General features: G+C 47.9%; 8 protein-coding genes and 2 long non-coding RNA genes across 19 annotated transcripts; 4 read left to right on the top strand and 6 right to left on the bottom strand.

Moving 5' to 3' along the window:
- Positions 1-86,155: 86,155 nt before the first annotated feature.
- On the top strand, positions 86,156-87,314 carry LOC309330839 (olfactory receptor 6N2-like; the record flags this gene model as incomplete). Its single annotated transcript, XM_081842723.1, has 1 exon — positions 86,156-87,314. The coding sequence occupies one exon, from the start codon at positions 86,156-86,158 to the stop codon at positions 87,134-87,136; it is 981 nt and encodes a 326-aa protein (XP_081698849.1). The 3' UTR covers positions 87,137-87,314.
- Positions 87,315-92,444: 5,130 nt separating this feature from the next.
- Positions 92,445-93,401, top strand: LOC309329726 (olfactory receptor 6N1-like; the record flags this gene model as incomplete). The annotated part of the gene is made up of 1 exon (XM_081840738.1): positions 92,445-93,401. One exon carries the CDS (start codon positions 92,445-92,447, stop codon positions 93,399-93,401), a length of 957 nt encoding a protein of 318 aa, XP_081696864.1.
- A 2,497-nt stretch (positions 93,402-95,898) lies between these two features.
- On the bottom strand, positions 95,899-102,198 carry LOC309330587. Of its 5 annotated transcripts, none has more exons than XR_014151493.1 (2): positions 102,146-102,198; positions 95,899-96,664 (listed from the first exon to the last, which is right to left on the bottom strand). It is a non-coding gene; the product is annotated as an uncharacterized lncRNA (long non-coding RNA). The 5 variants fall into 5 exon arrangements; XR_014151494.1 differs by having other exon boundaries at positions 102,037-102,151; XR_014151495.1 differs by lacking the exon at positions 102,146-102,198 and adding an exon at positions 101,613-101,746.
- A 1,733-nt stretch (positions 102,199-103,931) lies between these two features.
- LOC309330997 (uncharacterized protein) lies at positions 103,932-130,361 on the bottom strand. Its single transcript, XM_081842983.1, has 9 exons — positions 129,930-130,361; positions 127,242-127,344; positions 124,749-125,017; positions 114,912-115,025; positions 110,942-111,047; positions 108,537-108,805; positions 107,790-107,892; positions 106,163-106,431; positions 103,932-104,222 (listed from the first exon to the last, which is right to left on the bottom strand). Exons 1-9 carry the CDS (start codon positions 129,939-129,941, stop codon positions 104,124-104,126), a joined length of 1,344 nt encoding a protein of 447 aa, XP_081699109.1. The 5' UTR covers positions 129,942-130,361; the 3' UTR covers positions 103,932-104,123.
- On the bottom strand, positions 127,854-129,352 carry LOC309331046. Its single transcript, XR_014151703.1, has 2 exons — positions 129,302-129,352; positions 127,854-128,935 (listed from the first exon to the last, which is right to left on the bottom strand). It is a non-coding gene; the product is annotated as an uncharacterized lncRNA (long non-coding RNA).
- Positions 130,362-133,039: 2,678 nt separating the features above from the next.
- Positions 133,040-150,961, bottom strand: LOC309331002 (phospholipase A and acyltransferase 3-like). Of its 3 annotated transcripts, none has more exons than XM_081842997.1 (5): positions 150,810-150,961; positions 144,009-144,094; positions 137,488-137,590; positions 135,969-136,237; positions 133,040-134,983 (listed from the first exon to the last, which is right to left on the bottom strand). In XM_081842997.1, the coding sequence occupies exons 2-5, from the start codon at positions 144,063-144,065 to the stop codon at positions 134,879-134,881; spliced, it is 534 nt and encodes a 177-aa protein (XP_081699123.1). In that variant the 5' UTR covers positions 144,066-144,094; positions 150,810-150,961; the 3' UTR covers positions 133,040-134,878. The 3 variants fall into 3 exon arrangements, with proteins under 3 accessions (XP_081699123.1, XP_081699122.1, XP_081699124.1); XM_081842996.1 differs by lacking the exon at positions 150,810-150,961 and adding an exon at positions 145,643-146,336; XM_081842998.1 differs by lacking the exons at positions 144,009-144,094; positions 150,810-150,961 and adding an exon at positions 143,152-143,462.
- Positions 150,962-153,792: 2,831 nt separating this feature from the next.
- ATL3 (atlastin GTPase 3) lies at positions 153,793-179,962 on the bottom strand. 2 transcript variants are annotated; one of them, XM_081842936.1, is made up of 13 exons: positions 179,821-179,962; positions 172,411-172,628; positions 171,392-171,535; positions 170,356-170,460; positions 169,206-169,256; positions 168,438-168,494; positions 165,591-165,683; positions 165,130-165,268; positions 161,884-162,011; positions 160,584-160,640; positions 159,275-159,346; positions 158,195-158,626; positions 153,793-156,957 (listed from the first exon to the last, which is right to left on the bottom strand). In XM_081842936.1, the coding sequence occupies exons 1-13, from the start codon at positions 179,945-179,947 to the stop codon at positions 156,847-156,849; spliced, it is 1,734 nt and encodes a 577-aa protein (XP_081699062.1). In that variant the 5' UTR covers positions 179,948-179,962; the 3' UTR covers positions 153,793-156,846. The 2 variants fall into 2 exon arrangements, with proteins under 2 accessions (XP_081699062.1, XP_081699063.1); XM_081842937.1 differs by lacking the exon at positions 179,821-179,962 and adding an exon at positions 174,498-174,829.
- Positions 179,963-184,180: 4,218 nt separating this feature from the next.
- On the top strand, positions 184,181-228,095 carry RTN3 (reticulon 3). Its single transcript, XM_081842908.1, has 9 exons — positions 184,181-184,719; positions 197,667-197,717; positions 207,037-209,040; positions 215,975-216,182; positions 218,133-218,271; positions 222,838-222,907; positions 223,756-223,802; positions 224,424-224,482; positions 225,575-228,095. The coding sequence occupies exons 1-9, from the start codon at positions 184,608-184,610 to the stop codon at positions 225,618-225,620; spliced, it is 2,736 nt and encodes a 911-aa protein (XP_081699034.1). The 5' UTR covers positions 184,181-184,607; the 3' UTR covers positions 225,621-228,095.
- A 1,437-nt stretch (positions 228,096-229,532) lies between these two features.
- Positions 229,533-242,171, bottom strand: ZFTA (zinc finger translocation associated). The gene is made up of 5 exons (XM_081842938.1): positions 241,664-242,171; positions 239,720-240,211; positions 237,576-237,965; positions 235,065-235,490; positions 229,533-233,883 (listed from the first exon to the last, which is right to left on the bottom strand). The coding sequence occupies exons 1-5, from the start codon at positions 241,710-241,712 to the stop codon at positions 233,357-233,359; spliced, it is 1,884 nt and encodes a 627-aa protein (XP_081699064.1). The 5' UTR covers positions 241,713-242,171; the 3' UTR covers positions 229,533-233,356.
- Positions 242,172-246,973: 4,802 nt separating this feature from the next.
- Positions 246,974-259,604, top strand: SPINDOC (spindlin interactor and repressor of chromatin binding). Of its 3 annotated transcripts, none has more exons than XM_081843004.1 (9): positions 246,974-247,218; positions 249,636-249,732; positions 251,240-251,432; positions 252,209-252,499; positions 254,047-254,151; positions 254,964-255,050; positions 256,030-256,149; positions 256,928-256,978; positions 258,363-259,604. In XM_081843004.1, exons 3-9 carry the CDS (start codon positions 251,276-251,278, stop codon positions 258,785-258,787), a joined length of 1,236 nt encoding a protein of 411 aa, XP_081699130.1. In that variant the 5' UTR covers positions 246,974-247,218; positions 249,636-249,732; positions 251,240-251,275; the 3' UTR covers positions 258,788-259,604. The 3 variants fall into 3 exon arrangements, with proteins under 3 accessions (XP_081699130.1, XP_081699129.1, XP_081699131.1); XM_081843003.1 differs by having other exon boundaries at positions 246,974-247,239; XM_081843005.1 differs by lacking the exon at positions 254,047-254,151 and having other exon boundaries at positions 246,975-247,239.
- Positions 259,605-260,879: the final 1,275 nt, after the last annotated feature.

Raw genomic sequence — 260,879 nt, 5'->3', positions numbered from 1 at the left:
GTCTATGAAACAATCCCCAATGCTAACTGCCCATATTCTCTCTTCTACTTCTGAGCCACCCCCCATTGCCCCCCTGCACACACCCATCCCTGCTTCGCTTCCTCCCAGCAACGGCCTCAGAAGCGAAGCCGATTAATCCTGCTGCATTGGCGGAGCAGATCTGACTCAATTAGCTGCAGCTCGGAGGCTCGGGCGACAGCTCTGGGACGGCTTCCAAGTCTCATTCATCACCGCAGAAAATTCTCGAAGCCGGAGAGCCGAGGAATAGAGTGTTCTGTGTTCCCAGAGCCAAGGCATTGGGGGGGGGGGTGCAGAGAGCAAGGGGGCACGATGCCAAGCAATCTTAGGTTGGCTTTGGAGAACTATTTTGGAAAAGGTCTCTCTGCACGTGGTGGGCCTCCCCAGGGCAAAGGAAGGCTAGCGCTCACCCTGAACCCCTTCCAATTATTGCCTTTTTGTATTCTGGTGGCATAGGAAGGGGTGAATCTACCCATTTCAGTTTCTCTCGCTTTCTAATTTTTCCAATCTCATTTAGGCTGCCTATCCACTTACACATTTAAAGTGCATGGATTCCCGCAAAGAATCCTGGGAATCATAGTTTGCCCATATACAGAGCACCATAACAAACTACAGTTCCCAAGAAACTTTGGGGGAAGTTATGTGCCTTACCAGCGCTCGGGGTGTGCTTTAAGCATGAATGCAGCCTTAGTTGTTTCTAAGATTTCTTGCTTCCCCAGGAAGTCCCAGGAGGAGTAACAGCAATAAAATATACAATTATAAAAACAGATAAAAGCCATTGCAATTATAAAACAGGTAAAACTGTTCCAAGTGGGAACAGGATGGTATAAAGCCAGCCAAAGAGGTGTGTCCCACAAAACAAAATACCTTTAACTCTCAATGGCCAAGGTAAAGAAATCCAAAGGCCTGGACAGCTCAGTTGGTTAGAGTGTGGTGCTGATAATGTCAAGGTTGCAGGTTCGATCCTTGTATGAGACGGTTGCATATCCCTGCATTGCAGGGGGGTTGGACGAGATGGTCCTCAGGAATTCCTTCCAATTCTGGAATTCTAAAGTTCAATTCACTGCATTTCTACACCAGTTTGCAATAAAAAATAAATAGCCCTCGTGAAAATTGACCCATTTCACAGAATCATAGATTTGTGGGGTTCAGAGGGACCCCAAGAATCATCTGCAATGCTGGAATAACAGCTCAAGAATCCCTGATAGATGGCTGTCCAAGCTCTGTTTGGAAACCTCCAATGAAGGAGATTCCACCACCTTCCGAGGTCGTGTGGTGTAGTGGTTAAGAGTGGTGGACTCATAATCTGGTGAACCGGGTTCACTTCCCTGCTCCTCCACATGCAGCTGCTGGATGACCTTGGGCCAGTCACACTTCTCTGAAGTCTCTCAGCCCCACTCACCTCACAGAGTGTTTGTTGTGGGGGAGGAAGGGAAAGGAGAATGTTAGCCGCTTTGAGACTCCTTCGGGTAGTAATAAAGTGGGATATCAAATCCAAACTCCTCCTCTTCTTCTTCTTCGTCCCTTCCACTGTCGAACAGCTCCTGCCCTCAGAAAGGTCTTCCTAATGTTTGGTCAGGATTTCCTTTCTTGCCATTTGAATCCATTGGTTCAGGTCCCCCCCCCCCCCGCCCTCTGGAGCAGCAAGAAACGAGCTTGCTCCATCTTCCATGTGACAGTACTTCAGATATTTGATGACAGTACTTCAGATATTTGAAGATGGCTATCATATCACCTCTCAGTCTCCTCTTCTCCAGGCTAAACATAATCCCTCAACTGTTTCTTATGAGCAGTGCCAGATTTACGTATCAGCTAAACAAGCTATAGCTTAGGGACCCACTCTCTTGGGGGCCCCAAAAAATGTAAAGAGGAAAAAAACACCGGGATGTACATTTCCAAAATATAAGATAAAAAACAAATAAATAAAACCTACATGCGGCAACAGTGTTTTGTGTTGTGTAAGCTCCTATTTGTTACCTGCAAATGGCTTTAGATAGTATATTATGCAGTTGCAGCGGCAAGAGTAATGTTGGCCCAGATGTGGAAAAAGCAGGAAACTCCAACGGTGGAGGAGTGGAGATCAAAGCTGTTAGATTACATGGAACTGGATAGACTCACAGGTAAAGTAAGATATACAAAAGACCAAAAGTTCACCAAGGATTGGGGAAAATATGTAGATTATCTGGAATTCATTAACCAAGGGAAAATAACGCTAAAGGGATTCAGAGACGTACTGTGAAAAAACAAGAGTTATTGTTGAAAGATAATAGGAGACTAAACAATTTATGAGGATAATATAAATTAAGAAATGTATATGAAGAGATATAATGACAATATAGACTAAGAAATGTGTAACTTAAAGTATTACTTCGAATGATTCTCGGAGAAGCTAAAGGAAGCCTAGAAAGCAAAGATCAGGTAATGTGGTGGATGTAAAAACTAAGTCCATGTATATGTATATGTATATCTTTTTCTTTTTTATTTATTTTACTTTTACTTTGTTTCTTTATACTGTATTGTACTTCTATTCTTTTCTGTTTGTATGTATGTATATATATATTTCTTTTTTTTTCATGAAGCAAAGCAATAAAAACAATATATGGCAAATGGCTTTAGATACCTATTAGGTCCATAAATTACCGTTTAGCATATTTGTTGTTGTTTAGTCATTTAGTCGTGTCTGACTCTTTGTGACCCCGTGGACCAGAGCACACCAGGCACTCCTGTCTTCAACACAAAAAACGGCGGCAATTTGTTGTTGACAAAGGACAGCTGGACATATAAAGGGTCCCATTACCTTTAGTAGCTTAGGGCCTCATCAAACCTAAATCCGGCCCTGCTTATGAGGCAGACTGTTGATCATCTTGGTCTCTCTCCTCTGCATATGTTTCAGCTTCTCAACATCCTTCTTAAACTGTGGTACCCAAAACTGGACTCAGAACTCCAGCTGACAGTTGACCAAGGCAGAATAGAGTTCTGCTACTGCTTCCCTTGATCTGAACGCTGCTTCTGTTTGAGAGTACACACATTTCTGCTAATGCACAGGCTTTAGTGTGAATTTCTGCCTAAATTAGACATTCTTACCAGAAACATCCCCTAATGTAATGCACTGCAGCATGTTATTTTGACTGTGCTACATACCAATATGCACACATCCCCCCGATATGCACATTTTTAAAAGAACACAGCTTTGGATCAGAAGACTGCATCATGAAATTCAGGGAAGACCCAGTCTTGAAGGCTTGCCGTGTTTCCATCCACATGTGGTTTCAGGAACTGCAGATCTGGGTGGGTGTGCTGGCCCCGGGGATAACCTGAGAAACACGGTCCAGGTCTGGTCCCAAACCTGAAGGTTCCGCTAGGAGTCAGTCCAACACAGCCAAGGCAGGATACGAGGCAGGAAACCAGGCAAGGACAGGTACAGGATCTCAGGCAGGATCTGGCAAACAGCAATGTTGCTCCCGCAACCTGCGGCGGGGTCTGACAGCCTTTTATCTTTGTTGGGGTAACAGCCGGTCCTAATCCCCTGGCAACTCACTTCCTTGTTTCACCCGAAGGCGAGCACTCCTCCTGCGAGTACTCAGGTCTCTCCTTCTCGCAGACCTAGGTCTCTGCAGCTCGGAAGACTTCGGTAGGTTACTAGACCCAGGGGCACCTCAGCCTCCCCTGACCAAACCAGTAGTGGAGCAGCTGTAAGTGATGGCCCAGCTGAAGGCAACGAGGTAATCCCCGCATCTGGAGCCAGGGCAGGCTGAAGGCCCCTGACTCACCCCAGCTGGTGTTTGTTGCAGGGGAACCTGTGTAGACTGGGACTCTTCAGCATCAGGTCCCAGACTGGGTTCAGATGATGCCTGAGGCAAAGGATCCAGTGCGGACTGAGACTCCTCTGGTTCCGAGTCCGAGCCCGAGACCCCAGCCATCACAGTGGGTTTGCATTAAAATGTGACCTGAACTTAATTTCTCCCTCCACGGACCCCCACCTCCAGCAACGGGGGCTTAATGTTCACTTGTGTCGGGCCTGAATCACCTCCTGCTCCAGATTGGGGAGCTCATCAGATAGATGATGGGGAAAAAAATTCCTCCACATGGAAAACTAGCCTAAGCTTCTCCCCCAACAAGTTATAAGGCTGTAACCTTAAGCATGCTTACTTGAAAGTTAAATCAATAGGACTGTCTTCAGAGACGGTGTGTTTTGAGATGGGAGCATTAAAATGAAATACGCAGTTCATTCTCTGTCAGGAATCTGCCGTTAGAGAAAGCCTCCCTCCCCATTCAGAAATGCACTTTGCCCCCTCCGTAAGACACGCACATGTGCCGGAACATTTCCGCATACCTCCACAGGGGCTAGAAGCGTGGTTTTTAAAATATGGAACCAGGGCTTAGCTTTGATCCAGATTGGGAGCGGGAGACTTCCCCCTGCCAGGTTTTGGGGTCATTAAGCGGGGAGAGCCTGGAAGTTCAGGATGTTGGTGTCTGGATCTGTGTGTGGCTGCCCCTTGTGTTGAACCCCTGAACTGTAGGTGGCAGTCTTTTCAGTGAAGTACCTTCAGGCCCTAGACCAGGGGTCAGCAAACTTTTTCAGCAGGGGGCCGGTCCACTGTCCCTCAGACCTTGTGGGGGGCCAGACTATACAGTGGTACTTCAGGTTACATACGCTTCAGGTTACAGACTCCGCTAACCCAGAAATAGTGCTTCAGGTTAAGAACTTTGCTTCAGGATGAGAACAGAAATTGTGCTCTGGCGGCACGGCGGCAGCAGGAGGCCCCATTAGCTAAAATGGTGCTTCAGGTTAAGAACAGTTTCAGGTTAAGTACGGACCTCTGGAATGAATTAAGTACTTAACCTGAGGTACCACTATATTTTGGGGGGGGGGATGAACGAATTCCTATGCCCCACAAATAACCCAGAGATGCATTTTAAATAAAAGGACACATTCTACTCATGTAAAAACACGCTGATTCTTGGACCATCTGCAAGCCAGATTTGGAAGGTGACTGTGCCGGGCCTTAGTTTGCCTACCCATGCCCTAGACTGTCTGTCCACTGAGGCTGGCCATGGGACAGGAAAGAGTATAAAAGGCTTCCTGTTCCATTTGAGTCATTCTTAGAATCATAGAATCATAGAGTTTGAAGGGACCCTGAGGGTCATCCATTCCAACCCCTGCAATGCAGAAATCTCAGCTAAAGCATCCATGACAGATGGCCATCCAATCTCTGCTTAAGCAGAGTCCCAGCCTCCTGAGGGAGCCTGTTCCACTGTCAGGCAGCTCTTACTGTCAGAAAGTTTTTCCATATGTTTTTAGTCAGAGTCTCCTTTCTAGTAACTTAATTGCATTGGTTTGAGTCCTACCCTCCAGAGCAGGAGAAAACAAGTGTCCTCCATCTTCCATGTGGCAGCCCTTGAGATATTTGAAGAGGGCTATTGTATTTCCTCTCAGTCTTCTCTTTTCCAGGCTAAACATACCCAGCTCCTTCAACCATTCCCTTGACCTGGACTTCTGTTGATGCAGTCTAGAATAGCATTATGGTTGTTGCTTTTTGCTACTGCTGCTGCTGCATCACACTGTTGACTTATGTTAAGCTTGTGGTCCACTAAGATCTCTAGATCCTTTTCATGTGTACTGCTAGTAAGCCAGGTGTCCCCCATCCTGTATTTGTGCATTTGGTTCTTCCTGCCTAACTGCAGAACCTTACATTTGTCCCTACTGAAATTCATTCTGTTAGCTTGGGCTCAGTTCTCCAATCTGTTAAAGTTCTCTCTGAGCTCAGGTGTGTTCCTGAATCTGGTTTCTGGCTTGCTTCTTGACCCTACCTCAGTGGTGGAGAATGAAGTCCAGTTAACAGGCTAGGGAGCAATACCTTGCTCACCCACCCACCAGGCCAAATTGGACAGGTGGGTGGAGCTACCTACCTGTCAATCACCTGACACCACAATGACATCAAGTGAGCCATTTTTGCCCATGCAGACGATCAGCTGGTCTCCAGGCCCTGCCTAGCTCCATGTGTGGCCCCTGAGACCCCCAACGATCAGCAGATTGCCAGTAGTGTGTGCAGGGCTTTGCAGGAGCCAACAATCAGTTGGTGGTTCTCCTCTTCTGCCATTTTACTCTTAAAACAACCCTGCAAGGAAGGTTAGGCTGAGAAGCAGCGACTGGCCCAAAGTGACCCAGTGAGCTGGAAATTCAGTCCTTGGCTGGATCTAGACACATCAAAAAAATGTTTCAGGAAAACGTGCTGTAAAGCTCACAATGCGAAATAATTGTCAAAGAATCGAACTCTACAGTGCCCTCTGGTGTCACAGTGTTATAACACATTTAGAACATTTTTTTTTTACTAATGTAGCTGAGTCCCTTGTCTCAACACTCTAACTACTACATCACACTGGCTCTTTCCCCCTCCCAATTATATCCTCACAACAACCTGGTGAGGTAGCTTGGGCTGAGTGGGGGATTTGAACTCTGGTCTCCCAGTACCAAGTCTAACACTCTAACCATTACACCGCCTCTGGGCCTCCTTGCGACGGACGGTCTCCTTGCTAGCAAATCCTAAGAACAGCTAGGAAGCAGGACAATCGCCAGTGGCTTCCTGCTGCCTCTTCCCACTCAGAGGACACTTTCCTCCCTGTTTCTTCCCTATCGCAGCTCATTTGCCAGGTACCCCCATTCTCAGCTCAGCGGGAACTCCCTACGGGACTCACTAATGTTGCTGCAACATCCCCCACAGGGGTTGACAACAACGAACTCACCCTCTCTGTGGCTTCAAGCAATTGGAAACTCTGCTCTCTTGTTGCATCACACACACACACACACACACACACACACACACACACACACAGACACACATTAAGGTCTCCAGGCTCCTAATGAGTCCCAGGCAAGCACTCACAAATGTGGCTCTAGGAAACGATAATTGGCTAAGGAAGACAGGAAGAAACCAGCAGCATCTGCCCTAAGGGACATTCCATCAACTGGCTCAGCATCTGATCCAGTCCCTGGTGTGCTGAGGCGGGGGGGGGGGCGGAGAGAAAATGATAGAATCAAAGGACTGAAGGGGGTTCTTGTTGACACCATCTACACCAACCTTCTGTCTGATCTAGAGTAGCCCCAAAAGATGTCCTCCAGCCTCTGCTTGGAGACTTCCAGGGAAGGAAAGCTCACCTCCTTCCTCGGTCCCTGGTTCTGTTCTCAAGCTGCTCCCACCCTCAAGACATTTCCCCTACAGGATATTTGCAGGAAGGTGGTGGATGGCTGATGAAGGATCCTACATGAGAGGCAGGGAAGGAAAGATCTCCCAGGGTGGGGGGTCCAGGAGAAGACATTGAAGCTCCCAGCTGAGAGCTGGGAACGTCCAACCCCTTTTGTGTGAAATAAGGGTTAAGATCTACTCCTGACAGAGGGCTTTAGATTCTCTCTCTCTCTTTCTTTCTCTTTCTCTCTTTTTCTTTCTCTCTGTCTCTCATTTCCCTCCTATTTCCTCCCTCCCTTCTTTCTTTTCCTTTACTTTCTTCTCTTCTCCTTTCTTTTCTAGATTAGTTTGGCTTTTATTGTATTGTGTGCTGAAAAAAATTCAACAAAAATCAGATTTTATAAAAGACATTTCTCCTGCAGTGGTGGCCTGGGTGTAGTCAAGATTTATATTAGGGAGCAGGAGTTATGTTGGGGGCGGGGGCAGAACGAAGCTACCTGCCACGCAATTGGTCAGTTAGTTGAGTATTTTTATTTGCTTGCTTGATTCACCCCCCCTGGCCACCATGGTGGTGGTCCCAAACTGGGAAGGCATTAAGAAAGCATTAGGCAAATTCATGGAGGAGAAGGCTATCAAGGGCCACTAATCCTGATGGATGTTCTACCTCCCCTGTAAGAGACAATATGCTTCTAAATGCCAGGTGCTGCAAACTGCAGGAGGGGAGGGTTGCTCTCGCACTCGGGTCCGGCTCTTGGCTTCCCCTTAGGTATCTGGTTGGCCCCTGTGAGGGCAGGATGCTGGACTGCATGGGACATTGGCCTGATCCAGCAGGGCTCTATGTTTCTAATGCTCAAGTGAAATCTAACCTCCTTTAACTGCATGAGAGCTAATTGTGCCCTGTGGATCTGCAGCAAAGAACACATCTTTGCCCTCTTTTGTGTGACAGCCCATCCAGAATTTGATGGACACCATCCCGCTCTCCCTTGAGTCCTCTGTTCAACAGGCTAACCATGCCCTGCTCCTTCAACCCTTCCCCACAGGACTTCTTTCCCATATTCCTGTCCTTGAACTCTGATAATCTTGGCTGTGAGTCCTGGAAGACCTGCTGCCTGCCCCGCAAGCCTTTTCCCACCTACCCTGTTTGGGTGGGGCCCTGACTGACTCCAGCTACAAAATCTGAGGCTGCTGAAGAAGCCAGAGATCGTACCTTTCAGTAGTTGCTGGTGTGGGGCAGATGTTGTATCTAGACGCTCCCTCCCCGCTGCCCTTTTCTACTTAGAAATCATCTTGTGCAAATTGCTGGAAGTTATTTTTACCCCTGCTTTGACGGACTGGCACATGGATTTATTGAGGTCATGTTTTCCCACAAGTTTCATTTTTGCAGCAAATCACGTTCAGTCCAGGGACCTGGGCTGAATCAAACTTCTTTTCTAAGTATATGCAGCCGTCAAAGCATTTAGCTTGCTGCTTTAAAGGAAAAAAGGGGGCAGAAGTGAAATAAAGACAGGTTGTGTTCTTGGTCATGCAGGGCCCAGATTTTTGTCTTGGGAGGAAGGAGGAAGAGGAGGAGGAATTTCATGGGCACATTCCTTGGGCTGGATTCCCAGGTTGGAATCTAGACAGTCAACCCTCTGTGGCAACCACATTGAGTTGAGGGTTGTGTGTGCATGGATATGCATGTAGCCTTAGAATCAGAGAATCAGAGAACCGTAGAGTTCAAAGGGACCCCAAGAGCCATCTCGTCCCCTCTTCTTCAGCCTCTGAATCAGAACTGCTATCTGCCACAAACTCTCCCTTCTCACTAAACCCTGTTGCCTCTTCAGCTTCCGACACCTGCTCTTCCCAGTCTGCTTCTTCTTCTGCCTCTGACCACTCCTTGTCATCCTACCACCAATCCCCTGGCTCTGAGCCTTCTTCCCCTGGGGATTTCTTTGGGGGTTCCCCAGTTGATGCCTCCCATCACTCCTCTGCACCCAGCCAGTCCATTGCAGTACCTTAAGGACGTCCTGATTCCTTAATGGCTGAGATCCTCTGATGGAGCACTTCTGGTGGTTCCCCATGCCCCTGAGGTTTGGTTGGACATCACTAGGAACCAATCCTTCAGAGTGTTAGGCCCTGTCCTGTGGAACTCCCTGCCAGTAGATGCTCAGCAGAAACCATCTTTCCCTTCCTTCAGACGTCTTTTGAAAACTCTACTGTTTAGGCAGGCCTTCACAATATGACGTTTGTGACGTTCGAGTTCTGAGTTGTTTGTGAACTAAGCTGTCTGAAAACCAAGGTACGACTGTACCTTGAACCTGACCGAGTAGCAAACCAGCAAGTGGTACAATTCTCTCAGCAACAGAGTAACGTGTTGCCAGTAATCTGGTCCTGTGAGCCATCTGGTCCCTGCATTCTGCTCTAGGGCAGCCCCACGAAAAGCATGTTACAGTAATAAAGTCATCCCCATGAACGATACAGTCCAAGCCAAATTGGTGACGGTGGCCCTAGCTGATTCTTCTCCACATAACCTGTCTCTTAGTCACACTAGGGCGTGATGCAACCAATAAATAAAGCAATGAATAAAAGAACCTCTGAAGGTGGTGGACTCTCCTTCTTTGGAGGTTCTTAAGCAGAGGTTGGGTGGCCACCTGTTGGGGATGCTTTAGTTGTGGTTCCATTGCAGGGGGTTGGTCAAGATGACTCTCTTCAAGTCTATGTTTCTATGATTCTGTAACTCCTCCCTCGAGATTTCTATAGTAGGAAACCAGTATTTCAGAGCTCAGGAGGATTCTGACCAGCACTGGTGGAATACCAACAGGAGTGAGGAGAGGTGAAAGCAGACATGCATCTACTTGCCCAGCCTTGGAGAAGGATAAAGTTCCTGGTGGTATTTATCTTCATTCTAGTAGAAGATCTTTCTCCAAGCCTTTCAGGTGGAGATCCATTTCGGATTTGAAATTGTTTTTCCATTCGAAATTGCTTTTTGTTGTTTGTGTATAGGGTTTTTGTTTTTGTTTTATTTTTTGCTGTTTTCTTTTCTTTCTTTCTCTTTTTACAGTGAAACTGCTTTGAGGTATTTCATGGGAAGTGATTCACAAATGGAATCGAATAAATAAATAATAAATCCTTTGATTTCTGCTTCTGCTGCCTGTTTTCTCTGCAACAGGTACTAATTTTCTGATCTCGTTTGATTTATTTTGTTTTGATTCGGATAGATAGGTGATGAATAGATAGATTAAAAAGTGATTTTAATCTCTATCGTATGCAGCCTTGAGACCTTTGGGTTGGAGAGACAGGCTGCAAATAAATAGAAATGTAAATAAATAAATTCCTAACCCCACTTATCCAGGAGCTCAGACCCACTGAATTAAAAAAAAGGACTACCCAGAAATGAACAGACATTACTCAGGATTGCAGAGTAAATACACCACCTGCTTACACATCATGCATGTCAAGCCTTCTTACAGCACTGCAAGAGTCATGGCTCCCCTGCTGCCGCCACCCCAAGAATCCTGGGACCTCTAAGTTTCTTAAGGGCCACCAGGAGTTGTTAGGGGACCCTTAGCAAACTACAGTTCCCAGGATCCTTTGAGAAGTAGCCATGGCTGTTAATGAAGCTTAAGCGTGCTTTAAAGGTATGGTGTGGTTGTTTCCTTAGCCCTGTATCCAAGTCAATCCAATGCTCTGTCCGTGGTGCTGAAATATTATCTGGATCCTCCTACCCTCTCAGTTTGAAGGTACGCTGGTGGCGCTGTGGTCTAAAAAGCACAGAGCCTGGGGCTTGCCAATCAGAAGGTCAGCGGTTCGAATCCCCACGACAGGGTGAGCTCCCGCTGCTTGGTCCCTGCTCCTGCCAACCTAGCAGTTCGAAAGCACGTCAAAGTGCAAGTAGATAAATAGGTACCACTCGGGCGGGAAGGTAAACGGCGTTTCTGTGCGCTGCTCTGATTCGCCAGAAGCATCTTAGTCATGCTGGCCACATGACCCAGAAGCTGTACACCAGTTCCACTTTGGCCAGTAAAGCGAGATGAGCGCCGCAACCCCAGAGTCGTCCACAACTGGTCTTTAATGGTCAGGGGTCCCTTTACCTTTACCCTCTCAGTTTAAGGAACCAAACCCAGATGTATCTCACCCAACACACACATACACACACTTCTTCAATTATAGATTTATAGAGATGGGCGAGGAAAACATCCTTCAACAGTTTCTTTGCATCTTCCATGGTGTCCCAGAGCTGGCCACTTTCTCAGTGCAGCAAGCACACTCTTCCATTGTCTCCCCAAACAGACGGATGTCATCCTTGTTGCGGCAGAGTCTGAGACAAGCAGACTTCTTGTCTGCCTGGCACCACTGGTGCAAAGAGCTTTCTTGTGCTCCAGTCTTGCTTGTGTCTTTCCTCCACACGTATCTGGCTGACCACAGTGAGAACAGGATGCTAGGCTAGGTGAGCCATTGGCCTAATCCATCCAGCCTAACCCGTTTTAGGAAATATCTCTGCTTATGGCTCTAGAGAGCCTCTGCCAAGCAGAGCAGCCATGGATGCAGAGCAGGGGAACTCCAGCCCCATGAGCCCCAGTGAACGAAGTCTATGTTAGAGCATGGTGCTGATAACGCCAAGGTTGTAGGTTCAATCCCCATAAGGGACAGCTTCATATTCCTGCATTGTGGGGGGTTGGGTTAGATGATCCTCGGGTCCCTTCCAACTCTCTGATTCTATGATCAGGAACCACGGGTGTTGTAGTCCTGCTGGAGAGCCACAGGAACCCCCATCCCATGGGCTATATGACTCCTCAAACTCAGGTGATGAGGAATCTGCAGCCCACCCACTCAGCAGCAGAAAACGTATCCCAGGTTCAGTCCCCAGCACCTCTAGTGAAAGGACCAAGGAGCAGGAGATGAGCTAGGCTCCTTCTCCACTTGAGGCTCTGGAGAGCTGCTGCCAGCCAGAGTAGGCAGTATTGGGCCCGGTGGACAAATAGTCAGATCTGGCATAGCACAGCTTCTTATATATCTGGTGGCACCCTTTTAATTTTTTAAAAAATAACTCTAATCTGCAGCAAGAATGCTATTTGCAAAATCTAGGTCCTCTGCTTTTGTTGTGCCCCCTCTTTTTCTCCCTCTGGGTCAGGATCCTCACACCTCCACAGAGTGGCACAGAGCGGCTTCCCCCACCCCCACCCTCCGGCAAACCTATACTGTTGCCTTAGCCTTTTGCCGCCGTGCCCCTTTTCTCCACAAATGCACATCAAAAGCAGGCAGCGCATGTCAGCGGTGCAGCTCTGCTAAATGGGAACATCCAGCCGCACAACAAGACACTGAAATGACCTGCTTGAAGCTTCAAGGCAGAGCCGGGGTATTCATCTGTCGCCTGGCAGCGACTTCAGGCGCTTTGGATCACATTTTATCTCTCTCCCTCATCTTCCCCACCCCCTCCGGCCCTCTCACTGCAGATCACCTTCTAAAACACATGGCAGGAAGCCAGGAAGCCACAAAACCACAGGCTCTGGCCCTCCTCCTCTTCTCCCCCCCCCCTCCTCTCACCTTTTTTTGTGGGGGGGGGAGGAGGGTGTCACCTGGCAAAGCACCAAGTTAAATTGCAGAGATGTCTTTGCATCGCCCTCCTATTGTCACACGCAGGATTTCTTGATTCCGTCTCATTAGCCAAACCAATAGGCTGGTCGGAAGGTTGCCTGCCAATTCTCCTGCCCTATTCTAGGACATTTGCCTCTCTTCTCTTTATTTCTTTTGGGAGGGAAGGGCTGAAGGTCCAAGGTAGGGCACCTGCTCTGCGTGCAGAAGGTCCCAGCTTCAGTCCCCAATGGTGGGGGGAAGGCTCCTGCCTTAAACCTGGGAGAACTGCTACCAGTCAGTGCACACATCAAGCAGCTGGATGGACCAAAGATGTGATTCGATATAAGGTGGCTTCCTATGCTCCTGTTTGGAAAAGGCCCTTGTTTAGTGGTTAGAGCATCTGCTCTGCGTGCAGAAGGCTCTGGGTTCAATCCCCATAGTCTCTCCAGGTAGGAAAAGACTCCCTGCCTCAAACCCTGCCAGTCAGTTTTTTCTTAGGTAAATAGCAGGACAGGCTCTCAAGTCAATGTACAAATCAGGGCTCCCCTCCTCCTCTCTTTCTCTCTCTCTCTCTTCCTCCCTCCACACAGCTTCCCTTTGTCCCTTCGCTAACCACTGCCAAGTGCTAAATATTCTCTACCTCTCTCCTTCTGTCGTTTTGCCAACACGCACACATCTCCAGTCTCCTTTTCCCTTCCTTCCTTCCTGCACCACCCCCAAGCATCCCACCTTCCAGGCCAAAGTTTCAAAAAGCCACCACCAAGAGAGAAATCACCATGGCAAACACGGCTCGGAGAAATCTGCTGCCTATTTCCCAGGATCGCTTTGGGAGTCCGAGGTGCAGTGAGTGGCACAACGGTGTATCTGACTATGGGGCAACTGAACAAGTGTACCCAAGAGATTCTAAGAGGCTGTTTTAAAAAGACAGGCAGACAGAGAGAGAGAGAGAGAGAGAGAGAGAGAGAGAGAGAGAGAGAGAGCGCTTTAAAAGAATGTGTAGGAATATATATTTACAAATAAAGCTGTATTCGTTGGCTGAAAGGACATATGATTTTTGACATGACTGAGAATCGCATAGCCAGGGACGGAGAACTTTAAAGTGTTAAGACCAGAAGGCAGAAAATATGAAAACAACGAGAAGAGGCAGGAATGAAGATTTGGATATATGCTTCAGAGGTCCAGACTATGGGGAGCCCGGAAAAAATAATAATTACAATTTGGACTACAATTTGGTCATTGTTGTGTGTGTTTCTTAGTTTATTGTTTTTAATTAGATTATGACTCGGATGTGTTGATTGGCTGTTTTTATTGGGAAATCAATAAAAATGTTTTTAAAATAAAAAAATAAAAGAATGTGTAGGATTTCATCCAGTGGCTCCCCACCCACCCCCACCCCCACATCCTTAGGAAACGACTGTGATTCCTGCATTGTAGGTGGTGTGGGACTCAGTTACCCTTTGGGTCCCTTCCATCTCTACAACTCTATGATTCTAACACCAACCTGTGCCCCGCCCCCCCCCCCCCGCAACCCTCACTGTCCACACAAGAGCTGGTAGGTCTAGAGCAGGTGTGGGGACATAGGAGCCAACTCCTAGGGGCTGAGGTCCATTTGCCTCCCCCCACTCAATAAAATATTTGTGGTGCCCTGGGGCCTCCAAAGCTGATTGGCATTTCCATTCAAATGGGGGTGGGTGTTGCCATGTCAGATGATTGATTATGTGGGGTGGGGCTTACCTGCCCCCTCCCACAATATTTTATTCAAGTTGGAAGGCCTGTGTGGGGAACCTCGGTTGATGAACTAGGCCTGGTGGGAGTTGTGGATCAGCAACATCTGGAGGGCTGAAGATTCCACAAACGAGGTCCAGAGTCACCAACTATCAAACCAGGATGGACTGTCAAGCTAGCTTAGCGCTAGGGCAGGAGTAGAGTACCTGAGGCCTGGAGGCTGGATGCAGCCCTCCAAGCCTCTCCCTCAAGCCCTCGGAAATCTTCCCAGGCCATGCCCTTTATCAGCTTTGCTTGATTGTTCTTGCCTGGCTGGGGTGTGTCCTGGAACTTGGATGATGCCTCCTGCTGGCCTGGGTGGATGATAGAAAGTGGTGTATGAGTGGGCGTAGAAAATGCCTTCCTCATCCTGTATGATGACCTGTGTTGGGAGAGAGGTAGGGGGACTGCAACTCAGTTGCTTCTCCTTGACCTCTCAGTGGCTTGAGATCTTAAGAAGATCCCTGCTGACTCAGACCAAAGGTGCATCAAACTCAGTGTTTCCCAAACATGGGTCTCCAGCTGTTTTTTGGACTACAACTCCCATCATCCCTAGCTAGCAGGGTCAGTGGTCATGGATGATGGGAACTGTAGTCCAAAAAAAACAACTGGAGACCCAAGTGTGGGAAACACTGATCTAATCCAATACTCTTGTTTCTCACAGTGGCCAAAATCATGTTGTTTAAACCTGCAACAGGGTGGTGGGTTTTATAATCTGACAACAATTTAAACCGATTTTCAGAGCCCATGTTAATTCCAGCGTAGGAAGAGGCCCAGTTGATTTTTTTTAAAAAAAAATGAATAAATTGGATCCACACCATCTTCCATGAGCACGGCAAGGGCTCATCTGATCCTTCTCTGTCTCTCACACACGCAGACCCCATTTTGCTACATCTACGTCCGTGCAAACTCTATGTTATCTCCCCAACCAGATTTGCTTCAAAGGAAAATTGAAGCTACATTGAGTGCTAACACGAAGAGACCGAAACAAGCCCTGGAAAAATGTCACTCAGCGGTTCCCAGGAGCTCATAGTTTATTAGCATGATATATGTTGTGCAAACACAGTTTAGCATGTCGTCTCCACATAACTAGCTTTTCATGAACTCTTGGCTTTATCTGGTGTCTCTGGCTCGGTGTTCAGTGAGCGCATGCATGTAAAGCTACAAGGAGTCTTATTTTGTTGTTGCTGACTTCTTCCAAACGCATGATCTCCCCCAAATCAAGCATATGGGTTTCCCTTCAAGGGAAAGGGAAACTCCCACAAGCCTTTAGAAATGGCAAGTGACCTGAAAGATCATCTCATCCCTTATACACCCTGTCGATCCCTGTGCACTGCAGTTGAGAGGCTCTCTGCAGATACCATCCTGTAGGAAGAGCCTTGTAGCTGGATCAGGCCTGTGGCCCGTCTACTCCAGCATTTTGTTCTCACAGTGGCTAACCAGATGCTTGTGGGAACACCCCCAAGTCCTCTGATAACTTTTGTATTGCTGTAACGGGCCCTGGGGCCTTTTGTTGAAGGGCAGAATGGGTTAATTAGGTAGGTTCACCTTTAAATGCAAACCAAATCATAATCTGTCCTCTGTCCATATCTGCCGCTGTTGGGGATTAAACCTGGGGCCATCTGTCAAAAGTGAGACAGAAGCATAGAACTGTAGAAGGTAACCCTGAGGGTCATCTAGTCCAAGCCCCTGCAATGCAGGAATCTCAGCTATCCATTGCAGATGGCACAAGTGCATGCCCGACTACACTCAGCTTTCCCTCGCTCTATATCATGAAACCCAAGAGGACATGATCACTTCCTCCCTGGGTTCCCAGTACTTCCAGTTTGTCAATCAGTTCCTCTCTGTTGGTGAGGACCAAGTCCAAGATAGATGATCCCTTTGTTGCTTCTTCCACCTGCTGGGAAATGAAATTGTCAGCAAGACAACAGAGGAATTTGCTGGACCTTACATCATTTGCAGAGTTTGAATTCCAACAGATATTGGGGTAGTTGAAAGCTTTTCTTTTTAATGTTTGGTAATCAGCTGTAGGAAGGCATCATCCAAGTCTTCAGTGTGGCATGGGGATTTACAGCAGACACCCAGTTAGGTCACTGTTGCTTCCCTCTCCTACAATTTTTACCCATATACTCTCAATCTGCTTTCCATGCTCCAGGTCTTCACAAGTCTACACGTCCTTTACATATAATGCTACTCCTCCTCTTTTTCTGTTTGGTCTATTCCTTTTGAATATGTTATACCCCTCAAGTTCTACATTCTATTCATGAGTCTCACCCCACCAGGTTTCAGTAATGCCTATTAAGAGCTCAAATTTGTCTTGCTTTTTTTCCATACTCTGTGCATTAGTATAGAGACAACTGAAACATTCAGTTATTCCCTCCAGCTGCTTCCTTCTTCTGGTTTCCTACCTGACTACTATACCACAACCTTTTCCTTAAATTTGCTGCTCTTTTGTGGCACCTGGCTTGAGGAGACTGCTTCTTCTCTGCATAATAGTATGGCTGGCCATGCCCAAATGATGCCAAACTACAACTCTCAGGCAACTTACGGGGGGGGAGAGACCATGAACACTAGTCTGAATGCTAAGCATCACCGCCACCACTATCACCTGTCCCCTGACCTTCAGCCAAAAGGGCTCCCAGGGTGGCTTGCATGCAATCAATTAAAAGAAGACATTCTTTGGAAGGCTTAGCCAGAAAACTGCATTGCAAAACTCAATGAAGTGTGAATTCCGAAGGATGGTTGTGTGTCAGTTTGTGTATTGTTTCATAAAGTGTGAAGCAGGCAAGTTCACCTTTAAATGTGAAGTGAATTTATCCCTCATCCCCAGTTCTGAACTTAGTTTTGGATTTCCATAACGTCGGTTGGTATGCCAGCAGGAAGGTGCCAAGAAGATCAAGGAGGGCGTAGTTCAAGCGAATGCCATCTGTTGATCTCACCTCTCCTACCCAAGCACCATATGTCTGATACAAGACAGAATGGAGAATAGCATCCCTGAAGGAATGTGCTTCGGTGGGGGTGCGCCACCAAACCCCTTCCCCAGGGAGCGGGAGCCCCAATTCTGTTGTTCCATTTTTTTAAAATCCAAACCACGGATTACAGGAATGCTGGCAGAGTAATTATTTTTCCCTGTCAAACATTGTGCTCGGCTTGCCTGTCTGCAGACAGCTGGAGAGTGATGAATCCTTTTGTGTTTGCGGCAGCCTTGGACCAGCTCCAGGAAGGAAAGGTGCAAACTGGCGGCAAGGTTTGCCATTAACATTCGCCATTGGAGGCGATTTCCCCCGAGTTGCTCCATCTGTGCTCGCAGCGCTCGGCTGAAGATGGAGGAGGAAAGAGAGTCTCAAGTTAAGGTGAGATGGGGGGATAAGATGCATACAGACATACCATTTGGGGCATTATCCCTGAGTCACACTGCTAGGGTGCAGCATCGTCATCGAGAACACGAGTTTATGAGCTGGAAATCAGCAACACATAGCTAGGTTATGGCAGGGATTGCCAAAGTGGTGCCCGTAGGCACAATGGTGTCCTTGTGGTTTTCCCATGGCATCCACAAAGCCTCTGAACTCTCCCCCCTGAAACACTACCCCCTTGGTCATGAGGTGGTGAGGAAGGATGGGAGGAGGCAGTGATTTCTATCCTGTCCTGGGTTTGTTGCAATTTGCTCTGTTTCCATTCTGCTTCAGTGCAACTTCTACTGAGCCCTGCATTATTCACCTTGCTATCCTCTATGTCTGAATGTAATCAAATAGTTAATGAATTTCAATGAATTTCAGTGGAAGGGAGTGTGTCAAAAGGAATACGTAAAGTAATCATTTACATTTATGTTTGCAGACTAACAAAAGTTCAGGAAGGCCGCTTGTATTCACTTGCGTGATTTCCGCTCCTGACCTCAGACCAACATGTGAATTGTGACACTTTCCACTCCCACTTCCATTTTCAGTGGAATCCTCTGACATCTCTAGTGGTGCGGATGGTTACCATTTTCTCCCTTGTAAAGTAGAACTAAAGGAGGAAGTTGGAAGAGTGCCACTCTCCCGCTTCTTCTTTCTGCTCTATGTGCTTTTAAAGTGCAGATTAATTCTACTGGGCTTGACTTTTCACAGATCTCTGAAAATGAAGTATGTGTGTGTGTGCTTTCTCCGTGTGTGTCTCTTGGGGAAGGGACCGATCTAGCAAAGAAGGGGAGAAAGGTGAACCCACAGCATGCACTCAAAAATCCAAATGCACCATCTCAGCCAAAAGAAGGGAACTCACTCTGAAACTCACCTACAGGTGGTACTTAACACCACGGAAACTGGTGCTGATACGCCCAGGAACCTCACCAAGATGTTGGAGAGGCTGCACCTCCACAGGTACATACCTCCTCATGTGGTGGGAATTTCCCAAAATCCAACCCTTCTGGTCAGCAGTCCTACAAGAGATGTGCAAAATAACTAAAAAGTTATTAGAACTCACCCCCAGAACTAGCCCTACTGAACATCTTCCAAGATCATAATAACCACTAACATTTTACAGAGCTTATCCCCCACCTACTCTCAGCGGCCAGAAGCCTCATAGCCAGACCCTGGAGAGACTTGTCAGGAGTAAACATGGATCAATGGTATCAAATTGTATGGGAAACAGCCCTACTAGAAAAGCTAACCAATAAACTGAAAATGACATGGGGCCAAATAGAAGAGGACGCCTTCACCCCAGTATGGCTTCCCTTTATCACATACACAACCCAACAAGACAACAACAAGAACGCACTAACAGCATACGAATGAACAGCTTACCTGACCCAAGAAGCCCTCCACCCCCTCACAAATGCAAACAAACCCCCACTACAGACAACCACAGACAACCAACCACACCCTGCCCTCCAATACCTCTCACTACCAAGGAAATGTAATAAACGAACAGAAACCAACCCAGTTGACGCTGACAGAAAACACTGCACGTACACTCTCCCCTCTCTTCTTTCCCAATCTTATACTGTACTCAACATTAATGTCTCACAACAAATGCAACTGATTTCTGAGAAAGGCTGTACAATCTGAAAAAAGAGACAAGGCATGTACTTTTGTAAACCAAGAAAATCTCTTTTAAAAAAAAAGATTGGGAATCCCTGGATTAAGGAATACACTGGATAAAAAAAGGGGGGGTGATGTGAAATCCACTGGTTTCAGTGGCTTTAAATAGTGTTTAGCAAATTTGCGAGGATGAGAAGGTATACCACAGCAATGGGGAACACACAGCCCTCCAGTTGGGCTACTTTCCCATCAATTTAGACAAATTTTAGGTGGAAAAGTCTATCGAAAGATATAAGCTGTGATAGCTAAACAAAGCCTCCATCTTCAAAGGCGGTAAATCTCCAAGCACAATATGATGTTCAACAAACAATGGGTATCACTCTTCTTATTTCAGCTCCAGGTACTTTTCAAGAGCAAGAAAAGTAAACATCCTCACCTTGGCCATGGGGCAGTAAGTTGTGGAGTTGGGAGGAGCTCAGAGGCTTCCCACTACAGAAAGACCTCAGAGATGCCATTGCACCCATGGGAGCCACATTGCCAACCCTTGGTTTCCCATCCCTGCCTCTGGGCTTCCTAGAGTCAAACCCCACTGCCTGACACATAACAAATGTCCCTCTGTAGCAACCACAGCTCTTTAATCTCCCTTACCTCCCAAATGAAATCCAACTCAAGATGCTAACACTGGCAAACAAGTTGCAAGTTGCATCTCACAGCACAGGCAAACGCACACATACACCGTTGTCTTCTCCACTGATGAGTTTTCCTTTTGAGCTCTTCAGATTAACAATGAAGAACTGAAATGGAAGATCCTATTGCTCCATAGATTACACTTGGCAATGTAAGGACCAGGAGTCACACTGCTTCCCATTGGGGGAGCAAGACAGCTGACTGATTGGACCAAGGTTTCAATGACCGAGACAATCCATTAGGAGGACACCTTCCCAAATTGAGCTGCCTTGCTTAGACTGGCCTGGAAATGGATTCCATGATAGGGAGTCAGGCCAGTCGCCTCCGACTCCAGTGATGAATGCTCCTGCTTCAAAATCTCCACAACAAGAAGCAAAGGCAAGGATATGGAGAAAGGAGGAAAAAGCTTCTCCCTAGCTCATAATACGGGAGCATCATAACACGTCCAGTGAAGCTTTATGGTGGGAGATTCCAAATAGGCAAAAGGAAATCCTTCTCCGCACAGTCATAATTAAACTACGGCATTCGCTGTAGCGATGCCCACCAACTTGGTGGCTTCCAAAGAGGATTCAATGAACTCATGCAGGATGGAGGCTATTGGTGGCTGGATTTCTTGCACCAAACAAGGTGTTGGAGCATGTGGTATAGAAGACTCCCCCTAGGTTTATATCACCTTCTGCATACAAAGCATTTGCCTAGTTATTGTCGATTGTGCCTGGACCCCTCCAATGATAGAGACTCTTAAGTGCATGGTTATGGGTTCGAGCCCCACGAGTTGGGGGACTGGGGCGTGGTAGCTTGGTTGGTAGAGCATGTGACTCGTAACCTCAGGGTCATGGGTTCGAGCCCCATGTTGGGCAAACGATCCCTGCATTGTAGGGGGCTGTACTAGATGACCCTCATGGTCCCTTCCAACTCTACAATTCTACGAGTCTGCCCATGGAAGCTGGTCCATGAGGGCAAATGGGGCACTGCCCACCAGCCTCAGTCTGCCCTGAGCCAGCCCCGCACTTGCCTGCCTTCTCACTTACAGAGGGCAGCATTGCCTGTCAGCTTTCCCCTCTTCCTCCATGATCTCAGTGTTCCTTTTAAAGAACTCAGCAGGGAGCAGGATGGGAGCAAAACTAGAATTATTTGGCTCTGCCTCCCACTGGCTCTGGCTCCGCCTCCCTCTGGCCTCTCTGCCTTCCACCCCACCAGCTCCAATTGTCACCAACCACCACTGTTCTCCTCCACAAGCTCCACTCTTTCCCTCTCCCGGTTGAGCCCTTGAATCTCATCCCCCTCTGCGCAAGGAGTAGACAGTTAATTGCTACTAACAGTCATCTCCCCAATTTCATTTTTATACTCCAAAATCTCCTCATAGCCGTTTTCCTCCCAAACATCTCTCTTATGTACAGAGTTGTTTTCTTCTCCATAGCTCAAGAGGCAACATGTCTTTCTTTACAGAAATAAACAGGACATTTGAGGGGGGGAGGTGAGTGAGAACACACACGAATGAATCACGCTTTTCATAATTTTTGAAAAGGGAGGGAACCGTTTGGAAGCAAAGGCAATTATCTCTCCACATTAGAAGCACCACCAGCTCGCGCCAATTTGCCACAAGGCTGAAAATTTGTACGGGCTTCTCAAAACCCGATGCGCGGCGCGATCAGTTTAAAAAAAAGAAATCTCCATTCTCATCTCGCCGTTTATATTTTTTACTTTGCAGCAGGAATGAAGAGGAGCAGCGTAGTATTTTACTAAGTGCTCTGAAGGTCTGGGAACTAAATGTATAGAGATGTATATTTAAATGCTAATTTCTTTCCCTTTTCTCCCCCAAGAGTATTGCAGGGTGTGGAAGCAAGCATGTCATTTTGCAAGGCAGCTGAAGTCAAAGCGGAAGGCGTTGGAGATCATCCTGCAATCTGCTGCCATAGCAGAGCAATGATCTTGTCAAAACAGCAGTGCCTGACTCTGGTTTAAGCTGTTTGCTTGCTAATGGTCAGAGATGATCAGCTCACACAGGGCTGGAGGAGCCTCAGACCCAGGGGCCAAGTGCAGCCCCACAGACCTCTCTGTTCAGTCCCAGACCACATTCCTCACTGCCCCCAACATTGCACACTGGCTGGAGTCAGTTGTCAAACTTCAATAATGTTTCTTTGTTTGTCCAGATGGAAGACAGAGAAGGGTATGTAAGTGCCTAGAGTACAAAGGTAGAATTTGCATTTGTTGCCCCGCCCACTTTAACTCTTGTTCCCACCCACCATTGGCATGTGACTCAGAAGCTAAGCCCTCCCATTAGAGTCGGTGAAACTGGTTTTTAATAGTAAAAACAGCAACAACACTCCTTATTCTCTCCACCACACACATAAGAGAGCCCATACCCCTCAACTATTCAATTTCTCGGGAGGTGACAAAGAGTGTGCTTAGGATCCCAGATGGATGGCCATCTGTCATGGATGCTTCAACTGAGATTCCAACATTGCAAGGGGTTGGACTAGATGATACTTGGGGTACCTCCCAACGCTACAGTTCTATGATTCTATGACTCTACTGCTAGCCAGTGTAGACCATAACAACCCAATGAGCCTGATTCATTATAAGGCAGCTTCCTACATCCCTAAGTACAGTGGTACCTCGGGTTACAGACGCTTCAGGTTACGGACCCCGCTAACCCAGAAATAGTACCACGGGTTAAGAACTTTGCTTCAAGATGAGAACAGAAATCGTGCGGCGGCAGCAGGAGGCCCCATTAGCTAAAGTGGTACCTCAGGTTAAGAACAGTTTCAGGTTAAGAACGGACCTCCAGAACGAATTAAGTTCTTAACCCGAGGTACCACTGTATATTTAGGAGGCTGGGCCATTGCTCAGTGGCAGAGTATCCTGTTTGCATGCAGAAGGTCCCAGGTTCAATCACGAAACATCTCCTGGTAGGCCTGAGAATCTCCCTGCCTGAAACCATGGACAGCGGCTGCCGGTCAGCATCAGCAAGACTGTGTTTGATGGATCAATGGGCCTGACTCAGTGCTCAGGCAGCTTCCTGTGCTCCCAAGCCTTTTTATCCAAGTGCGAAAGAACTGCCCAGTGAGTCGGCCTCAGATCGATGGGTGCCCTCAGGTCACCTTCCAGTCCCAGTGCAAAGAACTGCAGGATCTTGGCCTCCCACCCACTCCGAGCATTAAACAGCTCAATGCGAGATGCACTTTGAATTAATTTCATTTGAAGTTTTCAATATTTCCTGCCATTAAGCAAGCATCTCTCTCTTCCCACCCCCTTGTTTTTGTTTTCCAGGCAGGCTTTTAGTCCCGCTAAGTGTTGTGCAAAACCCTTCCTCTGTCCATTTGAGGCTCGCAGCCGGATTTCCCCTCCTCCTGCTGGAAGCGTGCACGTTTTCTGCTGTTTTTCTTCAGGAAACAAGGCACTTGGAAGTAACAAAAGGCCCAACGTGGCGGAGGCTGCCGCCGCCACAGCCTATGCATGCGGAAGAAGTTCGATAGTTGTTAAAATTACAGTGTTTTTGGAAAACGATCGTGTTTGGAGATTTCTCTCTCTCCGACAGACAGCGGGTGTAATTATTTTTATTGAACCCTTATTGGTCATAAAAAATGGTGTCGTGTCAGCTCCCGCGGATAAAACGCCCAACGAGGATCCTATAATGGGGAGAGAAATAGACAATTATAGCCCTAAAGCAATGTTAGCTATTGGGGGGGAGGGGGGATCTTTACGAATGTTTCTTTTTAATAAAATAACCCAAAAAAGCCCCCACAAGTAACAGAACAGCATGCTGTTCTACAGTTGACAAAAGAATCAACCATCCATGGGAGGAGCATAAAGACAATTGGTAGGAGCTGAAAACGACAGTGATTCTATCTGGATGATTACAAAAGATGAATGTACACAAGGGACTGCTTACTGAGGCCCAGAAGAAGCCTGAGGGCCACATGGCCTCGTGGGAGAACTTCCAGGGGCCACATGCCAGTGGCGAGCAAAGACGGAGGCAAAAGTGGTTGGAGCAATAGGGGTGGCTCTTAATTTTCTGCTACAGGCTATACTGCAACTGTGCAAAAGTCAGGTGTTTTTACATAGCCCTACAACCCCAAATTGATGCTTTTGAATTATGGTGCTGGAAGAGACTCTTGAGAGTCCCATGGACTGCAAGAAGATCAAACCTCTCCATTCTTGTGGAAATCAGCCCTGAGTGCTCACTGGAAGGACAGATCCTGAAGCTGAGGCTCCAATACTTTAGCCACCTCGTGAGAAGAGAAGACTCCCTGGAAAAGACCCTGATGTTGGGAAAGATGGAGGGCACAACGAGAAGGGGACGAGAGAGGACGAGATGGTTGGATAGTGTTCTCGAAGGTACCAGCATGAGTTTGACCAAACTGTGGGAGGCAGTGGAAGACAGAAGTGTCTGGCGTGCTCTGGTCCATGGGGTCACGAAGAGTCAGACACGACTAAACGACTAAACAACAACAACAATCTCAAACACATTTCTCTACCCAGACAAGCAAAAAACCTCCTTCCACCTCCCACTTGCTCAGTCACTGAGATCGGTGGTCATCCGTAGTTCAGATGCACAGCTTGACACTACTAGAAACCCATAACCTGCAAGTGTCCCCAGAAAACCGGGACATACCGTTTTCTTCCCTGCAAGAGCACAGTGGCCATCTGGGGTCCCATGATCTTGTGTGATTTTGCACCAAGATCTTGCGTCCCCAAAGTGTTGTTCTTTTTCAGGGCTGCAATCTCATGTGGCACCCCAAAACTTGTGTGAGAGCACAACCCCGAAAAAGTGCTTTTGGGGGCTCCTTGATCTCGCACGGGTGGCATGACTCATGTACAAGCACGGACGGGAAGCTGTGCATCCTGGTTTTGGGACTCAACATGTTAGAGGGTAGGGACATGGGTGGCGCTATGGGTTAAACCACAGAGCCTAGGACTTGCCGATCAGAAGGTCGGCGGCTCGAATCCCCGCGACGGGGTGAGCTCCCGTTGCTCGGTCCCTGCTCCTGCCAAGCAAGCAGTTCAAAAGCACATCAAAGTGCAAGTAGATAAATAGGTACCGCACCAGCGGGAAGGTAAACAGCGTTTCCGTGCACTGCTCTGGTTTGCTAGAAGCAGCTTAGTCATGCTGGCCACATGACCCAGAAGCTGTACGCCGGTTCCCTCGGCCAATAAAGCGAGATGAGCGCCGCAACCCCAGAGTCAGCCATGACTGGACCTAATGGTCAGGGGTCCCTTTACCTTTTTTATGTTAGAGGGTATGCAAACCATGTATTCAGAGTTGCAGGTCTGACTGCCTCCCGACTGAGATGATGATGGTGACTATGATGGTGATAATGGTAATGATAGGGGCTAGCTTGAGATTTCAGGAAGGGGGTGGGCACAGGGACCACTAATACCCTCCTCAAACTCGTCACTTCCCTCTTAGCCCTCCCCAATACAACAAAAACCGAGCCTGATTCAGTGTGGGATATCCTAGTTTCCTGCCGTTGTTATGCCGGCTATAAGTAGCTATGATCTGAATTATGCCTAACAATACATCGATCATCCTGCTCCATGAAACTTATTCCATATGCAAAGCTGTTGGACAACTTGCAATAAGAAAAGAAAGGAAAATGTCCTTGCTCTTTGAACAGCAGCCTGACACAGTAATGTAAGCGGAGGAGCTTTCTCCCACATGAAGAGAAGCTACATGTGCCATAGAACAAATGTAGCCAGATCTGGGGAGGAAAGAAGGGGTGGAGGCCAGGTAACCCTCCCTATGTGGCATGTAAGTTAGTCGCAGAAAACAAAGCCTCCACATAGTGAGTTGGCATTACGCAGAGAAGTTCAAAAGCATTTAATGTTGCTCTGTAAGTTTACTTTGCCACCCAGGTTAAGTCTTTTACAATGCACATGCTTCCTTGAGATACAGTGGTACCTCTGGTTGTGAATGGGATCCGTTCCGGAGGCCCGTTCGCAACATGAGAAGCCCGCCACCTGAAGCGCCGTATCTGCGCAGGTGCGCAGTGCGGTTTGGCGCTTGTCTCATGCGCAAAGTGCGATCTAGAGCTTCTGCACATGTGCAAGCAGCAAAAGCCGGAAGTAACCCTTTCTGGTACTTCTGGGTCGCCACGGGATGCAGCCTGAAAAAATGTAACATGAAGCAAACGTAACATGAGGTATGACTGTAGATTTTATCAAGATAATATGGCAGAGAAAAGCAATCACGGCGTCTTGGGATTGTAGAGGAACCTGGGAGAAAGTCGGGCAGGGGTGTGGTCTGGGCTAGAGGCTCCCCCAGCACTGATTTTAAAAGGCATGCAACCACTGGAAAAGTTGCAATTTGTTGCATTGACTGTTGCTTTTATCCCTTTTATCGATTCCCCACTACCTTGCCTACCTCTTTTTATGTCTTGGGCTGCTGGTTTCTCTTTTGCTTTGCATTTTACTGCAAACTGCCTCAAGCACCACTTGGCAGAAAGGTAGGGTGCAAATTTCGCGGGTTGTAGTGATGATGGCAGAGGCCTGCACCACCCGAACACTTCTCACATCACCGAATCATAGAATTGTAGAATTGGAAAGGGTCCATCAAGGGACATCTAGTCCAACCCACTGCAGTGCAGGAATCACAGCTAAAGACTCTGGGGTTGCCATCCAACCTCTGTTTAAAAACCTCCAAGGAAGGAAAGTCCACCATCTTCTCAGGTTGCACTCACAACCCACGCCTGTGTACGTGCAGGTTACAATTTAGCGCTTCTGCACTTGCGCAACTGCCGAAACCCGGAAGTAACCCATTCTGGTACTTCCGGGTTTCTGTGGTCTGCAACCCAAAAAAACCGCAACCTGAAGTCAGAGAGTAATTCCTAACATTTAGTCAGAATCTCCTTTCTTCTCATATGAATCCGTTGGTCTGGGTCAACAACAGCCAGGTTGGTTCCATGGTAAATTTGAAGGAGCCTGGCCTGGACCTCTAGCTAGCGCCAAATCTCTGGCATCTCCAGTAGCAGGTGCCCTCTTTACAATAAAGAGGCACAGAGGGCAGGTGATACAGGGATAGGCCTGAGGGCCACATTCTGATCTGGAGAGCCTTCCAGGGGCCACATGTCAATGGTTGGCAGGGCCAAAGGCAAACGCTGGCCAGGGCAACAAACTTGAATGTCCCTTTATGTGGGCTTTACACTCACTCTCACATCCCTCTCCGTCCTCCAACCAGGCAGGCATAAAGCATCATCAAGGACACATTTCTGCACAGGATTTGAGATATAAGCAGTGAATTATTGAAAGATTTAATGGTTTAGATAATAAAACCGTTTGTATTGTAAAACAGCTAATAAAAAGAAGAAGAAAAACAAACAAACAAACATCAGAAAAGGAGAGGTGGGAAGTCAAGAAGAAAACTTTGTTGGGGGGAAATGTATAGGGTGATAAATGTTTTGGAATATTTTTGAAGATTTAATAAAAACGATTTTTTAAAAAATAGTTCAAGGACATATTTCCTGCCAGGCAAAAATACTGAAGGAGAATACAGAGCAGGGCTACTAAAGGGTGTGGTCAGGGAAAAGGGGGAGAGGCCTTTGGGGGAGAGGCCCAGGAGTCAGTTAGAGGCCTGGAGAGCAGCATTCGGCCCCGAGGTTGAGCTCCTCCCAATCCAGGCTTCCTCAAACTGAGCCCTCCAGATGTTTTGAGACTACAGTTCCCATCATCCCTGACCACTGGTCCTGCTAGCTAGGGATCATGGGAGTTGTAGGCCAAAAACATCTGGAGGGCCGAGTTTGAGGAAGCTTGTCCCAACCCTTCTGTGATGTAGTTTGAGGCCTCAGAATACTAGTTACTGTGAATTGCAAGCAGAGAGAGCTGTTGTTGCAGTTATGTCCAGCTATGAGGCTTCCCACAGGCATCTGGCTGGCCCCTGAGAAAAGCATGCTGGGCAAGATGGGCCTGATCCAGCAGAGGTCTTCTTCTGCTGTCCTTACACTTTGTGGTGTGCTTGTGATGTAAGGCAGGCGTGCTTTCTGCCTGATGTCAAGGAGCCAAGGGAGCTGTCAGAATCCATTGCAATTCACCCTCCTTGCTCTCGAGCCATCAGCAGAGAGAGCCTGTCTGTTCTCTGACTCTGCGGCTCACCTCACCTACGTTTCCGTCCTTGCCAATATCACACACCTCTCATGCACACACACACACACACACACACACACACACACCAGCTGTGCCCCATCCCTCCCCTTTGCCCTCCTCTGCACTCTGGTTCCAAATGCATCTCCCAGTCGGTGGAGAGAGAAAGGGGCATCCAAGGATTAAGTAGCTGAAGCAAGAAATAGCATTTACCCAGCCTTGGTGCAAATGGCCCGTTCTCATTATTAATGCATTGTGTTAATGAGCTGGGGGGGGGGAGTTCAAAGGAAGGGGAAAGGAAGGGAGCAGTTCACCATTACCCTTGCAAGGAACTAGATGCGAGGGGGTGGGAACAAACTCATTCTTTCGGTCGTCGTCCCACCTTTCCCCGTGGCCTGCAGAAAGGAAATTGGAAGCCGCAGCGAACCAGGCATGCACCAGGCTCTGGGAGAAATAAGCCCATGGAGGATTAACCTTGATAATAGGGATGCCAACCTGAATAAAATATTGGGGGGGAGGTACACCCCACCCCACATAATCTATCACAAGACATAGTGCATGCACAGTATTTGAATAACAATGCCCAGCAACTTGGAGGGGGACATGGCCCCCTCAAATATTTTATTGGGGGCCCTCAGCCCCTAGGAATGGGCTCCTATGCCTGATGGTTATTATTACAGTGGGACGCGGGTGGCGCTGTGGGTAAATCCTCAGCGCCTAGGGCTTGCCGATCGCATGGTCGGTGGTTCGAATCCCCGCGGCGGGGTGAGCTCCCGTCTGCGGTCCCAGCTCCTGCCCACCTAGCAGTTCAAAAGCACCCCTAAAGTGCAAGTAGATAAATAGGTACCGCTTTCTAGCGGGAAGGTAAACGGCGTTTCCGTGTGCTGCGCTGGTGCCGGCTCACCAGAGGAGCTTCGTCACGCTGGCCACGTGACCTGGAAGTGTCTCCGGACAGCGCTGGCCCCCGGCCTCTTTAGTGAGATGGGCGTACAACCCTAGAGTCGGACATGACTGGCCCGTATGGGCAGGGGTACCTTTACCTTTACCTTTACCTCGGGTTAAGTACTTAATTCGTTCCGGAGGGCCGTTCTTAACCTGAAACTGTTCTTAACCTGAAGCACCACTTTAGCTAATGGGGCCTCCTGCTGCTGCCACGCCGCTGGAGCACGATTTCTGTTCTCATCTTGAAGCAAAGTTCTTAACCCGAGGTACTATTTCTGGGTTAGCGGAGTCTGTAACCTGAAGCTATGTAACCCAAGGTGCCACTGTATTGTTGTTGTTGTTATTATTATTATTATTATTATTATTATTATTATTATTATTATTAACCTGACCCAGCAGGCTCCTCTTGTGCTCGTATTTAGAACATGCAGGATGAAACCCTTCTTCGGAGGCATTAGCTAACCTTTGGAGCTCACTGTTGCAAGATGTCATGGTGCCCCCCAACTAAAAGGGGATTAGACAAGACTGCATAGGAGAAGGATATTTGTGGCCGCTAGGACCACCATGGGAGAGAGCTCCTGCCTTCATGTCCTGTTTTCTGGCCTTCCTAGTGACCATGGTGGGAAATGCGACAGTCCTCAGCAGGGCTGTTATCTCCTATAAGCGTCCTGATCAACAAGAAGGTCTCAAAGTTGGAGGGAAAACATGAAATGGTGCAGACACTCTCAAAGGTTCATCAGAGGAGCACTGGTGAGCAGTCCAACATGAGCTGAGTTCAGAAGTCTCCACCTACCTTTTCCTGGTAACAAACATCTGCTACTTTGCTGGGTGAGAAAGGGAAGGAAGCGGCTGCCTGTGATGCTTGTATGCTGGAGGTGTACATGGAGCCTGTACAGAATCAAGGGCACAAGTCTAATCAGGGTGCCTTGGGGCGTTAGCTGTTTCTACTTGCAACGTCAGCAAGCCCCTTGCCCCGAGTGGAGCAAGCAACTCTCGCTCTGTCAACCCAGTCACCCCAAACTCCTGCAGATTTCTGTTTTTCTTAAACTCCAATGCAAAGCTGTTTGTAAGGGGAACACCCTGGTACAGAACAGGAGAGAAGGAGAGGGATAGCTCAGTTTGATGGACAGGTCTAGATTATAATCATAGGGGATTATTTTACCTCTCCAATCACACGTTGACAGAAATAGTTTGTTTCATGTGCTCACTCGTTGCTCTTTTGCTAGCTTTTCCTCTTCGCTTTTCGGAACACAGCGCTTTGCAGAATGGTAGATCTGCTGGTGTCCCTCCTGCCTTTTCCTGTTGCTTTCCATTTACCAATAAAGAATGCAGCTAATTTAATTATTTCGTTTTTAATTCTGTTTCTTTTCCTCTTGGTTTTTTTCCTGGTTTGTGTCTGTGCCAAGCTTCAATACGAAAGAGTTGAGCATAATGCTGTTTTTATTTTTTCCTCTACATACTGCATTTATACTCCCACCTTTTTCCTCCAAGGTGGCAAACACGGTTCTCCCCATCCTCATTTAGCCCCCAAAATAACCCTGTGATGTAGGTTAGGCTGAGAGAGGTGGTGACTTGCCTAAGGTCACCCAATGACCTTCATAGCCAAATGGGCATTAGAACCCTGGTCTCCCAGGTCCTAGACTGACTCTAGCCGCTACATCACACTGTTTACAGTATAGTATTTAGCATATAATCAGAGACACAGGTGGCTCTATGGTCTAAACCAGGCATAGGCAAACTCAGCCCTCCAGATGTTTTGGGACTACAACTCCCATCATCCCTGACCACTGGTCCCATTAGCTAGGGATGATGGGAGTTGTAGCCCCAAAACATCTGGAGGGCCGAGTTTGCCTATGCCTGGTTTAAACCACTGAGCCTCTTGGGCTTGCTGACCATAAAGTTGGCAGTCCGAATCTGCACGATGGGGTAAGCTCCCATTGCCCTGTCCCAGCTCCTGCCAACCTAGCAGTTCAAAAGCATACCAGCACGAGTAGATGAACAGGTACCACTGCGGAGGGAAGGTAAATGGCGTTTCTTTGCGCTCTGGCATTCGTCACAGTGTCCTGTCTTCCAGAAGCGGTTTAGTCATGCTGGGCACATGACTTGGAAAGTTGTCTGTAGACAAATGCCGGCTCCCTTGACCTGAAAGAACACCCCATAGTCAAATTCAACTGAACTTAACCATCCGGGGGTCCTTTAACTTTTATATTTACTTCTTAGCATATAATGTTTCTCTCCCCCCCACACACACTCCTTAGATATAGGATAGGTGGGTGTGAGTATCCTGAGGGTTTATATATCCTTAACTTCTCTCCAGATCAAATTTAAAGGACCACAGCACAAACACCTATGGATGAACCTATTTTGTCTGTGGTTTGGCAGATTTCTTTCACAGGGGCCTGTCTCTCATATCAGCAATTTTCAATACAAATGTCCACAAACTCCAGTGGTTGGGGGTTAAGTGATTCACACACTGCCCCCCCCACAAACTGCAAATGTGCGCCTCTGCAGGAGAACCCGTGCATCTATCCCAAAATTTGGTGGGGTGGTTCATACCCTCAGAGGAAGCTACCACAGCTGCAAATTCAGTTCAGTTCTCCACAAAATAAAAAAAATTAAGGGGTGTTTCCTTTTCTTCTTCTTGTAAGAAGCAAAGGATCGGTTGAGAAGGTTTGGTTTCTGTTCTTCTCTTCTATAAGTATGGGACAGCATGCTCTGTATTCCCCCCCCCCCCCCGTCTCTCAGGCTCCTATGTGAAGAGCTAGTGTGGTGTAGTGGTTAAGAGCGGTGGACTCGTAATCTGGTGAACCGGGTTCGCTTCCCCGCTCCTCCACATGCAGCTGCTGGGTGACCTTGGGCTAGTCATACTTCTCTGAAGTCTCTCAGCCTCACTCACCTCACAGAGTGTTTGTTGTGGGGGAGGAAGGGAAAGGAGAATGTTAGCCGCGTTGAGACTCCTTCAGGTAGTGATAAAGCGGGATATCAAATCCAAACTCCTCCTCCTCCTCCTCCTCCTCCTCCTCTTCCTCCTCCTCCTCCTCTCCTCCTCCTCCTCCTCCTCCTCCTCCTCCTCCTCCTCCTCCTCCTCCTCCCCTTCTCCTCCTCCTCCTCCTCCTCCTCCTCCTCCTCTTCTTCTTCTTCTCCTCCTCCTCCTCCTCCTCTTCGTCTTCTTCTCCTCCTCCTCCTCCTCCTCCTCTTCTTCTTCTTCTCCTCCTCCTCCTCCTCCTCTTCTTCTTCTTCTCCTCCTCCTCCTCCTCCTCCTCATGATAATGGGGTAATGCATGATGCCAGCATCTCATTCTCCCAGGAGCCAACCAGATGCCTCTGGGAAGCCCACAAGCAGGAACTGAGTGCAAGTGAGTCCTCTCCATTTGTGTTTCCCAACAACTGGCCTTAAGAGTCACATGGCCTCTGATCCTGAAGTTAGCATATGTCAGGCTTCGGGGAAGCGGCTTCCTCCCTCCCTTTGGCCGTGGATAATGCCTCTGGGAATCCTGCAAGCAGGAATGCCAACAGCAACTCTCCCCACTTGCGGTTCCCGGCAGCTGCTTTTCAGAGGCCTCCTGCCTTTGTCCAAAATGATAAGAAAAGAGACAGAGTCAGCAGTGTAAAAAATCAGGGAAATGTTGTCTGCCTCCTAAAACGAAAGGCTGCAAGAATAAAAAGTTTCCTACCTTTGGTCTGATCCAAGAGGGCTTTTCTCTCTTTTTATACCTAAGTGGCTTTTTGAAACCTTGTTAATGTGCCTGATGGTGCAGGAAAGGTCTTAGGGTTCCAGTATACTCATCCTCCTCCCAGGATCTTTAGAAATTAAATCTCTCTGCAGAGCGAAGAGCAGCCACACCTGTACACCAGTGGGCACATAAATATATACACTGGGGAGGAGGTGCCAGATTCCAGTCACCTGACGCTTTTCCGAGTTCCAACCCCTTGTCCCAATGAAACCACCCAAGGAGGGCAGAGTGTGCCCAGAGCCCACAGACTGAATTGTAGAGTTGAAAAACTGGAAGGGACCTTCAAGGGCCATCTAGTCCAACCCCATGCAATGCAGGAATTACAGCTGAAGAACCACTGGCAAGTGGCCACCCAATCTCTGTTGGGAAGACCTCCGATGAAGGAGACTTCCCCACCTCTTTTGGAAAAACCTCTCTGATAAAGGAGACTTCGCCACCTTCCGTGGCTGCAGGAATGGAAACAAAATAACTGGGGAGGAGAAGGGAAGCAAAGAACCTTGAAAACGATGAGCAAGACACATTCATTTATTCAGGCCAGGGGTCAGCAAACTTTTTTGGGAGGGGGTCAGTTCACCGTCCCTCAGACCTAGTGGCGGGCCGGACTGCGCATGCAGGAGCCTGTGTGCGCGTGCGCATGTGGCAGAGGGGGCTTCAATCTCTCCCCCTCTCTCCCCCAACCTCTCCCCTCCCTCTGCCTACCTCCGCTGTCGCTCTGCCTACGGTTGCAAGTCGGCGGCGGCACCTCTCCTTTTTGGGCCAGCAGGGCCAGCAGGTGCACCAAGCTCCAGCCCACAGCACAGCCATGGGGAGAGGCCAGCGAGTGGGTGGCGAGGCTTCCTATCAAAGCCTAGCCCCCTTCCTCTGCAGGGTGGGGAGAAGCCAGGAAGAGGGAGGAAGGAGGGAGGAGCGCCACTACAGTGAGGGGGGGATCGCAAAAAAATAGCACCCAGGAAAAAATTCGGAAAGAGAAAAAATGGTGATCGTGCCAATCCAACCGGCGATTGCAGAACCATTCATGGGCAGGATCCAGAGGGCAATTGGGCCGGATCTGGCCCACGGACCTTAGTTTGCCGACCCCTGATTTAGGGTGTTTGAATGTCACTCTTCAAACGTGGAAGAGTCTTAATAGCACAAGGATGGAAGCCTGGAGGAACTCCCGACTAAAGAACTATGGCAAGAGAAATTGATGGACTACGCAGAATTAGCAAAATTGACACACAAACTACACGACAAGGATAACTGTGATTTTAAAGATGAATGGGATCCCTTTACAAAGTATTTAAAGAAACAACAAAATGAACTGGACTCCTTGGCAGGCTTTGAATAAACATTCACAAACTTTTTATTGATAACATTCAGATAGATAATTTAAAGATCTGTACAGTTTTGTAACCTGCAGAAAACAACAAAGGTTGATAAACCAGAGAGAGGAGCTGAGGGAAGTCTGGGGGGAGGGGTGGGGGGGTTATGTTTTTGGGGAGGGGGGAGGGAAAAAACAGAGGGGGGGATTTAAGGATGATATGTTTTTTGATAAAATGTGATGTAATAAAAAATAATTAAAAAAAAGAATGTAACTCTTCAGCCAAAAAGGTTCCTAGAGCAGATTATGTACAATCAATAAAATCAAGGCGGTCCCAGCCCAACAGGCTCACAGTCGAAAGAACATGGCACACAAGGGAAGCAGGATGGGGAGGGGAGAGGAAAAAAGCACACCCAGGCACCAGTTCTTAAATAAGTGGATCTTACCATGACCAGCTGGCATAGAAACTGTTCAGGAGTAGGGGGTGCCTGATGGAGCTGGTCTCTCAGCAAAGCAGAGGGAATGAGCCCTCATCTCTCCCACTGAGGCAGCCTGATGGAATGACAGCTGCCAGGTGACTGTTGAAGGGGGTTGATGGAGCTGGGACATCGATATAAAACTCCAGAGAGAAACCTCTCATTACCTGGATTGTTCGTGTCCTGGACTGCCCTGAGAAGCTATTTTTAAATGTCCCCTGGGGTGGAAGGGACAGCTGCCCATAATAATCAATAGAGAAAGCCAACATTTTAACATAGCAAGGATCGGATGGATACCAGTATCCGATCGGAAACGCAGGTATTTGGTCAGCCACTGCAAGAACAGGGTGCGAGACTAGATGGCCCATGGGCCTGATCCTGCAAGGTTGTTGCGTTCTCATGTTCTCGATCCCTTCGTGGGGTGGGGAAGCTCAGTGAAGAGTGTGCATGCTAACTGAACACGGAAGGTTGAGCAACCGTAAGGGTCAGGGGACAGAAAGCCAGAGGCAGGGGCGTAGGAGGGGGGTGGACCGCCTTGGGTGCCATCACTGAGGGGGGTTTCATTCGGCGCACCGCCTGTGACTCCCAAGCCTACCCTGAGCCATCAGATTAAGGGGGGAGCTGCGCCACTTTGCCAGCTGCATTCCCCCTTCCCCCTTCATTTTGACAGCTTGGGGAGTCGCTATCCTGAACCTGGGAGGGCACCCTCCGCACCAGGCCCCCCTCAGGAGCATGCCCACCCTGGGCAGCGCGGACATATGTTCCGCCGCTGACCAGAGGAAGTGGAATGGGGTAGCTGAAACCCTGAACAGAAGCTCTCCACACACACTCCAGGGCCCCACCTATATATCTCATCATCGTTAGATGAATGAATGGTGTGTGTCTTTTATTGACTAGCCTCCAAGGCCATTACAATTTCAGCATAAAGCCGCAGCATACAAAGGAAACAAAGATTATGCACACGCCTTACATCATGCACAGCAAGAATAAATGGTATCAAACAAGGCAGTCATACGAACAATCAATACAATTTTTTATTTACACAACTTCCCCTTATCCTTACGGGCTGCAAGAGCAAATTTGGCAACAGCCCTTGCAGTATAACTTTTGTTCACCTTCTAATGCTTTAAAAACCTAATCAACTTGCAATAGGTTTATTTCAAGTCAGCTGAAGTTTCCCCTGGCACAGTGTGCTCTCTCGCTATTAATGGCTGGAACAGATAGAGATAGCATGGGCCGCCCCATTGACTTGGCTGGAACCAGCAGCCATTTGGCTCCTCCCCGTCAGAACCGCCTCCACCAGTAGCCAAAGGTCATTTTACCTAGATGCATCTGAGGAAGAGGTGAGATAGCGAGGCCCCATGCGCCAGCCTGACTAGGACCAGCTGCCATTCTGCTCAGACCCACATCTGGGATTTTGGAGGACCTCAGTAGAACCCTCAGGACTCCCAAGTACCCACTGCCCCTTGGACCTCCAAGTGGTGACACAGCTGCAGCTTTTCTCCACAAGCCATCCTACCCCAACATCCTCCCTGGCTAGGATTTTGTGAGCAACAAGCTTTTCCCTGGTTCATGTACGGTCCTTGGCTCTGACCCCTTGGCTTGACTCCATGTTCTCAGCTCCCTGCTTGAAACCAACACCCTTGACATGGTTGGCAAAAGGAAGTCCTTCTTGATCTGGCAGAAAACGTATGGCATGCACCACTGCAAGATGTCAGGACTAGCTTAGGTGTTCTCAATAAAGGATTAGTCTCAGATCAATGGAGGAGGAGGTCTACCAAGAGGTAGAAGCCGCATGTCAGAGCTAAGCCATAAGTCATCCCTGAGTAGAAGCCAGGAGGGCAGATCCAGAGACTGAGCCCAGAGACAGTCAAAAACTATCACTGTCCAGGCAACAGCCTGCAAAGACATAAGAGTTCTGCTGGATCAGACCAAAGTCTCATCTAGTCCAGCATCCTGCTTCCCACAGTTAGGGGCAGCCCATCCTGTTTTGCCGCCTGAAGCAAAATGAGAAGGTGCTGCCAGACCCTCATTGCCGCCCCTGCTGAAGCCTCACTTATCAGAGTGGCACAGCTGCAGCTTCCAGGTTTTTGGTCCAGCAATACTTGCAGCCCATGGTCTCTAACTATGCACTGTGTGAAGTGCTTTCTCTTGTCTGTCCTGAGTCTGAAAGGGAAGGCTTCATGCCTCTTCCTTAAGCTTATAATACCATTATTATTTATTATTATTTATTATTCAATTCATGCACCACCCTTTATCAGAAGATCCCAGAGCGGTGAACAACTTTGAAAACACATTACAGGCAGTGGCAGAGCTTCATGCTCCTGCACCGAGGGGGGGGGTGGAGAGCAGGTGGGGGCGGGGCTGGCGCACGCCTGGGGGCGGGGCATGCATCCTGGGGGCGCACACTATGCAAACATCACAATGCAGGGCAAACCATGAAGCCTTTACAAAGCTGCATCCTTATTTCAGTCAGTCTAACAGGGAGGATGGGAATCGTAGTCCAACAATGTCTGGAGATACACAGGCTCTAGTTCTGGCTATGGGTGAGCAAATCTGTCAATTTAATTTTCTTCCCAGTCTTCCCATCTCCGCATTTCCACACCAGTCTGCAATTTCAGGCCCCCAAAAATCCACACAGAAATTCATCAGCATTATAGCACAGGTTTCTCCTTCACTATTTTCGATGCAATTTCCCTAATTTAACCTATTCTTGCCTTCATTTTCACTCCTATCTGCATTTTAATGTACCTAACCTATGCATGCCTGGACACATTACCAGGCTTGAGAATTACATTGCAAAATTCAGAAAAATGTGAATTTTGAAGAATGGCTACATTTTCAGTCTGCGTATTGTTTCGGGAAATCTGAGTTACAGAATTTTGCCTCTCAATGTGACCTAAAGTGAATTTCTCTTGCATCCCTTGATTTTAGCCCTGGTTGGCTTCTAACGCTATGGAACCTCCATGTACCAAGGCAGAGTAACTTAATGCTGGGCGCAGAAACTACATTTAGACCATGCAGAAACCTTTTGGCTGGCTGCGGCTGGAAGCTGATGACCAGTTTTCCCTGATCCAGCAAGGCAGTTTCTCTACCTGTTTGTTAGTTTGTTAAGATGCTTTTCTGACAATAAGAAGGAAAACCCAGGTGCGTCAGGTTGAAGAAACACTTTCGTTTTGCCCTCCTTTTTGAAGCAATCCCATGCCACAGCCCTCTGGATACGACTTTGCCTGGGGCATCTACATCTCCTTATGCCCTCCTGTGCTCAGGCGTTGCCAAGATTTTTTACTTTAAAAAAACCCTGTCTCTTCCCTCCCTGTCCAAAGAACCGCAGCAACAGCACATGCACAGGCCTTTGCAGGGAGCCGTGAAGCAGACGGAGGGAGGGAGGGAGGGAGGGAGGGAAGGAAGGAAGGAAGGCATGCAGAGTAATGGTGGGGGGAGAGACTTGGAGCTGTCTAAAGAACATGAAGTCATCTTGCTGCCCAGTGTCCAAAAATGCCAGAGAGAGAGAGAGAGAGAGAAAAAGGAGGACTCAGGAAGGGGAGGCTGGGAGAGGCAGAGGCCGCAGAGCGGCTGGGCTCCCGCAGAGAGCAATGACATCATCCTCAGGGGGAGCACTTTGGAACTGGGCAGGAGGGACCCGGCACCTGCCCTTCGTGCCAATTTCATTTTGCAAATGGAATTAAAGGGCTTCTGTTCATCAGAAGAGCAGTACAGGGAGAGAGTCTGCAGTGGGTGGAGGGCGCAACAGGAAGCCACACACACACACACACACACACACACACACACACACTGCCTCCGCCCCAATTAGCGGCAGGGCTTGATCGGAAGCAGAAGATCGGACTTGGAAGGGATCATACTTCTCCAAGCTGAACATCAGCCATTTAGGCAGCTGTCACTTCTCCCTCCTCTCCCCACCTTAAGCAAGGTACATTTCAAATGCCAGGCCACCACTGCCATTTCTCACAATGCCTCTGACTGCCTATTATTATTATTATTATTATTATTATTATTATTATTATTATTATTATTATTACAGTCATACCTCGGGTTAAAGTAGCTTTGGGTTAAATCTTTTCAGGTTGCATCCCATGGCAACCCAGAAGTAACAGAACAGGTTACTTCCGGGTTTCGCCGCTAGCGCATGCAGACACTCAAATTGACATCACGCGCATGCACAGACACGGCAAATCATGACCCGCACATGCGCAGGCACATAGGCGCAGGTTGTGTTCTGCTCAGGATGCAAACGGGGCTCTCGAACAGATCCTGTTCACATCCAGAGGTAAAGGTAAAGGGACCCCTGACCATTAGGTCCAGTTGTGACCGACTCTGGGGTTGCAGCACCAATCTCGCTTTATTGGCCAAGGGAGCCGGCGTACAGCTTCTGGGTCTTGTGGCCAGCATGACTAAGCTGCTTCTGGCAAACCAGAGCAGCACACAGAAACGCCATTTACCTTCCTGCCAGAGCAGTACCTGTTTATCTACTTGCACTTTGACATGCTTTCGAACTGCTAGGTGGGCAGGAGCAGGGACCGAGCTACGGGAGCTCACCCCGTCGCGGGGATTCGAGCCGCCGACCTTCTGATCGGCAAGTCCTAGGCTTTGTGGTTTAACCCACAGTGCCACCCGCGTCCCCGCATCCAGAGGTACCACTGTACTATTGTTGTTGTTGTTGTTGTTGTTGTTTCACTTGCTACCTAAAAGGTCTTCAAGCAACTTGCGATGTTTCTAATCACCCCCTATTGTTATGTGAGTTGAGAAACCAGCATCCCCTACAGGGCCACAGGTTTCCCCGACTGGTCTACTGTGATGGCCTGGGATTCCGATTCAGAGGAAGAACCAGAGGAATCCCAGCCTGCACAGGAGTCGCCGCCTCCAGGGCCGGCTGAACTGGGGCAAGGCCTAGATGCTGAAGAGCCTGCACCTGTGGCAGAGCACCAGGAGCTGGCCCCAGGTGAAACCCTTCAGGCCCCAGAGGGGCTTGAGGACTCAGTGGCTACAGGTGAGCCTCCTCCAGGGCCCAGTAACCCTTCGGCCTCTCCTGATCTGCAGAGGCTTAGGGCAGAGAGGCGAAGGGAACTGGTTGCTCCCAGGAGGAGCGCTCGCCTTAAGGCCAGAGGAGGCGGGGCTCCTGGGGGCCGGGACCGCCCCTGGCCTTAGAAGAGGATAAAAGCCCAGTCAGCCCGGTCCCAGGTTGCGGGAGCAACGTCGTTGTTGGCTTTGGACCTTCCTGTGTTCTTGATCCCTGCTTGGCCTCCTGTTCCTGACCATCCGGTGCTCCTGTTCCCTGCTCGGCCTCCTGTTCCTGACCATCCGGTGTTCCTGTACCCTGCTCGGCCTCCTGTTCCAGCGTTCCTGTTCCCCGCCCGGCTCTCCGCCTCGGACCTCGCCCCTCTTCGTGTGGACTCAGACTACGCTCAAGGTACCTTTCCCCCGGGTCCAGCACAGTTTGCTCCCGCCACACCCGCACTCCCCCTTCGTTGGGGTGCGTTCGGGAAGAGCCAGAGGCCATGGCTGACCAGGTGGCTGCGCTGGTGGCTTTGGCCCAGAAGAACCAGGCCTTGACTCACACCGTGCAGCAGCTCAGCGACGCGGTTACGGCACTTCAGCAGCGCTTGGAAGCCCTACCGGCTCCTGGGGCCGACGCCCCGGCTCCTGGCAAGTACCCAGTGGCTTTGCCCGAGAAATTTGATGGAGCCCCGGCCAGCTTTCCCATGTTCCTCGCCCAAGCCAAGCTGTATATTCAGGGGCGAGCCCGGAACTTCCCTGACGACCGCACCAAGGTGCACTTTTTGATTAGTTTGTTAAAGGACCAGGCGGCCAAGTGGGCGTTGCCGCTACTCAGGCAAGACTCCCCCTTGCTGGCAGACTATACGGGGTTTTGCAATCTTTTGGAGGCCGCGTTCGGCAACCCCCAGAAAGGGAGTCAAGCCAACCGGGCGATTCGGCAGTTGAAACAGGGCGAGTCCACGGTGGCCGCATATACCACGGAGTTTCGGCTGTTGGCACAGGACTTGACCTGGAACGACTCGGCATTGCGGGACCAGTATCTCGAAGGGCTTTCGGACGAGATACTGGACCAGCTGGCCACAATGGAACGCCCCACCACGCTAGACACTCTCATTCAACGGAGTCTACAGATAGACGACCGGCTGGAGGATCGTCGCCAGGCCCGGGGCCGACGACACCTCCAGTTCTCGGCACCAGTTTCTTCCGGCAGCCCCACGGTCACCACTGAGTTATCGGAGGAGCCTATGCAGCTCGGGGCAGTGCGGCCACGCCTTTCCCCCGCAGAGAAGGTGCGGCGTCGGGAGGGGAATCTATGTCTCTACTGTGGCGGAAGTGGACACTACGCTCGGTCCTGCCCTGAGAAACGCCAGCCGCAGGGAAACCGCCAACCCCCAGTAGCTGATGGCCCTAGCTACCGGGGGTCCCAAACAGCGCAGAATGGGCCCGCACCAATGGACTTGCAACATCTTATGGTTCCGGTACGTTTATACCCTCCAGGTGGGCCCTGGATTCTTACCCATGCTTTGGTGGATTCAGGAGCAACCCGTTCTTATATGGACACTGCTTTTGCTGCCCATCATCAGGTGCCACTTCGGAACAAGCCAGAACCGGTCCAGGTGGAAGCAATTGACGGACGGCTTCTACGTTCAGGAGCCGTTACTCAGGAGACCCAGCCCCTGGTCCTGTGTCTCCAGCAGCACCGGGAGTTGCGAACTTTGGACATTGCCTCTATGCCCCGGTTCCCCCTCGTGCTCGGGATGGACTGGCTGGAAGCTCACAACGTTCAGATTGACTGGGTCAAACGGACTGTGCACTTCCCAGACCCATGTTCCCATGCTCAATCCGAGACGCTGGCGGCCGCGCCCACGGAGGAGGCAGCACCCACGCTCCCAGCCGTGTACCAGGACTACCAGGACGTGTTCGAGGAACGGGGGGCAGACCAGCTGCCGCCGCATCGGCCTTTTGACTGCGGCATAGACCTCCAGCCCGGAGCGCCCTTACCAGTGAGTCGCTTATATTCTCTAACAGAGCCAGAGCGCGAGGCTTTGCAGGACTTCTTGCGCAAGAACCTGGAGCGTGGGTTCATTAGGCCTTCCACCTCGCCTACCGCGGCACCAGTGCTCTTTGTTAAGAAGAAATGTGGGGAACTTCGCCCTTGCCATGATTACCGAGCCCTGAACAAAATTACCATCCCAGACCGGTACCCCTTGCCCCTTATCTCGGAGTTGCTGGAGCGGGTGCAAGGGGCACAGGTGTTCACCAAGCTGGACCTCCGGGGGGCCTACAACTTGATTCGGATCCGAGCCGGGGATGAGTGGAAGACAGCATTTGGGACCCGGTACGGGCAGTTCGAATACTTGGTTATGCCTTTCGGTTTGTGCAACGCGCCTGCTGTGTTCCAACGCTACATCAACCACGTGTTCCAGGACTTGTTAGACAAGTACGTGGTGGTGTACTTGGATGACATACTGGTTTACTCCCGTGACCCGGCTCGCCATGAGGGACATGTCCGGACCGTGCTGCAGCGCTTGCGTGAGCACCGTTTGTACGCAAAGCTCAGCAAGTGCGAGTTCCATCAGCGGACTGTGGACTTCCTTGGACACCGGCTCTCTCCAGATGGGGTGCAGATGGACCCTGGGAAGGTGGCAGCGGTTCGAGAATGGGCGGCACCCCGGAACCGCAAGGACCTACAGCGTTTCCTGGGGTTCGCCAACTACTACCGGACCTTCATCGCAGATTATGCTCATCGCACCACCCCGTTGACCCGGCTACTGCGCCCAAAGACGCCGTTTTCCTGGGACAAGGAGGCAGAGGAGGCGTTTCAGGGGTTGAAGGCCTGTTTCCAGAGGGCGCCAATCTTACAACATCCTGACCCCTCTCGACCCTTTGTGGTGGAGACCGACGCCTCCAGTACGGCTCTCGGTGCCGTCTTGTCTCAACAGAATGGACCTGAAGCGCCACTCTTACCCTGTGCCTTCTATTCCCGCCAGCTCCTACCAGCGGAGCGTAACTATACTGTGTGGGAGCGGGAACTACTGGCCATCAAGGTGGCCTTTGAGGTCTGGCGCCACCATCTTGAGGGGGCACGACATCCGGTGGAGGTGAGAACCGACCACCGGAACCTGGAGTACCTCCAGACCACCCGCAAGCTGAACCAAAGACAGATCCGGTGGGCGTTGTTCTTTTCCCGGTTCCAGTTCCGGATCCGCTACATCCCTAGCTCTCAGAACCAGAAGGCGGATGCCCTGTCCCGGAAACCTGAAGACAACTCAGACACGGTACAGCAAGCAGAACCCACCACGATCCTACCTCCAGCTGCATTCCTGGCCACCCAGGAGGCGGAGCCACTGCAGGCTCGGGTGCGGAAACAGCAGCGGGTCGACGCTTGGGCCCAGGAACGACTCCAGGAGCTGGCTGAAGGGTCCAGCCCACAGTATCCGGGGCTGGTCCTGCATCAGGGCCTTCTGCTGCACCACGGTCGTCTGTACATCCCGCCAGGGCCACTGCGGCTGGAGGTTCTCCGGATGGCCCATGATGCCCCAGCAGCGGGGCACTTTGGACGGTATCGGACCACCCATCTGGTCAGTCGTGAGTTTTGGTGGCCCCGCCTGAAGGCTGACGTGGCTCGATACGTTGCTGGTTGTGATGTCTGCCGGCGCGCCAAGGGCCCTACCGGGCGACCCCCCGGCCTACTTCAGCCATTGCCAGTTCCACCGCGCCCTTGGCACACGGTTTCGTTGGACTTTGTAGTGGACTTACCCCCGTCTCGTGGTTGTACCTGCCTCCTAGTTTTCTCCGACCATTTCACCAAGATGGTGCACTGCGCCCCCTGCCCATCTGTACCCACAGCCAAGGAAACCGCTCAGCTGTACCTTCAGCATGTCTTCCGCCTGCATGGCCTACCTGAGCGCGTGGTGTCCGACCGGGGCGTTCAGTTCACATCCCGGTTCTGGCGAGCATTACACCAGACCCTCGGGACAGAGGTCTGCCTCTCGTCAGCCTACCACCCACAGACCGATGGCCAGACGGAACGGGCGAACGCGGTGCTGGAGCAGTACCTCCGGTGTTACTGCAGCTACCAGCAGGATGACTGGGTCGACCACCTGGCATTGGCGGAGTTCGCCTACAACAACGCGGTGAATGCGTCCACCCAGCAGACCCCGTTCCAGGCCAGTTACGGTTATCATCCACGGCTGTTTCCAGATGTGCTGCCGGCATCCGCGGTCCCGGCGGTGACGGAGTGGCTTCAAGAGCTCCAGTCCCAGCAACAGCTTTTGGTGGAGCAACTGCACCAGGCCAAGGAAGCGTACAAAGCCCAGGCCGACCGCCACCGCCAGGTGGGGCCGGAACTTCGCGTCGGTGACCTGGTTTGGCTCTCCACTCGCCACCTCCACCCTTCTCGACCTTCGCGGAAGTTGGACGCCCGATTCACCGGCCCGTTCCCTATCGTGGACCAAGTCTCTCCTGTGGCATTCCGTCTCCGGTTACCCGCAACCCTGAAGGTTCACCCGGTCTTCCACAGGTCCCTTCTGAGTCCAGTGGCCCCACCCGACGAGTTCCACCCGAACCGTCCCCGACCGCAGCCAGTGTTGGTTCAGGGAGAGCCTGAGTACGAGGTGGAACGCATCCTGGACTCCCGATACCGCAGGGGAAAGCTGCAGTATCTCATTGACTGGAAGGGGTACGGACCGGAGGACCGTTCCTGGGAACCAGCGGCCAACGTCCACGCACCTGCCTGCCTCCGAGAGTTCCATGCGACGTACCCCAGCAAGCCGGGTCCGGACCCTCGGTTGAGGGGGGGGCCTGGGAGGGGGGATGGTGTGATGGCCTGGGATTCCGATTCAGAGGAAGAACCAGAGGAATCCCAGCCTGCACAGGAGTCGCCGCCTCCAGGGCCGGCTGAACTGGGGCAAGGCCTAGATGCTGAAGAGCCTGCACCTGTGGCAGAGCACCAGGAGCTGGCCCCAGGTGAAACCCTTCAGGCCCCAGAGGGGCTTGAGGACTCAGTGGCTACAGGTGAGCCTCCTCCAGGGCCCAGTAACCCTTCGGCCTCTCCTGATCTGCAGAGGCTTAGGGCAGAGAGGCGAAGGGAACTGGTTGCTCCCAGGAGGAGCGCTCGCCTTAAGGCCAGAGGAGGCGGGGCTCCTGGGGGCCGGGACCGCCCCTGGCCTTAGAAGAGGATAAAAGCCCAGTCAGCCCGGTCCCAGGTTGCGGGAGCAACGTCGTTGTTGGCTTTGGACCTTCCTGTGTTCTTGATCCCTGCTTGGCCTCCTGTTCCTGACCATCCGGTGCTCCTGTTCCCTGCTCGGCCTCCTGTTCCTGACCATCCGGTGTTCCTGTACCCTGCTCGGCCTCCTGTTCCAGCGTTCCTGTTCCCCGCCCGGCTCTCCGCCTCGGACCTCGCCCCTCTTCGTGTGGACTCAGACTACGCTCAAGGTACCTTTCCCCCGGGTCCAGCACATCTACACTGATCAGCACAGGTTCTCCAGGATCTCAGACAGGAGTCATTCCTGGTCCCATCCCATCCCATACAAGGGACTGAATCTAGGGCCTTTGGCATGGAAAACGTTACTTTACCACCAAATTGCAGGCATTCCTCCAAACACCACCTAAACCCCGAAGGGTGGCAACTTTAGCGACGCTCGCAACTTTTAACAACGCCATCTCTATGTCGTCAAAATGAACTACAGCAGATAGCAGGCCTGAAAAGAGAGGTGGTCCTTGGGAATAAGGGTTACCGTTGGCACTTTTGAAATTGGAAGCACTTTGAGGGCAGAGACCTGGCCATTTTCATTCATTCCATAAAAGCACAATGTAGGTTGTGGATGGGGAGCATGTGCTCCTTCAGATGTTGTGGGATTCCGGCTCCCATCATACTTGCCATTGGCCACACTGATGGGGGCTGATGGAAGATGAAGGCCAACCACAATCGGTTAACCACCCCTGAATCAGAACCTTTCTGCCTGCCTCTACTGGCCCACATCACGTTGCCCCTGGATCAATGGCAATTGCATTTGGGTCAGCGCTGTTTCGAGCGGGCCCTTGAAAAGTAAACACCACCCACCTCACCTGCCCCCAAATTCCTGGGAAATGGCCTTAGGACAGGAGAGGGGAAGGTGGGGACTGAGCTGGTGGGAGTTCCCAAGGATTCAGGAGAGTTTCTTTTCGCACCAGGAAAAGGGATGGAGATGACTAGTCCCAGAATCTCCAGGAAGAAACTGGTGGAAGAAAGAACCTTCCCCATTCAGGGAAGGACTTAATGGGAAATAAGGACCTGAAACAGGGTGAATCAAGGCCATGGGCTGCATCTGAGGGAGTAGTGAAGCAGATCAGCCCAATCCATCGGCCCATCTGGGACCTACATGGTTTCTTCCTTCTCAGAACTCTCTCCAGCAGCAACTTTATCTGAGGGAAATATGAGACATGTGTATGCAAGGCTTACTTCGGCAGCCTGGCTGGGACCAACTGCCATTTGGCTTTCCTGTTCCCCACCCCTGGCAAAGGAAATACTGGTCATTTTGCCCAGCCATGATAACAATAATACAACAAGTGTTGCTCCTCCCCACGCCTTTTCAACCAGTATCTCACCCTGCTTCTATTGTGTCTATTAGATGGAATGTCATTATATTTACAGAGTAAACTGCCTAGAGTGCATTGTCGGGAACACTGTCTATTAAAAAAAAAAGTAGTAAATAAATAAAATGGCATGCTTTAATATAGTGACAATGAATTTGTCGAAGAGGCAGAAAGTGGATAGGAAGCCAGAATAAGGATCTGTGGAGCAGGCATCAGGAGCACTGGGAGTGGGAGATGCTTTTGACAGCAGAGAGATTTGGACAGAGGTGAGAGGACTGAGATGTGACAAGCAAAAGTCCAGGGGAAAGACAAAGTTTACAGCAGTCATGGCAGAAGATCGATGAAGGCCAAGGCACAGAATCAAAGATTTAGCCCAGGTAGAGAAGAAGCAGGTGGAGTCTTACCAGATAAAAAGAGAAGCATGGGAAGGGATGGAGTCATATAATATATTATTACACGCCATCTACTCTCTGAATGGTGTGAGATTCCAGCGGTCCAAGCGCTTCCCCAGGGTTCATGTTTCCTTTGGAAATGAGGGACAGCAGAGACTGTGGTGTCTTTATGAGATAAGGTTTATTTACACATATATACAACCTGAGCCTACGATGGAGGGGTTCAAGAGGGCCTCCCATTGCTGCAGCCTCTGATTCAAAACAGACAACCCACATTGTGCTAAGTTTTCCCCCTCTCCAGCTTGCCGCATTTAACAGACTGCAACCTCTTTTCCCTAGGTCACGTCATCGCCACTGCAATCCTGAAACGGAAACCTGCTTTTTCTCTGCTAACCATTTCTCCATGGAAGGAGGGGCTCCACTTCCTTGCTGTCTGACACAGCCTATGCCTTCCTAACGGCTTTCACAATGGTTCTTCACCTGCATTTTAACTCTTTGATGGTTCTTCTCCCAAGCACGAGGTCCTTCTCACGGAACCCGGAAAAACTGGCTTGGCACTTTGCTAAATCCAGTGTCTGGCGGTCCATTTCCTTACCCCAAGCATTGATTAAACTCCAACACCCACCAGACCCAGGAATTTAGGGGAGTCAAGGCACCCTCAAACTTATAACATCACTCCCTTCTAAGAAATCAGAGATCTGACCCAGATGTGTACTCCCCTATAGAAAAACAACAAAAAAGTTAGCAAAGGCATTAAAACACACATCATCAAGAACAGAGCATAAAACAAATTGCCTTTTAGCCCAACACCAACACAGTAACATCTCATTCCTGTCAAACCAGTTTCCAGCCCCTCAGGAACTCTTCAGGCCTTCTTTTCTCCTTGGTGCACCTTAAAGGCTTTTCTCATTCTTCCCTTTGTGTTCAAACACACACACAGTTATCGGGAGGGGGGCGAATCCTTTAAAAAAATCATTTGCACGCTCTCACCACCAGAAACATGTAAAAGGCACAATTCAACAGCATTTCAAAAAAACAAAAAACAAAAAAAACAATTTCTAAAGCTTGCAGGAAGGATTCCCGTAGCAAGAGAAAATAGTCCCAAAAAAACACAAACACAAGCACCCGCCCCCCATTAGGCAGTCCCCTGCATGGTCCTTTGCCTTGAGTTTCACAGAGTTCTCCATTCAAGTAGATCAAACAGCTACCTTGGAGCTAAAATCACACCTTCAATCTTCCTGGAAGCCTTCTCTCTCGCTTTGCCCCCTCCCCCCACCCCCAGTTGTGGATCAAATACACACTCCAGCCCCAAAACAGTTCCTGCAGCCTCACACAGGGCTTCGAGACACAATTCTGGGATCAAACCTGGTTTCTCAGTGCCACATCGGGAGTCCCCTTCATCTTTTTCTGTCTTGTGGCCCTGGCCCAGTCCACTTCATGCCCTGCTCCAAACTGCAAATTCAAGTCCTGCCACGAGGGCAGGAGGGGCACTTTCTTCAGAATCAGTTGGCCCAGTCCCCATGTTGGTTGTGCTGGGATCTCACCAACACCTTGTGGCCCCTGGAAGGTAGTCCACTTGCATATGCAGCCTTCAGGTTGGAAAAAGCTTCTCCACTCCTGCTATTATTAGATAGATAGATGAAAGATGATAGATAGATAGATAGATAGATAGATAGATAGATAGATAGATAGACAGATAGACAGACAGGCAGGCAGGCAGGCAGACAGACGATAGATAGATAGATGGATGGATAATTGAATCACTTAAGATTTTCAAAAATATTTAAGCACTGGATAAAGACAATATAAATTTCATTCAAACAAAAATACATCAAACCAGTAGAACACAGGGAAGGGCATTCCACAGCAAAAAATGCCATTTTTTTGAGTCTCCACCCCATGATATTCTGTAGGGTTCAGTACCCCAAGCAGAAAATCCCCAGATGAGCTAGCAGGTTGGACAGGCAGTCATTCAGGTAACCTAAAGAGGGACACAGGTGGCTCTGGGGTCTTGGGCTTGACGATCAGAAGGTCAGCAATTTGAATCCCCATGGCGGAGTGAGCTCCCATTGCTCTGTCCCAGCTCCTGCCAACCTAGCAGTTCACAAGCATACCAATGCAAAGAGATAAATAGGTAGCACTGTGGCAGGAAGCTAAATGCCGTTTCCGTGTGCGCTCTGGCTTCAGTCATGGTGTTCCATTGCACCAGAAGCGGTTTTGTCATGCTGGGCACAACCCAGAAAGCTGTCTGTGGACAAACGCTGACTCCCTCGACCTGAAAAGTGAAATGAGCACCGCAACCCCATAGTCGCCTTTGACTGGACGTAACCATCCAGGGGTCCTTTACCTTTTTACCTTTACCTTTTAGGTAAGAGATTTGGGGCTCACTACAAAAGCCCTGGGACTGAAGTCCCCTTAATCACGCCCTAATAATGCAGTGCAGGTTAGTCCATTAGGTAAGGGTTGCCATACACCTGGAATTTCCTGGGCATTGTTTGGATTTGGTCACCGGAAACACTGTCCGGTCTCTGCAACTTTGGGCAAAACTTAAAAAAGCTCAACCATGCATTAGGACATATGGGGCACTGCCCCATCTCAATCTGCCTTCAGCTGGCCCCCACCTGCCTCCCTTCTTTCTTACAGCCAGTCCAGAGGGTAGCCTTGCTTTCCAGCTTCCTTCTCCTTGGTCTCACTGTTGCCCTTTGTAGAACTCAGCAGTGAGGAGGAGGGTGGATGGCCAAACTAGGATTGGCTGGCTCTGCCTGCCATTGGCTCTGGCGCCACCTACTGTCCGGCTCCCTGCCTCTCACCCCATGCCTTTTCAAACAACCTCCATGCCTTTTCTTCAACAGAGAGAACTGGCCTTGCAAATTTTGGTCCTGAAACAGCGTCTCCCATGAGCGAGCGAGAGGCGCTCACACCAGCCAAGGAGGCTTCTCTCGCTCCGCCCAGCCCTCCTTGTGCCTAGCAGAGGTGTCAAAATAAAGCAGCAGCACAGAAGTTATTAAAAAGAAAAAAGGTTGGCATGAAGGAGGAGGGAACAGAGAACATAGCAACACCTATGTGCTATTTATAAGGAGATAAAAATAGGAGGGGAGGGGAAAGGCAGATGGGAGCGGATTCCACCACAGTGACAACAGTAATAATCTTATCAAAAGAATCAGTCTTAACTAAAAAGAAAATGCCAGAAAAATTAATTGAATTGGGGCCGAGCTGTAACAATGTTATGACACGCATCTCATTGAGGAGGAGGCGGGGGGAAGAGCGTCTCTCCAGCAGATGCTGCAACGCTAAACAAGCTTGCTCAGGAGGAAGCAGCATTGAAATTAAGAGCACCTACACACGAGGAAGCATTTAAGGCAGAGGGCGAGTGACCTTTTTTTTTTTCTGGTGCTGAGAGCTACATTCCCCCAGGGGTTGAGCGGTCAGAGGACATGTACCAGTAGTGGGTGGAGATGGAGTCAGAAGTGGGTGGGGCCAGAGGCAAAGTGGGATAGGCTGCCCCGTTCTTTGCTCAGCCAATCATTTCTCTCTTTGGGGAAGGGCTGTAGCTCATGCAGGAAGAAGGCCTTGGGTTCAATCTGCAGCTTCTCTAGGTACAGCCAGAAAAGACACACACACTCCAAAGCACACCATGGTCTGGGTCCTTCATCCAGTGTTTACAACAACTGTGTAGGGTCAACTGGTGTTTCCTTCCCTGTACTGCAAATAAGGAGACGAAGCAGCAATAGGTCAGAGGTGGAGCAGCTTCCTTTCCCCACCTCCTATCAGATCCAGCCAGCATGGCCAGTTGTCAGGGATTGCGATGGCCTGGGACTTGGGCTCGGACTCGGACTCGGAACCAGAGGTGTCTCAGTCTGCACCAGATCCTTTGCCTCAGGCATCATCTGAACCAAGTCTGGGGCCTGATCCTGAAGAGTCCCAGTCTGCACAGGTTCCCCTGCAACAAACACCAGCTGGGCTGAGTCAGGGGACTGAGCCTGCCCTGGCTCCAGATGCGGGGATTACCTCATTGCCTTCAGCTGGGCAACTTACAGCTGCTCCGCTACCGGTTGGGTCAGGGGAGGCTGAGGCGGCACCTGGGTCTAGTAACCCACCGACATCTCCTGAGCTGCAGAGACTAAGGTCTGAGAGAAGGAGAGACCTGAGTACTTACAGGAGGAATGCTCGCCTTCGGGCGAAACAGGGAGGTGAGTCGCTGGAGGATCAGGACTGGCCACTACCCCGACAAAGATAAAAGGCTGTCAGACCTCACCCCAGGTTGCAGGAGCAGCATTGCTGTTTGCCAGATCCTGTACCTGTCCTTGCCTGGTATCCTGCCTCGTGTCCTGCCTTGGCCCTGTTGGACTGACTCCTAGCGGAACCTTCGGATTCAGGACCTGGCCTGGACCATGTATCATGGGTTACCCCTGGGCCCAGCAAAGGGATGCTGGCCCAGGGGCACCCAATGAATTTCATGGCCAACCAGGGTGGGGTTGAACCTGGGCCTTCCTGCTCCTAGTTCTGACACGCTGACCACTACACCATGCTGGGTTAAGAGCGAAGAAGCATCCACATTTGAAGGGGTTGTCGAGGCAGGTGAGGCTCTGCTGCCTGCAATTATAGAGACCAGGTCCTGGTTCTCTGGCAGCAACAGGGCAGGGAAATGGTGAAAAAAGCAGGCTGACGTCTCAGCAATAGCTGAAAACAACTCAAGATATCATTCAGAGGAAGGGAGGAAATCATACCTCTGTTGAATTCTGCAGATGCCTCTGTAGCTCACAGCACAAAGCGCCAGTAATTGACAGGGCTGTCTAAACGCAAGCCGTTCTGTTTGCCACAGTTCATGCAAAAATGGGAAAACAAACTGGTGGTGGAATCTAGAGAGGGAGAAAGAGGGAGAGGGGGGGAAGGAGGAGCCCTTCAATCACATGGAAACATCTTCCAAGCGAACATTAGATCCAATTCCTGACTGAAACGTTAAGAGAGGGAGAGCATGTGCACACAGGGCTGGCATGTGATGTCTTTAGGGACTTAGGAGATATATGCTCTAGCCCTCTTTCTCTCAATAGATCAGCTGCAAGCATTCTCTCTTCTCGTCACCGTCAAGCGTGACCAAGAAACAGGACCCCGGGATGGCAATGATGCCGTTGCAAAGGCAGAAGCCGGGACTATAATTATTCGAAGGAGCAGGGGGCACCATCTGCACCAGAGCATCAGGTTCCAGGGTCAAGGGCTCCCAGTCACTTCAATGGGACTTTGCTTTCAAGGGAGGGGCCAGGTCTGTATACACACACACACACACACACACACACACACACAGAGTGGAGGCTGGTCCATTGGGGCAAATGGCGCTCTCAGCCACTAACTTCAGTCTGCCTATAGCCAGCCCTCATCTGTGTGCCTTCTTACATGCAACCAGCCCAGAGAGTGTTGCTGGCTGGCAGCCCCCTGCTCCTTAGTCCCGGTGTTTCTCTTGTAGAACTCAGCAGGGAGGAGGAGGAGAAGCAGCAGGAGGAGGATGGGGGCAAAACTAGAATGAGTTGGCTTGCCAGCTATTAGCTCTGGCACTACCTACTGTTGGGCTCCCTGCCTCCCGCTCTCCTAGTCCCAAAAGCCACCACTGACCTCAAGGTGGCTCTTCAGTTAAAGAGTCCCAGCCTGCTCCAGCGATCTTTTACTCCAACAGTGGAGGAATAGAGTGTGGCTGCACTGGGGCTTCTGCAATGGAGTCCTCTGAGTTAGGGGAGGGCGAGGCAGCATCCTTGGGCCAGAGTGGTGCTGGTACCACATCTTGTAAGGATGCACTTACAGGGTTGATGATGCGTGCAAGTCCTCTTCTGACTCTTTAGTCCCACCCCCTGATCTCAGGGTCATAACGTGGGGAACTGGCAGGGGCCACTCAGGTCTCTCTCCCTGGCCCTCAAAACTCACCCCAGGTCACACCCTCCTTGGCTTTGCTTCCAACCTTCCTCAAGTGCTTTTCCCAGGATGGGGTGTGTCCTTGAGCTCTGATCATGCGTCTTGCTTGAGATCTGGGGTGAAGGGGTTCTAGGAATCTATTGCTTCTTTGGGGGTAGAATGTAGCAAAGGGTTACATCTGTTGCTCCACCCACTTCCCCCCTCTGGCACCACCCACCACTGGCATGTGGGCCCTGGAAGTCTGCTCAGAATGAGAGTGTGGCCCTTGGGCAGGAAAAGTCTCTCTGCCCCAGCCCTGGGCTGACACCACAACTAATGAAAACAGCCATCATGCAGCTGGACCTTAAGATGATCAAAGTAGGACCATAAGATGGCCATTTGTCATGCATGCTTTAGCTGAGATTCCCTTGGAGGTCCCTTCCAACTCTACAGTTTTATGATTCTATGATTCTAAGAACCAGATTCAATGGGGATCCTGCTGTGAGGAATTCACCCATCCCTAAAGTTAAATATAATATATAAATTTGGTCCTCGCCATAACTGGTCTCCCTCTGGTGCCTAACTGAGGTCTTCTGACTGTATACACAGATTATTATTATTTTCCCTCACCTCTATAGCACGGAGGCTTTATTCTTTTTTCTTTTCTTTTCTTTTTTTCTTTTTGCATTTCTTCTTTGCCTATAAGCTGAGCTGCAAACTCCACGAATACCTTCTCTAAAGTCTTTCATTTTAGGCTGCTAGATCGTAAGCCCTATATATCTCCCCTTCCTGCCAGAGCAGTAGAAATTGATTCTGGATTAGATTTATAATAGCAAACAGCACACATCTGCAAATGGAAAGCACTCTCTCTCTCTCTCTCTCTCTCTCTCTCTCTCTCTCCCCCCCCCCCCCACCTTCATTCCCAGTTCAAACGGAGCCATCTGCTGCCCTCTTGTGTCAGGAGAGGCATCTGTGCAGCTAGTGGGGGGCTGATGTTGACAAATGGACCCCCAACACATTCTGTAAGACTGGGTTGAGGAACCCAGGGCCACATTTCGTTCTGAGCAGCCTTCCAGGGGACTCCCATTCCAGTGGTGGGCAGGGCAAGGGACAGAAATGGGAGGAGCAACAACCAACCATGTTACCTTTGTGCAGTAGGATTGCCTCTACACACACTCACTCCCACACACCCTTCTCCATCCAGGCAAGCAAGAAGCATTCGCACAGTTCCAAGACACACTCCAGCCAAACCAGAGATGATGCAAAGCAAGGCCAATGAGGGATACAGCCAGAGGAGAACACCAGGGACCATATAGAGGTCTGCAGGTTCCTCACTCCTGCCCTCCATGAGTCCTAGTGTTTCTGGTAGCCCTGATTTCCATGCACCGAAAGAGCGCAAGAAGAGACTGCTGGATGAGGCCAGTGGCCCACCTATTCCAGCATCCTTTTCTCACAGTGGCCAACTAGGGGCCTGTGGGAAGTCTGCAAGCAGGACCCAAGCACAAAAGCACCCTCCCCTCCTCTGGTTTCCTGCATTACTGCCTCTGACCATGGAGGCAAAGCATAGCCATTGTGGCACATAGCCATCAATAGCCTGTAAGGAGTTCAGCCTACACTCGAGTAGGACCCTGGCAGGGACACATGCCCAACTGGCATGTTCCCTCCCTCCTGGTTGATCATCTGGGAGCTTCATAAGCTTTCTTCAGTCCAAACATCACAGCGACCGATGCCAACCGACACCGGCACACTTAGGGATCCGCAGAGTTTGTGCAACTTGCGTAACAGACCTCAGCAACTCAGCATTTTGGCTAATCTACTTTATTTACATATAAACACACACGGAGCACTACAACATGGCTCCCTCTCTCTCTAGCATCAGACAGCAAAGAGAAAAAGAACAAAGGACAATAATCCCACTTCACAGAACACAGTAACACAAACATCCTGTCTCAGTCACTTCCCACTCTGTGGAGTCAAAACATATACCGTCATGTGAAAGACAACAATCCCATGACTGCAGTCATGAAGTAGGAATTCTAAGATAGCCTTCCCTTCCATGAATTTGTCTCATCCTCTTTTAAAGCTACCCAAGCTGGTGGCCAACGCTGCCTCTTGCAGGGGCGAGTTCCACAATTTAACTGCTCTGTGTGGAGAACTTGCCTTTATCTATCCTGAATCTTCCAACATTCAGACCTAATGGTCATTGTCCTTCCATTCCTGGTAAAGCAGAGGCTCTGGGCAGATTGGAAAGATGCAGGCCAAGCTCAGTGACTGAAGCTGGGGATGAGGGCAGGTACAGTAAGGTTCAGTCAGGAGCCTGAGAAAACAAGGGTGATTTGAGTCCCATATTTCAGGACCCTGGACAGTGCTCAGGGAGCAAAGGCTTTGTTCCTGCTAAAGGCTATTCTAGTGGGGGTAGGAGAGTTGAAAATAGTGCCAATATATTTCACATCTGGCAACCAATGTGCCCCTTTTGTTTCAGATAGAACATTGGTAAAAGAAAAGAAAAAGAAAAAAGCCCAGGACACAAATTTTCACGGTCCTCTAGTGGCTATGGTGGCTCATTTACCAGAAGTAATCTGTTTAGTATTAACTTTGGAAGAGTATACCCAATTGTGACCAACTAAGCCTCCTATTTTGCTCTAGGAGGCTTAGTTTCATCAGAATCAAGCTCATAGTTCAACTATGGATCTGGCTCTCAAAGTGATGGCCGCCAACTTGGATGACTTTGAGAGATGATTCGACCAACTCATGGCTATCGATGGCTAAGCAAAGGCAGAAAACAAACAGGAACCACAACCGGAAATTCAACATTAAAGCACTTCCTGCTCAGGGACTTCCTGTTCTGGGTTCTTTAAAGCTACCATTGCTCTTTGGAGCTTGCATGACAATTTAGTATACCTGAAGGAGCGTCTCCACCCCCAGCGTTCTGACCAGACGCTGAGGTCCAGCGCCGAGGGCCTTCTGGCGGTTCTCTCATTGCGAGAAGCAAGGCTACAGGGAACCAGGCAGAGGGCCTTCTCGGTAGTGGCACCCGCCCTGTGGAACGCCCTCCCATCAGATGTCAAAGCGATAAACAATTACCTGACATTCAGAAGACATCTTCAGGGAACTTTTTAATGTGTGATATTTTAGTGAATTTTTGGTTTCTGTGGAAGCCGCCCAGAGTGGCTGGGGAAACCCAGCCAGATGGGCGGGGTACAAATAATTTATTATTATTATTATTATTATTATTATTATTATTATTATTATTATTATTGTTGTTGTTGTTCTATCTTGCTTGTTTTATCAGGACTAGCAGCAGATGTGCACAGAGCATCCCCCACCATCTCCCATGCCAATCCCTCAAATGTCAGTTTCCGTGGAAGCACCCCTGACGTCTTTTTAAAGAAGGAGCTAACCTTCCTACAGCAGGGAGGGGGAAACTGTGTCTTTTTCTCCCTGAAAGAAATTAATCAGGTTTCTTTAGTCTTTCGTGGCTGAATTTTTAACACATCTCCAAGTCTGAAATATGTTATCATTTTTTTATTAAGCGCATTAATATCCAAAGTACCCTCACCACTGGCCGGGATAATATAATATTTTAATTAAACTTTTATGGTGTTCATTTCAAGACAGATGCTAAGTGCAGCTGTTCAGGGTTGAAGCAACTTCTCTTTTCTTTTACCTGGATAATCTTTGAAAAGAAGGAGGCCTGCCAGTGCAGTCCTGCTGAAGTAAACGCCACATTGACCCAAAGTCTGGCAAAGGGGTGGGGAGCTTTTCCAACCTGAGGGCCACATTACCTTCTAGGCAATGTTCCCAGGGCCACGTTCTAGTGCTGGGCAGGGCCAGGGGGTTACAGGGGGTGGTCATGTACTGGGGCCCAAACCACCTGGGGGGGCTCAGACTCTTTCATTTAAAAAAAAAGATGTCACGCAGAAATCTATTAAAAAGTTAGAAAGCAAAACGTAGAAGCAACACTTAAGATACTGAAAGGTGGGCAGACCAACAAATGTAAACTGTGCCTTTGTACAGTTAGAAGAGTTTTGTACCACAGTTAGAGACCCGTCTCTCTGTCCTCTATCCAGGCAAGAAAGTGGCATGATCAGGGTTCAAGGACATACCCTAGCCAGGCAAAAATACTTAAGGAGAGTGGAAGGCAGGGCCTGAGGAAGGATGTGGCTCAGGAAGGGGTGTGGCTTGGAGAGAGGCCTGGAAGGCCACATGTTTGGTTCCATGGCTGGGTTGTCTTTGATGTAGGTATTATTATTATTATTATTATTATTATTATTATTATTACTACTACTACTACTACTACTACCATCTCCCAAGGCAGACAAATGCAAATGATGATTGTTGTTGCTGTTGTTGCTGCTGCTGCTACTGCTAAGAATTGTATTTGTATCCCACCTTTTTCTCCAAGGAGCTCAGTGTGGCATGCATTGTTCTCCCCCTCCTCATTTAATTCCCACAACAACCCTGTGAGGTTGGTTAGGTTGAGAGGCAGTGGCTGGCCCAAGCTTCATGCCCAAGGGGGGATTTGAACCCTGGTCTCCCAGGTCCTAGTCCAACACTCTAAGCACTACACCACGTTGGTAATACAGAACTAGATGGATTGGCCCAGTGTAGGGCACCTTCCTACCCATTTCCACCCCTGCCCACATCTCTGTTTTGTTTTATGCTACATTGTCCAAAGCCCCCCACGCTGGAAAAAGAAATCTAGATCCTATCAAGAGTGCAGGGAAGGGGGAGATCATTTTGATCACGCAAAGGCCTGGGGAAATGGCCACATCTTCCCTATCCATTCATCCATTCCCAGGCGCCAATGTCCCTCTTACCTGGTGTATTTATTTAACATGCCCACATAAATCAGTTCCCCGGATCCCAGATGAATCAGTACCTGTGGGGGAGCTGGCCAGGGAGGGCCGGTGACTTTGCCAGCTCCCTGAAATAAACCTGTCATTCCTCGGGAAGTGCTGGCTCTCGATTCATCGCTGGCGTCTGAAGGGTTCGTTTGCTGCTGCTGCCACTGCCATCTTTCTTTTCTTAACTTACTGTTTTCAATTACACAACGAAGACCCAGAAGACAGGGGAAGGCAAGCATCTTTGCTCAACCCCAGAGAAACGACGAGGGGAGAAGGAGGATTAGCCAAGGCCAGAGGCCTCACCGCCAGTGGAAGGGAGGGGAAAGTTTGTCTAGGCAAATTTGATCAAGGGCTCTCCGAAGAACGGAGGATTATTATTTTTAAATTATTCATTATTTCTATGGCGCCATCAGTGCAAGGGAGACTCTGCTGTGCAATTTAGGCAGGACCCAATCCCAAAAGGCTTCCCATCTCAGACTGGAATAGATGCACCACAGACTGTCAGGGATGAGCCAATGGGCAGCTGTCAAGGAGTAAGGCTTAGGCCACCTGGTTTACCACCACCTGGCGACTGCAACGTCAACCAGTTTAGCCATCAGCTGATGACTGCAACATCAAGTGATGGCTTGCATATGTGTGGATTTGTTCTTGTTGTTTAGTCATTTAGTTGTGTCCAACTCTTCGTGACCCCATGGATCAGAGCACACCAGGCACTCCTGTCTTCCGCTGCCTCCCGCAGTTTGGTCAAACTCATGCTCGTAGCTTCAAGAACAGTGTCCAACCATCTCGTCCTCTGACGTCCCCTTCTCCTTGTGCCCTCCATCTTTCCCAACATCAGGGTGTTTTCCAGGGAGTCTTCTCTTCTCACGAGGTGGCCAAAGTATTGGAGCCTCAACTTCAGGATCTGTCCTTCCAGTTAGCACTCAGGGCTGATTTCCTTAAGAATGGATAGGTTTGATCTTCTTGCAGTCCACAGGACTCTCAAGAGTCTCCTCCAGCACCATAATTCATGCCAAAAATGACTCCACATACGGAGACTTCCCCACCCCCCACCCCCAAAATTTCTCTGATGAAAATAGAGACATCTTATTCCAGAATGATGATGATGATGATGATGATTTTATTATTCATACCCCCACCCATGTGACTGGATTTTCCCCAACCACTCTGGGTGGCTTCCAACATGCATAAAAATGTAATAAAACATTAAACATTAAAAATCTCCCCTATACAGGGTTGCCTTCAGATGTCTTCGAAAGGTTGTATAGCTATTTATCTCCTTAGCTCGGGGGCTGCATAACTCCATACCCTCCAACATTTCTCCAGTGAAAATAGGGACTTCCTAAGGTTAAACCACAGAGCCTAGGGCTTGCTGATCAGAAGGTCAGCGGTTCGAATCCCCACGACGGGGTGAGCTCCCGTTGTTCGGTCCCAGCTCCTGCCCACCACTCCGGCGGGAAGGTAAACAGCATTTCCGTGTGCTTCTCTGGTTTCGCCAGAAGTGGCTTAGTCATGCTGGCCACATGACCCAGAAGCTGTACGCCGGCTCCCTCGGCCAGTAAAGCAAGATGAGGGCCGCAACCCCAGAGTCGTCCGCGACTGGACCTAACGGTCAGGGGTCCCTTTACCTTTAAGGAAAAGCAGGACGTTCTGAGATCAAATAAAAAACTGGGATGACTTCTGAAAAGTCCAGAACTGTCCCTGGAAAAGAGGGATGCTTGGTGAGTTTGCTGCCTCCCTTTGACTACCCACAGCCCCCAAATGGCAATGCTTTCCCATGGAAAGTCCACGCTCTTGGCTTTCCAAAACAGGCTCAATCATGCAGAGCAAGCATGTGCAACTCGACTTAATTGGCACCATCCCTTCTGAGGGCAGACTTTGGCTCCCTCGCAGGGGGAGGAGGGGGTGGGCGCACACTGCCTGGGCACAGACACCCCGCCCCCCCCCCCCCACTTCCCTCTAAATTCCGACGCCGTCAACGTTTTTTGTTTATCAGTCTCAGATGAAAAAGCCAACAGCAAGCTCGTCCGGGGAGAAAAAGGCGAAGGGAGGGAGAGAGAGAGAAAAGACGGAGGAAAGGCTATTAAGCGGCATTAACCGTATCTAATTAAACCTTTTCCGTGCATTCGTTTGGCGATTACGAGACCCTTAGAAAAGAGCGAATGGGAAGGGAAAGGGCAGGGAATGGTGCCAAAGCCAGCGCTTTGCAAGAGGCAAAGAAGAAAGAGGGGTTGTTGTTTTTTCCTCTTTGCCTTCCCCCGCCCTTTCTTTTCTCCAAACAGCGATTCGTTCCCCTCCCTTTTTTCCTGATGGATAATCTTGCTAAATATTTGCTAAAGGGAGAGCAGATTCACACAAGCCCCCCACCCCACCCCCAACCATGCTGCCCCCCCCCACCCAGGGCACCTCACAAGGCACACGCCGCTTGTTCAATTATTTACTGACTTTGCCCGCCGTGCAGAGAGCGCGCTGGGAATGCAAAAGAAAGCGAGTCCTTTCTCTCTCTTTAACGTATCATTGTAAGGCGAAGTCACAGCAGTGACAGGAGATGGGTGCAGGCATATATATATATATATATATATATATATATATATGGATTGGGCTTCTGAAGATGGAAGGGGGGAGGGGGAGAAAGAGAAAGGCAGAGGTTCCTCGCCATGTGATAAATAGAGCTGTCACTATACTTGGTGATTATCACATCTAAGGAAGGCCTTCCCCTGACCTTACTCCAAACGGGAGGAGAAGATGTCCCAGTTCCTTAATGCTGGGAACCAAGGCCTTGCCCTCCCCGTCGGCATGCTTGCGTCAGGAAGATGCTCTTCCGTACGGCTGGTGGAAATTGGTTCCGAAATAATTAAGGCTTGTCTCTGGCACAGGCAGGGCCTGGCGTCACGGCCAACGTTGAGCTCGGTCCTTGCGCAGGCTGACATGGAGTCATGTCCGGCCTACATTGCAAATGGATTGGGAGGGTCTTAGGGACGTGGGGAGAAGTTTGGTTCAGTTCGCAGCTTGTTTTTACCTTATTTATTTACTTAGAGCACTTACCCGGCCCTTCAGCCGAAACAGTCTCCCAGGGTGGCTTACATACAACCAAAACAAGGCAAAAATTACCCACAGGCTTACAATTGGGGTGGACGGACATGACACACAAGGAAAGGGGGACAGGGAGGGAAGAGGAATTTTTAAAGAACTTTCTCCGATTTATGCCTCCTGACACAAAGCGTGAACCGAAACGTAGTTGGCCTTCAGAATTCACACGCCTCCGAATTTTGCAATGCAAGTTCTCCTGCCAAACGAAGCGTACAAAAATGGGTGCCGTTGGAGGACGTGTGCGCGTTAAGGGAAACTGCTTGCAAAGGGCTATATATTGCATTGTTCTTATTCCATCTCCTCAGGTTATGAGAGAGGAGATTCTGGCTAAACACCAGGAAGGACTTAGAGATGTTTGATGGTGGAATGGACTCCCTCAGAAGCCACGCTTGGACAAAGGGCCTCATGGGATGTCCAGAGGAGGCTGGTCCATTGGGGCAAATGGGACAGCGCCCTCTGTCAGCCCCCACCTGCCTGTCTTCATACATAGGACCCACCTGGGGAGTGGCCTTGAATATCAGCTTCTCCTCCTCTCTGTCGTCCCTTGTAAAACCCAACAGTGAATGGCAAGGGAAAGGGCAGAGAATGGCCAAAGCCAGCTCTGGCTCCAGTTTCTTTTTAGGATCATCACCCTCTGCCTTACTGATATCAATGTGCACCAACTTCCGCTGGGTAAAACCCCAGAGTTTTTACCCCTTTGACCTGCTGGGTTTAGCCTTCCGCAGACCTGACACACTTATTTCAAATGGAAAAGCTTGTCTATTTGTTTTTAATTTTTTTTTTTTAAGCACCATTAATGAGAATAAATGAGGTGGAAACTGCAGGTTTTAGCCTTGCCAAGCGGATCAGAGCATCTCCATCACCTCGCTAATGCACTATGAGGAACTTAATTAAGACATCTTCATGTAGCAAGACTGAATGGGGATCTTCTTCCTAATCCCCCAGAGATTTAATATTTCTTCTGCCCAACCTTTGATTTCCCATGGCGGGGAAGTGACTTAAAGCAAAATTGGAAGTGCATTCTCCTTCAGGGGAGACATCCCAGGAATATCTTACGAAATCTCAGCTTCCTATCTGTTGCAGAAACGCCCCTAATTCAGGCATCCCTAGCAGGATGGCCTCCAGGTTTTGTTGGACTCCTATCACCATCAGCCCCATTCATTGGCTATGCTTGCTGGGGCTGATGGGAGTTGGAGTCCTGCAGTACCCGGAGGGCACCATTGTCTATGCCTGTCCTAGCCATTCTGATGTTGTCCCCCCACTCACCAGATCCATGCAGCCTTATTTATGTACATATTTCAAATGCACAGACCTGTTTTTGATTCATTTCCTTCTCGGTTATATCTGATTCTGTTTTTTAAAAAACAGATAAATCAAATAAAATGTTTACTTTGTTAACTACATGGTTCCTTGGCGAAATTTCTTTGTGAATCAGGAAGACTTTGGGTTGGGTTCCACTGGAAGAAACAAAGCAAGCTAGGTGCGTCCCTCTGCTGCCATCTAGTGGCCATTCTTCACCATGCTGGTGACAATGCACTTCAAAACGGCATGGAGGAGATAGAAGATTGGCCCCTGCGGGACCCCTTACTGGGGGACCCAAGGGACTGAACACTATCCTCCAAGCACCAGCTTCTGGAGTCCACCTTCAAAGCAAGAGTGGAATCACTGTGGCCCAGTGCTCCCAATCCCGAGCTCATCCAGCCACCCAAGAAGACCACCATGGCTGATGGTATCATAAGTTGCTGAGAGATCAAGGAGTACCAACAAGGTCACGTTCCTCCTGTCTTCTGGCACAGATCATACAGGATTTCTGTGGCAGAACCAGGCCTGAATTCCAAATGAAATGTCAAAATGAAGATAGGGAAATACTCAAGTCAGTGGACCAAACAATAGCTTGTCCCTTGATCCTCCCTCCAGGCCAGCAGGGGGCGCTATCAGGGTTCAAGGGCACATTCCAGCCAGGCAAAAACTCTTAAGGAGAGTGTGAAGCAGGAGCGATGAGGGGTGTGGCCTGCGGAGAGTCTTGAGGACCAGCTGGATAAATTTCGTGATTCTCAGTAGCTTAACAGGCATAGCAGTAGTGATAAAGAAGAGACTTATTCAGAGACAGTTCTCTTGTTTATCACACCACGACTCAGTTTTCACCTTTGCCTGCTACGTTCCGCAGCCCACACGCAGCTTAGAGTTTGGTGAGTATCTTTATTTTGAATATTCTGTTTCACCTTTCCCCCCTCTTAAGTTCAGTTCTCTACATTTCCAGATTGTGATGATGATGTTCTCATGAAAATCATCAAGCATCTGTGTGCAAATGTAGAATCTCAGAACCACAGAGTTGTAGAGTTGGTAGATGCCCTCAGGAATCTTCTAGTCCAACCCCCTGAAATGCAGGACTCACAGTGAAAGAATCCCTGGCAGGTGGCCAACCAAAACCTCCAACAAAGGAGAGTCCACCACCTTCTGAGGGAGTCCATTCCACTGATGAACCGCTCTGCCAGAAAGCTATTCCTAGTGTTTAGTCCAAACTTCCTGTCTTGCAATTTTCTCTTCTTCCTTGGAAGTTGGGGCGGGGGGGGGGGTCTGTCAGGGATTCTTTAGCTGTGATTCCTTCATTGCAGGAGGTTGGACCAGATGGCCCCTGGGATCCCTTCCAGCGCAACCATTCTGGTTCTATGATTCTTATACACACACACACACATTTTTATTGGTTTGTAACATATCAGTTCCAACAATCATATAACATAACTTCTTATCTTATGCAGTGTTTTAGACTTCCGTCAACACCTCTGGTGATTTTTCATTCTTTATCACGTATTCTGCATTTCTTAATTTCTCTATTACTCTTCATTATCATTAACTAATAATTCTCCTCATAGTCTTTCTTGCAATATTTCAAACAGTCCTCCTTACAAAACTTCTTGAAATCCTACTAGCGTAATGCTGTAAATTACAGTTATTTTTCAAATAGTTCATATATTTACTCCAGTCTTCTAAGAATCTCTGGTCCCGCAGGTTTCAAATCCTTCCTGCTAATTTGTCTAATTCTGCATAGTCCATCCATTTCATCTGGTTCTGTAATTCTTCAAGGGTCCTAGCCCGGCCGCTCAGGGTTCTCTATGCGTTGCACGTTGTCCTTCCCCGTCTCCTGATTAGCCAAGCCTAACCTTTACAAATCAGGGCACGTCTTCCCTGCACCGCCCGCCCACCGCCCGCTAACTCTCACAAGCACAGCCCTCTCTAATCGCCCACTTCATTTCAAGTGGTCAGAGAAGTCCTCTACCTTCGCTTATGTCCCTTGAAAGAGGATGAATTATCTCTCTCCTTTTCCCTCTCCTCCTCTGCCTTCCTCTTCTCTCTCTCTCTCTCTCTCTCTCTCTATATATATATATAAACAGCACATTGATTCTCACTTCCTTGTGTTCCCCTCTCCAGTGTCACAGTCTGGTTCAGCATTTTGCAGAGCCTGCTGCGTGAAATGTGAGGGTTTGTAGGCACGGCAGGAGGAGCAAACCGTTTCTAGAACAGCCGGCAAGAAAGCCTGAGGCCGTCTGCTTAAGCACTTGGTGGGAGGCGGAGTGGAGAATTGAAGGAGAACCTGACCGCAATATACATTAAGTTTGCCACTTCCTCCTCCATCCCCCCCACCCCACCCAGAGACAGATGTTCTGTTCCTTTAGGAACTGCATGATAGGCAGAAATGCAAACACCCTGGCTTTTCCTCAGCGGGGAGATGCAGGGGTGACAGAGCAGCTGCGCCGGTTGGGTTTCTGCCTTGCATGCAGCTGCTGAGAGAAATGGGGCTTCTCCTGAGAAGGAAAAAGGGATGCCTGGCAGCTTGAAGGAATGGATATAAAATCTGTGCACAGCTGCAGAGCTTGAGAGCAAGATGTGAACCTCCCTGAGACATCCAGGTATAGGGTGGTGTATAAATTCAATAAATAATAATAATAATAATAATAATAATAATAATAATAACAACAACAACAACAACAACAACAACAACAACAACAACAATAACAACAACAACAACAACAGGCAGTCAGAATAATATATGTGAAAGTGTATGCAAGCTGAGAGACTGTAGCTCAGTGATAGAACATCTTCTTTGGGTAAGTTGTTTCATCATCATCAAACCTTTATTGGCATCACATAGAAACATTCAGAATACATTCAGAATAAATAGGCCAGTGTGATTTCCTCACCATTTCAACAGTACAGTCATTTCCCTGGGAAGAAGAGGTGAGCAATCTATTTCATCTCTGTGGGTCTCCAGGAAAGGCAGGATCCTGTAGCGTACTTCAGCCACAAAAAAATCAAAGAGAGGAACTTAGCTACTGTCTTGGTGAGCTCCTGTGTAAGTTGTTGCCTTGCAGAGTTCAGCTCCTTCCCCAGGTCTCTGGAACAAGGATGGGGAACTTAAGGCCCAGGGGCACAAATCTGCCCCTCCATGTTTCTCCGGCTAGTGCTCAGGACTCTCCACAGGCCATTGCCCTCACCACTCCTGCTTCACACCCTCCTTGAGCGTTTTTGCCTGGCTGGAATGTGTCTTTGAACTCTGATAGCATCTACTGCTGGTCCAGAGGGAGGATCGAGGGAGGTCTGTGAGCAGGAGTAAAAACAAGCCTACTGTACAAAGGTGAAATTCGCAATCTTTGCTTCACTCACTTTTGCTTCTTGGCCTGCCAACCACAGTCATGCATTGCCCCCAGAATTCTCCCTGGACCACACCCGTTGTTAGCAAAGTAATTTAAAAAATACAGACAGCGCAAACAAAACAAAACCAGGGTATAACTGAGGAGAGTAGAACCGAGGAGAATGTCTCTTCAGCTGAAAAGGGTTCCCCGCCCTAGATGGTGAATTTCCAGAGGGATGGCTACGTGCATCTTGTCTTCAATGCACACATGTATAAAGGCAGGTGCATGGACACTAATGTGCCCCGAAATTTCGCATGCTGCTCCCGCCATTCTGAACTGATGAGAGCACCCTGCAAAGGCACCGTATCTTTCAACATAACTCAAATGAAACTGAGCTATCTGGATTCATTTCAATCCAGCTTCAGGGCACCAAAATTGACCTTGTTTAATTTATACCCCGCCCATCTGGCTGAGTTGCCCCAGTCACTCTGGGTGGCTTCCAACACATATAAAAACATAAAGGTAAAGGTAAAGGGACCCCTGACTGTTAGGTCCAGTCGCGGACGACTCTGGGGTTGCGGCGCTCATCTCGCTTTATTGGCCGAGGGGGCCAGCATACAAATTCTGGGTCATGTGGCTGGCATGACTAAGCCGCTTCTGGTGAACCAGAGCAGCGCACAGAAACGCCATTTACCTTCCCACCAGAGCGGTACCTATTTATCTACTTGCACTTTGACGTGCTTTCGAACTGCTAGGTTGGCAGGAGCAGGGACCGAGCAACAGGAGCTCACCCCGTCGTGGGGATTCGAACCACCAACCTTCTCATCAGCAAGTCCTAGGATCTGTGGTATAACCCACAGCACCACCCGCATCCATAAAAACATAATAAAATGCCAAACATTAAAAACTTCCCTGTACAGGGCTGCCTTAAGGTGTCTTCTAACAGTTGGGTAGTTCCTTGTCTCCCTGACATCTGGTGGGAGGGCATTCCATAGGGTGGCTGCCATGGGTGAAAAGGCCCTTGGTTCCCTGTAGCTCCACTTCTCACAGTGAGGAAACCGCCAGAAGGCCCTCGGAGCTGGACCTCAGTGTCCTGGCTGAACGATGGGGGTGGAGACACTCCTTCAGGTATATAGGGCCAATGATGTTTAGGGCTTTAAAGGTCAGCACCAACTCTTTGAATTGTCTTACCTCAATTCCTATCTATGGGCCCATGTTGCTTTCATGAATGGAATTTGTTTTGAGCTGTTTTTAATGCTGTATTTTATATTTCTGTAGCCTACCCTGGGGCCTTCTGTTGAAGGTAGTAGTAGTAGTAGTACAGTGGTAACCTCGGGTTACATACGTTTCAGGTTACATATGCTTCAGGTTACAGACTCTGCTAACCCAGAAATAGTGCTTCAGGTTAAGAACTTTGCTTCAGGATGAGAACAGAAATTGTTCTCCGGCGGCACAGCGGCAGCAGTGGGAGGCCCCATTAGCTAAAATGGTGCTTCAGGTTAAGAACAGTTTCAGGTTAAGAACGGATCTCCGGAGTGAATTAAGTACTTAACCCGAGGTACCACTGTAGTAACAACAACAATAACAGCCACCATGGCTAGTAACCATTGACAGCCTTGTCTTCCATGAATTTTTCTAAACCCTTTAATAGCCCTCCAATTTGGCAGCCTTCCCCACATCTCCAACTGGGCTAGACGGGCTTTCGCTAGTGGGAGTTAAGAAAACCAACTAATGAGAACATTTTTTGCAGCTATTGTTCTTGTTTTAAAGATACTTTAAAAGCAAGCGGTTATATTTATCATGCTTGGGCAGAAAAGCTTCCACACTTCACCCAGACATTGCCCTCTTGTAAAAGCTTTAATTGCAGCCGTGCCTTGGTGGAGATAAGCAGGCCGGAGTCACCCCCACCTCTGGTTCCCATGGCAACGGCTCCATAGTGATGCTCTGAGAGCGGGCTGGCCTGCAGAGGCCTCCCTCCAACACCCACAGTGTGGGAAAGTAGAGAGAGAGAGGAATGAGAGAGATGGACAAGCCCCGAAGTGTGACCAGCTGAGATACAAATAACTCAAGAGCGGCAAGGCTCCTGGTGGCTAAAAATTGGAAGGGGGCAAGCACAAACTTATGCCCACTCGACCACTTCGATCAGCAGAATGGCCCTATTGCAGCTGCCACATAAAACCCATTCCACATTTGTAAGCACTTGATATTTTAGGGTTGGCAGCACCTATGCTTTGGAACTCCCTGCTTCATGATATTAGAGAAGTGCCTTCACTGTACTTCTTTGGACGCCTGCTAAAAAACATCCTCGTTTAGACAAGCCAGTCCATGTGAAGTTTTTTTTTAACCCATTGTTATTTTAACATTTTGAAAGTTTGAAATTATGGTTGCTTGTTTCTTATCAAAGATATTATTGTTTTATCTTTTTCATAAACTGCTTTGAGGTTCGTTTGGGGGGGGTTACACACAAATGGTCTATAGATTTTATGAAATAAATAGCAGATGATATCCTAGGCACCAACTCTTATAGGGCTGAGGTGTCTTCTGTTTGGATGGGACTAAGCCCTCCAATCCTGAGGGGCCAGGCCTTGTGGCAGTGGTGGCAGGCCTCACCGGGGCTCACAGTGGTGGTGCTCACCAGGCCTTGCGGCAGCCAGCCTCACTAGGCCTCACAGCCACCGCAGCCTCCCACTATTGGCCTCCTCCTGATGCACATCACAGAATGTGTGTGATGCTCCCCCCCCCCCCCCGCTGCAATGTTTGGCACTACTCAACGCCTTTGGACGGTATCAAGAAGGAGGTCAGCACTGATAAGAATAGCAGTGCTGGATAATAATAATAATAATAATAATAATAATAATAATAATAATAATATAATATTTATACCCCACCCATCTGGCTGGGTTTCCCCAGCCACTCTGGGCAGCTCCCAACAGAATATTAATAATATTGATAATATTGATAATATGAATATGAATAATATGAATAATACAGTGGTACCTTGGATTACGAACTTAATTCGTTCCAGAGGTCTGTTCTTAACCCAAACCGGTCTTAACCTGAGGCACGCTTTCACTAATGGGGCCTCCCGCTGCCGCCGCGCCACTAGCGCACAATTTTCGTTCTCATCCTGGGGCAAAGTTTGTAACCCGAGGTACTACTTCCGGGTTACTGGAATTTGTAACCTGAGGTGTTTGTAACCCGAGGTACCCCTGTATTAAAGTGATAAAATACCAAACATTAAAAACTTCCCTAAACAGGGCTGCCTTCAGATGTCTTCTAAAAGTCAGATAGTTGTTTATTTCCTTGACATCGGATGGGAGGGTGCCACTACCAAAAAGGCTCTCTGCCTGGTTCACGGCGGTCTATTTAGTCCACCATCCACTTCTCACAGTTGCCAGCGAGAGGCCTCTGAGAAGCTTGCCAGCAGGACCTGAGTGCTACATCAACTCTCCCCGCTTGTGATTTCCAGCAACTGGAAATGCAAAAGCAAATTGCTCCTGGCAGTAGAGGTAGAATGGAGAAACTCCCATGTTCTGTGCAGGCTATGAGAAAAGGAACACAGGCTGGCCCGTTTCATTTCATTTCATTCCATTCCATTTCTGCAGTTTGGAACCCTGTTATTAGATTTGCAACCAACAAGGTATATGGATGTAGAAGCATGCATGGCTCACACACCCAAACCAAGAGATGGGCAAATCTGTCTATTTCTGTTTCTCTCGGTTTCTCACTTTTCCAGCCTTAGGTTCATTGCTCCACATTCCTTCATCGGTTTACAATTCCCTCCCCACAAGTCCTCATGAAAATTTATCAGCATTTCAGCACAACTCGCTGCAAATACTGTAGACACTTTTTTTTTTGCAAGCAGTTTCCCCTAACATAATGTGTTTTATAGGTTACTTTCCCTAATACATGAGTTTTGTGCACACATTCCACCTAATATGCATGTTTTTGTATGCATTACTTGGCTGGGAAAAGCACACCACAAAATTCAGAGCAGTGCGAATTTCTAAGGATAGTGTGTTTCAGTCTGCCTGTTATTCCAGAAAGCAGGAATTAGGGAGGCTCCCATTAAAATCCTAACTGAACCAAATTCCCCCTCCATCCCTACTCTCAACTCTGGATCAAATATGGTGAGATGTTCTGAACTTCTCTTCAAACTCAGGAAAAATATACGTATATAACAGCTACATGGGCCCATGTATGCAGGACTCAATCTGCTTATTTGACTTCTGTAGTAATGATTCTTGCATTCTTGCTTATTTGATTGGTATCCAGCTAAGTTCTCCTTAGAGCAGACCTGTTGAAATTAATGGGTCTGCCACATTGGTTGATTTTTAATGGCTCTGCTTTAAGTAGGACTAAAATTAGATGCAACCCTTATTTTCACTGTATCTGTTTGAAAATATAAAATTATTCCTAGACTCATAGAGCTGCAGCACTGGATGGGACCCCAAGGGTGATCTAGTCAAACCCTCTGCAATGCAGGAATCACAGCTCAAGAATTCCTGACAGCTATCATCAGTCCTGTAATTCAGAGTAGATCCATTGATATTAATGACGATGGTCCATTAATTTCACTTGGTCTCTTCTGAGTAGAATTTAGGTAAAGGTAAAGGGACCCCTGACCATTAGGTCCAGTCGTGGCCGACTCTGGGGTTGCGGCACTCATCTCGCTTTATTGGCCGAGGGAGCCGGCATACAGCTTCTGGGTCATGTGGCCAGCATGACTAAGGCGCTTCTGGCGAACCAGAGCAGCGCACGGAAACACCATTTACCTTCCCGCCGGAGCGGTACCTATTTATCTACTTGCACTTTGACATGCTTTCAAACTGCTAGGTTGGCAGGAGCAGGGACCGAGCAATGGGAGCTCAACCCGTCGTGGGGATTCAAACCACCAACCTTGGATTGAATCAAAAGTTCATAAAGCCTTCCACATTTTAGAAGGATAGGTGCAGTATTTTATTTTTTTTTCTGCAAAGGCAGCCATTACAATTTGGGGGTGGGTAAAAGAGAAAAAAAGAAAGATTTGCTTTATCTCCCTCAGTGTTTCGTGGGAAATTGGTGTGAAAATTGCAGGCACGAGAGAAATTCCAAATTGCAGACAAATTGGTCCAAGGGATTTTGTACTAGGCGCCGTTCAAGTAGAGATGGACGTTGGAAGAACTAAAAGGGATTTGCCTCTTGGATAAAACCGTTCCATCGGATTACAACCTAGGTCTATCAGTCACAAAGGAGCCCCCCTTTCCCCTGCTGCACTTTCTGGCTTCTTCCTTAAGCTAGGAGACATAGCTCCCCCAAAGCACTGGGATTGGGGAGCACAGGTAGGACTGCCATACATCTGGGAATTGGGCAGCCAAACGGCATCTGGGAGGATTTTTGCATCAAAATGTCCAGGGAAACATATGTCAAATAGAGCGATTTTCCAAGAAAAGCTCAACAATTTTGACCAATAATAATAATATTATTATTAATAATAATAATTTATACCCCGCCCATCTGGCTGGGTTTCCCCAGCCACTCTGGGCAGCTTCCAACAAAATATTAAAATACAATGGTCTGTTAAACATTAAAAGCTTCCCTAAACAGGGCTGCCTTCAGATGTCTTCTAAAAGTCTGTTAGTTTTTTCTCTCTAACATCTGCTGGGAGGGCGTTCCACAGGGCTGGTGCCACTACTGAGCAGCCCCTCTGCCTGGTTCCCTGTAACTTGGCTTCTCACAGCAAGGGAACTGCCAGAAGGCCCTCAGAGCTGGACCTTAGTGTCCGGGCAGAATGATGGGGGTGGAGACGCTCCTTCAGGTATACTGGACTGAGGCCATTTAGGGCTTTAAAGATCAGCACCAACACTTTGAATTGTGCTTGGAAACGTACTAGGACCCAATGTGGATCTTTCAAGACCAGGGTTATGTGGTCTTGACGGCCGCTCCCAGTCACCAGTCCAGCTGCCGAAAACATGTTTTGGGAATATGGCAACCCTAGCACAGGTAAATCATTTCCTCTTATTACAAGCTAGGTCTATCAGTCATAAAAGAGCTCATCCTCTGTGCCTTCTTCCCATTCTTGAGTTTGCCCTGCTTACCCCTATAATCTCAGCCTGACAGTATAGCATTGTGCTAAGGTCAGAGATATTGCTTTCGCTTTCAGCAGATACTTGTCTGTAGTCATTTTTTAAATGTCCGCATCACCGGGGTGCCATGAAGTGCTCCAGAGGTCCTGCATTGACTCATGCCACTGTCTGGAGATCTCATTTCAAGTTTGACAAGCTCAAAATATCCCAGAGGCCTCCTGCTTCCCCTTAGGATTTGGGATTTATTTGAATTTGAGGCACATGCCTAATCGTTGAGAATTTAAACCTATGAATTTCCACCCAGATATTTTTAAACCACAGATTAATGTGGAAACGGGATGGAATGGAGTTATGAAAGGACGTATGGAAAGAGACAGAGGCTGGAAGTAGATCCATCCATCAGTAGATCACTAGACTTGCATCAATCAACAGGCAGTGAGCAACCATCTGAACCAACTGAAGTGCTCATGAGAGCCCAGCAGGGGGTGGGGAATGAATGGTTTTTAAAAGTGAGTTAATCTATATAATCTGGTGAGTTCCCTGCCTACCTAATCTCCCTTGCAATATTTGAGATTACGGAATTTGGCAGCAGTGGGGGCACTGAGTGCCAAGACTCAGATTCACCATGCAAATATTTTTGCAAGAGAGAACACTTCTGCCATCATTAGAAGGAAGTGCTCCAGATCTACTACAGGTATGTGTGAGGGTATGGGAGGACTTCCAGAAAGCGTGGAATGAGACGTGGTTGCAGTGAGGTCTACAGCTGACATGTGGCCTCTTAGGCCCCATCCTAGAATTGTAGGGCTGAAAGGGAACCCCAAGGGCCGTCCAACCCCTGCAATGCAAGGATCACAACTAAAGAATCCCTGAAAAATGACCATCCAACCTATGCTTAAAAACCTCCAATGAAGGTTGTGTCCACCACATAGAGATTAGGATGAATTAGAAGTTTGTCATATTGGAGGCAGGTGGCCTTTCTAATTCATTTAGAAAATCCTCATGGGACCCTCTGTTCTCACTGGAGGAAAGAATCACAGAATCCTAGAACTGTGGAGTTGGAAGAGACCCCAGGGGTCTTCTCATCCACCCCCCTGCAATCAAAGGAAACTTCAAAATGAGACTTCATTGTGAAACTGGGGCTGGCCCTAACATTAGCCAGAATGAGGTGATCATCTTGCGTAGTTAAAACAGCAATATTAGCATTTTTCAGTTATCAGTTATGGCTGTTGTGAATGGCCACTTTGCATAAATGTAAGCTTAAACACAGTTGTGGCACATTATACTTTTGGAATTCAGTTCCACCCAACATCACCATTTACAGTTCTTTACTCCTCTGAACTCTTCTGCAGCATCTGATGAAGAAGACTCTAGACCAGGTTTCCTCACACTCTAGAAAGAAGCTGCAGAATCATGGCATGACGACTGAACCCCCCCCCCAACAAAAAAAACCCTTTTTCCCCTATAATCCCCTAGATCAGTGATTCCCAATTCGTGATCTGTGGACTCCAAGGCGGGTCCAAGTAACCCACCTAGGGGGTCCGTGGTAAAATTCACATAACAAAAACTACCATAGAGACATCAGAATTTTCAAACATAGGGGGTCCATAGCTTGACTTTTGAAAAATGGGGGTCTGCAATGCTTAGCTAATTAGGAACCACTGTCTCAGAGCAGTGATTGCCAATTGGTGGTCTGTGGACCCCAGGGGGTCTATGTAGCTCACCCGGGTGGGTCTGTAGCACCATTCACATAAGAAAAACTACCATATCAGAATTTTCAAAAGTTAGGGGGTGCATGGCTTGGCTTTTGAAAAACAGGGGGTCCTTAGCTAACTGGGAACCACTGGTCAAGATCATCCATACCCCAAGGCCTATTCATGCCCCAAATTCACTGCCCATCTGAGTTAACAAAGTATTGACCCTGTGCATAATTTTAGTTCATGTGCAGAAAAAGATGAGGACCAGTCTCCTGGAAGTACAAGATGTAGACGAAAGCTATTGTGGCAAACCTGTGGGTTGTGTTTTCCAGTTTACACACACACCATTGCTCTTCTTTAACAAAACCAGAACGCTGTGGAAACTGCTTTTCAGCATTAGCTTATTTCCAGACCGGGGGGGGGGGGGGGGGATGCTGGCAGACGCACACACTCCCAGGATACAGCTGTTACATTCAAGCTCAGGCATCTTGCGCTGTCCGTGGTGCTGATGCTCAGATGGACGCTGTCAACTAAACAGATATTTCAATCCCAGCTCCAGGTTTTTGCTGTCTCTTCTTCCCTTTGTGGTAGGAACAGAGATATCCGATGAATTATATATAGAATTTTTCCTCCCCTTCCCCCTCACCAAAGCAGAGGGTGGGGGGACGCTGAGAGGAACCTATTCAATCAGCAGAGGAAATGGAATCCCAGCTCCACGTTTTCACTCTGCCCCCTTCGACAAAGCTGTACAGAAATAGCAGGATGCTGGAATTGCTCGGCAGTGATGCAGAAGGTACGTGCTTTTTCAGTTCTGGTCCTGATGCTGAGCTCGTGGTGAGGTCTCTGTGGCGCAATGGACGAGCGCGCTGGACTTCTAATCCAGAGGTTCCGGGTTCGAGTCCCGGCAGAGATGGTCTCCAGGACAGGTGTCTTAATTTTTCGCTCATCTTCGAGTAAGGAATGCTAATTAATTATATTTCACTCCAGAGCATTTCAAACGGAAAATGAACGGCTGTTCCTGAAATCCCTGGAGTCATGCATTCTGTTTCTGTCTCGTCCTCTATCACTAGATTCAAAATGCATGGTCTCTCCTTCCTTTGTATTTGTTTATTTATAGCTTTCTGTCTTGGAATACAGGCCACAATTATTTAATGTTATTATTACCATATTATTGTTTCCTATGGTAAAAAACCCCTCCCTGTTAATACTATAAACCTTGCAATGTACAGTATTTGGGAACAGAGATTTTCTTTGCAGTGAAAAATGTGTTTTCCCAGAACCCCAGAAGAGACTCATTAACAGGTCTGTCTGATAGGTGCTTTACTTTCAAGTAGAGCTCAAACACTCTTCTCATCAGTAGGCTTCCCGGCAGCAGAATTTCGACACATAAATTATTAAAGCTGACAAAACATAAAATCCATAAGTTACACACGCACATAAAAGCCACTCTTCCATTTTATTCTCTACTCTCCAGAACTACCTTGTCACTGTTTATTTACATCCCCACAAAACAGGCTATTGATGGCTATCAGCCACATTGGCTGTGGTCTCCCTCAACTATTAGAGGCAATGGGCTTCTGAAAACCAGTTCTTGTCCACTGCAAGTGAGGAGAGTAGCTACTGCCTTCACATCCTGCTTCTATACTTCCTAGAGGCACCTTACTGGCTACTGCAGTAAGAATGGTAGACTTTTACTTGATCCAGCAGGGTTCTTCTTATGTTCTAACATCAACACACACACACAAACACTATCAGTTTCACTTTTCTGGGTACTTGCTAGGGGCTCTGCTTTTCAGCTGCCTCCTGCCTACTTCCCCATCCCTCCACATCAGCACTGCTCCCTCACTGTGCCCCTGGCCTTTATGGCCCTGTGGTGAGCATGGCAAAAACATCAGATGAACTGCTATCACCCTACAATTCCACTGCCAGCTCAGCCATGTTTACTTCCAGTTGGGCCACACAGAGGCTCGTGCTCAAAGCAAGCTAAATAGAACGTCCAGGTTCAGAAGTCGTGTACCTCTGACTACCAGTTGCTCAGAACAGGCACCTTTATGCCCTTCTTGCAAACTTTATGGAGGCCTTCAATCTTGCCACTGTTGGAAACTGGTGCAGATGAGGATTTAGGCCAGTAGTTTTCAACCAGTGTGTCCTGGCACCCTTGGGTGCCTTGAATGATGGTCAGGGGTGCTGTGGGCAACACTGGCCTCTGTCCCTCTTTCCTGCCCTCCCTCCTCTGATGCCCTCTTGCATCTCTGCCTCCCAAGGCTTTCACACCTGTTTGCTGCAGCAGCTCTGGCTACAAGCTCCCCCGGCAAATGGTGTTTCTGGGGCTAGCCAGGGGGTGCTTTCCTGGCCCCTGTGGGGCAGTGTGAGGAGGCACCTCTCTGTGGGGCAGGGTGAGGCAGCTCAGAGACCAGGGGTGGCAGCTGCGGCTACCCAGAGGACTCCTAAGGGGAGGGGAGAGGAGAGGAGGCTGAGGGAACCCTCCACAAGGGAGGGTATTTGAAAAAGGTTGAGGGGCTGCTGGCTCTGGAGGCAAGGGGTGACGTAACTGGGCTCCTGAGCCCCACAGGGGAGCTGCAGAAAGAATGTAGTTGGTCAAGGGAGCCATGGACCCAACAAGGGGTATTTAGGCAGTTCACACAAGGCAAAACCAACCACTTTCTACATCAGGGATGGGGAAGCTGTGGCCTTCCATATGCTGTTGGACTACAACTCCCACATCGTTCACCATTGGTCATGGATGACACCATAGACTCTTGGGTTGAGTCTAAGAACATCCCAGGTGCCACAGGTTCCACAACACTGCTGAACAGTCTGCTGGACAAGATGAGCTCCAGTTGGGCTGTTCATAGATCCTTCAGTCTCTAATATCCCCTGCACCCCAACCATATCCATGAGATTTATACCCCGTTGGCTTAGTTCAAAGATGCTCATGTTCCTAAATAGTGTGCTCAAAATATCAGCCTGTAGCCATGATCCAGAAGACAGCAGGTGCAAGAGAATCATCCTCTTGCAGTTACCCAAGCACTGATGCATGGAAGCTTGCACATAACCCTAGGGACACATATGTGCAGAAACAGATGGATAGAATGTTTTCCCTCATCTTGCCAAAGGAAATGTCCCCAATCAAACATTCCTTCTCTAATGTTGGCTTCTCATTTTTTCACAGAGATGGATTGTTACCTGCAGGGAACCAGGACCTTGACCTCCTCGTGACAGGTTAATCATAGGTGTGCTGGTCCCGTGGGTTACCCGAGAGGCGAGGTCCAAGTCTGGTCTGTGGTCAAAGGTGCAACATGGAGGCAGTCCGTAGTAGCTGAAGCTGGGTGCAGGGCAGGGAGTCAGGTGAAGTCAGGAACAGGCTTGCAAGCAGGGAGCCAGGGCGGGTCAGGAGCTCAGGCAGGAAAGCAGGACAGGGTTCAGGCAGGATCTAGCAACCAACAATGTTGCTCCCGCAACTTGGGACTGGCTGGCTTTTATCTGCCCCGAGGCATAGGGCGGCCCCGATCCTCTGGTGACTCACCTCTCCTGGTCTGGAGGTGAGCACTCCTCCTGCGGGAACTTAGTTCCCTCCGCCTCTCTGCCCTGAGCCTCTGCAGCTCAGAAGAGGCTGGAGGGTTACCGGACCCAGAGGCAACCTCATCTTCCCCTGACGGGGCTGAGAGTGGAGCACCTGCAGGCAATGGGTCCTCCATCCCCTCAGGAGCCAGAGCAGACTCAGCTGGTGCCTGCACCTGAGGATCCAGCACAGGTGAGGACCCTTCAGGCTCAGGCCCCAGCCCTGGCTCAGCTGGTTCTGGAGGCGGGGAATCCTGTGCAGGCTGGGATCCCTCAGGTTCAGCATCCGAGTCTGAATCCCAGGCCATCACAGTAGGGCTATCAAGTGATCGAAAATATTTTTATGGATTTCATTATAAGAATGTAAGAGCTTGGCTTGAGCATGCCAGTGGCCCGTCTTGTCCAGCATCCTATTCTCCCAGCCGCCAACCAGATGCCCACAAGCAGGACCAGAACACAACAACAACTCTTGTCCCTTGTGATTCCCAGCAATTGGCATTCAGAGGCATGCTGCTTCCAACAGTGGAGGGCCATGTCTCTTGTTTCTCATTCCCTGCCCCAGTTAATACTCCAGAAACAATAAAACAAACCACAGTAACCTTCACCCACACCAATAATTTGTCCGTTGCCTCTTAACATTGGTGCCCATCTGTCATGACCCTGCAGCCAAAGTTCTCATCTTTAGGGGATGAGGCTGAGGTCTCTGAAGCATATGGGGAAGGATATGCAGGGTCAGTCCCAGAAGCACTCACAGTGTGCTTCTGGGGCAGTGCTCACCCCACCCAAACCAGAGGATGTTGCACTGCCATCCTCTGCCTTAGAGGACTTTGCTGCTGAAGAGCCAGGGAGACCTGAGGCTGCCCTCTTTGTAACAGCAGAAGGTGACTGGAGAAGGCCCAGTCCTTTAACCAAAACAACATCTTGCAGAACAAGTGGTGGCAAAAGTTAGGTTGCAGTTCCACTGCTGCCACTGCAGCTATATAAGGGCTTATCTTCAGCTTATTTCTTGCTAGAACAACTTCAGAGTTATGTGTTCCCCCAGAGCACAGCCTGAACCGCATCCCACATCAATACTGAACCTTGTCCCACCTTGCCTTATCTAACATCATGAAAGGGCCTTCGAATCATAGAATTGTCAGGTTGGGAGGTACCCCCAAGCATCGTCTAATCCAAAGCATCCATGACGGACGGCCATCCAACCTCTGTTTAAAAGCATCCGATGAAGGATAGTCCATCACTTTCCGAACAAGTCTGTTCCACTGACTTGCACCCTCAGAAAGTTCTTCCCAATGTCTAGTCAGGATCTCATTTTTTGTAATATGAACCTATTGATTCAGGTGCTACCCTCTGGAGCAGCAGAAAACAAGCTTTCTCCATCTCCCAGGATGATAAACAGTCTGGAAACTAAGCCTTATGAGGAAGGATTGAGGGCACTGGGCATGTTTAGCTTGGAGAAGAGAAGACTGAGAGCTGATAGGATAGCCACCTTCAGATATCTGAAGTTCTGAAATATCACATGGAAGATGGAGAAAACTTGGTTTTTTCCCACTCCTCTAGAAGGTATCACTCAAATTAATGGATTCAAATTACAAAAAAAGGATATTCCAACTAAACTTTAGAAAGAACTTAGTGATGATGAGAGCTGTTTGACAGCGGAATGAGCTACCTCAGAAGGTGGTGGACTCTCCCTCACTGGAGGTTTTTAAACAGAGGTTGGGTGGCTATTGAGTTGTGATTCCTGCATTTCAGGAGTTGGACTAGAAGATCCTTGGGGTCCCTTGCAACTCTCTAATTATATGATTCTAATATCTTCCCCTTCTCCCAGCCCAAAAGAGCAAAGCTTCTCCTCCACTGCTATGCTACCAGATCACCCACATTCAACTGTTGTGGCCACAGTCTGATGACAGACATTGCACCAACAAAATGCCATTGAACTCAACAGATGGATCACCTGATTTCTGAAATCTTCACAAACGCTTTTGAGATCACACCAGCTCAGCACACCCACTCACTTACCAAGTCTATAGAGATAACACCTGCAAAATAACCCCTTATGAGACCTTCACCCAAAGACTCCTAATCTATTTTTCCTTCCTCTGTGGATGGGGTCACAAGGCTCTCTTCCCAATCTTCTAATGACTTTGTTTACATGCCTGCCTCTGATTTCCCCAACGTGACCGCAAAGTTTGTTTGGCGTCAGAATAAAGTTTGTTGCAGTTTTAATGAGCACACTGAGATGGTAAATAGATAGATGATAGATAGATAGATAGATAGATAGATAGATAGATAGATAGATGATAGATAGATAGATAGATAGATAGATAGATAGATAGATAGATAGATATAGATAGATAGATGATAGATAGATATAGATAGATCTGGCATTGTCATCACCTCTACTTACCAGGAAAGGGGGACATTTGCACATCTCCCTCAAAATGAGGAGCAGGGAGAAGTATACTCCAAAGAACCTCCACTGAAGCTAGAAAGTTAACATTCAGAACAAACGTAGCCTAAAGACACCCTGAAAACTAAGAAAGTCTAGAACTAGGTCATGCTTACATCTGCCCATCAAAAGGTGCAGCCCCCCCCCCAAAAAAATCATTAACTTCCACACATGCTGGGAAGATGAAATTTATCGCACGCACCCTGGCCCCAAGATATTCTGATTGTTAAAGAAGTCTGGAACTGGGTGGATCTCAACATCCGTCCACCCCACAAAACTTAGCCTACTTACACGTAAAGTGAAAAGCTGTGAAATGTTTTGGGGAGGCATTATCCTTGCCGCATCTCCAGCATAAAGCAACCTTAGCAAATCCTTTTGTATACAATCATAAAGGAGTCCAATAGATTCTGAATATTGTTTTCTGTTGTGTAAGTCTTAATTTGAGGTCCGTTGATACCATAGGTATTGAGGCTAAAACACTTTCCCACTGTCTGGGAAATATTGAAAGCTCCAATTCTTTATTCCAATCCAAGCGCCTATCTGATTTCGCCTGGCAATTGATTCCAGACTGCTAGAGCTGCAACACTAAAAATTCGCTCTGATTCATGTTCCTCCTGTCCCAAAATGTACTGGTCCCAGTTCAAGTATGTCCTTTCACAAAACAAACTAGTTTAGCTCAAGTTCATCCAGATGAACCTCTTAGGTCCAAATATTATTATTGTTAGTATTATTACTATTGGGAGGGAATTGCCATTTTGAATGATAGAAGGTGCTTTGTTGAAATATAGAATCCACAGGTTCCATGGACAAGCAATAAGATGTCAACAGAAGGTTTAAATTGCCCCCAATAAAATGAAATAAATATGCATAATAAAGTTGATAAAGATGGATCTCATCAGAAAGATTTGTGAGGTGAGTGGGTGTTTCTGAGAACAGGTAGATCAATGCAACCAGCACCTATGAAAGTTCTTCAAGAACTTCTGGCCAAATTTCATTCTGAATGTTTATCCCCTTACCTTCTTATGCCTCGTTAATTGCCTTTAGTTAATTACCCCAGAGGGAACGAATGGAACAGTGATGGGACACATCCCTCATACCAGCCTGACGAAAACTAACTTCATATCCCCCTGTTCCCCACAAACAAGCCACTTGACACACAACTCCCAAGTGTTGATGATGAGAGTCCCACATCCCCCAGAGAAGAAGAGGAAGCAGCAAAAACAAACCCATTCAGGGAGGAAATCCCAGAACTGTTTGTTAAGTAACACTTTAGGGATACAACCAAAGATTCCATGGGGGGGAGGGAAGAGACCAGAGCTCAGTCAAACAGATCCATTAAAAAAAAAACCAAAGCAGGTGTTGACATGGCGTTGTAGACAACTAAGTCCTACTCACACAAAACCCACTGGAATTGGCAAATCTAAGCTAGTCATGTCTATATACTTCAATGAGTTTCCCTGAGTTTCCTTCAGTTTACTTCACCGAGTTGGCGAGGCTCACTTGATAATGGCAAGAAATAAAGCCCTGTCCTGTAGAATACCCTGCCAATGGAGATTTAGCAGGCACCTTCTGTGCCAACTTTTAAATACCTGTTGAATACATTTCTGTTCTGCCAGGTCTGTGCAAGCAATTAAGAACACACCTTTCCACAATGATGTCTGTTTTAAACCATTTTTTAATGGTTTTCACTATATGGTTGTATATCGTTTTCACTATACAGTTGTATATATTTTTGTTTAATCAGCTTTTCTATTTTTTATGAAGTAGTGGTATATAAATATTTTTCTATAAATAAATACGTGATGAGTCTAAGTCGGGCTAGCCTTGGATACAACCCATGGCATCTACACATCTCAACGTCAGCCCCAGCTGGCACAGCCAACAGTCAGGAATGATGGAAGCTGTAGTCCAACAACATTTGGAGGACACCAGGTTGGGGAAGGCAAGGTGGGTTGATGATCTGTCCCTCTGACTTCATATAATGCAATTGAGAGTCAATGGCAGAGAAGCTCTGGAACATAAGAAGAGCCCTGGATCAGACCCATCTACTCTAGCATCTTGTTCTCATGGTGGGCAACCACATGCCCTGGGGAGAAGCCCACCAGGAGGACCTGAGTGCAAGAGCACACTCCTCCCCTGATATTCCCAGAAAGTGATATTAAGAGGCATACTGCTTCCAACAATAACAACAATTATTATTATTATTATTATTATTATTATTATGCCAGCAGCTGACTGAGTTGCCCCCAAACATTATGGGTGGCTCCCAATAAAATATTAAAAATGCAATGGAGGTAAACATAGTTGCAATCAGTAGCCTTATCTCCATGAACTGGTTTAATCCCGTTTTGAAGCTCTCCATGTTGGTGTGCTTCCTTGCGTCATGTGAGAAGTAATTCCATAGTTTAACTCGGTGTTGTGTGAAGATGCGCTGCCCTACATCTGTCCTAAATCTCCCATCACTCAGCTTCTTGGTCACCAAGTTCTAATATTATGAGAGAGACAGACAGACAGACAGACAGACAGACAGACAGACAGACAGACAGACAGAGAACCTTCCTGCCATCTCCAGTTAAAACAGCCTCAAGTGATAGAGTTGAATAAGACTTGTGACCTTTGAGATTCTCTGCCAATCCCTTTTCGGGGTGCACAGAGTGGATCCTAAGAGGGCTGCTCAGTCATGGATACAGCTGCCAAGCTGCTCATCTGACTCAATTCCTTGAGTCAGAGTGACTGAATCTGTATCCACCGCTCATGTGCTGGTTCATGACTAAGGGCTTCCAGATTTCACAGTCCTGGCCCTGTTAGCATTTGCCGATTGCCATGGGACTTTTTATGGTTTGGGTTTGGGATGGGTTTTTGGAAGACGCCTGTGCGTGAATTTGTTTTATGTGTGTAGATCAGTGCACACTGACCAATGCACAGTTCGCAGCAAGGCTCTATTCCAATGGCATGAGTATCACGACGACCAGTAGATTCTTATCTGCTGCAGCCTTCATCCGCCTTCACAGCCGTTGTATCTTCCACCTGTTCTGCCATTGAGAACTTCTTGGATCATTCTTTGTCTAGCTCCTCCCCCTTGACCTTACAGCCTTGGGTGACCCTGCTGGGAGTACGAGACTCCCGATGGCTTCACTCACAAGGCTCATAGGAATGTGCAAGCCCATTCACCACAACAAGTGAGCAATCATAATAGCCAATACTAGTGCATTTGGAGAAACAGCCTGACAGTCTAAAGCAGTTTCATAGGTACGTATTCCATTTGTGCATGCATGCATATGAATTGAGTACACACAGGGTTCTGGAGCAGTGGTTTCCAGTGAGTTTTGCTGATTTGTCCAACTGTGATAGAAGAACCACTCCATCTCCATCTTCAGCCAAGGGAGGGCATGTTTTCTCTTCCAACCCCAAAGGACCAAACTAACGAAGAACAAAGCCCCTCTCTCTTGAGAGATGAGATGAGTAGGGGAAAGGGATGAGCCCTTCTGGAGCAGACCAAAGTCCTATCTAGTCAAGCATTCAATTCTAGCGGTGGCCAATTAGATATCTCTGGGAAGCCAAAAATAGGGCATGAGGATGATAACACTCTCCTGCTCATAATTCTCAGCAGCTGGGGGCAAAATTCCCCTCACCCTGGAGGTAGCATATAAACCATCACAGCTAGTACCTGTTAGGAACAGACAGCTTCAAAAGCAGCCGGAGACAGACAGGGAAGCAATCTCCATCACCTACTGTGCTGTTCCCAAGACAAAGGATAGATCACTGAACAGAAGGAATAGCATGCACCTATGAAGGTGCTTTTAATTTTGTGACTGCTGTCACCATCTGCAGTGATCATACGACTAAACAACAACAAATGAAGGTGCTTCATGCCAGAAACCACCAAGATTTGGAGTAGGCAAATAACACTCTCTCCTTTCCATAGCTCCTGCAAAAAAATTATTTGACAGAGAAATATATGATTTCCTTCATGGTGGTAAGCAGTTACACCCATTCATTTGTTCCAGAAGTTTATTGTTTCATTTATTTTTAAACTATTTGGAATGGGGGATTCCATTGCTAATGAGCTATACATTGGGGCGGAGAAGGATAGTCTAAAGAATGGTGCAACCCAAATTATCTCTTTCCACAGCACAGCAACACTGGAATTCATCAACATCCAGTCAAGCTGAAGATTCAGGACAGACATAAAGTATTTCCTTCACACAGCACATAGTTAAACTATGGAATTAGTTCCCACAAAATGTAATGATGGCCACCAACTTGGACAACTTTAAGAGAAGATTAGACAGGTCCGTGGAAGATAAGGTAGGAAGGAATGGCTACTCACCATGATGGCTATGTTCTCCCGCCACTGCTGAGAACATTGTGCCTCTGAATCAGGGATGTGCAAACATTTTCTTCCAATATTCATTTGCACTTTCATCTGGTATTTTACGATCTGGTGTAATTGCTTTATTTTACACAAATCTACCGCTTCACTGTCTTTTGCTGCAGAGATGCACATATTTATAACTTTTCTAAAGTAGCACACAACAGGCACACATATCTCAACCATCAACTAATATTTGCAAATCTTCCTTGCTTGTTCCCTTTCAAAGTTAATGAATTTCCAGAAGGGTAGCCCTGTTAGGGCTGGGGAGTTTTGCGGCAAAAACAACACCATAACAACAAAGTCACTAGGGCCATCTATGGCTGCAAACCTAACCATGTCTTCTCAGAAGTAAATTCCTTTAAATTTGGTGAGGTATGTGGGGTTAGGATTCCAGCCACTTCTGCAACTTTGGTTTCTCAATTCAGTATAAACTTGTCATCCTTTTTCTCTTTTTTGTGACAAGTGAAGAGAACTTCAAATGGAGGGGAAGGACATGAATTTTAATTTAATTTTACTTCTAGAAAGAAGAGTTATGGGTGGTCAAAAATCAGCAGTCAAATCAAGTTGATTCTCCCCATTTTGACAAATATGTTAGGACTTCAACTGTGAAGAACAGGTAAAAGCTGCAGGTAACAAATATGCTACTTCTTTCCATGTGAAAAGAACAAAAATGAGTGGTGCATTCATTTAAAAAAAAATCACAATAGGAAGCAGATTAAGGTGGAAATGCTGAACCCACTTATCTGGGAGTAATCGTCACTGGATTTAATGGGTCTTACACCTGAGTAGACATGGTTAGGACTGCAGTATTGGTGCACATAGGCTGCCCTTGGCAACGAACAACACTTCAGAAACAAGAAAAGCAAAGAGGAAGTTGCATACATCAATGAATATGTAAATAATGTACATTGCTAAACAATTTAGTTATCTGTTGAGAGAGAGAGAGAGTTAAAATTTTGATGGTAGAGAACTAAGGGAAAGAGCCTTCACAGCAAAGGGTCAAAGGAACAGATGGAAGGAAATTTGCTTGATAGTCCTTTTTTCAACAGATTCCTCCGACTGAATACCAGTTACTGGGGACCACAAGTGGAAAAAGCGCTGTCGCACTCAGGTTGTGCTTTCAGGCTGACCACAGGATTTTGAAGTAGATGGGCCATCGGCCTGATCCAGCAGGGTTTTCCCCCCTGGTGCTCTTGTGAGCTATAAGGGAGCTGTTACTTCAAATGAAATAGCTTGGACCGAAAACTTCAAATAGGAGCTGAAGGTTCCATCCCTTCCTGGTTCTCCATCATACCCTGGTGCCCATTGGGACTAGTGGAGCAGAAGGCAGGAAGCCCACCCACAGATGGGGCCAGATCCAATGACAGGCAGGGCAGAGCCAATGATCGCTGGAGCCTACTAATACTAGTTTTGTCCCCATCCTCCTCCATGCTGACTTCTACAAGACACTGAGAATGAGGAGGGGGTAGCTGACAGATGGTGCCATTCCCTGGACCAGTTGCAAGTGAGAAAGCAGGCAAGTAAAGGCAGACTGGGGCTGGCGGGACAGTGGCCCATTTGCCCATATGGACCAGCCAACACAGGCTTGCACATACTTCCCCATCCTCCTGAGTAGCCTCACATGCAGCTCTGAAACTCCTGCCTGGTTCATCACCTTATCTGTATCAGGGGTCCTTGGAGAATTGGAGAGCCAGACAAGAGCCCCAGTAACAGGTGTGGTGGCCTCTGGTCCTGGGTCAGGGATATCTGGCTCACAGGTGCTGCAGAGATCTGCTTGCTACTCTTCACAGACTGAGACTATGGGAACATGGAAAGGAGCACGGTCAGGGGACAGTTCCAAGAGTCAAATAGAGAGGCCTGGAGGGCCAAATTTGACTCTCAAGCCTGAGATTCCCAACTCCTGACATTTGTAGAGCTTGGTTAGGAGTTAACACATTTAATTCTTCATGTCAACAGAGCTTTTTTCCAGCTGGAACTCACCGGAACTCAGTTCCGGCACCTCTCAGGTGGGCGCCATTGCCATTCTAAGAGAATGAGGGGAGCGTTCATGGAGAGTTCTGGCACCTCTTCTTCTCAGAAAAATAGCACTGCATGTCAAGCATGAAACTTACTTTGATAGCTGAGAATTTGAAGTCTTCCGGAGACAGGCAGTGAAAACTGAAGAGGAATCAGTTCCTGGGAACCTTTCTCTCTCCAACATTTATCTCTGCTTAACTCTCTTTTAGTGGCAAAGGTTGAGAGGGAGGGTTGGGGACAATTCACTGCGAAGGAAAGATAAAGTGAGTTACCAGCAGAGTTTCAGGAAAAGGGAGTTGGGATGCTTCTGCTTCCTGGTGTGTTAGCTCCTGGTGCCCTCCAGCCTGTCTCTGGAGGAGTCTTCAAGACGGATAGTCGGAATCCAGCTTAGGCAAGAGCGATTTATTACCATCATCGGCTGTTTTTTATTGCAAATGTAACCGAAAGAAAAAAGAAGCAGTGTCAACTCCCATTGACAAGAGGAAGGATCAATCAACCCTGATTTAAACACATATATTAATATAGTCAGTCTACATGTCCAAACAGATAACCAAATGTGATCAGCAATTATAAGATGTGTATTTAAATGTAGACAGGCCACTAAGATATACAGGTAATTGAGGAAGGGATGGTTGGTATCTATACTTCCAGCTATTGAGTGCAGGTCCTTTACAACCCTAGGGATCAGCATGCAAGAGCTACTTTTGTTTTACTGACATTTTAATGTTTATTTAATTATTATTAAACAGTACACATGCTTCACAAGCAAGGGCTACTTTTAATGTGGTCTTCTGCAGCCATTGTCTTTTTCTCTATGCCCATATTTCAATTTTTTCCTGATCTAGGGGAGATGGAAGTCCTCAACCAGACTGAGGTCACAGAGTTCATCATGGTGGGCTTCCCAAACCTCCAACGCTTCCACAAGCCCCTCTTCCTTTTGCTCCTCCTTGTCTACCTCTTCACCATCTTCGGCAACCTGCTCATTTTCACCATCATCCGCACCGACCCCAAGCTCCACACGCCCATGTACTTTTTCATCAGCATCTTGTCCTTCTTGGAGATCTGGTATACAGCCACCACCATCCCAAAGATGCTCTCCAACCTGCTCAGGGAAAGGAAGAGCATCTCCTTTGCCGGATGCCTCCTGCAAACTTATTTCTTCCACTCTCTGGGGGCCACTGAGTGCTACCTGCTCACAACAATGGCGTATGATCGGTACCTGGCCATATGCAACCCTCTCCGCTACCCGTCCATCATGACAACCAAGCTGTGTGTTCAAATGGCTGCTGGGTGCTGGATCTGTGGCTTCATGTGCCCTGTCACTGAAGTCATCTTAGTCTCCAAGCTCCCTTTCTGTGGCCCCAACAAGATCGAGCACATCTTCTGCGACTTCCCACCATTGCTCAGCCTGGCCTGCACCGACACCTCCATCAACGTCTTGGTTGACTTTGTGGTCAATGCCTTCATCATCCTGGTGACCTTCCTGCTCATCATGGTCTCCTATGTGAAGATCATCCAGTCCGTCCTGAAGATCCAGGTGGCTGAGAGTCGTGAGAAAGCTTTTTCCACCTGCGCCTCCCATCTGACGGTCGTCCTGCTCTTTTTCGGAAGCATCATTTTTATGTACGTCAGGCTGAAGAAAAGCTATTCTTTGGAATATGACAGAGCATTCGCCGTGATCTATGCCGTCCTCACCCCATTGGTCAACCCAATCATCTATAGCTTGCGAAACCAAGAAATCCTAAGAGCGATAAAGAGGAGGATCAGCATGAATATGGCAGGGCTTCCGTCATGAACTTCACCATCCTCAGCCCATTAGCCAACCCAATTCTCTACAAAAGAGATGGGAAGCCCAAAGACCAAATGCAGCCCTCCACACCTCTCTTTCTGGCCCTCAGGACTTTCTCAAGGCCACACAACTCCCACATCCACTGTACCAAATGCTAGTCCTGCTCAGAGTGGCCCCATTGAAATTATTGGACATGACTAACTTAGTTCTATTAATTTCAATGGTCTACTTGCAGTAGAACTTAGTAGAGCAACAATAATAATTCTCAGTAGAGTAATGATAATACATGCCAACAGGATTTCCTGGGCTATAAATGCTATATGTAAGTTTGGGGCCCCTGCATCCCACCCCCACCCCCACAATTTATTGACAAGAACTGCTGCTTGTTTACATATATTAACTTAGCCTAGTCTACCTCATAAGGCTGTTACAAATATAGATATAGAGGGGATGTTCATCAAATTTGCAGATGGCGCCAAACTGGGAGGAGTGACTTATACTTCAGAAGATAGAATCAGGATCCAATATGACCTTCCTTAGAAGATTGGAGAACTGAGCCTAAACTAACAAAACTGATTTCAGTTGGGACCAAGAAAATCAAAGCTCTGGAAACCAAGCCTTGTGAGGAATGGTTGAGGCAGCTGGGTATGTTTAGCCTGGAGAAGAGTGGACTGAGAGCTGATACAATAGCCAGCTTCAAGTATTTGAATGGCTGTAACATGGAAGAGGAGGAGGAGGAGGAGGAGGAGAAGAAGAAGAAGAAGAAGAAGAAGAAGAAGAAGAAGAAGAAGAAGAAGAAGAAGAAGAAGAAGAATTTATTATTTATACCCCGGCCATCTGGCTGGGCTTCCCCAGCCACTCTGGGCAGCTTCCAACAAAATATTAAAATACAGTAATGCATCAAACATTAAAAGCTTCCCTAAACAGGGCTGCCTTCAGATGTCTTTTAAAAGTCTGGTAGTTGTTGTTTTCTTTGACATATAGTGGGAGGGCATTCCACAGGGCGGGCGCGACTACCGAGAAGGCCCTCTGCCTGGTTCCCTGTAACTTGGCTTCTCGCAGTGAGGGAACCACCAGAAGGCCCTCAGCACTGGACCTCAGATGGAGCAAGCCTGTTTTCTGCTGCCCCAGAAGGGAGGACCTTAACCAAAGGATTCAAATTATAAGAAAGGAGATTCCAATGAAACGTTAGGAAGATCTTTCTGATGACACCTCAGAAGGTGGTGGACTGTCCTTCATTGGAGGTTTTTAAACAGAGGTTGGATGGCCACCTCTCAGGGATTCTTAGCTGTGATTCCTGCATTGCAGGGGGGCTGTACCAGGTGGTCATTTCTAACTCTACAATTCTATTATTCTATAAAAGGGGGGAGGGAAGAAAAATATACACAGCCTTGAACATCTGGGTGGAAAGGCAAGAAACAAATATAGATTACACTTCTCAGCCGGGGGCACCCTCCCTGTGGAATGCCCTCCAATCAGATGTCAAGGAGATCAATAACTATACAACTTTTAGAAGACATCTGAAGGCAGCCCTCTATGTTTTTATATGTGTTGGAACCACCAGAGGGGATAGTATTCTTGTGGTTGGGTTCTGCTTGAAGGCTTCATACAGTGGTACCTCGGGTTACATACGCTTCAGGTTACGGACTCCGCTAACCGAGAAATAGTGCTTCAAGTTAAGAGCTTTGCTTCAGGATGAGAACAGAAATCGGGCTCCGGCAGTGCAGCAGCAGCAGGAGGCCCCATTAGCTAAAGTGGTCTTCAGGTTAAGAACAGTTTCAGGTTAAGAACGGACCTCTGGAACGAATTAAGTACTTAACCTGAGGTACCACTGTATAAGCATCTCATTGGCCACTGTGGGAACAGGATGCTGGACCAGATGGGCCATTGTCCTGACCCAACAGAGCTCCTCTTGTGTGCTTTTGTAATATCATCCATGCCTCACGTAAAATTTAGGACCCACGGAAAATTTGGTACCCATGTCTTCCAATATATCCTGGTTGCTGTAAAAACAGTTTTGCTTTCTGTAATTTATTACAGGGCAGTTAAAGGCTGAATTGTAATGTGTTGCCCTGGGCAAGATAAAACAACTAACAAATGTAATAAAATAAATATCCATCATTCATCAGCAATGCTAGCTGGAACGAAGAGGAAGCAATCGGAGATACAGGGTGTTTTTCCTTCTGGAGGAGGAAACTTCTAATTAAAGGCACAGTAGCCTTGAAATGAGGGACACGGGTGGCACTGTGGGTTAAACCACAGAACCTAGGACTTGCCGATCAGAAGGTCAGCAGTTTGAATCCCCGCAACAGGGTGAGCTCCCGTTGCTCGGTCCCTGCTCCTGCCAACCTAGCAGTTTGAAAGCACATCAAAGTGCAAATAGATAAATAGGTATTGCTCCAGCAGGAAGGTAAACGGTGTTTCCGTGCGCTGCTCTGGTTCACCAGAAGCGGCTTAGTCATGCTGGCCACATGATCTGGAAGCTGTATGCCGGCTCCCTCGGCCAGTAAAGCGAGATGAGCACCGCAACCCCAGAGTCGGCCACGACTGGACCTAATGGTCAGGGGTCCCTTTACCTTTACCTTTAGCCTTGAAATGTCTTGATACGATTTGCCTATCTGGTGCTGCAATTACTAGTTTCACGAAAATATTTGGCTGTCTCTCTCAAAATAGAAAACATGAGGTATATTCTCAAATGGCTACTTCCATGGGACGTATAGGCATAATTTAAGCAACCTGTCTGGTAACACACATAACTCTCAAAAGCCCACCCACCCACTTCCATTTGTAAACATGAAAAATATTAAAGTGATTGCTTTACAATAATCCCCCCCACACACTTGATCGCTTTATTTTGTAAGATGCCACTTTCTGACCTGGTAAGGGGGGGGGGACATTTTCACAAACTGGTGCCAAGGGGGTTAAGCCTGGCATAGGGACTGATTCCCAGAAATAGTATCAATCCAGCCCATTAGGTTTGTAACAATGAGCTCCCGAAGGCCAGATCCAAAATACGTACGTAATCCACAGGTAACTCCTGGAATTAGGCAGCCAACCAAGTCCACATTTAAGCCACAGGTTGGAGACCCATTTGATGCCTTCCTGATTTGCTATTCCCATGAACCTTTAAATGCTGCAGGAATCCTTGTACGAAATGAGAAGGCAGGTAAGTGCCTACTTTGGAAACGTCAGTTCTCTGGTGCTGAGTGTGCTTTCCTAAAAGGGGGGGGGGGACATATTTTGCATTTATTGTGGGTTTCTAATTGGGAAAGCTTCTGCAGTGGAGGATGCTATGAAAACAGAGCCCTGTTGGGTCAGGACTAAAGGTTCAGCCGCAGCTGGTATGGGGAACCTCTGTTCCTCCGGATCACAGCTCCCATCATCTCTAAGCTTGCTGACTGGGGGGAGCTAACAACAACTGGAATTCTGCAGCTTCCCCCTCCCAGAACAGGGTTTTACTGGCTTTTCCAGCGGTGTTTCAAATATACACAATTTCACTTAAATGCACAATGCCTTGGAACGTAACCCCCATGTAAATTGGGAGTTGCCTGTATTGTTTCAGAAAGTGCAAATTGGGTAAGCTTGCCTTTAAATGTGAATGGAATGGAATTTCTCCCCCATCCTTAGAGCACACACACATTTTATCTTCACAACAACCCTGCAAGGAAGATGAGGCCAAGACACAAGAGTGGTTGGCCCAAGACCACCTAGTGGCCAAACATGGATTCGATACTGGGTCTTCCTGTTGAAGTATAACACTGTAGACTAAGAGACAGAGCCAGGACTTTTTTCCCCAGCTGGAACACGCTGGTACAGTGTTCCAGAACCTATCAGGGACCCCAGAAGTGGAGGGAGAGACCTGACCAGCCTCCGCAAAGCCCTGTTGCACCTCCCCGAAGGAAACGTACTCTATAGACTCCAGAGAGGATCTCCTCATGAGCTGGGGGCACAGCAGGGCTTTGCTGAAGCCAGTGTGGTGTAGTGGTTAAGAGCGGTAGTCTTGTAATCTGGTGAACCGGGTTCGCTTTCCCGCTCCTCCACCTGCAGCTGCTGGGTGACCTTGGGCTAGTCACACTTCTCTGAAGTCTCTCAGCCCCACTCACCTCACAGAGTGTTTGTTGTGGGGAAGGAAGGGAAAGGAGAATGTTAGCCGTTTTGAGACTCCTTCGGGTAGTGATAAAGTGGGATATCAAATCCAAACTCTTCTTCTTCTTCTTCTTCAGCCTCCCAGCTAACAGCTGGCATGTGGGAAAGCCATACCTCAGCTGAGCAAGCCCCATGGAAAACTAACACAGGAAAAAAAAATAATAAATTATTTCTCTCTCTCTCTCTCTCTCTCTCTCTCTCTCTCTCTCTCTCTCTCTCACACACACACACACACACACACACACACCCCTATCTATCTGTCTGTCTGTCTGTCTGTCTGTCTGTCTGTCTATCTATAGTAAGCAAGGCTAATTAGGTTAATTTGCTCTGAGTTTTTATGCTGGGTGTTTATTTTATTTTGATTTATATTGCTTAAGAAATAGTTTCTTATGCCCAGGACCAGAAAAGAGGAACTGGAAAGAGGAATAGTTTCTTATGCCCAGGACCAGGAAAGAGGAACCCCCATGTTGGGCCAGCATTGGGGATCTGTCCATTTATCACAGTCAGTTGTGGCCCCTGTGCTCATGGCGACAGCTGATGCGGGAGTTGGGTGTGTGTGGAAAGTGAGGTGGTCATGGCTCAGGTGGCTGCAGCCGTGTAAGCGGTAGCAATGGAGTAGGAAGAGGTGACATCACCACTGGGGATGGTTAGGGCCTTAATCACACCAAGTTGGGACATGTTAGGCACAACAGTGCAGGGACGGGGAAGGCAGAAAGGTGAGGTCAAGTAGACCTGGTGCAGCAGCTGAGTATGTGTAGAAGAACAAGAATTGCCTGCAGTGGGTGCAATCCTGCAGGCTCCAGGGATCTGCTTCACCTTTGTATTCCCTGCAGGGAACATGCTGGCAAAGCAATAGCAGCTGGAAAGAAACACACTTTTTCTCCTTCTCCCTGCCCCCTGCCCAACTATATAGAGGTTTTTTTAAATGTGATTAAATATTAAACCCCGGTATAAAGGGCTTATAAAGTTCCTAGTCTTGTGTTCATCAGTGTAGAAAGGGCAGTGAAGTCTTCAGATCCTGGAGTCCTTGGAGTCTATCTTCCCAGCCTTGCGGCAATAATCCATATTCAATGGCTCCTTTTGATGTGCAGGTATTCTGTTGCCACTGTCTCTTTTGCACAACTCTACTTCCACAACTCACATTTCTCCAGATCAGCTTCTAGAGGAGATGGGAATCCTCAACCAGACCGAGGTCACAGAGTTCATCATGATGGGCTTCCCCAGCCTCCAGCCCTTCCACAAGCCCCTCTTCCTTTTGCTGCTCCTCGTCTACCTCTTCACCATCTTCGGCAACCTGCTCGTTTTCACCATCATCCGCACCGACCCCAAGCTCCACACGCCCATGTACTTTTTCGTCAGCGTCTTGTCCTTCTTGGAGATCTGCTACACAGCTGCCACCATCCCAAAGATGCTCTCCAACTTGCTCAGCGAGAGGAAGCGCATCTCGTTCTCCGGCTGCCTCCTACAGATCTATTTCTTCCATTCGTTGGGGGCCACCGAATGCTACCTGCTCACCGTCATGGCTTACGACAGGTACCTGGCCATCTGCAGCCCCCTGCGCTACCCAGCCGTCATGACGTCCAAGCTGTGCGTCAGATTAGCTGCCAGCTGCTGGGTCTGCGGCTTGCTAGGCCCCATCGCCGAAATCGTCTTGGCTTCCAAGCTCCCTTTCTGCGGACCCAACAAGATCGAGCACATCTTCTGCGACTTCCCACCGCTCCTCAGCTTAGCCTGCACCGACACCTCGGTCAACGTCCTGGTCGATTTCACAGTCAACGCTTGCAAGATCCTGGCAACCTTCCTGCTGATCATGACATCTTACCTGCAGATCATCAGGGCCATCCTTCGGATCCGCTCGGCCAGCGGCCGGAAGAAAGCCTTTTCCACGTGTGCCGCGCACCTCACTGTGGTCGTGATCTTCTTCGGGAGCATCTTGTTCATGTATGTCCGACTGACGAAAAGTTACTCCTTGGATTATGACAGAGCGCTGGCTGTTGTATACGCTGTCCTGACCCCTTTCCTTAATCCGATTATCTACAGCCTGCGGAACAAAGAAATCAAGGCGGCCTTAAAGAGAACGTTCCACTGCCAGAAAATAATGACTAGAGAAATGGAGCAGCCTTGAGGGAGTGGGGCTGGAAGTAAGGCTGAAATACGTAGGGAGAACACAAAGGCTTTGCTCACACACACACACATCCTAGGGCTGTGTGCCTTTAACAGTTCCATGATTGCCCCACTGAAAATCTAGAATCAACTAGTCGGCGTAGGCCGAGGAGGCTAGTCAGGAGAGCAAAGTGGGGCAGAGCTCTGCCCATATATCTTTCTGCACCCCAAAAGCCAAAGCTCTGGCCCAGCAGTCCTGTGCGACATCCACAGTTTCCTATTATCCAAGGATTCCCTGGATTTTCTGCAGGCCAATCACAGCTATGCACAGCACAGCCAATCACAAGCCTCACTTATGGCCAGCAGGTCCCACCTTTCACCCGTGTCTGTGGAAGTGGAGGAACAGGTGGAATTCTAGGGTGAGACAAGCCCCTAGGAGGCTCCCCTCTCAGTAGGAGGGATATGGGGGCTGTGAGGGAGAAGTGGGGTGAAAGAAAGACAAGAGAGAGAGTAACTGGTGTGAGGAAAGGGCAACAGGGAAAGCTGGTGAGAAGCTTCAACCCAGAGGGGGAGGAATTGAAGTATCGGGGGTGGTTAGGAAAGTTGAGGGGGCATAAATCCTCCAATGGTGGACTTGAGGGAGCAGGGTTTCCAATAAGACAAGGAACCTTTGCAAAGGGAAGGTTGTGGGAGCCTTATTGTGGGGTACTTACCTGAGGAAATAAAACATAGAAATCATGGGGTCCATGGTTATAAGGTAGTCCCTGACTATCCTTGGGAGTGATGATGGGGTTGGGGTGTGACTGGCAGGTAATTAATTATAATAATAATCTGAGCACAGAATCCAAATAATAATTGCATTTTTATCTATGCATTCACAAGTTAGTTCAGTTCACCTAAAAATGTGGTCCAAACAAGATTATCTTCCATCTTTACTACCTCCCCCCCCCACACACACACCCTACAAAGACTCCCCGGAGCTCTGTCCATGGTCCTGATGCCACTCCTAACTTGAACTGTCTGCCCACTTCTGCTTCCTCTCTAAAATTACTTCAGTCAACCCTTTTCAAGCTCTTCTCCACCTCTGGTCAATGGCTTTTCTGGTGGTCTCAGCCTGGAACAGGATACATTCACAAACGAATGAGCAGTTTGGTTTTAAATATATATATTTTTAATAAAATGTTAGCTTGAAACAGTATTATTGAACATTTTAAAGAAAAACACATTTACGTGTACATCAGTTCCCATACCTGGAGCATCTAAATAGCACTGGGGAGCAGTTTATGTCAACAGGAGCATTTCAAAGATGGCAGAGCAAATGCGAATGGATTTGGGTGTGGTGAACAGAGCCTAGGTTTCCACAGTCTAGCAGTCAGTAATGCAGGGTTGTGTTGGAAGGACACAGCTGCCCAGAAAAAGGATCAGCTGAGTACGACCCCCGGAACCAGCCCCCCACAACCACACAAAAATCACAAAAATCCCCACATCTCTTCAAGAAGCCTTGTGCCACTAAGGAAACAGAATCATCAGGAAATGGCCAGAGGACAGTCCTCTATGTCCACAGAACAGGTCAAATTGAATACTGCAAGCAGATGTTGATAATGAAACCACTAAGGGTGAGAGTTGCTCAGAGGCCAGCCCTTTACGTCCAGATCAACAGCAACGATGATTGCTGTGAAGACCCTGTAATGACAGCAAAACTTTCTGAGCAGAGCTCTCTGTGACCACAAGAAGAGGCAATAAATAAACTCCCTGGAGAAGGAGGACAAGTCAGAGCTCAGCTCCAATGATTGCTAAACAGGCAGCAGTGAAATTGGTGAGGGTTTTTAATAAGACTGACCAGCTGCAAATGAGATTCATGGGATGTTGGCCAAGCTATCCCAGTCATTAGGCAGGGTGAAGCCACTTCCTCAGGTGGCGGAATCACCCCAGCTGGCATGCCCACAGGTGACCTGGATGCCCAGCTGCCTCTGCCAGCGGCAGAGAAGCGGCATCACTGCCAGCTTTGATTTTGAGCAAGATCATGTCTATTTGGGGTGAGATATCTCCCCAAATCAGCGCCATCTTGCTTGGAATCTGCACCAATGGCAGTAGTGCTTGCTTCTCCGCTGGTGGCAGATACAGCAGGGCACACAGTGGCAACAGAGCAGAAGGAGCAAGTAGGGCATGGTGGGAGCAGCGGCAGGGCAGCCTTTCCCATTTTTCCTCAAGTGAGAAAACCAGGCACACCAGCCCTGGGTGTTGGCCAAAGTTTCCAAGACCTCATAAGTGATGTGAGATAAGCTGCAAGGTGGCTTCCTCTGGGGGTCACCATATAAGGCCTCTATAACTACCTCATGGAAGATGGAATGAACTAATTGGTCTTCCACAGTGATGAATAGGTGTTTGTTTGCAGGAAGAAATGAGTGCCACAAACAGGCAGGTAAAAACAAAAGGGCAATAGCTCCATGGTGATTGTTGTTGTTATCATCATCATCGTTTTATTTATATGCTGACTGGGTTGCCACCAGCCACTCCCAACAAAATATTAAAAACACAATAAAACATCAACCATTAAAAACTTCCCTGAACAGGGCAGCCTTCAGACGTCTTCTAAAAGTCAAACAGTTGTTTATCTGGTTGATATCTGGCAGGAGAGCATTCCATAGGGTGGCTGCCAATACAGAGAAGACCCTCTGCCTGGTTCCCTGTAGCGTCACATCTTGCAGTGAGGGAACCACCAGAAGGCCCTCATCCCCGGCATCTTCAGGCTGGGTTGAAAGAGACTCCTGCCCGAAATCCCAGACAGCCACTGCCAGTCAGTGTGGACAATACTGAGCTGGATAGGTCAACGGTCTGATGCAGCTTCCTAGATTCCTAAGGGGCTGGAGATGTTTCCACATCATTGTAATGGGTGGCAATTCATGCGAGAAAAGCCATTGTAATGGGAATCCCAATGATGGGAGGGGGAAAGGAAATCCCCTTGACAAGGGCCAAGTTGAAAGCACAAAAACCCACCCACTCCAGTATCTCAGAGCTGCTTGCTGAGTTTGCGCACTTGTCTCTCGCGGGCCTCGAAAGCTATCTTGGCATCCATCAGCTCGGCCAGAGCCTTGCGTATTGCCTCCATCTCCTGCTCTGCCTGCTTGTAGTTCTGGGCCAGCTCCCGGTTCTCCTGCTGCAGCTGCTCAAGGATCAACGTGACGTCCTGGTTCTGCCGCCTGCAGCGGTTCTTGAGCTGCTCTGCTTCAGCAAGCAAGGTCTCCACCGTCTTGATCATGGACTCAATCTGCTCCCTGGACATCGCTGCAAAAGGGGAACGTGAATATTTCGCTTAATTCTTTTAGAAAGAGGAGCTCTTGGGTCAGATCAAGGAGGCATCTAGTCAGTTTGGGCTGGTCCATTAAAGCAAATGAGGCACTGCCCTACCAAAGCTCAGCCAGCCAGCCAGACCCCATATTCCTGCCTTTATACAGTGGTACCTCGGGTTAAGTACTTAATTCGTTCCAGAGGTCCATACTTAACCTGAAACTGTTCTTAACCTGAAGCACCACTTTAGCTAATGAGGCCTCCTGCTGCTGCCGCGCCACTGAAGCACAATTTCTGTTCTCATCCTGAAGCAAAGTTCTTAACCTGAAGCAATATTTCTGGGTTAGTGGAGTCTGTAACCTGAAGCGTATGTAACCTGAAGCGTATGTAACCCGAGGTACCACTGTACTAACAACCAGTTGCTGCAGATGGTGCTGGCTGTCAGCTCCTTCCTCCTTAGAATACATTCACACACCATACATCAGGCTTCCTCAGCCTCGGCCCTCCAGATGTTTTTGGCCTACAACTCCCATGATCCCTAGCTAGCAGGACCAGTGGTCAGGGATGATGGGAATTGTAGTCTCAAAACAGCTGGAGGGCCGAGGTTGAGGAAGCCTGCCATACATTGAAAGCACAATGATTCCACTTTAAAGAGGCATGGCTTCCCGCAAAGAATTATGGGAGCCGTGGTCTGTTAAGAATGCTGAGAGCTGTTAAGAGGCCTCTATTTCCTCCCCCCTCCCCCCAGAAAAACCTACGATTCCCAGAGTGCCCTGGGAAGAAGGGTTGGTTGGTAAACAACTCTCAGGAAGAGCCAGTGACAGGCAGAGCCACTAATTATAGTTTTGTCCCATCCTGCTCCTCTCTGCCAAGTTCTACAGGGGGCAACACTGAGACTAAGGAGGAGGAAGAATCTGGCAGGCAGGGCCATTGCTTGGTTTGCTTATAAGAACGAAGGCAAGCAGATGGGGTTTACTGAGGACAGGCTGATGTTGGTGGGGCAGTGCCCCACTTGTCCTAATGGACCAGACTCCACTGCAGATCAGTGCAAGCAATCCACTAGTCCAGAACTGGCTGCGGATCTCCAAGATCTTAGACAGAGAGAAGCTTCCTGCTGCTTGATCCTTTTAAAGGGAGATGCCAGCTGGGATTGAAGCTGGGACCTTCTGTATACAAAGCAGATTGAACTATGGTCTCTGTCTTGGAACTGATACCACAACAGCACAGGTTCTGTATTGTCTACTCTGACCAGCAACCACTCCCCAGGAACTCAAGCAGAAAGAGAGTCTCTCCCACCATCCTGCCACCTGACTTTTTAAACTAGAAATTCTGGAGACTGAGCTTAATACTTTCTACATGCAAAGTGTGCTCCCTTCCACGGTGCTTTTGTCTCTTCCCAACTAAGAAGATCTCCAGGATCTGACAGGGGTCGTTCTCATAATTTGCTCTCAGGTCTTTGTAACTTGAGATGCCAGGGATTGAATCCAGAACCTTTTGCAGGTGTCCTGCCACTGAGCTAACCAGCCCTTCCCTCAGGCCCGAGGCAGTTTCAGTTTTTATAAGACAGTGTCAGTTCTTTGACTTGAAAGAAACCAAAAGACATGGAAGGCTCTTTAAGAGTGGTCCAGTAAACTACAGATATGCCATATTCTGCAACAGTTGAATTTCCCAATTGATGCTGAAAGGCAGTCCCACATAGAGCAGATTTAATTAGAGTGACATTATTATAATAATTATTATTAATAAGCATATTAGTTCCCTTTTTTTACAAAAGTAACTCAGAGACTCGCACCAATAATTAAAAAATCATGAACCTGTCAATTATGATATTCCCGGTTTCTCAGGAAAACATCTGTTCATGTTTCTGCAATGATGTGTGATTCTTTCTTTGAATAAAAGCAACGTAGTGGAAGTTTGTCAGTATTTTAGTGAGGAGAATTTCTCCTCATGGGCACTTTTTTTCTAGGTAGCTTTGGTTGATACATTTGCGCAAGAATTCTCTCTAACTAAATGTGTTTCTGTATGCTATTTTCACTAATGTATGAGCTGTGGAAAGACAGGCAGACATAGCTGGTTAGAGAACTTCACTGTAAAATTCAGAGAATTTTACAAGGTAGCTTTGTTTGGGTTCACATATTGATTTCAGAAGTGCAAATCAGGTCGTTTCTCATTCAAATTGCAAACAAAATTATAATTCTCCTCCATCCCTACATTGACATCTACCAAGGAGGGGGGGCGGTTTATGGCTATAAAGCAGAAGGCATCACATTATGGGCTACTCTTCCCTGCCCCCCAACACACCTCAGGTCTTGCCCCTCAGGAAAAGCTGCTCACTCACCAGCTGGGCTGCAGGAAGGCCTGAAGTAAGAGTTGAAAGAGAAAAATCCGTCCAGCTTTCCTGCTTAAGACACTCAACCTAAGCAACTGGGTCTGTGTAAAGATGGGGCCTTGACTCCTTCCGCACTGTCAGGCCACAGGAGGGGTGCTTGATCGATCAGCTCATCAACATGAGGGTCCCTGAGTTTTCCCAGACAGCAACACGGAAGCAGATGCAAAGGATTGAGGAAAGGGATTAAGGCAAGCTAAATCCAGTTGAACATTCAGAGGCTTTACTGCCTGCCTGCTCTCCCGACAATCCGCGGCCTGAGCCTCGACTCCAGTTAGGGAGGAATGAAAGCAAGAACCATTGACTCTTTTCCTTGGAGAATGCTCAGATCCTCTAGCTCCCCAGAATGCTCCGGGATCTGGGGAGATCTCAAGCAAAGCAATAGCAGAGTATCCTTCCGCCTGGAAGTGAATGGGGCAGGTAAACAAAGGATTCCTTCACTCTCTGTGCAAAATGAGAAAAGCAGTCTCCTTAGGGCAGTGGGGCCTGGACAAATTTTTTGAGGACTGTGACATTCGCAGGGAAACCAAAATGCTTGTTTGCTATTGTACGACCAACCTTACTTTATGCTTGTGAAACATGGGCCACTTATAAATGTCATCTCCAACTCCTCGAAAGATTCCATCAACGGTGTCTCTGAAAAATTTTACACATCACTTGGGAATACAGGCAAACAATGCTAGTGTACTGGAAGAAGCAAAGATCACCAGTGTTGAAGCAATGATTCTTCAACATCAACTTTGTTGGACTAGTCATGTTGTTTGGCTGTCTGATCATCATCATCCAAAGCAACTACTCTATTCTGAACTTAAAATGGAAAGCGTAATGGTGGTGGTCAACAGAGGTTCAAAGACTCTCTCAAGGCAAATCTTTAAAAATGTAGTATAAACTCCAACAACTGGGAAACACTGGTCTGCGAGCGCTCCAGTTGGAGAACAGCCTTTACCAAAGGTGTCATGGGTTTTGAAGACTCTCGGACTCAGGATGAAAGAGAGAAACGTGCTAAGAGGAAGACACATTTGGCAAACCCTCACAGTGAACAACTCCCGCCCTGAAACCTCAGTCCCCACTGTGGAAGGATGTGTGGACCCAGAACTGGCCTCCACAGTGTCTTACGGACTCACTGTTAAAACCGTGTTTATTACTCGGCTATGAGTGATCACCAAAGAAGAAGAAGAAGAAGAAGAAGCCACTTTGCCCCCACACACCCAAGCAGCCCTTTCAATCCAAGGGCTGCGTTCCTTAGTCAGCAGCCTTCTAAAGGCCACATGCTGAGTGGGGCAAAGGATTCAGCTCTTATCTTTGTCCAGCCACACTCACAAGTCAGATGGTTTCATGGACAGGCTGGGTACAGAGGAATGGTGGGAGCAACCAGCTGGGGAACCCCCCAAGGGCAGAAGGCTCAGAGCCAGGGGAGTGGTGGTTGGACGACAATGAGTGGTCCGAGGGAGAATAGGGAGAAGACTGGGAAGAGGAAGTGTCAGAAGCTGAAGAGGTAACTGGGCTTAGTGAGCTGGGAGAGTCTGTGGCAGAGAGAATTCCAGAATCAGAGGCAAAGGCAGAAACGGAAGCAGGAGAGAAGGAGGAGGGAGGCCAAGAGATAGAGATGGGTCTGACTGGTGAAGAGGCACAGGTGTCTTCCCTTCCTGCTGCAACAAGCTCCCCTCCTGCCTGGTCTCCCAGAACCAGGAGAGACATGAAGAGGGTAGGGGAAAAGATAGCTTCACGACGGCGCAGTCTCTGATTGCTTAAGGAAAACCCTGGGGAGGAGGAGACAGGCAGCTGTGGAGAGGCAGGGACCTTCAGTCTCTGCAACTGCTTCATGGGGGAAAGACCTGCCAGAGATGAGTTGCTGTGCTCATTAGGCTTGACACTCCTGTGCAGATCCTGTTTTTGCTAATAAAGAGTTAACTCCACTTGCTCAGGGTAATTTACTGCTGGCTCGCTCCTCTCAGATGGCCCTCTCTCCATCCAGAACACTAATTGACTAGAAGTGCTCATCTTGCAGTAACATAAATTGTTTTTTGCACATGGAGGTGTTTTTTTAATTGCTTTTACATGTGAGAGCATTTTTTTTTATTTTGTGTGTATGTTTTTTAATAGTTATAATTGTTTTTTCCCGTATGAAATGGTGCAATTGTTTTTACGGCTGGTGTTTTTGTTGTGAAATCGCTTTGGGATATTTTTACGGGAAGAGATTCATTGAGTTAAATAGACATTATTTTTTTAAGTTGTACCAATACATGGCAATATGCAAATAGTGTGCGAATCCACATTACCTTTTATTTTTACTCTCTCTCTCTTTTAGCAATGCTTTGTTGGCTGCCTTTGATGACACAATTCCCTTTCTGAGAGGATTTCTGTTCTCTGCAACCACCCACTCTGACTTCTCTCTCTCTCTCTCTCTCTCTCTCTCTCTCTCTCTCTCTCTTGCTCTCTCCAGCTGGAGCATGCTCCCAAACTCTAAAAGCACCCTTTGGTAATCTTCCTAGTCTTTCTGCTCTGCCACCTTTACAATCCCATTATCCTTGGCCATTAAAAGAGAGAGAATCTATCTACCTATCTATGGAGAGAGAGAGCTCTTTGCCCCAGGAAGGGCTTATCTTTCAGGACTTCCTCTTTTGCCAGCTGCCTAGGAATAGCTCCATCGATTTACGTTTACATCCAGGGAAATGGATCCCTATCACAGTCGGCCTCAGGAATCCTCCAGTGACTTCACAGGCTGTTTCAGAAGAGGAGGGGGGGCTGAGCTGTATATGAATGAATTATTATTATTATTATTATTATTATTATTATTATTATTATTATTATTATTTTATACCCCACCCATCTGGCTGGGTTTCCCCAGCCACTCTGGGCGACTCCCAACAAAATATTAAAAACCCAATAAAACATCAAACATTAAAAACTTCCCTAAACATCGCTGTTGGTGATGAGGAGGGAATATTGTGGTGTTTTGTAAACTGATGGTCAAGAAACTCACCCGGCTCAAGGGGTTAAATCTGGCCGTCTGGGCCTTTCTGAGTGGCCCTCAAAACTCTCCTCAGACCACAACCCCTCACTGGGCCTGCTTCACACCCAGGTGTTCTTACCAGGTTAAATGGTGTCCACAGTTAGCACCCAGGTAAATGGACTTGGTTGCCTGGATGGAGGTCGAAGGATGGTGTGTGTAAACTTGGTAAACTATCCTACACACCAAGGCAAAATTGGCATTTCTAGCTCTGCCTACTTTTGCCTCTTGCCTCATCCACCACCAATATGTGGCCCTCAGAATGTCATGGCCCTTGAGTTGAAAAATAATTCCCCACCCCTGTTGCAAACTATGGGTGCCCTCTTTTTGTTGTTGCAAAAATTAAAACGGGCCTTTCTAAGTGTGTGTGTGTTTTTAACCAGAGACTCATGTGGGGCATGTTGCCAAATGAACCAAAAATGAAGAAAAAGTTGCTATCTTTGGGGGCAGACTCTGTTCTTATGACTTGAGCAGAAGCCAGGCAGACAAAAAATTAGCAGGTGTTGCTTTTCCATGTCAACTACCATGTTTCTGTGTGGCTAGCTGCTATTAAAGGGTCAGAGAAAGAATGTGGCAACCCCAGGAGAAGAGAGCAGGGTTCGAATAGGAGGCCTACTCTCCTTGGGGTGACCCATGGGTTGTTGCCGGAAGAGAACAAGAAAAAGAGGAGTGGGAAATGGGGAACATGTTGAGATAAAAAGAAAGGCCATCCATCCTTCAAGTCCCTAGTGGGCATGGCACTAACACACAACAATCTTGGCCAGCTGCCCGGGTCCTCCAGGACCCTGACAGGGCCCACTGGTGATGCCTGCATCACTCAGAAGCATTGTGGAAAATTAAAATGGCAACTTCCTGATGCCTTGTGCTCATTCAGAGTCGTGCTTCTGCCCATCACCACCACAACGCACATAGGAAGCTGCCATATCCCACAAGTGTACCGGGGAAAAAATAGAACATCCCATATTTTATTGCCACAAAATGGCAGCCATTTTGGTTGCTGTGATCTCACTCGATTTCCAGACACAATTTCCCAATGCAATTTCCCCCTGAAAAGTGCTTTTGGGGGTGCACGACCTTGCACAGCATCCCAAAATGCGCATTTTTTTGTGTCGTGCCTGAAAAAAAACCACTTTTGTTGTGGGGACTGCAGCGCAAAAACAAGCAAGATCACAGCAACCAAAATGGCTGCCGTGCTCTCACGATAAAGAATAGCAAGATGGTGTCCTGGAAGTAGCATCCTCGATTTGGGCTTCAAGGTGTTGGAGGGTATGAGCTGCTGTGCACTGAGTCAGACCAGTGGTTCAGCCAGCTCAGTACTGCATGCACTGGCTGGCAGTGACTCTCCAGGATTTTAGGCAGTGTATATTCCCATCTCTACATGGAGATGTTGGAGACTGAACCTGGGATGTCCTACATGCAAAGAGGTTGCTCTACCACTAAGCTACAGCCACAGCATGGTAGGAGGTAGCTCCAGGAGAAGGTCTAGCCAACATAATGAATCCAGTAGTCCCAGTGGTCTATGTTGCTTAGCAACAATCACAAGAGGCCAAGCAAAGCATCCCAACTGTTGCATAGCCAGACCATGAGAGGCTTCTGTTGCCGCCATCTTTGTGCCGACTAATAACAACCACACAGGGCAGCATCACCCCCTCTCTGTTGCCTGGCAACCACAGCAAAAGGCCAACCTTGCCCCCGCCTCATTGTTGCCAAGCAACCATTACAAGAAGCTTAGTACCACCATTTCTGTTGCTTAGCTATTCACATTCGAGACGGGCAGTGCCATCACCACTTTGTCGCCTTAGCAACATACACCGGACAAAGTAGGGCTTAGCGGAGTCGTCAACAAAACAGATACCGCCACAAGCATATATCCTGAAGAGAGTTTTATTGGCTCCAAGCACGGTGTGGGTGGGTGGTTTTCTTCTGTCACGAAATCTGATTTAATCTTTGGTCTGGTGGTCTGAAAACAATCTGTCAAATAAAAGACGCTGGGCAGTCAAAAAACACCCCCAGAGCTGGTAATAATCCCGCCATGGAGGCCCCTGGCCCCTCCCCACGAGCTATTCATAGCGGTGCTTGCGCCTCTTCGCCGCAGATCGGATCATGGCGGCTGCCACACCCATCATGCCAATTGTCCCCACAGCAATGGCCTCGGTGACCTATAAGAAAATGGGAGAGAGTGGTGGGTGGGCTATGAGCCAGAGAGAGATTTGCAGAAGTCGCATGCTGATGTCACACGCCCAACACACACTTCCGCTTGTCGTGTGTCTGAGCGCCTTTACCTTCCCCCCCCCCTGTTTTCTTTCGGATAAATCGCTCTTTAGTGCTAAATCATCACAAATGCCAAACCCCTGGTTTTCTTGGCAGGGAGTGGGTGGGCAAACAGAAGTGTGGAGAAGCCCCGTCTTCACATCATATCCATTCTTTTAATAAATGGTTACAGACAGACTTGTAAGGCTGGATGAATCTGACCCCATCTTACATTTAAAGAGGTATTATACCCACTTTAAACAGTTGTGGCTCACCCCCCCAAAAAAAAAAAAAAAAAAATCCTGAGTGTGCTGAGAGTTGTTAGAAGTCCCCCATTCCCATCACAAAGCTACAATTCCCAGAGTAGTTTAACCATCAATTCCTCTCTGCGGGGATCATTGGAAACTGTGGTGCAGGTGGGTCCATCTGTTTCACTTTCTCTCTGTTTCTCATTTTTCCTCCACATTTCCATCTCAGTTTGCAAATTCATCGGCATTTCAGTATGAATGTCTCCCATATATACACATGTTTTCATATGCAATTTTGCAAAATGAGCACTTTTTATCCATGCAGCTTTCCCCAATGTAATGCTTCCCCCCCCCCAAGTTATTTTTTTACTATTTATGCTGTTTTATGCACACTTTGTCCCCAAATGTGCATTTTTTCCTACACATTTCTTGCCTGGAGAAGAACATTGCAAAATTCAGAGAATTGTGAATTTCGAAAGATAGCTGTGTTTCAGTTTGTGTGTTGTTATGGAAAGCCCAGATTCAGTGTGTTTACCTTTAAATGCAAAGTAGGGTGGGGTCGTGATCCCTACTTTGCAGAAGGGGAAAACACTGAGCCTGAACGAACACTGCCTCACTTCAAGTTAATTTAAGGCCACACTTGAACCAGAGACTTCCTGGTTTACAGTTTACTCGCTGCAATGCATTAGCTCTAATAGGGTAGGCTTTGGGGTAAGAGGGAAGCAGCAGGTGTACTGGGATTTTTGCTCCAGAGAGTTGAAAGTGCTACAAAAAAAAGGACATCACTGCATGTTGAAAGTGCTACAAAAACAAGGACATCACTGCATGCTCTTTTCCGGTCAAAGAGGTGTTGCAGGTTTTTGGCCTTGCTTCAGGAACCTGTGAAACCTGTCTGAGCCAGACATGACAACATAACAAAGGAAATGTAAAGCAGAAAGAAAGAAGCCTCCCTCACACCACCTTTACTTTCCTCCCTCTTTCTCTTCAGTATACCTGAAGAAGCATCTCCACCCCCATCGTTCTGCCCGGACACTGAGGTCCAGCACCGAGGGCCTTCTGGTTGTTCTCTCACTGTAAGAAGTGAGGTTACAAGGAACCAGGCAGAGGGCCTTCTCGGTGGTGGCGCCCGCCCTGTGGAACACCCTCCCACCAGATGTCAAAGACCAACATCTACCAGACTTTTAGAAGACATCTGAAAGCAGCCCTGTTTAGGGAAGCTTTTAATGTTTGATGCATTACTGCATTTTAATATTTTGTTGGAAGCTACCCAGAGTGGCTGGGGAAACCCAGCCAGATGGGTGGGGTATAAATTATTATTATTATTATTATTATTATTATTATTATTATTATTATTATTTTATTTTTTAAAATGTCAGGCTCCAGCCTTATTTCCATGTTGTAGAAAGGGAAAACATTGAGGCCAAACTAACGCTGTCTCACTTCAAGAAAGGAGATTCCAACTAAACATGAGGAATCACTTTCTGAGGGTAAGAGCTGTTCTGCAGTGGAACAGACGTCCTCAGAATTTGCTGTGATTTCTGAAATGCAGGGGGCACTGAACTAGACTGGACCCCTTCCAGCTCTACATTTTGCAGTTCTACCTGGTCACTCATTGCAACTCCATATCGCAGGTCCATCACAAAGTGTTCACAGTTGTGGCTCGTCAGATTGTAGGGCATCTCCCTCCCAACCAGCTCCTCTGCCCGCTGGAGGATCTTGGCAAGTGGCAGCACAGGAATCGTGAGGTCGTGCTTGTTGTTCACTCGGAACTGGTCTTTCCTCACCACGACATCAAGCCAGTCCTTCTTCACGTAAGCTCTGTCAGACAAGACCGCCAGTACGCTGGCGGCACCGTTTGCAAGACGGTCGCCTGTTGGAGGGAAGGAAGAAGGAGGTGGGGAGTCTCTCAGGGGCTCAGAATCTACAAACAGGGCAGGAAGAACTGAAAGGACAAATTAAAATAGGGGGATCTGGGGAAGCAAAAATTTGGAGCACATTGATCACCCTCCTGCCATTAAGATGGTTGTTGTTGTTGCTGCTGCTGTTTCCACTATTTTTTATTACTAGACCATCTGTGGAACACTCTATTTAAAGGAAACTTGCTTTCATCTTCTGGCTCCCACAATGCCTTCCTATAGGGAAACGTGAAGTCTCTCCAGATGTTGCTGGATTCCAGCTCCCATCAGGCCCTTAAGTCGGCATAGCCAAGGATGATGGGAACTGTAGTCCAGCAATGTCTGGAGGACCACAGGTTCCTGGTCACTGCAAGAGGTATGGGGAACCTTTGACCTTCCAGATGTTGGTGAACTACAACTCCCAGAGACCCCCTCAATCATGGCCCAAGGGAGTTGATGGGAGTTCAGCAACATCTGGTGGAATGAAAGTTTCCTGTAGCAGCCCTTCGAGAACCTCAGAAGAGTTCTTCTGGATCAGACCAAAGGCCTTTCAAATTGAATAGAGTATTTGAAAAAGCCTGGCTGTCTGGAACCCTGAACAAAAGCACTTCCATGCTGCAACGCTTTGTTGCAGGTGGCACTTGTGCCTTCTACAAGCCATGTACAATCCTTGGAGTTCTGCACAGAGTATCAGGAAATGCTCTAAAGTGTGTGTGTGTGTTATAAATTAAGGTTACCAGATGTCCCCGTTTCCCGGGGACAGACCCCAGGTTTACAAATCAGTCCCCATTCAAAATCCCCAGATTCATTGGAAAAAAATCTGGTAACCTTATTATAAATGGTTCTTGCTGTCATTCTGTTACAAAGCCTGAACAGCTCAGACCTCTCCCACAAGAAGAGCCATGGCTGGAGGGCAGGGGGCTAGCCAGGTGTTTTGCCCCAGGTGAAGCCTCCAGAGGGGTGCCATTGAGACTCCCAGCCTCTGTGTGTGTGTGTGTGTGTGTGTGTGTGTGTGTGTGTGTGTGTGCGCAAATGTGCGTGGGAGGGTGCCAAACTTGGTCTTTGACCTGAGTGAAATAAAGCCTAGTTTCGCCACTGCCCATAAGCCGTCCTAGCAGCTCTTGCCATGAAATAATTCTTAAGAAAGAGTGTTAGGATCCAAGCCACGGAGCTGCCCCTTTAAGGCCTTCTGCAACCCAAGGAAGGGGAGGGGCCTGAGTGGGTGTGGTCTGTCCCTGAAGGTATAACAGGCTTCATTCCACTCCAAGACTTTGTAGGAGCAAGATATTTCCTGGGCTTTGCCCTGGGCTGATGGGTTTCCATGGAAACTTACATTCAGGAGCTAAGTGAACAACTTTGCCTTCCCCAACGTAGATGGCCCAGTGCTGATAACAAGAGCGGAAGATCTCAATAAGGTCGCCAGGTTTAATTTCATCCTACAGGTAAGAAAAGAAAAAGAAAACTAAAGAAAGATTGAAGTGGGGGGGTTTGGTGGCGGTAAAAGGCTGCTGCTTGCCCATCTCCCAGAGATGAGGCAGAAAGGTAGCATTTCCTTTTGTGGCCAAGATTGCTGTTTCTGGTTCCATGCCCAGTGCTTCACCCCAGGGGTAAAGGTAAAGGGACCCCTGACCATTAGGTCCAGTCATGACCAACTCTGGGATTACGGTGCTCATCTCGCTTTACTGGCCGAGGGAGCCGGTGTACAGCTTCTGGGTCATGTGGCCAGCATGACTAAGCCGCTTCTGGTGAACCAGAGCAGCGCACAGAAACACCGTTTACCTTCCCGCTGGAGCGGTACCTATTTATCTACTTGCACTTTGATGTGCTTTCGAACTGCTAGGTTGGCAGGAGTAGGGACCGAGCAACGGGAGCTCACCCTGTCGCGGGGATTCGAACCACCGACCTTCTGATTGGCAAGTCCTAGGCTTTGTGGTTTAACCCACAGCGCTATCTGAGTCCCAATCACCCCAGGGGTAGCCAATGCCAATAGTCAATGGATGTGGCTGGACTACAACTCCCATGTATGCTGACAGGCTTTCTTCCCTTGAATGCTAAGCACACGGTACCCTACCCACTGCACCTGCTCATTCATTTCCGCTCCGTATCGTAGCTCCATAACAAAATGCTCGCAGTTGGGGCTGTTGAAGGTGTAGGGCATCTCCTTGCCCACCAGCTCCTCGGCCTGCCACAGTATCTTGGCCAGGGGGAGCGGCGGCTGCGTCTCGTCATGTTTATTGTTCACCCGGTACCGGTCCTTCCGCACGACGTCTTCCAGCCAATCCTTCTTTACGTAAGCTCTGTCGGGCAAGACCGCCAAGGCATTTGGAGTTCCATCCGGAAGATGGTCACCTGGGGAGGAGAAGGAAGAGTGGGGAGAGACAGAGTGAGAACGGGACGAAAACAACACATTTCTCTATCTCTCAGAAAGCTTGCCTGTCTCCCCATCTGTTCTCTGGGCATTCAGACACCTCTTAAGATCCCGTAACCAAGTTGGCCATTATGGTTCCTGAGATCAAGGAGCAGGTTTCTTATCTACGCTCGGTAGCGATTGGATGCCATTTTTAATCAAGATGGCAAACTGTGCCTTTCAAACCTGCAGTGGCTTTAACCAAGGAATCAGCTATACAGCTGCAAATGAAACGTTTTAAGTGTTTTTTAAGTGCATTATACCATGGGTAGGCAAACTAAGGCCCGGGGGCCAAATCCGGCCCAATCACCTTCTAAATCCGGCCTATGGACGGTCCAGGAATCAGCATGTTTTTACATGAGTAGAATGTGTCCTTTTATTTAAAATGCATCTCTGGATTATTTGTGGGGCATAGGAATTCGTTCATTTTTATTTTTTTCAAAATATAGTCTGGCCCCCCACAAGGTCTGACGGACAGTGGACCGGCCCCCTTCTGAAAAAGTTTGCTGACCCCTGAAATGCAACACTAGATGGTGATGGTGAGCTTATGGCAAATTCAATATTTTCCAAAAAGCTTTTTAAAGAAGCATTTTCTCAGTGTTTTTTAAATATGTGTCTAGATTCCACCCAAATTTGGCATGGAGGTTAAGCTCAAGGACTCGTTTTTCATCTGTGTTTGGATACAATTTGGGTGCCATTTTGAACGCAGGTGGAGGACTTTCAAAGCTGCATTTATTTTGAGGTTTCTTAGAATTCCTGAACAACACCAGTGACTAGGCTGCAGGTATATGTTAAAACTGGATTGCTGCAGAGAGGCTTCGCAAGGCCCAGGCAGCCATTGGAAGCAGCCATGGAGATGCAAAGTTAACAGGTGCATCAGAAGTCTTATAGCCCTGAGTGAAAAGGAGAGGAGCTAATATAAGAGCTATTGTAAGATTATTTTGAAGTGGATTCAATATTCCATTAAGTCCCTTTGTGATGACTGCATATTTGTCCCCACCTGTGTTCTGTCTTGCTCCCCGGCTCCATCTTTTCCTTGACTCCAGTTAGCATACCTCATACTAGTTAGCATCCCCCCTACACAAGAGCCTCCAGTTAGTATCCCCACACACAAAAGCCTGAATCTCCCCACACCTGCCCTGTGGGGCTCTATTAATTTGCATTATTTACTTCACCTCTTCTTTCTTTCTTTCTTTCTTTCTTTCTTTCTTTCTTTCTCCCTCCCTCCCTCCCTCCCTCCCTCCCTCCCTCCCTCCCTCTCCCATTCCTTCTCTCCTCCTCTCGCTCCCCACCCCCTCTTTGGCCAAATGGGCCCATGGCCCAACTTCGACAGCCAGGGCAGGGGGAATGGGGGGTGAGGGCAGTCCACCCCAGGTGTCTCCACTGAGGGGAGTGACAAAATGCCAGGCGGCACTCAGTGCGGGGCCTGCAGCACGCCCGAGCCACATGTCTCTCCTGGGAGTAACACGGTGACTTGGCTGCCCACAGGCTCCACACTGCCCCAAATGGTCCGCTTGCCACCTCCCCCTCAGCTGTAGGGCGGCTGAGTGGGAGAAGGCAGGCAGACTCCTCGGAGGCCCCGCGGAGCGTCCTGCCCCGCCTCAGGTGCCCGATCGACTTGCTCCGCCACTGTGCCAGGGCACCCACTTGTCAACCACATGTTCCATCTCTTATTGAAGCGTAAACAACTCATCCCCCTCTTCCTAGCTTGATGTTAAATCCCTTGGAGCTAACTGGAGAGTACCGCAGTGTGCTGAAGTGCATTGTTGGGTACTTCTATGCCTGCCAGTAGGTGGTGCTGTTGCTCTGCTTATCTTCTGCTTAAAAGGCACAGCAACAGTGCAATTGTAAGAAGGGGAGTCGTTGCAGTGGTTTGAGAAGAGAAACTCCCCCAGGCTTCAGACAAGGGAAACTTTGGACTCTCCTACTCCTACCACCCCTTACAGTTGCCCACGCTAGCCGGGGGTGGTTGGGAACTGGAGTACAACCCCATCTTGAGCGCCTAAGTCTCCCCACCACAACTCTAGGGATAGGTCATCAGAACCAAGATAAGTGGCCACAAGTATTGCTGAGCTCACCACATTCAGTTGCCAAGTGGACAACCTTCCGATCCCCAACATAGAGGGCCCAGTGCTGACAAGAAGAACGGAAGATCTCAATGAGGTCTCCAGGTTTTAATTCATCCTAGAAGGAAAACGGGAGACAAAGTTTAGTTGTTGCTCTAAAGCATCACAATACCACGATGGGGGTGGCCTGCAGGGCACAGGTAGCCTGGGGAGAGTCCATAGGGCCAGACAAAGGGGGGGGCAGATTTACATATTCTCCAAGCCAAAATCTGGGACACCATCTTCCCATTTTTTATCATAAGAGCATGGCAGCCATTTTGGTTGCTGTGATCTCACAGCACCATGTGAGATCTCACAGCACCATGTGAGGTCCACAACACCATGGTTTCCCCTCCCCCAAAAGTGCTTTTTAAAGGCACAGCACCCAAAAATATGCATTTGGGGGCACCGCACAAGATTGCAACCCTGAAAAAGCGCTTTGGGGGTGGATTTTGTGCCATGAAATTGCCTGGGATCGTGGCAACCAAAATGGCTGCCGTTCTCTTGCGATAAAAAACAGGATGTTCCGCTTTTTCTGTGACACTTGCAGGGGATGTTGTTTTCCATGCTGTTTTATTTGTAGCAACCTGGAGTGTAAATTCTTCAGTTTGATAAGAATGATACTTTGTTTTTTGTCTGTTAGCTTAGTAAAGTTATTTAGCAAATCCGCTTCCTCTGGGACTGCCCAGTCTGGTGAATCAGGGACACGATTATTATTTGGTACCGCAGTAAGTGATGAAAAAATCCTTCCCATTGACTGAGAGCTTCTTTAGCTGTAGAACAACTGCCAACTTTGGATAACTAGACAATATTACTTTTCAGTGCAAGCAGGGGGGTAGGTTGATGTGTCTACAAAATGCTGGTATGGAAAGAAGTCTTTCTGCACTAAATGAGCCTTCTTTTCCATGATTATGGCTGGAATTCTGTGGGTGTTAAAGATAAGAAGAGTTCTCATACAGTGTCCATCTTTGGAGAGACCTTTGGTTGTTTTTAAATCAGTAGTTCTCAACCTGTGGGTCCCCAGATGATGTTGGACTACCACTCCCATCATCCCTGAGCTCTGGCCTTGCTAGCTAGTGGTGATGGGAGTTGTAGTACAACAACATCTGGGGACCCACAGGTTGAGAAAGGCTGTTTTAAATCGATGTTGTCAACAGTGACACCTAGATGGCTGAGCAGAAATGGATTGGCCATTCACATTAACTGACCGAATGCACAGGCAGGCCGGGACTGCAGCCTAGATGGCGCCCTTGAGGCAGTCTGCCCAGCTAGCTACAGAAAGGAGATACGTCCACAAGCACAACTTCTGAGAACCCTCTAGGCAGTTCTTATCTGGCCCTGCGCCCCCACCCCCCCCCGCCGCCGCCGCCGCCTGCCAAATTCTGCTCATGAGCTGCCCAGAGGGCCATTCATTTTGGAATCGAAACCCTTGCAAATCCTTTTTCTGGGTTGCTGGATCCAGACCTCCTGTGCCTTTTTAAACAGCTGTGCTGTAGGGGGGAATTTCACCACTTCCTTCTTATCACAGCTAACTGCATGGCTGCAGCAGAGAAGCTGCCACTGGCAAAACTACTCCCTGCTGTGCTGCTCTTAAAGAGACAGGAGATTTCTTTAGTTTGTTTTGGAGGAATGGTTACGCTAGTCTGGTGAGTGTTTCGGATTGTATCTGTCGCCATGTCCTATTATTAGAAAAGTTAACCAGCAAACGTAAGCTTAAGCTAGCACGGGGACAAGCAGAAGGGGGTGCCTTCATCCCGGTGTGGCTCCCCTTTATCACATATAAAGGTAAAGGGACCCCTGACCATTAGGTCCAGTCACGGACGACTCTGGGGTTGCGGTGCTCATCTCGCTTTATTGGCCGAGGGAGCCGGCATACAGCTTCCGGGTCATGACTAAGCCGCTTCTGGCGAACCGGAGCAGCGCACGGAAATGCCATTTACCTTCCCGCCAGAGCGGTACCTATTTATCTACTTGCACTTTGCTGTGCTTTTGAACTGCTAGGTGGGCAGGAGCAGGGACCGAGCAACGGGAGCTCACCCCGTTGTGGGGATTCAAACCCCCAACCTTCTGATCAGCAAGCCCTAGGCTCTGTGGTTTAACCCACAGCACCACCCATGTCCCCTCTTTATCACATATACAGCACAACAATAGAATTGACCTATTCCACCACCACCACCACCACAGCATATGAATTAATACGCCCAGTACTTTTTTTTCTTTTAAAAAAACAAATGTTATGGGGTACTCTCATATTCCTACTCATATTGAAATACTGCCCCTCAATGTGGCCAAACTTAGATTCACAAAATTTTTAGGGGTATGTGTACCCCCAGAAAAAAAGCACTGAATATGCCTAATCTGACCCATACAAACTGGCCAACCAGCTTGCAATAGTTCTGGGGAAATCCAGATGTATGGCAACCCTTGTCGGCAGTGCCATTTCCGGCAATTTTACTTTAAAGAAGCTCCAAAACATTTTTTAAAATGCATTTTTTCCCAAAAGAACTCCTTTGGGCAAAATGTAAAAAAGGTAAACAACCCACCCTTTTTTGTCTGGATTTTCACTGTTTGAAACACACACACCCTTAAAAAACCCTGCACTAGAATGAAAGAACATTATCTCTCCCCACCTCTGTCTCCTCTCTTTTTCCGCATAATGTCTATGACAATAGTCTCTTACCGCATATAAACGAACTGTGAGAAAGACTCTATGAAATGAAAGTGGAGACGCTATACAGTATGTACTTTTTTGTTACACAAGAAAATCTTCAATGAAAAGTAGGGGGGGAGGGCCCTCTCAAAAGTCAACAAATACCATAGCACGGATATTTCAGAGGTGGTGGTTCTCCGCCCCCCCCCCTCCACCCCCAGTTATGACGAAGCTCCCTCTGCTGGCAGTTTTGTGCTCAGCAGGAAAAGAAGAGAAATAGGAAGATGAGTACTGTATGTATTACACATTTCTTCTTCATCATCTCCCTTTCCTTTTAATAGTCTGCCCTTTCACCAAACAACTCAAGGTAGCCTACAAGGCTATATCTCTCCCCCTGCCTCCCAACCTGCCTCAGCTTCACAACAAATCTGTGAACTAGGCTACACTGATAAACTCCTGGTTCAGTCTCGCCCAATGCACTTCCTGGTTTAGTGGGGATGTGGACCCCTGTCCACAGCCTTCTAGGTTTATTACAGGGGTAGGCAACCTAAGGCCCGTGGGCCAGATGCAGCCCAATCGCCTTCTCAGTCCGACCCGCAGACTGTCTGGGAATCAGCATGTTTTTACATGAGTAGAATGTGTGCTTTTATTTAAAATGCATCTCTGGGTTATTTATGGGGCATAGGAATTCGTTTATATATTTTTTTCAAAATATAGTCCAGCCGACCACATGGTCTGAGGGACGGTGGACTGAAAAAGGTTGCTGACCCCTGGTTTATTAGGTTGCTCTGCCAAGTCCAGCCCGCCTTCAGCCAGTCTCCACCTGCATGCCTCTTTCCTTACAACCAGCCCAGTGGGCGACCCCAGATGCCGGCCTCCTTCTCCTAATTCTCAGTGTTGCCTTTGTAGAATTCAGAGGGGAAGAAAAGGAATTGGCTCCACAGAGGCTGTCCACGGCGAGCATCCCAGGGGGGCGGGGCAGCAATGTCACACACACCCCAGGGATGACATTCCAGGTGGACCACACCCACCGCACCCCCCTTCCTCCGCCACTGCAGCTCCACCTATCATTGGCTCTGGCTCCACCTACTGTTGGCCTCGTTGCCAGTGGGCACTAGCCTCCACTGCATCAGTTTATCCCAACATCTGGAGCGACAGAGAAAGTACCCTGCTCTGTCACCACAAATTCCCTTGCCTGCAAGCAACTCTCCTGCCTTGGAGGGGGTTGAGCTAGATGACCCTGAGTGTCCCTTCCAGCTCTGTGATTCAAGTGGTGCACTGGTGGCAACTTACCCGCTCAGCTGGGTTCTTCACCCTGATGAAGAAGGCTGAGTGGTTTTGCTCCTCGTCGTTCATCTTCACTAGGCTTGGTGTGTTATTCTCAGTGTCGACTTCCAATGGGCATAGCTAGGAAGGAAAGCATTTGGGTAAAGCACAGATAGCTTGTGTTCCTCCTCCTCTCATATCTACTAAATCAAGGGCCAGCCAATGAAGGTGAAGTGTCGTATAAATGCATACAGTGTGTCCCAGGTTTGAACCCTGGCATAAAGCTATTGGTGGTTAATAGCCACAGTGGTAATAATAATAATAATAATAATAATAATAATAATCCCTGTAGCTTTGCTTCTCGCAGTGAGGGAACCGCCAGAAGGCCCTCGGCGCTGGACCTCAGCGTCCAGGCAGAACGATGGGGGTAGTATACTGGGCCGAGGCTGTTTAGGGCTTTAAAGGTCAACACCAACACTTTGAGTTGTGCTCGGAAACGTACTGGGAGCCAATGTAGGTCTTTCAAAACCGGTGTTATGTGGTCTCAGCGGCTGCTCCCAGTCACCAGTCTAGCTGCCGCATTCTGGAGTAGTTGTAGTTACCGGGTCACCTTCAAAGGTAGCCCCACGTAGAGCACATTGCAGTAGTCCAAGCGGGAGATAACTAGAGCATGCACCACTCTGGCGAGGCAATCCGCAGGCAGGTAGGGTCTAAGCCTGTGTACCAGATGGAGCTGGTAGACAGCTGCCCTGGATACAGAACTGACCTGTGCCTCCATGGGCAGCTGTGAGTCCAAAATGACTCCCAAGCTGTGCACGTGCTCCTTCAGGGGCACAGTTACACCATTCAGGACCAGGGAGTCCTCCACACCAGCCCGCCCCCTGTCCCCTAAGAACAGTACTTCTGTCTTGTCAGGATTCAACCTCATGCTTTACCTCCTTATCCTTTGCCTCGTCCGATAGAAGGCAGTATGCCAGTTTCTGGGACTCACAGGCAGCAGGGAGTGCTGTTGTGCTCAGATTCTGGTTTCCCAGAAGCCTCTGGGTGATCACCATGAGGACAGGATGCTGGACTAAATGGGCATAATCCAGCACATTCTTGGATCTCCAGCTGGTTTTGGACTACAACTCCCATCATCCTTAGCTAGCAGGGCCAGTGGTCAGGGATGATGAGAATTGTAGTCCAAAACCAGGGACTCCTACATCTGATGCCCTGCTGCCCAGCCTGGATCCTCAGAGACTGCATCCCTCAAGACCTGGGCTGGAAAAGGGGCTCCCACTTCTCTTCTGTGAGCGCCTTGCATTGCATCAGCACTAACAGAGGCAGCCTGCCCAGTGTGAGGCAGCAGAAGCATAATGGAATGCCAGGTTCCAGGATAGACAGCTGCCCCTTTAAGACTCTACTCACCTCAACAAGGAGGCAGAACCTGAGGAGGAGAGGTCCCACCCAGCATGCAGAGAAGGGCTTGAGAACACAAACTCTGGTTCAGGGATGGGAAAGTTTGGGCCTTGCAGAGGCTGCTGGATGGCAACTCATATAGCTCAGTTGGTAGAGCATGACCCTAGTGGTCCCTTCAACCCTACAGTTCTATGATTCTGTGATCCCTGGGACCATTGGTCATCCTGACTGGGACTGATGAATATCTGAGGAGTTAAAGTTCTCCCACACATCCCACTCAAGTGGGATCAAATAATTTGCTCCCTGGGCTCTGCTGTCCAGGGTCCTGAAAGACCTGGTTCAAGTTCCTGAAAGAATCTGATTCTGGCTGAACTCTGCCTATACTCTCCCTCTACCCCAGCCTACTTGGCATACAAGTACTTATAAAAACAAGAAACCGCCATGGATTGTCTGAAAGGAGGTGGGTGAGAGAAGGCGGAGAGAGAGAGGGAGGTGCAGAGCACAAGTATAACATCCTCTAAAGCAGAGTTTCCTAAACTTGGATCTTCAGCTCTTTTTGGACTACAGTTCCCATCATCCCTGACCACTGATCCTGCTAGCTGGGGATGATGGGAGTTGTAGTCCAACAACAGCTGGAGATCCAAGTTTGGGGAACCCTACTCTAAAGGGATGTGGGGAATCACTGGTCCTCCAAATGTTGCTGAACTACAGCTCCTATCAGCCCCAAGCAGCATGGCCAAGGATGATGGGAGTTGTAGTTCAGCAATTTCTGGAGGGTCAAAATTCCCAACACCTGTTCTAAACATTGATCCAAGAGCCTGGGAGTGTGCCTAGGTCAATTCTAGGTAACCAAACCCATCAGGCCTGTGTAATGGCCTCTATTTTTCAGAGGGGTGACTGCCTGACTGGTACTGAAAAGAAAAGGAGAATCAAGACACAACATCCAGTTGTTGGGCTGGGTGTGAGCTGGCCACAGATTGCATGAGGCTGCTCTGGATATTGACACATCAGTCAGGCAAAATTTATTCCAAGAAGGCCTTGGCAGCTGGGAACACACCTAGGAGATCCATTGCCTAGAGTGGGGAAGGGAGAATTGCCCAAGCACACTCACTTTCTACGTCTTATTAGAGGATGTGTGGGGAACTTGTGGTCCTCCAGATAGTGCTGGACTCCAGCTCCCATAATCCCATGAGCATGGAATGAAAACACAAGACCTAGATCAGACCAGAGGCCCATCCAGCCCAGCTTCCTGTTTCCACAATGCCCACCCAGATGCCTCTGGGAAGTTCACAAGCAAGACCTGAGCACAAAAGCGCTCTGTCCCCTCCGGTGGTTTCCAGCAACCCTACTCTGTTGTTGTTTAGTTGTTTAGTCGTGTCCGACTCTTCGTGGCCCCATGGACCAGAGGACGCCAGGCACTCCTGTCTTCCACTGCCTCCCGCAGTTTAGTCAAACTCATGCTGGTAGCTTCGAGAACACTGTCCAACCATCTCGTCCTCTGACGTGCCCTTCTCCTTGTGCCCTCCATCTTTCCAACATCAGGGTCTTTTCCAGGGAGTCTTCTCTTTCATGGGGTGGCCAAAGTATTGGAGTCTCAGCTTCAGGATCTGTCCTTCCAGTGAGCAGTCAGGGCTGACTTCCTTAAGAATGGGTAGGTCTGATCTTCTTGCAGTCCATGGGACTCTCAAGAGTCTCCTCCAGCACCATAATTCAAAAGCATCAATTCTTCGGCGATCAGCCTTCTTTATGGTCCAGCTCTCACTTCCATACATCACTACTGGGAAAACCATAGCTTTAACTATACGGACCTTTGTTGGCAAGGTGATGTCTCTGCTTTTTAAGATGCTGTCTAGGTTTGTCATTGCTTTTCTCCCAAGAAGCAGGCGTCTCTTAATTTCGTGGAGCAGATGGTGACAGCAACCCTACTAGTTCCCCCCAAATATTTTCCCTTTGCAAAAAAAGGGGAAAATTTATTGTAGGCAAACACAGCAGGTGGGGAACTGTGAGAGAAGCTTCACATCAGAGGGGGGGCCCAGTCCTGCCACTTGCCACCTGGTCTAGGGCAGGGCCTGACAGGCCATATAAGAGCTGCTGCTGGCCAGAGAGGGCTGTTTTTTGTTTGTTTGTTTTTTAAATTGCTGTTATTTTTTACCTATGGCATTTAAAGTGTGATATTAATGCTGTATTCTTAGTTTTAGATTTTGATTTATATGGAAATTGTTTTCCATTTGGTTGTGTATTTTTTTTGATGTGGTTTATTTATTGATGACTTTCGTAATTATGTAAATCTTGTCATGTTGTAAGCTGCCTTGAGCACTGAGTTATTGTTTTGTTGTTTCTGTTTTAACTATTTATTTGTGCTTTTATCTTGTGGTTTTATCTAGCGAATCACCCTAAGATCTTTTGATGAAGGGTGGTATATAAATCTTAATAATAATAATAATAATAATAATATCTATGATTATTGTGGTTTCTTGAATCGGGAGCATCATCCAGCATAAAGTCTTCCCTTAACATTGAGGTGCCGCTCCAAGGGCCTTCTGGCAGTTCCCTCACTGCAAGAAGTGAGGTTACGGGGAACCAGGCAGTAGTGGCGCCCGCCCTATTGAGTGCCCTCCCATCAGATGTCAAGGAGATAAATAGCTATCTGAATTTTAGAAGACATCTGAAGGCAGCCCTGTTTAGGGAAAAATTTAATGTTTGATGTTTTACTGTGTTTTTAATATTGTGTTGGAAGCTGCCCAGAGCGGCTGGGGAGGCCCAGCCAGATGGGCGGGGTATAAGTAATAAATTTATTTATTTATTTATTTATTTATTTATTTATTTATTTACTCAAAACCTCTAGGTGGGAATTGACAATAGTTCAGCAAAATAGATGTCGGTTCCTTTCTATACACACATAGCTCTCTGCCTTCCCCACAGGACCCATGTCATACCAAACAGGACGAAAGGCTGAAAATACCAATATATTTTGGTTTCTGTGTATACACACACACACACCAGCTGGTGCATGCAGGGACTAAGACCATCCTCTTACCTCATCCATGAAATCACTAAGAGGCCTTAGTTAAGCCATTATTCTCTCAGCCTCAGCTGCAACATGAGGGAGCAGTGGGTAACAATCATGGCCTACTTTGCAAGACCATCGTCAGGATGACTTGTAATGTTCAAACGGTGCTGCCTAAATGCCATTCCAGCTACGACTAATACCAATTTTAATCAGTGCAGCTGAAAGTCAAGGGCAGCCGTGTCTGTTTCAGAAAAGCTATTTTGGGTCCGGCCTGTTGCTATAATAGGACATATAACGAATAAATACTGGTGGCCTTTCCTTCTGACAATGAGTGATACGGCTTGTTTATTCAACGAGATTTCTCCAGCACCCCAAGGTGCGTTTTCTCATTTGCAAATTCATTTCCATTTAATCACTTTAAAAGACAGATGATTAATCAACCAAAATTAATATGCATTAATCGCCCGCCCCCCTTTGCCTGTATTTGCCGCCCTCCCCATCCCTGCCACTTCTGTTATTTAACTTCGGCTAAAATTTAGATTGTAAACCCCTCGGGAGCAGGGGCCTGTCTAAATCAACAAATGTCCTGTATATTGATGACTATATCAGTCCTTGCCAACCAGATGTTTTTTTTACTGCAACCCCATTTGCCCTCTGCTGGTGAGGCTAATGGGAATTGTAGTCCAAAATAGAAACATAGAATCCTGGAATTGTAGAGTTGGAAGGGATCATCTAGTCCAGAAATATGCAGAAATATGCAGCTGTCCCATAAGGGGATTGAACCTGCAACCTTGTTGTCTTCAGCACCCTGCTCTAACCAACTGAGCTATCCACCTGGAGAGCACCAGGCTGCTCTATAAAAAATACTGTAGCAGCTTGGCAGCTTGGCTTAGCATGGGCAGATCATCAGATCCCAAAGCAAGGAAACCAATATTCTGACAGCTAAATGAATCCGAGAGAGAGACTCTGCTCTCCTGATAGCACCATAAGCCTTTGTGTTGGCAGTGCCCAGAGCAGGAGGAAACCAGGAGAAGGAGCTAATTGATGGGAGGTGGGGTCTCCCTGGTGGGCCTCAACCAGCCACTTTAGAAGTCGGATCAGGGGTCCTGGCTCCTCCCCACCACCTCAAAGCAGAACAGAAAGTCTCTGCAGAGGCTGGAGGAGGCTGCGATGGGGAGACAACTCAAGAGGAAGAGAACACTCATTTGGGATCTCCAGTCCCGCAAAGCAGGTGAGCCCATCGCACTTCATCTTAGAAATGAGGCCAGGGGCACAGAAACCACTGGGACCTCTTCCCTCAGTCCTGAACATCTTGCCTCTTTCCTGAACTCTGGAATTCCAAGCTCGGTGTCTGTGGACCAAGCCTATACCCTTAACTTCCCTGATGGAAGATCTCTTTTCTTACTTACACGTCAGGGCCTCCTTCTGTGAGTGTTGGGCTTGAGGTAGGTACAAATTCAATACACCCCAGCAACCACCGCAGATAAAGTAGAGAAAACTAGAGGCAGAAACCCCCCCTTTCCAACCACGTACAAACCCTTGTGTACCTGCAGTGGGCTGTCAATTTTTCCCTGTGGCAAATGAATTTAACCACCCATTTTCTACCTGATGCTTGGAGTGACATCACAGGGAAAGCGCTACCTCATCTGTTACCAAGTAACCATTAAATCCTGTTGGGAGGGGGGGCTATGTGAAGTGGGGGAGTATGATACCATTTGCCCCACCAACTCAGGAAAGTGTTTACTCACTTTTTCTCAGTTCCTTCATCCATGGGGACAAAGTCACTCGAGAGACTGCCTTAGCCCTTACATTGGGGCTAGGGAACCTTTGGCCCTCCGGGTGTCGCTGAACTACAGTTCCCATCCCAGCCATGGGGCTGCTGGGAGTGGGGGTTCAGCAACTTTTGGAGGGCCGGAGGTTCCTGTAGAATTTCCCCTGCAAGTTCCAAAGATATCACAAGCCCACTTCACAGAGCAGGGCTTTCAGCGTGGCTGCCCCTGTTCTGTGGAACAGCGTTCCTGTTGAGATACAACAGCCATAGGAGCCAACTCCAAAGGGCTGAGGTCCCTTACCTGGGGCCCCCCAAATACTTTATTCAAGTTGGCACCCCTGCACTTTCTGGAAACAATATAAAAAAATTCCTTCCAGTAGCACCTTAGAGACCAGCTAAGTTTGCTATTGGTATGAGCTTTCATGTGCATGCACACTACTTCAAATATCTGAAGTGTGTATGCACACGAAAGCTCATACCAATAGCAAACTTAGTTGGTCTCCAAGGTGCTACTGGGATTTTTCTTATTTTGTTTCGACTGTGGCAGACCAACACGGCTACCTACCTGTAACTAGAAACAATATGTTGCATCAACAAGCTATCCTGGATAAACAGGTCTCTGCCACAGGTGTTTACATTATATTGTTTTCAAATTTAACTGCTGTTATTTATCTGCTCCCAGTCACCAGTCTAGCTGCCATATTCTGGATTAGTTGTAGTTTCCAAGTCATCTTCAAAGGGAGCCCCACGTAGAGTACATTGCAGTAGTCCAAGCAGGAGATAACCAGAGGATGTATCACTTTGGCGAGACAGTGCGCAGGCAGGCAAGGTCTGAGACAGCATACCAGATGGAGACGGTAGATAGATGCCCTGGACACAGAATTGACAGCTAACCACTGTGTCCAGGGACTGCATCGCCTCTCCTAATTGAGGTGTTACAGAGAAATAAGTTAGCCCTCCATTCTTCTGGAGACATTAATGAGGCAAAGGAGGAATTCTATTCCACATTTACAATTGCTTAAAGACCAGAGAGGGAGACTTTTTTTAATAATTATTTACATTTTTATTAAGACTTTTAAAAAAATAAAATCCACTTTTCTATTCTAAAAACAGAAGCCACAAGGGGTTTTTTTGTTTGTTTGTTTATTTGCAAAAGTCAACAGACAAAAGGTACCTAAGACAAAATTCTAGAAGGAGAGAAGCAGCAAGCAGCGGTCATAAAACAGGCTGTTGCAAGCTTGTCTCTCAATGTGGCTATCTAGAAAAGGGGCATCCTTTAAAAGAAAAAAGAAGTTGTTTTATCTAGTGTCCAAAAAGACATAAAAAGGAGAGCTAGCTAAATCTCCTGCAGCAGGGGATTCCCACAGCTCAGGTGCCACCACTGAGAAGGCCGTGTCAGTCATGCCCACCAAGAACACTTCAGGTGGTGAGGAAACAAGGAGTGCAAATGTGGCATACCAACCTCCTTTGAGGAATAGAATGTGCGAACTGGTTTCTGTGGCTTGTACGCAGCTAAGTTCTGCTCAGAGTAAACCCATTAAAATTGATTAACCTTGCTTTAAAAAAAGGTAAAGGACCCCTGACAGTTAAGTCCAGTCACAAACGACTCTGGGGTTGCAGCACTCATCTCGCTTTACAGGCCGAGCAACGGAAGCTCACCCGTCGCAGGGATTCGAACCGCTGACCTTCTGATCGGCAAGCCCAAGAGGCTCAGTGGTTTAGACCACAGCGCCACCAGCGTCCCTTAACCTTGCTTAGACATGCCTATTAACTTAAATGGGCCAGCTCTGAGTAGGGCTGCCATTGGCTACAACCCTATGGTTCAGGTCCTTGTCAGTGTTCAAACATTATTTCTGGGATAATATTACATACAGAGTTAAGCATCTCTACTGCTTCAGGGAACACTTCCCACACTCCCCACATGACATGCACTCTTCCTCTGGGAATCCATGCAGATTGGGCCCACAGCAAGAGTGGGTGACAGCAATGAGGAAGACACTGGCACATGGCCCCAGGACACCCCCCAACCTCTCACTCCACCCCCCCAAAAAACCCTTGGCACTGAAACTGTGAGGTTTCTATAAGATGCCCTTGAAAACATTCCCAGTATAACAGCACAAAGTCAACATGTTTAACCTTCACTGAGCAGAATCTTGCGTTTAAAAACAAAAGCGTCTCCTGAACTGCGCTGATTTCAGAATTTGAAACAGACTAGGAAAGAGGCTAAGTTTCTAACAGAAGAGCATTCCCCGCCACGGGGATTGGTGGAGGACTGCACAGCCATTTATTCCTCTCTGTGCCTTCTGGGCAGGAATAAGCTGCTGACCACTGTCGCCGCAATGGCCACAAGGCCTACGCCGAAGAGCCCTACTGTGCCAGCAACCAAGGTGTCTCTCACCTGCAAACAACACAGAAGGGGAAACTGTTAAGCTGTATAGGCCTCTAAGATGTTGCTGGGCTACCTGCCAACATTTCTCCAGTGAAATAGGGCCGTTAATAATAATAATAATAATAATAATAATAATAATAATAATAACAACAACAACAACAACAACAACAACAACAACAACAACAACAACAACAATAATAATAATAATAATAATTTTATTTATACTGCGTCCATCTGACAGGGTTCCCCCAGCCACTCTGGACAGCTTCCACCATATATAAAAACATAATAAAAATGAAACATTTAAAAACTTCCCTATACAGGGCTGCCTTCAGATGTCTGCTAAAGGTTGAATAGTTACTTATCTCCTTGGCTCGGGGGTTGCATAACTCCACACCCTCCGATGCAAACAAGGAGGTCCTAAGGAAAAGAGGGACATTCCAGGATCAAATCAGAAACTGGGATGGCTTCTGTAAATCCAAGACTGTCACTGGAAAACAGGGACACTTGAAGGGTCTGCTTAGGTTGATGAGTGTGTTAAGATACAGTTCAGCAAGATCTAGATGGTTCAGAGTTTCATTTTGCTGTGTGTATGTGGCTTTATTTTCAGATGGAATGGACCGGAACTCAGTTCCAGCACCTCTCAGGTGGCGCCATTGCCATTCTAAGATAACAAGGGAGGTGTTCACGGTGAGTTCTGGCACCTCTTTTTCTAGAAAAATAACACTGTTATATATGTGTGTGTGTGTACAGTGGTACCTCAGGTTACATCCGCTTCAAGTTACAGACTCCACTAACCCAGAAATATTACCTCGGGTTAAGAACTTTGCTTCAGGATGAGAACAGAAATCGTGCTCCGGCGGTGCGGCGGCAGCGGGAGGCCCCATTAGCAAAAGTGGTGCTTCAGGTTAAGAACTGTTTCAGGTTAAGAACGGACCTCCGGAACGAATTAAGTACTTAACCTGAGGTACCACTGTATGTGTATGTAAATAAAATCCTATACAGTATCCTAGATTCACCACAGTCTTCAGTGACCTTCATTCCAAGAGAACTGAACTCTGCATATGCACAGGAAACTCTGGAGTCCCTAAGCTGCTTGGCAATTGGGGAACATGCAACATCATTCTCACTACAGCTGCTCCAGGAAGAATTTTTACAGCAATACATTGGGAGAAAGGGGCTGATAAGATTAGCGTTTTTCCCTGAAGGCCACAAAATTGCTCTTCCCTTTCGAAGCAGTAAGACTTGTGCTTCTCTGGCACACTGCAGACACGGCTGTGGCCCATCGATACGCACCTGGTCGCTCCTAGCCGTGCCGTAGCGCAGCCTGGTGACAAAATGTTCGCAGTTCTCGCTGGCCAAGCTGTAGCGGATTTCTTTGCCCAGGAGTGCCTCCGCCTCCTGAACGATTTTGTTCGCCGGGAGCGGCTCGTATTTCTGATCATATTTGTTGTTGATGCGGCAGGCGTCGTCCCCGACAATGCTCCACAGGAGTTCCTTCTTCACCACGGCTTTTTCGGACAGGGCAGACATCAGGCTGGAGGTGCTGGCCTGGTATAAGTCATCTTGGAAGACACAAAGGGAACATCAGTAATGCAGTGGGCCTGTTTTTGTACTCCTCTCTAGCCTCCATTCAGACAAGTACGAGGCATGATCAGAGTTAAAGGACACATTCCAGACAGGAGGGTGTGGAGCAAGGCTGGTGAGGGGTGCTAAGGGCCAGGTAAAGAGGACTGGAGGGCCACATTTGTCCTGCTCCTCCCGGATCTGAGTTTCACCAGCCTGTAATAACATAATCCATTGTGATATCCAATATCTTTTATGATAAAAAGGTAAAGGGACCCCTGACCATTCGGTCCAGTCGTGGCCGACTCTGGGGTTGCAGCGCTCATCTCGCTTTATTGGCTGAGGGAGCCGGCGTTCAGCTTCCGGGTCATGTGGCCAGCATGACGAAGCAGTGCACGGAAACGCCGTTTACCTTCCCACCGGAGCGGTAACTATTTATCTACTTGCACTTTGATGTGCTTTTGAACTGCTAGGTTGACAGGAGCAGGGACCGAGCAACGGGAGTTTACCCCGTCGCGAGGATTCGAACCGCCAACCTTCTGATCGGCAAGCCCTAGGCTCTGTGGTTTAACCCACAGCGCCACCCGCGTCCCTTATCTTATACAATAGGAATCATTTAAAGAAAGGATCCTGCCCATTGATAATTCATGTCCACTCTGCTTCAGAATTGACAGTCCTTGTGCTCCCTGACTTTGTTCGCCCACCTTCATTATTCAAAATCACCCATGTAGTTATACAGGATGTGCTTTTTAATACACAAAACCAGAACTAGAAGACTAGCTGTGCCAAATGCGATCCTATAGGTCTGGTTTCTCAGCAAAAAAAATTAAAAATAAAAAGACCAATAGCCGCCCTCCTTCACCCTCATCATCCCAAGCAAGAAAGTCTGGAGGATGCAGCACTTTGAAGGTAGGACTAGAGTGGAGATACTGTTTCACCCCAAGGGCCACATTCCCTTCTAGGCAACTTTCCAGGGGCCACATGGCAGAGGTGGATGGAGCCAGAGGCAAAAACAGGGTGTAGCAAAAAAAAAAGAAAGGTGGAGCAACAAATGTAAATTTTACCCTCTCTGGGCCACATCCCTCACTGGCCAGTGTGGTGTAGTGGTTAAGAGCAGTAGTCTTGTAATCTGGGGAACCGGGTTCGCTTCCCCGCTCCTCTACATGCAGCTGCTGGGTGACCTTGGGCTAGTCACACTTCTCTGAAGTCTCTCAACCTCACTCACCTCACAGAGTGTTTGTTGTGGGGGAGGAAGGGAAAGGAGATTGTTAGCTGCTTTGAGACTCCTTAGGGTAGTGATAAAGCGGGATATCAAATCCAAACTCTTCTTGCTTCACCCGCTCCTTGAGTGTTTTCTCTGGGCTTACATGTGTCCTTGAACTCTGTTCATGCCCAGGGCCGTAGCTAGGGGGTGGCGAGGTGGGCCCCTGCCAGGGGCGCATGCGATGGGGCAGGGTGCAAAAGTCAGCTAAAAAATATGTCTATAAATATACAGTCATACCTCATGTTACGTCGGCTTCATGTTACGTTCTTTCAGGTTATGTCCCGTGGTGACCCAGAAGTACCGGAAAGGGTTACTTCTGGGTTTTGCCGCTCACGCATGCGCAGACACGCAAAAGGATGTCACGCGCATGCACAGAAGTGGCAAATCACAACCCACGCGTGTGCAGACGCGCTGCTGCAGGTTGCACTCTTTTCATGTTGCAAACGGGCCTCCAGAATGGATCCTGTTCGCAACCAGAGATACCACTGTATCGATTATTGCCTCATAAGAAATGGTTTTAAATAGAGGGTGAATTGAATGAGTGGGGGGTTGGAGGAGAGGCAGAAAGAAGAGCTAATTTGTCCGTGGATAGGGGGCGCAATCTGGATTGTTCTGCCAGGGGCGCAAGATCACCTAGCTACGGCTCTGTTCATGCCCCCTGTTTGCCTGGATGGAGGGGAGAAAGGGGTGTGTGCGAGTCTGGGCCCGATTGCGTGGCAAGGTGTGATCCAGGGAAAACTGCCATGATGTACATCTCTCTAGAAACAGCCTCCTCCGGACCCAGAGCCCTAATCCAGCACTCGTGAAAAGCCCCGCAGCTTTCTGTGTTGTGAAAAGGTGGCCAATAATTTCCATCTTGGCAATGCCCAGCAAAGAGGCACAGGACCAGTTGGCAATGCCAGCAACCGTAAACCCTGCCTGACTTGGCTGTGCACCTGATACAAGCCTAAGGACCTTACCTGAGGGAGCCAGGTGGATCACGTAACCGGAACCCACGTAGATGGCCCAGTGCTGGTAGCCCACACGGGAAATCTCTATCAGGTCTCCAGGCTTTGGATCTATCTGTCGAGAGAGAATCAGAGAAGCGAGTGCCAGGAGGGAGCTGATGTAATAAAGGTAAAGGTAAAGGGACCCCTGACCATTAGGTCCAGTCGCGGACGACTCTGGGGTTGCGGCGCTCATCTCGCTTTATTGGCCGAGGGAGCCGGCGTACAGCTTCCAGGTCATGTGGCCAACTCTGGCGAACCAGAGCAGCGCACGGAAACGCCGTTTACCTTCCCGCTGGAGCGGTACATATTTATCTACTTGCACTTTGACGTGCTTTCGAACTGCTAGGTTGGCAGGAGCTGGGACCAAGCAACGGGAGCTCACCCCGTCGCGGGGATTCGAACCGCCAACCTTCTGATCAGCAAATCCTAGGCTCTGTGGTTTAACCCACAGCGCCACCTGCTTGCTGAGTGTAAATCAGCAAGGTGACAATGCAGGCAGGACTGTGGCAGGAAACCGAGGATGCCAGAAAACCAGGAATTATGTCCACATGTGGTGGAAATATGTACAATTTTTGGGGTAAAGGGTGTTTAAGGAGATAACAGAAAGCACTGGGTTAAAGCTGACCGAAAGTCCAGAGGTAGCATTATTATCAATTTACGGTGGGGTGGAAGGTTCACAGGCTATGAAGGGCTTGCTCACAAATTTATTGACAGCTGCACGAATTATTATAGCCAGGAAATGGAAGGGGCAAGCAGAATATAAATTGGAAGAATGGTATAAAGAAGTGTGGGATACAGCTATTAATGATAAATTAACATGTGCCATTAAGGTAAGGCAGGGAATACGCAGGAGAAATGATTTTGAACCGATATGGAAGGTGTTTGTAGAATTTGTACTGTTAAAACGGAAAGGGGTCAAACCATCGCAAGAGATGTTGAAATTTTGGGAGGTTGGATAGTTACAACGGAATGGTCTCGGTGGTGGGGTGCACATTTTTATTCTTATTTACTTATGATTATTACTTTGTAAATAAAAAAGGACTGTGGCAGGAGGGCAAACACTGAAGAAAGCTTTGTGCTGGGATTTGATTAGATGCTAAGAGCGGATATATTTATTAGATATTATCCTTCCTCCCTCACGTTAGTGTGTTCAACAGAGTGCCATCCCTTTGCAGCCCTGTTTAGGGGAGTTTTTAATGTTTGATGTTTTATTCTGTTTTTAATCTGTTGGGAGCCGCCCAGAGTGGCTGGGGAAACCCAACCAGATGGGCGGGGTATAAGTAATATGTTGTTGTTGTTGTCGTCGTCGTCATTATTATTAGGAATCTTAATAATAATAATTTTATTATTTATATGCCACCCATCTGACTTTTTTGCCCCAGCCACTCTGGGCAGCTTCCAGAAAAATATAAAAACACCATAAAACATAAAACATTGTAAACTTCCCCATACAGATAGGCTACTTGTAGCCTTTTTGTTTTAGAAACCCAGGTTGCTTTAAGGCAGACTGGATTTTCCTTAGTATTACCTCCTTTTCTCCCCCTTAAAATAACAATCACAAACAAACAGGCTTGCAAAATGGAAAAATAACTTTTTCTCACTCAGTATATGTCTTGAAGAACACCAGAGATAGCAGCTAGGTGCAGGCAAACTTAAAATGGCAACTGAGTTCCTAAAACATACCAGGTAGAGGTAAAGGGACCCCTGACCATTAGGTCCAGTTGTGGCCGACTCTGGGGTTGCGGCGCTCATCTCGCTTTATTGGCCGAGGGAGCCGGCGTACAGCTTCCTGGTCATGTTGTCAGCATGACTAAGCCGCTTCTGGCGAATCAGAGCAGCGCACGGAAACACCGTTTACCTTCCCGCCGGAGCGGTACCTATTTATCTACTTGCACTTTGATGTGCTTTCGAACTGCTAGGTGGGCAGGAGCAGGGACTGAGCAACGGGAGCTCACCCCGTCACAGGGATTCAAACAGCCGACCTTCTGATCGGCAAGCCCTAGGCTCTGTGGTTAAACCCACAGCGCCACCCACGTCCCAAAAACATACTAAGTCTAGCTTAAATACAGAGTCTGAACTGGGGCTCAGAATTACAGGTGTCGTCATGGGTGTTCAGTGCCACGCACCACAATGTGATGTCATGATTAACATTTTTTGCTGCTTTCCATATAAATACATGCTCAAACCAGCTCACGACAGAACCGCTAAAATTCAGAACAATGCATCATTACAATAAAACTCACATACTAAACCATTTCACATCGTGACGCAATAATCCAAAAAACACCCCAATTTGATTCCATGCATCAAATCGAAAAGCCCTGTCATTTAAGACACAGCAGCGCCTTTGTGTGTATGTGTTTTGCCACAGTCCTATGAACTAGAAACTTCTCATTTAACAGCAAAAACAGCAATCACTTTGAATGTCCAGAGGCCTGTCTGGACGCTTTGCTGGGAGTCGAAATCCAACCTTGAGCAGCATAATCCCTGAGGGCACCCACAGACGGCTATATTTAACTCGGCCGAGCGATGACAGAGAGACACTTTAGAAGCGGCTGTGCTCTGTGACACACCACAATGCGCACCAACAGAAATGGCTGGTGCAACGGCAGAGGCAATTCGGCTTCCCTGTCAACTGCAGTCGCAGTTGGTACTTACATAGCTAGACATCTTGAGGAGCTGCAGGCAGGCCGGCCCGGAAGGATACTCCACCCTCTCCAGCAGACACTGGCTTAGTTTAGCGATTGTGGACAGCTGCAGGCAGGGTGGGGTGAAGGCTCTAAATCGCCTTTGCGCTGGAAGGGGCCTGGGCTGAGGGTGTTGAAATGGGCAGAGGCAGGCATCCCAGAGGGACCAGCTGACTTGCCAAAAGCCAAAGCCGAGGAAACTGGAGGAAGCCTCTCATTAATTTTCTTTTCTTTTTTCAAAAGGTGCAATATTTGTGTTTAGCCAATACGTGGGCCCTGCCACCGAAAGAGCAAAACTTTCCCCTGGATTTCTCATGCAGATGAAAGGTACAAAAACATACACAGAGAAGCTTGTAAATTGGGCATTGTTTGCAACCATCTCTGGCTGCCTACATGCCATGCATTGAAAAGGTCAGCCCTCCCTCTCACCCGCCAAAAGGAATTGTGGGAACTGCAGTTTTAAGGGTGCTGGGAATTGCAGGTCTCTGCAGTTCCCGGGATTTGGTGTGTGCGTGTACATCAATGTATCACAAGTTGTGCTGCTGTTTAAAAATCAAACGATCAGTAATTTTTAAAAGGATGCAGACCTTGGCATAGTCACAAAGTAACATTTTTCGGAGAAAATACTTTTGAAATACTGGCTACATGCACACCATACATTTAAAGCCCACACACACACACACACACACAAACACACATGAATACTGGCCAGTGTAACGTGCGCTGGGCTAAACACCAGTTGTGGGCAGCTCATGGGAGTCAGAATAAATGGTGATGTGTACATAGCCTACATCTGTGAATGCTGGCATAAAGAAGGCCTTGAAGACGCCCTCTCCAACTCCCACAAAAGACAGGCACCTTGACTATACTGTTTTAGATGCCTGCTGAAAACTTGTTTGTTTCATCAAGCGTATCTGTAGACACATGATTTAGGTACATTTATTTTAAATGTTTTAATAACGGAGGGGTGTGAGGGTGGATTTACACACACACACACACACACACACACACACACACACACACACCCCTTGTTCTCTATACAGCTGAAAACGTGCACAGCATGGAGATGTCTGTGTGTGTTGTGTTTTGAGCAAGCGGTTAATAAATTTCCTAAATAAATAATCCATCAGTCCAGCCCGTTTTATATTCATGGAATTATTTTACTGATCTCACTTATAAAACATTAGAAGAACAGGTGGTACAAAATGTACCGTAAAAAAGAAGCAGAGTCACAACATCGCTGTTATTAGTGTAGCAACGGGAAAGCTTACTGCCCTATTATAGATTGCAACATGCATTTTAAAAATCACTTTTTGTTGTTATTCATTTTGAAGATTTAGACTCTCGCCTCTAATCAACAGGTGCCCAAGGTGGCTTTACAGGTTGCAACAATACAAATGCCAAAAGACTCCCCTCCCCAACCCTTCATCTTCTGGGTGATGAATGGCTCTGTTCTGTAGTCCCAGAACAACTGGCAGAAAAGTTAATGCCTCCCTGCATATGCTCCTTCTCTGGACCAGTGGAGGAGGCCAGACTGACCTCTCCTTGGATGTGCTTTTTGGGAGGCATCCCTTCTGCTCTGCAGTCCATCATCCTCTCTTGCAGGGACAGGCAACTTGTGGTGGTGGCTGGTACCCACTGGGATTGGTGGGGTGGAAGGCAGGGAACCCAACAGTAAGGTGGCACCAGAGCCAACGAATTCTACTTTTGTCCCCATCTTCCTCCTCCCTGCTGAGTTCGACAAGGGGCAACACTAAGAAGGAGGAGTTGGGCAACTTTCTGGATTGGTTGTCAGGAAGAAGGCAGACAGGTGAGGGCTGGGTGAGGGCAGGCTGGGGTTGGGGGGGCAGTGCCTCATGTGCCCAAATGGAGCAGACTCCACTGCCAAGAGAGTCCTATGTGACTCTCAGCTGAATTTCATGTAGCTGGAGGAGTCCCAAGGGAGAGGAAGAGGCAGGGAAATGGAAGGAGGAAAGGAGACAAGCCCTCTGCAAGCGACTGATTCAGACCACTGGGAGAAGTAATTTCTCTCCCAGGCAGCCAGCTTGGATATGTCCATTTTTGGTTTCTGGCTTCAGCTCCACCCTCTGCCAGTATGTGGCCCCTGACAGGTTATCCCTAAGGAAATGCAGCCCTTGGCAGAGAAAAAAGGTTGCCCCCACCCCAATTGTGATTTTACTAACATATTATCATGAGCTACACAATAAAACTGACTGATAGCAGCTCCTGGAAGATTCCCTAAAAAGATGTTAGGCAGGCCACTTTCAATGGGCATCAGAAACTGCATGTTATAAGGAGAGATAAAGAGACATAGCATAGGGCAGGGGTGGCCAGCTTCCAAGAGACTACGATCTACTCACAGTTAAAAACTGGCAGTGATCTACCCCCTTTTGGGGGTTCATGTAAAAGTTGCTGAGCTTCTTTAGGGAAGAGGAAAGCGACATTGAGCTTTTTTTTAGGAAGGAAAGCCCTGTTTTTGGTGGTTCAGGTCATTTTAGGGGTGCAGGGCAAAGATGTTGAGCTTTTCTTAGGGGAGCCAAAGTTTTTTAGCTTCTTTGTGGGGAGCAGTGATCTACTGGTGATCTACTACAGACGTCCAGTGATCTATTGGTAGATCACGATCTACCTGTTGGACATGCCTGGCATAGGGTAAGGATTTCAGCCAAAGTAGTGGCTTGAGGAGGGGGGAAATCATCAAGCTGGCCACCACATCCATCTTACAGCTATAAGGTCTTCATTTTTGCAGGGATGTTGCCAGGGCAGTTTCTATGTCTGAGATGCTAGAGAAGCAAACATACACACACACAAAAATGGTGTTGGGCTCAGACCCTGAGCACCTCACCTTTCAGCTATTTTTTAAAGTCAAGTTTCTAGTCCTTATCACTGTGAATATATCCTTTGAAAGTGTGTGTGCTTGGAAGCTGGAGTGGATGCTGAATAAGATGCCCAGAGCCTTGAAGTAGGCCTTTGGTATCCTGAATTAGGCTCCTTATCCTTTCCCACTGCCAGCAAATCCAGCACAGATAGCACAAATCACTAAAAAAAAAGTACGGAATAAATTAGTCAGGCACCCTCATTAAATTGTTTTATATGCCTATTGACAACAAATTTTATTTCAGCAAGCCTACCCAGACATATATCTCACCTATGTTTGTTTGAACAACCTTACTGATTTCCTCAGAATTTTAATCATAATTATTTTATGTATATTAGTTTTTTTAAAGGTAGCTTTGTGGATTTTAGCTGTGTTCTATCTAGAAGTTTATTACATGTAGCACTTAGAGAGTTCTTGCCTTATCCAATTTATGAATCTTTCAAAATAAATAAATAAACTAAAATGCAGAATAAGAACAAAATATGCAAATACATGCTATGCTCTGTATAGGCAGGGTTGTGTCCAATACTGTATTAGTCAGAACAAAATCGAGACTAATGGACATGACCAACTTAGGTCCATTCATTTCCATGAGTCTAAGTAAAATTTGGATACAATCCACGTGTGCTGTTTAGAACCTACACCTTACCACGCCCCCATCTAAATCCAGAGCGCTTTATCGTGCAGTGGTATACAGAAATTCAGCCCAAAAGGGAGTGTTAAACAAAAGAAATGAGTGCTGAAAATCACCTCTACCACTGCCAGTTTAAGCTATGCTCTCCTCCTGGTTCACGTTTAGCTACATTTCTGCTACAGGCCTAAGCTACCAACTAAAAACTCCTCTGTTTAGACTTCCAGTCTGCTGCGGAGGGAATGGCGGCGTGCTCCGTGTCGTCGGAGTAAAGGACTACACGGTTCGGGCTGCTAGGGCTCCGGGGAGAAATGCCAGGGCTAGGCGACTCCCCGAAAAAACTACACAGGTAAGTGGGGACTCTAGGGGTCCAGCAGAGCGAGAGAACTCGCTTCCCCCTGACCACCCCGTTGCTGTTTGCAGGGGGAGAAGGGAAGAGGCTTTGCCCTTCCCAAACTGGTACCAATCCCTGGCACCGCCCATTGAACAGCAGGAGCAGGACACAGCCTGTGGAGGCTCATGCCCCAAAGGAAGAGCCCCCAGCCATCTTTTGGGGAAGGGCCGTTGAAACTCAGTGGTAGAGCAACTGCTTGGCATGTAGAAAGTCTCAGGTTCAATCCCAGGCATCTCCAGGTAGGCCTGGAAATGTATCCAGGAGGGATGTCAGGGAATTCCAACAAAAACGGAAGGCAGAAGCAGAAATTGCCGGTGTTTGCTTATTCGTTCCGTGTCCGGAACGAAAATCAGTATGATTGGCATTTGCTGTTGCATTCAGTCTGCAATCAATACCCAATGGATCACACTGTTCCCCTCCATTTGGATTCCCCTCCATTTGTTTCCTTTGCACTGAAATGAATGGAATGGGATAACGTAATGACAACGTAACTTACACAATTAATTATGTAAATGATGCAAATTATGTGGTTTTGCCACGGCAGATGGCACGAATGACGATGTTTGGGGCAGAGGGAGAACTGCGGCAGAACAGAGACAGCACTGCAGTTGACAAATACAGGAAGGGATGCCGTCCTACATCCCTAGTTTCCAGTCCGAAACCCTGGAGAGATGCAGCCCATCTGCATGGGTACTGCGGAGCTAGATGGACCAATGGTCTCTAAAGGCAGCATCCGACATTCCAATTTTCCGCTCCAGGGAGGCCGTGAAGAATTGCTTTAGACTTGGGACTCAGAGAGAAGCAAGTCACTCTCAACAAGGAGTTAAGAAACGGGAGAGGGTGTCCAAGGCTGTGGCCCAAAATGGGAGCAACTATTTTGCTTGCTTGCTTGCTTGCTTGTTTGTTTGTTTGTTTGTTTGTTTGTTTCCCCAAAGAGGTAATTGTTCAAATAACACAAAACCTGAAAAAGAAAAAAACCAAGGGAGCACGGAAATCTCAGAGTCTCTGTTATTGGTTCTGTTATTGGTTCTGTTGTTTCTTCCTCTTGACCACGGCAGCACCAAAGAGTCCCAGGGCGGCCAAGCCCAGCCCTGCGATGCTAACCCCTACCAGGGCATCTCGGACCTGCAGGATCAAAGGGGGAGCCAAGTCAGCAAAGACCACCAGAAGGATGTTAAGTATAAATGTTTAATTGCACACTGAAATGGAGAATGCCTGTATGTATATTGTGGAAAGGGTTTAACATTGGAAATTTCCATTGAAGCTCTCTCTGAGCTCTGACTGAGTTTAGAACTATTGTTGTTCTCTGCTAGCTTAAACGCGAGTGTTTAATCTTAGAGCATGTGATTTATTGCAAATCTCCATCTAGAAGGGAGTTGCCCGTTAGTCCTTCTCTGGATGCAACAGAGAGCCAAACAGTGTATAAATGGGCCTCTCAAGGAGCTGGATGCAGGCTAATGCAGGCTATGGGAGAGAAAGAGCATTGATTTTTGCTCTGATAGTAACTGTGTTATATACCGGTATATTTAAGAAGAAGAACCTATGCTTGGATAAGCATGTGCTTTATGGAATTATCTGCATGTCTCATTGGTGTTTTTGTACCTGTTTTGAATAAGTTCTGGTTTGTAAAGCTTTGACTAATACTTATGGGTCTGGACAATTTTTATTCCAAAACTATCTGGTTTTTATGCATCCAATGGCTTCATGCTGCACAATATAAGAGCCCTGCTACTACAGGATCAGGCCAAAGGCCAAGCATCCTGTTTCACGCAGGATGCTATCCTTTGGAAGCTTTCCAAGTTGGTGACCCTCACTCCATCTCGTGGGAGCCAATTCCATAATTTAATTATGTGCTGTGTGAAGAATAACTTCCTTTTGTCTGCCCCAAATATTCAAAAATTCTGTTGGGTGGCCCTGAGTTCTAGCATTATGAACTTGCTTTCTCCTCCTCCCCTTCCTATTTCCTTGTGTGCCGTGTCTTTATTTGAAGACCGTGAGCAGGGAGGGGCCATCTTAGATCTGTTTTTTCTTTCTTTTCTTTTCTTTTTTGCAAGCTGCTCTGAGAGCAGGGCACAAATGCCATTGAGTAAATAAACAATAATAATAGTACCTGATCACTCCTGGGCACACCATAGCGCAGCTCAGTGACGAAGTGTTCGCAGTTTTCGCTGGTGACTTTGTACTGTAGCTCTTGGCCCACCATCTCCTCGGCCCGCTGGACGATCTTGGTCCTGGGCAGTGGCGGGAACTTTGTGTCGTGCTTGTTATTCACCCGGTAGCGGTGCTTCCCTGCCACCTCCCGTAGCAGCTCCTTCTTCACCAGCGCCTTGTCAGTTAGGGTGGACATAATGCTAGCGCAGCCTGCTCCTGCATATTCAGCTGGGGCGGAGGGAGAGAGAGAGAGGCCGTGATGGGGGAAAGCTGGCTACAAAAACCTTTTACCCTGTCCCTTCAATGCTCATACATTTAAAGCACACAGATTCCTTCCCCCCCAAAGAATCCTGGGAACTGTAGTTAACGCTTCACAGAGCCCTTAACAAATGAATTCTGAGGGGCAAGCCATGTGCTTCCAAAGGGCATTCAGTGTGCTTTAAGACATATGGTGTAGATGTATCCCTTGGGACACCTTGAGAGCCAGTGTGGTATAGTGGTTAAGAGCACTGGACTCGTAATCTGGTGAACCGGGTTCACTTCCCCGCTCCTCCACATGCAGCTGCTGGGTGACCTTGGGCTAGTCACACTTCTCTGAAGTCTCTTAGCCTCACTCACCTCACAGAGTGTTTTTTGTGGGGGAGGAAGGGAAAGGAGATTGTGAGCCGCTTTGAGACTCCTTCGGGTAGTGATAAAGCAGGATATCAAATCCAAACTCCTCCTCCTCCTCACCCCAAAATTGAGATACCTGCAAATGGAGCTCCGTACCACACCCATTAGGGTTTTACTGGCATTTTCTCTCCCCTTCGATCATTTTCAAATGTCATTCACTGACGGAGAATGTTCAGGTGGTAGTGGGGACACAGAATACGTTTTTGGTGCAGCACCAATTTCAGCCAGGCAGAGGGCCTTCTCAGTAGTGGCGCCCACCCTATGGAACGCCCTCCCATCATATGTCAAGGAAATAAACAACTATCTGACTTGTAGAAGACATCCGAAGGCAACCCTGTTTAGGGAAGTTTTTAATGTTTGATGTTTTATCGCGTTTTTAATATTCTGTTGGGAGCTGCCCAAAGTGGCTGGGGAAACCCAGCCAGATGGGCGGGGTATAAATTATTAATTATTATTATTATTATTATTGACATACCCTGTAATAAAATAAAATGCTGAAAACCTTCCCCTAGGCCTATGGAGGCTAGGGTTGCCATCGTTCTTGCTGGCCCCTGATTCAGTGCCTTTAACTGCAGTTTGACTAGCAAAGATGAGCAAGGTGCTCTCCACGCTGTGAAAAGCTTCATACCTCTAGCATTTTCACAGAACTGTAGAGTTGGAAGAGACCCCCCCCCCAAGGGTCATCTACTCCAAAATCCCCTGCAACACAGGAATCAAGCTGCATTTAAGATGCACAGGGGAAGACCACCTCCTCCACCCACAGCACCACCCGGTCACTTGGCCATCTTAATCTTACGATTCCTTACATGGTGGAGCCAGATGAATCACAAAGCCGTTCCCCACGTAGATGGCCCAGTGCTGGTATCCAAAGCGGAATATTTCAATCAAGTCCCCAAGCTCCAAGTCATCCTGTAAGAAGAGGAGACAAGGGGAAAGTGTTAGTCAGCCACACTCGGCAGCAACATGTATGGAAACGGGAAGAAAGAAAATAGGAAACGGGGGCACTGCGGGAGGCAGCCTTAATTGAATTCTGGACGATCTGGCCTGGAGTGGAAATGAAAGAGAAGGATGTATCAGGAGTGATTTGGGTTGGAAATTAGTTGGCCTGCTTTCTATGACATGTAAATCATAAATTTGTACCTATACCACGTGGGGTGGGTCCATTAGAGTGAATTGCACAGAGTTCCACCAACCTTAGTCTGCCCTTGGCCAGGACCACCACCACTGCCTACCAGTTTCTGATGGGAAGTTTTGCTTCTGCACATGACTCTGGCAAACCGCTCTAAGCTGAAGCGTTCCTTCCTCACCCACCCTAGAATGTTTAGTTCACATTGAGTTCATGAAACATCGTACCCTGACCTGTTCTCAATGCATGGTTAACCACATCTACGGAATGCGATAGTTATGTTCTTTTAATTCTTGCTATATCAATCACTAGTAATAGTTTAATAAGGAGGTTTTCTTACCTGTGCAATTCTGTGTTCCCTTTCCCAACATTTAATCTATTGATGATTAATGCCTATATGCAACCCTTGCATTGTATTTGTGTTAACCAATCAGCAACAAGCACATATGTGGCAATGCTGTAATATTCAATAAAAGGGACTCCCCGAGACATGCTCGAGAGATGCCTCCCATATGACACTTGTCATTCGTCTGTCGTTTATTTCAACCCAACAAGTTTCCCCTGTCATTTCATGCTACCCTTGCAGAACTCACTTGGGAGGATGAGGACGGGGACAACATTAGAATTAGCTGGGTCTGCCTGTTATTGGTTTTGGCTAGGGCTGGGCGATATATCGAGATATCATCCAAAACCAGTTCCAAGTACATATTGCGATACTGGTTTCATAATTTTTGACATGGCAATGCATCACAAATCATTATGTGTGGTTGCTATGCAAAAATTATGATGCGGGGAAAACCATGAAACCATCCAATGCATCCACACGGCTCCATCCTTATTTCAGACATTGTGATTCATCGGTGTATGGTGATGTTTAGCGGGTGATATATCACGATGCTGAAAACCAGATACAGTGGTACCTCTGGTTGCGAACGGGATCCATTCCAGAGGCCCATTCGCAACATGAAAAGAGCGCATCCTGAAGCACCGTAATTTGGCACTTATGTGCATGTGTGAGCGGCGACACCAGGAAGTAACCCTTTCCGGTACTTCCGGGTTGCCGCAGGATGTAACCTGAAAAAACGTAACATGAAGCAAACGTAACATGAGGTATGACTGTATCGCCCAGCCCTGGTTCTGGCTCCAGCTGTCCCCAGCCACATTTCCTGCTAGCCTCTTTGCCTACTGCCTTACTGCTCTCCATGGACACCAGCCACTGCTGCTCTAGGTATTACCTGCAAATGCACACCTTAGGCAAACTTGTTGCTATGGGCTCCCGTGCTCCAAATCGTTCAAATGCCTAGCAACGCCCCTGCTAAGGGAAGTTTGAAAGAAAAGGCACACAGAGCCCACAAACAAAGCAAAAGTCAGAGCCAGCGAGTCATGGGAAAGCTCAGAGCATCGCAGGGGCATTCCAGAGCAGTCACAAACGCAGCCCTATGAAAGAGGGCACAGACTGTTTCTGGGTCTGATGGAGGCCAGCTGGAATCCTATTGTTTCTGCTGCCGTTCTAATTCTATCATCCCATTGTAAGCAATTCTTTGGTGTGTGTGTTGTTGGTTTTTTTTAAAAAAACCTGCTTTTATCTGTATTGTGTTTATGCCTGCATTATTCTAACGTCTTCGCATTGTGCGCACCTCTGAGCACTCTTGTTGGGGCTTTTGGCAGGGTATGTAATAATAATATGCAAGCATTGATGGCCGAGGACAGAAATATAGAATATTTATTTCAGTTCCCAATTCTGCTTGAGAGCGCGCAGTGGAAAGTATGTTCCATTTATTTTAGAGGAAGCTCAATAAATGTAGCACAGTTAAGTTGCTCCATCAGTTTCTGGAGGCTATTTTTCAAACTTTCAAATCATTGATTATTTCCCAGCCTATCCATAGGAGGGCATTATTGGAATGCACTAGATTTATCTTAGATGCAGGCAACATTTTTTACATGCTTCTGCAATCAATTGTAGATTGGATACAAGCTCATTCATTTCCTGCTGATTTTTTTTTAAGGTTTTTGGGGGGTTTTCTAACTTTCTGCACAGCTGCCTTCTTTTATTTGAAAATTTGTACAGCTTTGTTTGCAACAGTCTACAGTTTGTATGGAACAAATTACCTATGTATCTATCTATATTTCTGACAGTTACACCTTGATACAAGTTATGCACGGACGCACACACACACACACACACACACACATGCGCGCGCACACACACACACACACACACACACATTATGTTCTTAATTCTGGCTTTCACTTTTCTTTTAAGAGCAACTTTCTAGCCCTTATGATTTCAGTAAATACTTGAAAGCACATGAGTCCTGAAATATCAGAAGCCACAAGGTTGGCTTAATAAGACTTTAATTAATTCATAGAATTGTAGAGCTGGAAGGGACCCCAAGAGTCATCTAGTCCAGTGTTTCCCAACCTTTGGTCGCCAGCTGTTTTTGGAGTACAGTTCCCATCATCCCTGACCACTGGTCTTGCTAGCTAGGGATGATGGGAGTTGTAGTCCAAAAACAGCTGGAGACCAAAGGTTGGGAAACACTGATCTAGTCCAACCCCCTGCAATGCAGGAATCTCAACTAAAGCATTCGTGACAGATGGCCATCCAACCTCTGCTTGAAAACCTCCAAGGAAGGAGAGTCCACAACCTTCTGAGGGAGTCCGTTCTGCTGTCAAACAGCTGTTATCATCAGAAATTCAGTGGGGGCCTCTGTATAGCTGCTTGTTCCATAACTAAGAAGAGTATAACTGTGGTAAATAAGCAAAGGTACATGCATATATATATATATTTTAAATGCATGGGCTCTTTCCAACTACTCAGAACAGACCCATTGAAATAAACGGAGCTAAGTAAGTTGTGCCCATTAATTCCAATTCTGAGTAGAACTAATAATGGATACAGACCCTCCAAGTGTCCCTATTTTCTAGAGACATCCCTCGTTTAGAGAAGCCGTCCCATTTTCTGATTTGACCACAGAATGTCCCGCTTTTCGTTAGAATGTATTGGAGATATGTTGAAGGGTATGGAGTTATCCAACCCCTGAGCTGTCTGAAGGCAATCCTGTATAGGGAAGTTTGTTTAATGTTTTATTATGTTTTTATATATGTTGGAAGCTGCCCAGAGTGCTTGGGCAACGCAATAAGATGTATGGGGTATAAATAGTAAAATTATCATTATGGAATGGGACGTCCCTATTTTAATCTGAGAAATGTTGGAGGGTACTGTATGTTGGATACAACCCCATTCTGAGCTGCATGAGATTCAGAATTTGGGTTCCTTCGGTACAACACTTTGAAACCACACACAGAGTCCCGGCTATTGTCCTTATTCCACAAATATTCAGTAAACAAACAGCTGAAAACTTTATTAGAACCCAGGCAGGGCTTCTCCTGAATCCTGCAGGGATGCAAGTCACTATCAGTCAGAGTAAAAAAGTAAAACTGAAAGTGCTTTCCCCCTAAGAGGCTCCTTTCCAGATTCCTATACTCAGGAAGGGAACATCAACAAATTTCGTCCACAAAGGATGCTACCTGCACTATTAAAAGATCCAATCTACAAAGCTAATCTCCTGTGTAGTGACCATAGTCCACTCTGCTAACCTGATGTTGTAGTTTTTGACTACAACTCCCATCATCATTTGTGTCCAATTCTAACCTTACTCAGGAGTCCTACTCTAGTCCTACTGAGAGCCAGAGTGGAGCAGTGGTTAGAGTGTCCGACTGGGACCTGGGAGACCAGGGTTCAAATCCCCACTTGGCCATGACGCTCACTGCGTGACCTTGGGCCAGTCAATGCCTCTCTTAGGCTAACCTACTTCACAGGGTTGCTGCGGGGATTAAATGAGGACGTCACCTTGAGCTCCTCAGGAAAAAAGTGAGATATAAATGCATAAATAAATAAGAGCAGACCCACTGAAACTAATGTTCATAACTAATTTAGGTCTACTCTGCTAGGACTATCATTGGCTACTAAGTCCTGAAGAGCTACGCTGCACAGCTTTGGCTGCAAGGTCCCAAAATGGAAAGAGAAACTAACCTTTCACAGCTGCAAGGTCCCAAAATGGAAAGAGAAACTAACCTTTCACTGCGTATCTGAAGAAGTGTGCATGCACACGAAAGCTCATACCAAGAACTGACTTAGTTGGTCTTTAAGGTGCTACTGGAAGGAATTTGTTTTGTTTTAACCTTTCACAGGTTAGTCAGAGGCCACAGAGACAGGCACACACCAACACAAACATCACGACAGGGTCAAAGTATTTTACTCCCAAGCAGTGGTGTAGCATGGGGGAGGATCACAGGGGCGACTGCCCTGGGTGCAAAATTCTGAAGGGGTGCAACCAGGCACCCCCACGACAAGCTCTCTCATCGATGCCGTATGGCTGAGCTCCTGCCACCTTCCAGAGCTGGGGGGGGTGGCAAGCCAGGCCTTCGGGGCTGGGTCAGAGCCTCCTTCTCCTCCTGGCCAGCGAAGGAATGCCTGCATGCACCATGTCCCTGGGCTGGTCGTAGGCAAGGTTAGACCGGCTCCCCCTTGCGCACTGCACGATGCATTGCAGGGGGTTGGACTAGATGACCCTGGGGTTCCCCTTCCAACTCCATGATCCTATGATGTGCTGGGCCCACAGAGAAGGAAGGAGGGCAGGTGTTCAGAGGACACAGCAGAATCCGCAACCAGAGCCAGAGCACAGGCAGAACCGGTCTGGCAAGTGTCTATTAAAAGCAGAGCAGACCTGTCAAAAAGGGCATCTTCTGTGTATAAATCAGGGAAGATCTGTGACAATGGATTCATTGGGCCAGGAGAAGCAGCTAACAGGTATTGTCAGGTACCTTGACTCACAAGAGACAAGTCATGCTCTCAAATTTAAGTTTGTGATGCTTGAGTGGTCTTTGGCTAAGGGGCTGGGCAATTTCTAAAGTCTGTAAAAGTTGTCACACACCTTTGTTCTGGGTCCCCTCACCCCCTTGCAAGGTGGGTAGGGGACTCTCATTACAAGAGAAAATAAAGATTTTCCTTGCTTTCCTCAACTGCTTCCTGCCTACACTCATTTTTCTCAGACTTAAGGGATACTGGATCTCTCGATGGGGAGTTGGGCTGTAAAAGTCAAGCCCTCATTTTTTGTATAACACAGGGATGGCTTCCCACATTTCAAAGGTCATGCACTTTATCACTGGGAAAAGGTGGGAGGAAGGGGTTGCTCTAAGCACCATTAAGTCCAGAACCCAAAATCACCGAACTACACCACTGTTCTCTCCAAAATCAGCCAAAGCAACAGATCACTTCTGCGCCACACTTTGTTACCTTAAAATGATGATCCAGTGCCCCCCCCCAACACAGCTCACTTACCAGATCAAATTCTGGCACCCTACTGTGCATTGCCATGATCACCAGGACTGCCGCTTCCTCCTTGTCACCAGGGTAGGAGCTTTGCAAAAAAAACCAGGAGCAAAGGGCTGGAAAGTTGACTAGAGCTAAAGCAGGAAGGATTCTGACTGCTGCCCAGGACTTAACAAACAGCTGGGAACAAGCAGGGACAGGAAACTCTGCCACTAGCGGAAAAACAGCAGACTCTGCCACGTCAAAATAACTGTACAGTCCAATAAGGGGCTATCTCCAAATTCCTAATTGCTCACGGCAGATATCACCCATGATGACAACAGGATCCTTTTTTGAAAAGGAAAAGGAAAAGTCCGCTGTGCCAGGCAGGGCAGGGCTGAGAAGCAGACAACAAACAGCTCAACAGAAGGAGCAGGAGGAGCCTCAGGGGAGATTAAGCAGGCGTCTTTCCTGTTAACCTTTACACATCTGCTGAAAACTTTCATCCACTGAAACTTAAGACGATATTACCAGTCTCACACTCAGCCAGCCCTACCTGAAAGAGTTACTACAAGAATAAAAGTGAAGGAAGATCAATATATATGCCCTCCTGAGCTCCTTGGAGGAAAACCAGAAATCAAATAAATGTTTAAAATAAACCAATGCAGCGCCAGCTCCTTGTTTGAGGGGACTCTGGGCAAAGTGCCATCTTCTGGGAGGTCCTATTACATTGACAGGCCTCTTCAGGTCTGCCTGGCAATAATGGCAGCAGCGCTAATCCATTTTTATTTGCCACAGTGCCCTGGGGTGCTCAGCGTAGTGTCACTCTTGGGTACAAAGGAGGGAGCTCAGGGTGCTGTGAAATAAGTAAGCTCAGTGTGCCTTACCAGATTGGGAGATGGCGGCCTGGAAAATTTGTGGTTGCTCTTCCTTTTGACATCCATGTTTCCATGTGCAACAGCTAAGGCAGTCCCTGTGAAATCAAATCAGACAAGTTACTTCTTAATGCTCCTGATCTGCTTTTTGGAGCTTTTTGGAGAAGATAGATTCACTTTGATTTCTTAGGTAGGCCCTCAAACCTACCTAAGGTTTGGTAGGTTTCTTAAAGGGCAGGGTATATAGGGTTTCCATTGCCGTAGTTGCAGGACTGGATTCCCTGAGGTTTAATGAGGAGGGGGATTTTTAGCTTCAACCATGGGAGGGATTCTCTTTTTTTCATTTACTTCTCGGTAAACATGTGCCCTGGTAGGATTGTGGCAATTCTGCAGCCTGATCTTTTGTATTCTTTTTTGGGAGCAAGTTTCCCAAGGCTGAACTATGGGCGGGGCTTTACTCTCAAGTCAGTATGCATAGAATTTCAGCTTTAATATTTCAGTGTTGATTTAGAATGAAAATAACTTTTATTTAATTGCCTTTTAAAAAAAAAGAATTGTAAAATGGCAAACTAAAAGGGGACTTTTTAATTTAAAAAAAACCTACAGCTATACGCTACTTCAGTGTGGGAGAATCTGAGCATTTTCTTCAAACTTCAAAGGTGCAACAGGGATCAGTCGCTGCCAATGTTAGGTTCTGAGAGCGATGAATCTTTCCCAGAAATCCTGTTCAGTTTTCTTTCTTTTTTTATTTCAGACAAGTTGACATCAGGAGGGTGCAGGAGCAGAGAGGTGTGAATTAAAGTGTGAGGGAAGGCAGCGCAAGGTGGAAGAAAGCAAGCAGAGTCAAAAAGGGAAAATGAAAACGAGACGGAAAGGCAATAGCAGCAGGTGAAAAGGAAGCAGGAGGTTAGAAAAAGAGTAGAAATGTTTGAGAAGGTAAAGAGAATGTGCCAGAAGAAGGGGTGGCAGGGAAGAGGCAACAGGTAGATAGACAGCTGGTGACAGAAAGGATTGTGAAAGCAGGTGACACACATGGAAGTGACAGGAGATGAATGGCTGAGGAGGCAAAAAGGCAGAAGATGAGAGAGGAACACAAAGGCAAAATAGGGTGGGGGACAAAAAGTGCAGGAAGGCAAGGAAAGAAAAAGGCAGCAGCAGCAGCAGGTGATAGAGAAAGAAAGGAAATGATAGGACTTTTGGCGGGGTAACAAAATGCATTCACGAATAGGAATGATGACTTGCTGTCTTGCACAACCACAAGCTTCACTGAGGAGAAAACCACTGGAAATCAAAGCGAGGACATAACTATGAACAGGGTTTAAATGTTTAACCAACAATACATGAAATACTGGCTCACTTGTATGGGGGGACAGGACGGACAGTATGCCAACACCTCAGTGTGTGATATGCGGTGAACAGTGAAAATGTAAACGTCCCAGGTTCCTGTGTTGGGAATCCAACATGGGTCTGGACGGACTGAAGGTGACTGCTCTAGAAAGGTTTCATTTACCTTCGTTCTGACTTGTAGCATTTTAAAGCCTGTTTCGCAGCTGGGCTTGATTGCTAGAGCTACCTGTTGCATAAGCACTTGCTCCCTGTGTCATTGCTAACTATGATCCAGACAGGCTGGTGTTGGGCCACCCTACCTTTGAAGAAGGAGGTCTGGCGAGGCGGCTTTTTGCTTCTTCTCAACCCTATAACTCCTGTCCTGAATGTGCCAGGGGGGCCCTTGGTGGGCACCCCCACTTGGTCTCCTTTGGCTTGCATATGGGGTGCATGAAGTAGGCCCCCTGGCTTTGCCACCAGGCTTTTAGACATTCTTGCCAGTTGCTTATCGCAAGAGCAAGGAGGTTGGGGGACACAACCCCCAAAGCCTTTGGGGATGGTCCCCCAGGGACGGTTGGCTTTCCCCATCACATTATTTTCCGGACGTATCACTCGGCCCCTCTCTGATTCATCCCCACAGCACACTCTCTTCCATACTAGGTTCAGACCCTTCCGAGTGGAGGCAGCAGTTTCCTTTTTCAGTGGGTATTCTTTCCGACTCAACACTGAAGGTTCCTTCAGGACTTTTGTCATTCTCTCAGGTCCCGCTTTCGCTGAATTTTGGGTTGGAGGTGTCAGCAGAAGCACACTGTTCTCACGGAGCAGAGGCTGGAGTGGGGCTGGGGTCATGGCTTCTGCGGTGCCCCCTTCTCGAGCCATCAGGGTCTTTGGCTTCTGGGTGGCCTTGTGGCAAGGGGCCCTGTCACAGATCCTCAAAAAAATTTCAGACATGTCACTGGTCTGATTGGTTTTTTCCCCAGCACAGCTGGAGGTGCTCATTGAGGGCCTGAAGAATTATGACAGCCTGGTAACCACCGGCAACGGGCCTGGTAGTAGCAATAGTGACTCCATTTTGCCAGGGGCTCCTGATTGGACTGTTGTTGTTGTTGTAGTTTTTAGCTTTTATTGATAAATGCAATACTTACAAACACAAACCAGAACACTAAACAAACTTATTATACATATACCTCTCAACAAAAAAAAAGAAAACAAACATACAAACTAAACTTACAGACATAAATTTTGACTTTCCTCCACCTATATGTGGCTTCCTTTGTTTCTTTTCTTCTTTTCGCTGTGTTATCAATATTATTTTTGACTATCTCATCTTATACCCATTTCTTCTTTATTTTTTACTCTATAAGTTTCATTCATTGCATATTGATATATTAATACCAGAACAATGTTTTTCGATGTATTCCTTCACACAAGTCCACTCCTCTATCAGTTTTTGGTCAGATTGGCCCCTTACCACTGCTGTAAATCTTGCTGGTTCTATATATTCACAAAATCTTATTTGCCATTCTCTTATTAAGGGAGTTTTTTCCCCCTTCCAATTTTTTGCTATAATCATTCTGTCCGCAGCGGTTGCATATAAGAAAAGTTTTTTCCTAGCGGCAGGAATGTCAGTCTGAAGGGGTACAGTTAGGGTTACCGCAGAAAGCCCTAAAAAAACCTCTTTGTGAATTCCCCCCAGCCAGGCCTCAGCGTACGCATTTTAAAACTGCATTTTCCTCTAAGACAAAAAGCACGAGCTAAGCATTCCTCTTCTGTAACGAAAACACTGTAACAAACCTAGAGCTGAGAACACTAAAGCTTTTCGCTTCCCAGATCCAAGATAACCTTGTCCTGGTACGTTGATTTGCAACATACTTCCGGGAGCAGAGCCAGAGAACGAAAAGCAACATTTCCATGTAAAATCTGCGAAGGGGGAGAGGGAAGGAGGGGGTTTGGGGAACAGGATAAAAACCTGATGTAAAATGCTTTTTGCTGCGGCCTGTTTTTTGTGAACTGAATCACACAGGTGCCTCTGCCCCCCCTCCCCATGGCAGAATAAAACGCTCTTTCTCTGGATTAACCCCTTGGTGTCGTTTGGCTCCTTTTGTCTCTGCTCGGGTGCAACCAATTTTCCTACCTATGGATTAAAAAGGCTACAAGTCGATATAATTCCCAATAGGTACGCCTCTGGTTTCTTTTTACATGATATTTTAAGCATTTTTTTAAAGTTCCTCTTGAATGTCACTCCAAAATTGTTTAATATACACATATTCCCACCACATATGATACATGGTTCCTATCTCTGTTTTGCATCTCCAGCACAAATTAGATTTTGATTTATAAATTTTTGCCAATTTGACCGGGGTTAAGTACCATTGATCTATCATTTTCATTATATTTTCTCTGATTGTGACGCAGGCTGTGAATTTGATATCATATTTCCATAATTTATCCCATTGGTCTAATCGAATCGTGTGGCCTATATCTCCGATTGGACTGTTGTTGGCACCCATCTGTCTCTAGGGAGAATGGAGTGTGCCTCCGGGGATGAAGTCAAACCACTGTGGTAGCAGTGCTGAAGTGACTTCCCCAGGGGAGCAAAGCTGGGCAGTGTGTAGTGGGGTCCTGGGCTGTGCAGATGATGACACACACACGCCCTCAGCTTCACTGATGTGGTCCAAAGGAAAGCAGAGCAATACATCTGGCACCGGCTGGGCTGCAGGAGTTGTGGGAAGGAGGTGCTATCCAACCATCTTAGAGACTCCACTCTGAATTTTTGTAGGGTTTACTCCTTAGCCCTTTCTCTTCCCAAATATATCCCACAGGGCAGAGGAGGTTTGGGATCAGAGTCTTCCTTCTCCTAGATAGGCTACATTCCCAGGTTGATGAGTCCCATCTGCTCCTCACTTCCCTCTAAAGCCGTGGTTCCCAAAGTTGGGCACATGCCCCACAGGGGGCAATTTGATTTTTAAGGATGGCAATTCAAGAATGAGTTATTAACAGTGAATGGCCTTTTAGGCTTCCTCCATGTGAATACGAGTTCACTTTTTGAATAATAAGAATTATATGTCAGGGGGCGCGGAGGCACCAGGATTTTAGAGATGCTTAGATGGGGCATGGCCAAAAAAAGTTTGGGAACCTCTGCTCTCAAGAAAGTGCAGAAATTACCTTCATGACCATTAGACCCACTATCAATCTAATCTGCTCAATCCATCAGAGCCTGTCTTCGCCTGCAGGGCAAGTCCCTGACTCACGGAGGATTTGAGTCCCATCAGCTACCCTCATCTGGTTTAGCTGGCCAGTGAAAGCCATTTTCCAGTAGTGTGGCTGCTGTCGCATGGTGACAGCTTCAGGGAGCCACAGGTGAGAGATGAGTTCAGGATAAGGACAAAAGGTGGACAAACTACCCTAGAAGGAGTAAGACGTGTCTCCCGCCAGAGGTACAGTCATACCTCATTACGTTTGCTTCAGGTTGAGCGTTTTCAGGTTGCATCCTGCGGCGACCCGGAAGTAACAGAATGGGTTACTTCTGGGTTTCGTCACTCACGCATGCGCAGACGCACAAAATGACATCACGCACATGCGCAGAAGTGGCAAATCGCAACCAGCGCACGTGCAGAAGCAGGTTGCATTCTATTCAGGTTGCAAACGGGCCTCCGGAACGGATCCCGTTCGCAACCAAAGGTACCACTGTACTACCTCTTCCATAACACCCCATAACTTCTTGTTCATTCCTTCTAGTGCATTTCGTATTCTGTTTTGTAATTTATGTTTGAAGTGAAGAGGACACCGCATTAATTTTGGGAGGGCCACATATTTATCTTTTCAGTTCCTGAACCACAAATTTACCTTGAAGATATCTCCATTGTCTGTGTGAAACCTCATTCCTGCTTGCACACGATATATTTCTGGCAAAGGATTAGTGCTTTGATCTTTTATGCAGCTATCAGGGTCAGGATGCTAAGCGTTCTTTCCAGGTCACATTTGAGATAAACTGTTGTACCAGGATCAAAGGTGGTTCATGAGGAGTACATACGAAACTCATGCCATGAGCGATAGAAATAAGACATGTACAAAGTTCAGACTAGCACCCATCCTTACAAGCCAGAGGCAAAAGTGAGCGGAGCAGTGAATGCAAATACTACCTTTGTGCAGTAGCCTAATTTCTACACACCCTCTCTATCTGCCTTCCAGGCAAGCAAGAGGCATAATCAGAGTTTGAGGACACATTCCAGCCACGTGGAAATATACAAGGCAGGCACAGAGCAGCAGCCGAGAGCAAGTCTTTGCCCTGTCCTATCCAACAGCTTCTCAGGTAGTGTGTGTGTACATACATCAGCTGAGCCAATCACACCACTCTCCTTGTCAAAGATGTGCCCAATGTTCACATGCATCTCACATAGCTAGCTAGCTCACTCCCCAGCCCATCACGTTACTTAAAGGGAAAGTGTTTTCACATAAAATCATGAATCAGAGCCACAATCCATCCTTTGCAAGGGGGTTGGGCTATAGATGACCCCTGTGGTCCCTTTCAACTCTAATATTCTATGATTCTATAAAGTGAAAATGGAGAATCATAGAGCTGAAATAGGGAAGGGCCCTGGTGCAGGAGTAGAGCCTTGCATGCAGAAGGTTCCACATTCAACCTCCAAATTATCCAAGCAGGGCTAGAAATGTTCCCTATCTAAAATCCTGGAGAGCTGCTGCAGGTCAGTATAATGACTGGACTGAGCCAGATAGCCCAATGGCCTATCTCTACATAAGGCAGCTTTCCTAAATTATAAGAGGGATGCAATCCACACTTTGCAAACCTCCCTGTAACATATATGGTTATTTCACTGTCTAGGACACACCAAAACCACTTATTCTACTACCACCCTGCAGAAATGCGCTTTCCCATTTCTGTCGTCTACCACCTCACTTTTTTTAAAAATGGTGCTGAAACTTGGAACAGCAAATAAAGGAGGAAGGGACTTCATGCATTCCTGCTAGGAGCAAGTCAAGAGTGCTGCTGTCCTGAGGTAAGACTAAGGCAACAGTCCAGGGTTTTTTGCAGCACAAAGCATCCAAATTGACAGCCCTTCCTTATATATAACAATGCATAATCCAGAAGACAGTGGAGATCTTAATTGTGTGACTTCCCCAATAAGTAGAAAGGCAGGTCCTCAAAAAATAAGCACGTGCTTTGCACGCAGCATCGATCCCCGACATCTCCAGAGATGGGAAAGACTCCTCTAGGTAGGAAGTCCCCGGGTAGCTACTACTACCAGTCTAAATTAGCTAAACTGAGCTAAATCAGAGAGAGAGAGTGGAGATACGGCCCACCAGGCGGTGCTGGACTGCAATTCCCACCCTCTCTGACCATTGGTCATGCTGGCTGGGGCTGATGGGAGTTGGAGTCCAACAGCCCCTCGACGGCTACAGAGTTCTCCAATCCTCAACTAGAGAGGATCGGTGGTCAGATTCTAGAAAGAGAGACGCAAAACTAACCTTTAGCCGGGTGGCAGTCCTGCAACAGCTGAGAATGTCCTGGGCGGAGAGAAGAGCAGAACCAGGAAGGCTGCAAATAACAAACAGTGACGTCATGCTAGCTCTGTCTCCTCCTTCTGTCATCTGGGGAAGAGCAAAAGGGGAGGGGGAAGCGGGGGATTAAGGCCTGGGGTTGCCGCCCCCTGCTGGAGGAAAGTTTGTCTGCATCATGTTAATTTCGTGGCTTAATTCAAGTTTAAAGGAGCCTCTCTCAACCTTGGGTTCCCAGGTTTTGGACTACCATCCCCATCATCCCTGATTGCTGCCTCAGTTGGCTATGGATGATGGGAGTGGTAGTCCAATGGCACATGGGAATCCAAGTAGGGTTGCCGTATTTCAAGGAGTGAAGGAAGATCTGGACACGAAAGTTGGTGGTTGTTGAGCTATTCTTAAAGAAAACCGGCCCCAGCAACAGTGCCGAAACTGCCTGTCACACGTCCGGATTTTTCCGGACACCAACCGGTTGCAAGGGTTTTGTCCGGGAAATACTGGGTGTATGGCATCCTAAGGTTGAGGAATCATAGAATCAAAGTTGGAAGGGACTCTAAGGATTATTCTAGTCCAACCCTCTGCAATGCAGCTGTCCCTTACAGGGATCAAACCTGAAACCTTGACATTATCAGCACTACACTAACCAACTGAGAGGAAGGCTGCTCTAGGCTGTATTTTGCAGGAGGGATTTGCGTGCGTATACTTGAAATATAGGTTTGCACATTTATTTACTATTTATTAGTTATTTATAACTATTTATTAGTTATTTACTGCTGTATCATTCACAGCAATAAAACCATAAAACTGCACAACAAAACCATAAAAAGTCGGGGGGGGGTTTAATGGCATCAATTAACCATTGCGGAATGATGTGTTCTTAATTGCCTGCATAGGCCTGGTGGAATAAGAAAAGTTGTGTTGCCCTACCACAACAAATCCATTTTTAAAAAAAAGACTTTTGTGGTTTGGAAAGTGACAAGGAAATGAACTGAGAAGTATTGTATGAACGAGATAATGGGAGATAATGGGAGACATGTAAACAGCCTCAAGCAAATGAGGATGAATGCACATTGCAGTATAACAGCCCCATAAACAAATCAGAATGAATGCCCAATGAAGATCATCCACAGCGCCCTGCAGACCTCCTGGTTAATGTGCATTCACCATGGTTTATGTTCATGGTGGTATCAGGGCACTTCCAGATGGCAGTAATGCAGTAACACTGCGGAAACATCACAAACAACTAATAAAGCAAAATGATGCATGGACAATCCGGCATAAATCCTGCCAGTGGCGCACTATTATTGCACCAATGAAATGTTGCAGGACACACCTGCAGAATAAACCACCAGCCTGGAAGGGTCCTTTGTCTAACTACCACGAGACGTTTGCACAAGCAAATCAGGACAAAGGCTGGCAAAGATCCTAAGGCTCTTTGCCACTCCAGAAAGTAAGTGCTCCCCTTTGGATGTGAACAGTGGTGTACTGGAGCAGCGATGAAGCATTGGAGGACCTTGGCCCCCTGTAAAAGGTAAAGGTAAAGGGACCCCTGACCATTAGATCCAGTCGTGGAGGACTCTGGGGTTGCGGCGCTCATCTTGCTTTATTGGCTGACGGAGCGGGCGTACAGCTTCCGGGTCATGTGGCCAGCATGACTAAGCCACTTCTGGCGAACCAGAGCAGCGCAGAGAAACACCGTTTACCTTCCCGCCGGAACAGTACCTATTTATCTACTTGCACTTTGGCATGCTTTCGAACTCCTAGGTGGGCAGGAGCAGGGACTGAGCAACGGGAGCTCACCCCGTCGCAGGGATTTGAACCGCCGACCTTCTGATCAGCAAGTCCTAGGCTCTGTGGTTTAACCCACAGTGCCACCCTGTACAACACCCAAATTTGGCACCCCTCCGCCTCTTGTGCCCCATTGTAAATGATACTTGCAGCATCCCCACCAATGCACCCGAGCCTCTGCACCCAGTGCAACCAAACCGGTCACTCTCCCCTAAATCCAGCTCTTGATGAAGCAATGCCTTGCTGCTTCATTGTGCAAGGGCAATGATGTTCTCACCCGGGGAGCACTATTTGCCTTTCTTCTGCGTGACACTTGGATCTTGGCAGCTGCCTTGGCTTCATATGCTTGAACTATGTTATTGAGCTGCAACTCCCATCAGCCCTAGCAAGCAAATAATAATAAAAGCCCCACTTTTGTGGAAGATGCTGCTGTTTTGGCTACGTAAGTTGTGGCACAGAGAGAACTGAACAGGAATTAAAATGCAAAATGATGTGTTACTCCTGGAGCCCAGTGCAGAGTACCTGATTTGCATGCAGAAGGTCCCAGGTTCAGTTCCTAAGAGGATGAGACCACAAGTGATAGAAGAGGCCATTTTCTGCTGAAGTCAAAGTCAGACAATCCTGGGGAGGCTGGGCAAACGGCCTCACCTGACACAACGCAGCTGCCAGTGTATTTATATGTATATTTAAAGAGGGCCTCTGGAAGGACACACACTGCAAACTGGGTGTAGAAAAAAAGAGCAAACCCAGATTTGGGAATTCTTGATGTTGCAGAGTTGCTGTAGTTTAGCAAGTGGGAATCTGGTTCGAACCATGGATGATCAGTGGGAGGGTATATTGTAGGTAGATTGCATGCTACTGGAGATAGAAATCATGGGCATGTTTCCTGGGTGACTATGCAGACTGACCAGAGAATGTGCATATTGCCCAGAGAATGTTCAAAATGCACTCAAGATGTGCACATTCCCCAAGGTTTGATGGAGATTATGCACAATTCCCTGCCCATGGACAGATTATGTATACTGTCCATGAGGCCTGGTGAATGTGCATAATGGCCAGTTGTTGTGCACATCATCCATTCAACTCACATTAGTGTGTGTGTGTGTGTGTGTGTGTGTGTGTGTACACATGGGGAGGGAGGAACAAACACACATCAAAACAACAGTTTCAGTATCTTGGTCTTTATTTTTGCAGTTGCAAAGTGGAATGCAATTCTTTTTTGCGCTTTATAAATATGATTTGGCATCTACATTCCCTCCCCCACAGCGTTGGTCCCCGGCTGAAAGTTCTAATACAATGACTAACAAGCTCACAGAGGGAGTTCTTAAGACGAGGAGGCAAGGAAGTGCTCTCAACAAGAGAAAGGAATGATCACGCAACCTGGCTGTATGAGCACATAACATGGGCAGTTATCAACAGAATGATTTCTTGGGGCAGGGGAGTAGCAGGACCCCGATTTGAACTTAACACCCCCCTCCCTTCTGTGTAGAACCTGTGTGTTCCAAAGGGAGCCAAAAAGAGCTTCTTCCTTTCCTAACCAATCTGAGCTGCAAGCTAATTTCAACTGGTACGCGGCAACACAGAGAGGGGCATCCCCTTGCTATACGATACATCCAATACAGAGGGGGAAAGAGTGTGCGAGGAGGGAGAGTTAAATGCAGGCTGACACTACTTATTGCCTGGTTGCAGAAAGTGGATAACAGGAGTTGCACCGTCTTGTTCTGTGCTCCTGGCGTAACCCTTCAAAAAGACATAGGTGCAAGCAGGTTGCCCACACCCCATTTCTTCAAAAGGTTACAAGCAATGAGGCCAAGAACGACTCATGCATCCCTTCCCCGCAACCAGGTTATCGTGCAAATGTGCCCCTATACGCAAGTGAAAAAGAGTTAAGTTACCCGTCAGCGAGCAATAGAACAAGTGGAATGTTACAGCCACCTGGAGCTCCAGCTAAAGTCGCCCAGATGACTTCACTGCCACCACAGCCTTGGAAAAATGTTTCAGCTCCCGCCCCGTGCGTGCGCACATACACACGCTGTAAACCGTTAACACGAAACATGTGCCGTTGGGAAAGGGGCACCGTGAAAAGCTGTCCCACAGGTGTGGGGGAACCCTTGTTGCTGAACTAAATCTCCCATCAGCCCCTGCAAGCACGGTCAATAGCCAGGGATGATGGGAGCGCCAAAGTTCCCTCACACCTGGTTTACCAAAAACACAAGCAAGCCATGGAATGGAAAGGTCAGTGGGACCACGCAAGGGAGGCCACCCCAACAAGCAGAGCAGAAATGAATATTAAGCCGTGTGGTGCCAGTTTCCCCCCTCTGCAATGCAGTGGGCCTAGAAGCTGTCAGTGTCTTGTGCTTTTTGATCAGGATATTATTCCAGCTGCAAAGGGGAAAGGGGCAGCAAAGCAGCAAAAGGCAAGGCCGAGAAGGGAGCTCCTACCCCTGGCCTTATAAAGCTATTAAAACCTGTGAGGAAAGGAGGAAACCAGGAATGTGAGAAGAGGCGGGAGTAACTAGGAGCCTTGAGCAGAAAAATTAATTTTTTGGTGTGTGGCACAGGAATAAGGAGAGACATTGGAACCGAAACAAGAACCAGACCCTCTGACCTGACATTTCTGGCATCCAAGCAGACTTGGAACTTTCTAACTGTCACACGGTGGGGCAGGCGTTGTTTGTGGGGAGAGAAAGCTAGTGGGGTTAAGGGATTTGTTTGGAGCACTGTGCAGAATGGGAGTCTGCTTCCTCTTCCCCCCACCCACCCTCAAATAAGACTTTAAGACTGTGAGCCCACTTGGCCAATCCTCCTTTCCCTAGTCCAGGCGATGGATCTCCTAGGCCTGCTCCCAGCCTTCTTGGAATAAATTTCACCTGACTCACAGGTCAATATCCAGAGCAGACTTGCACAATCTGTGTCCAACCAAGCCTGACCCAGCCCACAGACTGGAGATTGCATCTTGACACACACACTTTTTTTTCGAAGTGCCAAACAGGCAACCTGCCCCCCGACCCCATAAGAGGCTGTCATACATGGCTGTTTGGCTTGATGGGTCACAGGTTGCTGATCTAGGCACATTCCCAGATCGCTGCTGAGAGCAAGTGCAGCCAACAGGGTACAGATATCACAGAAGTACAACCAGCATCAGCCCAAGGCAGCAAGAAAAATGGACAGGGATTATGGGAGTTGTAGTCCATCAACATCTGGCAGGCACCATCGGTGGCTTTCCCCAGCTTCTACGGTACACAGAGTTGCAGCCTACTACTCCCACTCAAGAGTAGACCTACTGAAATAAATGTTAGTCATGTCTTGCGGGTCTATCCTGCGTGGGACTAGCATTGGATGCAACCCTCTGAACAGAGGATTCAGCATTGCCACGGGTATTCGACTGTGCACACAGCTGATTTGTTCCCACAGAGACGCCTGCCTGGAACCTGGCATAGGGACACACTCGGTCCCCCAGCCCTCACGATGCATCACGGCTGCGTGAGAGCGAAAGCAGGATCGGAACTGGGGGCAAAAGGACAGAGACCAGTCTCAGCGCCTGCAGGATGCTAAATAAATCAGTTCTTCCCTGAAAAAAGCCTACGGATACTGTTTTCTAAGGCAACAGCAGGACTAAGTGAGGGGTCCCTTCGCTGCCACAGGCACAAGGGTGCTTGTTCAGCGTCACAAAGGCACAAGTTGCTTCGGATTGGCCCTGGCACAGGCCACAAAATCCACATCTTCCACTTTGGGGCAAAGGATGCCCAAAGGAGAAGCCCCGCCAGCAAGATGGCTGCAATGAGCTGAAGCACTGGAGGTTTCGCTGCCGGTAGTGGTGCAGCTGGTTCTTTTGGGGAGGGAGATAACCGCTGCCTCCCATCCCCAAGAAGAATATGCAGAAAGAGATAAGAAGGGGGTAGTGGAAGGAACAAGATCAGCACCTGACGTTTGGGGGGGTGTCCCCCCCCAAAGCTCCCAGGCAAGGCACGAACTGGTACAGAACGTTAAAGCTGATTTTTCTTTTAAAGTGCACAAAAATTAAAAGGGAGGGGAGCAAGGGAAGCAGTTCTTTTTTAAAAAAAGAAAGAAATATTAAATGTGAAGGGAGCAAATAATATCCGGAACCAGAGGCTGAGTTGCTCTCTAGAAGCCCTGCAAGCGATTCCCGGGTTTGCAGGCTGCAGCGAGACGGTCGCTTTGGCCACGAGTTTGTAGCTTTCTCTTTCCTGCTAAGACCTCACTTGCTTTTCTTATCCTCGGGTCTCGGCCTAGATGACGGAGGCCTGGAGGACGACGACGAGCTGCTTGTTTCCGCAACCTGAGTGGAACTGTTTGTACGGTTGGTGGCCTGGGGAGAGGGGAGAAAAGTTAGGTCATACGATCACGGGGTCCAACCCCCTTCAATGCAGGAATAACATTCAAAACATTGAATCGTCAAAAGACGTAACAGGTGGCATTCAGTCACACAAATGCCTTCTGAGGAACTGAGATTCCTGCTCCTCCCTCCCCCATTTTTTTCTTTTCATATTTATTTGAGGCCAGGTGCTGCAAAAAACAGAATTGAGAGCAAGATCCCACTTTTGAACAGGTCTCCTCTTCCTCACCTCCCATCAGACGGCAAAGAAATGAACTATTCAACTTTTAGAAGACACCTGAAGGCAGCCCCATATGGGGAAGTTTTTAATATTTGATGCTTTATTGTGTTTTTAATATTTTGTTGAGAGCTGCCCAGAGTGGCTGCGGCAACCCAGTCCGATGGGCGGCATATAAATATTATTATTCTGTTAGTAACATAAGAACAGTCCTGCTGCATCAGGCCACTGCCCTGTCCAGTCCACCATCCTGTTCACACAGTGGCCATCCAGATACCTCTGGGAAGTTCACAAGCAGGAGGCAGATCTAACATTCCTCTCCCCGCCTATGTTTTCCAGCAACTGGGATCCAGAACAGTGGCGTCATGTGGGTTGTTGGCGCCCAGAAAGCGAAAGGTGGCCGCACAAGCCCAAGCCCTCATCGCCAACTTTGCTGCAGTGGTCTGAGCCTGCTATGAGTGAGGCAAAGCCAGGGGAGGGAGAAAGAGACTTGAAGCCACCTCGTGAGGAGGAGAGACCTGAGGGCTGTGGCATCCTGTTCACAAAGGAGGAGGCAGCTGCCAGAGCCTCTTCCCTCAGTAGGTAGCAGTGGCAGCACCCTTCCCCCTTCCTCGCCCTCAGCCAGCCTAGGGTTGGGGCACGCAAGGGCCTCCCTTTACCAGCCGCAAGGAGGAGGTGCCGCTGCCCCAGCCCCAAAGGCCCGGCCTCAGTGAATGAGGGAGCCTGTCATGGGGGGTGCCTGGTTGCGCCCCCTCACACCCTTTCCAAAATCTGCGCCCGGGACCACGACCCCCCAGCCCTCCCCAGGCTATGCCTCTGATCCAGAGACATATTGCCTCTGCCATCGCACCGTTTCATTACGGTGGGTGTTTCTGTTGGTCCCTGCATGCCATGCGATACAGAATACTACATATGGAAGCACAGGTCCATGTGGGGCTATTTCCTAGGGCTTCCACGGTTAATCCACCTGGTGCTTTGTAGGCCGCCACTCACCCTTTCCAGCAGGAACTCGGCCGTAGTGTCGATGATGACGCCCAGCTCGCGGTACTGGCCTGAATAGCGGATGTAGCCCCAGGCCAGGAGGCAGAGGAGGAGGATCCCTACGAGAAAGGTGCAGAGCTGGGCAACAAAGCCGAGGCCGATGTAGTTTGAGAAGTTGGAGCCCATGTAGAGGGAGATGATGAGGCTGAAGATGGCGGCAGGCGTCCGGAACGTGTTGAAGATGTTCTTGCTCTGGTTGTGCTTGCAGAGGTCCTCGTAGATGCTGTTCATCTCCCTCACCAGCTCCTCCTCGTAGCGCTGGCTGAACTCCTTGCCCCCCATCTTTTTGATGGTCTGGAAGTGCTTCAAGGCCATGGCGCTCTGCACACGGTGCTTCTCCTCCAGGAGATCCGGCGCGACGTATGGCTTGTCGCCGCCACATAGCTGGGGGGCAGGACAGGGGATACAGGTGTTAACACTGCCAACCTTCCAAAGCAGGCTAAGAACAATGCTGGCTAGTGCTCACACTGGGTGGAAGGCAAGGAGCCTGACAGTAGGTGGCGCCAGAGCCAACGGCGGCCAGCACCAACTCACTCTAGCATCTCGCCATCCTATTTGCTGCTGAATTCTGCAAGGGCATCGCTGAACTAAGGAGGAGAAAACTTAACAGGAACTGCCACATCCTGGCATTGGCTGAGGGTGGACTAAAATAGATGGGGCAGTGCCCTATTCACCCTAATAGACCAACCTCCACTGGCTATAAGCATCCTTTTTAACTCAGTCCTAGGAAGCTGCCCCATCAGAGGTCAGACTATAGCTTGGAACTGGTGAGATAAGGGAGTTCCATTTGTAGAGAGAGTGTCATTGTGCCCTACCTTGGGGAGGAAATATCAGACGTGAATGCCACTACCTTATAACTTGATGGGCTGTCTTGGTTGTATTTCTGTTCTTTGGGCCTGTTGGTCTCAACTGTTTCAGTTGTTTCAGTTCAGAGAAGTGTTTAAAGAGAAGCTTCTCTAACTGTTCTGTGTCATCACTTTAAAATGTGAATTTCTTGCCGTTTTATTGCCCCAACCCCAACTCCGTTCTCACCTTCTCCATATTGGTGTAATACATGTCCTTGGCCGAAGCAACAGCAGCCAGGTTGTTGGCTTCGGCAGTAGCCTGAGAGCAAAGATCATAAAATGAGCACAGGGATGTAATCAGTTCCACCGTCTGTGCCCCCCTCCACCCCCCCAACAAGGCATATTTCCCACGTCTGCAATCTTATGCCCTCCCCGCAAACTGGGGTACATGCTCAGCAAACATGCCTTTGCAATCATAAGGACCAGAAACTCCATTGCTTAAAAGAAAAAAAGGAAGGGTGAAGAAAAACTGAGTTGTTTGCAGGTGAGTTCTATGTCCCAGACTGCAAACTACCCACTTGACCAAGTGCCCTGGCACCAGTGTCAGCCAGTGTTAGAAACTCAGATATGTAAGCTGGATGGCAAATGTCTCCTTAAACCAAGGTTGCAGTCGCCAGAACAGAATGTTTAGTTACCATTTGAGGGCCAAACAGTTTTCAAATCGTATTTTTCAATACAACTTTTGGGTTCCTGAAATTCATTCTGGTGGTGCAGAAAAAAATACCATGGATAGAATTCTACAGGATGTGTTGTCAGTGTGTGAAAACAGGCAAGACCCAAGGATCCCCAGGCATGTGCCTCCTAGTGCCTGGGCATCTTTAAGTTGGTCGCAAGTGACTGATAGCCGGGTGCAAAACGCGTCTGACAAATTTCAAACACTGGCATCAGCAAGTGCTGTGGGACAGTCAATCTAGCACCCATCACAAACAGGAAGGTGCTTAAGACTGCAGGAGTCATGCGGGGCAGAGGCAGGCAGTGGAGAGCATGGCAGCTGAGCTCCACGCAAGACCTCTGAACAAGTTTCTCCCCTTAGCATGCTTCGTGTAGCTGCCTTCTACCCAGCTTGCCCCTCTGGATCTATCTAGCCCTGAAATAACATGGGAAACTGCCTTCTGCTGAGTGAGACTCATTGGATCCATTTAGATTGCTAATGCCTAGCAGTGGCTCTCCAGGGTTTCAAAGAGGAGGTGTTATTCCCAGCTCTACCTGGAGACGCTGGGAATTGAACCTGGGACCTTCTGCATGCTGAGCATGTGCTCTCCCAGTGAGCCACGGCCTTCCTCTTAAGAAGAAAGCAGTGTGCCCTTCTTCCCACAGATGCAATGGTCCACCTAGCCCAGCAGTGTCTACACTGACTGGCAGCAGCTCTCCAGGGTTTCAGTCACTCTCTCTCCCAGCCCTACCTCGGGGGTGCCACTGGGTGGGACCTTCTGCCAAGTGATGGCAACTCCCCAAATAGGAACATAGTGTATCTTGCTACCCCAGGCAAAGCTTACCAGCAACATGGACTTGGGATGAGGCAGGTCTTCCCCCTGGTAGATCTTGATATAAGCCTGGAGGGAGGAAACGTCAACAGTGTTCAGCTACAGTCCTTTGCCAGTAACAAGAATACCAACACCAATTAGTTAACAAACTGAATCTTGAAGCTGGAATTACAAGAGGCTACTAAGGAGTCACGGGAGGGTGTTGGAATACCCAGTGCCAGTGAAACCGCTATCAAACAGAGAAGGAGTGGTGTTTAATCTGTCTGAGTCACTTAAACAGAGGGTATTTCCAAATGGAGCAGTTAATAGTGAATTCTAGCTTTGTGGCTGGGACTATATTTCTCTCCTCCTTCAAATGGCCAGATCCTCTGTTTGGATGGTTAAGAACAGGTAGACAGTCTTCTGAGACCAAAGGCACTGAGAAAAAGAAACCTATCAGACTTAGCGGATACATTTGCGATACAACCTCTGAAAAGTTATTATAGCTGGGACTGGCAAACTTGTTTTGTTCTTCCACTGGAATGTCTAGTAACAATTCAGTACAGTAATTTAAGAATAAAACAAGAGAGTCTTAGGTGGTAAAAGTACTAGCTGCCAGAAACAAGTGACACCAACAACAAAATGTCGCATTGTAGAGTGATCCTGCTCAGCAATCTAGCCAGCCGTGCCCTCTCCCAGGATACTCCATTCCATTTCCCCTCTGGCTTTCTATTTCTTTCCATCAACAGGCAGTCAACATTCTATGCCCCAGGAGCACGCTCAGTCCTCACATCCAACTGCGGAGGCAGAGCATAGCCATCGTGGCTAGTAGCCATCGCTAGCCCTTTCTCTTCATGAATTTGTCTCATCCTCTTTTAAAGTCGTCCAAGTTAGTGGCCATCACTGCCTCCTGTGGCAGGGAGTTCCACAGTTTAACTACGCATTGTGTGAAGAAGTCCTTTCATTTACCTGTCCTGAATTACCATTAATATTCAGCTTCACTGGATGCTCACGAGTTCTAGCGTTTAAATGTGCCGGGCATCATTTTACAAACTTCGGTCATGTTACCTCTCACCTGCCTTTGCTCTAAACTAAAAAGTCCCAAACGCAGGAACCTTTCCTCATAGGGGAGTTGTTTCATTCTGGCTGCCCTTTTCTGAACCTTTTCCAACTCCTCTTTGAGGTGAGGCGACCAGAACCGTATACAGAATTCCAAATGCGGCCGCACCACAGAGTTGGCTGGAGCTGATGGGGTCCCACGACATCCCAAGGCACAAGAGATCCCCACCCCCTGCCTTTTGGGGGGGGGGGGAGAAAAATAAACGAAGCATACCCTGAAGTACTCCAGCAAGCCCCGGCAAGTCACTTTGGAACCGTTGATCTCCTTCTCCAAGAGCTGGCTGGGATCCAGCACAAAGGGAATGAGCTTCTGCAGCTGTTCTTTAAACTCATCTGCAATGTCTGCGAGAAAAGAGATAGACAGGGGGTAGGAGAAAATTGAAGGAAACTGCTCTCATTTGCGGATAGCCGGAATTCTGCGATTCCACATAAAAACACACCAAATACAGCACTAGGTACATAAAAGGCAGCTGAGCACATCAACTTTCTTTTTTTAAAAAAAGAAGATTGACAATTCTACTCCTCATGATGGCAAAGCTATTCTTTTTCTCTCGACCTCCCAATAATTTCAACTGGTTTTCAAGTAAATATTACTGTACAGGGATACCTCGGGTTAAGTACTTAATTCGTTCCGGAGGTCCGTTCTTAATCTGAAACTGTTCTTAACCTGAAGCACCACTTTAGCTAATGGGGCCTCCTGCTGCTGCCGCACCGCCAGAGCACGATTTCTGTTCTCATCCTGAAGCAAAGTTCTTAACCCGAGGTACTATTTCTGGGTTAGCGGAGTCTGTAACCTGAAGCGTATGTAACCTGAAGCGTATGTAACCCGAGGTACCACTGTATTTTAATATTTGGTTGGAAGCCGCCCAGAGTGGCTGGGGAAGCCCAGCCAGATAGGCGGGGTATAAATAAATTATTATTATTATTATTATTATTATTATTATTATTATTATTCCAGAACTACGTATAACTACAGTAACTTGTCCAGTGGCACACATATACAGTACACAGTACACAGTACACAATCATATAGAGCACACAGTACAGCACACAGTACCACAATCAATATGTTTACAGTGGTGCCCCGCAAGACAAATGCCTCGCAAGATGAAAAACCCGCTAGACGAAAGGGTTTTCCGTTTTGGAGGTGCTTCGCAAAACGAATTTCCTATGGGCTTGCTTCGCAAGACGAAAATGTCTTGCGAGTTCCTGCGGGTTTTTTTTTTCTTTTCCCCCCCTTTTTCTAAGCCACTAAGCCGCTTATCCGCCAAGCTGATAAGCCGCTAAAAGCCGCTAAACCGCTAATAGCGCTAATCTGCTAAGCCGTCAATGGGCTTGCTTCGCAAGACGAAAAAACCGCTAGACGAAGAGACTCGCGGAACGGATTCTTTTCGTCTTGCGAGGCACCACTGTATTTATGCATCATCAGTTCAAGTATCCTCTCCACAGAGATTCTGTCGGCAAACCTATTCTTGAAAATTTGTGTTCAAAGCCAGGGAAGCAGCTGAATTGGAAAGCAATACAGTTCCTTGACCCTCCCAATCACAATTATTTCAGATAAATATACTGGGTTTTTTAAAACAAAAACAAAACAAAAGTACATGACACAAAAAGATCAACATGATAAAAACCTAAAATGACAACTAATTGCAGGAAAAATTGAGCTATTTAAAAATGAAAGCAGAATAATCAAATGAGAATCTTCCAAAAACCCAGTTAAACAAAATCAAGCACATTTCTCTCAGGAGGTTGTCTAAATACAGACCAGGAGACTTTTTCTCCCAGGTACCCCCTGTGGCTTATCTCAGATAAGTGGAAGGACCTGAACCATGAAAGCAGGACCTCTGAGACATTTATATAGGCAAAAACAATTCTGGAGATATTCCGTTCCTAAACGCTTTAGGGCTTTTAAAGGTCAAAGCAAGTGTCTTGAACTGAGCCCCAAAGCAAACTAGTGGAAGTCAAAACAATTATGCAAAGTAAGGAAGTGTGCAAAATCAGTTATGCAAATTTGAGAGAGCACGTCAATTGGCATACAGGCCACAGAATTTCAATAGCCTTGCTGGAAAGTTACATATACAGTGGTACCTTGGGTTAAGTACTTAATTCGTTCCAGAGGTCCGTACTTAACCTGAAACTGTTCTTAACCTGAAGCACCACTGTCAGGGGTTCAGGAGCAGAGACACAGGGGAGAGAGGAAACGGAGAGCGAAGGGGAAGAATCTGAGGGCAGCGTAGGGGAGTATGACAGTGGCCCGAGAGATTCCATGAGCTTCTCCAGCGATTCAGAAGATTCCCGGGGGGGGGGGCGCCGGTGGCCAGGGCAAGGGGGGTCCCGGGGGGACACACCAGAAACAAGGGGCCAGCGGGGACTCCCAAAGCAGCAGCGGGAGATCAGGACCAGTTCCCCCACCAGAGCGGAGTGGGGGGGAGGAGTCCCATGAATCAGGGCCAGCGTCTTCTCCAGTAGGGAGAGAAAATGAGTCAGAGCTGGCCACGCCTCCATCGGAGAGTGAGGGAACGGAGGGGAAGTCAGGTCCAGCTACCCCCCCCCGAGGGGGGGAAGCAGTGACAGGAGCAGTGAAACGGTCAGAAGGAAGGTTGCCGGCTGGGCGCGCGCGCCAAGTTCAAATGTACAGGCGCGTGGGACAGCAGGAAGCCCGGATGGGGAGCCAGGTCCTAAAGCACGCCGGAGGCAGGGGGAAGAATCCGGGGACTCAGCATCAGAAGAGTCCAGAAAGGGCAACACCCCAGCAGGCAGACGGACCCAGAGGAGGAGAGAGCAGAGGAGGAGGTGGAGCAAGGCTAGAGTCTTAAACTGGTGTCTAGGGGGAGGAGATTCAGACGGAGCTTCAGCGGTCTAGAGTTGAGACGTAGAGCTGCGCGCCGCGGCTTTGAAATCGAAACTGAACTTTAATAAAGACTGTTGTATATAACAAGAACTGGCGTTGGTCCTTTGTGAGCTGGGACCTAGGGCAGCTCTGACAACCACTTTAACTAATGGGGCCTCCTGCTGCTGCCGCACCGCCAGAGCACGATTTCTGTTCTCATCCTGAAGCAAAGTTCTTAACCCGAGGTACTATTTCTGGGTTAGCGGAGTCTGTAACCTGAAGTGTATGTAACCTGAGATACCACTGTACATATAAAATATTCCCCTCCACAAAAGCACATACAAGCACTCCCTTGGGTACCTCTGAAACATTGCATCGCACCAAACCATGGTTAAGGAAGCTTAGCCATTGGTTTGTGGGACAACATAAGGGCTAGTTCCACCAAACCATGGTTTGGTGGTACGTGAACAGATCCTTCAGATCCCTCGGGCTCGTGCACAACAATGCCCGCCCACCAGATCACAGTTTTGCCTTTTCACCTGCTGCTTCCACGCCCTGCAAACCGGGAACAAAGCAGAGTTTCTAATCCTGGCTTGCTGAGTGTGCCATTGGACAACGCGGGGCCCATACCTTTCAGACGCCCATCAAAATTCGGACTGGTGGCCACTTTGAGGCCTGGATGGGGCAGGAGGAAACAGTTGACGTTGGTGAAGCAGGAGTGGATGTGTTTCCGGACATGCTGGATCTCCTCGTGCTGGTGAGATTTCACCTGGTGGTGGGAAGGACCATAAGTCATCTCACACTTTACTTTTTTTTAAACGCTGAGAGAATACACACACAAAAATTTCAAGTTAAGAACAATGTTAATTTCCAAATTGGAGGAAATATAAATGGACAAAGTTAAAGAGAAGGATGCTTGCATGCTGCAACGTGGTAGTATCCTTGAGTTTGTCAAACTTTCATTTAAAATAAAAACCCAGCAAAGGTTCTAGTCCTGTAGTTACTTTTACTAATAATTCCATGCCATGACGACCTCCTCTCCGCCAGGTCTCTTCCAACGGGTTCAATTGCTTTTGGGTTTGTTTGTTTACCTGCAAACGCTTGTCCAAGAAACGCATGCCACCTTCCAAGCCGTAGTGGTACTCATATGGGAAGCTCCAGTCACGGACCAGGAACATCAGGGTCTGCATGGGGCGAGAGAGGCGGGAGGACTGAGAAAGGGCCTCAAAAACAGATCTTCTGAGAAGGTTTGGCTCAGTTAGAATCATAGAATCATAGAGTTGGAAGAGACCACAAGGGCCATCGAGTTCAACCCCCTGCCAAGCAGGAAACACCATCAGAGCACTCCTGACATATGGTTGTCAAGCCTCTGCTTAAAGATCTCCAAAGAAGGAGACTCCACCACACTCCTTGGCAGCAAATTCCACTGTCGAACAGCTCTTGCTGTCAGGAAGTTCTTCCTAATGTTTAAGTGGAATCTTCTTTCTTGTAATTTGGAACCATTGCTCCGTGTCCGCTTCTCTGGAGCAGCAGAAAACAACCTTTCTCCCTCCTCTATGTGACATCCTTTTATATATTTGAACATGGCTATCATATCACCCCTTAACCTCCTCTTCTCCAGGCTAAACATGCCCAGCTCCCTTAGCTGTTCCTCATAAGGCATCGTTTCCAGGCCTTTGACCATTTTGGTTGCCCTCCTCTGGACACATTCCAGTTTGTCAGTGTCCTTCTTGAACTGTGGTGCCCAGAACTGGACACAGTACTCCAGGTGAGGTCTGACCAGAGCAGAATACAGTGGCACTATTACTTCCCTTGATCTAGATGCTATACTCCTATTGATGCAGCCCAGAATTGCATTGGCTTTTTTAGCTGCCGCGTCACACTGTTGGCTCATGTCAAGTTTGTGGTCAACCAAGACTCCTAGATCCTTTTCACATGTACTGCTCTCAAGCCAGGTGTCACCCATCTTGTATTTGTGCCTCTCATTTTTTTTGCCCAAGTGCAATACTTTACATTTCTCCCTGTTAAAATTCATCTTGTTTGTTTTGGCCCAGTTCTCTAATCTGTCAAGGTCGTTTTGAAGTGTGATCCTGTCCTCTGGGGTGTTAGCCACCCCTCCCAGTTTGGTGTCATCTGCAAATTTGATCAGGATGCCCTTGAGTCCATCATCCAAGTCATTGATAAAGATGTTGAATAAGACGGGGCCCAAGACAGAACCCTGTGGCACCCCACTAGTCACTCTTCTCCAGGATGAAGAGGAACCATTGATGAGCACCCTTTGGGTTCGGTCAGTCAGCCAGTTACAAATCCACTGAGTGGTAGCATAGTCAAGACATATACATATACAGTGATACCTCAGGTTAAGTACTTAATTCGTTCCAGAGGTCCGTACTTAACCTGAAACTGTTCTTAACCTGAAGCACCACTTTAGCTAATGGGGCCTCCCGCTATCACAGTGCTATTTCTGTTCTCATCCTGAAGCAAAGTTCTTAACCCGAGGTACTATTTCTGCGTTAGCGGGGTCTGTAACCTGAAGCGTCTGTAACCTGAAGCGTATGTAACCCAAGGTACCACTGTATTCTGCAACATATCATTAAACAATAATAGTACTTTCATGATGGGTTTTATACTGGGCCATCCACGCATTGTTCCATTTTAACAGATGTTCGGCGAGGCTTCCCCAGTGTTACCGCTGTCTGGAGGGAGGCACTCTTTGCACATAACCACCCCGACACCATCAGAAGCAAAAAACCATCACGAATGTGCCATAGAAAGGATGCCTGAAGAGGTCATGTGACATTATCTTTATTGAGCATTCCTTCTGATTTGTTTAAGGGGGTTGGCAGTTAAACAACAAGGAGCATTCATCCTGGTTTGGCTGTCTACGTGCCTTGCTGTGCAATGAAGGTGAGTAAAAAAAAACAACCACCACCCACCCTGGGTCATTTGCAGTATGAAAAGTTACAGGGAAGTAATAGGGCAGGCGGGACGCGGGTGGCGCTGTGGGTTAAACCACAGAGCCTAGAACTTGCCGATCAGAAGGTCGGCGGTTCGAATCCCCGCGACGGGGTGAGCTCAGGTTGCTCGGTCCCTGCTCCTGCCAACCTAGCAGTTCAAAAGCACGTCAAAGTGCAAGTAGATAAATAGGTACTGCTCCGGCAGGAAGGTAAACGGCGTTTCCGTGCACTGCTCTGGTTCGCCAGAAGCAGCTTAGTCATGCTGGCCACATGACCCGGAAGCTGTACGCCGGCTCCCTGGGCCAATAAAGCAAGATGAGCACCGCAACCCCAGAGTCGGTCACGACTGGACCTAATGGTCAGGGGTCCCTTTACCTTTACCTAATACGGCAGGCACCAATGGGAAATGAAGCAATACGTCCACCTAGAATTTTCTGCAAACACAAAGGATTGAAAGCAGGACCGCATCTAACTGCCCCGATACCATCATGAACACAACCGACCATGAATGCACCATAAAAAGTATGTTTGGAGAGGACCGGAAATATGTCAGGCAAGTGAGAGTAACTCAACTCTAAATATATACAGACAGAAAATCCAATTTCACCACTCAGTTCAGTTCTACAAAACTGATCCACCTCTCATTGCACTCCACGGTTCCTTGCAAGCAGCTCTCAGAGCATTGTCCTTTTCCCAACCCATGCCCTGAAAAGAAAATTCTCAGAACACCCTGTGAGGAAGGTTAGGCTGAAGGAACAATGAGTGCTCCAAGGTCGCCCAATAAGCTTTGTCATCGAGCAGGGATTTGAAAAAACCACCCCTCTGCCCATTTCTCCCCACTGAACCTTGAAATCTGCATCAAGCTTCCGTACAGTGGAGTAACAAATCTGCAGACTGTGCAAATCTAGGGTGTGCATGGACTGCGGGAATTGAGGGCCCACCGGCCAAGACTGGCCCAGCCCCATCTGTTCAGATGCATACCTGGAATGGTTTGAGGAAGCTCTCGTCCATGGCCAGGCGTCCATACTCTGTAAAGAGCTACAAAAGGAAATCAAAAACATGCTGGATTTTGTTTAAAGATCTAAAGCAGCGGTTCTCAAAAAAAATATTACCCAGGCCACGCTCTCAGAAAAATAAATTGCTTGCACCACACCAAATTTTCTACTGATAAGAATTGCATTGGAAAACAAAAGGAAACAACACCAATATCACTCGATGCTCTTGCTCTCATTTTGAAAATATATCCATATTCTGCAAATAAATAAAAATTATTTTGATACAGGACTATCCTATACTGGGACTATACCATACTACACTACACTGAAATCTTTAAGTGTTTCTTTGATGGTCCTTCAACCTTCCTGCCATGCTTGCCATTCTCTCCTGCCACACTCCCTTTGAGAACCTTTGAGAACCCCTGATAAGGGAATGGCAGCAAGAGGTGTGCCCATGACTCCGGGTCTCTCGCAGCTTGAGCTCAGAAAGTATAAAGAACACAGAAAGAGCTCTGCTGGATCAGACCAGCATCCTGTTCTCACAGTGGCCGACCAGATTATCATCACAATAACCTGCAAGCAGAACTAGAGCTTGTTCTACTTGGAAACCACTAAGAAGCCTATCCTGACATCAAGCAGTAAGTATAAATAGGAATTATAGCAACCACCACCACCACAACAGCAACTGTATCCCCTTTTGTGTTCTGCACAGCACCATGAGCATTGCAAGGGGAAATGGTTTCTTATCACCTACCTGTAGCTGTTGCAGATCATCTTCCTGGATGTTCTGAGACAAGTTGTAGATCTAAAAAGGGGGAAAGGGACAGCTGCAATGGTGAAAAAAATCCAGAAGGGCAGCCGCCTTAGCCTGTTGCAACAAAGACTCTTATGGCTCATTAAAGATTGTCTTAACTGATTTAATCTGGCAGAAGGTCCCAGCCTCAATCCCTGGCATCTCCAAGTGCGGCTGGAAGAGACCCCCGGCTGAAACTCAGGACAGCCGCTTCCGAGTCAGTGGAGGCAACACTCAGCCAATGGCCTCACTCAGCATAAGGCAGCTCCCTACATTCCTAGATGCTTTCACTTAGACTATCCCAGGGCTTCCCAAACTTGAGTCACCAGCCATTTTTGAACTACAACTCCTATCATCCCTGACCGCTAGTCCTGGTACCTAGGGATGATGGGTGTTGTAGTCTAAAAACAGCTGAAGACCCAAGTTTGGGAAACCTTGGACCAGGCTTTCTTCAGGGCCCAGGGATGAATAGGGAAACAACAGGACAAAATTCCACCAAATTTTTAGATCTTGTTCTGTTTTGCCAGCTTTCACTTTCTGGGACGGGATTTAAATACACATAATTAAATATAAGCCTCTCAGGTCCCCAACACGCTCCCAAGCTCAGACTCCTAATTGGATGGGTGAATATACAGTGGTACCTCTCGTTACAAACTTAATTCGTTCCAAAGGTCCGTTCTTAACCTGAAACTGTTCTTAACTAGAGGCGTGCTTTCACTAATGGGGCCTCTTGCTGCCACTGCACCGCTGGCACACGATTTCAGTTCTCATCCTGGGGCAAAGTTCTCAACTCAAGGTAACTCTTCCAGGTTAGCGGAGTTTGTAACCTGAAGCGTTTGTAACCTGAGGTGTTTGTAACTTGATGTACCACTGTATATATTTACTTACACACACACGCTTACACACACACACACACACACACACACACTTCCAAGGCCAGGAGAGGCCTAGAGACACAGACTGCCTTCCCAGAAACAGCCCAGCTTTGGCTTTTCTGTCTTGATTGTAGCCGCCTTCCCCTCCAATCGATGAGGAGTCCCATCACACGCCCATGGCGAAAGCCCTTGCCACACCTTATTCAAACGACGACCAAAAAACAGGGGACACTCACCTGAACAGAACTCGTCATGGTGCTGAGAGCAAAGATGGTGGCACAGTCCTTGACTGTTGACTGGCTGTCAAAAGCTCCCTGGGTGTCCATCAGCACGACCGCCACCTGGAAGCACAGGTGAGAGCATCAGGCTCAAGAGATGCTCCAGTGCTCTCTCCACCCCACAGTTTCCCACTCTCCCCACCCCCTGGCATTCTGTGGTCTCTGAACATACTCAGTCCTTGCTGGATTATTATTTTTTTAAGGGTGGGGGTGGCTGGGGAAGCAATGTGGCCTGGGGAAGAGTCCAGAGGACCTGACAGCAAGGACTGGAGGGTGTTGTGAAATAGACACAGAGGCTGCAGGGGTACCAGATGGGGAGCTGGGTCTGGGCTCAGAGCTGGCTGTGGAAGTTAGGGAGAGCATGGGGTCTGAAGTGATGGGGCAAGAGCTCCCAGAGACACTTCCCAGACCATTAGGGCCTTTAAGGCACTGCTCAGGCTGCACAGAAAAAGCATTTTTGTTCCTGAAATTCTGATTGTGGAGCTAAAATATAACTGATAGAATTCTACAGGATGGGGTATTATTGTGTGAAAACAGTCTGGCTAATTTCTAAAACTGCTATAAGGAAAGAGCCTGGACCCTCGCAGACACCTTCTCCTGAGCCAGAAAAAAAGCCAGACATTTCCCACTGCACATCAGCAGTCCTGCCGTGTCAGAAGTGCACCAGGAGAGAGGAGATGGCATGAAGGAGGAGCACCCATCTTCAGACAACAGGGTTGGCCCTTTAAAGTTCTGAGGGGTGGAGCTTGGAGGAGGCGGTCTGCAGGAGGGCCTTTGTTGGAGAAAGTTGCTCACTTGGAGCTGTCCATGGTGCAGAAACCTTCAACCAACTGTGCCTCTTTCACCATGGGTTGCGGCAACAGACCAGAACACAGCAGAGGACCACATTTGACCCTCAGTCCTGAGGTTTCCTACTGTGGCCATGGAGGGGTGAAGAAACGTTTTCGCTTTCCATTTTAATCAAATTCCAACTCCTTCTCAACTGCCCCCGTACCTTCTTTCCACTTGGTTTCTCCACAATGAAAACTTCACTCCAGATTTGGATGCCTGTGGTGTCTGGGTCAGATCCACCGCGCCAGGAAAAGCCTGTCAGGGGTTCATCCTTGTCACCCAGCCAATTGGTGCTGCCCCCTTCTTTCTGCGGAACAACAGGAAAACAGCACAAATAAGGAAACTGTGTAGTATTACAAGAATGAGCCAACAGGCTCCCACATGTCCCCTGTAAGAGAATAACAGCTCCTGCTTTCAGTTTTGACAAAGGCTTCCAGTCATATTACAAACCTGCAGAACTGCGGTTGATTCTATCTCTAGCTAAATAAAACAAACCAGAACCAAAACGTGGTCTCATATCATGATGCAAAAAAGCCCAAACGAAACCTGATTGCATGGTTCCACCGAAAGTTTGGGGACTGAAGATGAACAGAATATAGGCTCTTTGCAAACAGGAGCCTTGTGTCCATTTTGTTTTACTTGTGAAAATGCTCTCTTAAGCTCCAGGTGCATTGTTTTAAATAATGCTTATTTTTTATTTATAAAAAAATATTTATATATTGCTATTCATTTTTTTAAAAAAAAAACAAGGCAATGTACAACAATTGTACATAAAACCACACAATAAAAATCATATCAAAAGTCAAAATCAGAAATCAGCTTTGTATTGCAGAAAGATGCATTCTTAATTGCCTGCATAAGCCTGAGGGATTAGGAAAGTTTTCAGGAGGCATTTAAAAGTTGGCACAGAAGGCACCTGCTGAATCTCTGCTGGCAAAGTATCCCACAGGATTGAGCTGGTGACACTAAAGGCTTGATTCCTTGTTAAATGACCCTCATAAATTTGGAGAACAGTAAACAACACTCCTGTAAATGATCTCGAGGACTGAGATGGGCTGTAAGGGTTCATTCAGGTGTTCCCTGAGGTACACTGGCCCTAGGTCGTTCTGGGCTTTGTAAATTAATAAAGGACCTTTAACAATAGCAGCAGACAATGAACCAGTGGACAGAGGGATGGCTCACCTGTGTGTACATATAACGCAGCAGAAAGTCCAAGAGGAAGGATTTGCCTTTGCGGAAGGCACCGGCCACGGACACCACCACAACATCAAGGTCCCGGATAGAATCAGCCAAGAGGACACGGCTCAGCGCCTTCTCATCCAGCTCAAAGGAGTGTTGGTCTTTGTGCACCAGCACAATCTGCACTGGGCCAGGCTTTGTTCCCCCCATGGCATCCCCAGCTGCACAAAGGAGAGAAAGGGGGGTGTCAATACACAACAACAACAACAACAACAACAGCCAGGCTAGCAAGGCCTGCCCACCCCATACATTTAAAGCACGTTTATAGTACTTGAACAGTCATGGCTTCCCCCAAAGAATCCTAGGAACTGTAGTTTATCCCTCATCGAACTACAATTCCCAGCACACCATAACAAACCACAGTTCCCAAGATTCCATGTGCTTTAATTGTACGGTATGGTATAAACCAGGGGTCAGCAACCTTTTTCAGTCCACCGTCCCTCAGACCATGTGGTGGGCCGGACTATATTTTTTTTGGGGGGGGGGAAATGAACAGATTCCTATGCCCCATAAATAACCCAGAGATGCATTTTAAATAAAAGGACACATTCTACTCATGTAAAAATACGCTGATTCCCAGACTGTCTGCGGGCCGGATTGAGAAGGCGATTGGGCCGCATCTGGCCCACAGGCCTTAGGTTGCCTACCCCTGGTATAAACACACAACTCTTTGGATATGCTAAGATTAGCATGTCAGCAGTTTCTAGTGCTTTTTCACCTTTGCATGTAAATAAGGTAAAATGATTTGTGCTGTTGAATTGTCATGTCTCAGGACATTAACAGGTATTTCAGCCATAACAGCTTCCAAGGAAAGCTTTGATTGGATATAGCATTTAAACCACATAAAGTGCCCATTGATTCCCCCACCCACAATAATGTAGTTATTTGAGCTCAAGTAATTTTTGTCACGGGGGAAAAAGATAATGAGAATCACGCAGGAGTAAAATTAACCAAGCATACTCTTTTCAGTTTTGTTAAGCTGAAGATCAGATCTAACATATTTGGCTGAGGTTGGATGGCCATCTGTACTAGATGCTTCAGTTGAGATTCCTGCGTTCCGGGGGGTTGGACTAGATGACCCTTGGGTCCCTTCCAGCTTTACAATTCTATGATTCTATGACCTCAATCAGTCTAGGGCAGGGGTGAAAAACCCATGGCCCTCCAGATGTTGGTGGACTCCAATTGGCCTGGGCGATGTATCAATACATTGTCCAGGACCAGTTTGAGGGCCAGATCACAACAGCGTTTGGACTCAGAGGTATATTACAAGTGGGGCTTGTCAGCCAGCTGGCGTCTTAACTTTCTTCTCTGGCCAAGCAGGCGGACTGCCTCCTTTCTTCCTTCACTGGGCGCTGGCAGTGGAGGGCATGGTGGTAGCAGCTTCACCCTGGTGCCTCGCAGGGCCGGTGGATGATGCTCCATCATTTTCAAGATCATGATGTATCACTTTATTGCGATGTTTAGCTGGTGATACATCACGAAAACCTGATATCGCCTAGCCCTAGAATCCAATTCCCATGAGCCCTAGCAAGCATAGCCAATGGTCAGGGATGATGGGAGCTGTAGTCCATCAACAAGTGGCAGGAGACACACAAGTATCTCACTCCAGTCTTGGATCGATTAAGATTCAAACACACACACAGAGAGAGAGAGAGAGAGAGAGAGAGAGAGAGGGAAAGAAAGAAAGAAAGAAAGAAAGAAAGAAAGAAAGAAAGAACCTCACAGAGTTGTTGTGAAGATAAAATGGGGAGAAGAACCATCTAGGCCACCTTGAGCTCCTCACAGGAAAGGTGGGATTTAAATGTCAAAATAAATGTAATATATGCACAGATACAGAGAGAGATACACCCATGTGTATATGTGTTTGTGTTTCTACCTTGGTATTAAGTGGCACAGATGGAATACTCTTGCCAGGACTACTGAAATTCTGGCACGCTAGAAACCCCACATACACACACACCGGATGCCCCACAGATTGACCTGTGCATTATTAGTGCAGCAAACAGGAGCCCCACTCGTTGACTTCTCACCATCCATGTGCACGGAGCCGAACCGATCCAGGAGAGGCACTTCCTGAGGCGAGGGTTCACACCTCCATGGCTCTCGCCGGCCGGGACCACTCACTGCCCCGCGAGGCCGGGTCAGAGGAGCCCACCTGTGCGGGCAGACTCTGCGAGATATTATGGGCCGCCTGGGGGTGGCATCCAGCAAACTGGGGCAGCTCCTCGAGGGCCGCGGCTTCTGTTGCAAGCCTGGCTTCTTCTTCTTCCGGGCTTTCATGAGCTTTCAAACCAACGAGGGCAGCAGGAGGCTAAAAGGAAGCAGGGCTTCTAGAGGACAAAACCCATCCTCTCTGGCCCAAGGAGATCATAACAATCCGGTCTCCATGGCAACAGCAGCCAAAGGGCTCACTAGGCCGAGTTCCAAGGAAGGACCATTAATTTCACTCAGGTTTCTATCCTTTCTAACCCTCCTTTCCCCCTCCTCATGAGAGGGCCAGAAAGAGGGGTCTGAAGGGCCACATGGGCAACTCAACCTGAGGTTCCCCCACAATGAAACGCTTTTGCTACGCGAAAAGAACCCTTTTTCTTTCTCCCCTGAGCTCAGCAGTTTGCAAGCTGTCGAGTTAGGACCACACCAGCCTCCTCTCTGATCTTCTTATCTGCCTGGTTGAAAAATAGGCCAATTAAATTAACATCACCTTTAAAACCTCTGTTTTCCTGCCCAAGTAATTCAACAGGCCACCTGCTCTTAGCACTGCAAGAGCACAGGCTGGGAGGAAATTAAACACAAGGGAACTTTTATTTTTTATTTATTTGCAGGGGGAAATTCTACCCAGCCAACATTAAGGAAAAAATATTACGGCAGCAAACAACATTAAGGTAAATAAAATGGCATTCATAAAGCAAATAAAAAAGACATCACCAGTCAGTATTTTGGCTTAGAGAATCATGGAATTGCAGAGCTGGAAGGGGCCCCAAGGGGCTTCTATTCCACCCCCCAGCTATGCAGGAATTACAGCTCAAGAATCCCTGACAGGTGGCCATCCAACCTCTCTTTAAAAACCTCCAATGAAGGGGAGTCCACTACCTTCCAAGAGACTTGGTTCCACTGTCAAACAGCTCTTGTTGTCAGAAAGTTCTTGCTAATGTTGAGTTAGAATCTCCTTTCTTGTAATTTGAATCTATTGGTTTGGGTCCTACACTCCAAAGCAGCAGAAAACATGCTTGCTCCATCATCCATGTGGCAGCTTTTCAAGTATCATATCACCTCTCGGTCTTCTCATGCAGCATGGAGTGGTACTGTAAGTTCTCTAGATCTGGATCCTATACCTTTGTTGAAGCAGCCTAGAATTGCATTAGCTTACTTTGCTGCTGCATCACACTGCTGACTCATGCTTAGCTTGTGGTCTACCCTAGATGCTTTTCACATGTATTGCTGGCAAGCCAGGTGTCTCCCATCCTATATTTGTGCATCTGATTATGGCTGCCTAAATGCAGAGCTTTACATTTGTCCCTTTTGAAATTCATTTGGTTAATTTTGGCCCAGTTCTCCAAACTGTTAAAGCCATCCTGATTCCATCTTCTGAGGTTAATTTGTTATAATGTTTATGTCAGTTTAAATGTTTGTTTTTGTAAAACATTTTTGGCATCTTTTGAAGAAATCGATGAATATATGTAATTAATAATAATAACAATAATACAACTATTGTTCCACACACACACACACCTGCTTATTAAGCTTATTTCCAGATCTAAGCTGCCAACCCCAGATAATCGGAAGCAGCATAATGCAGAATTTGTTGTTAGGCCTTCCCTGTGGGCTGCTGCTGCCTAAAGCAGCTTTGTGCAAGGACTGGCGCTGTTGCAGCTGCTAGCAGGTAAGAAAGGTTGCTCAAGAACAGCAGAGATAAAGCTAATATTTTGTAGTAGTTACCAGAACATCAGACAAGAACTGGGGGGACCCAAGTTCAAATCCGCACCCTTAGACTTTATTCATTGCAACATTTCAGGTTATGGGTCCAAACATATTGGCTGTATCTGCTTGACAATTTTCAGGGGAGCTAGGGAACAGGGGGAAGAATCCAGTTAAAATGTCTCCTGCAAAGATTGCTGCTGCTAAAATACCTTCGTCAGAGATGCCCTAAACTACTTCTGACAAGCCGCAAGTTCGGAAGAGGGTTTTCCACACTCCTCTGAAACATAAAACTTCCGTGAAAGGAAAAAGGCAACACTGAACACACCCAGTGGGGGGGGGGGGTGAATACAATTCACTCACATACCATGAGCTCTGCCAGCTAGCCGCTGCCTGCAGTGAGTCAGAAACCTCAACCGCTCCCTTGAAATCTCGCCTGTTTTGCATTTAGCAGACGTTGCCACTTGTCTGGAAGGGAAGCCTCTCCACCATCTCCTCTGCTCCATGAAGCAGAGGCCTACGCAAGTGCTATCTCTACACAACCCATCGCATCTTCTGTGGTCTCCCAGCACCTCAATAAAGCAGAACCCCTGTTTCTGCAAACTCAGCTCATAAGAAAAGCATTAAGGCAACAACCATTTCACTTGCCTCCCCGCTCCCCAAGTCACAACTGGCATTTACAGATATGCTGCCTCTAAACAGGGATGTTCCATTTAGCCATCACAGGCAATAGCCCTCAATAAACCTCTCCTCCTCTATGGAAGGACCACAGCTCAGTAGTACAGCATCTCCCTTGCATGCAGAAAGGGCCAGGTTCAAACCCAGGTAGCTGTGGGAATGTCCTGGCCCTACCTGAAACCCTGGGGAGTTGTTGCCAGTCAGTGTAGACAATACTGAGCTACAGGGACAAATAGATTGGCTCAGGATGTGGCAGCTTCCCATGTTCCACGTCGTTGTGCAAACCCCTGTTTTGATATCATCAGAGCCCACAGAACCGCCAACTAGCTACGCCTCGTGGCAGCAAACGCCTTAATTCAATTACTGTCATTCATCGTTAAATGATATTGTGCCTTCCAGTGGCGTAACAGCACCCAAGGCAACTTGGAACTGGTGAAAGAGCTTCAGAAGCATTCAGGCTGGACCAAAACAAAGTCCTATGTGGCAAGCAGATGCTTCTCAGTGACCCACAAGCGAGAAAGCAACTCTTAGCAACCAGTATTCAATGGCATCGTGCCTCTGATCCTGGTAGCAGTGTACATCCATAATTGGTCTTATGCTTAAAACAACAAGAGGTAGCAATAGCCACCAGCTTGGAGGGCTTTAAAAGGGGATTAGTCAAATTCATGGAGGAGTGGAGGACCACATGTGTCATCAGCTCCAGCCCCTTTGAATGCAGGAATCTTTTTGCCCAACATACCGGTAATTAAGAGTCTCATGCTCTTCCATATGAGCTACCCCAGCAGTATTGATGGTTAATACCCACAAAGGCTATGTTCTATGCCTCTGAATGCCTGTTGCTGGGAACTGCAGGCGGGCAGAGAGTGGCTACACTCATGTCCTGCTTGTGAGCATCCCACAGGCATCTGGTCTGATCCAGCAGGCTCTTCTTATGCCCTTATAACACATAAAAATATAGAAAGCCGATACAATCGCATAACAAACATTGTGAGTGAGCATAACCAAATATTTAAAAAGGTGCATAGGAAGCTATCTTATGCCGAGTCAAGACAATTGGTCCATCTAGCTCAGGACTGTCTACACTGACCAGCAGCGGCTCTCCTGGGTTTCAGGCAGGGGTCTCTCCCAGCCCTACCTAGAGATGCCACTGGAGACTGATCCTAAGGTGTTCTGCATGGAAAGTGTGTGTTCTACCACTGAGCTGCAGCCCTTCCACTGAGGCTCGTTGAAATAAAAGTTTTAAACTGGAGTTGAAACGTCATCAGGGAAGGAGCTCAGCAAATGTCCAGTTCCAGCTTTCGGGGCATCGCTGTGGGGAAAGCCCTCTCCCACTTACCCACCAACCAAACTTCCGTCCATGGCAGTGGGTGGCAGAGAAGATCCCCCCCCCCCATGTGGACCTGCATGAATGGAAAGGCTTAAGCAAGAGAATGCAACCCTTCCAGTATCTGAAGCAGTTTAAGACTCGTGCTTTGTGCGTGAAGAAGTTGCCATTGCAGCAACCTTCTTCAGGACTCTGCTGAAAGGTAAAATTGCCACACCACCTAGATCGGTGATCTCGCCCAACATGGCAGCAGCGTGAGCAGTGAACAATTGAGAAATATGCTGAAATACTGGTCCGGGAATTTGCCTGCCAAATACAGTCAAACCTGGAAGAGGGGCTTGTCCAAGCGCAACATCCCTGCATTGCATGCATGTTTGAGGCGGATGCTAAACACGGGTGATTTAATGAAGGAAGACAAGGAAATAGCATTGAAAATAAGATCCTCCTTTCCATACTCCATCTCGGTTGAGCTTCCACAGCAGAAATCCTGCTCACACTTTTCTTAGAAGTGAGCCCGACTGAAAACAGTGGTGCCTAACTTCAGAAACATGTGTGGTTAAAAGTTCAAAATAAAGAATTGTGCAAGGCTCACTACCTTCAGGTTGTGCACAGAGGGACAAGAGAGGAAGAATTTTGTCTAGATGCTGCATTCTTATGAAGGTACTTCTATACGTTTTATACCATCCCTACAGGGCCAACCCAAACTACCCCCTTCCAATGGGGTGTCTGCATTCTCCCCATACCTCAATCCATGGGGCAGTGTGGCTCTCTAGATTTTGTTGTACTACAACTCCCATCATCCTTGACTGTTGACCATGCTGCCTGGGGCTGACACGAGTCCAACAACAACAGGAACCACAGAATTGTAGAGATGGAAGGGACCGTGAGAGTCATCTAGCCCAACCCCCTGCAATGCAGGAATCGCCCAACATGGGACTCGAACCCAAGTCCCTGAGATTAAGAGTCGCATGCTCTACCAAACAAGCTACCATGCCCCAGCCCCCCAACTCGGCCTCCAGAGGCATTCTGGCTCTACCACAGAGTTTGCATCTAGTACTACAATTCCCATTATCCATGAGTATTTATCACGGATGGAAGTTGCAGTCCGATGCATCTTGAGAGCATCAGGTTGGGGAAGGAAAGTAAGTTTCCACTTTCCCTGGAAAGGGAGGGGGGCTCCATGCATTTCCTCCACAAATGGTCCCTGTCACTATACGGGGCTCTTTGCAATCTGCTCTAGAGGCACCTCATCCCTATAGGGGACCCAGGCTCCCCCGCCCCATCTTTGGGGGGGGGGTTCATACAGTTTCTCCACAGAGGCCTTATCTTCCATGGGGAGAGGGATATATTCCTATCTCTCCCCATAGAGGATATTAAGCCCCCCCCCCAAAAAAAGTTGGTTGATCCAAATCCGATTAAGAAAAGAGGGCCCTTACCGCCCGCCGCCAGCTTGACACCGTTCGCAGCTACCGCCGCCGAAGGAATGACACGGAGCCGCCTCCTTCCCGCCCTCCTTCCCGCCCCATCTCGGAGCAGGCAAGAGGCGGGGTTGCCGCCAGGCATGAAGCGGGGAAAGGAGGAGGGCAAGGAGCCTTGGGGAAGGGTGCATGCTGGGAATTGGAGTCCGAGCAGCCGCCGTCTCTCGCCCACGGAACTGGGAAAAGGACAATCCAAGAGAACTACAACTCCCAAGAGACCAAGGGGTGGGAGAATCAAGAAAGGACGCGCTCTCTCGCTTTCTCCCCAAGGGAGCATCTTGGGAGAAGCAGACGGAAGAGGTCGGGCTTCTTTCAGAGTCGCCAGGGAGGAGCTTTGGAAGCGCGTGCTGGCGAAGGCATCCTGTTTTTGAGGATACAGTACCTTTAAATCTTTAATTTAAAACATTTTTTTAAAAAAGCAGGCCGCTTCTGCGCAGATTTGCAGAAAAAGATGCTAATTTATATGCAACTTTATAAATAATCACAAATATTTACTTTATAAATAATGATTTGTAAATAGAAATAATCAGGACATAGGCAGAAGCTGCTGGATCAGGCCAATGGCCCATCTAGGACAGCATCCTGGTCTCATAGTGGCCAACCTGTGGGAAGCCTGCAAGCAGGATTCCAGCACAAGAGCACTGCACCAACAACTTGTAGAGGCAGAACATAGCCGTCCAGGCTAGTGGGTATTGATAACCTTATCCTCCTGAATTTGTCTAAAGCTCTTGAAGCCATCTAGGTTCATGGCCATCAATGCCTCCTGCGGAAGTGAGTTCCATAGATTTAACTATGCATTGCTTGAATTTCTTTTATCTGTTCTGAATCTTCCAAATGTCAGCTTCATTGGATTTCCCAGAGTTCTATTGTTATGAGAGAGGGAGAAAAAACTTTTTCCTGTCCACTTACTCCACTCCATGGGCATAGGCAGGGGGGCAGATGCCCCCCCATTAAGTAAATAAAGAAAAACTTAATTAACCCACCAATCGCTTCACAGATAGCTCGGTTCTGTCCCCCCCCAAAAAAACATAGATTCTCGCTACGCTCATGCTCCACTCTATGCATAATGTAATAAACTTCTATCTTGTAACCTCTTACTCACTTTTTCTCTAAACTAAAAAGTCTCAAATGTTGCAACTTTTCTTTGTCCACTCTATCCTTTTTGAGATGAGGTGACCAGAACTGTACAAAATATTCCACATGTGATGTACTATTTTTATTATTATTATTCTTAACGTGTATATCTCCACTTTCCTCCAAATAGCTGAAGGTTACAAACATGCTTCTTCCCTCTCCCCATTTTATCCCCACAACAACCTGTGAGGTAAGTTAAGCTAACAAACATTGCAACGGTCGGAGGATCTGGTAATCTGTGTGTGTGGTGTCCAGGAGATAGATAAATTACGGTACATTAAATAACAGCAATAATAAAACAGGAGTTACAGGTCTGTCATGTGTCATTATCACAGTACAGTCAAACCTCGGTTCTCAATCCGCTCCCTTGCTGAACGTTTCAGCTCAAAAACCCAGAAGTAAATGCTCTGGCTTTTGAACATTCCTCGGAAGACGAACATCCGACGCAGCTTCCGCTGTGCAAAAACCTAGCTGTCAGGCAATCGGAAGCCGCGTCTCAGAACTTGAACATTTTGGAACTTGAATGTCCTTTCAGAACAGATTACGTTCGAGTTCCAATGTTTGACTGTACAGTCATACCTCGGGTTAAAGTTGCTTCTGGTTGAGCGTTTTCGGGTTGCGCTCCATGGCAACCCAGAAGTAACGGAACACATTACTTCCAGGTTTCACTGCTCGCATATGCACAGACGCTTAAAATGACATCATGCGCAGAAGCAGCGAATTGCGACCCACGCACGCGCAGACGCGGGTCGCGTTCTGCTCAGGATGCAAACGGGGCTTCAGAACTGATCCCGTTCACATCCAGAGGTACCACTGTATATGAATGGAAAGAAGTGGTAAGCATTGAAATCAGCTAAACAGTACATAAAACAACATAGCTGTTCAACTTTCAAGGCTGTTTCTGCTCACCCCTCTTATAGTTCTGTATCTTTAAACCAGACTGGGGAGCTCTGTTTTGGCAGCAGTACACACCTGCAGACCTCTGCCACCAACCCAGATCTCCCCCAACGTCACTGCTGCTGCCTCTGTCCCCTCCCCATGAGCCAATGCCTGAGCCCTTCAAATCAGGGACTGTCATCTGTACAATAACATGCTACTGGGAAGCCTGCAAACAGGACGTGAGCGCAACTGCACGCTCTTCACTTGTGATTCCTGGCAACTGGTTTTCAGAGGCCTACAGTGGAGGTAGAACATGACTATTATGACAGGAGTTGCCAGCCTTTGGGGGCCTGTGGGCACATTTGCAAATTGGAGCTCTTCTGGGTGCCACAGACATACTGTACTGCAATGTATTCTGTTGGCTGCTCTTGTCGTTGCTGGTACCTCTCCTGATCTGCAGCATATGTTCAAACATGAAGATAAACCAATGCCAGAATCTTTCCCTGTTTCATTTTAGGCTGCTAAAAGCACAGAAGCAGGATTTATTAAAAAAATTAAACATTGGCAATTGAGTTTCTATATATGTAGTACAGCCCATTCAATAATGAAAGCAGAAAAGCTCACAGAGATAAAGGAACAATTGTTATCTTACCTACCATTCCTGCTTATCGGCCTTAAGATTACAAAGGTGTTTGTATTACGGATTAGAAGTATATTTAGAACTCTTAAGGTAAAGACACATTTATTTATATATTTAGTGCTCTTTTGATTCTGATGTGGAACCATAATCAGGAATGGAAAGGAAAACGTTCACACTGTTGTCTCAAACTAACAGCAAGTAGAAGCTTTTGTTGATTAAACTGGAACCGATACTTCCCACAAACCCCCATCACCTTGATAACGCCAAGGTTGCAGGTTCAATCCCTGTGAGGGACAGTTGTTACAGGGGGTTGGACTAGATGAACTTCAGGGTCCCACTTCCAACTCTTATCATTCTATTACAATATTTGAATATAGTACTGCCATTCATGCAGTGGTGACTTTCAGATTAGACTACTGTAATCTGCCCAGTGTGGGGCTGCCCTACAATAATCTACCGGTACTTGCAAATAAGTCTCAGTGAACTCCGTTTCTGAGTAAACATGAAAGCAGAAGCGCTACCAATGAAGTATGGCCATTTCCCTTGAGGAGCATAGGAACATAGGAAGCTATCTTACACTGAGTCAGGTCATTGGCTATCTATACCAGAGCTTTCCAAACTTTTCATGTTGGTGACACACGTTTTAGATGTGCATTATTTTGCAACACAGTAATTCAGTTTTACTAGCAAACCGGAGATTAAACTAACTCCTTTCCAGCCCCAGGAGGAGAATGGGGAGTGTTCGTGGGACACACCTACACAATGCAGCCAAAAAGCTAACGTGTCATGTCAGTTTGGAAAGCTCTGATCTACACCAGTGTTTCTCAAACTTGGTTCCCCAGGTGTTGTCGGACTACAATTCCCATCGTCCCTAGCTAGCAGGACTAGTGGTCAGGGATGATGATAATTGTAGCCAGACAAGTTTGAAACCCAAATTTGAGAAACGCTGGTCTACACTGACTGGCAGCGGCTCTCCAAGGTTTTGTGCAGGGAATGTTCTCAGCCCTACATGGGAGATACCGGGGGCCTTCTGCAAGCAAGGCAGGTGCTCTGCCACTGAGCTATGGCCCTTCCTTATAGGTAAGCCATCTTATACAGTGGTACCTCGGGTTAAGTACTTAGTTCATTCCGGAGGTCCATTCTTAACCTGAAACTGTTCTTAACCTGAAGCACCACTTTAGCTAATGGGGCCTCCCGCTGCTGCCGCGCCACCGCAGCACAATTTCTGTTCTCATCCTGAAGCAAAGTTCTTAACATGAAGCACTATTTCTGGGTTAGTGGAGTCTGTAACCTGAAGCGTATGTAACCTGAAGCGTATGTAACCTGAGGTACCGCTGTACCGAGCCAGGTCACAAGGTGTGACTGAGCTACTGCCCTTTCCCAATTCCAAATTTCAGGAATACTTAATGTATCCCTATTGCCATTTGGAAAGAGATTTTTCAGGAGGAGGAGGAGAAAGCGTCCCTTCTGAGCTGTTTCCCCCCCTTTTCCTAAAGGTTCGAAACACGACTCAAAAAAGCAGATTCTTAAAACACAAAAGCCCCCGCCCGCGTTTCTTGGCCGTTTATTCAGGCTCCTATGGCTACTGCGCACGCGTAAGTGCCGGTCTTACCCGCGCGCGCGCTCACACACAAACGTAATAAACGGACTTGGAAAGCTCGCGAGAATGGGGAGGGGGCGTGATGCGCATGTTCAGTGACCAGCCTCAAAAACCGCCTATTTTCTCTCACACTCAAAAAAAACCCGCCGCCCCCTCCCCGCCGCTTCTAATACCAACGTAAGGGAGGAGCAGAAATACCCTGCGGGAGGACGCAGGAGGCACAATATACTGTATCGTATACAGTACTCTTCCTTCCAGACTTCTCACTGCGCCTGCGCCGGAGAGCAACCTCCCAGACCCGCCCCTCCGGAGTACGCCTGCGCGGCGCTCCGGCCCGCCGCCCAGTTGCCGCACTTGCGCAGTCTGTCCTGATCGCCTCGTTCTTGTCAGTCAGCGCCTGTCTGTTGAGAGGGGCGGTCGCTTATAACTAAGGTCCTCGTCGCTGGTTTCTTTTTCCCCCCCGTCGCTTTCGCCGCTGCCGCCATCGACGAAATGGCTGAGCCCGCCACCCAGTCCCCGTATATTTCTTCCTCTGCTGGGGGTGGCTCCTCGGAGCCCGGAGGCCGAGACCTCAAGGGGGCAGGTTCCCCCCAGCCTTGCGCTGGTGAGTGGGGGGGGGGAGGGAGGTGGGCAGGGGGAAAGAACAGCTGGTGGGGGGGAGGGGGCTTGGCGTAGGGAAGTGCCGGGTGGTTTGAGGCACGAGGAAGGGGTGGGCGGAGGCGGTGTAGCAAAAACTTGAAACCCTGAAAGGCACCAGGATTCCCTGAGACGCTTAAATCATTGCATTTCCAAATCCTGTTTTCTTATTATTAAGACCAACTCAGGTAAATCGGCTCTTACAGGGAGTCCTTTGCCTGGAATGAAAAAAGAAAAGAAAGCAAAATAGACTTTATTGTCATAAAACATGCAGGCAGGGCTAAAGTACTGACTTTCATGAATGCCATTTTTTAAAGTAAGTCTGAAATATGGTAGACAAGATTTAGCATTGCACAAAACCAGGGTGTGTGTTTTTCTGTATATAAGCATATACATATTTATATATATAAAGTAACTGCTATTAGGAGAGCATTCAGTAAGGATAACGTCCCTTTATTGACATCAAAATTTGCATTTATTTTTTTGCAGCTGCTGTTAGGACTAATGCATATTTCCATTGATAATATGTGGGTGTTTTGCATAGAAGGCTTCCAAAGGTTAACTCATTTTCATTCATTGTGTGTGTGTGTGTGTGTGTGTGTGTGTATTAAAAGGAGGGATACAAAGATGGCCAGTCTATATGACAGGAGGTGGGGCTTGGGGGGGGAAGAGCTGTGTTGGAAAAACATATTTCACTAGAACCAAATAATATTTGTTAAGCCAAGAGTCCACATTGTGTCATATAGATTTGTGGGTTACACTGATCCCTTCATTGGGCCTGATTAAAGTATAATTATAAAGGTGGGAAATGGTTGGGTTTTGGGGGGGTGGGATGCTACTGCTGACTGACTATAACTGCATAGGAAACACTTTTCTTCCCTCTTTTTAAAAAATATTTATCTCCCTTTAAAATTTAGCCTGAGAGAGTGAGAGTACTGTGTTACAGAGCAGCTTGCATATTGTATTGTGAACATATGGCAATCCTACTAAAGGTATTTGATGGTCCCTGCAGAAGAATCAGTGAGTAGAAGATGAAGCATGGAGCTGAAATAGAACTCCAAAGTGGGCTACACTTAAGGAGAGCAAGGGTGTGTCTGAAAGGTTTAAGAGGTACTGTTCTGGAAGAAAATGCCATTTTGGATTATGTCCATTGGGAACGTGTAACGCAGAGAGGTGCACCAAATACAAAATGTGTTGTGGCTAATGTGAGGTTAATGAAGATTGCTATGCAAGCAGGACTGTGTGGGAAATATGGTAGGATGGGGTGGAAGGCAAGCAGGACTGTGGGTGTGGTGTTGGTGCTATGGACAATCCTTAGGAGACTAAGGCATAACACCAGAGTGTTATGCTGGTTGGTAATGGGGTGTTGGGAGTTGTATAATAATTGTATGTCCTTTGTGGTCTGTAATTGTGTATAGGGTTGTGACTGAAGGAGAACTGAATGTAATTGTCTTTTGTACATAATGGTGGTATTCCTCCCACCATTCAGCAACCTGCTGCTTCCTAATCCACCATTTCATATGCCTTGCAGCCTTACCAGGCATGATGCAATGGCAAGGTTTGGATTTCAGACTCTGGGGAGGCCATTCCCTGATACTGGCGGTGATTCTGAATGGGATACGGAAAGCTTGGGTTTTAAGGGCACTCTTCCGTAGCAAACTGGGGAACAGATACACTTACGGTTGGCTGAATGTTGCTTTTGTACCTTTTCAGTGCATTTCCAAATGTGGTTGCTTGCTAAGCACATGAAAAACACCAGCTGGGTAGAGGCTGAGAAGGGAGTGGTGTCTCAGCTGGAAGGTGGGGAGAGGGAAGCTTCTGTCTGCTGTATGTTTGTCAGATTAGACTCCAAAATGTGTCTCATAGCTCCAAGAATTGAGCAACCTTTTTTATCTGCTTTGGGGAGGGCTTGCTGGGGTTTTTCTGGATCTAGGCTAGTTGCTTCCTTAATCTGCCCCCTCCCCTTTCCTCAAGCAAGTGATCGAACTGAAGGGGGGTGCATTGCCTTTTTCCTTTACAGTTGCTCTGTCATCGTCTTGACTAAGGTCTCTTGTTGTATTGCTGGCTCCCACTTGAAGCAGGAAAGCAGTCTTAATTATTTTAAAACCTTACCTGAGGAAAAAAATCACTGTAACCTTGGGTTTTTTTGTGGGTGGGAGACATTTGGAGGTGTACATTTAATTATTTGTCTTTGAGAAGGCAGCTTTGATGACAGATCTTCCCTTTTGTGATGGCTTTAGGCAACTGGAGAGGGGGCAGGGAGGCACCCCAGAAAACATTTTGCAATATGTACCGCTCCTCTCCTCCCTCTCCTAATAAGCTTCAGAGGGCTGGGATGTAAATGGTTCTTATCTTCTAAGGCAGCTTTCAGATAGAGGTGGGAATTCTCATTAAAAAAAACCACCACCACAACAAACTGCACTGCAGATGCTTCACTGAGGGTGGAAAACACAGGCCCAAGTGACAATGCTTTAAAAGGCTGAGTCTTGCAATGCACCCCATCTAACAATAGCTCTGCCTCATCAAGTGGCCCAGCTGGGGGTTAGCTGACTTTAAAAAAAACCACCCCTTTGTGGGTTTTGTTTTGAAATTCCTGACCACGCTCCTTCCCTTGCATGGGCATATTAGTAGCGTCTGGTATGCGGCAGTTTGTAGTGCCAATGTTTCAGTCAAGATGCCGTCTTTCTCTGTATATATTCTCTGTATATTTTTACGACTCTAATCTGTCAGTCTTGTCTTGAGATGTCTGGATTGTGGCTGCTTGCTCAGGAAAGAGCAGTTTCTTTCATGCATAGTCTTCCTTGTAGAGTCAAGGTCAAATGGCAGCTATATTGCATCCAGTAGTCCATTGTCTTGTGAGTGACCATTAGGCAAACACGTATGATGTATGACTTAATGCCAGATGGGGAAGGGATGTTGTTGATCCTTGCCAACCATATAACTGTTTCCTTGTCCGTGGTCTGATCTTTGTGCCCCTCAAGTTTAACAGTTCCTCAGACGCCGCTCCTGCAAACCCAAACCAGCTGTCTCGAGAATCAGGCCTTTCACCGCCAGTCCTTCTCCAGATCAATGAGCATCAGTCTCCATCATGGAAGCTGAGCCTTTTTTAGTAGAGATGAGGCTCCAGGGATAAGGCTGTAAGGTGCTCAGGACATGTATGAGATTCAAGGTCACCTCACTTAATACAGAGCAAGGTGTGGACTTCATCTGCTGCTGTACACATGCCCGACTCCCCCACAGATGCAGAGTAGTGCTATCTGCATCGTTTTACAAGATTCAGACTTAACATGTTAAACAAGAAGAATGTTAACTATATGTACATGTGAATGTGTATCTCTGTGTAGTCTTTGTGCCTTATCAGCCGGACACGCAGCAGATGCTCTTGTACCACAATGGATGGGCAGCACTTTGAACACACACAAAGCCCTATAAATGATAGGTGGTATTATTGCTGAGGTCTCGCAAGTTCCAATGTACTTGAACCAGAGGTCAGCTTCTTAAACCTCTCTGCAGAGCCATTTTAACCAGTTAATTGTAACTTTAAAATTCAACAATCAAAACTATTCAATTTTGACTCTGTTAGCAGTGCCCCAGCATGTGTTCCACAGAAATGTTGTGCAAGACCTGACTGAGGAAAGGCCATAGCTCGGTGTCAGAGCACCTGCTATGCATGCAGAAAGCACCAGATTCAATCCCTGGCATCTCCAGGGAGAGCTGGAAAAGAGCTGTCTCCAAAACCTGGGAGAGCTGCTGCCAGGTCAGTGTTCGCAATACTGACCAATGATATAAGGCCTATGTTCCTAATTTTGAGCTGGGCATAGAAACTGACAACTTGCGAACTGTTTAAGAGAGCTAGTTTCTAACCCTGTAAATATGGAGTTGATGGGTGTGTCATCAATGCTTTCGCCAAGTTGTGTGTGCAAGGGTGCATGTACACACGTGGGGGAGGACTCTCAGTGACCAGGAACATGCGTCAATACCCTAAGCAGTGCTTCTTCATGACTAGCAGAAGCAGGGCAAAGTATTCTAAATAAGAATCTGTTTGCATCTGTTTACGACACACAAATTGGCCACCAGGCCTCCATTTTAGCCTGTGGCTTGTGGTTCTTTCACTGTCATGTGGACACAAGAACTGGGCACATCTTTTAGCTTGACAATACATCAGCCTTGTATTTAAGCAGAACCAGAAATTGCACCCAGGTGAGTGAGTGGGCTAGTGGAGGAGGGATAAAGCACTTTGTCCCTCTTCTGGGCACAGCATAGAAATGGCACACATTGTTTCTCTTTTGCCAGGCATCAGCAGGCTAGGATTATTTTTTTTGTAAAACATTTTTTAGCAGGCTAGTAACTTTGTGGGCTTTATTTTACAACATTGCAAACCATAATGGAGTAGTTTTGATGCAGTGAAGAAAAGGAAACACGATTTCCTGTACCTCTTTCTAAAGCCATTTTCTGCCTCTCAATATTGAAGAGGATGGCTAATTTATAATCACTAGCAAGAGAATTGCAGATCCAAATTGGTTGTATTATGGTCTTCAACCTTTTTTTTTAGAAAAAGGCATCTTAAGGAATTTAATAGACTTAACTGACTAAAAGAACTGGGCTCTTCAGACATTCATCTGCTGAGTCACTATGACAGGGTACAACACCCTCTCCCTCAGAATGGTCCTACCTTGCAGGAGGGCTGAGAGGTCCTCTCATTAACTTGGGTTGCCATATTTCAAAAAGTAAAAACCAGGACACCCCGAATGTTGAACTTTTTCAATTGACTTGCCTGAGATCCAGGACAAAGCGCCACCTTTCAGAAATTCCCTCCTGACATTAATTCCGCCTTTGGAATCCGGACATATGGCAGCCCTACTTTAACATGCTTACCTTAGTTGTGACTAGAAGGTAAAAAATGGCCAGATCATGGTGATGTCATTTCCTTAATTCTCACTATCTCAGAATTGTGAGGGTGGTGTGCTGAGTTAACAGAACCTGTTCTTGAAACCTTGGATTTGCTTTCCAAAATATTGAGGTGACCGCTTGGCATCCAGGGTCATGGCTGTGTATGGTTCTGCTGTTGTACTTGTCTTGTGCAGCAGCATTTACTCTTGCCCATTGTTTGTTTGTGTGTTTAATTCATATCTCACCTTTCTTCCATGGGCTCAAGGTGAGTGCCTGGCCTAAGGTTGCCCAGTGATTTCAAGGCTGAGTGGGGATTTGAATCTTGGTCTCTCAGGTCCCAATCTGATACCTCTCTGCCCTGCAAGAAAATTGTACTTAGAATGTTGGGTTAAAACCCTAATGTGGATCATGGCACCCCTTCCCTGTTGGATCAGTACTTCTTCTTTTTTGCCTTCCTGAAATGGTACATTTTGTTGTATTTCAGCTCCCATCATACCTGACTGGAAGCCATGCTGGCTATGACTGTTGGGGGTTGGAGTGCAACAGCAACTGGAGGGCATCGGGTTGGGGATTTGTGCACTAATGCATTAAAAAAAGTAGTCTTGCAGATGCTGCATTGCAGAATAGCTAAGGAAGCCTGGGGTCCTTTTGCTGTTGTGGAGCCAGAGCCCCAAAGGATATTGCAAGAGAAAAAGAAATGCATCCATTTACTCTCTGAGATGCATTTGGCTGGGCTGAGATGCAGTCAGAGAGCTGCATCCATTCTCCTTCATAACTAATAATAATAATAAATTATGCAGCACACTTGCTTTGCATTTGGGATAGTTATGAATAAGATATTGATCTCTGCGTGTGTGTTCTGGTGAACAATTAGAATACTTGCATAGTTACCCATTTCAAGGCAATTTGGTCCTGGGACACTGTTGTACTTGAATCTTTTTTCCCCCAGCCTTGGATTGCAAACTTAGTGGACCTCATTAGGAGAGAGATTATGGTTTCAGAGGTCTGGGTCCAATGTAGCCAAGCCACGGATAGGCCCTTGTGAGCAAACGGTGGACCCCTTGGCTCTGTCTTCTTCCCTTGCATGCTCCACTTGCCTTCTTTCCTTCTTGCTTTGAGTCAATCATAGTTTGCTTCCAGAACTGGAATTAGAAAGAAAGCACAGTTTGAACTCAAGTTCCAGATTTTGGTTGCTCAAGGGAGGGAGGGGATTTTGGCAGGTGAGTGGAGGAGGGAGAACGAAAGCCCAAAGTCTGTACATGATGACAAAACCATGGCTTGGCTGTGATATTTAAACTGGTCTGTTGTCTTGATTCTTTCATTGGGACACTGACCTGCCTCAAACAGAATTATTTGGTGGCTTGGAGGCTGCGTCTGCCCATGGCAGTAGAATGAGGGACTAACATATGCTGTTTCTTAGAGATAGCCAAGTGATGCCCTTCTGGTGTTGGTGCACTGCAACTCATATCATCCTTGACCATTGGCAACGCTTGCTGGGGCTGATGGGAGTTGGAGTCCAACAACCACTGCAGTTGGCTTCCTGCTCCCTAATGGAGACATGCCACTTTTGCTTTTTAAAATAATCAACAGAGGAGAACATGGCGGGGAGGAATGATCCCCGCCTGCAGCGCTTTTGTCGATCCATCCTACCACCTTATTCTGCTCCATTTGTAGAGTGGTCCTGAGATGCATTTTGCTGAGAACCTTAATTTAAAAAGCACTTGTCTGGCTGAAATTATGGGACTAAATCATCATTTTTTGAAAGCTCCAGGTAGCTCATGAGTCAGTTTATAATTTTTTTAATGTTTTAGGGTGAGGTGATGATTCATGGTGTGATTCTGGGCTAAGAGATGCTACTTCTTGGAAAAGCAGGCCAGTGAAACTGGAAGTGTTGGTCCCAGTCATATTTTAATTGGGGGTTGATATGGACCATCTCTGGTTTGAAGCTGATGCAATACATGTGTCATGAAGCTCTTAAACTTGATGACACAATGGCCCGGACTTTGTTGCATGGCAGTTAGGCAGATGGTAACTTGGGATCAACCCACCATGTGAAAAACCTTGGCTTGATGTTGTGTTTGTATGGACTCTTACGAAAACTAAATTCGAGACTGGTTAGAAATACTGGACTCCAAGCAGCTCCGTTAGATGCCTGACACTCCTAGCCAGAAGTCTGGGTACTGTCCCTCAAGCAATTAGGAAATGTCCCTTGTTTGGATGCATTTCCTCTTACGCAAGGCAGCTTAATTGTGTTTTCCACTAAACAGAAGCAAAGTTGACAACCTGCTTTTCCCATCTCTCTCTCTCTCTTTTTCTCTGCATTGGGAATACACTGTGCTTCTGCACAAAGGCAGCTCTAGGCAGCCTTCCAGCTTTGTCCCAGCAACACGCACCCACACCAGCCATCATAACATGCAGCTCTTTCCTGTGATCCACCCCTTATGTGCAGGCCGCTGTTGCTTCAGCTGGGATGGCCTTAACGCTTCTTTTTTTTTTTTTACAGAACAGGTCTCTGGTGCTCATGAAACAGACATGGTGCAATCCCATCTCGCAGCATCTTTTCCTACCACATATAGATTTTGATAGGAGAAGCCACGTTGGGGAGATGGGGTGCTCTTGTACTCTTTTGCAACACGCATGAGCTACTGTTGTGTCAGCTGGGAAGTGGAAGGAGGCAAGTCTAAGACTAGTACCTGTCTTTCTCCCTCTTCCTCCCCACCCAAAGCATGTCCAGCGTAATTTTTAGGAGAGTAAAAGAAAGGGTTTTTTTAAAAAAAGAAAAAAGTGAGAGACAGTGCTCAGATCAAAATCTGAGCTGCTTCTCTGTAGCTGCTTCAAGCTTTATTTCTATTTTTTAAAAAGAAAAGCTACAATCATGCTTCTTAATGAAGTGATCCCCAGTGATATACCTGGGAGTGGTACTTCTAAAGGTCATCATTACTCAATCTTCAATTGATGTGAAATGAAGGGAGGGTATGGTATACGTTCCATGATGTGAATCTGTACCAACCACAAACTTCCTACGGCCAGGCCTCTAGCCAGGAATGTTGCAGTGAAATGGGGTGGGGAAGTATCAGTGCAGCACAGCTGGAAACTAAATATAGGTAGCCTGTTATGCTTATAGCTATGCATTTGTATAAACAGCAAATTCCAGGTGCTTCTCAGTTACCCCAAGAACTCGACACCCGTTGGCCAGAACGCTGGTGGGTGGGAACAGGGCAGCTTCTTACTGAGCATTTGGGTAGAATTCTGCCTGCAGGGTCCCCCCCCCTCCCCAAACAAAAGAACTAGAGACTGCTTTAAAATTAAAGTTGAATGTTCAGGGAGGAGATGTAAAATTTTCCTAATTTCATCAGGCAGAGAAGATTCTGTGGGTAGCAGAGAAGACTTCTGCCACATTGATGGCCCCTGAAATAATAGGTGTAGATTTCTCTGACATTATTTTGGTGGCGGCCTTGTCATAAGACTACATGAATCTTACCACCAACATGTGATTGATTTGCCTTATTTACACATTTATATGCAACCTATTTACTGCCTCCATCACATCCTCAAGTAGCTGTCCAGCAGAGCTATTCTGAGTTGTGCAGGCTTTGTTAACACCCTCAGAGGCCTGCTGTGACTATTTGCTGCCCACTTGTGAGGATCATGAGAGGCCTTGCATGACTCACCAGGAGATCCAGAGCCACCATTTATTTGAAGACCAATGGTTTAAGGATTATTGTTTATAACCCAGCTTTGTTGTTTAGATAGCGCCTACAGCTGGGCCTTGGGGTATGTCTTCTCCCATGTGAATCTCCTCCAGTTCTGAGTGATGCTGTGGTAAAAGTACAGACTCATATGAATGGCAGATCAGCTTCCACAAGAGGCATGGCTTCCTCAGTTGTGGCTCCAGTGTGTCATGGTCATTTGTTATGGTTGTCCTGTCCTGTCATTTTCCCCCCAGTGGAAAGTGAAGGCATTTCTCTTTTGCCATGCCTTTGGGGAGCTATGTCCGTTGAGATGTGTTCTGCTACAGTGCTTATTTTCCTTAATTTTGTTTTACTTTCAATTAAGTGGTATTACATTAGTATTATTACTGCTACATCTAAGGGATATATTTTTTCTGGGAGGGAATCAATTGCATTGTGGTCCTAAGATTGTCCTGTGACTGTCTTGTTTGTTAACTTGAACTCTGCAAGTAGCAAATGTTTCTTAAACCAGAAAAAACTAGTTATGAGATTCCGGAGGAAAATAAATACCGTATTTTTCGTTCTATAAGACGCACCAGACCATAAGACGCACCTAGTTTTTGGAGGAGGAAAACAAGGGGAAAAAAATTCTGAATCTCAGAAGCCAGAACCGCAAGAGGGATCGCTGTGCAGTGAAAGCAGCAATCCCTCTTGCTGTTCTGGCTTCTGGGATAGCTGCGCAGCCTGCATTCGCTCCATAAGACGCACACACATTTCCCCTTACTTTTTAGAAGGGAAAAAGCGAGTCTTATAGAGCAAAAAATACGGTATGTGAAAATGAAACAGAAGTAAGCTGGGGGGGGGGGTTGTAAATTGGTGAGGGGAGAGTTAGTGGCCAAGAGGTGTGAGTTGTGATGCCGCAGCCACAAATACCCTAGATGTACCTTGACAAGCTATTTTTTCAGCCTCCTCACCGACTCTGTCTACAGTGAGGATTTAATCCTGGTCTACTTGGTGGAAGTTGTAAAGACTACTGAGACGACGTAAGAAGCAATTTGAACACTAATGAGATAAATGCTGGACTTGATAGCTGTACAAAGGCTAACTACTGCCCACTAGTAGTAATTTGCACTTTTAATGAAGATTCAACCTTTTTTTAGGAGGTTAATATCTTTGCACTTGATGACAGTCAATAAATCTTAAAATGGTTTTCAGACCATTTTGTGGTCTTTAAACACAGCCCTGGACATTCAGAAAAACTGACCATATGCTTTGGGAATGGCGTTAAAGCTTGGGGTTGCTTGTGCTTTTCAAGCTTACTGCATTGGTCTGTGCTGGAATTATTTAAATGTTTTATTAGATGCTTTAGATCTTTGTAGTTCTTTGCGGGGGGGGGCCTCCGCTGAGTAGAAAGACATGGTACAAATATGAAAGAATGATAAGGAATATGTCTGTAACTTGACCTGTTTTGCCTTGCACTGTTCTCTGTCAAGGTCTGTCTTGTCATAGGTAGAAAAATGCTTTGTTCATTGTTTTGGTGTTGTGGTGTATTTTTTAAAAAAACACGATATTGTTTCCATGGTTTTTCAGCACAGTTGCTTTTTCTCAATGCAAATCCCAGCTTGGGATCCGCTCAGGCTGCCTCAGAAAGGCCTCCACAAAGAACCATCTAGAACTCTGCAATTACGCTCTGGCTGTGCACGCAAGCCTCTTGCAAGGTCTGATAAATCAAAATAAAGATTCCTTTGAAAGCTTAATCCTGTGGGCAAATGACACTAAATAGCCCTATTGGCAGAACAGCTGGGAACGGAGGAGTGATTGATAAGGGGGGCCAGGGGCTTTTCATTCATTTATTCTACCAGTGCATCTCTTCCCCCACCCCAAGCCTTGTTCTCTCCTGCACAACATCGGGCTGTAGCTAGGGAATGCATTTGCCAGTTGCTTCACAATGCATCTCTTTTAAAAGAGGGAGACCCCTGGTGCAAATTGTAACTTGTCATCTATGGTCTGCATAGAGCTGCTGTTCATTGTTGCTAAATAAGCTCCGGTGTTGAAATTTTCCCCTTGCAGAGGGGTGTTTGGGCAGGGATAAGCATGAGAAGCAACTGGCGAGAGCCTCCTCCCTTTCTTTTTCCCCCTAAGGAATTATTGCCAATACCAGTTCCCAGCCTGGCATGTCAGGTTTTCAAGCTTGTTCTCTCTCTTTTCTGTACAGTTACTCTGGAAAATATGAGTCATCTACCAAGGTCTGTGATAGAGTGGATAAACTGGTTTTGTCATGTAGAGTTTCCAGGCCATAGTTCTAGCCTTAAGCAGACTGCAGAATGTGAGATTCCTTAGGTATGGGTTGGACACAATCCTTTTTGGAAATTCCACACTGAACCTCAAGTTTCATGTACTGTAGTCCATGAGAGACAATCACTTCTCAGAAATGTGTGTTAGAAACCGCACTTTCAGATACTTTGGGATGCATCCGATTAAACCAGTTGAAATCAATGAACTTGTTATTGATGATCATTGATTTCAACGGCTTCTTTGGATACAGCCCTTGTAACACATATCCTTGTTGGCCATAGATTATATTTATTAAAATGTATGTAGCTTGCCTTTCAGGAAAAAGCTTACAAAGGCTAATGTAATTAGTAAAAAATATATATAATACAAAAATCATATGTCCTGTAAAAACTTGTTGCAGCAGCTAATTATAGTGTGTGCTAAAACTACAAATTGAAACAGTTTTGGTAGGCGAAAACCTTTGAGGGGGGAGCAGCCATGCCCAGGCACCTGGAAAGCATTAAAGAAGGCGCAAGGCCCCTGCCCCCTCTCTATAGCTCCCAGTTTGCAGTTAGAAGGGTGGGAAGTGCCACACAATGCAGAAACAGGTGTGTTTGTGAGTGTCTGTGTCCATGTTCCAAGCCAGCTTGGAGCTGGAGTAGGGAAGACGGAGGCTTGCTTTGATTGGCTGCATTTGTCAGCTGTCCCATACATGCATGTGTGCCTCTCTCTCCCTGTTCCAGCTCTGAGCTCAAGGACAAAGGGAAGCTCATATTGCCAAATCAAATCCCTTGCTCCCTCTGAACTTTGGGCTGGGGGAGCAGGTGGGAATCCTCTGCCCCACTGGCAGTGAGGTTGCGAGGAAGCCTGGGGCTCATCATGCTTGCCCAAGGGCTATCTGAATGCATGACTTGGCAAGTAAAATTGTGGAGCTCAACCATGGTTTGGATGCTAAGCTATGGTTAGCACAAACCAGCCTTCCCCAACCTGGTGCCCCACAGATGTTCTGAACTCACCAGCTCCCATCAGTCCAGCCAACATGGCCAATGGCTAGGGTTAATAAGAGTTGGGAGTTCAGAACATCTGGAGGGCACTAGGTTGGGGAAGGCAGATGTGAATCATGGCTTGGCATAAAGAACTCTAATACGTAAACATTTCTGTCTTTCCCAGCAAGAAGGGGATGTTGGGCTTGGGCAACGGAGCTGTTTTCTGGTTAGATGCTGGCTGTGAGTGGAGGTGTGAGAAGCACAGAAAGCAAAATGACAGCAAAGGGTGTGACATGATTGGAGAGAGAAGAATCAGCAATAAGTGAGGGGTGCGTTTTGAGGCACTTGACTGCAGATTCTGGTAGCATAACTGATAGTATGTTTTGATATGTATTGTGTGTTTTAGAAAAAGTTTAAGTAAGGGTTCAGACGGGTTTCAGTGGCCTGGCAAAATTCCTCTACCTATTTTTATAAGGAAGTTGAATTCATTTCTTACTAACTTTGCATTGAAAGCCAGTGCAGGAAAGCTGGCACGGTGAAGCTAATTTTGTCATTCCTGCTGCATCCAGGTACGCAACTTCGGGAGCTGCAGGAAATGATCTAGTAACCAGCCTCGGACAGGGGCCACATTGGCTGCCCTTAGCTCTGTACATGTGAGGCTGTGGCCTCTGTGTAAAATGGGGTTGACCAGTTTTCTCTCTCTAAAGTCTCATTTAAGCAGTTGCCAAAAGCCTTCCAATTACCCTGAAGTCTAGTTAGTTAGTTGCTTGTTACTTACCTGTTATTTTCCTGGCATTTCAAGCAAGAAAAAGAAAAATCAGAAGGAAAAGAGTGTGTTGTAGGTATTGTCGTGTGACGAGGTTATCCTTTTCCCTTCTTAAGCAGATGGATAATATCCTTCAGTTTGGCTTTGCTGTCGTAGAAACTTCATAAAACTTTGCAGCCAGGTGAGTGAGTAGCTGCTGATCTTTCCTCAGCCCCTCTCCTGTGGCCCAGGTACAGCTGAGACATCTGGAACTACAAAGCTGCTGTAATGTTTGTTTTTTCCTCCTTTCCAAGGTCATCAAGTCTCATCCTATGTATTTTCCTTTCAGATTCCTTTGTTTCTTCCTCTCAGCCTGTCTCTCTCTTTTCGACCTCACAAGGCAAGTCTGTCATTTTTCTTGTACCCCTGCTAAAAGAAAAATGTTGCAAAAGAGGCTGTAACTGGGAGCAGGATAAGGTTCATCTCTTTCAATTATCCCACACATCCTCTAGCTAGCTCCATAACAGCTTGTTGGTTATAGTCAACAGAGCTTTGTTCATGGCCTAGTATACAGTATTTAGTGTCTACCTTCCCATTACTATTTCTAGCAAGCTGTAGCGTTAAACTCCTGTCTGTGTTAAAGGTGCAGTCTTGAAACCACCATATTTGCTAAAAGTACATGGATTATTGTTCAGTGAAACAATATATCTTTCAGGGAGAGTGGGGGCTTGGTTGCCCCATCTGTGAAGGGGCAAAATTTTAGATTGAAAACTTCTTCAGATCGTGAAGTTTCAGGAGTTCAAGTTTAGAAAGGAACTACAATCTCAGTATGGCTCCAGTAGGCCTCTCCAAGGCGTTGTGACATGTTTCACAAAATAAATCTCCTTTGCTCAAGTTAATGATAATCAACAGAACAGCCATACCCTTATGTAGTTGTCTTGTTGGATAGTATTGCATCCTAGGCTACTGGTTTTCAAACTCTGCTCTAGGGTACTCAAGAGGTACCTCTGAGTGGTCAGCAATAGTAGTTAGCAACTTCCTGAAGTCCAGCTTGGCTGTGCTTAACAATCTTCCCATGTGATGTGTGGCTGTAAGGGAGAATTGAGCATGCACTTGGTTACATATGTCACAAGGGGGGCAGTGAGGTCCAACGGACCTGCCCTGTGCCCTGTAAGTATGGTACGCTTGACAGATCATGCCCCAGAATCTTTACAGTGCACAATGGCTCCCATAGAAGATTCTCCAGTATGTACTTTGCAGACAGGTTGGTGGCCTGTAGTGGTACAAAGTTTGGAAAATTGCTGTCCTGGACTCTCTGCTAAAGTGAATGAATGGAAACTCTTTCAAGCTTGCATGCCTTTGGCAGCAGATAGTTTGGTGCTGGCAGTGTTGATGTGGGTTTCCTTCGCAGTCATAAAAAGTCAGTTAGAAGGAATAGCGGGACCTGCCTTTGTTGGCAAGGAGGTGTGTGATGTACCAGGAAGATGCTGGTAGGGAAGGTGCTGAAGAGGTGATAATTTTCTTGGCTCTTTAATACAGTTGGTGAGGAGGGTATGGATAGGCTTACATATTATGTATGTTACGTAATAAGGGAGGGCCCATAACTCCATGGTGAAGCTCATGCTTTGCATACCAGAGATCTAACATTTGATCCTTGGCATCTCCAGTTGAAGGGATCTGGGAGAGCTGTTGCCAACTTGAGTAGACATTACCGGACTAGATGGACCATATGGTCAGATTTCCTATGGCAGCTTTAAATAACAAGACCAGGTAAGAAGGAATTTGAAGATAACTTGATCCAGAGATGGGAAACCAGTGGCTCTCCAGATGTTGGCGGACTACATTTCCCTTCAACCCAAACCATCATGGCCAATGATCAGGATGATGGCAGTTGTAGGCCAGCAACATCTGGAAAGCCACCAGTTCCCCATACCTTATTCCATGACAATGCAAATAGTAGGCTTCAATTGCAATGAAACAAAATTTCTGTGTTTCCCACCCTTAATGTTTCTCAGAGAAGTCACATGAATAATGGTGCTGATGTCTGCCTTCAACAGGATTCAGAATCTCACATCTTACCTTCCATTAGGTGAATTTTCACCTCCATGGAACTCTTTATATGCCAAGTTACCTCACAGAGGATGCCGGGTGTTGGCCAAACTTAATGGACCCCTAACCATTGGTCCATAGTCAGCCTTCCCCTCCCTGGTGCCCTCCAAATATTTAGGACTCCCAAGTTGCAACTAATTGGCCATGCTGGCAGGGGCTCCTAGGGTTGTAGTTTTAAGAGGGCTCCAGATGAAGGAAAGTTGGCCCACATAAACAGAATTGTGCCCTAGAATAGCTTGCCTAGTAGGCAACTAAGAATTCCATTTGGGCGGTTCGGTTTCTGTGCTAAGTGCAGAAGAAGAAAAGCTCCTTTCTTCATGACCAGTATAGAAATGCAGAGGGGGCTGGCAAAGAAGAACAGTTCGCTAGGTAGCCAGTCAGTGTGGTAGAAGGTTACCTCCTTCTTCAGTCTACAAAGAGGCAGAAGGCCATGCTTCTATGCAGGCCATGCAGGAAGGGCCTACCCCTCTTCCACTGCCAGCATGAAAATGCAGGCCTCATGGCAGGCTAATAATTTTAGGGAGCTTATTTACAAAGCTGTGATAGAAACACACACACATACGCATACCCCACATTCACCTGTGACTTTACATTACATGAGGAGACTACTAGTAGCATATGATCTGATCTGACAAAGTTTGTCTGCCAGTCCTGATCTTCTCACTGAGGAGCCCCAGGGCTCCCCAGAACACAATTTGGATAAAACCACTCCCCATGACCATTAGTAGAGGTAGAAACTTAGGACCAGCATCCAGGAGTGTGGAATCTCCAGCCCTCCAGCAGTTGTTGAATTGCACTTCCCATCTTTCTTGGTTCTTGGCCATGCTGTGGAGGGCTGAAGGGTGTTGGAGTGTAAAAACATCTGTAGGGACCACAGGTTCCCCACCCCGAGCAACACAGCATTTCAGGCAAGGCCTTAGAAGTTCACGCTGGCTTAGGTTTGCTCCCACTGCCAGCACAGGTTGGCCCAGTGAAAAGTGGTAGCCATTTCTGCCCCCAGAGCTAGGTATTTGCTGATGGAGGGTTCAGGTTTGAAATGTTGGCTGCTTTTTGTTTTGCTAAAACACCCACAGTTGTGACTTGCTATAAGCACCGTATGAGCATGCTGACACGCCAAGGTGCAAGCCAGGCGTGATCTTGAGAATCAGGTTGCAATTCATTCCACATCAGCAACACTGCTGGTGTTGTTGTTGTCAGTCCAACATTTTGCCTTGCATCACCCCATTGGCACCCACTTCATCACTGTTACAGCTACACCCGATAATGTGGATTATTGTCCACTGCGTCATGCAGCTGAAAGGGAGTGTTGGCTGTCGAGATATAGCCTAACCACCCCAGTTGAGACCAGAGCAGGCCTCGGAATTGCCCTTGTTTCCAAACAGTGTCCTGCTAGATGTCACTACCACAAGGGTAGCCAACCTGTGACTCTCCAGATTTTGGACCACAGCTCCCATCATCCCTGACCTTTGGTCATTGTGGCTGGGCTTGCCAGAAGTTGGGAGTCCCAACAAAATCCAGTGGGCACCATGTTGGCCTATTCTAGAACAGGAATAGGGAATCTATGGCCTTCCAGATGTTCTTCGTCTCCCAACTCTAGTCAGCCGCAGCTGGCATAGCCAGCAGTGGAGTCTAGCAACATCTGGAGGGCCAGAGGGTTCCCCAACCCTGTGGGGCCCTTTTGTTTGTCCTTAGCACCTTGCATTCAGGGGGTAGACTGAAACGATTTAGGCATCTGAAATGCTTTCAGCCCCGAAATAGGAAGCTGCTACAATGAAAGACGTTTGGAGCAAACAGCAGCAAACCAGTTACAGCCTTTTTTGTAAACAACAACAAAAAACATTTTTCTTCTCACTCCCCCCCCCCCTTCTAATACTTAAAGTTCCCTCGAGACCTAGCTTGGCTGCAAAGTCCTGGCTGATTTCCTTATCTTGGTGCTGTGGCTTATCACGTGCTATTTCTATGGCTGCTTCTGCACGCTGTGTTTTTCTTTCTTTCTCTCTCTCTCTCTCTCTCTCTCTCTCTCTCTCTCTCTCTCTCTCTTGAAGAGCTTCACCTTTGTCTGTGTAAACTTACTTTTTGAAGAAACCAAGCACTCACCAGTTTGATTTGGCAGGCAAAAAATGGAGGTGTGGGGTGGCAATGGCAGTAAAGCATGCAGGAGACAAATTTCTGGGCAAGATGCTTAGTCAGGAGGGGGTATAGGGCATGTGTTGGTAAAGAAATCTTGACTCTGATTCAAAAATCCTCCTTGATTCTGCAATGGAAACAATTCATGTAAATTTGATTAAACTGGAAAAAAAATCTGAGGGCTTATTCTTGCTTAGTAGAATCAAGGTAGTATTTGGGTTTTGTTTTTCCAAGGGCTGATGTGGAAGATAGGTAAGGTGGCTAGGGTTGCAGTGACATAACCAGATATTATGGCAAATTCTGATGTTACAGCCAGACTATGCCTCAGGTTCACCCACTCTCTTTCCCTCTCCCTCTCCTCCCACATGCCCAGATTCCTTGCACTCTCGCTTTGTGATTCACAACAACTAATTTGCCATGATGTCTTACTTGCACAAGCTATGGGCAATTTGCCTCCAAACTAGAATTGGAAACCTTGCTTTGAACTGATTTCTGGCCTTCAGGTAAGCTATGGTTTGGTGGTGACCGTAGCTTACTCCATTTTGGACATAACAACAAACCATGGTTATTGTAAATTGAACAGTCAGAGGGGGAATCAGGATTGCAGAAGGGAATTTGTGAGCCCAGGTCACAGCTGGCCATGACTAATGTAAAGAGATTTGACAGCTTCGAGCCCCTTTCAAATCTGTTCCTGCTTTGGAAACTTTAACCCGCTGGTTTTCAGGCTCCCTACCCTCCACAAAGGCTCTCCACCCTTATTCGTCAACTGAGGAACCATTGTATATTCCAAAAGATTCTAAAGCACACTCAGTATACTCATAGCACCTACTGGGCCTAGAATGTGTCCAAACACGTCTCTTGAGTATTGCAGTGGGAAAAGCTTGTTCCTAATTAAGGACCCCCTAATTAAGGATACCCTAATGAGGGTATCACAGCTGTCTGGCACACTGTTGGAAAGCCACTGCTTTAATTTGATAGTGTGCCCACAGTCACAAGATCTGCATTTATTTAAAAGCTAGGAAAAAAAGAGCTGGAAATGTGTGTTTGAAAACTGAAAAGGTAGAGAATTTCTGTTTTAATACAAGGGAAAAACTACTGCACTGTACCCTTATGTAAGGAGCCCTCTTGTTGTTAAGCCAAGGTCTGTTGCAGCATGTCTATTTTGAGTAAAAGTTAGTTGAATTCTAGCCAGAGATTATGTCCAGGTGCTGGGTGACTTAATTAGTGCAGATTGAAATAGATTGAAATGATTTGCAGGTGGTTTTTGTTTTGCTTCCAAGTTAGGCAGGCTGCTGTCCTCTGGGCCTGACTTAAAGCTGGTGTTGAAAATTTGAGGTGCAAATACGTTGTGCTACCTGGTCTTGCCAATCCATGTCTCTTTCATTGTGTGTCTTGCTGGGTCCAGCAGGACAATGGAGATAGATCATATCCTATTGTAACATATATGCCACACTCCTGATGTCTTTCTTTTCAGAATGGCCTGAAGGAGATCTCTGAGAATAATTCCACTCTTCGTAAGGCTACTGACTAACGGGGTAACCCCCACAAAAAAATTAGAAAACTGCCTTATTGCAGCCTTCCCCAGCCTCATGTACTCCTTTTGCTGGACTCCCAACTCCCATCCCCACCAGTGAATATAGTGGATGGTTGCAGATTACAGGAGTTGGACAGCCAAAAACTAATGGAGGGCACCAGGTTGGGGACAGTTGCCTTTATTGAAGCAGAGCCCTTGGTGCATCTACCCTGGTACACTCTACTGTGACATCTGTCCAAGCAAGGTTCCTACTTCACTCCATGGAGAATGCCAGAGGTTGATCTTGGACCTTTTACATACATTGAGCATTCTGCTACTGAGTTGTAGGCACTCCTGCAAGTTAAAGAATGTCGATGACGTTGTATTATACCAAGTCTACCTATTGGTCTACCTAATTTTGTGTTGTCTACTTGGATGGGCAGTGGCTCTCCAAGATCCTCAGGAAGTGGTCTTCTTGGCCTTGCTACCAGAATCCTTGGAACTGGAAATGCTTGGGATTTAACCTAGGCTCTTCTGTGTGCAGAATGCAAATTACTACTGAGATGGGCATTTAAATGCCATCATTCTGAGGGTACTGAGACTTACACTATTCAAAAGTAGATGGTAATAAGAGTTTTGAGCTCCGTCAAGTTTGTGAGTAAATTCCCTGCTTCTGCTCATTGTAGTTGCCTTAAAACCAAAATTTCACCTGACTAATCTGTGTGCTTCTCTTGAGCATTAAGACCTTATTCAGGCTGTCCTTGGCTGTAACTGGTGTGCCTGCCAGGCTTGTAGTTGGAGGTGAAGAGGAGCACTTATAGGCATGCAGTTGTTTTTAAGGCTGAGCTGCCTCAGGCAAGTGACATTAAAGTTTTACGTCACATCTGCTGTATTGGAACCTTGTTCTGTTCCTCCATGGCATGATCTTCAGACAGTTCCTCAACAAGACCAGAACTGGGCATTGGGCTTCCCTGAAGCACAGCTTGCCTATTACTACTGACCTTCCCCAGCAGGTATGCTTGTGACTTTCAACCTTTTCAAATCTGGGACCCAGCTTAAGCCTTCAGCTGCAACAGGGGGTCCAGCTTTAATTTAAGGTGTATATATCCCTCCCTCGCTCCCTTCCCCATTGGCATACTTACACATCAGACACACTGGTTTGCCATTTTGCCTCTCTAGAAATCCTGGGAATTGCAATTTGGTGGGGTGGGGAGTCTGTAACACTCCTTAGCACCCTACAGTTCCCATCAGGGGGTGGCAGATAAGAAGTTTTGATAGATTAGCCAGCTGTATAGAACTAGTAGTGTAGGCCAAGGTTTCCCAAACTTGGGCCATCAGCTGTTGTGGGACTCCAACACACATCATACCATGGGTTCTGATAGCTAGGAATGATAGGATTTCTCAGGTTTGGGAAACCCTGGTATAGGCATACCCTCATTCTTCCTCTTTCTTACTGTTTTAAATTGTTGCGCTGCCACCGGCACACATGCACCATGGGGTCTGTCCACCAACCCCAGTAGATCAGGGGAGGGCAGCCTATTTTCTGCTGGGCCACACTCCCTTGGAAGTAGATTGGGGATGATAGACAGAAAGTAGGCGAGGTCAGAGCTAAAGGTGAATGGAGCCATTCCATTTCTTTCTCTGTTCTTCTGCCACCCCATTTCCCCCTGCCTTCTTGCCACCTACGGCCACCTACGACTCTTCCAGTGTTAGAAACTAGGATAGAAAAGCTATTTGCCACATGGCTTCTGGAACCTACGTTATGGGCACAAAAACAAGTCTAGTCACCTTTGCAAGGGTGACTTGCACTACACAGCAGCAAGCCTACTTTGGAGTCAGCTGGGAAGGAATTTCTCCTCCTATGCCCTCAGCATCAGCGGCAGCAATTTTATTCTTGAGTCTCCGTCACCATGCATGGTGACAAGACTTCTCAAAGTGCTCGCATTCTGACAGTCTCCAGTCACAAAATGTTCCTGGCACCTGGCTAATTTTGAACACTGGACTCATTAGCTTTAGGTTGCTTGCCCCTGCACTAGATAGTGAGTTGACAGACCCAACAGGCTTATGCATCATCACAGGGCCTCCTCGGCTTACCTGTGACCCAGGGTAGTCTTGCATGAAAGCGAATTATTTTGAAATTAATGAGATGGGGTGAAGATGTGAGAATAGCTGTTCCATGTTTCAGGAGCGTGTTTCTTTGATGCAATCAAGGCAGTGGCTAAAATGTTTCAGTAGAGAGTCCTGTGCTCAAATGGTCCTCTTTCAAGAAAACAAGCTGTCATCAGGACTTCCCTCCTAGCGCATGTCCTCACTGGCTAAATTCAGAATACAATATAGTAGCACTCCCTTTAGGCACCATGAAAAGTTTCAACTGTCACCTGACCTTTCATGGTTTGAGACTGGATGGATGAAGTCATAACCGTGATATGTTTCGTGAAGCAAGAAGGGGACGTGTTCATGTTCGTTAATGAGGATTTCTTCCCTGCCTTTTTGTCGTTAAGGGCACTTAAGGTGGCTCCATGAGGATAATGAGCAGGAGAAATGAACACCCTTCCCGTCTAGATTCTGTACACAAAGGGGAGATTTCTGCTGTGGACTTCCAACCATTAGTCCAGAATGCAGTTTTTCAGAAGCTCACTTGTGGATGATGCCTTCTGGCTGTAACATTGCACTTGTCCAAGAAACAGCCTGTCACGGTTCCAGCTTTATTTTCCCATGGCATTCTAAGTGTCGGGTGACTGAGAAGAAAAATCCACTGAGCAACTGAAACTCGGTTCTATTGCAATATGTGGGCTGGTGCCCTTAGGCTCTTGGCACACCCCTCCAGTGCCTTTCTCAACCATTGCCCCAAGCCTAGGGAGCGGTTCCCAGTATTGCTCTGTCGTGTCAACCTAGTCCAGAAGCATTGGTAGAATTACCCATCTTAGGGCTCTCTGACACCTAGAAAGGACAGGATAGCTCAGTCAAGGCAGAGGGCACACAACATCCATAGGAAGGATATAGTCAGATCTTAGGTGCACCTAGCCTTGTGGTGTTAATACTCTCCTGAGTTTCATGGAGGGGTCTTTCCCAGTACAGGCTCATTTATCACAGCTATACATTTGTAGAGTTGGAAGGGACCATGAGGATCATCTAGTCCAAACCCCTGTAATGCAGGAATCTTTCACCCAATGTGGGGTTCAAACCCACAACCCTGAGATTAAGTGTCTCATGCTCTACAGGCTGAGCTGTCCCTCAGGATATGATGCCTGGGGTTGATCCCGAGACCTTCTGCATGCAAAGCATGTGGTCTCCTGCTGAGCTACAGTCTCTCTCCAGTTCGCTCTATTACTTGGTGTGACAGTAGTTGGAAGGGCCTTTTTGCTGTGTCCTGTGGAAGCAGCACAGGCTATGGCAAACTAGTAAAACATGCCATTCTTGTAGAGCTTCAGAGTTCCTAGACACTTTGCTCAAGAAGCCCCTCCAAACATTGACAGCTTATCAGAACTGGGGTGCATCTCCCTGCAGCCATGCCACCCTGTAAGCAACCAGCATTATTCTGTTTACATGCACTAATTTGGGTTACTTCTATTCATCCACCCGGCATGCTCACCATTGCACACTTAGATATTTTATTTTATTTTATTTTATTTTGGCTGACCTGAGCTCTTCATCTGCTATGAACTTAACTGTTGGTGGCTTTTATGTTCCTGTGGATCATAATTCCCCTGTGAAGTGGCTCCCTTGTAAAGTCCTATGGGTGACAGTCTCTTGCATGTTTGCCAAGGCAGATGTTTCAGAGTCTTGTCTCCCTAGTTCTAAGAGCATGTTGCCTGCTTGACTGTGAAATCTGTGACTGCTGCTCTTTCCCTTTTATCCCGTTTGTAAAATGGGGGCCCCTAGATGGGTCTGTGTCTCTTCTTCCATGTGTCCCAACAACTTGGGCTTCCAAGGTTGCAATTTCCTCCCTCCCCTGTGTTCTCTTGATCAGCTGGAGCTCAAGCTGCTTTTTTAGCATATTCAGGAAACCAGAGGGAAAGAAATGGCAAATCCACACCCTCAGATGTAGGAAAAGAATTCGTAGATGGCCAAAGTCAGGACCACATCTATGGGACCAGTGAAGGTTTGGGAGCAGGGCCAGTCTCTGTAGGATCCACTGGCCTAGAGGAGTCGTCTCTCTCTGTTGGATCCAAAGTTCACATCTGTGACCCGGTGGTACAAGCTTCTTCCTTGACTCATAATGACTTTAAGGGAGGTGTTGCCCTAGATGGAAAAGTTGAGCTGAGTAAATGTGACCAACACAAAAAACCAGCTTCAAGTGGAGAGTCCAAATTAGCTTTGCTAACCAACCCAAAAGACAAACCCGAGCACTCTCCACCCAGAGTTGCCTACTCTCATTCCCCAACATCCCCAGTGGTAGCTGGTGAGGCCGTTGTGGAAAAAGATTCCCCTGAGTCTCCATTCGAGGTCATTGCTGACAGACTGGAATTTGATAAGGAATTCAAAGATGTCCTTGCGAGCAACTCCAATGATATCGGTAGCAACTGGGTAATGCACAGCGAAAGGGAGCTCCTCACAGACATCCCAGAAGACAGCGTGTGTGAGTTTCAAGTGAAGCCACGGGGCGGGAGCCGAATTCCACCGGGGCCTGGCCTCTCACGCCAGTCTTCAGGCACAACGGCAGCACTGGAAGAAGTGTCCAAATGTGTCCGTGACTTGCACAGCTTCACGAGCGAGCTGCTCAACTGGGATATGATTCCTAAGGATCTGGAGGACAAGCCTGATGACTTTGGCAGCTCGGGCTTCTTGCCATCGCCTACCCGAGATTCAAATGGTGTCGCTGCTGGGTCAGTAGGTGGCAAGGTGGAAGCGAGCAAAGCTTCCAGCCCTCACCAGCCCCTCAAAATCAGCATCCACCAAAAAGACAGCCCATCTCCAGTGGAGAAGGATGAGAAGCAGGCCATAGTCGGTCGTGAGGTATCTGTTGTGAAAGTCATTCCCACCGCTGCAGCAGAGCCGAAGGCAGATGTCCGCTGGCCAAATTCCAGCCTACCCGAAATGGCTGATGCTGACAGCTCTGGGGAGTCAGACGACACCGTCATAGAAGATGCTACCGTGATTCCAGCCTCCCAAAATGAGACTGCTGCAGAAAGCAGAAAGCCACTCCCCAAGGCACTTGACTCTGTCAAGACAGCGGTTGTACATATAGACGACAAAGGGAGCAAGCCACGTAAACCCAGCCCAGAAGGCGCAATTCCACCCAAGGCCCTGGAATGCAATTGGGGATCCATTGATGACTTTGAAGCTATACAGACCAAGACAAATGTTCATGGGGAAAGCCCAGTCGCTGCTTCTCTGCCGCCTAAACAGCCCTCTCCTGGCATACCTCCTAAAGCGGGGCAGGAATTGTGCACTTATGGACAGGACCTACTTGGGAAAAGGCCCAGGATGGACGGCCTCCCCTTGGACAATGTAAAAGAGGCTGTGTGCCCAGACTCCCTCAATGGGGAGAACTTTATGGGCTTCATGAAGGAGTGCTTGAATTCCAAAGGGAGTGAATCTCCGGATGACGCTGTTGAGACCTTCTCGGAAGCAGAGCTAAAAGCAGCAAGATCCGAGGTGGCGGATCCCCATTCACAGCAGCCACCAAAGGTGACTCAAGACTTTGAGCAAGAGCACCTCACCATCAAGGCCCTCAAAGAAGTCGGCAGGAAGGCTGAGACAGAGAAGCAGCCACTTCCACCAAGCAAGGTCTCCGTTTCTGGAGGGAAGCGTCCTGGGCAGTACTGCGAGGTACCCCCAGACCCCCGAGGTCCTGTTCAGAAGTCTGCCCTGGAGAAGAGACCCCTCTGCCTTGAGCAAGCTGTGGACGTGAAGCTGGCTTCTGCCCCTGCTGCCCTTGGCGGGCACGACATTCCCAACAAATCTTCCCAGGCCCCTCTTCCCGAGCCTCCTATGCTACATGCTATTGCAAAATTACTGGCTGAATTTTCAGGTAAACACACTCTTTGGTTGCTGCTTTTTTATGCCTTGCATGTGTGGCCCTCTAAATACCAATATTATGTTAGTTTACCTCTACAGGGGTGACAGTGGGCCCCTCATAGATACCCTAGTTTTATAGCAGCCATGCCCCTGCAATTTAGTGTCATCAACCTGCTCTGCGTTCATCAAGGACGAGATTCCAGGAGTACGTGAGGGATCTGCAAACTTGAAATATGTCTAGTCCCTCTTAGTGCTACTGGCCCTATTTGAACTCTATATTTCTTCAGGGGAGCGGAGGTGTGTAACCTTGTGCTTATATGACTTGCTTAACTCCCCAAAATTGTAGTAGAAAAAAAATTACCAAAATATTACCCCCACCACACCCAAAACAGTAACAACCACACCATGGTACCTTACCTAAAACAGACCACAAAATGCTGAGCAGTAATGGGAATGAAGCAATTGCTTTAAATCTGCATTAATCTGCATATGAGAGAGAACAAGGATTTTGGTGGAGGGGATGAAGTAGTTCATAAATTATGTCCCCCCCCCCTCCAAATTGCTGAATATCAGACAGAGAAATTTGGGAGCTCAATTGAGCTAAGTTGTACCTAAGTTTGTATGTGCAAGAGTCTCCCATCTTACGCTCACTTACCTAGGAGTAATCCCCATTGCCCTCAGTGGGGCTTACTTCTGGGTAGATTCTGTATAGGATTGCAGGGTAAATTCCAGATTGTGTTCCACTGCAGCTGATGGATGTATAGCTCTGCAGTATGAATCACTCTCATGTTACAAGGTGTGTGTCTGAACTCACACGCATGTCTAGAACTCATGTGTATTCATTTGCATATCCCCAAGACTTTTAGATAACCTTTTGCTAGAGTAAGGAGGGAAGGTGGGCATTGGCCTTCCTCTCTGCCTGTTTGAAAAGATGCTGTAAGAGTATCTTTCTGCATTTGGAGGTGGGTGTGGGTGGGGAGAAGTTGTTGCTAGGAAGACTTCCTCCCAGTGAGGGAAATCTCAGCCCATCACAACCCCGGGGAGTGCATGTTGTATTCCCACTGCTCTCCTTTGTTCACCAGCATGGCTTTTATGGGCTTGATACCAGACAAGCACAACAGAGGGATTCTTGGCTTCTGCTCTGTTTGGGCTGCAGGCTTCAATTTTTGCAGATGCTTTTCCTCTCTCCCTTTCTTTGTTTTTATTTTCAAGCTGAACTGCAAGCAGAGGGGTGGGGGTTAACGAGAGGCAAAACCCATCATTATTTTTATTTTCCCCTCCTCTGTGGGTCAAGGAGCAAGCAGCCTGAAAAGGGTTTTTTATAAACTTTCATCTTTGGCGAGTTGCCAGTCGCCCATCTCCCATAAAGAGGGAGTGGCTCTCCCATGTCTGAACAGAGAGAGTGTTGTGCTGAGTTTTAAATGCCTCCTCTGTGCTGCTGCTCCTAGGAGGGGCCCTTGCCCCATGGTGGGCCACATGCTTTGCATGTGTAAAGTCCCAGGCTCAATCCCTGGGGTAGTTCAGGGGATGGCAAGACGCTTTGGCTGCATAACGTCCCAGTTTGACAGTCTCCAATGGAAAGAATCTCTGGTTGCGGGGCTGGAATCCTTGGGAACTGCTGCCACTCAGAGCAAGCAGTACTAAGTTAGGCTAGCCAATCCAGTCTGACTTGATACAAGGCAGCTTCATGTTGTCATATTATGTGTGTCTTACTTGCTTGGGCATTAGGGCAGCACCAAGTGATACTATATTGTTAACTCTGCTTTTAACATGTTCTTGTAATATTATTGTGTTTTTTCCCTTGCTTGTAAACCAGTTCAGGACTTCTGAGTTAGGAAGCCATATACAAATTTATTGAACCTCAACCCACACCACAATTTCCAGGTGTACAGAGATTAATGTATTTTAAATGAGAGAGAACGCTGGAGACTCATAATATTTGCTTTATTTCCAAATATGAATAAGACAGGGTGGGGGCCTTTTCAGAGTTGTCTCCTACCCCATAGGATTCCCTTTCAAAGGCACAACTGGTTCTTTCAATTCAGCGAGCTTTTAAAGACTGTTGTTTTTCCCTTTTGCTTTTAATGGCAGATATTTATGTATCTGCTTCTGGTGGCATTCCTTATGGCATTTCTAAGATGTATTTTGCTCAGTCCTGATTAATTTTATATCATACTTCGTTACTTTTTATTTCGTTTTTGCATATATTTACACCACCCAGATAATCTTTTAGATCAAGAGTAATATAGACATGTTTAAATAAAAAAAAAAAATAGATAATACAAGTAGAGGCAAAGAGACACATCTACAAGGCAACTGCCGTCTCTGCTTGTCTCTTCCGCTCAAAGAGTGTTTATTGCATTCCCCCAAACCTGATGGATAACTTCGTTTCAAAAAGCACACAAGTTCTGTTATGAAGAGAGCATTTCTTGCCACCGTCGGGTTCCCACTAGCAAAATCTCAACCAGCCTTCCTGGACTGTTATTATTAGCCAGCAGTCTGCCTAACAACAGGAATGGTGAGCTGAAGGGCACTTCTTTAGCCCACTTCACTTACCACACAGGGGACGGGATCTGGCTGCCTAATTCTGTTTCCTGGTAGTCATGACATGGAGGAAGTACAAAAAAAAAACCCCTCTGAGAATGGGGGCACTGCAGCCCTTCTGCAATCCTTCCTCGAGCTGTGCCTCCCCACCCCACATGGAAGATTCAAATAGGCATCCCCTGCTCTCAGTCTTCACACTTTGCCTCAGAGTCATGAGAGCTAGCAACATCTCTTTTTTAAAAAAAAAATGAGCGCTAAGGTTCTGAGAGTGCTGCAGTACAAAACAGCCCTGTTTGGCTGCCTGCTTGGCTCTTCACAGGCTCATGAAAAATGCACGCTAAATGTCCCAGAGGGTGGCGAGCAGAGCTTAAGGCTTCCCAGCAGCCCCTTGCAGCAGACTAGTAAACACGAGCAAGAGAGCGGCGAAATGGGAGAGACGCTGACAGGCGTTTTTCTTTTCCGCTCTTCCATTCCTGCCTTATTCGACGCTGTGATTACTCATCCATCACCTACCCAGCACCACCGCCACCCCCCATCCACCTCCCCTTTTGATGCATTTGCAGAAAGCATCATCGCCAAGATGTCTGCGTTGATGCTGTAGCAACCCACACTTCCAGCATCTCTCTTGTGCTGTGTGTATGTGCGGGCTGCTGTTTTTCCTTCATACCCTTGCTGTGGGCAAGCGACCCGTGATCGGTTCCTTTGTCCTCTTTCTGTCCTGCAACCTCCTCCCACTTCTGCCTGTTTTGACAGCTAATGCATGGGGGGGGGGGAGATGGGCAAGGAACTCGGCCAAGCTGTTGCAGCAGAAAGAGCTTTTGCTGGGAGGAGGGCAGCCAGTCTCCCTCCTCTGCTCCTGCCCCCTCAGAAGCAATGGGGTTCTGCCCTGAACCAGTTACCTGCTCTCCCTCTTTTGGTCTTCCTGAGGCTGTAGTGGGAAGGTGCAGGGCAGGAACTGGCTGTGCTGGCTTCTCTCCCAAAGTTGCAAATCCACCCACAACCCTGATGTGCAAGTGTGTGTGTGATATATATATTTGGGGGGGGGGGTGATCCTGAGAGCAGCCAAGCGCAGTGTCTTGTCTGAGGCAAACCCACCTTCCTTTATCCTCTCCTGGGCTGGGGCTGGGAGCCAGGCTTTGTCTTGAGCTCAGCAGTGTGGCCTGCAGCCAGCCTATCGGGAGAGGAACTGGTCTCTTTCCATCAGCCCCCATCAGCCTCCCTCCTCTCTCTCTAGAAGAATAAACAGCAGGGGGCTGGCCTAACGCCATTTGCTGCAGATCCAAGGACTAGGGGCTTGTCCTCATGGTGTGGGGCAACAGTGCCCCCTTCCTAGAGGCGGCTGGGTGTTACAGGCCAGAACCGCACAGTAGGGGGACCATCTCTACCACCTTTGACGCAGGCGTCCGCCTAGGTGGGTGAGACCCTCATTTTCAAACCTGGTACATCCAACGAGATTTCTGTGCCTAATTCCTGAACTGGATTCCTTCATCCTACCAGCAGCAATCGAACCTGAGCATCTGTTTCCAAAAGACGGTTTAATTTCGCTGCAACAACCAACTGATTTGGAAGGCGGGCCGTTAAAATATTGTAGAGTCTAGGTGGGGAGGCTGTGTTGGACTACAGCTCCCATCATCCTTGACTGGCTGGGGGCTGATGGGAGGTGGAGTTCAGCGACATCTGGAGGGCCACAGGCTCCCCAGCCGGGCTGTCATTCTTTAGGAAACTAAGTCTCCACAGCACTTGCTTTTGGGAAATACCCTGTAGGAACAAGGAGGGGGTTAATCCCAGATAAGTTGTGGCAGGGAGTCGGGCTGTGACTTTGCCTTGCCAGACTAACTGCAAGGTAAGGTAAAGGTAAAGGTACCCCTGCCCGTACGGGCCAGTCATGTCTGACTCTGGGGTTGCATGCTCATCTTGCTTAAGAGGCCAGGAGCCAGCGCCGTCCAAAGACACTTCCGGGTCACGTGGCCAGCGTGACGAAGCTGCAGCCGGCGAGCCAGCACCAGCGCCGCACACAGAAACGCCGTTACCTTCCCGCTATAAAGCGGTACCTATTTATCTACTTGCACTTAAGGGTGCTTTCGAACTGCTAGGTGGGCAGGAGCTGGGACCGAACGACGGGAGCTCACCCCGCCGCGGGGATTCGAACCACCTACCTTACAATCAGCAAGTGCTAGGCACTGAGGTTTTACCCACAGCGCCACCCGCCTCCCACAACTGCAAGGTACTTTTGTGTTAATGCACCAAGCCCTAAATGACTTATGCCCAAACTACCTTAAGGATGGCTTGATTCCTAATTCTCCACCTCAGTTGCTGAGCTCCTCTGATGGGGGCACTTCTGGTGATTTTCCCACACCCCTGAGTGTTGGTTGGCTTTCACTAGGGGCTGAGTCTTTAGTGTGTCAGGCCAGGCTGCCCTATGGAACTCCCTGCCAGTAGAAGTTCAGCAGGGACCATCCTTCCTTTAGACGTCTTTTGAAACTTCTCTTTTACATTTTTGGGTTTTAGCCTTATATGTTGTACTCTGCCTTGCTGTATCTTTTTTTATGAAAGTGCAGATTATAAATGTGTAAATAAATTAAATATATCGTTTTGGCTGTGCTTTGGACAAGACTGAGCTCGGTCAGTAGAACATGAGACTCTTAATCTCAGGGTTGTAGTTTTGAGCCCCACATTGGGTGAAAAATTCCTGCATTGCAGGGGGCTGGACTAGATGACCCTCGTGGTCCCTTCCAACTCTACAAAGCTATGATTCTAGGATCTTGAGCAGGGGAAGGGCTGAATGTTTATATTTAAAAAGAGCTTTGGTAGAAACAGAAAATACTCAGAAATTTTGAAGCCATGCAGAAAGGTGGTGTATGTTTGGAAAAGGGTAGAAATTTGTTGCAGGGGGTTTGAAATATATGTACACCTATTTTTATCAGTTGTAGATGACTGCTTCAATGAATTAAGCCTCACTTAGCATATAAAATAGTATTGCAGGTCTGCCATGCAGGCCAACAAATGCTAACGCAAACAATGTAGTGGGTGGTTTCTTACATACAGTGGTACCTCAGGTTACATATGCTTCAGGTTACAGACTCCACTAACCCAGAAATACTGCTTCAGGTTAAGAACTTTGCTTCAGGATGAGAACAGAAATCGTGCTCTGGTGGCACAGCGGCAGCAGGAGGCCCCATTAGCTAAAGTGGTGCTTCAGGTTAAGCACGGACCTCCGGAACGAATTAAGTACTTAACCCGAGGTACCACTGTATAGTAATGTCTCCCAGCCCCCTTGCAACTAGCTGAAACCAAGTTACCATTTTAAAAACCGTTCCTTAGAGATCTAGGGAAAATCTCTTAGCAGTCCCCCACACTATGGAGGCCACCACTGAACCATATTTTTCAGTGATGGTCCTTAGGTGTAGTTCAAGCAATTGAGATGGTTTGTTAAGATAGCAGTCCTAGATGTGTCTACTTGGGAGTAAGCACCATCCCCACCGAGTTCAAGGGGACTTGCCTCCAGGTAAGACTGTGTGCACAGGTTGCAAACTTCCATCCCATTGAATTTGATGGTGATGGTGCTTGCTTCTGAGTAGACATACAGGATTGCAAGAGCTTCATGTCCCTGCAGATTGCATTTATATTCATAAAACAGATTTATATCCCACTTTTGTCTTTTTGAAAAGATCCTCAAGGTGCCTACTAAATCTGGTTTTGTTTTGCTGCAATAAATTAAAGTATATGAGAAGCTTTCAGAAACAGCCAGGTTATAAATAACTGTTCATTTGGTCCACAGTATCCTTTTACAGAAGTTGCAAAGCAGCCCAAGGGTAGCAGGAATGGGGCCAAACAGGCCTTTTTGAAAACTGCATTCCACAGCAGTGGTGCCGTGATCACCCAAGCCCTCTCCTGTTAGCCACCTGCCATCTCTTTGTTCAGGGGTTGCCAGCCTTTTTAGGCCCCATGGGCATATTTGGATTTTTGAGCAAGTGCCACGGGTACAACCCCTCTGGACAATTCTTTCCCCATCTTTTAGATTGGCCCTGGGAGAGAAAACAGGTGTGTGAGAGCATGTTTGCTTTTCCAAGGAATCCGGGTAGAAGTCATACCCAGTAGAATAAATCTGAGCCTTGAAAAAGCATAGAGCTGAAAGAGGAAGTGAGAGATAGTGCCACTCTTCCAACTTCCTCTTCCAGCTCTATGCTCTAAGGGAGAAAAAGATAACCGTCCTCGCCATCTCACGACCAAGGGGCAGTGAGGGGAGCAGGGGCCCGAGAGGCTTCATGGATGCCTTGGCTGCTGGGAGGATACAGAGAAGGTCCTTGGTTATTGCCCTTAGAATTGCACGGCCTGGGTGCTCTTCTTGCAGCAGTTTCCGACCCTCTCCAGTGACCTCTTGTGCTCATTTCTCTCTTTGGCAGTGCGCGATCTGGTCTTCTGGCGGGATGTGAAGAAGACGGGCCTTGTCTTCAGCACCACGCTGATCTTGCTGCTCTCCCTGGCTGCTTTCAGCGTCATCAGCGTCATCTCGTACCTCATCCTGGCACTCCTCTCCGTCACCATCTGCTTCCGGGTCTACAAGTCTGTCATTCAGGCTGTGCAGAAGTCTGAAGAGGGGCATCCATTCAAGTGAGTGGGCTTGGTTCTCACCAGGTTCTGTTTAGGCCAAGTAAATTTCCATTCTCCCTTATCCTTTCTGAAAAATGGCCTGCATGAACTCGTGACCATGAGATCAGGTAGTAAATGCTAATATTGGATGTGAAGAAGTAAAGGCAATTGCATGGAGGGGGAGAATTCTTTGGCTAGCTGTCAACTGTGAGAGCTAAATGGAGCCTCCAGGTTCAGAAGCAGTGACTACATACATGATTATACTAGAGGCATGTAGTACAGGAGGGCTCTTGCTTCTAGGTAGCCTAGAAGCAAGGTATGAGAGTTTATGGGAAGTTCAGAGCATTTGTTCATCTAGTGTCGTCTACTCCAGCCGGCAGCAGCTTTCCAAAGTCCCCAATTGTTTTAACTGGAAATGCTGAGAATCGAACCTTGGACCTTAGGAAGGTACATTGAAAGCTCAGCATTGTCTCTGCTGATTGGCAAGGACTCCCCAGGCTTTCAGATGGGGGTCTCCCCCAACCCTAACTGGACTCACCAGGGATTGAACCTGGGCGAGTCTGCATGCAAAGCGGGAAACTACCCAGAGGAACAGGGGAAGCTGCCTTAAACCAAGTCTAACCGCTGGTCCATCCAACTCCGCATTGCCCACACTGCGCAGCAGTCGTTCTCCACGGTTCTAGGCAGGAGTCTTTCCCTGCCCAGTTAGCCCTGTCCTGTGATGCCAGGGATTGAACGGGATGTTCTCATTCGCTCTGGCCTTTCTTGTGTACGCTCTTGTCACTGAGCTGCAGTCCCTCTGCATCTAGCTCTAGCCACTGTTGGAAGGAGTTTGCAGGACTTGACAGATCCTCTGATCCAACTGGGCTCCTTTTTAAAAATAGCTTTTTCCCCCCTTGCTTAATCAAAGGCTTATAATTCAGCAATGTATTAAAATGAAAACTGAAGAGGAAACTATACAATTGCATTAAAATGAAATACACATTCGAGTTGTTGCATTCAGAATCCCTGGGGGAAATGATTATTATTGGTATGATAAATAGCATGTCCATTAAAAAAAAATGTTTATATATATCAAGGTGTTGTCATACGATATTCTCACTTGATGCTGAAAAGTCCAAATAGTAGTGTGTTTCACAGGAAGCATTTGAGCATTGTTGTCTCTATAGAAATACATTTTTGCCACGTAGTTGAAAATGAATCCTTTGTTTGTCCTCTAGTATACTGATGCACCGCCAGCAGCGATGAGCCACTTTCAAATTGGCAGGAGTAGGTCCATCAGGGCTCTTCTTAAGGACTCACTCTTGTTAATTTAAAATTGGCTCATCGTTGATGGCGCCGCATAAGTATGGAGTGCCCACTGGAGAAGTCTTAATTGTTGGTGAACCATTTCTCTCCTTCAGTCATCAAAGGGCAGACTTAGTCCTTTGCTGCTGCTGGGAGGGCAGGCCTTCATTTGCCACCTGAGGGTAGAGAGGACCCTGCCTTGTTCCCTATTTGGCTTCCTGGGGAAATGAAGTCAGCATCAGCCCAACAGCCATGATGGAGTTTAATAAAAAATTGACCTACTCTACAGAAGGAAGGAACCTGCCATAACATGACTGGCAGGCAGTACTGGAGAGCCAGTGTGGTGTAGTGGTTAAGAGCGGTAGTCTCGTAATCTGGGGAACCGGGTTCGCGTCTCCGCTCCTCCACATGCAGCTGCTGGGTGACCTTGGGCCAGTCACACTTCTCTGAAGTCTCTCAGCCCCACTCACCTCACAGAGTGTTTGTTGTGGGGGAGGAAGGGAAAGGAGAATGTTAGCCGCTTTGAGACTCCTTAAAGGGAGTGAAAGGCGGGATATCAAGTCCAAACTCCTCCTCCTCTTCTTCTTCTTCTTCTTCTTCTTCTTCTTCTTCAGAAGTGTTTGTTGCTATCTGGTGCTTCAGTTTTATCCACAATGTGGCTTTCTGCCCTTTTCCCCCTCCCAGAGCCTACCTGGATGTCGACGTTGCGCTCTCCTCTGAGGCTTTCCACAACTACGTCAGCGCTGCTATGGGACACATCAACCACGCCCTGAAACTCATCGTGCGCCTCTTCCTGGTAGAAGACTTGGTGGATTCGCTGAAGGTCAGTGGAGGGTCAGATTAAGCATACAGTGGTGCCTCGCAAGACAAAATTAATTCGTTCCGCAAGTTTTTTCGTCTTGCGAGTTTTTCGTCTTGCGAAGCACGGTTTCCCATAGGAATGCATTGAAAATCAATCAATGCGTTCCTATGGAAACCGCCTTCAGACCAGGTCCGGGGACACTCTGTCCCCCGACCTCTTCTGAAGGCTGGGGGGGGGGGACAAGGGCTTTTCTTCCCACCGCCAGCCTTCAGAAGGCTGTTCTAAAGGCTGGCGGTGGGAAGAAAAGCCCTTCTCCCCACCTCCCGCCCCGCAAGCTCCGGGGACAGGAGGGCTTTGGTGCCGACCCCAGCATTTTAAAAGCCCCCGGGACAGCGGAGGTCTTCTGAAGGCAGGCGGTGGGCAAAAGTCTTTGCTCCCCCCCACCTGCCTTCAAAAGCCGTCCAGGATAGCGGAGAAACGCGCTGCCGAGAATGCTGTTTTTGTTTCAATCTTTGCAAATTATTGATAAGATGGATTGTTTCAAGAGGTGACAAAGAGATATTTCTAGATTTGTCTGGCAGGGCAAAAAGCCCAGAATAAAATTTAAGATACTTACGGATACTAAAGATAGAGGGGGATTTGCCCTGCCAGATTTGAAACTTTATCCGCCACTTAATGGATCCAAATGGTTTCCAGAGAGTGGTAGGGGATGCCTTATCCCATGTTGATGGCCTTTCAGCTGATTCCCTGGTGGCCCGCTGGAATGCGGAGTTAACCAGGGCTATCGACTGTCTGGCTCCGAAGCGCCCTCTCCGATTGCATGGAGCCCGGACAGCTCCGTGGTTTTCTTCGGAGCTGAGGGCGATGAAACAATCGCTGAGACGGCTAGAGCGTCGGTGGCAAAAAACTCACTCCGAATCTGACCGGACACAGGTTAGAGCTCAACGTCGAGCCTACCAAGTGGCGATAGCGACGGCGAAGAAGACTTTCTTCACCGCCTCTATTGCATCTGCAGAAAATAGTAGCAGGAGACTTTTTCAGGTGGTTCGTAATTTAACGGAACCACCTTTACCACCGGGGCTTTGTAAAGACCCCAAGATCTCCTGCAACGATTTTGCAAAGTTTTTTGCAGATAAAATCACTCATATTCGGAAGGAGCTAGACACCACCGTGGGAGCAGGGCTGGGGCGGGAGAGTGCTAGAGCTCTGTCTGGTCAAGTTGCATGGAATCGATTTCAATCCATTACCCCCGAGGATGTGGACAGGCTGCTTGGACGCGTGAAACCAACCACCTGTCTCCTGGATCCTTGCCCATCCTGGCTAATAAAAGCAAGCCGGGAAGGGCTGGGCGATGGGCTCTGCGGGGTGGTGAATGCTTCCCTCTGTGAGGGAGCATTCCCAGATCTGCTGAAAGAGGCGGTCATCAAACCGCTTCTTAAAAAACCATCTTTAGACCCGGCCAGTATGGCCAACTATCGCCCAGTCTCAAATCTTCCATTCTTGGGCAAGGTGATTGAGCGCGTGGTTGCTGAACAACTCCAGGCACGCCTGGAGGATGCGGACCATTTGGATCCCTTCCAATCGGGATTCAGGCCTCATCATGGGACTGAAACTGCCTTGGTCGCGCTGGTTGATGATCTCCGGCGAGCTAGGGACAAAGGTGAGAGCTGTTTCCTAGTTCTGCTGGATCTCTCAGCGGCCTTTGATACAATCGACCATAACATCCTTCTGGACCGTCTAGAGGGGCTGGGAGCTGGGGGCACTGTTATACAGTGGTTTCGCTCCTTCCTCCTGGGCCGTGTTCAGAAAGTGGTGGTGGGGGATGAGTGTTCAGACCCCTGGGCCCTCACTTGTGGGGTGCCTCAGGGTTCCGTCCTCTCCCCCATGCTTTTTAACATCTATATGAAGCCGCTGGGAGAGATCATCAGGGGGTTTGGACTGGGTGTCCATCAATATGCAGATGATACCCAGCTCTACCTCTCTTTCAAATCAGAACCAGTGAAGGCGGTGAAGGTCCTGTGTGAGTGCCTGGAGGCGGTTGGAGGATGGATGGCGGCTAATGGATTGAGGTTGAATCCTGACAAGACAGAAGTACTGTTTTTGGGGGACAGGGGGCGGGCTGGTGTGGAGGACTCCCTGGTCCTGAATGGGGTAACTGTGCCCCTGAAGGACCAGGTGCGCAGCCTGGGAGTCATTTTGGACTCACAGCTGTCCATGGAGGCGCAGGTCAATTCTGTATCCAGGGCAGCTGTCTACCAACTCCACCTGGTACGCAGGCTGAGACCCTACCTGCCCGCGGACTGTCTCGCCAGAGTGGTGCATGCTCTAGTTATCTCCCGCTTGGACTACTGCAATGCGCTCTACGTGGGGCTACCTTTGAAGGTGACTCGGAAACTACAACTAATCCAGAATGCGGCAGCTAGACTGGTGACTGGGGGCAGCCGCCGAGACCACATAACACCGGTCTTGAAAGACCTACATTGGCTCCCAGTACGTTTCCGAGCACAATTCAAAGTGCTGGTGTTGACCTTTAAAGCCCTAAACGGCCTCGGCCCAGTATACCTGAAGGAGCGTCTCCACCCCCATCGTTCTGCCCGGACGCTGAGGTCCAGCGCCGAGGGCCTTCTGGCGGTTCCCTCATTACGAGAAGCAAAGCTACAGGGAACCAGGCAGAGGGCCTTCTCGGTAGTGGCACCCGCCTTGTGGAACGCCCTCCCATCAGATGTCAAAGCGATAAATAACTACCTGACATTCAGAAGACATCTTAAGGCAGCCCTGTTCAGGGAAGTTTTTAATCTGTGATATTTTAGTGTATCTCTGGTTTTTATGGAAGCCGCCCAGAGTGGCTGGGGAAACCCAGCCAGATGGGCGGGGTACAAATAATAAATTATTATTATTATTATTATTATGAATCAGCAGCCTTCTGCTGGTTGAAGGAATGGCTACTTCTTGAGAACACAGACATCTTAGATCTTAAAGGTTATGATAATGCATTTGGATGGCATGCATATTTGTGGTACGGCAAGGTTAAAGTTCATAAGGCTTTTAAAAACCATATTGTCAGGAAAGCATTGATTAATGTGTGGTTGCGCTTCCCTACTATCCCGGACCACTTTTAAAATGCTGGCGGTGGGGAGCAAAGCCTTTCGGCCCCCGCCGGCCTTCCTGGACCTCTTCTGAAGGCCAGAGGGGGGGCGAAAGGCTTTGCTCCCCACCGCCAGCATTTAAAAGAGGTCCCCGGAGATTTCCCTATGGGCTTTCTTCTTGCGAAGCAAACCCATAAGGAAATTCGTCTTGCGGAACGACTCAAAAACGGAAAACTCTTTCGTCTTGCGAGTTTTTCGTTTTGCGAGGCGTTTGTCTTGCGAGGCACCACTGTACTTAGTGTGCTACAGACAGTGCTCGAAATTAGCCAGGCGCATTTTGCACCTGGCTTTCAACCACTCGTGCCCAAGTGAAGATGCCTGGGCACCCACCATCTGGAGGTGCATGCCTAGAGATCTTTAGGATCTGGAGTGTTTTCATACACTAATACTCCATTCCTGTAGAATTCTATCAGTTATATTTTATCTGCACAATCTGAATGAATTTCAGGAATCCAAATGCTTTTTCTGTGCAGCCAGAACAGGAGCAGTCACCCTTAAGAAAAAGAGGTTGGAACAGGCCAATGGATCAAGTGACTTTTCTTCTTTTAAGTTCTCATGGTTCTTAACCTAGCTCAAGGCTGTCATCTGAACTAACCAGATGTTTTGCTGAGAATCAATCACAGTCGGTCCATCATTTGAAAAATAAGACTTTAGAGCTATCTTGCTCAAAAATGGCAACTAGACATTCTGTTTTTGTAGCTAACCTTGGTTTAAGGAACTATTGGGCGCTAGCTTATATATATTTGAGTTTCTAACACTGGCTACAGAGCAGGGGACAGCTCCCGCCACAGTGTCATTGGAGTGCCTGTTGCTTTGAGCTGAGGAGGAAGGACGTGTGCTTGTTTTCTCTGAAACTTAAAGCAGGAAGGTCTCACCATGAGCCCAGAGATGGGTAGCAATGCCACGCTGAGTCAGGACCCACTGGAATGCAGCGAGACTGAATTCCGCTTTTGTAGTTAATCTGAGGTCAGTGTAGAATTTGGAAGAGTTCCTGTCCTTTTCTAGGCTCAGGAAATGGTAGAAACCCCCCCCCCCGCCACAGCCCTCTTGCAAAAAGATGCGCTCTCCTGTGGCGAGTGGCCACCTTTTTTGAACCTTGAAAGAAAAGGCAGAGTGAAAGAGTAGGGTGAAATAAGAGAGGGAAAAGTAACAAGGGATTGGCATAAGCAAATGCTCCGCTTTGAATGGGAATGAAGGCTAAGGGGCAGAGAGGGGGAGTCATTGTGGGAATGACCACCGAAATCCAGGTAGGCACAGCCATCTACATCAGTTTCTGCAGCTGTCCTAATAAATGGGGCACCACAGCAAGCAGGCTGGTCCAGGGAGGTCAAAGAGGACAACTTCACAGGATCCCGTGCTCCAGCGTGGCCTTACTGATGCATTGATACTATAAACAGCCTCGGGTTTTTGCTAACAGTGTGCCATCCTGTTTTGCCTGCAGCTGGCAGTTGTCATGTGGCTGATGACGTACGTTGGTGCCATCTTCAACGGGATCACCCTCCTTATCCTTGGTAAGACGCAGTAACGATAGATGCCGTGGCATCGGCAGCCTGGCCCCTCACCAATCTGCAGTTATATTTGACCAGGGAAATCTTAAAGCATTTGCCCTGTGGAGTCATACTCTAGGTCCAGCCAAACCAGGATCTTGTTTCATACAGCGAACAGCAAGATGCTTCCAGGGAGCCCAAGGGCAGGATGTGAGGGCCAATATCCTCCCATTTGCCCACCAGCAACTGGTTTTCGTTGGCAGATTCCCTCTGGTTGTGACTGATAAAGAGTCTAACCTAGCTCTAAAAGAGGATTGGACAAATTCACGGAGGAGAGGAGAGGTCTGTCAGTGGCCATTGACATATCTTGTGGCAGAGAGTTCCATAATTCCATAATTAATTCCATAATTCCACCAAATTAATACAGATTTCAAAGGCTGCCTGTGTCTTGAGGAACAGGCATGTCTCATAGGAAGAACATAAGAAGGTGCTGTGAACTGAGTTAGACCCTTGGTCCATCTAGCTCAGTATTGTCTACACTGGCTGGCAGTGGCTCTCCAGGGTCTCAGGCAGGGTCTTTCTTCGCCAGCCCTACCTGGAGATGCCAGAGGTGGAACCTGGCACCTTCTGCAAACAGAACAGATGCTCCTCCACCACTGAGCTGCAATTGTTTTTGGTCACTCATGCGCTGTCCCATTTTTAAGGCCTGGGTCAGCCAGGGTCACAGGCACAGCGAAACTCAAAAGAGTGAAACCTCCAGATTCCATCATGGCTGCCCTTGCACTATGCAGCCCATCTGATCAGCCTGCCCCAGTTGTGTGACCCATCTTGCCTGCCTTGGTGACCTGTGACTTGCCTTTGTGTCGTTTCAGCGGAGTTGCTGGTTTTCAGCGTCCCTGTCGTTTATGAGAAATACAAGGTGGGTAACCTGGAATGTGAGCTTGTGTTGTCTGGTCCACAGCGGGCTGCTTGACTGGTGCTCAGGGGGCGGGGGTGGGGTTAGGCAGTGTGGAACAGTGGGCCCATCTTTGGATGAGAGATGATATTTATTTTGGTGCCATGTTTCTTTGGTCAGGGGCTTTCCACAGAGCAGGCATGAACAGAATTTATCCTGTATACTATTTATATAAAAAAAAGACCTGAGTGTTTTCCATAATAGAACTTGGAGCTACGAAAACGTTCATTCAGCGAGCACAATTACAGTTATGCACTATATCCAATATAATCTAGCAGAGCCTCTGTCAACCTAGCGCCTTCAATATGTTTTGCCCAACAGGCCATACAGGCAGGGGCTGGTGGGAGTTGTAGTTCCAACATCTGGAGGACACCAGGTTGGCAAAGGCTGTTCTAGCAACATCTGGGCAGGTGCAGTTACCTATCAAAAGAGAGAGAGAGAGGTTATGCTGGGGGGGGGGTGTGAGATGCCCTTTGTGTAAGAGCACAGTTGCACATGGCAGCCCTGGTTAGAAATTCACAGTGGTCTTGTGCAAGTTGGTTCCCATACACCTCTTCTAATTACTTTTGGTTTTTTTGTTCCTAGACTCAGATTGACCATTACGTTGGGATTGCCCGGGAGCAGATCAAGTCAGTTGTAACAAAGTAAGTCCCATCAGAGTTATTGGCAGGCTTCAGTATTTTGACTCTTGCCATGTGCAGCCCTCTGGGAAGTGTGGTGAGCAGCCAGACTTCAGATGGGAGGGTAAGGCTGGGGGGGGGGGCCATCTTTGTTGTAACCTGCCCTGGGACCTTGGAGGGGGGGCAATTAAAGATAATTAATAATTGGGGCCAAAGCAGCAAATCACCCACCCTTTCCTGGCTGCTGCTCATCAGACTGTAGGGTGACTTAGCTTGGTCCTTGACAGTGTTGGACAGTGTTATTTGTTCTTTGGTTATGTTATTGTTTGTTTAATTATTATTGTATTTGTCACTTTTAAAAACCAGTCAAATTAATGGCAGGAGAACATTAGTTTGGAGAGCAAAGCCAGTCAGAAATTGTAGGCATCTGGTTACCGGTCAGCCTTAAGTAAGAAATTCCTTACAGGTGTGGTATTACGCTTTGCTTTCATCTTTGAGCCTCTTTTGGCTGTCTTGCAGTTGGAACAGTTCACCTTTCAAGACATAAAAGGGCTTTTGCCAGTCCAGAGGGACAAGCCCCTGTACACACAACCAGCTTGCATTATTTAGACAGCCATCATCGAGATCAGTTTAATGCTGCCTGCATGTGGTAGTCATGTTTAACCTAGCAAGGCTAGCAAGGAATTCCATTTTGGGGCACTGAGGATGCTTCTAGTGCTCATGATGCCTCTCTAACAAAGGCACGAAGGCTGGATGGGAGCTAATCCAGAACACTTGATTCATCATCAAATAGATGCAACTGGCAAGGTCTATCTTCTGTCCATTTTTGAGAGATGACTTATGTGAATTTGAGTGTGTTTTGTTATTTATACCTCACCTTTATTCAGTAAAACTCAGGATGGCGTGCCTTGTATTTGTCGCCCATCCAGGCCCTGACCAGATCCAGATTTGCTTTCTGTTAGCATCATGTCATTTCATACCATATTGAGAAGTGTGACATTGGTCACTTTATCTAATACCAGGACTTAAAATGACACAAACATAATTGTTATTCCTGTGCCCCCAGCACCTAATCCCACCTCTTCTCTCTTTCTCTCTCCCCCCCCCCCCCAACAGGATTCAAGCAAAGCTTCCTGGAGTTGTGAAGAAAAAGGCAGAATAACCTTGCAAGGAGCCAGGACTCAGCTGTTAACTAAAATGAAACAAAAAATACCCCCTGTGTCATAGTTATAACCATTGTTACTTGTACCTATGAAGGAACATGCCGAATCAGCTTGATGTGTGCATTCCAAGCTTACTGATTATGTTTTTTTATATATATAAAAAAAAGATTTTAAAAAATCCAACCCCTCCCCAAAGCCTAAACACTGGGTTCAGAATGCACTGGACTAAACACGAACTGGTGTCAGAAGTTTAAAAGAGGGGAGGGGGCACCCTTTGGCTCTAAAGCAGCTCTGGTGTCCTGTCTTGGATGGAACATTATAGTAAGCCATCAAAAATGGGTGTTCCTTTTCATGTTAAGAGATGTGCTCTCTGCTCAGCGGGACATTAGCATTTCTAAAACCAGCTTTGGTAGGCTGCAAGGTGAAGCTAGTCTGTTCCTCTCTTCTTCCTTGTTCTCTATTCCCCCCCTCCTCCCCGCCTGGCCTCCTTAAAATGGCAGGATTTGCTTCAAGTGCAATGTTCCCTAGTTCCATTAAGGCAGTGTCTCTTACCAGGCTCACCCATCTTTCTGCCATGGACTAACTGGCCTGAATGAAGAGGGCAAGCTTAAGGAAGCTTCAAAAAGTACCCAGCCAGTACTTATCTCCCACCCCCAGCACATGTACCCTCACTGATGGAAAGGGGAATTCTCCACCCCCGTCTCCCTTAATGACATCAGTTCTCTTTTAGTCTGGTTCATCTTCTGCCTTCCTTACCACCATCCCCAGCCACAGAAATCAGTTCCTTACCCCACCCTGATTAAGATTACTTCCCCTACCCCTTACTCTTAAATGAAAATGTCTGTAACTGCTGTACACTTTGCTGTAAAAAGCAAAACTCAAGCTGGCGAAAAACCGAGAGTTCTGCATGTGATGCCCCAGTCACTTTACTTCCAGTCTAGGACCGGGGGCAGGGGCTGAGTTGCAGAGCACTGACACACCTTGAGCCTGATCTTTGTCCTCCCCTCCCCCTCCGTCCCACCCACCTTTGGGCTGGCGAGGAGCTGCAGTTTTCAAGGACAGCAGTTTCAGGGCTAGAGTTTGGGGTCCCTCTCTCACAAGCTACGTCATGTGTGTTTACAGTTTTAGAAAGATGTTTGGGACTGGAGGGTTGTCTTTGAAGAGTCTTACAGTTTTTTAAAAGACATTTTTTTGTTTTGGGTTTTCAAAGGTTTCCTTGTTGGGAAGCAAATCTTCCATGATTCCGTGATGGTTTATCACCCACAGCTGCCAACTGCGGTCGGACTCCCCCCTCTGGCGGTCTGCACCAAGTTAAGCCCATTCCCCCCGGCGGGCACTGCTAAATTGGTGGTGCAGCTGCTTTCGGATGAAAGATGGGACCATGCACAGCTGGACAGGTGGGGATAAATTTGAAATTCAGGTTGGCCAAAGGGAGCCCACCTGCTGCCCAAGGCTGAGCGAGGAGGGAAAGAGTCGAGTTGGCAGCTAAAATGAAAGGGACCACCTTTCCCCCCACTAGGCTGATGGATCTCAAGTGGAAGGTAGTTGGGGAAGGGCAACATATTTCTTAACAAATCCAAAGAAGGTGAGCCTGTGCTGCCCTTGGCCCCAGGGAACTTCCCAGGATTGGTCATCCCTCCGGCTTGTCCAGCTGCGTTTCCTCAGCCGCTACCTTTCCTGTTGTAAACAGAACAGCTGGAAGGTGGTGCTGAAAATAGGCGTGAGCAGAGCATCAGGCTGCTGCTTTTTGGACGCGCAAAAATGGCTGCTGTCGCCCAGCCCCGTATTGCCTGTTCCCACTCTTTCCTTGCTTTGCAGACCTTGGTGCAGAGCTCCTGGAGGGCATGCACCCACAGGGCCCTGCCGTACGCAAGTCTGGCAAAGAGATGATAGGACCATAAATCAATCCAACAAATAGTTTCATTGGCTTTTTTTTTTTAAAGACCCAAGCAATTTGAGCTGTGTGTGTGTCTCTTTTAGGTGGAATAGGAGCAGCAGATCTTAGTGAGAGGTGCATGAGTGTCTGATGTGCTTCTGCACTCCCCACTCCCCAGCCCAGCCTGAGTAGGCATCTTGCACTGTCTTGTCCTGACTCCTCTTCTCTCCACTCCCACCCCCTTCGAAGACCTCGTCTCTGCACTGGAAGCCTTTGGCTCAGCTCTTCCATCTGTTCTGTTAACTGCTGTGTTTGAATACCGTGAACCGACCTCTTTGTGCCCGGCAGGCTTTTTAAAAAAACGAAACAAAAAAAAGAGAAAGTTGTACGTAGGTGGAGAAAACGACAAAAACTACTAATGAAGCTCTTTTGCGTTTGTGTGCGTTTATTGTGTACAGTGTGTGCAGCATTCTAAAAGTATGGTAGTGCCAGTTTGGGTACAGGAGGAAACCTGGCGTGAGGTTCGGAAGAGGACTGGATAAATGCAATTTGATGTGGTGTTAATAAAAAGAGCACAACATGTACAAACTCCAAGAAACCTTGTCGTCTTAAGTTCTTGCAAGTAAATTAATGAACGTGACCAGGGTCCCATTAATTTCAATGGCTCTACTCTGAGTAACATTCAGTCGGCTGCCACCCATTATATTTCCAGGGTAAGCATAACAACAGCCAAGTCCTACTGAGAGTCGACCCGTTGAAATTGATGGTCACGACTAATGCAAGTTCATTCATTGCAGTGGGTCTGTTCTGATTAGTAGTAAGGATACTTGTTTTAGATCAGGGATAGGCAAACTCAGCCCTCCAGATGTTTTAGGACTACAATTCCCATCATCCCTAGCTAACAGGAACAGTGCTCGGGGATGATGGGAGTTGTAGTCCCAAAACATCTGGAGGGCCGAGTTTGCCTATGCCTGCTTTAGATGGTTTGTTGGGGAACTGTTCCTCTAGAGATGTTCCTGAGCTGCAGCTCCTATCAGCCCTAGGAAGCATGGCTAATGGGCCTGGGATGATCAGCAAGCAATGCTGAGCCACACGTACCCACCTGCCTTTTGGCATCCTTCCAATGACTGAGATCCCTGCATTTGCAGTGGGGTTGGACTAGAGGACCCTTAGGGTCCCTTCCAACTCTACAATTCGATGAGTGAAACGGCACAGAATGGCTTGTGAAGGCTTGAACCGCCTGAAGTGGCCTCATAAGGACTTGGATGCGCTGCTGCATCTCAGCCAGTACAGTGGAACCTTGGAAGCTGAACGCCGAAAACCCGGAAGTAATTGCTTTCGTTTTCAAACGCGCCTCGGAAGTCGAACGGCTTCCACTGCCTGTTTTTCAATTTTCTCAATGGAAATTGCCGACAGCCCTTTGCGCCTCAGCTGTCGAACATATTGGAAGTCAAACGGTCTTCTGGAACGGATTGCGTTCGACAACCGAGGTTCCCCTGTACTGCATAGCCCAGCCTTCCCCACCCTGGTAGGGACTCCCATCTCCCAACCCAGTGTTTTAATTTCAATGTATTGCCAGAAGGTGAACAATCTGTACCTGAACCAAGCTTGGGGCGGTGGGGGGCTGGGGCCTGCCACTTGTTGTCTGCCACCAACTCCCATCACCCCTGAAGATTGGCTGTGCTGGCAGAGGTTGATGAGAGTAGGAGATGGCAACAAGCAGAAGTACACAGGTCCCTCTCACCCCCCAAAAAAGCTTTACATTGGTTCCCATTATTTTTCTCACAGACCACTTGAAAATGTCTGATTGTCTTTAAAGATGTTTTTTTTCTGCCTATTGCAGCCACTGTAATGTGCTCTGCGATTTGTAATTGTGTTTTACAGACGATGCAGGCCACCCGAACAAATCTTGCAGACTGCTGATGGTCCAAAGACCACAGTTTAGGAACCCCTGTTCTTAATCGAGGAAAATATTAAAATCTAAAAGGCATCCCAGGTTTTAATTAAAAACAAACAGCCAGCCCAGAGCCTTAGGTTGCATTTTAAAATAGCATCATTTTTTAAGGATTTATTGACATAACCTGTTTTACAAAACTTAGTGCTTATATATATATATTTATATAATATTTTTTAAAAACCCTCCATATTAATGCAAAACACCTTTTCACAAGAGACACGGATGAGGTTCCAATACAGTCACAAGGTCATAACGGGCATTATTGAAATTTTACCTCGGAGTTCACGTTTCACAAGGATAGCTACAAAAAGGACCAAGCTATTGATTCAGAAAGATGGGATTGAAGGAGAACAGCTGTGCAAAAAATGTGACTCCTACTTTCACCTTGGGTGGGGGGAAGGAACTCTGCAAAGGGGGGGGACATTCCTTTAAATGGAATTAAAGTAGAGCATGAGACTCTTCATCTCGGGGTTGTGGGTTCGAGGCCCACGTTGGGCAAAAGATTCCTGCATTGCAGGGGGTTGGACTAGATGATCCTCGTGGTCCCTTCCAATTCTCTGGCTCTAATTTCCAGCAAGGATCAGCAAATTGGATTGTAAGTGCGGCTTTTCTTGTCCCTGCTTTTTTTGATATATGGCTGTAGGCTCTTTTTAAATTCAGTTTCTAGCCCTCATTTATTTCTAACGCATCTGGTCACCACTAACTCTGGACACATGGCCTGTGCAGGGCAGAGGCTCAGCAACTCAACCAGCATAACACAGCTGAAATCAGGCTGTTCCTTTGGCCTAGAGCTGCCCATCTCAACCACAGACCCTCTTCAGTCTGGAGCACAGATCTTTCCCAGCCCCTTTATGGTGGAGAATGAACCTACAATATTCCAAATGGAAAGCAGGTGTTCCATCACTGAGCAACCGCATTTCCCTAAAAAGATAGTGAAGATTCCAGTCCTCATGCCTCTTGAGTTAAAGGGTCTATTTATAAAACAGGAAGCTCCAAATCAAACCATTGGTCTATCTTGCTCAGAATTCCCGACACTGACTGGAAGCAATGGTTAAGTTTTTTGGGCAAGGTGTCTCTCAGTCCTGCCTGGAAACGCCAGAGATTAAATCTGGGATTTTCTGCATGCCAAGCAGATTCTCTGCCACTGAACTAGGGTCCCCGCTGCCGGAAGGCAAAGTGCAAAAGGTTTACCAACCCCATTTCTTTAGTCTCCTAATTCCATCTAACCTAAAAAGATAAAGGGACCTCTGACCATTAGGTCCAGTCGTGACTGACTCTGGGGTTGCAGCGCTCATCTCGCTTTATTGGCCGAGGGAGCCGGCATACAGCTTCCGGGTCGTGGCCAGCATAACTAAGCCGCTTCTGGCGAACCAGAGCAGCGCACGGAAACACCGTTTACCTTCCCACCAGAGTGGTACCTATTTATCTACTTGCACTTTGACATGCTTTCGAACTGCTAGGTTGGCAGGAGCAGGGACCAAGCAACGGGAGCTCACTCCATTGCAGGGATTTGAACCGCCGACCTTCTGATGGCAAGTCCTAGGCTCTGTGGTTTAACCCACAGCACCACCCGCGTTCCCTCATCTAACCTAGGGTTTCCCAAACTTGGGTCTCCAGCTGTTTTTGGACTGCAGCTCCCATCATCTCTAGCTAGCAGGACCAGTGGTCAGGGATGATGGGAATTGTAGTCCGAAAACAGCTGGAGAAACCCTGATCTAACCCTTTTCTGGCAGTTCTGCTACAAATAGTGCTGTTGTTTTTTAAAAAATAAAAATAAAATCCATTTTGGGAAAACCCAAGTGTTGTCCTTACACAGAGCAGACCCACCAAAATTAACAAAGTTAGTTATGTCTGTAAACTTCAATGGGTCTCTTCTGAGTAGGCCAAGCATGGCAAACACCCCACATCTTGCATAATTCTAAGCTTTTTAGACAGATAAATTTGGGTAGAGCATACATCGTCCTCTTGAGACCTACAGATGCAGCTGTTTGTTTTGAAGTGGGATTGCATTTGGAAAGGGGTAAATACCCCTTGATCACAGGAAGCTGCTTTATACAGAGTTAGACCTTTGGGTCCATCTAGCTCAGTGCTGTCTACACTGATTGGCAGCAGCTCTCCAGGGTTCTGGGTTCTCTCCCAGTCCTACCTGCAGGTGCTGGGGGTTGAATTTGGGTCCTTGGCTACTGAAACTTGCTCAGCACCTGTTCACTGGGAGCAAACAGACCGGGAAAAGGTAAGTGTCCTATGTCAATTCACATCTTTTTACGAGGAAGACCAACAGCAAATAAAGTAGTCCACGTCCTCCTAATTCACTTAGACCAGAGTAAGAGCTTTTAGGTGTAGGGACTTGGAAAGACATGGGTCAAAATTAAAACCCAATGACAGAACGCTATAAATGCAAATTAGGATATAGGGACGCCGTCAGCAGCTCCTCAACGTGACACTTTTCTGGACTGTTCCATTGTAGGTAGAATCGAGGGGGGGAGACCTCCCCGCATGTAGAAAGTTAGCACATGACAGATTCAACCTAGCATTTTCCTATGTAGCAGGGTTCCCACCCCCGCCCCAGAACCTGGCATAGTACAATCCAGGAAGTGCTGAGTTGCTCAATTCATCTGAGAGTCCAAAATGGCCATCTTAAGTGCAATTGCAGGGGAAATGCTCACAACAAGCCCAACTCCTCGTTTCAAATATTTTAACATGGTATATTAAGTATGGCCTATGCTGCATCAAGCAGGAAGGCCTCTTACTAGGAGTTCTGCAATATTCTAGGGATGGGATGGGGGCAAGGGCCGTAATTTGTTCACCCTTCGGCTATATGATGCACAGCCACAATTCGGGGCCTAGGCACTTGTAGAGGACATGGGCATTATTCGTGGCACAGCTTGCGAGGGAGGAACTGGATCTTACCACCCACCTACCTGTGGGCAGGTCACAGTGGGCAGCTACCCGTCAACCGCTTGGTGTTGCAATGGCGTCAAGTGACCGTGTGGATAAAGGAACAGGCCACAAAGTGCCAATGATTACCTGCTTGGGGTGGGTGGCTTGCAAAAAAAACCAAACCAGGGCACAGCAGGGTTCTGGCAACTGCGAACCCTCCTCTGGCCGAATGACAAATTTACGTCCACCACGTCTCATGTCATCTATTTCACACGTAGGATAGCTGGATGTGGCTCAGCTGAGACCTGGCCCAAACAGCCTCCCAGACCAGAAGGTGAGGCGTAGCTATCAAACCACCTGGCCCTTAATGCCTTGGAGCAGGGTGGGAGAACCTCAGGAAGCATTTACCTGTGTTGCTCCTCCCATTTTTGGCTCTGGCTCCGCCCACCACTGCCAAACACCCCTACAAGGGAAGGCGGCCCTCAGGCTGAAAAAAATAGGTGCCCCACCTTATAGCAGCAGCAACTTTGCTTCCCACAGAAACCTCCAGGCCTCGGGGCTCGATTAAGTGCACTTGCCCCCTGTGACAGTGCTCTTACAGACCTTCCTCTCTTCAGAAAATACCGAAGCTTCCCCCCCGCCAACCTTTCCGAAACCTTACCAAAATAGTTGGGAGCACAAAAAATTCAGGTGCAAAGAAAAGGGGCTTTGGGGTGGGGGGGTGAAAACACCTTTAAGAAACCCTTTGTCACTAGAACAGAACATGCAAATCAAAATGGATGCTGTGCAGAGAGAGAAACAAAGACAAAGCAAAACAAGACTTCCCCGGCGTCTGCATAATTCGCTTCTAGTTGCAGAATTCTGCACTATCCGATTCCAGTCGCAGAATTCTGAAACCTGAGAATTCCAAAAGGGAATTCCGCCATCCATAGGAGGAAGGGGTGGGGAGGAAAACAAACAAGTTGAGTTCGTCGGTCAACGGAGTCTACCCTGCCACCACGAGGGCAGTCCACATCCGCGGGCTACACCGTACATACCGGCAAATTGTAACCAAACCCCATTTTCCCTGCACCTTGGACACTTGGCTTAACGTCAGCAGGCTCAGAGTCTGGGCTGGGGGAGGTTTGTGTGCCCAGGTGCCTGGGATTCTGAGCCGGCCAGTTTTCGGCGTAAGCATCGAGGATGGTCTGTTTCTCCAGCGCCGTGAACTCCAGGGAGAACCGGTGGACCTGAAGGATGTGCCGCTTGATGGTGCTGACTTTAAGGGTCGCCAACGTGCCCCCGCACACCATACACACTAGCCCGTGCCGCTGCTCGTCGTAATCCATCAGGTACTCTACCCGCCAGCGCGGCTGGTAGTTCCGGCGCTGACCCCGCCGGGACGGGGCACTGGCCAGCGAAGACGCAGCCTCCGAGGATTGCTGAGAGGGAGCTAGTCTTCCTGCTGCAGGGGCCTCTTCCTCATCTTCTTTCTCTCCTGCAGGCATTGTCCCGCCCTCTTGAGATTCCTCAGGGGACAAAGGGGGGTTGCAAGCCTGCTGAGATTCCACTGGAGGAATAGAAGAACAACAGCGGGGAGATCACAGTCCAGCCAGGAGTAATCAAATATCTCTGCAACTTAGGACTGTCGTATTTATATATTTATATTTAATTATTATCACTATTACTATTATTAAACCGTATGCTGAACTGTGAAATAAACTACCTGGGAAACCACCAAGCTGGGAGTCCAAGTGCTATCTTTTTCCTCCTCCCTCCTCAATCCCTTTTCCTTATGTGCCGTGTCTTTCAGCTTTCTTGTTAACAGCCCTGCTACTATACTGCCCTCCATGAAAGAGCCCCACCCATTTTTTATGATAATCTAACCCAAGCATAGGTAAACTCGGCCCTCCAGATGTTTTGGGAATACAATTCCCATCATCCCTGACCACTGGTCCCGTTACCTAGGCATGATGGGAGTTGTAGTCCCAAAACATCTGGAGGGTTTAGTTTGCCTATCTAACCTATTTTTTATCGTTATCTCAGAGGAAGCATATTCACGCCGAAAAACAAGGCAGAAATCGCGGAGTAGGATCCAGAGGCGGGACTGTACAGCTTCAGCCTGCAGGAGCACAAGCACATTTTGAATGCTTTCCCCTGGCACATCTTGGAGCAGCTGGGATAGCTCAGTCAGCAGAGCATCAAGCTCTTAATCTCAGGGTCGTGGGTGTGAGCCCCACAATGGGGGGGGGGGATTCCTGCATTGCAGGGGGAGCACTAGATGACCCTTGTGATCTCTTTCAATTCTCCAGCCTGAAATCTCCAAGTAGTCACAATGAGGCCTGCACCAGGTGGTGTGTTGTTCAATAAGAGATTGAGTGTTTGGGGGCGGGAGGCTCGTTTAATTTCATTGTACACAGGTTGTACAATACCAATAAAGAATAATAATAATTTATTTATACCCTGCCCTTCCCGGTTCAAAACTGGGCTCAGGGTGGCTAACAACAAATTTAAAACACTTAATTGTAAAAGCAGCATAAAATACAGTATAAAAACATGGATAACAATAAAATTCAAAATTCAGAAATCAATTTAGGGGAAATTCATCTGATAAGCATTAGATAATCACCAAGGCTAGATGGCTGAATAATAATAATAAAGGTATTATTATTATTATTATTATTATTATTATTATTATTATACCAGGAGCAAATGCACCTGGGGGGGGTTCAAACCCCGCTTGCCCCTTACCTTTGTCTGCCTCGCCGTCTGTTTCGGGCAAGGAGTCTTCCGCGTCCGCCAGGCGGGCCACCTTCTGGTTCCACTCCTCCACGATGAGGGCCTTGACGTGGTGGCTCAGCTGGGTGGAGTCCGGGTGCTTCTGCTGAATGTGCCTCTTGATGGTGCTCATCTTGAGCGTGGCCAAGGAGCTCCCACACACCATGCACACCAGGCCGTGGCGCGACCCGTTGTAGTCCATCAAGTACTCCACCCGCCAGTGCTCCTGGAAGTAGCGGCGGTGGTCCCTCCCCCGGGCCGGGGCAGGAAGGCCACTCTCTTCCGAGTCCCAAGCGCCGGCCTCCTCAGAGCCGTCCTCGCCAGCAGGCTGGTCTGGGGACGTGGGAGGGTCCACCTCCTTCTTGGTCAGGTCCTGAGGGGACGGCTCAGACTCTGCCTCTGGGGTGGATCCAGGAAGGGACAAGAGGACGGATTTCATTACACAAAGGTCCTGCTTACTGAACACACAGTGTTCCCTGCAAATCGATCATTAGCCAAGCATTTGCAAAAGGAGTCAATGATTTCCATTGAGTCCAGTGGGGAAATTTCTAACTTTGATTTTTTTTTATAATTTTTGAAAAATTCTAATTTTGAATTTTGACCTCCCAGTGTTCCCTGCAAATCGATCATTAGCCAAGCGTTTGCATAAGGAGTCAATGATTTCCTGTGGGAAAATTTCCAATTTTGATTTCCCCCCCTAATTTTTGAAAAATTCTAATTTTGAATTTTGACCTCCCACCGAAAAACAGAAAAAATGCTCTGATTTGTCTGACTCACTGACTCACTCACTCACTTCATTGCTCCACCAACCAGCAAACGGCAAGCAAGGAGGTAGAGGATGCTCTCTGTTCAAGCATCTGAATCTGCAATGTGTCTAGCGATGTTTGGGTAGCCATTCTTCATGTTTGGACAGGTGAATGTTCGCTGTTTCTCGTTCATAAAGCAGAACCCGTGCATAGTACTGCCAAGGTTCTTGTCTGGCCCTCTATATGTGCCTCACTTTGCATCCTCTGCTCTGATCCAATTCATCCGCAGTAACGACCACCCCTTTGTAGTTCTGGGAACAGTGACACGTTAAGGGTGCTAAGATTTGTTAGGAGACCCTTATTCCTCTCACAGTGCTACAATTCGCAGAATTCCCCGGGAAGAGACAGAAAGTGTAGCTCTGTGACAAGGGGATTCACTCAATAACTCTCAGTACCTTTAGCAAACTATAACTCCCAAGATTTGGGGGGGGGGGAGCCATGGCTGTTTAAAGTGGCATTATACTGCTTTAAAATGTATAGCGAAGACAATACTGAGCTAGATGCACCAAAGGTTCAAGGCAGCACAAGTCAGTTTGTTTCCTACTCGCAAGCCATCCCCGTTTTGAGGACACTCCATTCCGCACGCCTATCTTTGATTTTCCGGGTTTTGCCACTCACCAGGATTCTGTGCCCACTGAGCATGCTTAGTCCGCACTCACTTATCTGTTTTGTACTTGCGCAACTCTTGGTTCCGCTCTCCCTCCCACAAGAGACTGCTGGATGCCTCACTTTCTGGTTACACAAGGATTCGGAGGAATGAGCTTCCTGTTTGCACCTGCTGTTTGGCCCTCCCCCCGACCATTGGCTGTGGCTGCTGGGAACTGGAGTTCTGTACCATACGGACAACGCCAGGTTCCCTTATCCTTGGTCACTAGCATGTATCCCAGGATTTCCTTCAAGAAGAAGCTACAGACAGGAGCTCCTCGATTTTAAGTACGGTGCCTGATTCAGAGAAGCAACTCAGCAGGCCCAAAACTTATGTGGGGCTTACGCTCCAGGGATTCATGAGCAGATACAAAATCATGTAAAGTCAGGAAGATACCTGGAACCTCCCCTCTGTACAACCAATCCTACCTTCCTGGACTCTGGGAAGGGGCCTCAGGAATGCTCTGGGGCGGTCCACACCCTTCCTGAGGGTTCCAGCAGCCCGGGAAGCAAGGCTGATGGCTTAAAAACTATTTCCACAGCAGGAAAAACTGGTGCAGAAAGAGATTTCCAAGCCCTCTGCCTTGCTTACTGGGCTCTGCGAAGGTCACGCAAAATCCCATGTGGCCTTCGCAAGGTCTCAGACAGCCTCTTCCACCAGTTTCTTCACCCTCCGCATTCTCCATTTACAGTGGTACCTCGGAAGTCAAATGGAATCTGTTCTGGAAGCCCGTTCGACTTTCAAAATGTTTGGAAACCAAGGTGCGGCTTCCGATTGGCTGCAGGAAGCCGCGTTGGACATTTGGGTTCCAAAGAACGTTCGCAAACCGGAGCACTCCCTTCCAGGTTTGCAGCGTTCGGGAGCCCAAATGTTCAAGTCGCAAGGCGTTTGTCAACCAAGGCACGACTGTATTTATCTACTTTCCCGCCACCTGCACGATCACGTCACTTGCAGGCCTGCTGAAATATCATTCTAATTCCGGCGCTCTGCTTCCGCCCTCCCCTCCCGCCTTCTGCCCGCTGCCTGCCTCACCCACTGGTGCCTCTCCTGTGCCCTCAGCTGGCGGGACCACGGCCCGGGCATTCCAAGTCTCCAGGATGCTGGCCTTCTCGGCGGGGCTGAAGCCAAGCGAGCTGGGGTGGGCATCCATGACGTGCCTCTTGATGTCGTCCAAGTTGAGGCTGGGCAGTGAGGAGCCGCACATCATGCAGAAGAGGCGGTTGCCCTGAGGGTCGTAGTCCATCAGGAACTCAGACTGGAACCAGCTCTGCAGGGACTCTTTCAGGTAGCGCTCCAAGTTCTGCTCTTCCCCTCCCGGGGAGGCTTTCAGGGCCAGGCCAGAGGGCCGTCGCCCCCCACGAGAGGAGAGGGGTCCTGGGCCACGGCGCCTCCTGCGGCTGCTACTCAGCGGAAATTCTCCACCTGTACAGAAGCAAGGCAGGTGGAGAGCAGGTGAACCTTCTTGTCTGCTTTTCGGAATCTAATTTAATCAGAGATGATGAACATTATTAAATAAACTATTGTCTGCTGCCCAAAATTAATGTTACTGATATCTACAATGTCAGAAGAATTGGTCTTATATTTCACTATTTCACATGTGAAATGTAAATTTACAAATATAATGTATATGTATCAATATGTAAAGATGTTATATATGTATTGCAACATTAATAATAAATTAATTAAGAAAAGAAAAAAAAAGAATTGGTCTTATATATATGATTGTGGCAGCTTGAATAGTAATTGAAACTCAGGGGGGGAAATAGCCCAAAATATTACGCTAAACACTTGGTACCATCCCCTCTGGAATACAGCTATAATGGAAAAAATCACACATAATTTGAGATTTTGACAAGCCTAGAACCTCCAGACATATGATTTGGCATTCCTTTATGACATATACAAGGGAACCGTCATTTTCAAGACAACCCCCGGCACCACCTTGGCAAATCTGGAACTATGATAATCAGATCACGACAATATTTACTTGGGCTTTGTGTTTTTTAACCTGTGTACAACTGCACTTATTCTACATGCCTGTTTTATCATTTTGCTTTTCATCTTTTAATTTTCATCTGTTCACTTTTATATACACTATAAAATTAAATTAAAAATCTTCACAAAAAGATAAAAATAAAACCTCCTTATCTGCTTGGGATGGCCACTTAATGTATTCTTTTTATAAAAAGGAAGGATGAAAGGAATATCCAACTGTAAAAAAAAGTTGCATTGGTCCCCACAGTGCAAGTCCAACCCTCTCACTGTGTTAAGCAATTTAGTTGTCAGGATTATCTATCAAAGTATCATCCATACATAAAGCTGCAGGCAGGAATTGAAATATAAGCAGTGGATTACTGAAAGAACTAAGGATAGCAAAGTTTAGATAATAAAAACACATGTACTGTAAAACAGCTAAGAAAAAGAAGTGGAAAACAAACATCAGGAAAGGGGGGGGCGGGAAGTCAAGAAGAAATCTATGTTGAATTTTTTTTGGGGGGAGGATATGATGATAAATGTTTTGGAATATTTTTCAAGATTTAATGAAAAAATGGTGCCTCATATCTGAAGTCCAACAAACACTATAAACATAGCTCTCTTTCTTTTTGAATGAAACCTATATAAAAATTTAGTTGCCAGGTTTTTTTTTTTTGAAAGTTTTGTCATCTGTTCAAGTAATAATTTTTATGGCCAAAAAATATAGTCATTGAAGAAAAATTACCACTATGGAAGAAAAATATACCATTTCTGACAATATTAAAAAAGGGGGGTGGGATTAGACCAACAAACAGAAGATAAGGCATCATAAATCATAAATATCTGATTTTTGACATGACTGAGAATCGCAGAGCCAGGGATGGAGAACTTTAAAGCGTTAAGATCGGGATGTGGAAAATATGAAAACAACGAGAGGAGGCAAGACTGGAGATTGGGAGATATGCTTCAGAGGTCCAGACTATGGGGAGCATGGAAAAATCAATAATTAAAATGTGGATCACAATTTGACCTTTTTTATTTTAGTTTTTTGTTTTTAATTAGATTATGATGTGGACATGTTGACTGCCTGTCTTTACTGGAAAATCAATAAAAATGATTTAAAGAACGAACGGAGGATAAGGCTATCCATGGCTACGATTAAGATGATCCACAAACCCGCAAATTTAGGCCGCCCCCCCTACCATGGCCCCCCTCCTGAGCCTCGGGCGCATTGGGGTGCTCTCTGGCTCCGTCGCTCTCTGCCTCGAGGCCCAGGTGGGCGTCCCAGCTGTTCATGATGACCTCCTTCTCGTGGGCGCTCCAGGCCAGGGAGTATGGGTGCTTCTGGCGGATGTGCCTTTTGATGGTGCTGAGTTTGAGGGTGGCCAGGGAGCTCCCACAGACCATGCAAATCATGCCATGCCGGGCGGCGTTGAAGTCCATCAGGTACTCTGCCCTCCAGTGCTCATGGTAGTAGCGCCGGTGGTCGCGCCCGGGGATGCGGCTCTTGCCGGGCCTCGACGCCCGCTCCTCGCAGTGATCCGAGTACTTGCGCCCTCCAGAGAGGAGGGCAGAGGGGTCCTTGACGGCGGTCCCTCGCACAAGGCCGTTCCCAGAGGGCCGCAGGGCGTGTCCGGAGCGCAGCTCGCCGCTGCTTTGCGAATCGGCCGCCTCTTCTGGGAACAGCGACTCTTCTGGGGAGACACAAACACTCGCCTTCAATAATAGTAGTAATAATAATAATAATAATAACAACAATGATGATGATGAGTGGAGCCTACGACGAAACCTCTTCCTATTTGACATTTAAAAAAAAAGAATTAAAGAGCTGCTGAGAGTAAGGGTGGTGGCGGTTAGGATTAGCACAATGGATCAGTGGCGTAGCGTGGGGGGTGCAGGGGGGGGCGGCCGCACCGGGCGCAACATCTGGGGTTAGGGCAAATCCACGGGTTAGGGGGCGCAAATCCACGGGTTAGGGGGCGCAAATTACTTGCCTTGCCCCGGGTGCTGACAACCCACGCTACGCCACTGCAATGGATTAACAACACAGATAGGTTCCCAGCTGCAAGGAGGATACAGTGTACAGTGGTACCTTGGGTTAAGTACTTAATTCGTTCCGGAGGTCCATTCTTAACCTGAAACTGTTCCTAGCCTGAGGTACCACTTTAAGTAATGGGGCCTCCCGCTGCCGCCGCGCCGCCACCACACGATTTCTGTTCTCATCCTGAAGCAAAGTTCTCAACCCGAGGTACTATTTCTGGGTTAGCAGAGTATGTAACCTGAAGCGTCTGTAACCCGAGGTACCACTGTAACTCTTTTGACAGGACGCCACACAACGACGGGAGCAGTGGCGGGGAGAGGTGGTGCAAGACTTGCTGGCCCGGAAGCAGAGATGTTGTGTCACTTTGTGAAAGCAAGGATGAAGTAGTGGAACCATCGGGTTGGAAGGGGCACCAGGGTCATCTAGTCCAACCCCCTGCGATGCAAGAGTAACAGACTTTACAGGGGTACGGAGGAAAAGAGAGGGGTGCTGTATACGACATTGGAAGGGGCTGGTTTCAAATGGGCAGCAGGACCTGTCAAAGAGACAGGCCCACAAAACCACACCTGGGGGCTGGGGGCTGAGAGGGGTTTGTCCAAACTGGGGGGGGGAGGGGTTTCCCAAAAGGAGGAGCCAAACTCCCCCGAAGTCTTCCTGATCTTCAAGGGTGAGGTCCAAAGACACACAAACACCCCTTCAGGGAGAGAGGGCTCCCCCCTTTCCACGTCATTTGATTCTTGGCAGCTCGGGTTCCTTTTGTGCTCAATCCCTCGTCGCTATTTTTTTGAATGGGAGAGGCAGGAATCCGTCCAGGACTGAAGTGCCCAGGAAGATGGAGGAAGGCGGGGAGGGGGGGGCATCTTAAAGGGGCCATCGCTCTTCCTCCACCAGCCCCCCCCCCCCGACTTCCTTCTCCCTGCCCAGCTGGGCAAACTTGCAACACCCCCCACAACAAACACACCCCTACCAACACCGACCAGGTATTTTTTTTCCGGGGGGTGCCACTCTCCAACTCACACACGACCAGCAGGTGGCGTGGAAAAGAGGTGGGGGGCGCGCGCATATATTCCCCCCCCCAAAAAAAGAGGGGGCCTTTTGTACTCACCTGGATCCTGGGGCTCGAGCTTGATGCACAGGCTGGGGGGCTCCTCCATGCTTGGCTCCCTCCCTCCCTGCCTAGGGATTCATCTCCACCCCCCACCTCGATGCACACAAATAACCTTCCCGGCTTCGCTGTGGATTCTCTCGGATCCGTTGCAATATTCCCCCCCCTTCCCCCCCAACCCCGATTTCTTAAAATAAATATATATATGGATAAATGGCAATTTTTTCTCCCCCCACCGCTTCTAATCGACTTGCATCAAGGCTCCGTTTCCACGGCCGAGAAAGAAGAAGAAGCAGAGCCAGGCAGGCTCCGGTTAGCAGGGTGGGGATGCCTTTCCCCCCGGGGCCCCTGGGGCTCCTTTAAGGGCTCCTGGGTAAATTTAAAGGGGACGTGCTCTATTTTTGCAGCTGAGGGGGGAGGGAAGAGAGAAGAAGAGGGGAGGGGAGGAGAGGGGGTGATTCACTGGACACCCCCTCCCAAAAAAAAGTGTCTCAAAGCATCCCTAACCCGGTTCTTCCTCGTTGTATTGTTTTGTCCCCTAAGCTATATATATATATCCATATATCCGTATGGATATATTAAGGTGTATTTTTTTTTAAGCCTACATAACTAGGTCCCTAACGCGGCCCCCTGCTGCTGCGCAAGGGGAGGAGAGATTTTGGAAAGTGGGGGGAGGGGGAAATTGGGGAGACGAGAGGAAGGGGCTTCCCCGTGGTCCCTGGCCCTTCAAGCAAGCCTTCCGTTCAATCCGATTGTGTTTTAGCTGTTGCAGGTCCTCTGAGTATACATCATGCATTTGAAGCACATTATTCCGCCCACCAAAGAATCCTGGGAACTGTAGTTTACCCCTCTCCCACGGAGCTACAGTTCCCAGCACCCTTAACAAACTACAGCTCGTGTGTGTGAATAGGCTTTAAAGTGAAGACTCCGGAATAAAGCACGTTTTCCCCCAACAACAAATTCTGGGAACTGTAGCTTTTTAGAAGTGCTGAGAATTTTTTGGCCCTACAAGGGGCAAACTACAGTTCTCAAATTTGTTTGTGGGGAAGCCATGTGCTTTAAATGTACCCTCAATATCCCTAATGCACATTCTAGAGAGGAATGCACAAGCAGGTAAATGGGTCAATACATCATGGAGATTCCTAGATGCAGTTTTGGAGAGTTAGCATTCTCCGCCCTTGTGACACATCTCTCTGTGGCAGGTGTGAAATATGCAGAAATCCAACAGGTGAAGCATACAGAGATGCACTGCTATGAAAATCTTCCCTTGTTGCATTTCTGCCTACCTGGCAGGGTTCGAAGACATGGGAGCTTAGCTAAGAACAACAAATGTGGAGAGATCAACCCTCTTTGGGGCCCATATTTTCAGGATGTTGTAGGGCAGAGATGAGGAACCTGTGGGCCTACAGATTCCGTAGAACTATAGTTCCTCTCATCCCTAAGCACTGGTAATGCTGGCTGGGGCTGAGGGGAGCTGGAGTCCAGCAAAATCCAGAGGGCCACAGACTCTTTATCCTAGCTGTAAGGGATAGACAGAGGACTGATCAACACAATCAAAGGGGTTTTGGGGTTGCCAACTGACCAGAAGGGAGGGGAGGGGGAAACAGGCACAGCCTGCTCTTGCGCTGTTAGCAACAGTTTTATCTGCAGAAGTCCTCAGATGACCACTGATTTGCTGCGCAGAGATCAGCAGCGTTATTGGCTAACGTGTGCCGGCTGAGCACAGGCGCAGGGGACAGTAAATAAGTTGGCAACTTTAATGGGGTTGACAGGGAGCTGAAGAAGCATGAGGCAGAAGATGCAATAAGCTTATTGATTTATTTAACAGAGCTTGTGTCATTTGATTGTAAGGAGACTCTCTAAAGTGGCTTGCGAAAACATATCAATAAAAGACAAAGTTAAAAACTGGTATTTTAAAAAATTCAAAATTTTATTAAAATCAACAAGCTAAAAACAGATTAAAACACTAACTCAACACATCAGTTCATCCCTGTTTAGGTAGATTGAGTCTGGAGCTGAGCATGGTTGAAGAGAGACGCGGTTTACCCTTGCTGAAAGACTTGAAGGAAAACCACATTTACAAGCTGCCCATTGGGTTGTGTGAACTGTCGAGTTTGGGTCCGGGTTGTCGGTTTTCACCTGGCAAGACTCCTGTGTCTACAAGCGTGGCTAAGCTGTGACCCTTCAGGTGTAGACTCCAATTCCCATCACCCCTGACTAATGGCTTGGCCCGCAGTGGCTGATGGGAGTCTAGCAACATTTGGAAGGCAGCCTCCCCTATCCTAGGGTATGAATTCAATGGGTACGGCCGGGGTTGGTAGCTTTATTTGTTGCACTTCTGGCCATTGTGTCACTGTTAACAGAGACAAATGTGACATTAAGTTGTTACCATTATTATTTATTTTCCAATCTAGTGCCACTGACGTGCTCAGCAGTTGATAAAGCTCAATAATAGCATTTCCTCCAGTATATCCCCTTAGGCTTAAATTACGTTGGCATCTGGGTTCTAAGGGCCAAGCTTTACACAGCGGATTGCAAAGCTGTAGGAGGGGCCAAATTTGGACCAAGCGCACCACAAAGGGCAAAAACATACGAGCTCTGCCGGATCAGGCAAAAGGCCTATCTAGTCCAGCATTTTCACAATTTATCTAAGAAATGGTGACTACCACTACATCTTGCAGTAGCAAATTCCACAATTTAACTTAGTGCTGGGTGGAGAAGTCCTTACTTTTCCCAGTCATGAATTTTCCAACATTCGGCTGAACTGGATGTCCATGAGTTCTAGGACTCAGCTATACAGCTGCAAATATAACGTTTTAAGTGTGTTTTAAGTGCATTATACAAATGTGACACTAGATGGCGATGGTGAGCTAGTGGCAAATTCAATATATATTTTGAAAATGTTTTTTAAAAAAGCATTTTATGTGTGTGTAGATTCCACCCTAGTGTCATGAGAGAGGGATAAAAACATCTCTCTGTCGCTTTCTCCACACAATGCATGATTTTATACACTGTGGTCATGTCTCCCCTAAAAAGTCTCAATGTTGTAACCTTTCCTCACAGGGGAGTTGTGGGGTGGGCTGGAGGAAATTGCATTCAAACATAACTACACATGAGTGCTAGTTGGCGCCCAAAGGAGTTAAGATCACAGAGTTCTCTTCTCAGACTCAGACTCCGTGAGGGAGAATGTAAAGCTGCTTTTCTTTTCTTTTCTCTCATTCTCTTTGCACCATGTAAACGACCAGGATGGACATGCCTGAACTTTCTCCAAGCTCAGGACATGCATGTTTGAAACTACAGTGGTACCTCGGTTTATGAATTTAATCTGTTCCGGAAGTCCGTTCTTAAACAGAAACCGTTCTTAAACCGAGGTGCGCTTTCCCTAATGACGCCTCTCGCCGTTGGTAACATTCCACTGTTCAGCTTCCATTCTTAGACTGAGGTAAAGTTCGCAAACCGGGACACTATTTCTGGTTTTCGGAGTTCGTAAACCGAATAGTTCGTAAACAGGACTGTTCTTAAACTGAGGTACCACTGTACATTCTGTATTTTGTTAGCTGTGTTCTCCTTACTGCTGCATGGAACAACTCATGAACCAGGCCTTTAGATTTAGTAAGTAAAGCATTTTAAACTTACTTAATAGTGTGTGGTCTGTTCATTGCAAGAAGGGTAGAGTGAGGGGCAGAGCTTTAAAGCAGATAATATGGGTCTAACAGCCCATATTCCCCCACTTTATTTTTTTAACTTTGCTGGGGGCTCTCTTCTGCTGGAGGGAGTGCAAAGCCCTGTGTTTTGAAGCTAGGCATCCAGATGATACTTTTGTTAATTACACACACAAGGGTCAGATCTATTTTCTTCCCACATGGGGTGGGGAGCTCTATCAATTTGCTTAGGCAATTGGGCAGCAGGCAGTTCTTTCAGCCTCAGCCTGTAGTCTGCTATGTAAGGGTTATAATACTGTCCTACCTTATAAGGTTCTCGTAAGGCTTAGCGAGACAATATGGATGTTCTGTTTGTTTCAGAGCTTTGTAGCCCTCCAAAGTTTTGCTGTTTCCCCTCATTATAATTTGATTTGTAATGAGTAAGAAAACGGGAGATAGAGAAAGGGGCCTGAAGTTTACTCAGATTCCTAAACTGTTGTCGCCAAAAGGACAAAGAGCCTTGAAACACCTTAAAGACGCCACAAGGCTCCTTGTTGTTTTCCAGAGGATCGGATCATTGAAGAACTTTCCCTGCAAAGAAAGCTAAGCTAAAACATTTGGGGGGTTTACAGGGTGGGGTGGTAAACCAAGATATGACTTGATAGACGTTTGTAACACTATATGTACAGAAGAAAATGGATAGTCCATCTATTTCTTACTGTCCCACAATGATTCAAAAGGGGGGTATCCTCTCACAAAACTGACTGGGAGCTAGTGGAGAAGAAGTCAAGGAAAGCACTTCTTCAAGCAAACACATGGAACTCAACGCTACAATGTGTTGCGAGGGCCGGCCACTAGCTCTGATGGCTTCCTACCCATGGAGGAAGGGAGCTAGAGGAAGAGCTATATTACAGTGGTACCTTGGGTTAAGAACTTAATTCGTTCCCGAGGTCCGTTCTTAACCTGAAACTGTTCTTAACCTGAAGCACCACTTTAGCTAATGGGGCCTCCTGCTGCTGCCGCCCCGCCGGAGCCCAATTTCTGTTCTCATCCTGAAGCAAAGTTCTTAACCTGAAGCACTATTTCTAGGTTAGCGGAGTGTGTAACCTGAAGCGTATGTAACCTGAAGCGTATGTAACCTGAGGTACCACTGTACTAATGACAGCTAAACTGATCCTCCACAGCCAGAGGCAGTCTACCTTCAAATGTCAGTCTATCTCAGGGATGCTGGCAGGGAGGCATCAGGAGAAGACTTGTGGGGTTTTGTTACAGGCATCTCTGGTTGGCACTTATTTGGAAGCAGGCAGAGTTGGACTTTTCGTTTTCCTTATGCTCTTTGATTCCTTTCTGCAGGCTCTAAATCGCCTTTGTCACTCCCTTATATTTCCTGCAACTCCACCCCTTCCCCTCCAGGGGGCGACCTTTCTCGGACTCGCTAGCCGCCCGCCTCTATGCTCCCGGTCTGTCCCCTGCGCCGAGCGGTCTATAAACTGCCGAGGGGCGGAGAAGAGAAGAGAACGCCGCGCTGGCCATTGGATTCGCTGGGTAGCGAAGGCAACGCAGATCTAAGAAAAGAGAGACCTATACGCCGTCGTCGCGCTCCCGAGCGAGAACTTCCGGCCTGAAAGCGGACTGTTCCTTTCCTTGCCGCACGCAACTTCCGACGCGGAGCGTAGAGATAAGAAAACAGCCGCCGGGGCGAGGTATCTATGGCGGCGTTCTCTTTCCCGCCGGAAGTTATGGCTATCTCTGACAACACAGCGGAGGAGGGAAAGGTCCTTCGGACAATGAAACCATAGAGTGGGAGCGGGGAGGAGAGGCCGCTCTGCCTCGCTGGGAGCCGGAGAGCTCTATGCTGCGTGGCGGGGGCTCCAACGGGAGAGCTCGGGAGGCCTCAAGCAGCTGAGCGGCCAGGTGGGGAGAGAGGCCCGCTGGGTAGGTAGGGGCGGGGGCCAAGGTGCGGGGGGGGGAGAGGTGCTGTCGGCCCCCAAATATGGGGGGGGGCTTTATACACACCTGGGTGGGGGAGGGGCTGGTGCCCCCCACAGCTGGGGAGCTGTTCAACCCCCGCATAGACGTTGCTGGTGGGGGCTTTCTTCCCCAATAAACATAGCTAGGATGGAGCTGGCGTCCTCCATACCTGGGGTGGTGTCCCCCCCAAAACACAGCGGGGGTGGGAAGGGTTGGTGGCCCCTCAGCTATGGTGATATTTCTCCCTCAGTTGTGGGGCCACCCCAGTTATGGTGGTATTTCCCCTCCCACACACCTAGGGTGGCCCCATAACTGGGGTGCTGCTCCCCCCCATAAACACAGCTGGGTTGGGGGGGAGGGCTGATGGGGCCCTCCACAGCTGGCTTGGCACATCTGGAAGAGGGAAGAGGCTGGTGCTCCCTGCCCATCCTCCGCCATAAACGCATCTGTGGTGGGTTGCTGTGCTCATTGCGTGCATGCACACACAGAGATGGTCACCACCAGGTGGGATGGGAGAAGGCCTGGTGTCTCTCCCCCCCCCCCGAAAAACACCTGGGGTGGTGTTTGGTCGGGGGGAGAACTTATTTTTCTTCTTGCAGTTTAATGGTATTACAAGGTCACTATTGTCCCCGTCCCCCCACAGCTACTTAGGTTGAAGGGGAGGGACTGTTAAAGAGCTAGGTGGTCACCAAGATGGATGGTGGTGGGGACTGGGGCTGGTTTTTTGAGGTGCGACTGTAAGAGGGAAAGTAAGGATGGAGGATCAAGTCACAAGGGCAAGTGCCTGGTAGGCATATTCAATGGGGTTGCCTGGCTCAGGAAGGGTGAGCATGTGGGGAGGTCAGAAGAATATTAATGGGGGGGGGGAGAGAGAAGAGGGAGCCTATGGCATGGCTAGTAGTGGGAAGGCGGTTTAGTGCATAGCTGTCAACGTTTCACTTTTTTTTAAAGGGAAATTCCCTTATTCCGAATAGGATTCCTCGCAAGAAAAGGGGAAAGTTGACAGCTATGGTTTAGTGTGTTAGGGTTGTATCCAGCTAAGTCCTACTCAGATCAGACCCACTGAAATGAACAGCCAGGTTCATTCATTTCCATGGGTCTACTCTAAACACTGGAGACAACCCATGGACTCTTAAGGGAGGAGATGTGAAAATGGTAAAGATGGGGGCATTTTGCCTCTTTTAAGATGCAGATGAGACACACAAAGACCCTGAAAAGAGTATTATCCTCTGGGGATGGTGTGGGGCAGGATGTAGAGGGAGAACAGAGGAGAAATCTGTGGGTGGGGGCAAGGTAGAGAAGGGTGGGAGGTCTAGAAGGAGAAGTCAGGCTGGTGGCTGGCTGGCTGGCTAGCTGAGATCCAGGAATGAATTAAAATGGTGCCTGGTGAGGGGGAAGGAGGTGCAAAGTTGTTTTATTGTATTTTCAATAATTTGTTGTAAGCCGCCCAGAGTGGGGTACAAATAATGATTTTTTGATGATGATGATGGGGTAGAAGGTTCAGAACAGGGGTAGAAGGTTCAGAACAGGGAGGTGCGACAATGCAAATTGTTTGGTGGGAGAAATGAGATTCTGGAGAAATAAAGACTTGAAGGAAAGTGATATTATTTCATAATTATTATCACTTTATTCGTAGGCCATCTTTCCCCCCCACCCCTCCCAAAATGATGCTCAAAGTGGCTTATTACGATGAGATCAGAATAGACAATTTCATAATAAAAGGAATAGTTGTGGGTTTGCTTTAGAGGATGGAGGAGATTTGAGGTTCTGGTGGGAGTAATTGTGGACATGGCAAAAATGTGAACAGGGCCTTGTGACTTTGGGGAGGGAAGTTAGAATTCCACGGGATGTTGAGACTGTTCCTTTTTCGGACATGCATGGAGTACACCTTTATAATTTAAAGAGGGGGGGATTTGGTGTCAGGGCAAAGACCCAGCAGTCAAAGCAAGAAAGACAATACCGTACATATTCAAACCAGGGGAAAAAGAGATTGGCCCTGAATGTGCAGGAGCAGAGAAGGGTTAATACAAAAGTATTAAACAAACATCCTCTAGGTTGTGTTGTTATGCTTTATGCTGAATGCACTTTGATCACAGTAAGGCTGCCCACAGGATCCTGGGAATTGTAGCTTACTGCTCCCAGAACTACAATTCCCATGATTCTTTGCGGGAAGCCATGTGCTTTAAATGCATGGAGTTTGTGTTCACAGCCTCCCTCTTCTTCGTAGATGATGGCACTTTCTACATGTGAAGTTTTTCTTAAAGAAAACACAAGTATGTTTCCCCTTGGGTTCTCCTCTTTTCTAGGGAACAAAGACTCTTGTGGCTAATGGATTTACTATTCCCCACTCTTGTTTCCAGAAGAGCAAGTGACTTTGCTATCACCAGGCAGCACTGAGTGGATTCTAGATCCCAAGCCCTTCCTCTGGATACGATCCGGATTGACGCCCTGCCACAGGTAGGAAGGGTTTGGAATTAATGTCACATCCCTGTTCATTATGCAGTTCCTTTCGCCCACAGTGTGGCAGTATTTGCTTTAAAAGTAACAAAGTTTCTAGTCCTCAAGGTGGTAGGAGGTAAATTTGAACACAGGATGCCTGTTTGTTTGTTTTTTTAAAAAATCCTGAATAAGAAAACAAAAGATTGGGGGTAGCAACTACTCAGGGAGCAGGTTTCTTAGGATGTTTTGCACATGTACTCAGCAAAGAGGAAGGGGGTATCCTATATTCCAGCAGGCTGGCAAATTTTATCCTTGCATTCATCCAAATAATACTTTAAAATGTACAGTGAACAACAGAGGGTGCAGTTTGGCTCTGTATGTCTCCCCTGTATGGCCTTCGGATCCCCGCCCGCATCCTGGTTCCCGTGGCCTGAAGACAAAGAAGACTTTTGTGAGTGGAAATAAACAAATATAATTGAGGGGAGGAGTGACTATAGCAATGGCCTTCAGGTCCCCAAATAGCTATGTTTCCCACAGCTTGCTCAGAAACTGAATCCCAGAAATGCTTCGTGTCGTGGTCTGAGTCTGCTTATTTTCTCTTCCTCTTTTTCCTTTTTGGCTTCATCAGCAGGAAGTCAGTAAAGCTCTGTTTCTGTGATGAGTTTTATTTGTTCTTATTTTCGAATGGTTTTTAACAATTTGTTTACACTGCCTAGAAATTCTGATTCTGTTTGTTTGCTTGCTTGCTTGCTTGTTTATACCCCACCTTTTCCCCCTGATAGGAAGCAAAGCCGCTTACAGGTAAAAAATAAGAGCCGCTAAAAACAGAAAAAGCAATCACTGAAAAACAATTAAACATTGATAAAAATAAAAATGTATACATACATAGGATGTACTGAAACCATACCAATAATTACAATAAAAACAGCACAGCACCAGCCCTTTTCTTAAAAGCAGTGAGTTCCCAAACGCCTGTTGGAACAAGAAAATCTTCACCTGCCGGAGGAAGGACAACAAGGAGAGAGCCAGTCTAATTTCTGTAGGGAGGGAGTCCCAATGTCTGGGAGCAGCCACCGAGAATATTTAAATATTAAGTGTTATTTAAATGTCTTAAATAAATAAATAATGACAGAGCCTTCCTATACAGTGGCACCTTGGTTCTTGAACTTAATCCATTCCGGAGGCCCGTTTGACACCCGAAACTGATTGAAAACCAAGCCGCAGCTTCCGATTGGCTGCAGGAGCTTCCTGCACTCAAGCAGAAGCTGTGTCGGATGTTCAGTTTCTGAAAAACTTCACAAACGGGAACATTTACTTCCGGGTTTGCGACATTCAGGAGCCAGACGATTTGTTCAGGAGCCAAGCCGTTCAAGAACCAAGGTACCACTGTGTGTGTGTGTGTGTGGTTTTTCCTGGCCAGGAGAAAAAGAGGTGTGGGAACTGAGGTTGTCACCTTGGAAGTGTTTCTTTCCCATCTCCATCCACCCCCTCTGCAACCTGAACGGTGCTTCTTCTTTTTCTACAGGTGGGCTTTTGTTGTGCCAGCCCCACCGAAACACTCATGGCACTGAAGGCAGAAGCTCCCCTCTTGGACTACCTCAAGGTCTCTTTGAAGTGCAAAACAGAGAAGGAGAAAGAGAAAGTGGCCGCAGGGCATCTGCTCCCCAGCTGCCCCCCAGTCAGGCTGGATGGGCCCCACGCAGATCCTGTGGACAGAGGTGGGGAACGTGCCCCTCCAGGGCGCAGGACAGGGAAAGTCCCTCCCCTCACATCATCCTAGAACTCAGGGATGCCCAACGAAGTCCGATGCTTGAGGACATGCAAAAGGAAATACTTCTTCCCACAGCACATAGCTAAACTGGGAGATTCCCTCCAGCAAGATGGGGTGGTGTCCACCAACTTAAAAGAGGATTAGGCAAATTCACTGAGGACAAGGTGATCAATGGCTACCAGCCTCAATGGCCATGTTCTCCCTCCACTGTCTGTTGCTGGCCACTACATGAATTAGGTGCTGGAGGGGCTGCAGGCCTGAACCTGCAGGGCTTTTATTGGGTTCTTAGGATGGAAAAGGACCCCCAGCCTTGAGTTAGCCCATGAAACAATAATAAGAGCTGTTTGTTGGAAAAAGCTTGAGCCAATGAGGCTGACCTAGAAGAGAGGAGTGGAGGTCCTGTGGCTTCTCTCTAGGCAAAAACCACCGCCATTCCTGCTGGTAGGCCACACTGGCTGTGGCTGATGGGAGGTTCATTCCCAGTGCCATCCATAGGGCAGCCAAGGGCTCTCTCTGCCTGCCCTGACTCCAACTCCCATCAGTCTCAGCCAGCATGATCATGGGGGGTGATGGGACTTGTAGTCCGGCAGCGTCTGGAGCGCATCTCTGTTAGAGAAAGGAAGGGGGCAGAGCGCGCGCAAGGAATCAGGGAGATGGGAACTGTCTCCAAGGCTGGCATCAGACCCCTCCTCCATCCCAACGTGCCCCCTTTCTCACCCCCAGGAGAGCGGCTGGTTGTAATCCCGGTGGCCGAGGTTGGCCCAGAAGAGGCAGGCAGCTCCTGGAGTCAGGAGTACCTGATTGCTGAGAGCTTGGGGGGCAGCCAGCCAGTGTGCATGGTGTGCGGCGGCAACCTGAGTGCCTCGGGGCCTGTGGCCGCCCGCAAACACATTCTGGAGCATCACGCCCACTCCTTGGACTTCAGCTTCGAAGAGAAGCGCAACATCCTGGAAGCCTGGAGCGAAGGGGTGGTGCTGCCAGAGCCAGAGCCAGAGCCACAAGCTTCCCCTGCAGGTAACACACACCAACACAGATCAGTGTTGTATTAAATGGTGCCATCTCCAGTTGGGTCTGGAAAAGGTTTTGGGTTTTGAGCAAAGTCGCCCTCTGTGTCTGCCTCTTCCATTTCCCCTGTGCCTCCTGGAGAAGGGGCTGGGGGTGTCAGTGCAGTTTGCCATCCTTTGGGGTTCCTTTTCCGGTCAGCAGAGTCGCCCAGAAAGTCTTCCAGAATCCATTTCTTCACATTTTGGTTCTTCTGAATGCATTTATTGTCGAACTAACATTACATCTTGTAGAACCACTAGTCTAGTAAAGTAAAGTAAAACTATGTTCAGATAATCATTCTGTCTCACTGTGCTCTTCAGCCATCTGGCCAGAGCAACAGCCTCCAACATACACCCCCCCCCCTCTCTCTCTCTCTGATCCAGACCTTGCCTTATAAAGAAACCTGTTGATAAGGGGAAAACTTGTTGCCAAGGGCAGACTTGTTGCTAGGGCAAAATCTTTCAAGAATCATTTCAAGTCATTGTTTGACTACACTAACAGGATGTTGGCAAACGTTTCAGTGGAAGTGTTTTTCTCTGCTCTTTAGCCGAAAAAGCCAGGACAGTTTGCAGACAACCAGGTTTACAGACTTGAAAAAAGACACAGCACAAAAGGAAAAAGGATTGGGAGGGAAAAAGCAAACTCATGGACTTGTTCTCGCTTACATAGTGTTTCATAAATGTTCTCCCTGGCACGGAGAGGGGAAGCCAGCTCTCTGCAGCTGCTCCTTCTCTGGCCAGTGGACTGGGTCAGGCTGGTCTCCTCCTTGCTGTGATGTTCTTCCTAGAAGGCAGGAGGTGCTGCCTTCCTTAGACCCCCGGGTGGTGGCAGAGGTCCAGGCATGCTGCCCTCCATCTTTGCAGTCCCAGGGCAAAAGTTGAGTGTAGGGATCAAGAGGAGGCCTGATGGTGTTGAGGATTGACAGTGAAATAGCACTTGAATTGTGGGTTTTAGAGGCATTTAATGACTACAGGAGTTGGAAGATACTGGCCTTTAGGTTGGACAACGCAACCAGGAAGTTGTGCATTTATGCATGAAGAATGTATAGAAATGCAATCACTCTGCCTATGTTTGTGCCTGTTAGTCACTGGGAGAAGCAAACAGCTGGCAAAAGCACTAAGGCCAACCTGGCACCTTCTGGGTGTTTGGAACTACAACTCTCATCAGCCCCAGCCATCCTGGCCATGTTGGCTGATGGGAGTTGTAGCTGAGAACACCCAGAGGGCTCTGGGTATGCAAAGGCTGCCCTAGACGATTGCCTATTGACTTAGCCTCTCTCTCTCAGCTCCACCCTGGATACCAAGATTCCTTCAGGCATTGCCTTGGAGTACCAATTCACATCCATAAGGGCTAGAAACTTGTCTCTTTCCTTTCTCCCTCCCCCTAAACGGAAGATGAGATCCTTGGGAGGCCAAGTCCTCTGCCCGCTGCTGCCCATTTCCACTCTTTGCCGTGGAGCAAACACGCAGTGCTGTGTGCTGCTTTTGATTCCCCTTTCTGAAACTATCCCCTGCCAGGCAACCCCGGCAAGAGCAAGCAGCCGGCTGAGATAGAGGTGCTCCTCGATTCGGAGGAGCGGCAGCCGGCGAGTCGGAAGCGTGGGCACCTGAGAGCGCGCTGCGGTGAGTGCTGGGGCCGGAGGTGGTGGTGGTGGTCGTCGCTTAGACGGGTCATCGTCATCGTTCTCAGACCCAGAACCCACTCGTAAGAAAAATAGGGAGCTGCCGTCTGGCCTAACACTGCCGACACGGACCGACAGGGATTTCAGGCAGGGGACGCTCTGCAGCCCTACCTGGAGATGCCTCCAGGAAGCTGAACCTGGGCCCTTCTGCAGGAAACATGTGAACTGTGGCCCCTCCCTTAAAAAACGAAATGAGATTCTAGTCCTCATGGTTCTGAATTTAAACTGGAAAATAGGAAGCTTCCTTACGCCAAGGGATCTAACTTAGTGCTGTCTACACTGACTAGCAGCAGCTCTCCAGGGTTTCAATTGGGGGGGCAGGGGGGAGTTTTTTCAGCCCTACTTGGAGATGCCAGGGATTGAACCTGGGACCTTCTGGGTGCAAAGCACCGAGCTATGGCCCTTAATCCCTCAACCAGCAGGACGACACCCCATTCCAATGTTTGTTTGTTTTTAACACATGTGTCTGGCTTTAGCCTTCTCTTGCCCAGGTGCCCAGGTGCCAAAGAGGGCATCTCTGTACCTCTGGCTGTTGGGTAGGAGGAGTCTTTATGACTGTAGGCTCTTCTTGTAGGGATAAGAGCCTCATCTGGAAATCCCTTCTTTTGCAAAGTGTGCAGGATGAGCGAAGCCTGATGGCCACAGGCACTGCCTTCCACTTTAGCGTTGGAGTGGGATATGACTTGACTCCAGCCACCAGTTGAAGACCATGGACCTAACCTGTGGAACTTTTTTTCCTTTATGTATGCTTAGACCCTGAACGGCGATCACAAGGCCAGCAGAGGCGGCACAGCTTGAGTGCCATCAAAGACACGAGCAAGCATCCCAGCAAGACTACAGGTTAGCAACATTGCTGTAAGGCTGCTTTTTAGAGTGGGGGCAGGTTTTTCCCTCCCCAAAGCAATGGAAGCGTCTTCCGTTCAGTCGCCGCCGCCGTTCCTTCCCTTTGCGTGCCTAGCTGCCTCCTTGTGTGTCCACCCACAGGCTAGCGCTCCGCAGAGGCGCCAAACATTTGTAGGATCTTATCTGCCTTCCTCCTTGGCTCCTTTGAAAGTCAAGTTTCTAACCTTTAAAGAGGGGCTTGACAGCATGCCGTCAAGGTTTTGGTAATACTGAAAACCTGAATTTGGTGGGTTGAACGAAACCATCCTTCATTCTTGCAAAAGTCGCTGTGTGCCCCTTCCCCAACACAGTCAGAATAATTTGCAAAATAGGTGGGGTGAAAATGTGGGTGGGGGGGTGCAGAGTAGTTTGACGTGCCTGACTTACACAGATTGCAGAATTTGGCTCTGCTTGGTACAGAGTACATATTTTTTTTGTGCTGTTGTTTTGGGAGGGGACAGAATAGGATTGTGGGGGTTACATCCAACTTAAGTTTCTTCCTCAGAGTAGACCCATTTAAACTAGTGAATCTAGTGGAGCCATGCCCATCACTTTAAATGGGTCTAACTTTGAGTTTATAGCAGTCACTTTCAGTGGTGGCAGACTCGGGACTCTTCCCAGGCCACTTGCCTCCATGGCCTTCCTTCTGCACCCTCCTTGAGTGTTTTTGTCTGGCCGGAATATGTCCTTGAATTCAGATTATGCCTCTAGCCTGTCTGGATGGAGGAGAGAAAGTGGGGCAGGCGTGTGGGGAGTGTGAGCGTGTGTGTAAGCCATCCTACTTGACAAAGAGCCAATATGTTTTGCCCTCTTTCACCGCTGGCCCCTTCCACAACCGGTGCCACTTCCACACAGCCCCCAGAAGGGAATGCAGCCTTCGGGCTTGAAAAGTTGCCCAATCCTTGGCTTAATTCCTCGCCGCCTCTTTTCTTCCCAGGGAAGGAATGGCTCTCGGAATGTGGGGTCCCAGGCTCGGCACCTGCCGAAATCCGTATCTTCACGGACGGCACTTTCCCAGCTGGCTTTGCCTTGAAACTGTACTGCCGGACTCAACCAGGTGAGTAGTGCTTTGGCGGTCATACTTAAAAATCTCCCTGCGTGAGGGAAAGGAGAAGGAAGGGGGGAGCAGGTAAAACATGTGTGCATTGCTGCCACTGCCGCCCGGGCCCAAACCAGAGGCACGTTACCTGTCAAATGCAACATGCACACAGCCAGGCTGTCACATGGCCTCCCTGAGGAGGTGGAGGCGGAGCCGCAGTCGGGCTTGAGGGTCGGTGTCCTGGAGGCTCGGACTTGTACTGACCTCTCCCCACCCTCTGCCTCCCATCCCATCGACTTCTCTTTTCCCACCCTGGCAACTGGCAGTGGTGGAAGGGGCAGGGCAGGGTCAGGAAGCTGGGGGAAAAAGCTCCCTCCTTGACTGTTGCAAGTTGGGCACCCAGCAATGTCCGGAGGGCCACAGGCTGCCCACCCCACCCTTAAAACGGAACACTGGCCACCATGTTCTAACCCCTTAAAGCAGGTCTGGAAGACTCCAACTCCCATCAGCCCCTGCAAGCACGGCCAACGGCTAGGGGTTATTGAGTCCAGCAACATCTGAGTCCCGTCCCCACCTGCAGAACTAGAGCTAAGGGGTGGAAATGGCAGGGGGCCAGGCTTCCTTGGAAGCTGTTGGTGGTCTTGCTGTTGGCATAAGGAGAGCTGGGACGGCCCTCTGCCTGGAATGTTGCAGATCACTGCTCCTTCCCACTCCGTTATTCTGGGATTTTGGGGGCATGTTGATGGCACGGGTTCCTACAGGTGGCCACAATGTATTATCGATGTTGTTGTTACAGAACCACCCCAGGACTCTGAAGCAAAGCCAGGCCCAAGGAAGAGAGCAGTGGGTAAGTCTTGCCGCTTGTTCCCAATAAGGAACAGGCGCAAGGGGCAAAACTGGGTCGGATTTAGGCCCACCCACCACCCACTCTTCAGCTGACTGCCAGGGGTGCTAAATCCCACTCTGGCTGCAAGTGCCTGTTTCCACAGCCAAGGCAGAATTGAACCCATTTTCCTGAGTGACAGCAGCTGACAGACGGGTAGGTAGGGCTGGCCAAACTGGACCCCCTGCCTGGCCAGGATTGGCCTGCAGGCCAGAAACTCGCCACCCCTGTTTTAGCACAAACGAGCGATGTTTCTTGTCCTTGCTGTGTTATGGTTTCCCCCCTGCTAATTGGGAGGCTGAATGTTATCTCCAATCTTGCCGGCTGTGTATCAAAAGTCACCAAAACAAGAGCAACCTCACATCACTGGCTTATTCCCTCCAAGCTCAGCCAAGGCTGAAGCCCGGCTGAAAACTGGACTGGAACTCCTTCCGTCTCCCAAGGCAGGATTTGCACACCAACATCTCTTCTCTTTAGATATCCCCATTCTCAGCCCTGCCCGCCCCCTGAGCTTTCTGCTAGGCTTGGGGACTTCCCAGGGGCATCTCTGAGGTGTAGGTACTGCCCGCCAACTTGGATGGCTATAAAAGAGGATTACACAAATTCATGATGCTTAAGGCTATTCATGACTACAAGCCACAGCTGCTCTGCTTTACTTCCATAGTGGAAGCAGTAAATGAAGGCAATACATGTCTCCGGGGACCAGCTGCTGGGGATTCACAGAATCACAGGGACCATGAGGGTCATCTAGTCCAACCCCCTGCTATGCAGGAATCTTTTTGCCCAGTGTGAGGCTGGAACCCACAACCCTGAGATTAAGTCTCGTGCTCTGCCGACTGATCTATCTGGGTGGCTGGAGAGAGCACTTTTGTCCTCAAGTCCTGCTTAGCAGCCTGGATAGCTTGATTGGTTAGAGCATGGCGCTGATGATTCCAGGGTCGCAGGTTCGATACCCATATGGAACAGCTGCATATTCCTGCATTTCAGGGGGTTAGACTAGATGATCCCCAGGGTCCCCTCCAACTCTGATTCTGTGATCAGCTTCCCATAATGGGCATCTGGTTGGCCACCATGAGAATGGGAGGCTGGGCTAGATGGTCAGCCTTTGGCTTGATCCAGCTGAGCTCTTTTGTTGCTGGCTAAATGCTCACTTTTAGTTGCGAGAGCAGCTCAGTTGATAGAGCACAAGACCCTTGAATATCAGGGTTGTGGGTTCGAGCCCACATTGGGCAGAACATTTCTGCATTGCAGAGAGTTGGGTCAGTTGACCCCCGTTGTCCCTTCCAACTGGGATAGGTGGACTGAGTGAACGGCCTGTTGTTTCAATTTGCCGCCTCTTCCTCCCCAGATCGCAAATGCTCTGTGTCTCTACTTCGGCTCCACTCCACGGATCCTCCTCCCCGCCAGCTCTGCCCACCACGGGACCCTGCCCCTCGCGCCCTGGCCAACTCCCCCGGCAGCAACGCCAAAGATTGCGACGCCAAGCCCCGCCGGCAGCGGGCGGCAGCGGGCAGTGAGGACGCCCCACTCCTGGCCAAGAGCTTCAACCCCACCTGGCGCGCCCGCTTCCTCGTGGATTTTGACGCCGCGGCCAACCACCTGGTCTGCATGGTGTGCGAGTACCCTCTGCGCCGCGTCTGCCTGGCCGCCGTCAAGCAGCACATCCTCCGGTGCCACTCCGAGACCCTCCACCTCCCGCGGGAGGTCCGCCGCACCATCCGTGAAGTCTGGGAGAGCAGGGGCCAGTCCCCCTCTGCCGCCCCCAGGAAGTGAAGGGGAGCTTGGCCGTCACCCATCCCACCCCTCCAATATGCCAATGTGGCGACGTAAGTCGTTGGACTGGCCACCCATGGCAGCTGGGGGGTGGGCGGGTGGAAGAAAGGTTAGGCACCCAGTTACTAAGTGGGGTTCATTCTTTCCCCTCTCGGGCTCCCTACCCAGAGGGCGCGTCATTCTTGTCTCGTTTCGTTACTCAAGCATGTTCCGGGGTCAGCCACGGCCTCTTCTGTCTTTGTGCCTGCCCTCCGTTCCCCACCAGTCCGCCTGATCACTACCACAGAGGATGATGGGAGGAAGGTGAATGTTTTGTGTGTCTGTGTGGCAGGAGAGGGAAATGGCCATTGCTGCCTCGCCTCCAAAGGTTTGGGGGAGACCCTTCACGTGGCAACTACCCCCACATACACCCCATGTGTTCCCAAAAGTTTGCCTCTCTGTCTCCCCAGAGAGAGCAGGGGTGGTGGAGCATATCAGGAGGTGGAGCTCTGCCTGACCAGGGACTCCCGCCCCCTAATCGCTTAGTTTCCACATCAGCGGAACAGGCAAGGGATGCCTCTGGCTCCTTCCTCGGCAATAATGTTTCCCCCTCTCTGCCCCCCCCCCCACTGACACTCCAGCTAACAGGGCACAATACATAGGACCCATGGCAGGGCAGGATGAGGCTTCACACCCTGTTATATGACTTTTAATCGGCACACACCCGAGCGGGGAGGGGGGGGCAGCGCCATTGCCCAGCACCTTCCCAGGGATGAGTTACATTAAAGGGAATCTGAGTTGTTGTTATACAAAGGAACAATAAATTATTTTTATGATACCCTCCTGCTCTCTCTCTCCCTCCCTCCCTCCCTCTTTCTGTCTTAATTTTGTTTTCTGTGTTTGGCTGGCATGAAGAACCTAAGAGCAGCCACGCTGGGTCTGGCCAAAAGTGTCCCATCTTCTGTAGCATCCTCACAGAAGCCAACCAAGCGCCTTCCAATAGGTCAGATTCTTTGTCCTACCTGGTGCTACCTAAGCCCTTTTACTGGAGCCAATCCAGGGGCCTCTTCCATGCTAAACACAGAATCCTAGAACTGTAGAGCTAGAAGAGAGCCAAAGGAACATCTAGTCCCTCCCCTTGCAATGTGCTTCTCCCACTGAGTCGGGGCTCCTCCTATCCCAAGGCCATGTTTGTCATGGGGCTTTTGTTTGCCTGCAAAGTGTCCTTTAACTGGGTTGTGCCCCCTGCTTTCCTGGAAGGAAGTGGAAAGGTAGCTGTAGAAACCTCTGACTTACTTGTGTGACCAAGATGTAGCTTGCTATATACAGTGGTACCTCAGGTTAAGAACATGCCACATTTTATCTTCCCAAAAACCCTGCAAGGTTAAGATAAGCTAAATAATGTCACCCTGCTCTAGGTTACACGATGAGCATTGTCTCTAGGCAGATCCATTGTAGCGAGCAGCTATGTATAGCCTTGGCTAATCCTCTCTTAAAGCTATCTAAGTTGGCTCTTGTGGGAGACAGTTCCTCAGTCTTTTAACACCAACAGATTGGTCAAAGGCAGATTTCTGTTCAACTCATTTCCTAGCAATTCCCAACATGGAGCTCTCATAGCATCTGCAAGTGCTGGGCTGTCCGCCACAACCCCAATATCCCTTTTTCTGGTCAATCACTGCCGGTTCAGGAAGTGATCAGCATGTACGTGAAATTAGGATATTTTGGGCACAATGCATATCACTTCTGCAGGTGCTTGCATATTGATGCAGTTCCTGCTAGCTGCCATTAGGAGGCGCCCTTCACTGCAGGAGAGGAGGCTAGATCTCAGACGGACTAACCACAATGTTCTAACTCAGGGAGATCCCTCCGTGGGCCGGATTGTGCGCACGTGTGAGTGCACACGCCAGCGATTTCCAGCATCTCCATCTGTGCAGACGTGATTTTCAGCGTCTGTGTCTGCACAGATGCGATTTCCGGTGCTGTGGAAGCGAGTCCCTGCACTGCGCTGTGCCGGTTTAGCGCAGTGCGTGGGGACTCACCGAGTGGGTGGCTCGTGGGCCAGTTAAACGACCCCCGTGGGCAGCTTGTGGCCCATGGGCCTTAGGTTGCCTAC

This window comes from Podarcis erhardii, assembly GCF_964252035.2.
Source record: "Podarcis erhardii genome assembly, chromosome: 15".
NCBI classification, from domain to species: Eukaryota; Metazoa; Chordata; class Lepidosauria; order Squamata; family Lacertidae; genus Podarcis; species Podarcis erhardii.
Note: the sequence above shows the minus strand (reverse complement) of the source record. Positions and strands in the feature narration are given on the sequence as shown.

What these genes read in the sequence shown, in the direction of transcription:
- LOC309330997 (XM_081842983.1), bottom strand. An exon ending in GATCCACCTGGCTCCCTCAG is followed by an intron (nt 125,018 to 127,241) that starts GTAAGGTCCTTA and finishes GTGTCTTCCAAG; the next exon opens with ATGACTTATACCAGGCCAGC. An exon ending in TGAAGAACCCAGCTGAGCGG is followed by an intron (nt 111,048 to 114,911) that starts GTAAGTTGCCAC and finishes TTTTCCTTCTAG; the next exon opens with GATGAATTAAAACCTGGAGA.
- LOC309331002 (XM_081842996.1), bottom strand. Translation starts at nt 146,321, where the DNA reads ATGAGCACCTCCAGCTGTGCTGGGGAAAAAACCAATCAGACCAGTGAC. An exon ending in GGCCGCCATCTCCCAATCTG is followed by an intron (nt 137,591 to 144,008) that starts GTAAGGCACACT and finishes CTCTTCTTACAG; the next exon opens with GATGACTTGGAGCTTGGGGA. An exon ending in GTGTGCCCAGGAGTGATCAG is followed by an intron (nt 134,984 to 135,968) that starts GTACTATTATTA and finishes TTGATCCTGCAG; the next exon opens with GTCCGAGATGCCCTGGTAGG.
- ATL3 (XM_081842937.1), bottom strand. Translation starts at nt 174,747, where the DNA reads ATGAAAGCCCGGAAGAAGAAGAAGCCAGGCTTGCAACAGAAGCCGCGG. An exon ending in ATGATCTGCAACAGCTACAG is followed by an intron (nt 168,495 to 169,205) that starts GTAGGTGATAAG and finishes TTCCTTTTGTAG; the next exon opens with CTCTTTACAGAGTATGGACG. An exon ending in ATCCCAAGTCCATGTTGCTG is followed by an intron (nt 159,347 to 160,583) that starts GTAAGCTTTGCC and finishes CTTTGCTCTCAG; the next exon opens with GCTACTGCCGAAGCCAACAA.
- RTN3 (XM_081842908.1), top strand. Translation starts at nt 184,608, where the DNA reads ATGGCTGAGCCCGCCACCCAGTCCCCGTATATTTCTTCCTCTGCTGGG. An exon ending in TCTCTTTTCGACCTCACAAG is followed by an intron (nt 197,718 to 207,036) that starts GCAAGTCTGTCA and finishes TCTCTTGATCAG; the next exon opens with CTGGAGCTCAAGCTGCTTTT. An exon ending in GAAGAGGGGCATCCATTCAA is followed by an intron (nt 216,183 to 218,132) that starts GTGAGTGGGCTT and finishes TCCCCCTCCCAG; the next exon opens with AGCCTACCTGGATGTCGACG.
- ZFTA (XM_081842938.1), bottom strand. Translation starts at nt 241,712, where the DNA reads ATGGAGGAGCCCCCCAGCCTGTGCATCAAGCTCGAGCCCCAGGATCCA. An exon ending in GGCTCAGGAGGGGGGCCATG is followed by an intron (nt 237,966 to 239,719) that starts GTAGGGGGGGCG and finishes GCTTCTGTACAG; the next exon opens with GTGGAGAATTTCCGCTGAGT. An exon ending in CACAGGAGAGGCACCAGTGG is followed by an intron (nt 235,491 to 237,575) that starts GTGAGGCAGGCA and finishes GATCCACCCCAG; the next exon opens with AGGCAGAGTCTGAGCCGTCC.
- SPINDOC (XM_081843004.1), top strand. Translation starts at nt 251,276, where the DNA reads ATGGCACTGAAGGCAGAAGCTCCCCTCTTGGACTACCTCAAGGTCTCT. An exon ending in GCATCCCAGCAAGACTACAG is followed by an intron (nt 255,051 to 256,029) that starts GTTAGCAACATT and finishes TTTTCTTCCCAG; the next exon opens with GGAAGGAATGGCTCTCGGAA. An exon ending in CCCAAGGAAGAGAGCAGTGG is followed by an intron (nt 256,979 to 258,362) that starts GTAAGTCTTGCC and finishes CTTCCTCCCCAG; the next exon opens with ATCGCAAATGCTCTGTGTCT.